We start from the raw sequence: 227,356 nt of genomic DNA on the forward strand, positions 1-227,356 counted from the left end.
CTCTGGGGCTTGAGTTCTCAGCAAGTCCACCGAATAAAACATAAACAACTTTTCGGTTGTACTTTTTTTTTTTTCAGCCGATAGGGGTCCTGTCTTACCTTTCCTGCCAGACAGTCATGGTCCCAGAAGCCGGGCTGTGTCCAGACTCATCCCGCTGTCCTCCACAGCCCGGCTTCCCAGATTCCAGGCCGCGGACAGATCGCGTTGGCATCTCCCGGGCACCTGCTAAAAATTCAGATTCCTCTCCTGCTTGGCTATCTGCATCAGGGCAACTGGGGTGGGGCCTGGAGATCTGCATTTTAGAAAGTGCCTCTGCACAGCCAGGAACCTTCTACAGTAGGTGGGAAGGGGGATTGGAGGGGGCAAGGCGTTTCCTGGGCCTTCAGTTGTGCAGACAGCCTGTGCTCTGTCCCCTGGGCTGGCAGCAAGTGGGCCAGAAGAGGCCGCCAGGAGACCCTGTTTGAGAAATGCTTTCACTCCCTTGACACCCAGCGGGACCCCATCCTTGGCCCCAGCAGGAAATGGTCCTCCCGGAGACCAAGGGTAAAAAAAAAGAATGCTATTTAAGAAATTTGTCAGGCTTTATTATTATTATTTTTAATACGAAAAGAATGTTCAAGGCTTCCCACCAAGGAATAATAAGATTAAGGAATTTAAAAGAGGTGCTGGTGACATATACTGTACATGCTCCTGGTGGGGGAGCCGCCGGGAGCCCTGTGAGGGCTGAGCTTCCCCTTGTAGCCTCGCTCGGGGATGGCAAAGCCGACTGGGATGTAACCGGGAGGATGATTGACACGCTCGCCTGCCAGGCCCTCGCAGGCCCTTCCAGCCGCTCACCTTGCCTGGCGATCCAGCTGCTGCAGGGTGTAAGAGCAATAACGGCTAACACAGACTGGCCTCTTTCCTCCTGGACACAGGGCCGGCCCACGAGTCCCAGCCTCCCTGCACTTAGCGTGGCCTCAGCCTGTGGGTGGAGATTCCGGCCCAGAGGAGCCTCCCTGGAATCCCCCATCTGCAGAGGACCCAAGAGGAGGATTCTGAAGCCCTAAGAGGGCCACAAGCTGGAAGGAGCCTGGATCCCCAGATGACTTCGTGGATCAGACCCTCTGTCCTTCACCTTCCTGCACTGGATTGTGATGTGAGAGAGAAATAATCTTCACGGTGTTAAGCCCTCCACATTTGGGTCGTTAAGGGCAGTGGCTGGCTCACCCTGTGCACTGACACTCATAGTTACAAGTAGTCAAACTCTTGTCACCAAACAGGGTTCTAAGCACCTTTGGCGTATATATATATATATATATATACACACAAGAACCGCAAGTCTATTCTCTATGTCTGCTTCTCTTTCATAGATAAGTTCATTTGTGTCATATTCTAGATTTCACATATAAGCTATATCATATGGTATTTGCCTTTCTCTTTCTGACTTACCTCACTTAGTATGACCGTCTCTGTGTCCATCCATGTTGCTGCAAGTGGTATCATTTCTTTCCTTTTTACGGCTGAGTAGCATTCTATTGTATCTATGTACCGCATCTTCTCCATCCATTCATCTATCTGTGGACACTTAGGTTTTGCTTCCATGTCTTGTAATAGTGTAATAGCTTGTAATAGCTATTGTAATAGTGCAGCTGTGAACATAGGGGTCGGCACTCTTGGTATATTGACACATTTAATACTCACTCAAGAAAATAAAGCCCTGGGGGGTGGGGGAGAGATGGGGGTGGTGTAAATGGCCTAAGGTCACACAGCCAGGACCCAGGGGGCTAGCCTGTGAGCCCTACCTTTGACTCCTCAGCTCCCCCGTTAGAGGAGAAAAGCAAGATTCAGCAGGATGGAAGGCACTCACCCCAGGCTGCCAGCTGGTCATTTTCTGGGAGAAGGGATTTGAACCGCCGTCACTGGCTCCAGAGCCCATGGCCCTGACGCCTTGCTGTTCTGCTGAGGGAGGTGGGAGCTGTGTCCTGAGGCGGCCATGAGCCCCATCCCCACTGCTGTGCAACCTGGGGAGGGGTCTCAGAGTCGGGGAGCCAGCCTCCACCTTGCCATGGCCAGCCAAGGGTCTCTCTGGGGATGATCCCACTTCCAGTGGGGGCCCAGGTCCCAGAGAGCCAGGCCCCTTCCCACGGCAGCCCCAGCTCCACCGGCAGTCTGGGTTCAGGGTCCCGCCCTCCAGGCCTGGGGTCCTGCGCCCTCCGTCTCCCCACAGAGCCACACGCTAAGGGCTCAGCCAGCTCCCTCCCGAGCCCACGGCACGGCCAGGTGAAGTGGGACTCACGCCGGTCCATCGGGGCTGCAAACTCCTGGGGGGGCGCCGCCGCCCCTGCCCCCCACTGCCCCAGTTGGGCTCATCATCTTAGACAGCAGCTGGGGCCACCTTAAGTGAAAGGGACATTTGTTGGATGGAAGCCCAGCTTCCTCGGGACCCCTGGGCTCAGGCCCAGGCCCCCAGGCGCGTCTCTGCTTCTCCTGCGTGTAGCCCCACCTTACCTCCCTCCAAGTGGGCACCCCACCCAACCTCACAGCATCCCTGCCTGGAATGTCCTTCCAGTGCCCCAGATGCCACAGAGCCCTGCTCTGTCACCTCCGAGAGGCCTTCCGACCCCCTCGCCCAGGGATACACCCAGGTCTGCTCCCCCTCCATGCCCTCCCTCTCCCAGCGGATTATCTATTCATTTGTCTACTGTCCCCCATCCCCCCCTTAGGTGAGCCCTAAGATGCCAGGACTTCATGCACCTGTCGCTTTGATGTGACCACAAGACCCAGTCAAGACCCTGGCACGAAGGAGCAGAAGCCTGGCATCCACCGTCTAAAAGAAAAACCCGTTAAAATCGCCACGATTTTTGATACCCCGTTACTGTGTCGCTCTGTGGTGCCAGGCCTGGGGAGCAGGGCTCTGGACACAGCTCCGTACACGGAGGGCTCCGGGCCACGCCTGGTAGGATGGCCCAACGGTTAGGGGCCACGGGAAAAGGGAACACTGTGGCCAGGCTCCAGGCTCCCCAGGTGCGGCCTGCGGTCCAGCAGAGGCCCGCACGAGGCTGTGTCTTGAGCCACACAGAGCAGGCGGCCGCGCCTCCAATAATGATTTCTGATGCCCCAAAGTCTTCATCAAACACCCCATAGAGCTGCCTGGCTTCATACCTTGCTTTACACAACTCTCATCAGGGCTCCAGGCGGATGAAGGGGGACCCTGACCCTCCCAGGACCCCTGCAACGCTGCTCCCCCCATCCAGCAGGAACAAGGTCTGGTGGTGAAATACAGGCGAGGTGGCATATCCAGGGTCACAGGAGGCTGCCGGACCCCCCAGCACAGGACCTCGTCCCTGGACACGCCCCTCCGCGCCTCCCAGCTACTGGTGAACGGCTGCTTCCTCTGCAGGACAGTCCAAACTGGCCAGGCCACAGTTTTCCCCGCCATCCTCTGCACCTGCCACCCTCCGGACACACTGGGACCTCAGCCCCCACACCCCAGGCCTTCAGCGGTGGGGGCCCCTCTGCCCACAGTCTCCCTGCCTCTTCTTCACAGGGTGGTCCCTTCTCAGCCGTCCAGTCCGGGCTTAAATGTCACCCTTGCAGGTGCCTTCCCAGCACCCTCTCCACCGGGCACCTTCCTGCCCTCTCCATCTCTACCTTTCACTTCACATCCCACCTTGCCCCACACTTGGTTCCTCGTTCACTTGCGGAAAGGACGCTGAAAGCGACAGTAGGGGGCTGAACAGCGGCCCCCCAAAAGCTCCGTTCACAGCCTAACCCCCAGAACCTGGGAAGGTGACTTTATTTGGAAAAAGGGTCTATGCAGATATCACTAAGTTAAGGATCTTGAGATCATGGTGGATTTAGGGTGGCCCCAAATCCAAGGACTGGGGTCCTCATAAGAGAAAGGAGAGGGAGGTTTGAGACACAGACACACAAGGGGAGAAGGCCGGGTGTCAATAAAGCAGAGACTGGAGGGACCCGGCCACAAGCCAGGGATCACCTGGGGCCCTCAGAAGCTGGAAGAGGCAGGAAGGACCCTCCCGTAGAGCCTCGTGTGAGGACGCAGCCCTGCCGACGCCTTGATCACAGACTCTGGCTCCAGAGCCGGGAGGGAATCCCTTCTGCTTTCATAAGCGCTCCCAGATGGTGGTTGTCTGTTACAGCAGCCCCAGGACACTCACAGCGAGCTTCACCTGCCCCTTTCAACATTTTTGGCCACAGCCCTTCCTCCCTGCAGGGGCCTGAGCCAGGGCGGCCCTGAGTCTGGGGAGAGAAGACTTAACCTGGTTGAGAGACTGGACTTTTTCTGTGGACCGGATGGGACATTTTCGTCTCTGAAAGGCAGTCGTCGTGGGTGAAGTAAGACTATTCCTACGGCCGAAAGGCACCAGAAAGCTACAGCATCAGGGATTTTATGGGACCCGAAGCTTATACAGTTGGCGGAGGAACACTTGAAGAAAAAGAATATATCACTAGAAGGACTCTGTTGGGACTTCCCTGGTGGTCCAGTGGTCAAGACTCCATGCTCCCAATACAGGGCCTGGGTTCGTTCCCTGGTCAGGGAACTAGATTCCACCTGCTGCAGCGAAGATCCCGAGTGTCACAGCTAAGACCCAGCACAGCCAAATAAATAAATTAATTAATTAAAAAAAAGAATATATAAGGAATTTGTTGTCTATTGCTACCTAACACACTGCTGCAATTTTAGCCGTTTAGAAAAAAACCCATGTGTAATCTGACAATTTCCCTGGGTCAGGAATCCAGGAGCAGCTTAGCCAGGTCCCCTGCCTGGGTCTTAGGCTGGAGTCAAGGTGTTGGCCAGGCTGCGTTCTCATCTGGGGGCTGCCTCAGGGAGAGGACCCCCAAGCGCACTCAGGTTTTCAGCAGCTTCCTTTCCTTGCTGCTCTAGGATTCAGGGCAGCTGGTTTTCTCAAAGCCAGCAAGAGACAGCCTCTGACTTCACCAGAGGCCTGGGCCCTCTCAAAGGCTTGCCTGACTAGGTCATGCCCACCCAAGCCCATCTTTCGAAGAACTCAAAGTTAAGTGGTCTGGAATTTTAATGACTTTTGCAAAATCCCTTCGCCTTGGCCCTATAACTCACCGTACTCACGGACACGGTAGTCCATCAACTGTGCCGTGTTCTATCCAGCAGAAATAGGTCACAGGATCTGCCCATGCTTGAAGGAAGGGAATTATGCAAGGGTGTGACACACTGGGACCACCCCCGTCACCCTAGAGTATGTCCACCACATAGAAATCGCTTATTTTTGCAAACTTTACAAAAACACATGACCTTGTAAACACAACGCCCAATTCCCTCCTGGGCCCTTGGAAGCCCCTGGCAAGTAAGATGACCTGAGATTGAAGTTGCATTAGCTTCACGAAAAATCCACACCGGACCGCCGGTCAGGGAGGGGACTCCTGACAGGACTGTTTGAAAAGTTGGGCAAAACAAAATCCTTTCCCAGGACCTCAGGAGGCCAGTGTGTTCGATAAGCTGGTTCCTGTGACTGTCCCCCTGGTGGTCCCCAGGACCCGGCCCGTGGAAAGAGCCCAGGAGGTGCCTACTGTGTGTGTGAGTGCACCCCCGGGTGCCCTGGCATTTGGGGGGACCCACTGCTCTGATGTGTACTCAGTTTTCAGGTCTGGCTGGCCCTATTCTGTGAGCACGTTCACCCAGACACCCAGGAGCCAGCTCAGGCCTGACTGTGCGACCTGTAGAGCGAATGCAAGACAATGAAAAAAGGGAGGGGCGGGAGGGAGAGGAGGGGCGGGTCAGAAACCGCAGGGATGGGCCCTCAGGTCAGGCGTCCTGTAAGGCCTCTGGTCCTCTGGGTTAGGACCCACCTACCTGCTCCTCCCTCAGCCCTGAGAGGGGCTCAGAGTCACGCACACCGCATTTGCCTGCAATGAGCTCAACTTCTGTGGCCTAACTTCAGCTGGTGAACCTTAATGCCAGGAGCAGGGCACACCTGGTGAACCTTAACACCTTGGACAGGTGTACATCTGCTTGACATGTTGCATCTGCTTTCAGTGCATGTGCGCCCCGTGCAGGAACCACTCTTGAGCCCACACATCTGAGCCCACATACCTGAGCCTGTACACCTGAGCCTGCACACCTGAGTCTGCTCACCTCGGCTGGGGGAAGGTGAAGGGGGGAGGCGGGACACCAGGGTTCCCAGCTCAGCCTTGCACTTGCTTCCAGATCTCAGATAGCCCCTCGGTTTCCTTATCAGCATGCCACAGGGTGTGAGAACAGTGTGTAGACCCGGAGCTCTTGGTCCAAGCACAATCTGGGGAGAGGGTCTAATGTAGATTAACCTAGAGTTGCCAGACAGAGGGTCCTGGGCAGCAGGAACACTCTCCACCTGGCCTCCCCCTTTCCCTTCTCTGCTAAGATGATCTCTGAGGTTCCCTCTCACCAGAACATTTTATTTCCTAAAAGAGAAAATGTACAGGGCGGCCAAAACACAAACAAACAAAAACCAACCCGAGACAAACAGCACAAAACCCACCTGAAAAGTGTCAGGTTTTGCTTGATTTTTCCTTCTTTTAGCATCTTTGGGGGGAAGGTGAGCTGCTGGCCACGCAGCTGACATCCTGGGTCGGACGTTTTGTCCAGACCTCAACAGAGCTAGTCAGACCCTCCTGCAGGGAAGGGAACTAAGGGCAAGTCGAGAGAGTGTGAATAAGCATTCCAACTCTGCCTTCAGATGTGTAGTTCTGCCCGATTCCTGTGGTCCTGAGAAGGAATGTCGAAAGCAATAATGGTAAAATGGAAGCCATGCAGTTATGTGCCCAAGTCCCGTTGATCCTAAACAGCTCTTAGACCCTCCCTTACTATATGCCCCTCCTGCTCCCCCCTTTCTAGGATCAGGCCAGGGTCCCTGTGCTCCCCGACCACTGCAACAGCCAAGCAGACGGCCTTACCTCCCTTCCCACCCTTTCTAGTCCATTGTCCACACAGCAGCCAGGAAACGATAGGGGCTTGTTTGGGTCTGCCAAGAGCCAGATGCAAAGCTAAGACTTGACCTAGAAGAGGTTTATTGAGGGACGCAGCGGGCGAAGGAGCAAAGAGCCTTCAGACCACTATGCAGGGCTGACACCTCCAGAAGGAAAGAGGGAGGACCAGGGGACCATGCAGGGTGGGTCTCCAACTGCAGCATCATCCCAAGAGAGTTTCTGCCAAGCTGACTCTTTGGAGGGAAAAAGGTAGTTAAACCAGAGAAATTAATCAAGAGAAAGGGAGAACATATACACACACAGAATAAGACAATACAAATAGAGAAACACTGACAGAGAAACTGGAAAGAACCACAAAAGAATGCTTTGATCAACTCTATGCAAATAAATTTGTAGACTTGGATGAAACAGATCCTTTCTAAGAAAATATAAATTATAAGACTTAAGCCCAGATGAGACAGAAAAGAGACGATGACCCTATTACCATAAAAAAAAAATGACATTCTTAAATAGATAGCTCTAGCTCGTGCCAAGACAGCACCAGGCTGTGTTATTTCAGATGGGAATTCTAACACAGTTTTAGGGAACAGATCATTCCAATACCGTTTAAATTGTTCCAGGGCATGGAAAAAGTAGAAAAGTTTCAAAAATGTTTAGAAAAAGCTAGTGTAACACTGATACTAAATTCAATAAAGATAGGACAAAATTTTGAAAACCATAGACCATGCAAGAATCTGAAATAGAATATTACTGAACACTACAAATCTTAATGAATATAGATGCAAAAACCCTCAATGAAATGCTGGCAAATCAAAACCAGAAACATATAAAACAATTATACAGTGTGATCACATGACATTTATCCCAGGAATTCCGGGTTGGTTTGACATGAAAATCAATCAAAGTAATACACCACATTGTTAGAATAAAAGATAAAACCACAAGTTCATCTTCATAGATGTGGGAAAAGCATTTAACAAAACACTCTCTCATGATGAAAATACTCAACAAACTATGAATAGAATGGAATTTCCTCAACACAATAAGGGCATCTGTGAAAAACTCACATCTAACATCAACTTAATCATGAAAGAGTGGTTGCTCTTCTCTTAAGATCACGAGAAAACCAAAGACTTTGATTCAACATTGTACTAGACGTTCTAGCCAGAGCAATTAGGCAAGAAAAAGAAACAAAAGCCATCCAGATTATAAAAGAAGTGAAACTCTCTCTACTCACAGTGGATATGATCTTGTGTTAGAAATTAGGAAGGAATCCACTAAAAACACTATTTGAACTAATAATAAAGTTCATCAGTGTGTCAGGAGACAAGGTCAATATACAAAAAGTCAATTGTATTTTTACATACTAGAAATGAACAATATGAAAAAAATTAGGAAAACAACACTATTTGTAATAGCAGCATGAAGACTAAAATACTTAGGAAGAAATTTAATGAAAGAAGTGCAAGACCTGTACACTGAAAGCTATAAAAAGTGTTGAAATGTAAGAAGCTGAAGTTCTAAATAAACGGAAAGACATTTCATGTTCATCCATCAGAAGATTTAGCATTAAGATGGCAATATTCCCCCAATTAATCTACAAACTCAATGCAATGCCTCTCAAAATCAAACCTGGGTTTTGTTTTTTTATTTTTTCAGAAATTGACAAGCTGATCCTAATTTTCATATGGACCCAGGATAACCAAAACAGTCTTGAGAAGGAAGAACAAAGTTGGAAGACTCACACTTCCTGATTTCAAACTTGCTACAAAGGTACAGTAATAACATAGTGTGGCACTAGCATGAGGATAGACTGGTGGGACAGAATAGAGAGTCCAGAAGGAACCCTCACATTTATAGCCACTTGATTTTTGGCAAGGGTACCAAGACCATTTGATGGGGAAAGAATAATATTTTCAACAAATGGCACTGGAACAACTGGATATCCATGTGCAAAAGAATTCAGTTGAACCCTTTCCTCACACCATACACAAAAATTAATTAAACATGGATCATAGACCTGAATGTAAAAGCTAAAATTATAAAACTCCTAGAAGAAAATATAGGACTAGATCTTCATGACCTTGGGTTAGGCAAAGCCTCCTTGGATACAACACCAAAAACACAAGCCACAAAAGAAAATATAGATAAATTGGACTTCATCAAAATCAAAAATTTTGTGTTGCAAGCAATATCATCAAGAAAATAGAAACATAACATACAGAACAGGAGAAAAAGATTTGTAAATCATATATCTGATACGGAACTTGTTTCTAGAATACATTAAAAACTCATATAACTCAACAATAACAAGACAATCCAATTGAGAAAGACAGGTATTTGAATAGATATCCCTCTGAAGAAGACATATAAATGGTCAATAAGCACATGAAAAGATGCTTAATATCATGAGTGATTAGAGAAATGTTAATGAAAATCACAATGAAAAACAACTTCTCACTCACAAGGATGGCTCAAATTTAAAAAAAAAGGTAATTATATATATATATAATATATATATAATGGAATACTACTCAACCATAAAAAAGAATGAAATCTTACCATCTGCAACAACATGGATGGACTTGGAGGGTGTTATGCTAAGTGAAATAAGTCAGACAGAGAAAAACAAATACTGTATGATATTACTTATATATGGAATCTAAAGCATACCACAAACAAGTGAATATAAGAAAAAAAGAAACAGACTCATAGATACAGAGGACAAACTAGTGGTTACCAGTGAGGAGAGGGAAAAGGGGCGGGGAAAGAGATGGGTAGGGGATTAAGAGATACAAACTACTTTGTATAAAATAAATAAGCTACAAGGATATACCGTACAGCACAGGGAATATAGCCAATATTTTTTAAAAACTATAAATTGAATATAACTTTTAAAAACCACGAATCACTGCCAAAGCAATCTTGAGGGGAAAAAAACGGAGCTGGAGGAATCAGACTCCTGGACTTCAGACTATACTATAAAGATACAGTTATCAAGACAATATGGTACTGGCACAAAAACAGAAATATAAATCAATGGAACAGGATCAAAAGCCCAGAGATAAACCCACACACCTATGGTCAACTAATCTATGACAAAGGAGGCAAGGATATACAATGGAGAAAAGACAGTCTCTTCAATAGGTGGTGCTGGGAAAACTGGACAGCTACATGTAAAAGAATGAGATTAGAACACTCCCTAACACCATACACAAAAATAAACTCAAAATGGACTAAAGACCTAAATGTAAGACCAGACACTATAAAACTCTTAGAGGAAAACATAGGAAGAACACTCTTTGACATAAGTCATGGCAAGATCTTTTTTGACCCACCTCCTAGAGTAATGGAAATAAAAACCAAAATAAACAAATGGGACCTAATGAAACTTAAAACATTTTGCACAGCAAAGGAAATTATAAACAAGACGAAAAGACAACCCTCAGAAGGGGAGAAAATATTTGCAAACGAATCAACAGACAAAGGATTAATCTCCAAAATATATAAACAGCTCATTCAGCTTAATATTAAAAGAACAAACAACCCAATCCAAAAATGGGCAGAAGACCTAAATAGACATTTCTCCAAAGAAGACATACAGATGGCCAAGAGGTACATGAAAAGCTGCTCAACATCACTAATTATTAGAGAAATGCAAATCAAAACTACAATGAGGTATCACCTCACAGCAGTTAGAATGGGCAACATCAGAAAATCTACAAATGCTGGAGAGGGCATGGAGAAAAGGGAACCTTCTTGCACTGTTGGTGGGAATGTAAATCAATACAGCCACTATGGAGAACAGTATGGGGGTTCCTTAAAAAACTAAAAATAGAACTACCGTACGACCCAGCAATCCCACTACTGGGCATATACCCTGAGAAAACCATAATTCAAAAAGACACCATGCACCTCAATGTTCATTGCAGCTCTGGTTACAATAGCCAGGTCATGGAAGCAACCTAAATGCCCATTGACAGACGAATGGATGGAGAAGATGTGGTACATATATACAATGGAATATTACTCAGCCATAAAAAGGAACGAAATTTGGCCATTTGTAGAGATGTGGATGCATCTAGAGACTGTCACACAGAGTGAAGTAAGTCAGAAAAAGTAAAACAAATATCGTGGGCTTCCCTGCTGGCACAGTGGTTGGGAGTCCGCCTGCTGATGCTGGGGACACGGGTTCGTGCCCTGGTCCGGGAGGATCCCACATGCCATGGAGCGGCTGGGCCCGTGAGCCATGGCCGCTGAGCCTGCGCGTCCAGAGCCTGTGCTCCGCAACGGGAGAGGCCACAACAGTGAGAGGCCCGCGTACCGCAAAAAAAAAAAAAAAAAAAAAAAAAAAAAATCGTATATTAATGCATATATGTGGAATCTAGAAAAATGATACAGATGAACCGGTTTGCAAAGCAGAAATAGAGACACAGATGTAGAGAACAAATGTATGGACACAAAGGAGGGAACGCAGGGGCAGGATGGTGGTGGGATGAATTGGGAGATTGGGATTGACATATATACACTAATATGTATAAAGTAGATAACTAACAAGAACCTGCTGTATAAAAAATAAATAAATTAAATTAAATTAAAAAAATAAACATTATGAATCACTATGTTGTACATCTGAAACATATGTAACATTGTACATTAACTATACCTCAATATAAAATAAACAGACAATAACACAAAATTTTCAGAACTTTTGGCTTCTTTGTCTGATCCAACCCCAGGCAACCCCCCCCCCCCCGTCCCCGCCACACAGACACACACACACACACACACACACACACACTCACACACACATATACATTTCCTAGCGAGGCCCCAGAAGCCACGAGCCCGGCACCTACAGCTCGGGGAGGCAGAGCCAGGGAGGTGCGTGTCCACGGCCTGTCTCAGGAGACGCAGCTCCACAGAGAAGACACAGACTCCCCGCTCCCAGCATCCTCCAAACTCCCAGGGGTGAGTGGAAAGTTTAGAGATTCAGGTTCCTGAAAAGTCAGCCCATCTGCTTTCAGGCCCCGCCGCCCCAGCACTGACTTTTGGAAGTTCTGAACACCCATCCTCCCAGCCTGAAACCGCCAAGTTCCCTCAAATGCCATAAAATTCAATATAAACAACTTTGCAACTCTGACCACGGTGTCCCGGTCACCCTGAGAGGTTGCTAGGATATTATCTTGGCCGGGAAGTCTCTCCGCCAAGTTTGAAGACCCATGGCGTGGCTTCACAGCAGAGAACGTGGACGGATCTGCACAGAACAAAAGTCCCATCCTCCCAGCCAGCCCTCCACGGCGTCCAGCCCTTCTGGGTACCCACAGGAGGACACGGCAGGGCACAGCTTTCCTGAACACCAGGGTGGGCTTGGATGTGGCTTCCCAGGCAAACGTCGCCAAGCTGTCCCCTTGCGCTGCCCTCTCCCCGTCCTGTGCCGTGCAGTGAGAATGGGTCACTCAGTCCTGGGAGAGACCGCGGTATGGCCGAGGCCAGGGCACTGGGCGGATTCCAAGACTCGTGAGCACAGCCATCCCAGGCTGTGTTTCCGGCCACAGTGTGAGGATGGGGGTCGTCCTCTCCCGTGTTTTGGGGCAGTGGTCCCAGGATTTGCCATTTCTCAAAGCCTGGGTGGATGGCCTGGCTGCTGTCAGCATCCATCCCCCAGAGACCATGGAGTGAAAAGGCAGCTGTGTGCCGAGGAATCAGGGTGCCCAGGGAGGGACAAGGGTGCCCAGCAGACCAGTCACCGGCTCCCAGTTGATCCTGAGTCCCCGTGGGGAGTTTTCCCTCTTCCATCTTCTCAACTCAGACAGATGGGCGTTAATCCATCCAGTGGTGACTCCTCAGGGCCTTTGCACATGCTGTGCCCTTTGGCCTGGTTGTCCTGGCCCGAAGTCAAAGCCATGTCCCCAGGGCAGATCCAGGTCAGGAGGCTGCCTTCTGTTACCCCGTGACAGCAGGGACCACATCAGGCTGTAACTGCCCTGTGCTTGGCTCTGTCCCCAGTGACATGGGCCGTTCCTGCCTGCATTCCTTTTTTTTTGTTTCTTTTTTTTTTTTTCTTCGGCCGTGGCATGAGGGATCTTAGTTCCCTAACTCGGGCTCGAACCCACACCCCCTGCAGCGGAAGCCCCTGCACTGGACCGCCAGGGAAGTCCCTTGCCCGTGTTTCAATTCTTACTCTCCCTTCTTTCCAAAACCGCAGCTCAGTGCCCACAGCAAATTTTTATTAAAGATGTAAAAACAGTGGACTAGTACTCTGAGCCGCAGAGGGGCTAAAGTCAGTGCTGGGACCACCGGAGCCCCAGATCCATGAACCAGTGAGGCTGGGCTGGGCTTCCCCTAGGACGGGGTCCTCGCCCTCAGCACTGTCGAGATCTGGGGCTGGAACATTCTTCGTTGTGGGGCCTGTCCTGTGCCTGGAAGGATGATAAGAGGCATCATGGCCTCGACCCACTAGACGCCAGTCTCACCCCGACTCCAGACAGCCAAAAATGCCTCCAGACACCCCCAGGTGTCCCCGGGGGACAAAACAGCGGGGCTCCCCATCCCAGCCCCAGCCCCGTTGAGAACCGCCGCCCCAGGGAGGCCCACAGGAAAGAGGAAGGCGGAGAATGAGGGTCCATCCTGATGTCCAGTTTGCTTTCCTCCCCACTCCTCTCAACAAGGAAGGAAGCTCCCGGGGGTGGGTGGGGCAGGGCGGGGCCAGGTATGCTGTGCCGGGAGCAGGTGCGAGTCCTGGCCCTTGACCCCATCCACCTGTGACCTCGGGCCTCCCTCCGGGGGCCTGTGAAGGGATATAACTCAGACAACGTCATTCAGAGAACAAAGGAGCTTTACTGCAAAGAGGCCCACAGAGGCCAGATGCAGGAGGACCGGCTCATCAAATAAAGCCACGGCAGGTGCCAGGCTCCCCGGGCCCACCAAGTGGGCAGCGCCAGTGGGCCTGTGGCAGAAAAACAGCGATCTTCTCCCAGGCCCAAACCAACACGGGCAAGGACCCTGGAGAAGCCAGCAGAGCAAAGGTCAGGGCAATTAGGGTTAGGGAAGCTAGGGGCCAGGCCCAGGCTTCTCTCATGCTGGAGACCAGGACTCCACGGTGACCTGCTACGACCTGGTTTATCTTAGAAGGGCAGTGTTCTCCAAACATCGCAGATGTGTCCTTTCCTCTCCTCTGCACCCAAACTGCCCTGGGGACCATCACTTCCTGTTTGGACAGCTGCCCTGGTTTCCTACCTGCCTCTGCTGGGACCCCCTCCAATCTGCTCCACCCAGAGAGCAAACTAGCTGTGACCCGGGGCTGAAGCCTTTGGTGGCTTTTGCTTCGCAACTCGTGTGATCCCCTCTGGGAGGAGTTCCTTGGCCTCCCTGGCAAGGACCGGCGCCCCTGTGGCGTATACCCTCCTGGCTCCGGGGGCCTCGCCAACGCCACACGTCCCCGATGACAACGTTCACTGGTCTGTGTGCTTTTTCGGAACAATGTCCATCTCCCCCATCAGAGCTGAATCCCCAGGAGGCCAGGAATGCGGTGCTTTGGTCCCCGCGTGCATTTCTAGCGCCTATTGGAGAGATGAATGAATGAAACTGATACGGACGAGGGCTGTCTCTCTTCTAGGGGCAGAGGGCCAGATTCCAGACTGTGGTGACTATCGGGGCACTGCCTAGCCCAGCCATTGACCCCCCAAGCAGCCTCTATTCTAGATGGTGAAGACAGATTTGCCAGTGACACATGGTGACCTCCAAAGGCTGGTGCTGGCGGACGGGGACCAATAGGCGGGCCGGCAGGATCTAGAGGCCTTAGGGAGATGCTGAGGACACACAGGACCCGCCCCAGAGAAGGGCAGGCCGCTGCTGGCCACCAGGACACTGCATGAGTCCAGTCACTGCTAAGACTGGAAGGTGGAAGGTGGAAGGTGGAAGGTGGAAGGTGGATGACGCTGGTCTCGTAGGCTGGGTGCAGGTCCTTAAAGGAATCCCGAAAGAGGAGAACTTTGCGTGTGGAATTCCTACTGAACCTGAGTGGCCCAGGGACATGGCCACAGGCAGTGGACGGTCCCGCTGGGCAAGTGATGGATGTGGAAGGCAGAACGCTTTCTCTGCGTCGGCGCCCCTCCCACCTCCCCCGGGGACCAGACTGCAGGGAGGTGGGGGTCTGTATCAGAGCCTCGGCCGTTTCCCACGCTGCCTCGTGCAGTAGAGACACTGGGTCCCAGGGGGAGGCTATTCCAGGGACTGACCCAGGCCAAACCCGGAAGCCAGTGCTGGGAGTCTCTCCAGGACCGGCCCTGAGAGAGGAGCAGCAGAAGCTTCCCGCTGAGAGTCTTGAGCCGTGGACCCCAGCCTGGCGGGGAGGGGCGGAGACCCCGCCCTGGGTGAGCCACGCGGAGCATGGACCCTGGACAGCCCTTCCTGATTTCATACCTTCGGGCTTGTCACGAAAAGCCTTCGGAGGTTCTTTCCCCACCACCCCGGGCTTCAGTGTTTGAAGGTAGGATCCAGGTGCGAGGCCTGGATTCTTCCAGCATCAGCGAAGGGGTGAGGGACCATGTAGAAATGTGCTGCTCTCCTCGCATGCGCGGGGGGTGGGGGTGGAGCAGATTAACACCCATCCTGGTAGAAAGGAATCTAATCTTGCCCTGTTAGGCAGATTCTTGGTAAACATCACTTGGAATGCTTCCATCCCCTGACCTGGGAAACACCGGCGGCACCTTCTGAGAAAACACAGTCCCTCTTTTTAATTTGCCTCAGGGGCCTGAGGTGGGTGGACCGGGCGGTGCCTGGGATGGAAAAAGCGCTGGCAATAGGACCCCAGGTCCCTGCTCAGCTGGTCAGCGTTCAAGGAAAGGCTCCCAGCCCAGGTGGGAGGAGGGGCTGGAGCACCGGGAGAAACTGAGGCAGAAGGGGCCACCCAGGGGGACTTCGGGAAAGGCTGCCGTTCTCCGGGGCTGGAGCGGCCGAGGTTCTCGTTGTGCTAATTCGAGGCAGCACGGAGCACGCCACCACCCTCCGCGGCCAGGGCTCTAGGTCTGGCCTCCTCTGGTCAGAGGGCCCTGGGGCTGGGAGAGGATCGTGTCCCCCAGACCGTGGAGGAATCCGCTCTCGGGACCCCTGCCTGCTCTCTCTGGGGCTCTTCTGCTCCTGAGCCAGGAGGCATAATGCAGGGGTCTTCCTTGGTGCCCACCGGCACCTTCTCCTGGGACACCTCCTCCCACCTGCTTCAGGCGTCACCTCCTGCCCGGGATCAGGCCGGCTCCACTCACCTGCTTACAGGTCTCACTTGGTGGAAGCCAAGAAGCAAATCAAACCTCAACTAACCACCACTGCGACAGCTAAGGGTCCCAGTGACGCGGGGCTCCTGCCCCCCAGAACCTGACAGTGTGAAGCAAATCAACAAAAGAAAGTGGCAAGAAAGCAAATCCAAATCAGAATCCACAGGACTGGGGCACGCGCCTGTTGTCTGCCATTTCTCTGAGGCTGGTCCCTGGGATGTGGACCCTTAGCCTCAAGGGACCTCAATCAGGAAACACTCGTTTCCTAGAGGAACCTAATCAGGGATGGGAGAGATGGCACGTGCTCAGTGACTATTTACTGGATGAGAGGAAAGAAGGAGAGAAGGGACGAAGGAGAGGAGGACGGAAGGAAGGGAGTAGGAGGGGAGGGAAGTTGGATTGTAGATGGGTAGCTAGATGGATGGAGGGAGGGAGAGAAGAGGGAGGGAAGGATGGATGGATGAATTGAAGAATGGGTATGTGGGTAGATGAATGGGTAGCTGGATGGATGGATGGATGGATGGATGGATGGATGGGGGTGGGTAGGTGAGTAATCAGGTTCCATGCTTCAGAGAGGCTCCAGAGAGGAAAACCCCAATACTGTAGAAAGATGTTTCACAATCATGCTGGACACAAGACCAATAAAATTTGCCTCCAGGTAGCAAGATTGCGTGTGGTTTTGACTTTCCTCTTTGTGCTCTTCTGTGTGTAACAAGATGGGACCCCGGGGGCTTCCCTGGTGGCGCAGTGGTTGAGAGTCCGCCTGCCGATGCAGGGGACACGGGTTCATGCCCCGGTCCGGGAAGATCCCACATGCCGCGGAGCGGCTGGGCCCGTGAGGCATGGCCGCTGAGCCTGCGCGTCCGGAGCCTGTGCTCTGCAACGGGAGAGGCCACAACAGTGAGAGACCCGCGTACCGCAAAAAAAAAAAAAAAAAAGATGGGACCGCGGGAGCATGATGGAGCATCGGCACAGCTGCTCACTGCCTGCCAGGCGGGAGGACTTTGTCTTTACTGAGGGGGAGAGAAGAGGCCCCGGGGAAGACGAAGAGGAGGTCGCTCACGGCCCCAGGGTGGGCAGCTGGACAAGAGGGTCTGACAGAGGCAGCAAGTGTCTAAAGGGAGGTTGGGGGCTGTTTGCCATGGGTGAGTGAGGCCCCTCCCTCACGACCTCCTCTAATGCTGATCGCATCCCAGAGGCCCCAGCACCACCCCGCGGGGGGGTTAGGCTCCAACCTGTGAATCTGGGAGGACACGACAGCGTCTCTCCTGTGTTCCCTTGTGAAGTTGCCCAAACAGCCTAGAAATAAACCCGCCAAGTTTAGAGACCTCCGGACTCCCCTGAAAACCACACGCCCGTGTCGCACGCACTGTACATGCTGCACGAGGGCCCAGCTCAGGGCGTCGCTCACGGCTCAGACCTTGTAGGTCTGCATCTTGCTCAGCTCTGTCGGGTGGAAGGGGCACCTTAACCTGATTTGCATAGCGTTGCCATGTGGCCTGGAGGCCCCCCGCGAGAGCACCCTGCACTGGTCAAGGGGACACCCACAAATCCAGACTCCAGCATTTCCACATTCTACGATTACAAAAAGAGATGAAAATCCAACGTGGTTCGTGGTCCCCGCCAGGCACGTCGAACATTCTGGAACATTCCAGAATGTTCCAGAAACCCCAGCTCCTGCTGCTCCCATCACTACAGTACCTGGAAATATCCCCAGGCTTCAGCTTGTGCTTCTGAGTAACGATGATCCCAGCTGACCCAGGTGTTCTTGGCACAGAGAGGCAGCCCTGCCTCACCCCATCCAACCATCCTCCCTGAGCTGACCCTGGGCACCTGTACTTTTAAAATCTCTCCAGATGATTCCAATTCACAGCCAGGCTGGCTCCCCAGGTGGGGCTGTGGTTTCTCCTGGCTGCCAGGCCAGCCTCCTCCCCACATGGTGGGCTGTGCGTCATGGCTGAGCAGGGAATTCTGAGTCGACAAACACAACCTCAGCAAGCCACCCTCCCCACCGCCCTTTGGAGGGTCGGGGTGGAAAGGCTTCCAGACTTGCTCCCATCCCCGCCTGCGAACAAATGAAGGGGAGGGCCCATCCACAGCCCTGCCCTGGCCTGGCCTGGCCCCAGCCCTGGGCTCTCTCTGCAGATCTGAGCCCCGCCATCAGAGCATCGGAGAGTGGACACAAGTTCACGCCTGGACCTGCTCGTCAAGGGGACCCTGAGTCACTGGGTGTGCTCGGAGAACAAAGACCGGGACAGGGAGGGGCCGGAACTTCCAGGAGTCTTAGGCTGGAGGGAAGGAGACACAGGGAGCCGCACAGCTATCTCCTGACATCTTCAGGGCTGACTCACAGCAGAGAGCAGGGGGAGGCTGGTCTTTCCACAGGATAAGGAGTGGCTGTGATAAGGGACAGATTTTAAACAGTTAGAGAAACGGCCGTTTCATACCTGCGCTGCCCAGCCACCTCTCCAAGGACTGAGACCCCTCCTAGAAGTGTCCCTATGGCGAGAGATGACAGAGCCCACGCAGAAGGGGGGACCTGAGCACATTTATTGAAGGGAACTATTGTTACAGGTGTGAACAGAGAAAAGAGAAACCAGAGACGGGGTGGGGGGGGGCCTGCCCAGGACCCCCAAGGCTGGCAGCAGTGGGTGGGGAGCCCTGCGTCCCCAGACCAAAGTGGCAGGATAGAGCTGCAGCTGTAGGACAGCCCACTTGGGTAGAGGAACTTGACCACCGCCAGGGAGGAGCCGGGACTAATTCCTCAGCCTCTCCTTCACCTGCTTCTGCCAGGCTCTCCCAGCGGCCAGCCCGACCGGAAGCCAGAGGGCAAGGCCAGCTGTCCACACGCCAACTGTGCAGGCCAGTCCCTCAGACACAGGGCTGAGAAGGGCGCAAGGAGGCATGAGGGACCCCGGGGGGGTCTGACCCGCGCTGACCCGGGATACAGGGCCAAGATCCCTGCCCCCCAGGAGGGTGTTGGTCTCGGTGACCTGCCGTAGCCGCTGGTGGAGGAACCGGGGGCAAGCTGAGTCCTGCCCCTGTGGGTGAAAACACATTGGTGCCATTGGCGAATTTGCTTGCCGGTCGGGTCAGACTTGTCACGTGAGAGTCACCCCTACGGCCGAACATCAGGCACCCCACCGGCGACTCAGACAGACCAACCCTCTCCTGGATTGGGACAGCAGGTCTGTGGAAGACAGACCAGGGCAGGAGCGACCAGGCACTGGGGGCTGGCATTTTTGAGAATGGATGGATTCCCCCTCCAAGCGCGAGGTGAGTCAAGTCCTTGCCTCCGCCATCCATGGACTCCAGTCTGGCTGCTGCAGAGAAGGGGGTCGGGGGGCACCCGCTGGGGTCCCCGGGAGAGCTGGGGGAGGCATGGTATCAGCCCACAGTTCAGCTCAGTGAGGCAGGTGAGAGACTGAGGTTGCTTTGGAAGGTCACGAGCCCTGGAGGGGGATGGCTGAGCTCCACTGGGAGAGGGCTGTTAGCAACCTGCCAGGCTGGCCCCATGCAGTGTCCCCCGTGACGATGTGACCGGCACCCACCTAGATACAGAAACTCACTTCCTTTGTAGTTTCCCGTTCTTTGTTCCATCATCCCCCATCTTAGCCAGAAGTCTAGAATCTTCCTTTTGAACCCTCCACCAATGTGACTGGTCCAAGAACCTCGGGAGCCCAAAGGATTGAATCGGCCTCCAGGGCCCACGTCGGACCCACGTTGTTTCTGCTGTTGCCACACGGTGTCGCTGTTAAACACTGGTCCAGAGCCTCCTTGCTGCTGGCCCGGGGGTACCCCTGCTCAGGCCCTTGTGGCATCCCACGCTCAGGCTACAAAGAGCCTATGGAGTCAAGGGCTTTCCACTCCCCCCCAGCTGGAGCCCCACCTTGGTAGGACCAGACCGCTAAAACTTTGGCTCAGCTGGGGGCCTGTGGGTGTGGGATCCCTTTGACACCTGTGGGCCCTTGGTCCCTCTCTCGTCTGTGACCTCACCTGTCTGGAACCATTCCCATCCATCTGAGAGCATCACCAGGGCGCCATGGCTTGCATTCCATCCCCCAAGAGGCTCCTGCACCCTGGACGTGTCTGCCCACCTCTTCCTCGGCACCATTGCTCAGGGGCGCTGGAGGGGAAAGGCCAAACCATTCCATCCCCCCGAGACCCCACTCACAGAGCCCTCGTCTACACCGGTGCCCGCCTCATCTACATGGTCGGGAAATCAAGTGGCACTTAACAGCAACAAAAAGTGGCATTTCACCCCACCTGACACCCTGAACTCCGGTGTGGACCGTAATTGCTTGAATCCCGGGTCTTGGGGGTGGGTCGGGGAGGAGTGGGGTAAGCGGGTGGGGGAAGGGTTCCTTGGGTGCCTCACGTGTCCCAGTGCCCCCTGGCTCCACCCTCCCCCGGGCAGCACGCCTCCTGCGGTGCTCTGGGTGGGATCCCCAAGAGGCCCTATCCTCTCCGTGCTGCTCATCTACTTTTGGGTGTTAGAAGGAAAACCTACTAAACAAACTAATTTATACTATAGTGACAATGACCGATAGATAGCGGACCATCTAAGAGCTCTCAGTATTTTCTAAAAAGATAGTCCCTGAGCCTAATTACTCCCTGACTAGCGGGCTTCACACCTGTACCAAATCAAAAGCAATGCGGGGGTGTGCTGGGGATTCCTGAGGATAGGGGCTTAGAACAGGGCCCCCTAGAGCCACATACTCCATGCCTCTCCTCCACCTTCTCTGGCTCTCTGGACCCAATGTTTCTGTCCTGGCCCCTGCGGGGTTGGGGAACCCAGGTGGGAGCAGCAGGGAAGGTGACCCATGGGACTGAGCTCTGGGTAAGTCGAGGGGGACGCCAGCCCCATAGCAGAGACCCTAACAGGATTGCCCTGTGGATCCTGAACTCCCCCCAGTGCCATCCTGAGGCCCTCGCCGCCCCCAGAGGATCTTCTGGCTTCACTGAAGTGACCTTGGCCCGAGTCGGGCTGCCAAGGACCAGCATCTGTCGATCTATTTACATTCATGGACAGAGCTTGCCTTTTCCCACAGAGGAAAGCCCCCGGGGCTCCATCTCCCAGAGGCCAGGAAGCCAGAGTGTCCCTTCCTGCCCTCCCTGGGGCACACACAGACCTCGGAGCCTGGGGGCGCTCAAATGGCACGGGATCAGCCCTGTTTGTGAACGCCCCCCGACTCCTCTGCGGCAGCCCCTGTGAAGGGCTCCCTCACAGGCAGGGGCCCCTCCTGGCAGGACCATACCTCCTGGCATCAGGGAGGATGTGGTCACCAGCCCCTACCCCTGGTCCTCAGTCGGCTGGGATGAAGGGCGGGTTGTCTGACGCCAGCTCAGCCCCGAGTCCCAGGCTCCCCTAACTTAGGGTCAGTCCAGGTGTGCAGGCTGGACAAGATTGCAAAGCACCTACAGAGTGCGGGTCCCCGTGTCCACCCTCCATGGTCGGGCACAGGGTGGGGGCCGGGAACGAGGTACCTCAGGGCTCTGAGCCCGATTTCTGCACCTGAAGACTAGGGTGGCAAGCGTGCCTCCCTGCAGGGCAGAGTCAGGAGAAATGAGCCGATGGGAGCCAGGCAGAGGGGCTGCTCAGGAGATGCCGTGATCGTCTGAGACCCTGAGCTCGGTCCTGGCTTCATCCCTGTTCGCAGTGAAGCAGCTGCTCACAGACAGCTGTGACAACACGAGGAGAGGTAAGAGGAGAGAGATAGAGACAGAGGTAGAGAGACAGCAAGAGAGAGACAGAGAGAGCTGGTGAGCTGTGGAAGCCCAGAGCATCTTCCTAGATTGGGGGGGCGGGGGCGGGAGGGAAGGTACGTTCCCCCCTGAGAATTCCCGGCTGCAAAGGAACCAGGTCTGTGCAGGAAGCAGGGAGGTCTTCTGGGTCAAGGGAAGAGCATGCACAAAGCCCAGAGAGTGTGCTCCAGCGGCAAGGGGCTCCCGGTAGGAGAGAGAAGTGGTTAGCGCCGAGGAGGGAAAGACACAGATGAGGCTGGAGCTGAGGGGGTTGAGGGGCCGAGGGGCCTGGAGCCTGTCCAGGAGGGCAGGTTCAGTCCTGTGGACAGTGGGAAGTCCCTGAAGCTGTGAGCCAGGGGAGCCTTTTGGATGGACCAGGCCACAGCTGGGAGCAGTGGTCCTGCAGCCAAACAGGTCCTACAGACCACAGTGACCGCTGGGGCCAGAGATGCGGCAGGAACCGGCTGCCGTGGGAGGAGGAGGGCCGAGTCCTGGAGGGAAAACCCACGAGCTCACCGTTCTCCAGGGTGCAGGAGGGGCTGCGGGAGCAGAGGTCTCGGAGTCCCTGCCTGCACAAGGGGCCCCCAGCAGCAAAGCGGTCTCAGCATCGTGGCGGGAGTGATTTCACGCGTTCACTGCAGAGCTACTGGAGAAACGGAAATGAAACCAGCAGGGCGGCTGTGTGATCTGTGGGGTCCTGGTCCAAAAAGCAGTGGAAAAATGCCCACGGAGGCGCCACACCGCAAAGCCTTTGTCTTTCCTCTGCAGGGTCTTCCTCGGCTTGTCATGTTTTTTTATTTGCTGTTTAATGTTGTTGTAAAGTAGAAAAGAGTTAGAATTTTAAAGCATGAGCATGAATTTTACTGTTCACCTTGATCTTGTGCAGTGCCAGCTTTGAATTCGAATATAAGAGCATGTTAAACAAGGTCCTGTACAGCACAGGGAACTCTACTCGATGTTCTGTAACAACCTAAATGGGAAAAGAATTTTTAAAAGAATAGATGTATGTATATGCATAACTGAGTCACTCTGCTGTACACCTGAAACTAACACAACATCGTAAATCAACTATACTCCAATACAAAATAAAAAAATTTTAAATATGTATCCATTGGAACAACCAAGAACTACTGACTGCAGAGCACAGGGAACTATAGTCAATATCCTGTAATAACTTATAATGGAAAAGAATCTAAGAAAGAGGTACATATATATATGTGTGTGTATGAATCACTTTGCTGTACCCCTGAAATATTGTAAATCAACTGTCCTTCCATAAAAATGTATACTGGGAGGAAAATAGAGCGTGTTAACGTGTGCGTGGAATCACGGAAATTACACAGTTTGCGTTTCGTAGCTCATACACACGTGGGCATTTTTGTCCTCACCAGAGCAGTGGAGACACGGCACACACTGTCTCCACTGTTTCATTCCCCGTCTCTCCCCTTCCTCCTGCATCATGAGTATTGGAGCAAGAACTTTGATACAGAGAGGTGACGGGGGTAAGAAGGGGGTGATGGGCACCTGGGCTGTGTGTGGTTCCTAGACCACCAGCACCGCCTCCCCGTGACTGAACGGAAGCTGCCCTACCGGGGCTGTGAGGGTCCCACCTTCTCAGAACGTGGTGACCCTGTGCTCCCCGGGATTTCACTGGACTCCCCGTCGTGACGCCTCATAGCTCGCAGGGGAGGGTGAGCCTGCATCTGGTGCCTGGCTCCTGGGCCAGAGCACACACTCCATCAGACTTGACCTAAAAACCCAAATTCGGTCAAAGAATAAGAATTTGAAGATAGAGACAGCAAAGCATTAAACCAAGCTCGGGCCCTCTGAGCTCGGGGCTCTTGTGACGGTGGGGCCCCACGCCCCGAAGCTGGCTCTGCCGCCAGGTCTTCTCCCCACCGTCTCTTGGAACCCTTGGCCTGCGCTCAGGGCTCGAAATAGGAGGTCTCTGGATTCTATCTGGGTCAAAAATCCTATAAATGATACATTCCCTGGTTAATGAGAACAGTTCCTTCCCAATGGGGTAAAATTAGGGGCACATCTTCTGTTTTTTTTTTTTTTTTTTTTTTCCTTTTTAACATCAAGATTTCTCGACCTAGCCAGGTCTTATTTTAATTCAAATCTGCCTTGATCCAAATCCCCAAAGACCACCAGCAGGAGAGTTTTCAGCTTCCTTGAGTTTTCTGTGCTCCCTCCATATGCCACCTCGGCAAAGATGAGGGGCTGTGTCTGCGGGGAGCTTGGGTGTAACCGAGGCGGGGAGGAGAGGGGAGGGAGAGGCGGAGAGGCGGGAGAGGGGCTAGGCAGGGGGTCGAGGGGGAGGCACAGGGCAGAGGGACCATCTGATTGAGGGTCTGCAGGAGCCCCCCACTCACCAGGCTGGGTCAGGCCAGTGCCCGCTCCCAGCAGGACAGATGAGGGAGCTGCAAGACCCCCTGCTGGGCCTCCCTCACAGCCCATTTTTAAGGAGGAGCATGTGCTGGCGGCCCCTCGTGTTTGTAGATGTCTGTATCATCGGGGAGCGAGGCTAGCGGCATTTATTTATCTTTTCAGCCGTAATGCATGAGCTCCTGGAGAAGAGACTGAAGGTCCGGGCATCGCTGGTTGCTGGCATCCCCGCTAAGGACCAGGCAAGGGCTTCAGGCATGGCTGTCACTAGGCGACAAATGGGTCTATTCTAGAGGGAGGCCAGCGTCAGCCACCTCTGACTCCTGGAGTGGCTTGGGAGGGGGGCGCAGAAGGGGACCCCGTTGGAAGACACCTCTGTGTCCTTACCGCACTTTGTCCTCACCACAGCCCTGCCAGGGACCAGTGACAGCTGATGCTCGCCTGGCCACCGTTTTGAGCACTGACACTCACAAACTCATCTGCTGCACAGTCGCCCTGGGGAGGAGGCACCCTTATTACCCCAGTTTATAGATGGGGAAACTGAGGCAGGTGGGGCTTAAGTGGCCAGTAAGTACTGGAGTCAGAATCTGAGCCAGGCTGCCCAGGACCCAGGTGGCACTCAGGACCACGTGCCTGGTGTTGGACATCATGGCCTCTGACTTACAGGTGAGGACACTCAAGGAGGCCCAAGGTCACACAGCTGGAGCCACACCCACGTCTGGCCGAGCCCAGGCAGGACTCCTTCCTCTCAACTGGACAGTGCAGAAGGCTGGCCCTCCGAGGAGGCTGGACCCCATGGTCACAGTGAGGAGAAGAGCGACCCCGTGCTCCCCTCTCAGGGCCCCCTACTTGCTCTGCTTTCTCTTAGCGGACAGGCCCCGAGCCCCCTTCCTTCCTGTGTCTGGCCAGTCAGCTGCTGCTATAACTCACACAGCTCTCACCCCAGCCCCTGAGGAAGCTAAAATGTCCACAGCTCGTGCGGTCCCCTGTGCTTCTGCTGCAAGTGACAGAAACCTAACGAAATCTTAGAGAAGAGGGGAGGCAGGTCACGTTGCTGGGGAGGTCAAGGTGTCCACTAACCCCATACACAGCTGCCTCCTTCAGCTCGGCCATCCCCTGTACTGTCCCCAGGGGCTGGCAAAGATACACCAGCATCTCCAGGCTGTGTCTCACCCAGGCTCCCAGCCACCGGACCAGCTCGGGCCACGGGGCCATCCCCGGACCTGTCGCTGTAGCCCAAGGCTGCCGGTGCTCAAGGTCCACCTGGGGCGCCAGTCACCCCAAAGCTGAAGGGGGAGGGGGCTCCACCTGGGCCTCATGACTGGAGTGGGGAGGGTGGCCCCCGGGGGCCCAGGGAGCAAAAGCCGCACATCCCAGAAACCCCGGGCGCGGTCTCCGCCCACTGTGGGCACGGGCGGATGTGGAGGGGCCATGAGTGATCCGTGCCCGCAGAGCCACGCAGCCATTCACAGCAGGCTGTTAACCGAGGCTCTCACTGGACACAGATACAGAACGGATGAGGCCCCCGAGCAGCTCCTGGAGACTTCACCCGCTTAACCTCCGTGCCAGCCCTGACCTCAAGACCCCGGCGGCTTCCCCCTCACGACGAAGACCACTCACACCAGAGAATCTGCGAAGAAAACCTTTTGCTGTAGGTTTCTTGGGTGGTCCAGAGCAGGTGTTTCCATCTCACAGCCAGGAGCGTTTCCTGCCAAATCCCGAGAAGGTGCGCGTCTGCATCCCAGTCTTCCTGTCCGCAGCCCACCGCGGGGTCCTCCTTGCCAGCCTTCCCCCCTCCCCTGCAAAACCGCCGCTCGTGTGGGACCGAGCCTCAGCCTCCCCAAACCTCAAAGAGATTTTCTAAATTGTGGTAAAATCCACGTAACATAAAATTCAGCGTCTCAGTTGGCACAGTTCAGTGGCATTTAATGAATTCACGACATTGTTCAACTATCGCCGCCATCTCGTTCCGGAACGTCGTCGTCACCCTACTACCCATGGCAGTCACCCCCCAACCCCCTCCTCCCAGGCCCTGGCAGTCACCAATCTGCCTTCTGTCTCTACAGCCCTGACCATTCTGGAACGACGTAGAAATGAAATGGTACAATTTGCAGCCTTTTGCGATCAGCTTCTTTCCCTGAGTGTCATGTCCTCAACGTTCATCTGTGGTGGAGCACGTGTCAGAATGTCATTCCTTTTCATGGGTGAATAATCTTCCACGGCAGGGAGAGACCACAGTTTGTTCATGCGTTCCTCTGTTGGTGGACATTTGGGTTGTTTCCACCTTTTGGCTATTGTAAGGAAGGCCGCTGTGGACATTAACATAAGAGCTTTTGTTTGAACACGTTTTCACTTCTTTAGACCCTAAAAGTGGAATTGCTGGTTCATGTGGTAATTCTCTGTTTAACTTCTTCAGGAAGCAAACTGTTTTCTGTAGTGGCCGCATCGTTTTATAGTCAGGAAAGGGGTCTTTGAAAAGCTGGCCTGCAAAATTACAAGTCCCTGGTGCTTGTAAGCATCCGCTGGACAGTGGAGGGTGAAAGGGTGGTGGGCGGAAGTACAACCTATGCAGACAATGACCTAGATTCAAATTCTGGTGTGACCACTTGCGGGCTGTGTGCCCTTGAGAGACTTACTAAATGTCTCTGAGCTTCACTTTCCTCATCCGTCCAATGGGGCTGCTGTGAGGGCTAAAGGGATGTTGCAGCGTCTGGGTCTGCTCTGGGTGCACAGCGAGTGCTCGACAAACCTCTGCTGTCTGTTCTCAGCACACACGTCTCATCTCAGCAGGAGGGGAGACGGCCCAGAGAGGTCAAGGAGCTCGCCCAGCCACACCGCAGCCCCCGACGGTGGCCGGGCCTGCCAGCTTCTCCCCATCACACGCAGCCCCCCACGTGGCGCCAACCCCCCCCATCACCCACCACAGAAACTGAAGCTCAGACACAGTGCTGAGAGCAAACGTCTAACGCCCGTAAACTCCAAGGAACTCAATTATCCCAAATAAGGTCTCCTGTGCATTTCTCCAGGAACCCAGCCCAGAAGGCAGAACTTGAAACATATCTTAGAAGGGGAAAAAAGCGCTGCTCTTCCCCTTTCCTTGGGTCTCTATAAGACAGCGGAGATCGTATCTCGAGGCCCAAACAAAAGCGCTTAGTGGGACGCCCGCCAAACCCCTGCAGCTCCGCCCCGTTGCCGACAATTCAAATTAACTGCATAACGTGTCGGAAAATGATGAGCGGGGTTCAAGTTTAATGGGCAGAAGGAAACCCACTATTCTTAGTTATTGGAAGGGTTTTTGGAGAAGGAACTGCTCTCAGATCTCATGTTTGCAACGTGCCTGCTTCTCCACTTCATCTTTTAATAACAGGGGTTTTTTAAAGTTTCCAAAGAGATGTTTCTGGAGACCCAGCATCCTCACCTCCCCCTGGAAGGAGCCCAGCAGGGCCAGGACGGGTGGCCTCGGCCTTCCCACCTCTGACTCCCCACTGCATCTCAGCGCTGGGACAGACCCGGATGACCTGACTCCAGGTCTCAGCCCCACCCCTTACCTTGTAGGGTGACTTCTGCCAAATCGCTTAATCTCTTCAGGTGTCAGCTTCTTCACCAGCCAAACTGGTGCAAGTGGGCTTCAACACCGAATGAGAAAACGAGGTTCCTAAAAGTGCCGGCTACGTTGGAAAGCTCGTGGAAAACTGTCGTCCACGTCTTTGCCGTCACCCAGGCCACCTTGCTGCTTTCACACATGTAGAGGCCGAGGGAGCAGATGTTCCATGTTAAGCTCACACGGCCAGCCTGGACCGCTTGGAGGGCTGTCTCCAGGCCTCTCCGTCCTCTTCCACTCTCCACCTGGCCCCCGGGCCTGCACCCAGCCGTGTCCTGTGGCTTTTCACTCATTTTGTCATGACCCAGTCCCTAGGAGTAAGGACCATTACATCACTTGGTTTGACAGACGAGGAAACTAGGGCCCAGGGAGGTAAACCTTGCCCGAGGGACAGCCCCCTTGGGCTACGGGGGCGCCCCAGCAGCAGGGTTGCTCTCTGATGAATATCTAGAGCACAGGCCCCACCTGCCCGAGAAGCAAAAGGCTGGACAAGAAGCAGGTGGTCCAGGCGCTTTTGTCTGCTTACCTGCACTCGTCCATTGTGGCCCAGGGATCGGGAGCCTGGGAAAGTCGTCAAGCCTTGGGCACTGAAGCAGCCGTCGCGTGCATGGAGGGCTATTCAAGGCTTATCATTCGCTGAGACTTCCCTTACCACCTGCAAAGAAAATGCCAGGGTCCTTCTCATGGCCTGCACGGCCCTGCCTGAGTGTCCTGTGCTGCTTCCTCTCCCTCCCACTCCAGTCATGCTGGGCTTCTTTCAGACACATTTCCTACATGTGTCAGCTCCTCCCGGCCACAGGGCCTTGACACGTGCTATTTCTGCTGGCTGGAATTCCTCTTGTCGTTACCTCTTCACCTAGTTAAGTCCTGTTTGACCTTCCAGTACAAGCGTCAACTTCATTCCTTGCTGTAAGGGGTTGAATGGTGTCCCCCACAAGATATGTCCAAGTCCTAACTTCAGTACCTGTGAATGTGACCTTATCTGGCATTTGGGTTTTTGCAGTTGGAATCAGGTTAAGGATCAGAAGATGAGCTCATTCTGGATTCAGGATGGATTGGGCCCTAAATCCAATGACAAGTGTCTTTTTAAGAGACAGAAAGGGAGAAGACACAGAGAGGAAGGCCACACAAAGATTGAGGAGAGAGCGGATGGATGCAGCCACAAGCCCAGGAGCACCAAGGAGTGCTGGCGGCCCCCAGAAACTGAGAGAGAGGCTGGAAGAGCTTCTCACTCAGAGCCTCCAGACTGGTAAAGAATCAGTTTCTGTTGTTTTAACGCACCCAGTTTGTTGTAATTTGTTACCGCAGCCCCAGGAAATTAAGACACTTGGAAAGCCTGTCCAGTGTGCCCAGAGTGGAGGGGTTCCCTGAGGTGTGAGACTTGCAGTGCCGAAGCCAGGACAGTCCCAGGCAAAGCAGGTCCAAGGTAGGTAGGCAAGTCCCAGGGCACACAGCTGGTGCTCAGCTCTGGGCAATGCTCCTTGGCATGAAGAGGTTGCCAGCAATGATCAGGCTGCATGGGAGGTGGTGAGCACCTCATCCCTGGAAGCATTTAAGCAGAGAGGCTGGGGGGGGGTGCTGTGAGGCCAGCCTATACTGGGTGAGAGCTGCAATCAACACCGTCTAACATCCCCTGAGTCCCAGGATTCTGTAAGAGGCCCATTCTGCACGCAGAATACAGTCAGCCTGGGTGGAAAGGGCACAGTGCAGGACAGGGGGTGGGGAGGGCTGGGCACCCAGACGTATAGAGTGAGGACATTGAATGATGACAGTCAACTCAAAGGAGTTATGGCAGGGTAAGGGCAAAACAAAGGCCACTCATCAAAATAAAAATAAAAGTTGGACCCATTTTAAAGGTGAAAAACAAAGGCAGCAGAAAGTTAACGAACTTGTCCTTCGCTCTGGATATCGGAGATAGGGTCGTTACCTTACTGTTGTGGGGATCTTCACAGTTCACGAATACTTTCATGCACTGTCTTAAGCAAAATGGAAGTTTGTTTATTCTCCGTGTAAAAATCCCGGGGTATGTGGATAAGGAAACCTGCTCCCTGGTTTCAGAGACGCAGGCTTCTTACCTTTTGCTACCCTGCTTTGTGAAACCTCCGTTCCCCAAGCCACTTCATAGTCTAAAATGGCTGCTCCTACTCCAGCCATCACAGGTCTATCCCAGCCAGTAAGAGAGGGAGAGGAAAGGGGAAGGGCACCCTCTCTTTAGGATACTTCCCAGAAGTTGCATTCTTGTGTGTCATCATAACAAATGGCAGGTGAAATAATAACATTCTGGAAAACTTGAGTGACATTTTCTCATTCGATTATTTTTTTAATCCCACCAACATCATTTTAGCGCCTACCATGTACCACTGGCATCTCTACGTATATCTATCTATGTATTTCTCACAACAGCCCTCTAAGGCAGGTCCCAGTAAGCCTAACTGAGGCTCAGAGAGAACTGACTTGCCTGCAGCCCCACCCAAAGGACACAGCAAGTCTGGAGCCAGAGCCCAGGGCCCTCTGATGCCAGGCCCGGCTCCGCCACGCCATCACTTCAGGCACCAGAGCTTCCTTCGCACTCTGGGCCACCCTGGGATCACGGCCCCTTTGTGTTTCCTCTTCGTATCCTTGTGATTCCCACTGTCCGATCCACTCCACATCACCCCTTGGAGGGAACACCCGGGTATGGAGAGTGGTGACTGAGCAGATGACCTCTGGGGACAGCGGCATTTTCCATGGAGGCTAGACTTTCACGGGGGGAGCATGAGGGCCTCTCCTGTCCACCAGGGGACAAGGCAGCTGGCTCTGCAGGGGGACTTCCTCCAGGCTGCTCCTGGGGGCAGGAGCACCCGCTGCATGGCTGTTGCTGGGCTCCTGGTTCAAGGCCTGGGACCCCAGGTAGCTGCCCCTCCAACACACCAGCCTGTGGTCCAGCCCCTTCTCTGTGAGTGAAAGGGCCACCCCAACTTCAGTGTCCAGGACGCGTGGCAGTGCTGAGCCCGAGCCTGGCATCCCAGTGGCACCAGCCACAGCCGGTATCCTGCTCCTAGTTTCCCTGTCCAGGTTTGGAGCACTCCCTGGACACCCCAGAAATCCAGGGACACCCGACCTTCTGGAATCCAGCTCTGCGACGGTGAACGTTGTTGTTTCAAATCTGTGTATCCACACAAACTTCAAAGAAATGGGAGGTTCTTCCGACGCCTGGTCTCCTGCACCTGGACACCTAGCCTACTGCAAGCCCGCGGGGCCCAGCTTTGGATCTGGGGAGCACGCTCCCCTGCCTTGGGCAGCATCTGTGAAAGCTGCACCAGAAGCGCATCGGCGCCAGACCCCAGGGGGCCCCATCCGAAGGGGGCCCTGAAGCCCCAGCAGGTCGACGGAGGTGGCCCCCACATCCACAGCCCAGGCGAACGAGGACGTGGACCTAATTGTTTCTCACACAGTCAAAGGCAAAGGGGCCTCTGCAAGTGATCACTTGGCTCTGTGACCAAATAAGGCAATATTACATTTCACTGTTTACAGCGGCACGAAGCGGTGGCTCAAAGGGCACGGGGAGAAATGCCGTCCATGCCGTCTCCCCATCCCCAGCATCCAATAACTCTGTCCAAAGCCAGTTATAAGTTCCTTATAGAAACAACCATTTGTCACTTTTTAAATACACTAACAAACCCCAGAGGTGACCCAGTCTCGCCTCCAGGCAGCCGGGTGGTGGAACCCGGCTTTGAACCTCCACACGCATGATTTAAGGGTCCTCTAAAAATTGTATCCCAGGGCCTGAGCAAAAACAGATTCTTCTACGAGAGCCAACTTCAGGGCTTCATTCGTGAGGTGCCTTTTTCTGCCCTGAGAATTTATTTCAAACTTTCTTTTGCAAATAAGACCATGGCTGCAGCAAAGAGCTGCGGGTGACCTTCTTGTCCCGACAGTATTTATAAAACGAGACGCATGATTGGCAGGGCCGAGCCTTAGTAATTGGTATTAATAATAAGACACGGGTAAATGTTGTGAGCCCATTAGGAGGCTTTAAGCGCTAAGCGAAGCTTCAACTTGCTGGCATTTGCGCCCTGAGCGTGGACCAGTCTAACCTACAGCTGAGAAAATTGAACCCCAGGGGGATTCTGCAGCGTCGCCGCAACCCAGTGCTGCCTGCGTGGAACACGTTTAGAGCCCAGGATGGGGACGTGGCTCTTGCAAACGGGGACAATAGGAGAGCATCAATCTCACCTTCAAAATGCAATTTTTGAACCTGACCTTCTCCCCGCAAGACCCCTTGCGCTGCCCCCAGGCACTGCTTGCTGTCAGGAACGCAGGCACTTTCATCTCGGCTCTACCCCACAGCAGCCTTTCTGGACAAAGCAGGTGGTCAGGAAATGTTTCCTGGAAGGGAGAATGAATGAGTGAATGAATGAATGAATGAGTGAGTGGATGATGAATGAATGAATGAAGTTTATTATTGTATCTCTCGCCAATGGCAGCCTCTGATGTATCACCCTTGAATCTCGTGCAGCAGGGGTTTGCAGTGGCCAAACGAGCCGGGACCAGCTTTGGGATAAAATCCTCGAGCCCAGAGTTGATTTCTGGGGAGACCCACAGCCATCAGTCCTCGTTTTCATGCCCTAACACCCCCAAGAGTCCCCCTGTGGTCCCAGTTTCTCCTTCCCCCAGGGAGAGGTCTCCCCACATTGCCTCCCCGCCTCCGCCACCTGTCCACCCCCTCACGCCCCTCCTCCAGTCAGGAGAGTGACCGTCACCAGGCTCGGGCTCTGCGCGGGGTCTGCACCGACGGTGAGCTGGAACAATGGGCAGCTGGCCTGGGGCCCGTGAAGGGGAGCTCCGCGGCCACACCCAGGTACCGCTGCTTTCAAACCCGCCTGCCTAAAGGAAGCGTAATTCGCTTTCCCAAGTGATGAGTAATATCTCGGGGACCGAATGCAGCCTTTTTAAAGAGCGCATCACTAAAAGTCAGACCCACCTGGGCTAAGACTTGTGGCCTGCCCTGTGGCTTTGGCCAAGTCACCTGACATAAGTTTTCCTGCAACACCTGCCGCGTGCTGACGACACCAGCGAGCAAACCAGGCAAGGATCCTTGGCTCTGAGACACAGCCCGGTGACATGAGAGGCAGCCAATATTTATTGAGCTCTTACGGTGTGCTCAGGGATGGTGCTCAGAATTTTTCCTGCTTTGCCCCACTTAACCCTCGCCACGCCCTGCACTGCAGGGACGGCTTGAGGAAACAGAGGCCCCAAGGGAAGAAATGATTTACTCTTTTTCTCCCTTGCTCTCAACCAGACCTGTCGCTGGACAGCCACCTGTATGGACCTCACCCCCTCACCCACGAAATAGCGACACACAACCCTTCATCTGCAGGGCTGGTGAGAACATTCAAAGAAGGAGTGTACATTGAGTGCCTGGCACAGCATGGGGAACAGAGCAGACTCTTAGGGAAGCGCAGCAGGGTGATCTGAAGGGGCTGTTACTGGTCAGGGGGTTAGTGTGAGCTGTGAGATGGGACCACTCTCCTTCAACAAACAGCTCTGACTTTTCAGAGCTGAAAATGTAGGGATAAACGGAGACAGGGTCCCTGGGCACTGAAGCTCCCCTTCGGCACATAGTCAGACTAAGCTGGCCCTGATGGGGTGGGTCACGCAGGACCATGGTCAAGGCTGGCAGATGCCATGCAGGCCCAGGTCCTTTGGGATCCCGGGGAAGTGTCTGAGCTGTGCGTTAATGATTAACCCACGTGCTCTGAGCCCTCTTGCCAGCTGACTCATTTTGCAAACTCTGCTGGCCCACCAGAGCGGCCTCTACCCGCTTGCCTGAGACACCGGTGCAGAGGTGTCCCGACCAGCTGCTGGGAGCCAGTGCCCACCTGAGGCCAGTGTGCAGGGCACACTCAGATGGAGGAGGTGGCGCTGAACCCTCTGCTGACGAGCAGGGAGCGGGCATCCGTGGGGTGGGGGCCTGGGGCACGCTGCTCCCTGCCAGCGCAGCCCCGGCTGGACATCCCACCTGCCCTCTGGGACCCCGGATGGGTCCAGGGAGGACCCAGGGAGCAGTTTTTCGTGGTGTCCAGCCCAGCCTGGCTGGGGAAGCACCTCCGGGGTGGGCAGTCCAACAGTGGGTATGTCCATGCAAGACCCTTCCTAGGAGGGCAGCCCCTTCCTGAGGACAGTAATCACAGCCCAGGGCCTCTCAGCCTGGGCGCTGTTGAATTTGGGGCTGAGTCGCTCCGGGCCCTGTAGGGCGTTTGGCAGCATCCCTGGCCTCCACCCACTAGAGGCCAGCAGCGCCCTCCTCTGCAGCGACAACCCCAGAGTGTCCCCAGATGTTGCCCAGCGTCCCCTCTGAGAGCTCCCGCGCCGCCTGTACGGAGCACTAGCCGAGCGCGCGGCATTCCACTGAGCACTTGGGCCGTGTCGCGGCTGAGCTTCACGGGACCTCACGAGGTTGGCCCCGATGCAAGTTGCCTGACCCTCCATGCCTTTGTTTGCTCATCAGTTAACTGGGGCTAAGAATAGCGTCCGCCCTGCAGCACCCTGGGGTGGGAAGCCCTTGAGTTGAAACACGTCAAGGGCGCTAAGCACAGGGCTTGGTCCTTGCCACGTGCTGTTTTGATCCCATTTTCCATGAGGGGGTAAAGCTGGGGCCCAGAGGGGTGAAGTCACGTGCCCGTGGCTCACACAGTTCGTGGCCTCAGGGCTGTGAGTGACCCTCTCCAGGGCCTCCTCTTGTAGCCACCAGGCTGCCCTGTGCGCAGGAAGAGGGGACAGATATGGGGGCCTGGTCCCAGCCCTGCGCTCTTCCACACAGTGGCCGGGCAGCTCCCTCTGTCTTGGGACGAGGCCTCTTGTGCTCTGAGGGGTTCCGTCTGCCTAGCAAGGCCCCGCCAGACGGGCAAAAGGACGAAGGACGGCTCACCTCACTCTCCCAGGCCGTTGGTGTCCTGCCTGTGGCCCTTAGGGACGGGGCCTGCTTGCCGCGGGCAGCAGCCCTGAGGGCCTTCCCGGCATCAGGGACCCGGCGAATCGCTCTGGGGCGAGCGGAAGGTATTTCTGAAGATAAGGTCCTCCTCTTGCCTCATAAGGATTCGGTCACCAAGTCCAGTACTTGGATCCGTCTGACCGGCCCCACCCTCCGTCCTTGGATTAGTGAATGAATGAATGACATCACTCCGTCTACGAGTGAATGAATGGAAGAACGAACGAGGCGGCGGACTTACCACCCCTGGCCCCCACAGGGAATTCCAGGAGCCGAGCCGGGGCGTCCTCTCCTGTAGGACAGAGGGGGTGGGAGGTGGTTCTCGGTGGCCCCCAGTCTGTGCTTCCCCCCAGAGGTCAGAGGTCAAGTCTACAGGGCAGCTGCCCTCCCAGAGACGTCCTCAGACAAAGCCAGAACTACCCCCAGGAATGACCCTCGCAAGTCCCAAGGGCAGAGGGGACAGAGTGAGGATTTGCAAAAAATGAGCGAATCAGCCGGAAAAGGATTAATTTTTATTTTTGGTTTGTTCTCAAAGCGTCTGAGAGTCAAGCCAGAGGAAGGAGAAGCGTGAGTGGAGCAATGGAACGTTCGGAGGGGCCTTCAAACACCTGCCAGGTGCCGCCAGAGCTGGGACGTCCCTTCATGAGGTTGTCCTGGGCCCCGTCGCCTCCTCGGTGACCCCCAGGCAGCGGCATCGCTCTGCCATCCTGAGGAGGGAGGGTGGGAGGGGCCGGCCTGATGCACACAGAGGAGGACGGGGCTTCCACTCCGGGAATTGTGGGAAACGCTGGATCTCAGAGCAACTACAGGAAGAGACGGGGCAACTGAAGTCAGGAACGAGGGGCTGCCACTGGGGTCCTTTCAGGGAAGGGCTGGGATCTACACCTGCGCCATCTCCTTCTAGAGGGGATGAGCATACAGCTCCCCAGGTTCCCTGGGGGTGCCTCCACCTCTCCCAGGAGTACTTCTTGGGCAGGATTTCTCTCCAGGAGTGAGTGATACTCCTATGCTAACTACAGTGCCCACGGACTTGCAACCTGGCCTTAAGTACCTTCCTGCTGGCAGCACAGGGTTGTAACTTGAAGGGGTCCCCTGGAAAGACCCCTTGTCGTGCTGCTGGAAGCTGCATCCTTCAGTCTCCATTCCTTTGTCACTAAGCCCTACGTCCTCAGAGCCCTCAATTATGAAGTCAGCACCTCCAAAGAAGAGCAGTTAGACATGTATCAGTCAGTCACACCCTAGTATAAACAAGGTTAGTACCAGCCTTTCTTAGGGACTGCTGACTGAATGGAAATGGGCACCACTGCAGGATCTTAGACAGCCAAGGGACAGCAAGGGGTGTAGGGGATATGGGGAGGGTCCCTGGCAAGGGATGGGGGTGCGTGGCTAGCAGTAAGAAATTCTCCTTCTCCAGCTGTCACCAAAGACACAAGATTTACCTTTCAAGGCCACGTGTGGTGACCTCCTCCCAGGGTGGAGGCTGGGAAGGGCAGTAGGGAGACCACAGCATCCGGTCTGAGGCAGGGCTGGATCGCGGTGCCGGGACTGCCTAGCTGGTGTGACCTGGGGCAGATCCAGCTCTCAGCTCTCAGCTTGCCCTTCTGTAGATTGGGCACATCCCACCTCAGAGGACTCCTAAGGAGGACAGGACGGCTGTGGCAGCGTCTTCCCTGCCAGTGCTTTTTGTCTGATATTGGAGCCGGGAAGGGACCCCTCTGTGGCCACTGCCTCTATGTCCTCTTCAGAGTGAGGCCCTAAGTATCTGACTCTACTGAGAAATTGTGTCTCTCTTTTCACTAAGTGGAGAAGTCGTGAAATGCCACTGTGGGCTCGTAGGGTAAGGAGAAAGAGGCGGCTGGGGAGCTCTGCGAGACCCCAGTGGCAGGAGCGTGGCTGGGATGAATTATGTCACTCCCCATCAATCAGAGGAGGGGGTCCCTGTGAGGAGGGAGGAGTCGCCGAAGGTCAGAGGCAATTACAGGGAGGGGGGTGCACTGCAGTATCCTTAGGGTCTCAAAGAAAATCTTTGCCAACAGGAAATGCAGACAAATGGGAAGGGAGGGAGGGAGGGAAGGAGATCTTGAAGGACCTTCTTGCTCCTGGGTGGAACCCAGGAGGGATGATGCTTCACATCAGAAGCCTGATCAAGGCCTGGTGGATCGATGCCCCCAACTGTCCCAGAGGCTGACCCTCCAGGGAATTGTTTTCTCAGAGCCACAGGGGTCACCCACCAGGCCCTGCAGCGTGTCCCTGAGGAGGGCGAGGCAGAGTTGGGCTGACAGCAGCCGCAGTGGCAAAGGCCTTCAAAATGTCACCATCCTCATGGATTAGTGGTCATGTGAACAGCCCGTCGGGAAATGCTCTCTAGGCCACGGTCTTGACCAGCACTCTGGAGGTAGGCCCTATTTGTTTTAGCAATTACTCTGCGCAGGTCTGAAGTGGCTGTTTATATAAGAGAGGCTCTGTGACCTCGGACAGCTCACGCCCCCTCTCTGGGGCTGTTCTTTACCTCTATCATGATGAGAGGGTTGCAGAAATAGCCACATGGCAGGGAGAAGAGACCCAGGGAAGGTCTCTGTTGGTTCAACAGCAAGGGACAAAAAAGCTATCTTTAAAAAGTAATTCTCTCTCATATAAGAGAAGCCCAGAAGTGGGCATTTCGGGATTCTAGGGCTGGTAGGGGGTTTCATGAACTCATCAGAGACCCAGGGTCCATCTCTCAGGCTGCTCTGCCGTGTTCAGCAAAGACATCCTCCTCATGGCCCAAGATGGCTGCTTGAGCTCAAGCCATCAAATCTGCATTCCAGTGCAGGAAAGAGAAATGGCAAAGAAGGGTACTCTCCCTCCCTGGAAGTTGCCCACACACTTTGACTCATTCCCACTGGCCATACCAAGCTGCAAGGGAAGCCTAGCCGTGTCATCGTTTTTCTGGGTAGTCACATGTCAGCTGAGAAACTAGGAGTTCTTTTACTAAGAAAAAGGCAAAGAATAAATACTGGGAGGCAACTGGGAGTCTGTGGCACAGGTTCAGGATGAATCCCTAGTCCTGGTGCTAGCCGGCCTTCAGCTGGCAAAGGACCTGGGTGTCCTCTCCTCACTCTGCACCTTGGTCACTCATCTGCAAAATGGGACAGTGGGTCCCCCCAGGGTCTCTTCTTCAGATAAACGACTCCATTTAACAGAAAAGTGAAGGTGAATTCAGAGAAATGCTGGAGTATTTGCCTAACAGGCTGTGTTTGGAAATGCCAGCTTATCTCAGTCTCTCAAAGTAGAGTGAGCGTGGGTGCGTCGACTTTTTTTTTTTCTTTTAAGTGAGTACGTAGACATTTGGATACATATTTTCCAGTCCTGGCAAAATATGAGGGTCATTCCAAATGCACGAGCAGCGGGCACTGAATCAATTACGAGACAAGCCTCACAGACGATTGAAGACCCTCATTTCCTGGGTAGGTTTTACGCACACACAGTGTGTCTCCCCACTTTGGAAACTGTAAAATGCTGTCATTCACATCCTGTGTGCCATATTCCTGGAGCTGTAGAACAATCTGAGACCCTTTGGGTTTTCCTCTCAAGTTCACTCTGTATCGTGATAAGATATTTCCATGTACATACGCCGTATCAACATTTACCTGTGATCATGCCTGAAGACGTGGTTCATAAATCCGGGAAGATTCCACGTCCTTACTCTATGCCAGCATTCCTGAGAGCGTCAGGCCAGTTGTGAGACTAAAGCCAGCTGCCCACAGGGCCTTTGCACAGCCACTCCCTGGGCCCAGAATGTTCTTCCCCAAATGCCTGCACAACTCCCCACCTCCCTTCACTCAGGCCTTGGGCAAACACCCCTTCCCTGTCCCCTGTCTCTGGCACCTTTTCATTCTCTCTCCCCTCCCTTTGCTTAACTTTTCTTCAAAGCCCCCTCATTCTCCAGAACAACACCATTTGCTTATTCTCTTTCTCCTGCATAAGGATGTGGGTCCTTAGCAGCAAGGACTTTTCAAAGCCCTCTACCCCCAGCATCTGGACTGGTGCCAGGGCAATATAGGTGCTCGATGACTATTTATCGCCTGAAGTCATCCACTTTTCTAAATATTTTCTATTGGTGCTTAGAGACTCTATTAAAAATGAACATACTTTTTTTTATGTATCTATTTTTTAAAATTTATCTGATGGAAGTAGAGTTCATTTACAAGGTTGTGCTAATTTCTGCTGTACAACAAAGTGATTCAGTTATACCTATATAGACATTCTTTTTCAGATTCTTTTCCATGATGGTTTATCACAGGATAGTGAATATAGTTCCCTCTGCTCTACAGTAGGACCTTCTTGTTTATCCATCCTATATAAAATGGTTTGCCTCTGCTAACCCCAAACTCCCAATCCATCCCTCTACCCCCCTACCTCTTGGCAACCACAAGTCTGTTCTCTATGACTGTGAGTCTGTTTCTGTTTCATAGATACGTTCATTTGTCTTGTATTTTAGACGCCACATGTAAGTGATGTCATATGGTATTTGTCTTTCTCTGTCTGACTTACTTCACTTAGTATGATCATCTCTAGGTCCATCCATGTTGCTGCAAATGGCATTATTTCATTCTTTTCTATGGCTGAGTAATATCCCATTGTATATATGTGCCACATCTTCTTTATCCATTCATCTGTTGATGGACACTTAGGTTGCTTCCGTGACTTGGCTATTGTAAATAAGACTGCTGTGGACATTGGGGTGCATGTATCTTTTCGAATTACAGTTTCTTCCAGATACATGCCCAGAAGTGGCATTGCTGGATCATATGACAACTCTATTTTTAGTTTTTTAAGGACCCTCCATACCGTTTTCCACAGTGGCTGCACCAATTTACATTCCCACCAACAGTGTAGGAGGATTCCCTTTTCTCCACACCCTCTCCAGGAATCGTTATTTGTAGACTTTTTAATTATGGCCATCCTGACCGGTGTGAGGTGGTACCTCCTTGCAGTTTTGATTCGCATTTCTCTAATGATTAGCGACGTTGAGCATCTTTAAGATGGAAGTACTTTTAACTCCCTGGTCTGGCCATGGTGGGGGTTATCCTTCTCAGGTGGTATAAGATGTCAGAGCATGTGTTCTACTCGAGCAGAAGCGTTTTAGATCCCAGCTGAAGACTTTAAGGTGGCTTACCAAGACCTTTAAATTTCCTTAAGAAATAAAATGATTTGGAAGTTTGCAAGGAAAATGAGGCACAGGGAAAATAAGGTTCTGGAAATGAGACGATTAAAAATAATATTCAGCACTTACTGAATGGCGGCTGTGAGCAAGATATGGGGTGTCTTCCCGGCTCTGGCTCACTCGTTCTCCACAACGAGGCTGGGGGCAGGCACTGTGATGGATCCCATTTCACAGACAAGAAAACTGAGGCCCAGAAGGAAGAAGGCCCTTGCCCGAGATCGCCAAGCTGGCAAAAGGCAGATGGGTATGAGTCAGCAGTCTCTTAGCAAATGGGACCCTCCCCCTAGTGCTACTGGCCCTGACGCCTGTATCGAGGAATGTGGGACCACCTGCGGGTGGCACAGGGTCCTAAACGCCTGCTCAGGGCACCTCCCCTGAGCCTCCCAGCAACCAACCCGAAGAGCGAAACAAGAGCCGTTACACAAGTCAGTGTCCACAAAATAAGACCAGTTGCTCAGAAGGAAGATGCCCAAGACCAGCTGCTTCTGGGCATGAGTGCAAGTTTCACCTTCCGTGGGCCAGGATTCCTGGCTGCAAGCAACAGAAGCTGAATCTGGTTCTCCATCTGGAAAAGAACATGATGGAAGGCCCTGTAAGAGGCAGGAGTAAAGACAGCCTGGGAGGCCACGAGTGGACTGGGCAAGTGTCCTGCCCCCAACGCTGCCGCAGGACACCCTGCCACTGCACATGGCTGCCGTAGCAACGGGACAGTGCCACGCCATTCCAGGAGAATCCCAACGCTGCCCTTTCTGGTCCAGAAGCCGAGCCTCTCATGGACACGTCTGATTAGCCAAGCCTGGGTGACATGTCCATGGCCCAGTTGCTAAGGAGACAGACCTGGAGGACTTCCCACCCTCTCCCACAGGAGTGGGCTCTTATCCATCAACATCACACACAGAAGATCTCCCAATAGGAAGGGAGGTTAGGTGCTGGGCAGCCCCTCCCCCAAATGACCAAAACCCACCACATCCTCTCTGAGGAGTCCCCCAGGACAGCCTCTCATGGGGTCCACTGAGAACCACAAGCTCTAACTGCCTGAAAAGCAGGGAGGGAGGGGCTGGTGCCTTTCTGTGTAAGTGAAGCCCCTGAGTGAAGCGGGGGGTGTGGGGAGCTGAGCAGACCCAAGGGTAGGCCCATGATCCCCCTTCAGGGGCCATTTGGGCCCCTTTGACACAGAGACTCATGGGTCCCTGGGGATCCTTTGGTCCTCGGCAACTTGCAGAAGCATCCTTACCATGAACATGGCAGCTCTGGGCACCCCTGCTCTCCAGGACCAGCTGCCCCAAACAGCCTCTCTGGTCCCAGAACCAATGTCATCCCCATAAGCCACTGAGAAGCTGGGGTCGTCCACCAGGTGGGCTGACTTGCATTTTAGACAGTGTGTTCCAAACTTACTGGCTGGCAGGGACAGAGCAGCTGACCGGTTTGTTTGTTTTAGTTTGTTTTCTTTGTTTGGTTTATTAAGCTGTCCACGTGGTTGGGGTCAAAGCACGCACACGCTGTGCTTTGCGGAGCCTCTGTGTGCCCCGCCCCCTCGCGGCCCTGCTCTGCTCTGTGCCCAGAGAAGAGGACAGGGGCCAGCTGTTATGGACTGTGTCCATTTGTCCCTGCTACCTTCTGGATTCTGGACACGGTTGGCCATCAGGACCAGAGGACAGGAGAGAGACACTGGACATCTATTCTTCTGGCCACTCCCGCCAGGCTGGGCCCCTCTGCTGAAGGGTCTGCCACACCCGCACCAGGCAGCCCTTTCCTCCAGCCCAGCCCCCTCCCTTGTCTCTGGGCATCAGCTTCCCACTGTTGCCAGCATCTCAGTGCCTCTTCACCCCTTACTGATTTCCTCTCACCTGACCACACCTCTGTAAACTATTCTTTCATTAAACTTGTCATGGGCTGAATTATGCCCCCCCCCCCCCACAATTCATATACCGATGCCCTAACCCCCGGCACCACAGAATGTGACTACGTTTAGACCTGGGGCCTTTAAAGAGATGGATAAGGTAAACTGAGGTCACTGGGGTGGGGCCCTAATCCCATAGGACTGGTGTCCTTATAAGAAGAGGAGGTCAGGACACAGACACACACAGAGGGACGACCCCGTGAGGACACAGGGAGAAGACGGCCGTCTACACGCCGAGGAGAGAGGCGTCAGGAGGTCCCAGCCCTGCCCACACCTGGATCTGGGATTCCAGCCTCCAGGACTGGAGACAGTGGACCCTGTTGTTTAAGCCGCGCATCTGTCACATTTGTTACGGGGGCCTGAACCGATTCATACAAAACCCCTCTGGAGGGAGCCGTCTGTTTGCTGCCCGGCCCTGACTGGTACATATCACAGCAATTTCGTATCAAGGGCTGGAAGGTGCTAGGCCAGGTGCTCCCTGCATGGGTTCCCTTCATACTCGGCCCCACCCTTGAAGATGGGCGCTCTGCTGCCCCTGTTACCCCAGACCACGGAGCAGAAACTAAGGCCGAGTTTGAGAAGGCGCCAAAGGGTGCAGAGCCAGGACCGGTCCCCGGGCAGCCCCACCCACACCCCCGTCTCCGCGGCTTCTCTGACCGAGAGAGGACTCGCTGTCCAGAGTGAAAACAACCACCCCGCTCGCCCAAAATGGCCCTAAATTCTTTAGACTGAAATTAAAAGTGGGGCCGGAACACAGCTCTGGGTGCTTCCTGACCTGTTACACCAGCCCTGGCCCAGGTGATGACACGGGGGTCCTGCCCGTGTGCAGGGAAGCGGCGGGAGGAGGTCCTTCAATCCCAGAACAACTCCGGCCGCCATGATCAAAGACCACGGAAACGGCCAACGTGCTGCAAACAGTTGGATATTGGTCCAGACCCCGCGAGGTGGCCATGGAAGGGCAAGTCCTGCCCCGAGGACCCCCTCACGGAGCCGGGCGCTGAGGGCCAGGCCTGCCACTCGCCAGCAAGGCCGCCTGTGCTTTGGGCAGGAACATGCTGACAGCTGCAGTGGGAGTGGCGTGGGCAGCAGCGTTGCCCTTCCAAAATGGGACACAGCACAGCACAGCGGCCTGCAGGGTGGGCCCGACCAGCAGGCCTGGCCCAGCATCTGATGCTCGCCCGCCCGCCAGAGAGGCCCTGAGTCTTGAGGGGTGATGTTGGCTGATTCTCTGAGCGTGAGGTTTTTAAATCAAATGTTTTGTAAGCGAGAGCATAAGGGTGGCCTGGGGACATGACTTACCCTCTGCTTTTCAAGGACAAAGGAAGCCGACTCCCGGTCCGTCGGGCTGTCCCCCAGATGACTGGCCCTGTACACCCGTCGCCAGTGCATCGTGGGCGGACTGTGTCGCGGCTCTGAGCCCTCGGCAGATAGCTGAGGTCAGAGTTTCACTTTTCCTTCTCAGATTCCCTTCAAATGTCTGGGAAAGCGTTATCTCGAGGGTCTGTGAACAGTTCTGTCTCTGAGTGGCAGAAAGGGGGAAGGAAACCCCCCAAGGGGCCTCAAGGAGCCCTGCTCGGGGCCTTCAGGGAAGAGGCAGCCGGGTATCCCCACGGGCTGTGCTGCTGACGTTTTCTTTGGGAATCAACATCCCCCAACCAACCCTGAAGAAGGGGTTGGCATTTGGGGCACAACTGCCCCCTTGTGCAAAAGACCCCGCGTGTCACTGAGGCTTGCCCCGCGGATCTAGCTGGGGCTGGCCCTCCAGCCACTGGATGGGCCATCTTGCCCGGCAAGTACCTGCGATCAGATGGCGCTGTCTAAGCTTTTGTAGGCCGAACACCCGAGAAAGGCTGAGCCTTAAGAAACAGATTCCCTGGGTGATGACAGACGCTGCATTTTTAAACTAAACTCCATGGGAAGCGATCCTTCTCTAGAGACCGTTTTACCATCAACTCCTGAGTAAAAGCTTGATATCTCTGCTGAGGACCCATTGAATGTTCTTTGGGCCTTTGGGGCTGAAAAAGCACCAGGTGTGTTGAATTACAGATACATCTACCATCCTCAGATAACTTAGAGACCATCTGGAGACTGTCATCTCCCCTCTGGTTTATAGCCAAGAACCTTGGCATTGATGTTATTTACTCTGAAAAAAAAACAGGCTGTTATCTTTGACGGGGCATTGAGGGTAAATGTTTGCACCATTAATTAGAATCCGTTTAGTTCCCCAAACTCAAACAATATGGACAGCCTTTAAGGGTAAACAGACCACAAGATGTTAGTCATACCTGGAAGACTGTGGGCTGAGTGTCTTCCCTTGGGCCCCTCGCCCACTTCATCCTGCAAACAAACAAGTGGAGGAAGGTTGAGGAGAGGTCAAGGAGCCCCGAGCCTGGATTTTGGACGGAGAAAATAAAAGGGACTAATTATGGGTTTTTTCTATTGTTTCCATAGCCTTCTTGTTCCGTAATAATGTGTTGCAATGAGTGTGTTGGGTCTATCCGTGAGAATTCCAAATTCTAGAGAAACAAATGGAAGTTTTGTACAGTGCATTGGAAAGAATTCTGGAGTTAACTAGAAATTTCTAGAATCAATTGGACCTGGATTCGACTCCCAGTTCTGCCACATGCTAGCTGTGTGGACTTGGGCAAGCCGTGGGAAGTATAACTCAGACCTCACTTGGTTGAGGTCACCCAGGTAAAGACAACAAGGCAAATATTGAATTCTGGCGACGTTGTGTTGCCCGAGATCGCTGAGGCTGAGGCTGCCCTCCTGCGTCTAAGGGGGAAGATGGCCAGGGGTGGGAGGGTCACAGTGTCGGATCACAAAACCTGTGCGATGCGCCGAAGCGATCATTATTAGTTTCGGTATTTCCCCTAATGCAGCCCCCCGGGCCACAAGTGCTCTGCAGACCTGCTCGGGTGCAAAGGGAACCAATCTAGGGTGATGGGGGGTCACAGACGTAGTGAGAACGCAGTGCGGTTTTCACTTCCCTTGCAGATATTTGCAGCATGTCAAGGAGAAAGTCTCAGCCTGCTGCCAGGAGGTCCATGCACTCTTTACCAGGTGATCTCCCGGGCGATGGTACCATCTCAGGTTCACGGTCTCCGGGGGCGGAGCATCCAGGTAGACCCGAACATTGTTGTATTTTTATTGTCCTTTATTAAACTATCACCTTCTGTTTATGGCCAGTGATTCTGATTCTCCATTTCCAATAGTGATATTGGGTACTTTTAAAATAAAGTTTGAGGGCTTCCCTGGTGGCGCAGTGGTTGAGAGTCCGCCTGCCGATGCAGGGGACGCGGGTTCGTGCCCCGGTCCGGGAAGATCCCACATGGCGCGGAGCGGCTGGGCCCGTGAGCCATGGCCGCTGAGCCTGCGCGTCCGGAGCCTGTGCTCTGCAACGGGAAAGGCCACAACAGTGAGAGGCCCGTGTACCGCAAAAAAAAAAATTCAAAAAAAATTAAATTTGATAAGCCCTATAAAGGAAGGACATCCTGATACACGTTACGACATGGAGGAACCTTGAGGGCATCATACTAAGTGAAATAAGCCAGACACAAAGGGACAGACACTATATGATCCCACTCGTATGACGTCCCCAGAGGAGTCAGATCCATAGAGACCGAAAGCAGGACGGTGGGCGCCAGGGACTGCGGGAGGGGGATGGGGAGTGAGTGTTTAATGGGGACGGAATTCGGTTGGGGAAGATGAAAAGAACTCTGTGGATGGAGGACGGTCGCACACCATTATGAATGTACTGAATGCCAAAGAACCGCACACCGAAAACGGCTAAAATGGTAAATTTTATGTTAGGTATGTTTTACCACAATTAAACAATAAAAACAGTCCCCAAAAGTTTGAAAAAGTGAGTTGGATTAAAGGAAAATATGAAGCAAACCATAGCGCAGGGGATCACTGCTCAGGCTCAAACCAGGATGTGGGACTCTGGACGACCGGTGTTTAGGAAACACTGGATTTCTACCTTAGAGCACATCAGTTCCGGCACAGACTCTGGAGTCAGGCTGCCTGAGCTCGAGTCCCAGCGCTATACTTACCGCTGTGTGACCTCGGACAAGTGACTGCCCCTCTCTGAGTCTCAGTTTCCTCATCTGTAAAGTGGGAATGATCATAGAATGGATGGCGTAGAGCTGATATTTATGGAGTGCCTGGAACAGGGCCTGGCACACGGTTAGTGCTTGTGAAATAGACTCCCGAGGGGAGGCACCCAGCGGCTGCCTCTTCAGCAGGCCCCTCTGCAGGTTAAGCTCTCAGAGATAGACTCGCTTCAGCTGTAGGTCCCCTGCATCAGTGCCGGGGCCCAGTCTCACTCTGGCAACTGCGTGCCCCCGTCAGGAGCCCCTGGTATCAGCTGCAAGCAGCTGTCTCCAGTCTCCAGATGCAGGGAAGGCTTGACTGGTCTCTCCCCAGCTCACCGCCTGCTCTCTAGTCCCCCTCCCCCTCCCCCCTCCTCCTCCCCCCGCCCCCTCCCCTCCCCCTCCCCCCCTCTTCTCATAGCCACTGAGCTCTCTGCCCAGCCTTGCCCGGGGCCCTGTGTCATAGTGGGACCCTCCCTAGCCCCTGCAGGCACCTTAGTGAGACCCCTTAGGTCCTTTCCAAAGACACCTTGGAAACAGTCCAAAGGTCCATCAAGGGATGAATGGATAAAGAAACGTGGCACAGCCAGACCACGGAATATCATTCAATCACAAAAAAGAAATGAAGCTCTGAAACGTGCTATACCATGGATGAGCCCCAAACACGTTATGAATTATGAAAAAAGAAAATTATGAAAAAAGAAAACCACTGTGAAAGGAACGGGACACAAAAGACCGCATTTTGTATGATTCCATTTATATGAACTATAAGAGATAAATCCACAAGAGACAGAAAGCAGATTGGTGGTTACCAGGGGCTGGCGGTGGGGGACAGGGAGTGACGGCTACAGGGTCCTAGGTTTTACCCAGAGTGATGGAACTGTTCTCGAAGTACACAGTGACGATGGCTGTACAACACCAGGAATGTACCAAATGCCACTGAATTGTTACTTTCAAATGGTTAACTTTATATTATGTGAAATTCACCCTGATACTATTTTTTCTTTTTTTTTTGCAAAAACACCTGCTCAGTCCTGCTCAGTGCAGCTGCCCGGGACCCACTGTGTGCCCGGCCCTGCCTTCACATTCATCACTCCCGACCCATCACCGCCAAGCTGGCCCGTTCCAACTGCCCCGCACCCCCCACCGTGGTCCCCAGGTCAGGGGCCACTGCCGGCTCTGAGCTGCCCAGTCAGGAGCGTCTTCCTCTGCCTTTCAGGGTCCGCCACATGTCCCCGCCCGCCTCATCTGAGGATGACACAAATAACAAGACCCTCAGGGCTTACAACGCGCCAGGTTCTGGGCTGGAAGTTGGATTCTCTTTCCAGCTTCCCCAAACCTCCAGAGGTAGCTACTGCCAAGGCCCTTTTTACAGATGCACAAACTGAGGTGCCTAGAGGCAACTTGTCCACACTGGGTGCCGGCCCCTTTCCGTTTCCCCCGGGAGGCCCCGGGCTTAACTCCTCCGCCACCTTGCTTATCTCCTCCGGCTGTACACCGGCTCTGGGGGGCGGGGGTTTCGTCCCCTGCCAGGCCTGAGAAGGGGTCCTACCCATGGCGAGGGATGCTCAGAGAACCAGATCGAAATCAAAACACACTTCCCGAGACTACCAGAAGTGAGTATTCAAGTGACCCGTGACCCCGGACGTGTTCCGAGAATGAGTGACAGTGGGGGCAGGGTGTATGTGACAATTTGGCCATCTCCCGGTCTCTCTGAGGGGCCTCAGTGACTGCAGGTGATACACGGAGGGGTCTGCAGAGGCGGGTGGCCTTAGGCCCTGTGACACCGCTTGTCAAGTCAGCTCTGGCCTCTGACCCACTCCTGAGCGGCATTTGGGGGCAGCGGAGACCCAAATGCTGTTACTTGGTGGCCTTGAGTCCTGTCTGATAAGGCCTGGGGAGGGCTGAGCCTGTCCCAGCAGGGCCCTGGCCTCACCCTGCAAAGCCTATTTTAAACCAACCCTAGGGCCTGAGTGCTGGCCCCAGCTTTGCTGCGAACTGCCTTTTCTCCCTCCCTCCCTCCCCGCTTTGCCGAAAAGGGAAACCATTTTCCATAATTATAAGCATTGTGCGGCATGATTCCCGTATCCGGTAACGACGGCTCCGGCGGCGGCAGGCGTGCCCCTCCCCGGGACAGTCCACTTGCCCCACTCTGCTTTCGACAGAAACATCTTCCTGACTGCACAGGGGGCTCCCTGGCAAACGAGCTGGGGCCCCAGGCATCCGTTCTTCTAGGGCACTCGCTCCCCTTTCACGCCACCCGGGAGCCCGGTCTCGCCCCAGCCTGGCAGCATTTACCAAAACAGCAGCGCCCGAAAGCAATCTTGGTAAAAAGGCGCCAGTTCGGGTATTTACTCAAACATCTTTTAAAACTTGATAGGATGAAATATCTTTGTAAAAGGGTCTGGATCTCTGACCGGCTCTTCTGCATATGTTGGACACAGCTGAAGGGTTTCAGCAGAATGCAGCTTAATTGGAGCCAAGAGATGAAAAGAAGAAAAATGGCTTCAATCGGAACGAATCAACATCTATTAACGGCGGTTTAAAATATTTCTGCTAATAATAATACATTAAATAGTCTGCCTTTAGCAGCCGGCTAACTAGACAATAGCCCATCTCTGCCCCCAAAAGGTAAACAAGGATGGTCAAAAATAGCCCCGAGACCTATTTACATTTTTTTCCTCCTGAGCGTTTTTGGTTTATAGTTCATCATTCCAGAGGTTAGAATTCTAAAATTTTCTCTGTGTATTTACACAACTGAGCTATTGCTGTGTATCACGTTGGCTATCAGACTCTTCCAAGAAAAATGACTTTGTATCTGGACTCCCGCACACCCATGGTCTGGGTCAGATGACTAGGCTCCGTGAAATGCACAGGGCCCCAGCAAGGGCCCCTACGGCGCTTTCTCTCCATCCAGACCCCTCGGCCATCCTAGGTATACACGTGGGGTGCGCAGCACACAACTTGGGGCTGCCTGGCAGCCTCTTCACAGGATGAGACTTATCCACCCACAGCACCCCACCAATTTTTTAGTCCAGACTGAAACGAGATAAATACAAAGGACAATTGCAGGTCACCTCTCTCCCTGACCCTTTGGGTAGGAGGAGGCTTGAATCTCCTCTCTGTACACAGCACTTTGGGTGGAGGGCAGGGAAGAACGTCCCAGCTGGAGACATTTCTTTGTGGTTTTGCTGCTACTGCAAGCGTTTCCGCCCAGAAGAGTACGCGTGGGTACCAATGCCAGCAGGCTTGGCAGGGGTCAGGGAGGACTGGTCATCCATCCTCAAGGACGCATAGATTCCTTTCACGTGGATGTGGTCTGTCTCCCCAGGGCGGCTGGATGTGTCTCCACCCAGAGCCAGGCAAAGCCGGGGGCTCGTGGGGTATTTACTTGGCAGGTGATCCAAGGGTCCCCGGACCAGGTGGGCTCCCGGCACCAGCCTGGCTCTTCCTCAGGCTGTGGAAAGTGGGAGATGGCCTTTCAAAAGGTCAGGCAGGCTGTCCCGTCCCGCCACTGCCCGTGCAGTGATCAGGGAGCAGCTTAAATTAACATTCTGTTTAAGGCAGTTCTGCCTCAGAATTTATAGTTATTTACCTGGAGGTGTCACGGGTGTGAGGTTTGGGGAGACAGGAGGCGCCTTGCCTAAGGTTCTCCGCACTCTCCTGATGCCCACATCTCCGCTGCCCGGGAGGGTGCTGAATTGTCCAGACCTTGCCTTCTAAACAGGGATAGGGCTGCAGAGTGGCACCTCTCAGCTCCCAGCCCTGAGCCAGGCTGCAGGATGTGGGTGGGAAGTCCCTGCCAGCACCCCTGGCTGAGTTCTCTTGGCCTCGCTTAATTAGAATCCTCAAATAACACAGTTTTCTCCCATTTGGGGGCAGTTCTCACTTTATCCAGATTCCCAAGTTCTGCATAGGTTGGTGTTCGAGTTCCGGCCAGGCACTTGCCCTGTAACCTCCAGATCTCCTTCCCATCCCTGGGCTTCACTTCCTCCCTCTTCTGACAAATTCAGAGTGATGAATTGGGGTCCCGCCTGGGGGAGGGGGCCGTGCACTCTCCACTGACGCCCTATGCTGTGCCAGCCTCTCGGGGCTGGATCGCTGCCCCCTCCCCCCAGTCAGCACCCCTTCCCTGGGGCCCTGGCTGGGGACCCGTCAAGCACAGCCTCTCAGGGCCCCACTGTTCACCCCGACTGATAAGACGGTCCGGCAGCTGGTGGAGACTCGCCCCGCAGAGCGCAGAGCGGGAGGCCGGGGGCGGGCGGAACCCGCGGGCCGATCGCTGCGGCTGGCCTCCAGCGTCCCGCGCCATCGCTCGGTGTCCGGGTGGCCGCGGGGGAGTCGCGCTGCGCACGGGGCGGGGCGAGGGCGGTGTCCGCAGGTAGCCCCGGGGGGGCGGTGGCGGGGAGCCGGCCAGGACCCCCAGCCCAAAAAGCCGAGGGGGCGGAGCGGCGCGGCGGTGCGCGTGGGCGGTCAAGTTTGGCTCCTGCACTTGCGGCTTCGCGTGCTGCGTCTGGGGAGGCGAAGGGGGACCGTCCCCTCCCGAGTTGGGCTCGGACCCCGGCCCTCAGAGTCACTGCAGACCTCTGGGGGTGACTTCATCACCCCCTTTCCTGGACCCCGTGCGTCCGGGGCGCACCGGAGCCGGGCAGCGAGCCACGCCATGCTGGAGGGCGACATCGGCCTCGAGGGGCTGCCGCCTAAGGAAGCCCCCGCAGCTGGTGAGTATCCAGGGGCGGCGCAGGGGGCGAGGGCCCCGGGCGTGGCGGCAGCGGCGTCGGGGACGTTCGGGGACAGCGGCTTCCCCGGGACCAAGGGGCACGCAAGGGGCAGGCGACAAGGACCCGCGTCTCCGGTGGCGGGGACCGTCTCCGGCGAGGTTTTGGGGGGGGGGCTGACTTTGTCGGCCGCAGGTCACTGGGGGCACTCACAGACAAACTGACGGCGGACAGCTGGACCGCGGGCCGGGCGGGGCTGGGGGAGGCAGTGGCCCCCTGGCGGGCAAATGCCAGGCCTGCCGTGCGGTTTTCAATTCCTGGGAGAGCATCTCCAGCCGTGCGCGTCCGAGGCCCTCGGCAGATGGAAGGTTTTCGGATGTTTTCACAGGCGCTATGAATACACATAATATTTCCGTGCTATTCTAGAGATTAATTTGTGATGTAAAGTGACTACTCTGACTTGAAGTCATAATGGAAACTGCGGTGGAACTTGGGGGGGACACACGAGGCTTGGACAGGAGTTGGGAGGGGGAGTCCCTGGCTTCCTTGGCCCCTCCCTGCACATAAATCACGACCCTGGCTATTTTTATACCAATAATTTTAAAATAAATGACCCAAGCAATGTTTCCTGAATGATTTTTCCCCTCCCAGTTCAGAGGTTATTAAATAAAACCTCAGAGCGGGACAGTGACGAGGGGCTAGAGCGGGCGCTCGGCCTTATTTAATTATACAGCTGAGTTCCAGCCGGGAGCGCCCTGGTTAGGATGCTGTGCCCTGCAATCAGAGCCACCTGGAACCAGGAGCTGCTAACTATAGCACGGAGCACTGCTTCTTGTCCCTTGCTCCTCCCTCCTCCCCCCCATGCCCCCATCTCTTTTGGTGAGGGTGGGCTGGAGTCCCATGGAGCAACTTATCCTGATGTCTGCTTCTTAAAGAGCCCCAGTTTGGCTTCTTTCTAGAAATGACACTGTATACTCATCAGATTCTTCCCAGGAGGAAGAGAGAGGGGGCACTGCCAGCCAGAGGGGGGAGGCCAGACCTAGGAACAGGAAGGAAGGGACAGGCTTGAGAAGTCAGCCAGGACGGTTCTGGGCACACTGGCCTGCTTGCACGAGTGGCTTCTTCCAGCTCCCGTGTGGACAGGATGAGTTCGGGAACCAGCTGGGCACAGGAGCCCCAAACTCAGCATCTGTGAGCATCTAACCAAGCCCTTGCCTCCCGCTGGCACGGAATTAAGCACTTCACTCGTTTCATCCTCAGTCCAACCCTGTAAGCTGGGAGCGGAATCGTCCCCATTGTGCAGACAAAGAAACTGAGACTACACAGTTAGTACAGGGCTACCAAAAGTGGAGCCCAGGATGTCTGGGTCCAGCTCCCAGGAGGCTTCTGGCTCTCCCTTACCCCACCCCAAGCAGAATCACCCAGTGATGCAGCTGAAACTGATTCCTGCACACAAGAGTGTACTAGCTGGGGACTTGCTCTTTGGTTCTGAGAGCCTCTAAATTGCGGGGGGGGGGGCATATCTCCGATGTGAGGATCGGGGAGGCTTTCCCTAATGGAGGGTCTGATCCATCAGGTCCGAGCCGTAATGATGGACAGACTCCACTCCTAGAGCAGACCTGCTGCTCCCTTCACCTGCATCTCCACTCTGTGTGGTGGGCAGGGGTCTCGCCCCCTTTCTCCTGCTCTGGGCTTTAGCAGTGACAGGTCTAAGACCCCAGGACCAGTGCCCCAGCCTCCATTCCTGGGTTTGCCGCTGGGCATACTGTTCCACCACAGCTGGCATGCAAGAAATGTGGGCAAACTCTGACAGCGTCACACTACCGTCTAGCTCATTCGGTGTAATTAAGACCCAGAGGCTGCTTTGGCGCTCGCAGGTAAATAGGAAGTAATGAAGCCGGGGAGGTGGAGGATAGAAAGGGACCTTAGTCCTCTGCTTTGTCTCCATGCCAGGCACTGAGGCCCTGAGAGGGGACGTCCTCGCAGGGGGGTTCAGCTGTGGAGAACCCAATTCTAAATCCCAGCTTTGCTGCCTGCAGCTCTGTGTGACCTTGCCCAACTTACTCAACCACTCTGTGCCTTAGCTGTCAACCCAGAGGGTTTGTGAAGATGACTTGAGTGTATAGCCTTTCTGCTGGAGGGGCTCCGCTCTGTGCATGAGTACCGCCCCCACTGCTGTCATCCCCTGTTAATGCCCCCCTCCCCCTCTCCATCTTCATTGCTACCAGCTTCAGTTCACAGACCCAGATGTGAAGTCCTACCGGATGTTCTGAGACTTATCCCAGGACCAGCTCATTCTTGCTTCCCCGGAGCAATCGATTGTTACAGATGCCGCCTCCCTCTGTGCCTTCTTTAGAAGCTCCCTCGTTATTTATTAATAAGCTATTTATTCATAAGCCTGTGGTCAGCACCTCCCGCAAGGGCAGGTAGGATCAGGACGAGGTGGGGGTGGGCACCCCTCCCCCAGGACACGTCTGCCCGGCTCACTCCTGTTCATCCCCCAAAACCCTGCCGGGAAGTCCCCTCCTCTTGGAAACTAGCCCAGGTGCCTCTCTGCACTGATGGCACCCTGGGCGTGGAGAGAGGGAGGGGGGCTGTTGGTTGAGCAGTTCACTGTGTGCTGGGCGTCGTCACATGTGAGCCTCACCTACCTTATGAGATGCACACTACTATCTCCCCATTTATGGATGAGAAAACTAAGGCATGGAGAGATTACTCAAGGTCAAACAGCTGATAAATGACAGATGCAGGATCTGAATCCCAGGCGGTCTGGCTGTGCGTCGTCACCACGCTATGCTACCCACTCAGAGAGGACGGGAGAGCTGTCCCTCCCGAAACTTTCACTAGCCTCTTCAACAAACAGCTACAGGTAGCCTGGCACTGCGTCCTCGGGGCTTGGGACACAGCAGGGAACAAAGCAGACACGGGCCCGGCCCTCATGAAACATTTTTGACCACGTAGGAGAATTCAATACGTCATATGTTGGCTGGTGATGTGTCCCATGAAGAAAAGCTGAACAGAATAGGGGGCGATTTTAGATAGGGTGTGCCAGGGAAGCCTTCACTGATGGGCAGCCTGGGAATGCACACCTGAAGGAAGAGCACTCGGGGCAGAGGGAACAGCCAGTGCAAAGCCTCACACCTGAAGTGCCCGAAACATGCCAGTGGGCTCACGGAGTCTGGAGGGAGTGGGAGAGGCAGTCCAGATTGTGATGTGCCCCTGGCCACTGGGCTGGGCGACATGGGAGCTGCTGGAAGGGGCTGGAGCTGACCAAGGTTTGGGCAGGATCCCTCTGGCTGCTTTGGAGAACAGGCTGAGGGGGGAAGGACAGAAGCCGGTCCGGGGACTCTTGCAGTAATCCAGGCTTGAGATGCTGGTGACCTTGTGCCGGGACCCGTGGAGGTCAGCCTCTGGGTATATTTTGAAAGTAGAGCCGACAGGAATTGCCCACACATCAGATGGAGGGTCTGAGAGTAAAAGAAAAATCAAAGACTGCTCCAAGATTTTTGGATTGACCTGTTTGGAGAAACAGGTATGGGTCGGGGTAGGTGAGGAGTTCACCTTCTTGGTTTTTGTTTCTTTAGTTGAGGTTAAATAGACATAACGTTTTAATCATTTTTAAGCATACAAATCAGTGGCATTAACGTCCATCCCGAATGTTGGGCAACCATCACTACTATTTTTTTTTTAATTGTATTTATTTATTTTGGGCTGCGTTGGGTCTTCGTTGCTGCGCGCAGGCTTTTCTCTAGCTGCAGCAAGCGGGGGCTACTCTTCATTGTGGTGCGCGGGCTTCTCATTGCGGGAGCTTCTCTTGCCGCAGAGCACGGGCTCTAGACGTGCAGGCTTCAGTAGTTGTGGCACACGGGCTCAGTAGTTGTGGCGCACGGGCTTTGTTGCTCCGCAGCACATGGGATCTTGCCGGACCAGGGCTCGAACCCCTGTCCTCTGCATTGGCAGGCGATTCTTAACCACTGCGCCACCAGGAAGGCCCCACTATCTACTCCTAAAACTCTTTTTTATCATCCGGAAACAGAAACTGTGTACTGATTAGGCAATAACCCTCCATTTCCCTCCCCCAACGCCAGCCCGGGGTAACCTCTGTTCTACTTTCTGTTTCTATGAATCTGACTCTTCTAGATGCTTCACAGGAGCGAAATCACACAATATTTGTCCTCTTGTGTCTGACATATTTCACTTTACATGTTTTCAGGGTTCAAGGTATCAGAACTCCATTCCTTTTTATGGCTGAATAACATTCCATTGAATGTGAGACCACATTTTCTTTATCCATTCATTCAATGGACACTTGAGCTATTTCCCCTTTTTGGCTGTTGTGATTAAAGCTGCAATGAAAATTTGCATGCAGTGTCTGTTTGTCCTGTTTTCAATTATTTGGGGTATATATGTAGAAGCAGAATAGCTGGATCCTATCTTTAACTTTTTGAAGAACCACCAAACTGTTTTCCACAGCCGTGGCGCCTTTGTATATTCCCTCCAGCAGTGTAGGAGGGTTTCTATTTCTTCAATCCTCACTAACACTTGTTAGTTTCGCTTTTTTGTGTGTGTGACAGCCATCGTAGTGGTTGTGAAATGGCATCTCATTGTGGTTTTGATTTGCCTTTGCCTAATGACTAATGATGTTCAGCATCTTTTCATGTGTTTATTGGCTACTTGTATATAGTCTTTGTAATCTACTCAATTTCTTTGCCCATTTTTTGATGGGTTGTTTGTCTTTTTGTTATTGAATTGTAGGAGCTCTTTATATATTCTGGATATTAAACCCTTACCAATTATAAGATATGCAAATATTTCCACTCATCCTGTAGGTTGTCTTTTCACTCTCTTGATCACGTCCTCTGATGCCCTTGTACATACAGTGAGCTTCTCTTCTGTGCTGTCATGTGGCTGATTGAGAAACCTGTCCTGTACCCCTGCAGTTTGATGCATAATTCAATTCAACTTAGAGGTGGATGACTCTGTCTTTGGGCCAGTTACAGGGCCAGGAGCTGGAGGTACGGTGTAGCCGCCGTCCTTGCTCTCATGGAGTTTACAGCCTGTCTTGCTTTACACTGTGGTGTACATTGTGGAAAGGCCCTGATTCTGGCTAAGTAAGCTCTGTATCCCGAGGGCACATTCATCCTACAGCCCTGCCTGCTTCACCGCAGCTGTCACTTCCTTCAGACACACAGCAGGTCAGGTCTCAGGTAACTGCCTCCGTAATGTCTGCCTCCCTGGATGGATTCATTCTCTAGCCCCAGCACAGGGCCTGGCACGGTGGGGCTTGGTGGAGGGATGGAGGGAAGGATGATAGCTGACAGTTTTTGTCAACTCATTCTGTTTCAGGCACTGTTGTGAGCCCTTTGCATACGTCACCTCCTTTAATATTCACTTGTTAAGTTGGTAATATTGTTAGTAATATTATGAGCCCCTTTTGACAGATGAGGAAACCAAGGCACAGAGACACCAAGCAACATGTCCATGCTCACACAGCCAAGGGTACCCTGTGAATCAGTCAGGGTAGATGGGGGGACCCTAGATTCAGACCAGAGTTGTGACAGCTGGCCTAGGGCCAGAACTGGGTCCCCAGCTCCAGACTTGGGGTCCTTCTCGACTCATCTACCACCTCCCCAGCTCTCCAAAGAGAAGGCAGTCCTCTGAGGGGGCTGGTGGGGGGGAGGTTCTGCTGCTGCTGACCGCTAAGATCTTCCTCTCCAGAGCCTGCCCTTGCCTGGCGTGGGCACCCCCAGCAGCGGTCACGCCCCCGGCTTCCAGCGCCAGGCACCTGTGGCGGTGTTCTCATGCTGTGCAATGAAGTATCAAAAGCCTGCCGACCCTCAGAAATCCATCTGACGATGGTCACGTGGCCTTTGGGTAGACAAACGCCTGGTTCCTTGCATTCAGCCCTCAGAGGGCCTGCGTGCGCATAGATGTCTTGCCTGGTAATCCAGCCTGCTTTCTTTTTGCAACCCCGGGGGTCACCTTGCTCCCCTCTGGGCCTTGCACTGTGATGCAGTCCAGCTGGGCTCTGAGTTCCCACACACACAGCCAAACCCACCAGGCCCCACCCCCTCCAGTCAGCCGAAAGCTCCTCCCTCCAGCTGCACCCCCATTTGCCTCTGGGGGTGGTGTACAAACATTCCCGGTGACACCCAAGATTTCATCCTTTCCCTTCACACCCAGCTGGAACGATTTCTGCCCACGTACGGCCTCGGGTGTAGAATGATGTTTTAATGCATTTACACGGCACCTTCACTGCAAAAGTCTGAACACGCCATTGGGGGTGGAAATGGAGCTGTTGATGTGAGCTGTTAGAAAGAAGGCATAATTGGGCATAATTTTTATTGCATTGTGTTTCCTGGACGGAGAACGGCCGGGGTTTGGGGGTGCAGGGGTAAGGCGGGTGCAGGGCAGCTCCAGGCCGCGCTCGTGTTCCTACTGCAGACTCTGCTCTTGAGGACTCTGGGCTCCGGGCTGGAGCGGAAGCCCATGGAGCATTCCTTCCTCCTTCCAGTCCTGTCCTCAGGCCAAGGGGGCTCAGATCCCTCCCACCTCCAGGGCTTAAGCGAGTCACACAGCTGTGCGCGGTGCTGGCAGCCCTCCACTCAGGCCCACATTCCGCCCTCTACCTGGTCCATCTGATGCCAGTTCCTGTGCGTGTCTCAAAGCTGCCTACGGCTCCCCGTGTCTGTGCTGCCCTCTCTTCAGTTCCACTGTTGCCTCCGCACTGGCCTGTGTCCACCTTGGCCCCCTCCTGCCCCCTGTAGTGGACCCCCGCCAGCCCTCACCCAGCCCTGGCCCACAGGTGGGGCTCACCTGCCTCTCCGATTCCTTCTCACCTCCAGCGCTTGCCCGCAGCCTCACTGACCTTCCTGTGGTCCTTCGTCCTCTCTTTCCTGCTCCCTGGGCTCTTGGCCGTTTCTTCTTCCAAGCTCCGTCGCCTCCTTCAGGAGGCCCTTCCTGACCCCAGTGGCATCTCGGCAGCAGGCTCCTCTCCCCTGAGCACTTACACAGCTGCCCCCATATCTGCTGCTAGCAGTATTCTATCAGTGTCACTCTCCCTGCACTCCACAAAGTTCCAGAAGGACAGGACTTAGGTTTGCTTTTCCAATTTGATTTTACACCACCCGTTTGTCCTTAAACCCCCAAGATCAGAGCTGGAGAAGGCCTGGGGGTTGCCTGGGCCCGATCAGCGTCGCCCACTGGGGCTCAGGACACCCATGCACAGTAATCATGTCTCAGGCGAACTCCTGGGAGTTAAGCATGCCATGGTATTTCATTTGTGTGCTATATGAAAAAGGAGTGATTTTAAGTGAAAAATACTTCACTTTGGATATTGGTATAGCATGGAAAGTTTTCCCCTTGATTGATAGATAGATGATAGATAGATAGATAGATAGATGCATATAGGCAGGTAGATGATAGATAGCTCAACATAATGTGTTTTGTATAATATATATAATCTCTCTATATAGAGGTAGATAAATATATATATATGAAATTTCTTTTTTTGGCTGCACTGGGTCTTCTTTGCAGGGTGTGGGCTCTTCGTTGTGGCACACAGGCTTCTCAGGTTGTGGCACTCGGGCTCCAGAGTGCGTGGGCTCTCTAGCTGAGGTGCGTGCGGGCTCTGGAGTGCGCGGGCTCGGTAGTTGCAGCTCACAGGCTTACTTGCCCTGCGGCATGTGGGATCTTAGTTCCCTGACCAAGGATCGAACCCACATCCCCTGCACTGGAAGGCAGATTCTTAACTACCAGACCACCAGGGAAGTCCCATATATATATGAATTTTAAATTGTCATCAGGAATTCCCTGGTGGCGCAGTGGTTAAGAATCCTCCTGCCAATGCAGGGGACACGGGTTCGAGCCCTGGTCCAGGAAGATCCCATATGCTGCAGAGCAACTAAGCCCATGCACCACAACTACTGAGCCCACATGCCACAACTACGGAAGCCTGCACACCCAGATCCCATGCTCTGCAACAAGAGAAGCCACTGCAATGAGAAGCCTGTACACCAACCGCAACAAAGAGTAGCTCCCGCTCACTGCAACTAGAGAAAGCCCCCCCCGCAGCAACGAAGACCCAACACAGCCAAAAATAAATAAATTTATAAAAATTAAATAAATAAAACTGTCATCAGTATGACTGGTCTGGGGTTATCTTGTCTGAACTATCATCATTATCTTGCATGATGCATTTTAAAAATCAACCAGTTGACACAGGGAGGGGGAAGGGTAAGCTGGGACAAAGTGAGAGAGTAGCATTTACATATATACACAACCAAATGTAAAATGGATAGCTAGTGGGAAGCAGCCGCATAGCACAGGGAGATCAGCTCGGTGCTTTGTGACCACCTAGAGGGGTGGGATAGGGAGGGTGGGAGGGAGACGCAAGAGGGAGGAGATATGGGGATATATGTTTACGTATAGCTGATTCACTTTGTTATACAGCAGAAACGAACACACCATTGTAAAGCAATTATACTCCAATAAAGATGTTAAAAAAAAAATCAGCCAGCTGATTTTGTATGTTCGTGACCTGTGTCTGCATGACGACTCAGCGTTGGGTTCACTCTTCACCAGCTCTTCCCCACCAGAAACACATGGCAGACGTGAGCAAGGCTCCTGCCCAGCCGGTTACAGTTGGGTAATTGTCACCACTGTTACTCCGTCTCTGTTTAAATAATTTTTCTTTTACAGCAGTTTTAGATGCACAGAATTATTGCAAAGATAGTACAGCATTCCCATATAACCCACACCTGTTTCCCCCGTTGTTAACATCTTGCATTATCACGGTACATCCTCACACGCACCACCCAATATTGATATGTTATTATGAACTGAAGTCCACGCTTTATGCAGACTCCTCGGTCCTCTTACCTGACGTCCTTTTCTGTCCCAGGATCCCATCCATTTAGTTGTCGTTTCTCCCTAGGCTCCTCTTGGCCGTGACTCTTTGTTTTCGATGACCTCGGCAGTTTGGGGACGACTAATGAGTTGTTTTGTGGATGTGCTTCAGCTGGGACTTTCTGTCATGATGAGACTGGGATTGTGGGTCTGGGGGGAGGACCACAGAGGGGAAATGCCTTCTCATCCCATCGCATGAGGGCATACGCCCTCCACACGGCTGGTCCCTGGGATGCTGCCTGCTCACCTGGCTGAGGTGAGGTGTCAGGCTTCTCCTGTGTGAAGTTACTCGTTTCTTTTTTTCCACATTGGTGGTTGAGGTTCTAGAGATTTCTTAATGAGCTGTCGATTTTAGATGATAGCCGTCAACTTATGAAACCATCTTAAGCTGAATTTACTAAATTTTTGTCATATGTGAGCTCTTTCTTAATTAGTATTTTAACATCAGCGGTCTTTCCACCACCGACAGTTGGGGTTATATATTAAACAGTATGTGACTAAGAATACAAACAATTTAAAACTCTCGCTTGGCCAAAGCTCCAAGAGTTGCTAGAAGTGTCCAGCTGAGCCATAAATCGAGTCTTGACCTCAACTGACCACCTCACTTCCATACAGAGGCCTCCAACTTCCATCTCAAGGGGGAAATCTTTCAACAATTATATCACTGATTTTAATAAATAGTCATTAGAACAGGTGTTTTTCTGCCCTTAAAGAGGCTAATGAATGTCCTGGATCCCTTCCAGAGAACCCAGAATGAGAAATCCAGGTCCAACCCCCTCATTTTCCTGGTGACAGAAGGAAACTGGGGCTCAGAGAGGTTGAGTGATATTCCTAAAGTCACACAGCACTTTGGTGACAGAGATGGGACCAGAGCTCTTGTTTGCTTACTCCAAGTCTGGTGCTCTCTCCCCTCTTCTCAAATCTAAGGAGGAGGTTAGAGTCAAAGGATGATTAACTATGAAAGTCCCTTGAGGAGGCCACATTGGAGGCCAGTCTTTGACAGGTCCAGCACCAACTGTGTTTCCTGCTGCCTTAGAAGAGACACCTGTGTCTTGTGTCTTTGGCTGGTGCCAGATGAAGTTCAACCTCTAAAGGACAGTGAGTCTAGAGAATGCATGCAGCTCCTCGAGGGCTGGGGTCCTGGGGGTGGATGATGCCCACATGCTGAAAGGCACGAGGGCATGAGACCTGAACAAGGAACAGGAGGTTCACCTCCCTCGACTCAGGCTCCCTGGGAGGCGGGTGGTGGGTGGAACCACCTGCAATGTTTAAATGTCTGCTCCTATCACTGTTCTTTTGGGCGGGGAGGAGAGGACTAGCCATTGTATTTGAATCTTTATGAAGTTGCCATGCCCACGAGGAGAACGTGGATGGCCCCCAAAGCCTTACCTGGGCTGGTTCACATTCCACCCTTAATTCTCCTTTGTCCTCCCATCCCTCAAATAAAAGATTATAGCCAGTTTATACCTGTGGATAAAATATAAGAAAATAGCATAAATTAACATCAAGATGAAAGGGAAACAAATGAAGGAAGCCAAAGGTGGAGCCAGAGAAGAGTGAGGACTGAGACCAGGTGGAGTTCGCCTCAGGCTCTGGACCCGCTAGTCCTACCAGCCACAGAGCCACAAAATGAAAGTCTACTGGTGGCTCAGGAAAGGCTGTCCCCCAGCCACCCCATATGGCAGCCCCGGGCCTTTGCACAAGCAGCCTCCTCCCCTGGAGCCCTCTTTTTCTATCTCCTTCTCATCTCTGGCCTTCGATGTCATCTGACGGAGACCTTTTTAGCCTTCTCCATCCCACTGGGGGTGCCCGTTGCCCCCACTCCTAACACCAGCCCCTCTCCTTTGTAGCTCCGAGCACATGTCTTAATTAGATGTTGTAAACTGAGGTGTAATCCACATAGAGTAAAACGCCCAGAGCTCAAGTGCACAGTGCCATCGGTTTTAACACAACTTCCTATGCTTGTATAACCTATATCCCGTTAAGATATGAAATAGTCCCATCGCCCCCAGAAAGTGGCCTCACACCTGTCCCCCATCAGCCCCCCACCCCCACCACCAAGGACTAATTCTGCCTGTTCTAAACTTCCTATAAAAGAAAGCGTAGGGTGAGGACTCCCCCATGTCCAGCTTCTGGTGCTCAGTCATGCAGAGCAGTAGTGGGTTTGATGCTGGGTACATCCCATCACGTGGATGGACCACAGCCTGCGTATCCATCCTCCTGGAAGGATTGGTTGTTTCCAGTTTGAAGCCTTTATGAATGGAGCTGCAAGGAGCAATGCTTTTTATGAGCATGTTTTCATTTCTCCAATAAGTGCCTCCAGCTGGAATACGGGGGTCATATGAGGAAAAGTGTGTTTAACTATTTAAGAAACTGACAAACCGTTGGCCAAAGTGCTCCCCATTTTCCATCCCCCCAAGTAGGGTCTGAGAATCATAATTGGGTCTGATTTACTGGACTTATTGACTATCTGCCCCTCCTCCTCCACTGATGTAAAGACCAGGTAGCCCAGGAGAGCATCTCTTGTGTGTCCTGAATCCTCAGCATGCCCACAGTGCCAGGCACATAGTAGGTGCTCAGTAAACATTTGCCGAATGAATGAAGTCCCCCTTCTACAGCTCTTTTCTGATGCTAATTGTCCAAGGACCTGTGTGTCTTGCTGAGGATCAAGTGGGCCCGAGTCCCCACCCTTTTGTGAAAGTGGAGATAGTGAGAGTCTGAGTGAGGGCTCTCCCACGTCCACTTGGAGACACCTGGGGGGTGTCTGATAACAGTGTGAAGGGTTTCCTCAAGGACAGAGGGCAGGGGAGTCCCAAGTGTCCTCCATACAGCCCAGCCACGATTGTTGTGTTCTGAAAAGGTGTAACCAGATGCTCACCTCTGCCAAAGTGAAATCTCAGGAAGGCACTTACAGAGAACTCCCGGCGGGCTCTCCATGACAAAACCTTTGTAACTGTAACTCAGCCAGATTACCTGCTGGATGCAGATATTAAAATGGGGTCAGAGCGACGCAAAATGAGCCCTTGGGGGAGAAAATGGATCGGCACAAGCAGCTCAAAGTCTCGTCTGTGTGTTTGGGCTAGTCTTGGAGGAAGAAAATGAAATGTGTCACTGCTCCTGGGAGAAAGCTTATCAGTGTGTTCTCAAGAGATAGGCCTGCTTCCCAGGAACCCGAAAATCACATCAGGTGATTAACAAGCATCTTCAAAGAAAGGGCCTAGTAAGCACATGAAAAGGCCCTCAAGTTCATTAGTCATCAGGAAATGCAAAGTGAAACCACAGCTCAATGCCATCATATACCCATCAGAGGGGCTGAAATGCAAAACACAGATGATGCCAACCTCGGGCCAGGCTGCTGGCGGGAGTGGGAGTTGATACTGGAAACTAAGTAGCTGGGAGTCACTGCTGCTGAACCAAGCAGACCTGGTGCCCAGCAGACCTCTCCCCGCGGGACTCAACTGAGACGCACGCCGCCCTTGGTTGTCCAGAGACACAGATGAGGGTTCCTCACCGTACTCTTCATGATGGCCCCAAATCAGGACCCCCCAGATGCCCACCAGCCCTGCGACAGATACACACCCGTGGTCCTTTCCCACCATGGAGCCCTCCACATCCCTGGGGTGAACCACCCACAGCTGCTCCCAACACGGGGAGGAATCACCAAGGTCGCAATGACCATAGGAGGCCAGACACTGAAGAGCGCACACTGTAGGCTCCCACTTATAGAATGAACAGAACTCCATCCAGCTGTTAGGACACACAACAGAACTCCTAACATCCAGCTGTTAGGACACACAACAGCCAAATGCATCTGTGAAGACAGGAATCAGGATAGCAGTTTCCCTTCGGGGGTCAGGAAGGGGGCTTCTTGGTGCTGGCCACATGCAAGTTTTGTTACCAAAAACGTTATCATGTGTGCATGTCGTGTGTGTGTGTGTGTGTGTGTGTGTGTGTGTGTAGCTCCTGTGAGATGTTTTTAAGACATCAGGAGAGGGCAGCGGCAGAACTCACCCCTGCTTCAAGCCACCTAAAACAGCTCTGCAGGAAAGCATTCTCACTGACCATGTAATCCCACCATGGAATTATGACCTGGCTTCTGTCTTCAGGGGTACCCTGAGTTGAGCTTAGCCTTCTGCCAATCCCCCCACAAGGGTGAGAGACCAATGCCAGGGCAGTTAGAACCAATGTCAGGCAGCTTCTGGGGGCTTCTCCTACAGTGGTCTGTAGAAGGGCTTTGTTCAGAGACCTGCTTCTCTTGTACAACACCAGTCTGAGAAACCCAGGCTCGCTCCTTCTCAAGCCACAAGTTGGCACATACATTTTAAGTGGTGTGTCCAGTAAACTAAGAGGTCTATACTAGTGGGAGGTTAGAGATGAGAAAACCGCCAGACCCTTGAGTTCATGAAAGAGAACAAGTTGGCAATGATGAAGTCACCACTCAGAGCCACCATAAGAAGTATGTTATTTATCTTGCGCTGCATAACAAACGACCTCAGAACCTCGTGTCTTAAGGCATATTTATTATCTCAGGTCCTTTCCGTGTCTCAGAAATTCAGGAAGAGCTTAGCTGGGTGATTCTGGCTTGGGGATCTCTCATGAGGTTGTGGTCAAGATGTCACCCAGGTTTACAGGCATCTGAAGTTTGTCTGGGGCGGGAGGGTTGACTTCCAAGCTGGCACGCTCACAGGCTGTTGGCAAGAGCCTCAGCTCCTCCCCACAGGAACCTCTCCACAGGCTGCTTGGGCAGCCTCACAACATGGCGGCCGGCTTCCCCAGAGCAGGGGGTCCAAGAGAGAGTGAGGAAGAGGCTGAAACGCCTCTGGTGACCTAGTTTCAATAGTTACATGCTGTCATTTCTACCTTATTCTGTTGGTTAGAAGTGAGTCACTAAGCTCAGTCCACACGCAAGTAGAGGGAGATTAGGCTCCCTTCTGAGTAGAGGAATCTCAAAGGATTCGATGACATATTTTAAAGGGACAGCAGTGTTCTGGGGACTTCGTTCAGCTTAGACTCTGTGACCCACTGTGGGTTGGCATCAACGCTCCCTAGGCCCACCCACTTAGAAAGTGGCCTCAGCTGGCTGTACCTCTGGGGCCTAAGACCTCCTGGGTGTCGGCCGCCATGCCCTCACTCTGGATATCATGCTCATTCTCCTCTAAGCATCACACACCTAGAAGCCAGGCTCCTGGGCATCCCCAGAGACCACACCCATCCTCTCCCATGAGTTGATGGTAGCATCATTTTTTGAAGCAATATGACGTTCAAACATGAACCTTCAATTTTATAAAGTCTCAAGTAGCCAATTCTTTTCTTTTTTAACTTTTTATTTTACATTGGACTATAGCCGATTAACAATGCTGTGAGAGTTTCAGGTGCACAGCAAAGGGACTTAGCCATACATATACACGTATCCATTCTCCCCCAGACTCCCTCCCATCCAGGCTGCCACGTAACATGGAGCAGAGTTCCCTGTGCTATACAGTGGGTCCTTGTTGGTTATCCTTTTTGAATATAGCAGTGTGTACACGTCGATCCCAAACTCCCTAACTACCCCTTCCCTCCACCCTTCCCCCCCTGCCAGTTACCATAATTTCATTCTCTTAAGTCTGTGAGTCCGTTTCTGTTTTGTATCATTTCTTTTTAGATTCCGCATATAAGCGATATCGTATTATATTTGTCTTTCTCTGTCTGACTTACTTCACTCAGTATGACAATCTCTAGGTCCATCCATGTTGCTGCAAATGGTATTATTTCGTTCTTTTTTATGGCTGAGTAATATTCCATTGTATATATGTATCACATCTTCTTTATCCAGTTCTCTGTCGATGAATATTTAGGTTGCTTCCATGTCTTTCAGGTAGCCAATTCTGATCACGAGTGCCTGGTCACATCTGCTAAGGTTTTGGCAACGGGGCAGGATATAAAAAAATTGGGCCCAATCACACCCGCAGGCTCATTCCATGATTGCCAGGACACTGCAGTAAACATCAGTCCCTCATCCTCCAGAAGACTGGCCCAGGCTTGTTCACAGGCAGTAGCCAGGTCCAGGATAGAGTGAGGGCACACGGAGGCCCGGTGAGGTCCGTCACGTTGTCTCATGCTATTGGCCAAACCAAGTCACAAGGCCAGGCAAGGCTCAAGCTACAGAAACACCCTCTTCCTCTTGACGGGATGCACTGCAAAGTGGCCTGGCAAAGGGTGCAGCTACAGGCCAGGGTGGGAGAATCATGGCCTCCTGCAATCCGCTTCATTTGTGATCTTCTTAACTTGATGCTGAAGAAGACATTGGCTAGAACTCAACACCTCTGCCTGCCCAAAACTCTTAAACGAACAAAAAGGACACCTTCATAACAGGGTTAGAAAAATCTATTTCAAGCCAGGAGCCAACATCACATTGAATAGTGACCTGTTAAAAGTGGTCTCATGAAAGTTGGGAACAAGTCAAGGATGCTGTGATCAGCTCTGTTAATTATCAATGTCCTGAAAGTTCTAGAATGTGCTATGAGGCAAGAAAATTCAATAATAATTATAGGTATTGAAAGAGGGATATAAAATGGTCACTGACTGAAGGTGATATGATGGCCTACCTGAAAAACCCAAAAGTATCAGCTCAAACATGGTTAGAACTAACAGGACAGCTCAGCCAGGGCGTCAGATGCTAACAGCTGTCCAGAGTCAATGTGTGGCCAAATCAGGTGCAACTGCTGGAAATTACAGTGGAGAAAGAAGCCAACACAAAAGAGCAAGGTGGGCGGTGTGAAATAGAAATACTCTAGGAATAAAGTTAAAAGGAATACAATACCAATATGAACAAAAAAGTAAGTTCTACTGAGGGACAAAGGACAGAAGGAAGGATAGATGGATGGATGGGCACATGAATGGATGGAGGATGGGTGGATAGATGGTTCGATAGATGGACTGATAGATGGAAGGAAGGAAGGAAGTTTGTACAGATGGATGATGTATAGATGGATGGATGGATGGATGGATGTTGGATGGATGGATGGATGGATGGGTGGGTGGAGGATGGAGCGAATAAGATAGATGTTTGTACTCCAATTCTAGAAACATATCCTAAGGAACTGATTGACTAGGAGTTGGGCAACGACTGTTTTGTGCAGAACGGTGAAAAGTGTTTGGAAACAGCCTAAGTGCTCATCAGTGAGGGGTGAGGTACAACCTGTGGACGCCCCACGAGGAAAACCTCCTCCTCCCTCCCGAAACCTTCCCCCTCCCCAAGAGCTCATCAAGGGTTCCGCCCATGCCACCCCCACCCGCAGCCCCGCAGGTCCTCCCATGGGCTCCGCATCACATGGTATTATCATCACCCTCCCATCTACTCGGCTTCATCTCCTTCAGGACAAGGTATTTTCCTGCCTCGTCAGCCAGAAATTTGTTGAGCGTCTGTTTTGTGCCGGGTGTGGGGTTTACAGTGATGAGTAAAACCAACATAGAACACAGTTAAGTGACAAGAGAGAAAAAGGAGCAGATTATACAATGCTATCGCTATGAATGATTATAATGGCTAAGATGTGTGGTACATGATTATACGCCAGATGCTGTGTGTGCCTTACCGAGCAGGTGCCACTACCTCCTCGTTTACAGAGGAGAGGACAGTGATGGTCACACAGTTAGGAAGTGGTGGGGTCAGGTTCCATGCACGTTGCAGTGTTCCAGGCCACCTCTCCACTGGATGCGCTAGGAATAAAACCTGTTGAGACGTTATGTGGCATCCCCTGGGACTTAGGGCTTGTAACAGGGGCTTCTCCATCGTTCTGTCTTTAAAATATATCATGGAGCAACAGACCTATCCTTTTTGTGACTTCCCTGGTTTCTTTTAAACCTAAAAAATAATCTTTCAGTGCTGCTGGGAGAGGTTTAACATATGGTCCCAAGGAAGGCCGACGTTCACCAGCAGGTCTGTGAACAGCCCTTGACTTGTGGAATCAGAATTGGTGGCAAAAGATTCTCACCGTGAGTGTATTATGATCGTCGCTGCTGGTTCTCGAGCATCTCTTTTGTGTTCAGAACTTTATTATGGGTTTATTATCTGGTTTACTCCTCACAGCATCCCTGAAAGGTAGATATCATTCTACACTGGAAACGTGGTTCAGAGAGGTTAAGTAAACTGGCAAAGGTCACACAGCTTGTACCAATCTCTCAGAGCATGAGGCTTCTCTTTGCCAGTTTCAGAGTCAAGGAGGAGGTGACACGTTGCTTAAAACGTCAATGAAAAAAAAAATAAGGCTTGTTGGCACACTGTCCTAGATTATTCTAGGAACGTCTGTGAGAAATTCCTACTGTTTGAAATCTCCACTTCTTAGGGAGTCAGCCAAACATGGCCTCATTGTTGATCTTCAGAAGCGTATTTTTAGTGTGAGGTGGGCTGTGTTTATTTTTTTGATGGATAGCAAAAATGAGATTTCTATAAATAAAGCCGTGGCTTTCCCCCCACCCTTCTCATTTTACTTCCTGTGCACGATTCAGAAGTGAGTTGACCAATCAGATGAGGTTACCAACCCCAAAGAGCTCGAAATGGAAAGTTCCCATGAGTGACAGAGAAGGGACGGTATCGGTCTTTAAAGAGCTTCTCCATCTGGAGCACCACGAGGTGGCTTTCCACGCCTCGTTAAGAGCGAGTGTCAGTCTGTCCGGGAGTGCAGTTCGATCACTTTAATGATAATTATGTGATGGGGCTACCAAGTAAGGACTGTTTCTCTTTGAACTGAAAGCAGCCCGCTTTCTGAATTGGAAAGCAGGGTAGACCAAGTGATAAACCCATTTCCGTTTTTCGATCTGTAAAACTGTTCGTGCCAACGTGGGATCCGGAAGCACCTGTAGCCCCCAAGCCTTGGGCTGCTCTGAGATCTGGTTTCCAAGGATCCGGGCCCACAAGGGAGGGCCCTCCCAGTACAAGGCACCCGAGCCCCCTTGAAACCACGGCCACGGAAGACCCCGCGCAAACCCTCAACAGACGTTACGGGAGGCTTTTGCAGGAGCTCTTGCCTGGCACTGCCATCGATTAAGAAACCAAGGATGATGTTTGGTGGAACTCTTTGGAGACTACTGACACTTGGCATTTTCAGTTCTTACTCACATGGAGACAAGCCCGAGTCCCTAATCCTGCCTACGCGTCCCCTGAGCCACCTCATCTCTACCTGCAGGGCAGCTCCTCACCTGTGCACATAGCTTAGCACATCGCAGGTGCTCCGGGAGTTTGCATCCAATTTGGTACCCAAACTCTCTCCTACACGAGCGTGCGTCCCAATTGCCAGCCTTGCTCTCTCCCTCCACCACCACATTTTAGCCCCACAGGCTTCTTCCTGCCTGCCTGTGATTTCCCTGTATTAACTCAACCCTTGTGTGGCCCCAGCTCCCTTAAATGAACTTGCCAAGTCCAAGGACGGCACAGGTAGGGGCCGGTGTCCACACCTACCTCGGAAGTTAGCCCAGCATGCGTCTTGCCTGCCTACCTCTCTCCTCAGTTCTGCTCTCTGCCCTGACTCCAGTGCACCTACCCTTTCCTACAAATTCTGATCCTTTGAAGAGCCTTTAGCTCTGTTATTATTATTATTGCAAAAAATACATAAAATTTCCCCTGCAGCCCATCTTTAAACGGACAGCGCAGCAGTGTTAACTGGATACACACTGTCGTACAGCAAATCTCTCGAACTTTTCATCTTGCAGACCTGAAACTCTTGCGCTAATTGGACGGCTCTCCTTTTCCCCTTCCCCCCAGCCCCAGGCACTCACCATCCTACTCTCTGTTCCTAAGAGTTTATCTATTTTGGTTGCTTCATCAAAGTAGCATCACGCAGTATTTTTCTTTTTGTGACTGGTTTATTTCACTGAGCATAAGGTTTTCGAGGTTCATCCTCACTGTTGCACGTGTCAGAATGTCCTTCACTTTTAAGGCTGAATTACCTCCCATCGTGTGGACGGACCAGATATTCTTTATCCATTTGTCCGTCAGTGGGCACTTGGGTTGCTTCCAACTCTTGGCTACTATGAACAGTGCTGCAATGAACACGGGGGTGCAAATATCTCTTTGAGACCCTGCTTTCACTTCTTTGGGGGATATACCTGCAAGCTGGATTGCTGGATCACACGGTAGCTGTATTTTTAATTTTTTGAGGAACCTCCATACTGTCTTCCACAGTGGCTGCACCGTTTTACGTTCCCATCAAGAGTGCACAAGAGGGCTTCCCTGGCGGCGCAGTGGTTGAGAGTCCGCCTGCCGATGCAGGGGACGCGGGTTCGTGCCCCGGTCCGGGAAGATCCCACGTGCCGCGGAGCGGCTGGGCCCGTGAGCCATGGCCGCTGAGCCTGCGCGTCCGGAGCCTGTGCTCCGCAACGGGAGAGGCCACAGCAGTGAGAGGCCCGCGTACCGCAAAAAAAAAAAAAAAAAAAAAAAAACACATAAAAAGAGTGGACGAGAGGTACAATTTCTCTACATCCTCAACGACGTGTTATTTCCTGGTTTTTGACAGTAGCTACCGTAATGGGTGTGAAGTGGTATCTTGTGCTTTTGATTCGCATTTCCTTGACGATTAATGTTGTTGAGCATCATTTCACATGCTTACTGGCCATTTGTATATCTTATTTGAAGAAGCGTCTATTCAAGTCCTTTGCCAATTTTAATCAGATTCTTTTGGTTTTGGGTATTGAATTGAGGAGCTCTTTCTGTCGTCTGGATGTGAGCCCCCATCAGATACATGGTTTGCAGATATTTTCTCCCTTGTGTAGTTACCTTTCACCCTATGGATGGTTTCTGTGGTGGCATAGAAGTTGCAAGTTTAATGTAATCCCACTTGTTTATATTTGCTTTTGTAGCCTGTGCTTTTGGTGTCATTTGCAAGAAATCATTGCCAAACCCTATGTCATGACGATTTCCCCCATGTTTTCTTCTAGGAATTTTATAGTTTCAAGTCTTTCGTTCAGCTCCTTGATCCATTTTGAGTTAATTTTTGTAGATGGTGGAAAGTCGGGTCCAGGTTCACTCTTTGGCATGTGGAGATCCAGCTTTCCCAGCCCATTTGTTGAAAGGATTGTCCTTTGCTCCATTGCATTCAGTGGTTCAACCACATGGTCTTGTCGAGGATGGTTTGACCGTATGTGCAAGGGTTATTTCTGGATTCTCTATTCCGTCCCATGGGTCTGTGTGTCTGTCTTTCTGCCACCATCACCCTGTTTGTGAGCCATTAGCTCTTTTTAAAGGGTGTGGTATTCGCCTTCGTCTTTAGTGATACGCGCCTTAAGCTGCTCCCACTTTTCCTCCAACTTTGAATGAAGCAAGTGCCCTTCAGATTTGGTGGCAGGTGGTGACCACAGAGACCTTACAAAGGGAGACTGTGCCAAGTGCTCTCCTGAGCGCTGTCAGGTCACTGTCCGTAGTGGAACCTCCCCCAGTCTCCCCTGCCCAGGAGCCGAGACACCACCTCCAGGAAGCCCACGTGAATGCAGCACTCAGCATCCCACGTCCTGCACATCTCAGTGAGGGAAGATCAAGCCATTGAGGGAGAGCGTGGCCCAGCCACAGAGTCTCCAGCAAGACGAGGTCGCGTTCCACAGGCAGTGAGCCATGGGCCCCTGGCGCCCAGACAGCCCTCTTGGATCCAAACGCCACAGGCGTTTCCCACGCGCAACCCAGACGTCTGGAAATGATGACGTGGCCCTGGCAGGTTTCATTATTTCCTTCTCTTAACACCCAGAAGAATTCACGCCAATTGGGGACCAAAGGACCAAAGGCCTACGGAACAGCCAGCATGAGTCTCAACAAGCCAGGACCCGCTGATGGGGAGGGTCTCGCTCAGGGCAGGGACTTTGTCCGAGGGATTTCTGAGCGTCCCTGGACGCAGCTCTTTCTCAGGAGAGTCACAGCTCTGCCAGGAGAGTCGCTAGAAGTCTCCAGCGACGCCAGTGAGGCTTCAGAAGGGACATGGGCGGCACCCAAGGAAGGGGCAGGGTCTGCTTCCTGCAGTGGGACTGACAGTTACCCCTCCCGGTGCTCCAGTGTCCCCAGGTGTGAGGTGGGGTCGGAGGGCGCCCCTCAAGGGGGTTGGTGGCGAAGTGAGTGCAGATAGCAAACTGCATAAATCCTGCTTTTATTATCTTCCCTGGAACGTTAGAAAGCCCCTGCTCACTCACAGGCCTTCCAGAAGGAGATCCGGGCATAACCTCTGCAGCTCCTGTCCAAAGACTTGAGCCTTACGATTTTCCTTGGGTGTCACAGAAGTTAGGGAGGATTGCATGCCAGGTCTGTTTTTCCCCTTAAAGGAAAATGCATTAGTCAGCCAGGGCCACCATGACAAAGTCCCAGAGTCTGGAAAGCGTAAACAGCCAGATTGACTGTCCCCAGTCCTGGAGGCTGGAATCCGAGGTCCAGGTGTGGGCAGGGCTGGTTCCTCCTGAGGCCTCTCTCCTCGGCGTGTAGACGGCCGACTTCTCCCTGTGTCTTCACATGGCCGTCCCTCTGTGTGTGTCTGTGTCCTGAACTCCTCTTCTTATAAGGACACCAGTCACATTGGACTAGGGCCCCACCCTAGTGACCTCGTTTTACCTTAATCGCCTCTCTAAAAGCCCAGCTCCAGACACAGCCACTCTTTGAGGTGCTGGGGGTCAGGACTCCAAGGCAGGAATTTTGAGGGGACACGATTCAGCCCGTAACACGGAGCTTTGGTCTCAGCCACAGAGCCAGGGACCCCGACTGCCCCCCCTTCCTGCCCACTTGCCCAGATTGCTTCTTGGTGCCTGCAGGTTTGCGGTCTCTGCAGGCTTTGCCCGGGTCCTCCTGCGGGGGCCGCTGATACGTCTGACCAAGTTAACGGTATCTGTCTCTAGGTCTGAGTTTCTCCGTCATCACAGGGGACCGTCTGCCCTGCAGGGTCGTGGGAGGGAAAGGGAAAGGGAATCAGACAAGCTGGGGAAAAGGCCCTCTGGCTTCCATCTGTAGGTGAGGGCGGGCAGCCAGCACGGCCCACAAAGACCCTGCCGGTGCCTGGCTGAGCCCCAGTCGCCTTCCGGAAGCTGCTCTGCGGGCCTCAAGGAAACCGTCATGAGACAGACAGACAGACAGACGGACACTCAAGCAGCAACAGGATAGATCAGGAGGGGCCCACGGGCCCCTTGCCTGTCCCTCCAGCACAGGCCCCTCGCTCCCACCTCGGGCCCTGGTCCTCGCTGTCTCTCCTGCCCACGTCCCGCTGCACGTCCTCAGCCACCTCCGCCACTGCCCACCCCTCCTCCTGGGTCCACAGCTGGTCTGGCTGTGGTTCGCTACACTCTGCGTTCTTGGCGGGTATTAGTATTCCCTCCACTGGGATGTAAGCTCCCGGGAGCGGGGGCTGTCCTGCTCACTACCCACTCCCAGTGCCTCGACACCCGTCTGCAAATAGTGACACCTGTCTGCTCTGTGAATGTGGCTGGAAGGTACCGGGACAGGGACACTCGGGGTGAGCAGGGGGAGGAGAGTCTGATGGAGTGTGTTGGGGGGAATCCCAGGAAGGCATCCTGGAGGAAGTAACAACCTCCAGAAGAGCAGGCGTTACTCAGGTGGAAAGGCTCAGGAAGGGTGTTCCAGGCGGAGGGAACAGCATATGCAAAGACCTGGAGGGGAGAGAGCGGGATGGAAGAACTGGAAGACACAGGGCTCAGCCAGGGGTGGGCGAGGGGGTGACCTGGAAGAGCTACGCAGGCCTTGGGACACCCAGCACCTCACCATACACCCCCCCCTATGTCTAACCCTGCAGCTCATAGACGAGCACTGATGGGCTTCTGACACCCACTGCAGCCACCGCCCCGGCATGTGCCAACTGCCCACACACCTAGGGTGCAGGAACCAGAATCTTCTCACTTCCCCCACTCTGGTGCTGGGGAAATGTCCTTCATCCATTCTCCAAAGAAAAAATTTCTTTTCCCCTTTCCATATAGCTGGAAGGCCTAAGGTAGACAGTACATCACAGGGGTATTTTTTAGGTGTTTCCAAACTTTAGCACTTTAAAAACGTAAATATTTAAAGAGGTTCACCATTTGCCTCATCGATGAAAGGCTGAGAGATGTATTCTTAGATCACTTCCTAAAAATTAGCAGAGCACAGAGTGCTGACTCATTTGTGCACCTCAAAGTTTCAACAGATGCTTCTGTTGTAAACAGAATTGTTGCCTGCCGGAGATATTTTTATTGGGATTGGTATCTACTCGTCCATCCATTTGTCCATAAATTTATCCAACCATCTGTCCATCCAACCATCCATCCATCCATTTGTCCATGTATTCATCCATCCATCCATCCATCTATCCAACCCTCCATCCTTCCATCCAACCATCCATCTATCCAACCCTCCATCCATCCACCCAGCCTTTCATTCACACTGGGTATTGTGGTCCCACCAGAGAACAAGACTGTCCCCTGGCCTCAAAGAGTTCACAATCTAGTGGGGAAGACAGAAAACAGGCAGCAATATTACATATATTTCCAACTGGAAGGGGTGTAATGAAGAAAAAGGAAGGTGCTTTGAGAGTTTATACTAGAGGAATCTGACCCAGCTTGGGATCAGGAAAACCTTTCCCAAGGAAAAAACAAACTTAAGCTGGAACCTGAAGGATGAGGAGTTTGCTCTGCAAAAAGGTAGAGAAAGTGTTTTAGGTGGTGGGAAGAGCAGGCACAAAGGCCCTGAGGCAGGTAAGTGTTTGGCATGTTCAAGCAACTGAAACAAAGTCAGAGAAGCTGTGGCAGAGTGGTCCAAGGCTAGAGAGGCCAAGAGGGGCTCAATCATGCTGTCTTCACGACCACATTATGAATTTGGACTTGCTCTTAAGAGCACATGAGAAGCCAGGGAAGAATTGCAAATAGAGGAGGGCTAGGACCAGATTTGCCTTTTAAGTCAAGTTTTAATTGAACATACCATATGTAGAGAAAAGTGCACACGTCCTAAACATATGCTAATTAGTCAGCTCAGGCTCCCATAACAAAACACCATAGACCGGGGGCTTAAGCAGTAGAAATGTATTTCTCACAGTTCTGGAGGTTGGAAGTCCAAGATCAAAGTCCAGCAAGGCTGGGTTCTGGTGAGAGCTCCCTCCCTGGCTTGCAGACAGTCACCTTCTTGCTGTGTCCTCACATGGCCTTTCTTCTGTGTCTCTCTGGTGTCCCTACAGGACTAGAGCACCACCCTTGAGGTTAATGATCTCATTTAACTTTAATCCCCCCCTTAAAGAATCTATCTCTGGGACTTCCCTGGTGGTCCAGTGGGTAAGACTCCATACTCCCAATGCAGGGGGCCCGGGTTCGATCCCTGGTCAGGGAACTAGATCCCACATGCGTGCTGCAGCTAAGAAGCCCGCATGCCGCAACTAAAGATCCCGTATGCCTCAACAAAGATCCTGCGTGCCCCAACTAAGACCCAGTGCAGCTAAAATAAATTTAAAAACAGACTCTGTCTCCCAATACAGTCACACTGGGGTTAGGGCTTCCACATGTGCCCTTCCACAAGTGCCCACATTTGAGAACAACACAATTCCGCCCACAGTAGTACAAGTCAATGGATTTTCATAAAGGGAATGCACTCAGGTAACTGGTACTCAGGAAAGAAAAAGAATGTGACCTCCATATCCTCTCCATGACCCCTTCCAGTCCGCCCCACCCCCAGCCGTTCCTGTGCCTTCCACCACCACGGAACATTTTGCCTGGTTTTGAATCGTTACCAGTGGAAGCGGGCAGCAAACACTCCAGCACCTGGCTTCTTTGGCTCAGCATGTGCTGTGAGCCATGTCCTTGTAGCCCATGTGCCGTGCAGCTCATTCATTTCATTCCACGTGTTCCTGATGGTCCTGCTGCAGGCGGCGGGCTGAACTGAGGGCTATGGAGAGCAGGGCTGCTTCCTCTGGGCGTCCCGTGCAGGGCTTTTGGTGAACACGTGAAAGCGTCTCTGTTGGGAGTGGAATTGCTGAGTCAAAGGTGTGCTCGGATGGGGCTCTAGTAGATTATGCCTCAACACTTTCCAAAATCGCTCTACAAGTGATGCTCCCACCAGCATTGGCTACGGCAGCCGGGGTGGGGAGGCAGCGTAGGGCTGCTCCCGGAATCCAGAGGAGAGAGGGCGGTGGCCGAGGAGATCCAGACGTGTGGACCAGTGACAATTTGTAAGCCTTGCGCCCAGGGCTCTGCAGACCATCCTTATTTCATGAAAGGCCCGCAGCCCCTTTTATTTATAAGGTTTTGGGGCTACGCTCTGTCTCTCCTGTCTTTTCATTGTTTCACTCTTGGACCCGTGGTTGGGTGTTCCTGGCCGTAATCATCTTCTAAAAAGTTTTAAAATCCTCAAGTGAAGGAGAAAAGCAGGTGAAACACCAGTGAGTTAACTTTTGGGGAATTTTCCCCCATCTCCTTTTGGCCCAGTTCCTAGATGTTGAGGACCTACTATGCGCAGGGCCCTTTTGGGTAATCCAGGGGACTCACATGTGCTCCTGGCCTCAGGGGGGTACCATCTAGAGGGGGTCCGGGCCGAGGCCAGGATGTGGCCCAGCAGACATTGAGCCCCATCTCTGTGCTGCTCTGTCACTATGGGGAGGGAGCGGGACCCCCACGGGAGGTCGAGAAGACCGTGGTCTTGGCGCTTCCAAGGATGGAAGCTTTCCTTTGCCGCTTTTGCTGAGCTCACTGTGATGACGTCACTCCTGGTGACGCCTGGTCCCGGCTTCCCACACCGCTGCTAACTCAGCCACCCAGCAAGCTTCTGTCACTCAGGCTCCGTCCTTCTCGTCCCGCTCATCACGGGGAAGATGACGCCACCACAAGGCAGCACCGGCTCGTGGCGCCTGGGGTCTGCTCGCCCTGTAGCCCTTTGAGGAGCAGAGAAAGGGAAGGAGAGAGGAAACAAGGCAGGGGGCACGTGACCCCACAGAGGTCAGGAGACACGCCCACGGCCGCACAGCTGCAGAGACTTTCCAAGGACACATTCCCCCCTCCCCACCGCCCCTTTTTGTGGGGCAGCAGGAGGGTGACGGAAAGTCACCTCCAAGCATCTACTCACATGACATCAACACAGAGGATGCACTGCTAGGTTTCACTGCTTTCCCAATTTGCATTTTAGCGAAAATAAGATGAAGTTGAGGAGACGGCTCTGGGAAGCAAAAAGAGCGATAGAAAATTGTGACTGCTTGTCTGTGCCTCTGACCCTGGATCTGGTGTCAAAGAGAAGAGGTGGTCCGAGCCTGCATCCCTTGGCCTCACTTCAGTCATCTGATTTCAGCGGAAGGATGGAGGCAGGTCAGGGATGCTGAGGACGGAAAATGGCACGAGAGAGCAAAACCAGGACAGCATTAGGGACTGGTTCCTAGGCTCTGGAAGGCTAGGCTCTGCTCCTTCCATGCCTGGGAGCTCCTGGGAGAGCCGGGGGTGCCTTTCAGCGGCAGCCTCATTTGTCTTCCTGAACGATTTTCTGCCCGGCTGTCAGGTCAGCGGACGAATTAAAGGGGGTCAAGGCCCAGGCCAGGCTGGCTGCACCCTGGACATTGTGGGCAAAGGAGAAGCGGACGGGGCCTGCGACGCGGGGTCTCTACCGTGTTCTGTTAGTGATCGGGCCACTTCCAGATGGCAACTCTCTGCCCCCTAAACACACTGCCTGCTTCACCCCTGCCTTTCACACTGTCCATCTGACTTTCTTTTCCTGCTCTTTCTTCCCCACTAGAACGCAAGCCACCGCAAGCCAGGATTTTTGTCTGTTTTGTTCACTGCCTATTTCCCTAGAAATATGCCTGGCAACAAATCCTTGTCCAACAACTGAATTAACACACGGGCCAGGTGTGTCTTGGGTCCTGATGCGGGGAGAGGGGTGTGGCCACTATATAAAGGTGGAAACCCAGATGTGTTTCCTCGCAAATCTAAGTGCCGCAGGACCCCAGGAGACAGCACGCACCCTACACTGAACCATAAAAGCTAACTCTTTAGGAGCCAAAAGAAATTGTTTTTAAGCCCCGAGCTATTTCCTGTTTGAATGAAGCTGTTTGCATGTAAAACTTGTCTCTGGTGTCCTCCTGGTGTCTCCGGGCAGGGCCCTGGTGGCTCTGGGCAGTTCCTGCCATTGCCAAGGGTGGTAACCCCCGGCCCACATGCTTGCGAGACACCCTCCTTTACCCCTTTGTGAAACGCCAACTCTTACAACTAGGGCCAGCTTCATAATTAGTGGGGTCCATGCCAGAGTGAAAATGCCAGGTTCTGTTCACAAATTATGAAGAATTTCAAGATGGCAGCAGCAGAGAATGAAAGCCAGGGTCCTGGGGGCCTGTGCGGGACGTACCCCCGGGATGAAATCCACAGGACCCATGGCGGGTTCCACCCGACAGCCGCTCGCAGGCAGCGCCGGGCCGGGCTGTTTGCTGCTCCGTGCTCCCCGGTACTTTCTGCTCTGGGCTGCGCCCGCCCTTGCCGATCCCGCCTGTGTTTCAGGAGCAAGTCAGGTGGCCTTTGGCAGTGCTCACTAGCAGGTCCCCCTCCTCCCGGGGATGAGGATGGGTGGGCCTTCCTGGCCCCTCGTGAGCGGTGGGCCGTGGACTCATCCGGCTCTCATGTAGTGAGTGGAGAGGACATGGTCCCTTCTGGAAGGGAGCATTTCTGACTGTTTCTAGACTCCACGCCGGCCGGTGCCCAGCACCGTTTGGGGTGGTGACTGTCCCCTTGCCCGGATGCGGCATGACCACCTGGGTTGAATCAAGGGCCGTCCGATGGCTTGAGGACCGGCTGTTCGTTGCTGGGTGGAACCTGCCTATCTGATGAAGCCCCAGCGTGCTCGGAAGAGTGGGGAGCAGTCTGGGGCTCCCCCGAAGCCCACCCCTGTTGTGTTTAGGCCACACGCCAATTATCCATTTGGCCATCTGTTCGGGAGTATTTATTGAGGGTCTGCTAAGTGCCGGGCTCGGAGCCAGGGCTGGGGATGTGGCCGTAAATAAAGCCGCTTTGGAATCGGCCGTGAAGCGGTTCCTCTTCCGGCAGGACACGCACACCTGGAGCCCAGGGAATTGCCAAATGCGGTCACATTAAGTGCTGCCAAGTCCATGGCGCAGTGCAGGCCTGCGGCAGGGAGACCTGTCCTTGCCTGGAAGCCAGGGAGGGCTTCCTGGAGGAGGCGCCCCATTCACTGATTTATTCATTCCTTCAGTAAACACTGAGAACCTGTGCAGAGCCAGATCTGTGCAGGCTTGTGGGGCGGGGATTTAGCCGTGATCAAAACAGCACGCCTGTTCTCACGTATCTTGGGGTGCAGGGGAGAGAAGGAAGACCTTCCTACCCCCATATGCACGTGGAAGCAGAAAACGTAAGGCCGGGAGGGGTGTTCCAAAGGAAAATAAAGCAGGGAAACCATTACATTAAAGGAACAGGAGTCCAGAGGGGACAGCAGGAAAGGTCCCGTTTTTTCCCCACCGCCCCTTCAAACCTGGGCGTGCGGGAGCTGGCTCACACCTGCTCACACCAACTCACAAGAGCCAACTGTCTGTGTCTCTTCCCAGCTCTGCGTTCGGTGACGTCGCACTGGGACCTTGAACTTGGCAGGGGTGGAAGAATTTACACCTCAGCCGTCAGCAAACGCTGTAAATCAGGTCTGATTTGTTTGGTTCCAGGAGCCCGTTTACCACCCACCAATGTCTGGGACTGGCTCTTCCCAGCCCCCCGGGGAATTCTAGGGCAGAGGCCCCACGACTTTCTGGTCACTGTCAGAAGAAAAGCTTTCCCAGCCCTGCTGAGTCACTGAAGCATGGTCTCATGAGGATAATTAAAGCGACCGGTCCCCTGTGAGATTTCCCTAACCCTAACCCCTGCCTCCGCCTTCTCTCATTTCCTGGGTTCCTCCCCTCCCTCTGCCCACCCGTCTCTAGGCCGTTGGACCCTCCAGGGCTGGGGGAGGGGAAAGTGGGCTCCCAGCTGGGCTTGTATCTGAAGCTGACTCTCTTGAGCTGCTTTCGTGGGTTTGGGGCCCTGGTGTAATGAAAACATCCCACTCAGACCCCGCTGAGCATCTGTCGCTGATAGTAACACACAGGGGCTCTTCACTCCTGGCTGGCTCCCTCCCAAGGGCCCACGTCCAGTCCACAGGACACTCTCTAACATCCTCACGCCCCTCGCACCCACGCTGTCCGTGGGGACAGTCACTGCTGCCCAGGACCCCCCAGCCAGCCTTCTGCCAGAGACGCTTTGAAGCACAAGGGCAGAGTCTGGTCCACCCTCCCTGCGAATCTAGGGACCTGACCAAGCCCCCAAGGGGTCTTCTCGTTGTGTCCCCCCAGCTTCGGGCAGGGGGGCAGCTCTTCACTCGAGACAGATTTCTCCCAAGACACCTTCTCTCCCTGCCCACTGTAACTCCAGCCCTCTTCCACCCTGGAGGACAGTGTCCAGCTGAGGGTCCCCAGAGGGGTGCTGGCCACCTCCTTGCTGAGTGATATTCAAGCAGGAGTCATTAGCTTAAATCAGAACGAGGCACATTAAAAGACTCGATGATTCGAAGAAACCAGGGGCTACCTTCACAGGCAAGGAGGCTGTGATACGCTGCTGGCGTAACGGCTGCTCCTTCCTTACTACCCGTCTGTTTATTGAGTGGGTACTTTGAGCGAGGCGTGGCGCCGGCTGCTTCCTTTACACACGTCAGCCCTGGCACCGGGACACCTCCTGTGAAAATTAGTACTTACTTTTTTTTTTTAGCGGTACGCGGGCCTCTCACTGTTGTGGCCTCTCCCGTTGTGGAGCACAGGCTCCAGACGCGCAGGCTCAGTGGCCATGGCTCACGGGCCCAGCCGCTCCGCGGCATGTGGGATCCTCCCGGACCGGGGCACGAACCCGCGTTCCCTGCATCGGCAGGCGGACGCTCAACCACTGCGCCACCGGGGAAGCCCAGTACTTACTTGTCAGAGAAGTCAAACGGCTTGCCCAGGCTCACCCAGCTGCTAAGGGAGAGCAAGATTCGAGCCCTCATCTTCCTGACTCCCCTGTTAGTGTTCCCTCACCATGTCACCAAGGTCAAGGAAAGTGATGGACCTTTCTGTCGTCCCACTTAAGCTGAGACCCTCCACTTCATCGTAGATTTCTCCCAGCCCCGCTGGACACAAGGAAGCACCATCTTCACAGAGTGTTCTTTCGACCTGTATTTTAGCCCCACTTTTTCTTTTTTCAACTATATATACATTTCAGTTTTTAGAATAGGGAGTGTTTTGTTTTTTGTTTTTCGGGTTTTTTTTAGCTCTATCAGAAGAGATTAAACAGAGACCGAATGGAAAATGAAGTATATTTTAAAATAAACCAACAACTTAGTTCACATTCTCCCCCGGAACCTGCATCCATTTCGAGCTGCCTCATTATTTTTTTATTTTTTTATTTTTTTATTTTTTTTTAGCCTCATTATTTTTAATGCGTCCACTTCCTCGGCCTGCTCACCCCCTCTGTTTTCCCATGTTAATCGTCTGAGAAATCCCAGTGGTGAGATTTAGCCAACGCCGGCCAGTGGCTGGGCGAGGCCCCAGGAGCCAGCTCTTGCCCAGGGAGGCTCCAGAGACGTGAAGTGAGAACCCATGACCCCTGCACGCCGTCCCGTTCCCCCGTGTCCCCGGGTGGCATTGACATTGAAAGCCAGGAGCGTGTGAACCGAGGCCGCTCAGAGCATTTGAAAACCCAAGCTGCCGTCGCGTGAGAGCTTGTTTCCCCCAAAAGCCTGGATGTCAGAAGAAGCAAGGGAATGGGATCGAGCACAGGTATGCCATCCTGGCCCTCTGACATTTCATGTCACTTTGAGGCAGAACTCCGGAGAAAAACAAGGTTTTCTGAGACTGGACCGCAGACGGCCTCAGGGTGGGCAAGACACCAGCTTCCCTTTGCGACCTATCGAGGTTGGGGTCACCCTCTGCTTTAGCCTGTTTATATTGAAAAGCCCTAGAGGGTAGGATTTGGTCTCGCCCCTTGGCTGCTGTATCCCCAGTACCCATATCGGCCTGGAACGCAGTAGATACTCAATAAACATTTACTGAATGAGCGAATGTAGGAATGGCCCTAGAGATCGTCAACTCCGGTTTCTTCTTTATCCACATTTGGATGTGTCCACACTTAGCAGGTGGGGTGGGCAGAATAGCAGCCTCCTGAATGTCCACGCCCCGATCCCCGGAACCTGTGAATATCTTTCATCACGTGTAAAGGCAGGATTCAGGTGGCCGCTGGAAAGAGATTGCGGTAGAGACGGACCGACCGCTCAGATCCGACTTTCAGACCTCGTGGGCAGAGAGTATCCGACGCGCAACGGGGATATTGAGAGCACAGCCATGCGTGCGGCAGGCCCTGCACCCAACCCGCTGTGATCAGCTGGTACCGGATGTGGAACCAGTCCGGCGCAGGCAAAACGTTTCGGGGGCACAGTTGTCTATACAAGTGTCAAGGAACCGAAGGTAAAGCAAGGCTCCAAGGTGCTCAGGCAACACCTCCCCCCCCGGGTCTGAGGCCTCGGCACCGCTCGACCGAATGATCCCGGGAGCCCTGACCCTAGGGTGCCCCCCAAATGCAGCCAAGGGTGAGAGGAGACTCTAGCATCAGTCCCCACAAACGTCCAGGTACTGCACTATGACGGTGCAGTTCCCACCTCACCTGCGCCGCGCCCAGGTTATTGAGTAAAGCACTTATAATATCATTAAAAAAAAAAAAAAGATCCCAGAGCCGTTGTAACAACTCACCATAAAACAACACACATTTAATAGCTTACAGTTCCGGAAGTCAGGAGTCTGAAATGGGTCTTGCTGGGCTCAAAGCAAGGCGTCGGCGCAAATCTCTAGGAAGAAGCCCTCTGATCAGCTGATCTTGGGGTGGGGAGATTACTCTGCACGATGCGATTGGGGCCTGTGGAATCCCAGGGTCCTTAAGGAAGGAGGCAGGGGAGTCAGAGCCAGAGGGGATGTGACAGTGGGTCAGGGTGGCAGTGACTGACTTTGAGGATGGAAGCAGGGCCCATGAGACAAGGATGCTGGCAGCCTCCGGAAGCTGGCGAAGACCAGGAAACAAATTCTTCCCTAGAGATTTGTGTCGACGCCTTGCTTTTAGCCCAGCAAGACCGGTTTCAGACTCCTGACTCCCAGCACTGTAAGATGGTAGGTGTGTTTTGTTTTCTGGTGATTCGTTCCAGCAGCTCCGGGAAACTCTCGCTGCGTTAGGCATTAAGGGGAGAGGTGTTCTGAGGCTTCGGTGCTGAGTGCGTGCACCAGGACAGACAGCCCCCGTCCTCAGGAGCTGACCAGTCTGGGGGCGCCTGCATTAAACCAAGCTGAGTCCATTTCTGGATAGCATGTCTTTTCTGATGCTAACATACGTGACGAATGGCCACAAGAAAGGTGCAGTGCGGACTTCCCCAAATTTAGGCGACCACGGAACGCTTTGAATGGGGACAAGGTCACATGGTTTTCCTCCAGGCTAAGGTGCGACCAGCACTGAGATGTCCCGGTCTCTGCCAAAGTCAGGGCTTGGGGAGGCTGGCTTTTGTTCTTTCTGGTTACAGAGTCACAGCCTCATGCCCAGACCGCAAGACGACCCAAATGGGAAGATCTGTTTATTTTAAGAAATGCCAAATATTTAAACCACGGCTAGATGGCTTAAAATAATAAAGGTTCTGTTAATGAATTCATGTAGAACTTTCTTTCCCAAAATCTTTATAAGAGTGTGTGTCTCTGCCCCAGGCCATCTGTGAGCTGAGAGTCAAAGAAAGAAGATGGCCGCTGAGAGGGAGATGAGGAAGAAACCAGGGCTGCCGTTAGTTTGTGCTTTACATGTGGGGTTGTTCACCAGATAGAGACTGAACAAGAGAACACAGGTGGGTCAGTATAACCCCTCTGTACTCTTCAGGTCTGTTTGGATTGTAAGTGAAAGAAAGCTTCAGGAATAGCTGGATCCAGGCGCTCAATGTCTCCAAACTTTATCTTTCTCCATCTCTTGGCTCTGCTGTTCTTTGGATTGGGTCCACCCACAGGAAGATTCTCTCGGTAACCAAATGATAAGCACACCTCCTGGCCTCCCCCCTGTGCCACCCCAGGGAACCGAGAACATTTGTCCCCTGTGCCCTCCCGCTGGAGTCCCAAGGTTAGCTCTGATTGTACTGACTTGGGTCAGGTCTGTGATCATTCCTAAATGAGTCACTATGACCTGGGGGATGCTAAGCTGTAACTGGCCGGAAGCAGGCCCTGTGGCCACTCCTGGAGCCCTGGTGGGGGTGGGGGTGGGGGTGGTCCACTGCCCCGAACCATGTAGGCCGAGAGGGAACGGTAGTGGTTCCTCAAGGAAGTCCAGAGTGTCAAAGGCAGGGAATAGAAGCTGGCGGAGGACACTCATGCGGGGGGCTGGGTCCACCCCATAGAGAATAACTTCTCTTCAAGGGGTCCCTCGGACAATGGCCAAAAGAACTATAACAGCCCAGCTTTCTCATGTCTGACAGATTGGCACTGTGCCGGGGCTCCACGAGCACAGTCTGCTTTCATTCTTGCAACAACTGTGGGACGTCGGGGTTCACGGCCCTCCACCCGGTTCACAGAGGAGGAAACTGAGGTTCAGAGGCATCCGTTCTGACCCAGGACCCCAAGTTCTTAACCACTGCCATGACCCGTGTCTTGTCCGAGCTGCATGTGCTCAGAGAGGTCTCTGTGCACAGACACCCAGGCTCAGCTGACAGCTGGGTCAGGACTGGGTGCATTCTGTGGCCAGAGCTGTCTCCACTGGAGGGGAGGACCTGGCCCACCATTGGTCTCTTGAGTCACATACGGAGGCAGAGAACACCGGGGGGGCCACCAGTGACCCACGCAGGTATTCTGTGGGCAGCAGGGAGGGGACAGACAGCTGCAAGGACTCGGTGATGAAATGCTGGGCTCCCCTGACAGTGGAAGAGCATCTGAGGGTCTAAGTTAGAGGGAAAACAACAGAAAAAGAACCGAGTCCTGTCCATGGCTGTTCAGGACACCAGACAGACACGAGTGCAGCTTCCGAGCCCAGCTTTGGCCCCAGATCCAAGCTCCACGCCCAGCTCCACTCAGCCGCTGGCTGACCTTGAACAAGTCACTTCCTCTCTCTGTGTCTCATCCGAACGAGGTCGTGGGACAGAATACCCAGCCCGTAAGGGGACTGTAAGGGGAAAGAGTAGTCAGTCTTTTTGACATGTAGGACATACTTGGTATCTGCTATGACAGTGGTGGTGACGGTGGTGACAATAAGGGCGGTGACAATGAAGGGGACACTGATGGTGGTGATGATGGAGGTGGTGATGGTGACTATTATTATCCCTGCTACTGTTACTCAAGAGGCTGGGCTCACTTTCTCAAACCAAGAAACCGTGCTGTAATCCGGAGACTGCAATGAGCAAACAGTGGATCAGCCCTGAGCTCCCATCTCCTCCAGGGTGCTGAGCCTTGCTGCACGGCAGAACCTGCTCCCCCCTGGCTCTCAGCCCTCCAGTGGCCGTCCGCTGTGCATGACCTGCAGGACCTTACCGGGTCTGGCCCTGCCCACACTGCTGACCTCACGCCCCAGGACCCTCCCCCTCCCCCACCCCACCCAGCCACACTGGCCACCTTGCCACTCCTCAGATACACCCATCGTGTTTCCACCTCAGGACCTTTGCAGTTGCTGTTCCCTCTGCCTGGAACATTTTTCCTCCAGTTATCCACAAGTTTCACACCCTCCCCTCATTCAGGTCTCTATTCAAAAGTCTCAGATGCTCAGAGACGTGTCCCCCTACGCCTCTAAGTGTGACGGCAACACCCCTAATTCCATCCCGTCAGACCCCTTCTCTGTGCTTTTCCTGATCTACTTTTCCCCGCAGCGCTCAGCGCTCCCAGACAAACCATGTAGTGAGTGGTTTGTTGCCCATCTCCCCTACTCACTTGTAAGCCACAGGAGGCGGGGACTCTGTTTCCTCGGCCCATGGAACAGTGCCTCACACACAGTAGGCCCACTGTTTGTGGTTCAATCAGCAAAATTTGCCATTTCTGTAACGTGGAAATAACGATCGAGGCAGATCTGGGCAGGATGCTCTGTTGTGGTCCTACCTGGAGGGGAAGGACGATGCGCAGGGACGCTTGGGATGCAGGTGAACTTGTCGTTGGTGTGAAGGTGTGCAATAGCACTCACCTTTAGCTGAAAGGAGTTAACTTCCCACCATTTCTGCACATTTTTAAAGCGCCGTTGAAAGCACGCCGTGAACATCCTAGTCTCTGTCTAACGTCATTCTGGCATTCGTGTTATTTTAAGGCGTCTGGCTTTTGAACTTCTGTGGTTTTCTTTTGTATTTAAAACAATTAAGTTAAATATACCCATGGGTTTTTTTAAGGGTAGAAAGTATTTCTGTTTTCTTAACAAGTAGATCATTTCATTAGAAGTTAAGGTGTTGCCAAACCAAAGAGAGACTTTTCCAGGTTTACCAAAGAGAGACTGGCACGTCTTCAGACCTGTTGGGTGTAAAAATGAAGTGTCTTGAAAGACAGGTCTGTCTCGTCGAAGCCCTAATAACTTGTGGTTGCTGCCAGGCCGGGCCTGGGGTTTACAAACGTCTGTCGGGTCCCTTCTCGCCGCACTCCAGCCGTTATCGTTCTCTTTTCTCATTTCCAAAATGCTGAGCTAAGGTTAAGGGCAGGTGTGTGAGTGTGTGCACGCACCTTGCACCTGCGTGTGGAGAGGCTCGTGTCCCAGGGCAGCTGGAACCCAGGAGCATCCTTCCACTTCTGTGCCGGTGGGCAGGGTGAGAAAATGGAGCACCTGAGGATGGGATACCCCTTCCTCCTTCAAGTTCACTGCCCGAGGCTGGGCTGCGGTGGGGAGATCGGCCTCCACTTGGCAGAGGGTGTGGGGGAAAAACCGCCTGCTCTCAGGGGGAGGGGGTGGGGAGACTTGCACATTCGCAGCCCTCAGCAGCCTTCCGAGCTCACAGCCCCGCACCCTCCTTCAGGGCTTCTGAGAGCCAAGAGCCCCCTGGAGCTGCTGCGGCGTCGGGTGGGGGGCTTCCATCATCGCTTCCAGCAAACAGCCCCACCCACGTCCATGATTGTGCCTCGTGTCTCGGCCAATAAGGGTCAAAGCCGTGAAGGTCACAGGTAGTGCACAGGCCCCTGAAAGCATCCTGGGGCTCCTGCTGGAACCTTCTGTTGGCTTCCTGTGACCACAGAACTAATGACCACAAACTGATGGCTTAAGACAACAGAAGTTTAATCTCTCACAGTCCGGAGGCCAGAAATTCGAAATCAAGGTGTGGGCAGAGCTGCACGCCTTCCAAAGGCTCTGGGGAAGGGTCTTCCCTGCCTCTTGTAGCTTCTGGGGGTTCCAAGCGTCCCTGGGCTTGTGGCCACATTCCCCCAGCCTCTGTCTCCGTCTGTAGTCAAATGTCCCTCCTACAAGGACACATGTGATGGCATTTAGGACCCACCCAGCTTCTGGGGGTTCCAGCTTCTGGGAGCTCCAGGCGTCCCTGGGCTTGTGGCCACATTCCCCCAGCCTCTGTCTCCGTCTGTAGTCAAATGTCCCTCCTACAAGGACACATGTGATGGCATTTAGGACCCACCCAGATAATCCAAAATAGTTTCCCATTTCAAGAGCCTTCATGACACCTGCAAAGTGCCTTTTGCCATAGAAGGTGACATGGTCATAAGTCCCAGCGCTTAGGACGTAGGACCTAGACATCTGTAGGGGCCGTCATCCAGCGGACCAAGGCCACGACACCAGCTGGAGGGAGCCCCGCTGGGGAGAGGAGGGAGGAGAGGAGGAAGGGCCCCTTTTGAGGGGAGCCATTGAGAACCAGAGGGGGGTGTCTGGGAGACCAAGACACTGGACGAGGGTGGGTGGGCTCTCGTGTTTAAGGTGGGGGAACAAAGAAAGCCCAGGGGTGAAGAGGTGGGCAGGGGAGTCTCCGAAGACCCCAGCCACACCCTGGGTCGCAGGGCCACCGTCACAGGTATTGATAGAGGGGCTTCACCTGCCTAGTACTGGCCAGGCTGCCCCAGCCGCCCGCGGGAACAGCAGTGCCCTGAGCATGACTCAGGATGCCGCAGTCTCACGCCCCCGCTGCCCTGAAGGATCCTTAGGGGCCCAGAAGCTTTTTTTCTGCCTGTGGAGGCAACTTCGATGCCAGGGCAATCTGAGCAGCACCCTGACCACAAACTCCCACTCGGACCCCCCCCCCTCGCCCGCTGTCCACTCGTTCGCTTTCGTTCACCCGACGGTATTTCTTGAGGCTCCGCCACAGGACGGGTGCTCTCTGGGGCTCCGGAAGCTCAGAGAAGAGCAGGACGGATGTGAGCCCTGCCCACTGGAGCCTGCAGTCTAGTGAGGGAGGTGGCAGGAAAGGACCAGACGGCTAGACAGCTCCGACTGCGTTCTGCGTGGTGAAGGATGTAAACATGGGGCTGACAGGAGGGACCCAGGAGTTACCCCAGACCAGGCGTTAGGAAGAGATAGATGGGGAGAGAGGCCAGCCAGAGCAACATGGGCTGTAGAATGGTTTGGCTTGTTTGAGGGCCAGAAAAGGGGCCCCCGTGACAGGAGAGCAATTATCAGAAAGGGCGGAGACGGGGGATGAGGCGGGCGTGGACATTGTGAGAAGCTGGGGACCTATGCCTAAGGCAATGGGGAACCAGGGCTGCTTTGAAATAAGCAGAGGGGCCCAATCTGGTTGTGTTTTGAGAAGCCACTCTGGGTAGGAAAAAGGGACGAGGTGGGGAGGGAGCAAGGAGCCGGGAGGACCAGTGGGGACAGGGGAGGTGGCAATGGCCCTGCCCAGGGCGAGGCCAGTGGACGTGGAGAGGGGTGGGTGGATTCGGGGTGAACCTGAAGAGTCTAATCGCAGAACCTCCCAGGTGGGTGCAAGGGAGGGAGGCATCTGTGGTGGTTTCCGAGTTTCTAGTCTCGTTTCCTGAGACGAGGTCGGAAACTCTGCAGCTTCCCTTCATCTAGAAAAAGAAAGAACGGATCCAGGATCCTTGTGCCTGTGTTTTAATCCAGTCAGTTCATCTGGGAATGGAAGAGGGCTGCTTTTTGTTTTTTCAGATTAGAAACTGATGCAAGTTCATTGTTTTAAAAAAAAAAAAAAGGAAAGAAGGGAGGGAGGGAGGAAGGAAGAAATCAAAGAAAGGATGGAAGGATGAAGGATGGAGGGAGGGAGGGAGGGAGAGAGAGAGGGAAGGAGGGAGGGAAGAGAAATTGAAATGTTACCGAAGAAATAACTGTCTGCCCGGGTGGCGACCGGCACACAGCGTGCGCGGCTCTCTTCCAGGCTTTTCTCTGTGTCTGTACAAACATAAGCGGGTCCCTTTAACAGCATCTTCCTGTATCTCCAACGCTTCAGCTCAGCATGTTTTCCTCTGGGCCTGCTGGGTGCTGAGCCAGGGGAAGGAAGGAGACTCAGTCGATGTACATCCAGGTGTCAGGCTCTGTGCTCCAAACTGGGTTATCCCACTCCATCTTCCCTTCATCCCTGTCAAGGGACCAGCTTGCCCCCATTTTACTGACAAGAAAACTAAGGCGGGGAGATTAAGTCATTTGCCCAAAGTCATAGAAGGTGCAGATGGTGTCACACCCAGCTTTTCTCTGGGGTTCCAACAAATCCTCCAAGACCAAGAGTCTAGATCATCAAAACAGGCTTTCATTCAGTCACTCACTGATGTTTATTCCTCTCCTGCCTGTGAGGACCTGGGAGGATGTGAAAATAAATCCTTCCTTCGTGCAATTCAAACTGTACCATGAGTCTCTGACACCATATCGCGCGAAGAGGATTATGTGCCTTCTAGAGTCTGAGATGTCCCTGAGGCAGGCAACAGCTTCTTCTCTCTGTAGCCTCCCACTTAGTGCAGTGCCTGACGCACAGTAGGTGATCAGTAATGCTTTGTTGGATGAATACGGGACGGATAGGTGGGTGGGTGGATGTATGGGTGATGGATGTGGGTGGATGGATGAATGACAAATGGACAGATGGGTAAATGTTTGGATAGTTGGTTGGGTAGATGATGGATGGATGGATGGATGGGTGGTTGAGTGTATGGGTGGGAGATTCCCTGCCTACAAGGAACTTACAGTTGTATAGAACGGGGGTTGGCAAACTCTTATCTGGGGGCCAGATCTTCTCCCAACCCCTCCTGATTTTGTAAATAAAGTTTTATTGGAACACAGCCACCCACATTCATTTACATATTGTCTCTGGCTGCTTCTGCGCTACAATGGCGGAGTTGAGTCATGGCTACAGAGATCATATGCAGGACCACTTCATAGAATGTGACCTGTACCGTCTCTGAGGCCCTGCACTTAGTAGGGCTCCATGTCACCACCTTGATCGTCTGTGTCACAATCTTGAAATCCCTAAAACTTTTTTAACAGAAGGCTCTGCACTTTCATTTTGCACTGAGGCCCACCAGTTATGCAGCCAGTCCTGTCTGTATGATCCACGATGCCTAAAATATTTACCATCTGGTCCTTTACAGAAAAAGTTGGCCAATCCTGGTCTGGAAAATAAGACAGGCGCCCGACTCACGACAGATTCAAGGTAGAAAGTGTTGCGTGCCGTCTGGGAGGGCAGGCACGGTGTGTCGGGAGCTCAGAGGGCAGAGAAGTCCCTCCTAGCTGAGGGACCCAGAAAGCTCCACGGGCTTTTGGTGCCTGCGGCATCAGAGTGTGGGTGGGAAGGCAAACATGCACAGAGTACAAGGTCAGCTCGTGCGCGGCTGTACCAAGAGGGAAAGTCAGCCTTTCTTCTTCCCTGATCAATGCGGTGTCCAAAACCAACATAAATTATTCATTATACAAGAACAATAACACACTGATTTCTGCCCACTTCCCCTGGCATTTATTTTGCCATCGTGGCCGCAAGCTGGGTGGTCTCTGCTGCAGGAAAGGGGGGCTGTCCGGGCACTGGCAGATGGACAGATCTGGGCAAAGATTCTGCCTCAGAAGAGAAAAAAAACTCGAGGAGATGGGCAGGGAGCAAAGACGTTCCAAATTACATGCGGAAAAGTTAGAGTTTCCACACAAGCCATTGTTTTCAGTATTAGGGCTTTTGCATCTAATGGGATATAAATTTAAAGAAGTGAAACCAGAGCTAGAAAAGCCCAAGCCGTGGGCAGTGGCCCAGGCCCAGCAGGGAATGGGCTTCTTGGTCAATATTTGCTGAACTGACAAATGTATTGCTCTGAACGCATCCCAGACCAGGAAGGGGCAGGACAACAGGATCTAGTGGCCACACCTTCCTCTCTGCACCCAAGTGGCCTAACGCTGGGCCATCGTGGCACCCAGTGCTCTTAGACACTTTGATGGCCAGAGCGGGGCGGGACCCCACTGGGTGAGCCTCCCCTCTCCCTGTGAGTTCCCGAGTGTGCTGTGCACGGAGGGACAGTGGCAGAGGGGAAACGGGGTCCCCCTTTCCAGCCAGCCAAGGGCTGTGCCCCCCACAGAGCTGCCTGGCAGCTGGACAGAAGCACGAGTCTTTGGTCCAGATCTGCACGAGGCTTGTGTCCAGGTTGTAGATTGCATTGCCAGGTTAGGAGAACAGCCGAGGGCTAAGTGTGCGAAGGGCAGGCAAGGAGGCAAGTCCTCCTACCACTTGGGATGTTTTCACTTATCATGACTGCTGTGTGCATGTCCTGGGGCCACCGCCAGAATAAATAACCACAAACGGGGGCGCAAAACAACAGGAATGTATTGTCTCGGGGTTCTGGAGGCCGTAATCAAGGTGTTGACAGGGCCGTGCTCCCTCCAGAGTCTCCAGGGGAGCGTCCTTCCTGCCTCTTCCAGCTTCTGGGGGCTCCAGGTATCCCAGAGCTCGTGGCTGTGTCTCTCCAGCCTCTGCCTCTGTCATCATGTTGCCTTGTCTTCTTCTCCTGTGTCTGTCCCCTGTGTGCCTCTTATAAGGACACCTGCATTGGATAATCTAGGATGACCTCATCTCGAGATCCTTAATTATATCCTCAAAGACCCTTATTCCAAATAAGGTTATATTCACAGGTCCCAGGAGTTAGGACGTAGACACATCTTTTGGGGGCCACCGTTCGGTCCACTGCACCTGCCCACTGGTAACTGAGGCGCGACTGGCGACTCTTCCTCTTGGGGATGAAGAGAGAAAGGGCTGAGGACCCTTCCCCCCCGTCCCCCCCCCCCCCACCAGCTCTGACATTCGACTACACCTAGTCTTTGACCTGTTTTCTCTCCCGAAGCCCGGGAGCCCCATCTCAGGCACGTTTGCCTCCCAGCGTCTAAGGCAGGGATTGGTGCTTTGCTGGTACTCAGTACACACCTACTCAATGAGTACGTGCATGAGCAAACGAACGATATGGAAGACTCCTTCCCCCTCCTGCATCACCCTGTATCCCACCATCCTACCTAATAAGCATCCCCTTCACGAGGATGGCTCTCAGAATTCTGCCCTCAGACTTCCGGCTACGTGCCTGGGCATAGCCTCCAGTGCGTCTGTACTCTGGTGTCACTGGCCCTCCAGCACTCAGGCACGCAGTGTGTGGGCTGCAGAAGGGGCTCACCAGTGCCCTGTTGGGTAAATCCGTTGAATGGTCGTGTTAAATAATGATGCCTGTGAAAGCACTTTGCTAACCTGGAGGCAGCGCACCAAGGGGCGTGATCCACGGGAGGAGGAGAGATGGGGGAGATGCCTCTGGGATACTCAGGCGGAGCCGTGGGGGTGGTCTTTGGAAATAGGGGTCTGGAGCTGTGGAGAAGGGTAAAAGCTGGAAGAGCGCTTGGATTGGGGGTTAATTAACACGTGGGGTGATGCGGACAATGGCTGAGATATGATGACCCAGAAAGAATGCACAGACTTGGGGGGCAGGAGGGCCAACCCTGGGAACACCCCCATTTGGAAAACAGACAGGAGATCAGGGGCCGTGCTAGTTTGACCCAGGAGGCCTGGAGGGAAGAGCATGTCTTTTAGGGTCAAGCAAGCAGGGGTGTGTGTTGGCTGTGGGACCTCAGGAAAGTTACCTAGCCTCTCTGAGCCTCCTTTTCGACTCCTGAAAAGGTTGTTTGAAGACTTGAAATAATAGACCCAAAGCATGTAGTAGAACAGCCGCCAGATAGAACAGCGTCACTAGCTGGTGTCTGCTGAGGGCTTGCTGGGCCTGGGCTCTGTGTGGGCAGACGGCTGCATCACCACTGGACACTCACCAACCCTGGGCTGCACATGGTTACGTCTATTTGCAAATGCGGAAACTGAGGTGGTCAAGAAGCTCGTCTAGGATCACGAGCTCGTTCTGTAGCAGGGTCTTGGGTTCCAACCCAAGGAGGAAGCAGGAAATTGTCCTCATGCTGTAAAAGAAGAGGCAAGTGAGCATGAGGATGGAAACGTGACAGCTGGGTGTGGCCAGATGTGAGAGGATTCAGAGCCAGGTCCTGCAAAGGCTGGCCGGTGTGGGGGGACAGGGCTGCCTCTGAAGGGCAGGACTGGGAAAGGCTTGTATGTGTTCATGTGGCCTCAGAAGGCAGAACATAGAGGAGTGCGCAAAAATTATAAAGAAACAGTTGAGGGGCTTCCCTGGTGGCGCAGTGGTTGAGAGTCCGCCTGCCGATGCAAGGGACATGGGTTCGTGCCCTGATCCGGGAGGATCCCACATGCCACGGAGCGGCTGGGCCTGTGAGCCATGGCCGCTGAGCCTGCGCATCCGGAGCCTGTGCTCCGCAACGGGAGAGGCCACAGCAGTGAGAGGCCCGCGTACCGCAAAAAAAAAAAGAAACAGTTGACTAGTGTTTAAATGACCAGAGAGAGAAAGAGCTCTCTAAGCATCTCAGCTCAAGGGGCTCTGTCAGTGGAGACATCCCAGGAGCTTGCGGGTTCAAGCATTGAGTAAAGTTCTGAAGTAGGTGGGGTCTCAATCCCCTTACAGCCCAGAGACCCCGTGGAGCCGTATGCTCTGAGCACCTGATCCCATGTATGGCATTTGGGAGGACAGGACGCTGACCCCTTAAATCACAAGCAACATTTGCATTCGCATCACATTTCAAGTTCTCTGTAAAAGCTGTGAATTTTTGTGAGTGCCTTGCTGCAGTGGCAAACGTGACAGGGCAAGAAAATTAACGCTTTAGAAGAACCTCGACCCTCCTAAGAAAGCAAGGGGCTGTTCCTCACGACAGCATGTATTCTTTTCATTCTTTTCACATCTGGGTTTATGTCATTGCTTTTTCAGGAGGGCATTTACAAATACAACCCTGAGATCTGAAATTTAAGTTCACACACACCCAGCTCTTTAGTCTCGGGGGAACATGCGTCTAAGCGGTTCAAGGCACACATCTAAGTGATTGTTAACGTGGCTGAGATTTGAGCAGACGTTGGAACTATGTAGAAATGTCCACATTTACTGTCATAAAAAAGGTGTGACCTCAGGAGCCACTGCGACAGCAACATAATAGCAGTGGTCATTTGTGCAAAGCACCCTCAGGGCAGGGGTCTTTGTCTGGTTTGGTACCTGCTGTATCCTCAGCGTCTAGAGCAGAGCCTGGCATTCAGGAGTTCTCAACACAGATTTGTTGAAAGAGCAGTTTCCCTGTTCCTCCTTTTTCTATTAGTGGAGAACGTGAAAGGAATTTTTTTTATTCTGCAACGTTTCATTTTCAAGAAAAAGGGACATGGAGCTCCCCCTGAGGTTCCTGCTTGTTTTCCTGCATAGGTGTTTCATTTCTATTTTTAAAAACTTGCCAACAAACCAGAAGTGATGCGTACACCTGGTTACCTAGATCTTGGCTTCTAAATATCCTTCCCCAATAAAAGGAACCAAGGCTTCTCAGAGAGATGGCTGATTCCAGGGCTGGGGCCAGGAAAGTACACCATGAGACCAGGGCAAGGATGTGCTCAGAGGTGAGGAGAGAATTTAAAAGACACAGGGCAGGACTCACGATGCTGAACATGATGGAGAGAGAGGGATCAGACGTAGCAGTCCCCACCCTGCCTTAAACAACTAGAAATCGAAATAAAATCTATGAAGCATATAACTAAATCACTTTGCTGTACACCTGAAACTAACACAACATTGTACATCAACTATATTCCAATATAAAATAAAATTTCCTTTTTTTAATCTATGAAGTGGTGGCTTTCAAATTTTGGACGACAGGCGTCTCAGGACTATGATTCCTCGTAAAAGGGAAGCAAAGAAGGTGAACCCATGATAATTGCCCCATCTCCCTTCCTAGAGGCAGTGTTCAGGCTGCAGTGCAGGGAAAGGAGCCCAAACAGCCCAGCAGTCTCACGGAGTCGAGGATACAAAGATCGGAGGTGAAGGGGGTGAAGGCAGTTAAAATTTGTGAAGCAGAGAACGGAGAGGAGGATGCAGCAGAGAGAGAGAGACAGAGAGTGCCCTTGCGTCTTTGGCGAGGACTGATCTTCCCAGGCGTGAGAAGAAACCACCTGAGGCTGGGGAAAGAACCAGCAGAAAGCAGTAAATCAGACACTTCTGAGGACTCCCAGGTGTCTGGGAATGGCTTGTGTTCCCACCAGCTGAAGTGGGGGAATCCCATAATACATGGGGCATCACACAGCAGGGCATTAGCTGGATTCAAGTCTGCTCTGGACCCGCACTGTCAAAGCATAGGGACAAACCTTGAAAGAATTCAACTGATTCTAAGCAACCTCGCTTAGTGTTAGGACAGAGTTTAACACTAATTAAAGGAATAAGCAGCAAAATCCAGCACCCGACAGCATAAAATCACAATGTCTGGCATCCAATTTTAAAAGTACCAGACAAGTGAAGAAGGAGGAAAATATGACCCATAACTAGGAGAAAAGTCAATTCACAAAAAAGACCCAGAATTGATACAAATGACAGAATTAGAGCATAAGAATGTGAAAACAGCAATTAAAAATATGCTTCATATATTTAAAAAAGTAGAAGGAATCATTAGCAAATGAGGAAAACAATGAAAGATGTGAAAAAGATCCCAATAGAACTTCTAGATCTGAAGAATACAGAGGATGGGGTGAACAGCAGATAAGGTGCTGCAGAAGAAAAGATCAGTGAGGCTAAGATGCAGCAACAGAGACACTTCACAATACAGCCCAGAGGGGAAAAGACGAGGAAAAAATACACAGAGCAGCGGTGACTTGTGGGGCAACGTCAAAGTCCAGGAAATGGCGGGGGGGGGGGGGGGGGGGTGCATACAGAAAAAGTATTTGAAGGAATAATGACCAAGAATTTTCCATCATGAATGAAAACCACAAGCCCACATATCTAAAAAGTTTAGCAAACCCCAAGCAGAAAAAACGTAAAGAAAACACATGAAGGCAAATGGGGAGTCCAAACTGCTGAAAACAGGTAACAAAGAGAAAATCTTAAGAGAAGCCAGAGAAAAAGGACATGTCATCTAAAAAGGAACAAAGTTAAGAATTCACAGAATTCTCCTCAAAACATAAGGCTAGTCAGAAGACAGTGCGGCAGCATCTTTAAAGTACCGAAAGAAACAAATTGGCAACCTACAATGTACACTCAGCAAAAATATATTTCAAATTAAAAATGAAATAAAGACTTTTTCAGAAAAACAAAAGCTGAAAGAATCATTACCAGAAGAACAAGAAATGATAAAGGAAGTTCTTTAGGCAAAAGAAGGGTGATAATGAATGAAGATTGGATCTACACACAGGGGTGAAAAGCACCATAATTAACAAATAATAACAAATATGTGGATTAGCATAAATTTTTTTCTTATTTTTTATCTCCTTGAAAGATAATTGACTGTTATAGCAAAAAACAAAAAAATGTATTACTGGGTTTAGAATACACATAGGAGTAAAATGTATGATGACATTAGCCCAAAGGATGAGAGAGAGAAATGGAAGTATGTTGTTGTGGGGTCTTTAAACTGTATGCGAAGTGGTGAAATATTATTCGAAGGTAGACTATTATAGTTGAAAATGTCTATTGTAAACCTAAGGGCAACCACTTAAAAAGTAAAGTAAAACAAAATTATATAACTAGTAATCCAAGAGTGGAGATAAATGGAATTATAAAAAATGCTCAATTAATTCAGAAGAAAGCATGTATGTATATATGCTTGTTATATATATAATGATGGTAGATTTATACCACACTTTATTGATAATTACATTAAATATAAAAGGTCTACACTTTCCATTTAAGAGGCAGAGATTATCAATTTTGGATCAAAAAAATAAGACTTAATTGTTTGTTGTTAACAAAAGGAATCGGCTTGAAAGGACTCTCTCTGGCCAAGTCCAGAACAGTTGGACCATCAAAATAAATACTATAGTAACAGATTGTAATTCATTAAATAAACAGAAAGGTATGAGTCCATAGGGAAAGAGAGAGAGAGAGAGAAAAGGAAGACCTTCCTTACAATTGAATACTAAATTATAAATATAGAAGTAGCTAAAGCTACTGCTGACAGTGAATGCTTGATAAAGAACACAACATTTACATAGTCATAAGGTTATCTCTCAACAAATTTCTTCCTGATTACAAAGGAAAAAATACTGACTGGCCTGTATTCTTAAAAACTGTTAAGATCCAGAATGACAAAGAAAGGCTGGAGAACTCTTCCAGATCAAAAGAGACTAAAGAGATGTGACAGTGAAATGCAAGCGCTTGGTCTTTGATTGAATTCTGGATCTGGAGTGGGGCTGTGGGATGCTATTAAAGACATGTTTGGAACAGTGACAAAATTTGAGTATACTCTGTGGATTAGATAGCATTGTATCCATGTAAAACGTCCTGATTTTTATCATTGTACTGTGGTTATGTAAGAGAATGTCTTTATTCTTAGGAAATACATGTGGAAGTATTTAGTTACCAACTTACTTTCAGATGGTTCTGGAAAGAAATACTCTGTAGATACATACAGACGGAAATAAAAATACAAATGGAAGTAGCTAAAGAGAGAATGAGAAAGCAAACGGGGCAGACAGAAATGACCAGTGAATCTTTGTAGAAGGCATGCAGGTAATTCCTGTACCATCCTTGAAACCTCTCTACGTGTTCGAAATTATTCAGTATTAAATTTCTTTCCAAAATAAAAAAGATTTTTAAAAATTCAGTACTTTGGAACTGACTGTTCCTTTTTTGTAAGTAATGGTTCATCCCAAATGTGTTCTGAAAGCAGACTTTCTGGAACTGGCTGGATGTTAAGAAGCTGTGTTCATGTAGAAAGAAAACAAATCTGAAGAATAAGGCTATTTGAGAGCAAAAGGTTCTATCGTCCTCCACTTGGCCCTAAAATTTCATAACTGAGACACGGAAGGCACCAGCGAAAGAATCAACAAACATTCCAGGCCAGGCCACCAGGGCCAAGGTTCAGTCGCTAATGAATTAATGGAGCTTCTAATTCATCCGGATGTGGAGCTGAGCGTGATTTGCACAACAGATTGTTTTCAATATCTTATGAATGAGATGTTTTAGGGAAGAGCTTTGCTTTCCAGAGCTCTCTCCCCTCCCACTCCCATCCCTGGGAAAAAGTGCTTCTGGATAAGTACCCCCGCATCTGAGGATCAAACAGCAAACTGACTAGCTTCAGATGGAAAGGAGGAGGACTGTGTGTGTGATACAGAATCTGGACAGATAGGGATACAAGGTGGTGAGGGTTTTGTTCATTTGGAACTGGCCTTGGGAGAAAAAGCGTTCCTCTTCCCTTCCCCCCAGTCCAGTCTTTTCTTGCTCTGGAATATGTGACATCAACTTAGATGACTGTTCAGAAACTGGGTGCAAGACAGGAGCAGGGAGTTCAGTCCCCAGATCACTGAGGTCCGATCTTTGAGTCGGTCTGGGCATCGCACAAGCCAGCATGGGCCTCCCAGGGAAGAGCAAAAAACTCTGAATGCACAAGAAGGCTCTGATGGATAACCATGAGAAAGAACTGTTTGGGCAGAAAATGCCCAGTGCCCACCTGTGTTGCAGTGGCAACTTTCTGCCCTTTAAATGCCATAAAAGCACACACGGTCCCCTGTGGAGCAGTTTCTTTTAATTTATCCAAGCTTTGGGATGCAAAGTGTAAGGGTGACACACACACTAGCTGGTTGTCACCTGACATCCACCCAAGACTCCATCTCCAGGAGCCCGTGAACAATGTGCGAGGCTTGGGAGCCTCTAGTCCAGAGAACTTAGCAAAACTTACCTGGGCAAAGAGCACCAAAAAAAAAAAATGGCTACGAATATTGCAAAAGCAGCTCTAGCATTTGGGAGATACAAACACGACCTGGTTTATTGTGATTTCCAGCTCTTCCAGGAATATGACAACTGAGACCACCCGGGATCCTGTGAGAACAGGATGATTCCAGATCCCAGGGTAAGAAAGGACCAAAATGAGCCTGGAGCATCTGATTGTACCAGGCAGCAAAGAAATGTTCAAAGCTGAATGAGTGAGTCAGAAAGAGCATCAAAAAGAATAACGACCTCATGGGCATCCCTGGTGGCGCAGTGGTTGAGAGTCCGCCTGCCTGATGCAGGGAATACGGGTTCGTGCCCCGGTTCGGGAAGATCCCACATGCCGCGGAGCGGCTGGGCCCGTGAGCCATGACCGCTGAGCCTGCGCGTCCGGAACCTGTGCTCCGCGACGGGAGAGGCCACGACAGTGAGAGGCCTGCGTACCGCAAAAAATAATAATAATAAAATAACGACATCATGTGATGTCCTGGATGGAATCCTGGAACAGAAAAAGGATAGTAAGTAAAAACTAAGGAAATCTCAGTGAAGTCTGGCTTTATTTAATAACTATGTATCAATATTGGTTCTTTAAGTGTAACAAATACAGCATACTAATATAAGCTGTAAGTAATGGGGGGCAGGGTATATGGGAACTCTCTGTACTATCGCCTCAATTTTTCTGTAAATCCGAAGCTATTTTAAAACAAACCAAAAATGTATGGAAAAATAAGAATAATGACCACAATAGATTGAAAGACATGAAAGGTATATGACTCTGAAAGCTTACATGTGTGAGGCCAAGACTTGATACAGTATGAAGACGACAGAAAGATAGGCTGAAACTAATTCTTTCTCTGCAGCTGGGGGTGGAGGGAAAAAAAAGACCAAAGAAGGGCTTTCTATGAAGAATAACTTCCTTTACTTTTGGGTCTCTGAAGACCTTCTTCTCAACTGAAAACAAGGAGAAAAGATAACATTTTCGGTACCATTGTTTGAATTAGAACCACCTTTTCTTGTAATACCGCATTTCCGTGCCACTCTTTAAAATAATTCTGATGATTGCGTATAAAATCATCATCATAAACGAAAGACCCAGAAAAACAAAACAACAACAAAAAAAACTCAGAAATGAAGAACTCAGCATCTAGTAGGGCAGTACCTAAGGATGAAGATGCAGGACGAGCCTTTTTACCTGAGATACAGTCAGATGAAAGGAAGGGAGAATGGAAATTCCCCCGGAGTCATCAGGATTTTACAAGCAACACATTTACAGGCAGTTTCTGGCTGGTTTGACACTTTTTGAAACAAATTGTATCTTTGTGGAATGAATGTTTTAAATAATAACCAAAGCCAGTTTCCCCGCTAGGCTCCAGCTCCCAGTATTATGCTGAAACCTCCCTTGCAGAAGTTACATGGAATCTAGGTAATCCAAATTAAAAATAAAGTAACTTTTCCAAATATTTTGGTGAAAATAGAAACTTTCCATTTTATGAGATATTATTTTTGTCTCCCCTCTGTACTCAAAGTAAAACAAAATATTAAGGCTTAATTCCATTTTATTTCAACTGTTTAACTTTGCCCCTGAACTTTTAGATAAACATTTACCCAAAGGATGAACTGGTGGATTTGAATTTTTGAAACATAGTAAACATTTTCCTATTTAATAATCTATCTAGTTTCTATAAACTGTATCAATTTATTAGATGTTTTAGCTTCTTTGAAGGTTGAATAAAGTTTAAGGTTCACCCAGAATATTTTTTTTAAGATGAGTTTATATTCTTCCCCATCTTGCTTCAAAAATGGCTATGGAGGCCATCTCTGCTTGTGTTTAATCAAGTTTTTGAGGTTAGGCAATGAGTGAGGAGTGACTTATTGATTAGATGTAAGATTGAACGTCAGGAACTCCAAAACTTGAAATAAACTTTATCCTTGGTTTTCATTCCCTCCCTTCCTCCCTCCCTTCCCCTCCCTCTCCCCCCTCCCCTCCTCTCCGCTCTCTCCCCTTGCCCAGAGTGGCACACAGGTGGCAGTCACCTTGCCAGCCACTAGGTGCTGTGTAGCACACCCTGGAGGCAGCCAAACTGGCAGTAGTCTCTGCTTATCAGGAAATGACATACCTGGGGGCCTCACCACCGCACCAGAAAGTGGATAGACAGGATTTGAGGTGCTGTTTGCCAGCGGAAACAGGTTCTTCTTGAATGTCAAGGGCTATGCCTAGTTTCTTCGGGTTGGTGTGTCCTGTGAACACATGGGCATACGGTTCCCGGATGAACAGGGTATATTTTCTTCCTGAACGACGACTGTTTTTTACAGGAGTTGCCACCGGCGACAGCCCCTGCTTGATTCTGGTGGCTTATGTTGGGAGTTGGCTGCAGCCCCTGGAAGGTGAAAATCCAACATCCAAAAAGGTGTCAAAATCCAGCTCAGCAGAGTAAGCTACGGCTTGGCAGGAATGTCAGCTCCTGCTGCCTGAAACTTCCCAATCACCCAGCCAAGACTGCAGCATCCTGGGGGCCTCAGTGCCCACCACTCTGGCTTTGCCAAGCCCTGACCTTGGCCAAGTTCCTTTGCCTCTCTAAGCCTCAGTTTCCTCATCTGTCAAATGGGAACACTAGTCCCTGCCTAGAGATTTTCCCAACGATGACCAAAGCAACAGGTGTAAACTGCAGTCAATGCCGCCACATAGCTGTTTGAATAAATGGTAGTTTGTTGGCTCATTCAGCAGGTGGTGCTTTGAGTACTTCCTATGTTATGGGCACCGTTATGGGCACTAAGGATGGATTCTATAAGTCTTAGTCTTATCTTAAATCTAGCTCACCAGACAAATGCTAAAAGGTAGTGGCAGTAATCCAGGAAGTGACCAATAGTGGCGATTCACCACTTCTCATGCATATAGGCCATTTGCAAAGCCTCTTTTGAGGAAGAGCTTGTACAGGTTTGTTTTTGTTGTTGTTTTGGTTTGGTTTTGGTTTTGGTTTTTAATTGGGTTGTTTGTCTTTTTTGATTCCTTCATAAGACTTGTTTATATATTTTGGATACAAGTCCTTTGAGGTATATACGTGTTGCAAATACCTTCTCCAGTTTTATGACTCGCCTTTTGACTCAATGGTATCTTTTGATCAACAGAAGCTCTTCATTTTAAGAGCTCTTCATTTTAAGTCCAATGTATTAATCTTCTCCTTTGTGGTTACTGTCCTCTGTGTCCTGTTTCAGAAATGTTTCTCCATCTCAAGGTCGTGAAGATAGTCTCCTGTAGTAGCCCTAGAAGCTTTGTTGTGCTATTCCTGTATCTGAAATTGGCTTTGTGTATGGTGTGAGGTAGGAGGTCAGGGTTCATCTTTCTCCCTAGGGCCGTCCACGCCATTCATTGATTTCACACCATTTGTTGGAAGGATGCTCCCTTCCCCACCCTGGCAATTTTGCAGTAAGTCAAACAACAGTGTGTGTGTAGGTCTGTCTCTGGACTCTGTTTGTTCCATTTATCTATTTCTCTATCCCTTTCTCTATCCTTGCACAGCACAACACTGTTAAACATTGTAGCTTGAAAAGGCTTCACGTCAGATAGGATAAGTCCTCTACCCTGAACTAAAATTTTCTCTACCATTGTTGGCCTTTTGCATTTCCGTATAAATGTCAGTATCAGCTTGTCAATCTGTCAGTCTTCTCTTTCTCTGTCTCCCTCTCTCTCTCTCTCTCTCTCTCTCTCTCTCTCTCACACACACACACACACACACACCCCTTCTGGCATTTTGACTGGGGTCACATTGAATCTATAGATCACCTTGGGGAGAATTGACAACATATAATACTATATTGAGTCTTCCAATCCATAAACACAGAATGGATTTCCTGGTTTGCTTTGTTGAAGTCATGCATATTTTTTGTTTGTTCTCAGCTACTTCACATTTTTAATGCTATTTTTAATATAAATTTATTTATTTTTGGCTGTGTCGGGTCTTTGTTGCTGCGCGTGGGCTTTCTCTAGTTGCAGCGAGCGGGGGCTACTCTTTGTTGCGGTATGCGGGCCTCTCATTGTGGTGGCTTCTCTTGTTGCAGAGCACGGGCTCTAAGCACACGGGCTTCAGTAGTTGTGGCACTTGGGCTCAGTAGTTGTGGCTCGCGGGCTCTAGAGTGCAGGCTCAGCGGCCATGGCTCACGGGCTTAGCTGCTCCACAGCATGTGGGATCTCCCCAAACCAGGGCTTGAACCCGTGTCCCCTGCAGTGGCAGGCGGATTCTTAACCACTGCGCCACCAGAAGCCCCCAGATGATATTTTAAAAGGCATAAGCTTTTCAGATTTTGTTGGTTCCTAGAATACAGAAGAATAATTGACTTTTAAATGTTAATCTTATGTTCAATGACCTTGCCTAATTCATTTATTAATTCTAATGATTTATCTGTAGGTACTCCTGGGTTTCTCCATTCAGAATTATGTTGTCTGTGGATAATGTCAGTTTTGTTTCTTCCTTTCCAGTCCATAGCTTCGTATTTATTTTTCTTGCCTTATTGCACTCCTAGGACCTCCAGGGCAACATTGAATAGAAGTGGAGATGGCAGACGTGTTTCAATTCCAACCTTTCCAACCTTGGGTCGAAGCTTTCAATATTTCACTATTTAGTTGCTATTTGTTGCGGGTTTAGACATTTATCCTTAGTTTGCTAGGAGTGTTTATCATAAACAGGTGTTAACTTTTACCAAATGCTTTTTCAGCACCTAGGGAGATGATCACTTGTCTTTTTCTTTACTTTGTTAATTCTTAAATATTACACCAACCTTACATTTCTGAAATAAATTCAATTTGGTCATAATATATTACCCTTGTTAATGGAATCTCTTTGTTTAGGGTTTTTGCATATATGTTTAGGAGAGATACTGTGCCTTGTAATGTCCTTTCTTGGTTAAAGTGAATTGAGAAGTAGTCCCTCTTTATTCCTGGAAGAGTTTGTGAGACCTCGGCGTTATTTTTTCCTGAAATATTTAGAAAATTTCACCAGTGGAGCCATGTGGACCTAGAATTCTCTTTGTGAGAAGGATTTAAATCAAATCTGTTTTATAGATATAGGACTATTGGGGGTATCTCTTCATAGGAAAACTTTAAGAAGTTGGGTTTTTCTGGAATACTGTCGATTTCGTGTAACTTTTCCAATGCATTTGTGTAAAGTTATTCACGATGCCCTCATGCTATCTCTCTATGTCCGTGGGAGCTGTAGTGATATCTGCCTTCTTGTTTCTGTTAGTGATCATGGACTTGCTTCTCTTTATCCCTGCCAAGAAGGGCCCTGCTCAGAACCCACTTCTGCATGTACCTTGCTCTGTATCTCCTCCTTTTCACCCCTCCCCATGGGGTGAAATCACTGCCCACCCTGAGCCCACACCTGTTTCCGATACCATGCTCAGACACTCAGACTCCAAAGATCCTACCCACATGGCCCCCAGCCCACTTCCAGAGCCCGCACGGGCCCCTTCCCTAGACTGCCCTCTCAAAGGCAGAGCGTTGGGCTTGCCGTACGGGCCCCTTGGGTGGCTGAGGGCAGCTGCCTGCGGAGTTGTGGTCAGAGCATGGACGTGCAGGTTCCTCATGGTATGACATGGTGCCGGGGTGACAAGACTGGGGGGAAGGCATCATCTCCCCATCACCCCATCTTCCAGCACAGATCTCTGAGGACTTTGCCACTTCTAGATGTGAGCCTTACCTTCTCTGTTGTGCAAAGGTATATTCCTCAAAGTAGGAGGAGAGAAAATATTTTATTGAATAGTTTGTTAGCTTGATGTATAACTTAAATATTAGATAGATGGCATACAGTCTTCTCTTGTTAGGGGCAGGCCTGAGTCTTGATAGAGGTTTATCGATATCAGCAGTCTTTTCAAAGAACTAACTTTTAGTTTCGCTAATTTCTCCGTGATGCGTTTGTTTTCTAAACCAGTGATGTCTACTCTCATCTTCATTATTTGCTTCCTTCTGCTTTGAGGTTAATGTGCTGGTTTTTCCTAGCTTCTTGATATGCACACTTAGATCATTGATATCAGCCTTTCTTCTTTTTGATTACACGTGCTTTTAGGGCTATACAATCTTCAAGCACAGATTTAGCTACATATGATAATATGGTATGGGATATCATATCTTCATTGTATCCAGCTCAAACCATCTTCACATTGTCAAAGTGATTTCTTCTTTGGTCTACAGATTATTCAGAAGAGTATCACTTAATTTCCAAACATTTGGGGATTGTCATTTTGTTACTGGTTTCTGTTTATTTCCCCTGTCATCAGAAAATGACAGTTCAGTCCTTCAAAATATGTTAAGATTGGCTTTATGGCCCGACATGGGCCATTGCGACAAATGGTTTGCATGTGCTTGAAAAAAAATCTGTATTCTGTAGTTTTAGTTGATATTTTTGTCTACAATCCTACCATTCTCTGAAAGTTAAATTTTCACAGTTAAACATACAATTATGATTGAGGATTTATTTCTTATTTTAATTCTGTCAGATTTTGTTTTATGTACTTTGAGGTAAACATGTTTTAGAATTGTTATGTCTTTCTGCTGAATTGATCTAAGACATCGCTTTTTATCTCTAGGAAAATTTCTTACCTTGAAATCTACCTTATTTGATATTAGTATAGCTACACCAGCTTTCCTTCTGATTGTGTGTGCATGGTATATATTTCTTCCACCCTTCAACATCTAATCATTCTGGTTCTTTATATTAAAGTGCATCTTCTGTAAATAGCATAGAGTTGAAGTTTTAAAAAAATCTAGTCTGATAACTTTGCCGCTTAATTGGAGGATTTAGCCCATCTATACTTAATGTAATTGTTGACATATATCTGGGCTTACACCCACCATCTACTCTTTCACATCTGTCCCATTTGGGTTTTGGGGGGTACATTTTTACCTCCTTCTTTTCGATTAATCAAATCGTTTTAAAATTCCGATTTCTATTCTATTGTCTGGGTTTTGGGGAGTACATTTTTACCTCCTTCTTTTCGATTAATCAAATCGTTTTAAAATTCCTATTTCTATTCTATTGTCTATTTCTGTTCTATTGTCTATTCTATTGTCTATTGTCTATTGTCTATTCTATTCTATTTAAAACGATTCTATAAATCGTTTTAAAATTCCGATTTCTATTCTATTCTTCCGCTGGTGGTTACAATGTATTTATCAAGTACATCCTAGCTTTTTGAGTCTGTCTTATAATAGTGCTTTTACCGTTCACTTTTGGACCTTAAATGCCTTTCACTTCATTCACCCCCTTACCTTTTGTCTTATTTTTGTCAGGTGTTAATTCTATTTATACTTCAATCCCCGCAAGACACTATTATTGCCATTTTAAACAATCAGTAATCATCAGATTTTCCCTTTCCCGTGATATTCATTCCTTTCTACCTGCATTAGGGATTATTTCCCTTCTGTCTGAAAAGCTCCCTTTAGTATTTCTTTCCAAGCAGACCTGTCAGCAATGAGTTCTTTTAGTTTTCATTCATCAGAAGACATCTTTATTCCACCTTCATTGTTTTTTTTTTAAACTTATCTCACAAATCGTTATTTAGTTCAGCTTTTAAGACCCCCAGAGCAACATTAAATCCAGTCTGTATTCATAGAAAGAAAATACCCATAGCCACATTTTAAGAATATTTTTTTCTTTGAGTTTCCATGGCATCGTGAGCAAGTTTAACTTTTCCATTTAAATCTTTCATATATTTACAGCCCACCTTCATTCTTGAAAAATACTTAGAATATAGAATCCTAAGTTGGTTGTTGTTTTCTTTCAGTGATTTAAAAGTGTCATTCTATTGTCTTTGGCTTCCATTGTTTCTGTGGAAGTGTTAGCCATTAACCTTATTATTGATCTTTTGAAAACGGTGTCTTTTTCTCTGTCTGCTTTTAAGATCTTTTTTCCTTGTCCTTTGTTCTCACCAGTGGCACTATTATGTGCAGGCATACCTCAGAGGTGTTACAGGTTTGATTCCAAACCACTGCAATAAAGTAAATATCACAATAAAATGAGTCACATGAATTTTTTGGTTTCCCAGTGCATATAAAAATTGTGTTTATGCTATACTGTAGTCTTTTAGTGTGAAAGAGTATTATGTCTAAAAAAAAAACCAATGTACATCATTTTAAAATACTTTACTGCTAAAAAATGCTAATCATGGGCTTTCCTGGTGGCGCAGTGGTTGAGAGTCCGCCTGCCGATGCAGGGGACACGGGTTCGTGCCCCGGTCTGGGAGGATCCCACATGCCGCAGAGCAGCTGGGCGCGTCCGGAGCCTGTGCTCCGCAACGGGAGAGGCCACAACAGTGAGAGGCCCACATACCAAAAAAAAAAAAAAAAAAAAAAAAAAAGTTAATCATTCTCTGAGCCTTCAGCAAGTCATAACCTTTTTGCAGTAGTACCATCAAAGTCACTGATCACACATCACCATACCAAATGTCAGAATAATGAAAGAGCTTGAAATGTTGTTACCGAAATGTGACACAGAGACACAAAGTGAGCAAAGGCTGTTGGGAAATGGGGCTGAGAGACTTGCCCAATGCAGCATTGCCCCAGACCTTCAATTTGTAAAACATGCAATGTATGCAGAGCGTGATAAAGTGAAGCACAGTAAAACAAGGTACACTTGTAGCTACATGTGGTTTTCTTTGTGTCCCCTCTTGACGTTGATAGAGCTTTCCCACATCCATAATTAAATGTGGCCTGGTGTCTGTCAGCAGTTGTGGGGAAGTCTTGGTCGAACTCTTTTCGAGTATTGCTTCTGACTCCTTTGTTTATTCGTATTGCTTGGTTTTTAATGACTTGCGTCTGCCTCCTGGCACTTGAGGTAGTGTTTCATTGAATCTTGGACATTGATGTTTGCTTCGAGGGAGAGGGTTTTAGGTCCTTTGGTGGGCAGAATACAGACAGGTCAGCTTGTTTCTATCAGGGTTGGATGTGATTTGAGGCTGGACTTCAAGATTTGGGGAAGGAAGGTCTCCTTCGGGAACATAGCCTTTCAGGGTTCTCATCTGAAAGCTGGACCGTTTAGCAGGACCCACCCCTTTCTTGGCGGGCCCTGAACTCCAGCTGTTGCTTCCCCAGAATCAAGAGACTCTGCCCAAATCTCTGATTGCCTTTGTGTCCTCTTAGCTGTCACTTTCCGCCTTACTTCTCAGCTGCTCAGCCTTGTACATGAGCAATTTGGGAATAAAGTGAACAGAATGTTGAGCCCGTTTCTCCATGGTTCCCTCCTCTCTGGGGTCTTAGCCTTTGAGTCCTGTCTGCCTCAGTTGTCCTCCAATTTCTTCCAATACCTAGGGGTGTTTTGGGGGAGATTTTGTTTTTATCCAGCTTCTACAGCTGTCCTTGGCAGAAAGATTACTCTGACACTCTTGTGACCAGAAGCAGAGCTCCCGTTATGCATCTTACCAGCTGCTACCTCCTGCAGACCCTTTTATGTGTACACACAGAGCGTCGCCTCGAGAGTTGGAACTTCTCAGACAACAGCGGAAAGGCACGCTCTTGGGCTCAGGTGGTCAGGGGAGGGTCCTCTACCTCTGTTGTTTCCAAATGCATGATCCTGAGTAAGCCACTGGATCTGTTGAGGCCTTAGTTTCCTCATCTGCAAAATGGGTCTAATGACACCTGTGCCGTGTATTTCACAGACTTTGTGTGAGGATGAGTCTTAGGGAATGCAGCCAAGGGTACTTTGAGAAGAGAGATGTGACTTTTTTTTTTAATTAAGAAGATGCTGTGAGCCCTGAATACAGGGGCAGAATCAGGACCAGAGCCTTTTGCTGTGTGGAGGTGCCACACCCCTGATAGATATTTACAAACGTCTGCAAAGGATGGGTATGTGCTCCAGGAAGCCTTCCCCAGGGGACCCGTCTTCCAGAAGACCCTAAAGACACTTGCCCAGTGAGCTGAATCTTGTAAGCAAAGGCAGCGCCCTGGGAACAAATGTGCACTGGCGCTGCGGGTTCTGAAGGGATCAGGCTGGAGCAAGGTGGGCAGAGGGTCCAGAGCCGCCCTCCCTCTGGAGCTTTGTTCAGCATTCCCTCCACGGGGCTTCCGTGGACTCCATGCCTGTCTCCATACAGGGTTACTGGTCCCACGGCACCACGGTCACCAGTGTGCGTGTCTGTCCCCCTGAGACTAGGTGGGTCCCAAACTTAGCTGCCCTCTGAGCCCCTGGGAGCAGCTGAAAATCTCAGATTGTGAAGCCCGACACAAACATTAGTCCAGACACTGAACTTCCCTGGGGTAGAAACTGCCATGGGCCCAAGCGTGCCTGGTACTATATGTTTGCTGGGGGTGGGAGGCTGGGAGGGGAAGGTGGAGAGCAGGCAGGGAGGCGGCAGGAGCATTCAGCCCCTCGAATCCCAGCAAGTTCCACCCTGGTCTGCTGACCAGTGACCTGGCGGCGTGAGCAGGCGTTTTAGCTGAGCGATTCCCGCCTTTCTTTTTTTTTTTTTTAAATAAATTTATTTATTTTATTTATTTAGTTTTGGCTGCATTGGGTCTTTGCTGCTGCACGTGGACTTTCTTTAGTTGAAGCGAGCGGAGGCTACTCTTGGTTGTGGTGCGTGGTCTTCTCATTGCGGTGGCTTCTCTTGTGGAGCGTGGGCTCTAGGCACTCAGGCTTCAGTAGTTGTGGCACGCGGGCTCCGTAGTTGTGGCTCGCGGGCTGTAGAGCACAGGCTCAGTAGTTGTGGTGCACGGGCTTAGTTGCTCCGCGGCATGTGGGATCTTTCCGGACCAGGGCTCGAACCCGTGTCCCCTGGATTGGCAGGCGGATTCTTAACCACTGCGCTGCCAGGGAAGCCCCTCGTCTTTCTTAAAGATAAGATTAAATTTATGCTAATGCAAGTCTTACCACACCACCTGGCATTAGTACCCTTTCCTGGGAAGCCAAGCCGTCCCCAAGTGTCTCGCCCACTGTTTTTTTGGTGTCTCATTACGTGTGATGATGAAAATTGGACCTTCCGTACCCCACCCACTCTGGGCTTCACAACCCCCTTGGTTCTGGAGAAACATGACCTGGTCATAGCAAGTCTTTTTTTCCCCCCCTTCTTTTGGTAACTTTTTTTTTTAGAGACAGAGGTTATTTTTTTAAATTAATTTTTATTGGAGTTCAGTTGCTTTACAATGTAGTGTTAGTTTCCGCTGTACAGCAAAGTGAATCAGCTCTACGTAGACATATATCCCCTCTTTTTTGGATTTCCTTCCCATTTAGGTCACCACAGAGCACTGAGTAGAGTTCCCTGTGCTATGCAGTAGGTTCTCATTAGTTATCTATTTTATGCATAGTATCAACAGTGTATATATGTCAATCCCCATCTCCCAATTCATCCCATTCCCCCTTTCCCGCCGATACCTATACAGCTGTTCTCTACGTCTGTGTCTCTACTTCTGCTTTGCAAATAAATTCATCTGTATCATTTTTCTAGATTCCACATAGAAGCAATATTATATGATATCTGGGTAAAGTTTTGATGAGTCAAAGTCAAACCACCACCAATAACTATATTCAACAGGACACGGGTGGGGGGAGGTCCTGACGCTGACCTCGGGGCTTCCCCATCCCTCTTCTCTGAGATACAGGTCTTTACGTTTCCAGGACATCTTGCTCTCTCTTTATTTCCCTCATTCTCCTGTTTAGTTCCTTTTTCTTCCCCCCTTTTCTTCGTTCCTCTTTCTTCTGTACTAGAAGTCTTCGCGCTTTGGAAGTGGATGGGCACGTACAGGCGGGGCCCCTTTCCCAGCGCACAGAGGCTGTTCCCACAATGGGTACGTGGCAGCTTTATGGCTTGTTGAGGGAAGGAGGCTTATGAACTGCCAGGCAGAGCCCTTCCTGCTCCCGAGATCATGCTGGGGTGGCTGGACCCCCAGCCTGCAGGGTAGATCGGAGCCAGGGTTAGGGTCTCACAGCCTGTGCCCGAGGGGCAGAAGCATGGCCACCTCTCGGGCACCATCCGTCCATCTGTCTGTCCATCTGTCGAGAAGAGCACCACGTGTCTCCTTCACCCCCGCCCCCCAGGGCTGATTCTCTGGCCTCAGCCTCGCAGACAAGAAGGAGCACTTCCCCAAGGCCAGACGAATATCTGAGAAACAGGTTCAGTCCCCCACGCGCCCTTTGCTGTGGCTTCACAACTTTTTCTCCTTTGTTCTTGGCTCTGCTTCTGCTCTGGAGAGATTTTTCAGACGGAAGCCTGGGACTGAAGTGAGCTTTAAAATTGCCCTCAGGGATCAGACAGATGCTGGCCCCTCCCTGGTTGTGCTGGCCTCCAAAATCAAGTCAGCAGGCAGTGAAGGGCTGGGTCAGTCCAGGCCAGACCAACAGGAAGTAAAGGCGTTCCCTGCCCCCCTTCTCCCAAACCTCTTCCTTCTCCCCTTTCCCTTTGCCTGGGAAGTTTTTTCCCTCTCTCCACGTCCCCCATCCCCAGATGTCCATGGACTTGATGCTTGTTGCCCTGTTCACCTATTAAAAGTACGTGGGAGAAAACAGTCATTTACACCTTAGTATGAATTAGATCAGTAGTTTGCCTGTTCTCATGAGATTCGCTGTCTCAGTCAATGAAGAGCTTAGGGCCGCAATAGAGACATTTGGGGCAGTTCCAGGAGAACAGGAGTTAAGGACGGAGGGGGATGTGACCCAGGAGAGCCTCTGCAGAGCCCTGCACTCACACACTGAGCTGCCAACACTGAGTCCTCACTTAGCTTGCATGAGTCCATGTTCCAGAACAAAGGATTTTGAAAATACACGGTTGAGAGTGATTCGTGGCGTTCCCGGGGACAGGGAGTAGAGAAAACTGTGGTTGCTCGTCCGAGCAAGGAGGACACACAGGGAGCTTTGTGGCACGGCTGACTCTGAGTTTTAGATGTTGTTCTCGTGATGGGGTAATTCTGCAGGTGGCCCAAGCCTGGAAGCAGGGCTGGCTTTTTGGAGCAGGTTCCCTCAGAGCTGCCCCAGGGGCAGTCAGCTGCCCTCAGAGGCAGTGAAGCCTCCATCCCAGGGCTTGAGAGCTCCTGGGTTCAGCCGTCACCAGAGGAGGGCTTGCACGTTGTCAAGGGGCGGCACCGGATCAGAGGCTCCGGGGTCCTCGGCTAAAATGCACATCCTGGGTCCCCACACTCGGCCCAACCCTGGCACCACCCTTCCATCTGCTGAGCCTAAGAGCTCGGACCGCACCCCTCTACTCCTGCGCCCCTCCCCCACCCAGAGGGCCCGAGGCCCTGCAGCCCAACCGCCCCGCCTCTGCTCTGACCAGGTCCGCCACCAGCCTCGGCAGCCTCCACGCTCGTGCCCCTCACTCAACGCTCATCCCAGCTCAGGGCCCTGCCTGGCTGCAGCCTCCATCTGGAATGTTCCTCCCTGGGCTGCCTCCCTAACTTGTCCAAGGTCACCCGGCAGGCACGCAGGTCCCTGGAGGGAAGAAGCCTAAGCCATGTGTCCTCTGGGACAATCCCTTCCGCGAGCCTTTGTGAGCACGTACTGTGTGTCGGGGCCGAAGCACGTGACACCTTCCTCTCATTGGGATTCGGTGTGGGTGGATGTGCGGAGGCAGCCTGACTTCGGCCTTCACCTGGTAACGGCACAGCAGACGCGTCTGCTGTCCCGTGGAATTTTAATTACTTCCAGGTGCGGGGATGCAGCCAGCCCGTCATCGTGACGTTCCACTCCGCCGTGGACGCTGGATGAAGGGGCCCCCGAGGCACAGCCTCACTACGGTCCAGAGGGAGAAGGCGCCAGCACCCCCAGACCAGCTCAGCCCGGCTTGGTCCCTTCTCCTGCCCCCCTCAACTCCCCCCTGCAGGGGAGCCCTTGCTCTTGACAAGGAAGCACCAGTGCACATCCTTAGAAATCCTTCTATTTGCATAGACACAGAGTCTGGTTGTCAAAGTCTTCCCAAGGTCTCTCTCTCCCGAGTGGCTATGAATGCCCCTTTCACGGAGAGGCCACCGTGGCCGCCCATCAAAAATCAGCCAGCCCACTCTCTGGGGGCGTCCCCCTCCCCTCTACGCTGCGCCGGCAACCTTGTAACTTCACAGGGACAGGGCAGCAGCGCTACGGGGGAAACTGATGGATGAATCGGCAGTCCCTCACCCTTCGCCACTGTCCTCCCCTCCAGACCCTACCATGTCCCCTACCAGAGCCCTGGCGCCCTCGCCCGCAGGCCTTTCCCCTGCCTGGAGCGGCTGTCCTCTCTTCTTCATCCTCCTGGCTCCCGGTCACCCTTGAGGGCTCGGCTGAAAGCCACTCGCTCTGGAGAACCTTCCAGGACCTACCGTGATCTTTCTTTCTCAGGCCTCTCCCTGGGTTTTCTGACTTTCCCCGGCAATGTAAGCGCCGGGCGGGCAGGTCTGTCTTTCCGTTTGTGTCTGGGGCTCACAGCTCTGTGGCTGTACACAGTAGGACCTTAGTAAACTCGCTGATTGCCCAGGGGAAGGGGAGGCACCCAGATGTCTGGCGAGCCCAGTCCTGCATTTCCCTCCTGCAGCTCAGAGGTCTGATGAGGGCTGGTCACTGGGCTCCTGTGGCGGCTGGACCAGTGGCCCCAGGACTCTCGGCCCCGGCGGCCTGAAAATGTTAAGACGTTAGCTCCACCCTCCAGGGTCCTGGGGAGAACCCCTCGGTGAAGATCCCACACCTCCTTTGGCCAAGAGGCAGCTCAGGGTTTGGTTGAGTCAGATTAAAATTGCCCCCTCGTAACAGTGCTTGCTCTGCACGGCGCTGGAGTCCGCGGACACTGGCGAAGCACGCGTTGTTCACTCATTCGTGCTTTCGTTAAATATTGGGTGGCCAAAAAGTCCATTCGGGTTTCTCCGAAACACATGGAAAAACGCGAATGAACTTTTTGGCCAGTCTAATATTTTTTTGCCACCTGCTGTGTGCTTTGCTAGGTGCTGAGAATACAGCCGAGAGAGACAGACAAGGGCCCTGCTTTCCTGGCACAGAGAGAAAGTAAACAGTCGGGTAACAAGTGCTGCTTGGAAGCAAAGCCGGGGCGTGGGGCAGTGGGGGGGGAACAGGGAAGGCCTAGGCGATGCCTGAGCAGGAACCCCAGGGAGAAAGTTAACTCCTGTGAAGCCATTAACAAGTGTCTGGCCATGGAGAGGGGATCCCGGCCCTCATTCAAGGGAAAACAGTCCCCTGCTGGGGTCCCCAAAGTCAACAGGCCATGACAGGAGGAGGAAGGGTCCCTGCCACCTGGCCCCTCCCTCGCCAGCTGTTCCCAAATGTCATTGGCGCCGCAGAGGCCCGCTAGATCCATGCCGGGGCCGCAGCCAACAGTGATGTGCCCGTGTGCTTTCTCAGGCTGGAGGGCCAGGCTGGTTCGGTCCCCCCCGGATAGCAGGGCACCTCCCCAACACACTTTGCCTTACGAAACGATTGATATGCATCTGCTTACACAGGCCGGGATCCACCTCAGGGCACCATGTTTCTCCCTTGTTTTCCTTTTGGAAGGAACTGGGGGCACCGACATCCTCCCTGACAAAGGACAGGATGCGCATTCTCTTCTGAAAGGGGCTGGAAGGAGCCGGGTGTGAGTTCTACAGGGAGGTTAGGAGTCTGGGGCTGAGGTCAGAGGTCAGCCTCTTGCCAAATGGGGCAGAAAGCAGGAAGGAAGGGGGGATGGTTACGAAGATCTCAAGGCGCTTGCCCTGAGAATCGAGTTGTAGAATAAAACATGAATTAACTGAAAATTTCTCCTCCAAGGGATTCTCTTGCCACGTAGGGGTGGATAGAAGGGGCAGGAAAAAAAAAAAAAGACATTTGGTTTTCCAGAAAGCCTGATTTCAGATGTAATAATTCTCACACAAGAAGCAGGGAAGGTGGCTCTCAGGCACTGCTTTTGGAAGGGATGGCGTTCGGTGCAGGGGCGCGGGCACCACACAGGGGGCGGCCCTGGGTCCTCCAGCATCTGCAGGATCACAGATTGTGGAGGATCTGGGCCGTGGTCGGGGTGGGCTTCTGGGGGGATTCCAGGACCACAAATTGTATAAGCGTGAAGGAGGAGGTCACATACTTTGGGCCCATTTTTAACCATTTAGGGATCAGGTGTTCTGTGTGTGTGTGTGTGTGTGTGTGTGTGTGTGTGTGTGTACTTACTAACTCTACAGGACATGCACTTTGGGGTTTCGTCTCCATAAGCAGAGGGATGGAAGGGGCTGAGTTAATTCCTTGTGGGTTACTAACGCATTCCCAAAGTCAGACGCCGTCCTGGCTTGCAGAGACTCCTCTCTCTCTCACCCTCTCCCCTCCTCCCCACATTTTACCTCTTAAGAGAAAACGCTTTGGGGCCCAAACTCACTGAATCATCGGCTCAATTCTGTACCTTTGTCCTCGGCTCGGTGGCTTACTTCTGGTGTCATTTTCAGGCACAGAAATCTGGAGTCGCTGAATGAATCATGACAAAATAGCCTGGAGCTGACAGTCTAGCCAAGGGAGGGGGTGGGACAGACAAGAAACGAGACAATGAAGGGAATTATGCAGTGGATGAGGGGTGGGGTGACATCTGCACAGAAAAACAGAGATGGATGGACAAGGTGTGGGGGGAGGTAACAAAAGAGTGAGTGGATGAGCGAATGAATGAATGAATGTGTGAGTGAATGAATAAGTAAATGAATGAATGAATGAGTGAATGATTGAGTGGGTAAATCATGGGTGAGTGAATGAATGATGGGTGAGTGAATGAATGAATGTGTGAGTGAATGAATGAGTGAATGACTGAGTGGGTAAATCATGGGTGAATGAATGAATGATGGGTGAGTAAATGAATGAATGAATGTGTGAGTGAATGAATGAATGAGTGAATGAATGAGTGGGTAAATCATGGGTGAGTGAATGAATGACCTCCCCACCAGTCCAGGCAGTACTATCAGAAGAGCCAGGGGCTAAGAGTCCTCCAAGCAGGCAGCTGGGTAAGGTGCCCCACCCCATGCACTTGGCTGGCATCTCAGGCAGCCTCCACTCCCGTGCTCCATGGTGGGGCAGACAGCCCACGTTTGCTGAACCTAACACTTAGCACAGGGACCCTTGGAGGATGCCCTCAGGTGGACCAGGTCTCCAAATAGAGAGCTCTCTCACCTCCTCCACTCAAAAGCCTCTGTGACCAGCTGTGTAATCATATAAGCTTTGTAATTAAAGACTAAACTTTGTCAAAATATTTTAGGAACGTGTCTCCAATTGGCCCTAAGCAAAGGTGGTTTTCTCTAAATTGGTGCTGTACAGATAAAAATCCGATCAACTGGCCATTTTCCCTCAAACAGTAAAAAGGGTACCATGTAACCCTGCAGGTTACATGGTATGTCAGAGTTTTTAATAATAGTTTCCCTTTTCCTGGTGATAAAACTAATTTGTGTTCACTGCAGAAATCTTAGAAGACACAGAGACGTGTAAAGCAGAAAAGAAAGGCCATCCAATAGAGTTTTCCTACATAATAAGAGACGGCTTTGTAGCTAACCTGTTCAGTACCTTGCCCCTGACCACAGGCAGCTCTGATCCTTGAAATAGGGCTTGTCTGAATTAAGATGTGCTGTGTACGTATAAAATACACATTAGATTTCAAATTGTTATAGGGTAAAAGAATGTCAACTAGCTCATCGATAATTTTTTTATTGATCACGTGTTGAAAAGATAACATTTTATAGAATAAGTTACATAAAATACTTTATCAATTTCCCTTGATGAGTTTTATTCTTGTTATGTGGCTATTTCAGCATCGCAAATTACCAGCGGCTCACATCACGTTCCTATTGGACCGTGCTGTTGTGTAGGGCCCAAGAACCCACTCCTTTAGTACACCAGGAAGCTCCGCTGGAGGATGAGGTCCGAGGTCCCAAACCTGGAGGAGGTTCGTAGTTCTGACTCCCAGCACCGGGGCAGGGAGAGCTGGTGCCTTGCTGGTGAGGCTTCTGGTTCATCAGCTCATTCACGCCTCCCAAAAACGTTGGCTCATTGCTTTGGGCTGGGTGTCCAGCCAGCCAGGCCCCAGAACATAGGATGCAGTGAGCTTGTACCTGCAGTGAGCTTGGCCGCAGGACGGAGACCCAGGACCTAGCAGAGGCCTGACGCAAAACAGAAGCTCTGCGCTGAATCGTACACACATGAACGTACAACCGCATGAACAGCAAGGTTTCCAGGGAAAGGCCATCCGTGGCCTCACCAAACCCAGAAGGTCTTTGATTCCGGCCCTGGGGTCTCGCAGGAAAGCATCAGGGTCTTCCCATAAAGATACCAAAGCCTGGTCCTCTGTCCGAGGATTTCTGGGTTTGCTTGATCTTTGGGGAAGCTGTGTGAGGTCACACAGAGTGGTCCAAGAGGATCAGCTCCGGAGCGAGACCCAGGTCACCGACCTAGGCTGTGACGTCAGGGTCCAGCCTCCCGCGAGATGGGTCTTTAGGGAAATTAAGGGTTGTGTGTGGCCACTGACCCCAGGACAGCAATAATGCACGTGTGATGCGCTCCAAAACATACGCATGCGTGCACGGGGAGGATGCAGGTGGTTGGGCTGTGCGGGTGAGAGCGTTGCTCCTGTTCACACATTTCAACGGCACGGGGCAGCTCCATCCCAGCTCCGCAGCCTGGGGGCCTCACGCCACCTTCAGCCTGGAGCACCTGGCTCTTATCTCTCAGCAGCTCCATGATCTGGAAGGCTCTGCCTGGTGGGGTGTGAGCCCGGATGAAGGCGATCTGTGCGTGGGACTTGGAAATCCTTTGTTCTCTTGGGGAGGGCTGATGAAAGCAAGGCAGGCTGAAGCTCCGCTATTCTTTCAAGACCCAAGAAGAAGCGTTAGACCCCTGGGCGGGGCTTTCATTTTGAGAAGCGGGCAGCCAGCACGCCGCGATCGGACTCCCCACCCTCTGCTGGGCAGGGTGGTCCAGAGGCTGTCTTGGCTGCATCCTGCATCCCATCCCCGGTGGGCAGGATTTCTGGTGCCCAAGTGTCTGTCGTCATGGGAATTAATATCATGATGCCTGTAGGGTCGCTGGGGAGGAGGGAGCAGCCATTGGAGACTCAGTCTGGACTTCTCCCCAAACCTCCAAAGAAAGGACCTTGGCGGGGGGTGGAGGGGTGACATCTGTGTGAATCCCCTTGCAAATGGCTGTAATCACTATAAGAATTCAAGTTACTATTTGTAGAGAGCTTAGCACAGTGCTGGACTGTAGTAAACACTGCCCCACTGCTTGTTAAATAAATAAACATAAACAGGGAAATCTATATTGTGCCAAAGATGGGACGGAGCGGGGGGTTAAGAGTGGAGAAATAAAGTAGGAGGAGACGTGAGGAAGCTGGAGCAGAAATGGGCCTGAGTGCCTGGTTGGAGCCAGCAGAACAGAGATGAGTCAGGCCAACTGACTCAGGCCAGAAAGGCTTCCAGGAGGAGGTGACGGGCTGGGTTCTAACTTACCCTGGGCATGTTTTTAGAGTTCCTAGGAATTCTCAGAAGGCGGGCCCTGGGTTAACAAAACACATAAATCATCAGAAAACCCTCTGATGGAAACAACACCCATGGCTGCGGTGGGGGTGGGGGGCGTCCCCCAGACGGAGCTTCATGCTTGGGCTGCTTTCCAGAACTCTGGGCTGGTAGTTTCCACGCCCAAGGAGTCTCCCATCCAGCTGCAGCTTGCCAGCTTCTGCTCAGAGCTCTGCTATCATTCGAAGGAAGGAAATGACAGGGGCCAGTCTCCCACCCACCGTATCTCAGTTATAAATTCTCCAGGCACGACTTCCCTGGGGATAATTACACCCTGAGTCGCTTTAACATGTTAGGTCATATACCTGTGGGGTGTTCGTTTCTTTCCTACAGGGACTGCCCACCAGATACTCGAAGGGGGCTCAGAGCCAGCGGGGGATGGGTGGCCGTCGGCGCTCACAATAGCCCTGAGTCATGAGCCGCTCGCTTCTTCCGCGCTCCTCTCCCCACCCAGGCTGCCCGTGAGTCAACAGCGTTTATTTAGCACCTCTGAGTGCAGAGATCTGTCCTGGGGAGAAGGCTGCCCCATGCAGGGGTGGCCAGAACGAGGGACAGAGCAGCCTGGTGTGTCCTGGGCTGTGCCGGCCCCTCCACCCACTGAGAGCAGCCCTGGGGGGGCACCTCTGTATTTTGTAAAAACAAATCATAACTCCCACCTCGTGTATCTCTAATAAAAAGCCAGGTACCTCTCCAGGCCTCCATTCCCATCCGAGAAATGGGGCTGGTAAGATCAGCCTCCTGGGTCTTCCTTGCAGCCTGGGAACAGGGTTCTCAACAGGGAGGGGTTTTGCCCCCAGGGGACACCTCACAATGTCTGGTGATGTGCTTGGTTGTCACACGGGGAGGGAGATGGTGCTACTGGCATCTAGTGGGAGGAAGTCAGGGATGCCGCTGAGCAGCTCACAGGGCACGGGATGGGCACAGGATGGCCCCAGGACAAATTACGATGCAGCGCCAGATGTCGACAGAGCCAAGGTGAGAAGCCCCGCCGGACAGCGCCATATCAGAGACACCCTTGCGGGAATAATCCCTGCCCCGGGCTCACTACGGCCTCATTCTGCTCGCTGTGTGAAGCCTGCTCTCCTGGGGAGGCTCAGAACGGTGCCACTAAGCAGGAACAGTGCGAGACGTTCTTTCTTTCTCGTGCACAATGCCAAGGAGATGAAACTGACGTTGCAAAGAAAACACCACTGGAAAGGGCCCCCTCCTGCCACCTACAAAGGAGGCATTCACCCGGGAGCACGCCTGGCCTCCTCTCCTGCGCCCCTTGTCACCCTGTGCTTGCACTCCTGGTGACTATTAAAATGTCAGCGGAGACGAAAGTGCCTAATGCTGGGTGACATCACAATAACACAAAAAGGCAACACGGTGGCAGAAAAGGGTGAGCCGTGAGGCCCAGAACTTCCCATAATAAAGGGTACCACTTAAACTAATGAGACCGATTTTTCCTAATTCATGAGCGGGGAATGAATCCTTCTGGTGAAATCAGTCCCTTTGGGTTTTTAACGGTGAGAATCACTGAGTCAAAAAGAAGAAAATACAAAAGTAATGCAACAGTTTATCTAGAGGGTCTGTTTATAAGCAGTTAGCGATTCAGAGTAGAGACGGAATCCCAGCATGATGGCCCGTGAGACAGGGCAAGGCAGGGAACCCAGCAGGTAAAATCATCACCAGAACAAAAGGGACCCTTTAAAGTCCTTCTAACTTCAGAGATATCTCAACTAGAAGCGTCCCATTCCTCCTTCCTCATTTGGTGGGAATGTTTTTACTACTTGTTGGTCCCTGGAATCCCAAGACCCAGGAACCACCCCCCATGCCCGGCCCAGGCCATAAGTGGCCCGGGGACGGAATTGATCCCAGCTGGCCCATCCTTGCACCTGCTCTGCGCAGAGGCCACCCTGCATTTCCCCTCCCCTTGATGAAGCATTTCTACACCGTCCACCTCAGAAGCTTAGGGGAGGGGGCGAGAGGAAGCAGATGCAGGGAACTCGACTGTATGTGGCAAAGAAAGTGATGCTTTACAAGCAAGCAGATGTCTTGAACCTGGCTAAGGCGTGAATCCCAGAAACAAGTGCAGAAACACAGCTTTTGGGGCAAAGCCAGAGGGGGCGCTGTCTCCGGAGGAGGTGGGGAGCTGCCAAGCCTCAAAAACTGTCCCCCACCCTGCAGCCCTCAGAAAGGCTCAGGCACAAAGCCCCCAGGCCTCCCGGGGTCAGCAGTGAAGTGTCACCCCCCAAACGTTTGGAAATGCCAACGTACCCAGAATTGAGGGATTCCATTTTTCCTCTTTCCTTCATAAATTATATCTCGTAGGCTTCGGCAAGGCCCTTTGCCCCTTGAAAATAAATTTAGAAAGATGGTACATTAGGGTTACACAATCTTGGTTGTTCACCAACACGGATAAGAGAATGAAGTTACATAATCTTCTGTGTGTGTGTGTGTGTGTCTGTGTGTGTCTGTGTGTGTGTCTGTGTCATTCTTGCCAGCCCTGAAAACTTGAACTTTTAAGAGCAAGGTCTCCCTGGGGTGGCAGAAACTGTGGAGGGCTGTTTCCGGCCTTCGGCAGCCTAGCTGTCCAAGGTGCAGACAAAGAGTCCTTTAGGGCCACTCAGCTCCCATTGGCAAGGCCAGCCCAAGGATGGAGTAACCTTCTTGCATTTCTCCAAGTTCAAGAAATTCATGAACTTGAGGCTAAATGGGAGAGGGAAGAAGGTCACGACAATTGACAAGATGATAGTTTGTAGTAACAGCGGTGGCCACTGCCCAGCCTCCCCTGTGCCCGGCACTGAGCTGCAGCTTCACACACACCAGATGCTCACGGGAGAAGACGGAGTCCCTGTGAGCCTTCAGGAGCCTCGTCCAGGGCCACAGGGCTGGAAAGTGCCAGAGCGGGAACCCAACCCCATCCTGTCTGATCCCAGAATGCATTCTTGGAACCACAGCAGGCTGACGACATCATGGCCTTAGAAGGCAGCTTTATAATCATTCTTTAGAATCATTTCTGTAGGCCCTGAATGTTCCTCAGTGGCCATTTGACAAGCAATTATTGAGTATCAACTGTATGAATCCACTGTAAAATGAGGTGGAGTAAAGAAAGTGCTGTAGTCAAGGTACAGGCAGGTTCTTGGGCCTCAGTGATTGGGTGAGGGGCAGTCCAGGATGACTTCTTGGAGGAGGTGGCATTTGGCACACACACCTTGAGGAACTAACGGCATGCAGAAGGGCAGAAAAACGGGAGACTTCATTCCCACTGGGCAGGGCTGCTAGCGTGGCCCCCGAGGGCTAAACCTCAGCATGGTTGCCCCCAGAGACCCGCGTCCCCCTCCTGCAGGGATGGAGGATTAAAAATGCCCTGAGGAGTGCCAACTGTGTGCCCGAGCCCTGCTAGTCCTGGGATGAGGCCATCCAAGTCACCGTCCCTCCCTCAGGGAGGCAGCAGAGCATCATGAAGGAGTGCAGGCGACTCTGCATGCGCTCCCCCCGCCCACGCTTCCTTGGCCTCCGAAGTCCCCAGCCCCCTCTGCAAAAGGAGGACCAGGGTGTGGGGTTAAATGAGATGTACTGTGTCCCAGACTCTGCTCGTGCCTGGGCACAGAGTACTAAACATTCCATAAATGGGGGCTGCGGGCAACCTGAGGGGGCTCCGGGGAGCTGGACAGGGCGGGCATGCAGAATGCAGGGGAGGCTCCCCGGAGGAGGTGAGAGCTGAGTGACAGCCGGCCGGAGTCAGCCAGCGGGTGGAGCGGGAAGGGGCAGGGAGAGCATTCCTGACTTCTATCTCAGAAGCGTGTCTCCCCTGCAAGGTGACCCGCAACTGAACTGTAAGGTAGGGGCGACTGGACCTTTCCTCCCTGACGTGAGAACCGGGCCACCAAGGGGCGCTTTCCCCGGATAAAAATAAACCTTGGAGGGGCCCGCAGGAATGGAGTACTTTCTTCCTGTGTTTTAATTTCTACGGAAAATCTGACCCGCGTGGCCGCCGCCCCGGCCATAAGCGGGCGCACAGCGCGGATCATCTTTCTTGGAGGCAAAGGAAGCCGGCCGGCGTGTGGGCCCCGCGGGACCGGCAGGGTGGGCGCTCCCGCACCGCAGCGCGCGGGGCCGGGACCGGGGCCGGGCGGCGCGGGCGGCGGGCGGAGCGGGAGGCCCGGCCCCCCGGGAGCCAGCGCGCCGCGAACGCTGCCTGTCCGCTTGCAGAGGCCGCCGGGGCCGTGGATGGGGAGGGCGCGCCGCCCGGCGGTCCTGGCGCACAGGCGGCCGCGATGAGGGTCAACGAGAAGTACTCGACGCTCCCGGCCGCGGACCGCAGCGTCCACATCATCAACATCTGCGCCATCGAGGACATCGGCTACCTGCCGTCCGAGGGCACGGTGAGTGCGGGCGGCCGCGATCCGGCGGGAGGGCCGCGCACCTGCGCCGCGCCCCGGACGGGCGCGACTGGTGGGGGGCGGGGCGCGCCAGGTCCGCGGGGCTCGGGGCGCGTGGGGGGCGGCCACCCGCGCGCCCGCGCCCGCCCCGGCCCCGCGTCCCAGCCCGCAACCGCTTCGCCCGAGCGGGCCGCTGGGGCCCCCGGTGGGATAGCCGCCTCGCCCCGGGAGGGTGGCAGCCTCCAGGCCCCACCCCGCCGCCACCCTCCGGGGACCGACCTGTACGGGGCGCGGAGTCCCCGGAGCAGCGCGGGGTCCGGCACGGGAGTTCCGCACACCCCGGGCAGCAGGCGGGCGCCGGTCGCTCGAGACTGACTTTCCGCGCTGGTCCCGGTCCCCAGCCCGGCGCTCGCGCCTGGCCTGGGTGGTAGCCGGGCCGCGTGGGCCAGCGCCTGGCCGACCACGTGGTTGGGTCCCCTGTCTGGGGTCCCCGGTACCCCTACCACTCTCTCTGGGGCGGGACCCAGCGGTCGCAAGGATCCCCGGAGGTCAGAATGTGCCCATGTGGGTTTCGGCTTAACGCTGGAACAAAGTTTGCCTGAAGGGGGAAGGGCTGAGACCAGCGCCCTCAGCCGGGGAGCCCCGCTGCCGCTCGTTCTGGGGCCAGAGAACAGACTCCCCTTTCTCCCTGGTGCCCACACAGCCACTGCCAAAGCCCCTCCCCAGGAGATGCGGAGGCCCCAGCCCCGTGTTTCCCTCTGACCAAGCCCAGGATTGCCCTAGACTGCCTCTCTGGCCTCAGCCGGAGTCCGGCCGGGCATCCAGGGAGGTGCCTGTGGGGTGCGGTCCCGGAAAGGCAGAGACCCTCCGGCCTTGCACCCCCTGGGGTCATGACTGGGCTCCTGTGGGCTATGGAGGTGTCCTCTACAGCTGGGCTTGGGCAGAAATCCTGGCAATGTTAGGGACCAGTGTTGGTGGTGACCTTGAAAGTTTAGGATCATCATTTCAGCGCACACTGTGTGCCTGCTGCGTACCAGGCCCTGTGGGATCCCGGACACCACCAGAGCGAACGGGCCGGGGAGCCCCGCCCAGCTGGGGCTTAAGGAGCAGTGGTGGAAGTTACCCAAGACAGCGACAAGGGACGCTTCCAGAGCGATGGGCCCGCCGCTGTGTGTTAACTCATTTCACTCTCTCAGTAACCGTGTGGGGTAGGTGCTGTTACCGCGGATGAAGAAACTGAGGCCAGGAGGGGGCAGATGACTGTCCCATGTCACCCACCAGCTGGGAGGAGAGCTAGGAAGGGCGAAGACACAGAGGCAGGTGACCACGGACAGCCTGTAGGAGGGATGAGCATTCTGGAGGAGAAGGGGCCAGTTATACCCATAATGGGGTGGGGTGGGGCCTTTCACACTAGGAAATCACATATTTGAAGACCTAGAGGTGGGAATGAGGGGGACACCGGTTAGGAGGCATGAGGTAGAGGTGGCAGCTAAGGAAATGGAGAGAAACAGACATTCCAAGGTACACCAGATTCAACTTGAGAATGAACGGGCTGTGAAATTAAAAATGGAGCCCTTGGGTTCCCTGGTGGTGCAGTGGTTGAGAGTCCGCCTGCCGATGCAGGGGACACGGGTTCGTGCCCCGGTCCGGGAAGATCCCACATGCCGCAGAGCGGCTGGGCCCGTGAGCCATGGCTGCTGAGCCTGCGCGTCCAGAGCCTGTGCTCCGCAACGGGAGAGGCCACAGCGGTGAGAGGCCCGCGTACCACAAAAAAAAAAAAAAAAAATGGAGCCCTTAATAAATGGCCCCTGGACTCTGGAATTTTAGTTCAGGGACCCGTTGTCTCTCGCAATCCAGAAATTCTCGGCTCCCCCAAACTCTGGCGAGGGCCCCAAAGTCTGCAGAGAGGCAGCTCGGCTCTTCTTTCAAGCTTCTCACGGCCCAGAGGAGACTAGTGACTTATTTTGCACAGAAGTCTTACGGTGGGGAGGCTTCAGGTGTGACGGGCTTGGAGGGCTGTGAACCAGGAGCACGTGGCCGCAGGAAGGAGGGCTGAGCAGCGTGCCACCAGAGAAATGGCCACAGACAGGCTGGAAGCAGTGCTCTAGGAGCTGGGGGCCTGTCTGTGCAGGGCAGGCAGTGTGCCGGGGAGAGCCTCCGAGGGCATCCCCAGCACAGCTCAAGCCAGTAAGTGTTGCTCAGTCATTACTTTGCGTCACCCAGCGAAGGTGGCTCTGTGCAGGCACAGATGTGTGTATATATATATATATATATCTGAATCAGATGTATGTATCTGAATCACTTTGCTGTACAGCAGAAATTAACACAACATTGTAAGTCAACTATACGTCAATAAAAAATAAATAAATATAAAGAAAGAATGCACTGGGTCGCAGTCCAGCGGCCAAGGTGTGGATGCAGGGCTCCGTTCTCCTCTTCTGCCCTTTTCTAAGAGTCTGGGGAGGAAGTTTGCAGAGACAGCTAGACTGCCCTCGCGCTGTTTGTGGTATTTGGGTCAGGGCACACCTGCTGTGAAGGGGACTTTTGGCCCCTGACCTCTTCCCACGTAACCTCAGACAGCCATCTTTCTGCCTTCCTTGGGACAGCTCAGGGGTTCATCTTCAAAATACGTTCAGTTCTCCCATCACACTTGGTCCTCACAAGAATCCTGTGACCTAAGTCGAGGAGATGTTTTTGTCCCCATCTCGCAGATGCAAAACCTGAGGCTCGGAGCTGGGGCGTGTGGTGTTTAAGCTCTGGTCTGGCTGGGTCTCAGCTTCGGTGTCCTTGATCTGGTGGCCCCTACCAGTAGCAGTGTGCAAACCCCACATCTCTGTCATTCATTCCCCCATGCGTGCGTTCATTCCAGAGCCGTGCGTTCAGTGCCGAGCATTAAAAAGATGAATGAGAAATCCCTCGCCCTTGGCAAAAGTGCAGCAAGAGGTCACTGTCCCTTCCCTAAGGATACAGAAAGGGCATTCTGGAGCTTTCCCAAGCCTTTGAATTGGGAAGTTAGGCATTCAGTCTAACGCATATCGCTCCCACTGCAAGTTAGATCTTTGCCTTCTTGTCCTGTCCTGCACGAGAGAAGCAGCCACTCTGGCTCCATGGAAGGGCCCCCAAAAGTCACATGGCCACCCCGACAGTCTCTGTGGTCCTCGCCGTGCACCTACCTCCCCAGCTCCCTCTGAGCCCAGCCCAGAATTGCTCTCCAAACCCTGCAGGCCTACCAGCCTGTGTGGAATGTACTAGGAAGAGAGCCCATACTTTCTGTTTGAAGGCTGCGTGCCCCTTACACTTATTCAGGTAGGATCATCCCCAATTTTTAAAACCAAGATGCAAACAGACAAAGCAACTTGCCCAGGATGACACAACGAATTAGTGACAGGGCCAGGCCTTGGGGGAGGATCTGGGACTCTCACAGCAGTGCTCGGTTCTGCCTCTTGCTGGACCTGGCAGTGGAACCAGCTCCGTTTTCCACTGCCGCCATCTTTAGCTTGTGGTCCACTTCGACCATGAGATTATCTTTTCCCGTCCTCCCCTAGTCCTTCACTTGTGCCATGTCTCAGTTCCCAATTAGAGCAAATTTCTGTTGAGGTTCACCATATCCCAGGACCTGCTGTAAACCCTTTACATATATTAACGTGTTTAATCCTTCCAACAACCCTTTGAGGGAAGTCATATTAGTTGAGGGAGGTCTGTTTATTCCCTCTGGCCCTCATTTTACAAAGAAGAGATCAGAGGGACGAAGATATTAAGCTACGTGCCTAAGGGTAGCACAGCTAGAAGTGGCAGAGCTGGTCTTTGGATGAAAGCAAAAGACACCCATTCTTGTCTGGCCTCCATGCTCCCACTCCCCCCAATGGCAAGAGATGTTTAGGGGATGTTTATGTGCTCCGCAGACTGTCAGACTCTGAGGGTCCTCGATCAGGCCCCAGTGGAGGGTTGGGCATTCAGTTTTGAACCTGGTAACATTTTCTTGTCTTGTGTTGGTGGGGAATTCTCTCCTTACGTAATGTCCCTGCTCTCTGACTTGAGGGGGGTCACTGTGAATTTCCTTCCCATTCACTAAGGGCTCATTGGTCCACTTTGCTCAGTACCGGCCGTTATTCCAGCCAAGCAGGAGCATTTCTGGGCCCGGCACCAGGTGCTGAGCCCGCTGTGTGCAGCAGGTTCTGAAGGGAAGTGCGTTAAGGGCAGTTCCTGGCCCAGCCCCCCGGTGTCCTGCCAGCCTGCTGAGGGGCCCCCATGAGTTAAGAGCTTATGTATGGATGGCTCCGAGGCAGTCCCGGGACATGAGATCTGGAGAGGTCAGGGACGTCAGATCCCAGAGGACAGGGGTTTGTCAGTGCTGGGGAAGCTGGGGAGAGCTACGAAGGACAGAGGAGGAAAGGAAGGTGTGCAGGTGGGGAGCACAGCACATGCAAAGGCAGGGAGGAGGGGATGAGATGTCCTGGCTCCGGTGTATGCCGGGGTGCGGGGTGGGAGAGGAAGCTGCTGAGAGGTGTTGCAGGCAGGAGACAAGGATGACCGCTCCAGCCCTCGAGAGCGGCACACGGCCCCTGGTTCAGCCCAGAAGATCCGCGTTCCCCATTTGGAAAATAGGGATGAACCCCTTGTAGAGACGCTGAGAGTCTGGAGTGCCCAGGATGCTGGCGGCAGGCGGTGTGCCCTGCCCGCCCAGAGCCCACGTGTCCACCTGGCTCTGCCCACCTCCCATGCTCTTGCCCTTCCGTCAGCAGCAGCGTTATTCCCCAGCGTCAGCCAGCGTCCTCCACGTTCCCCCCAGGCAGCCTTCGGGTCTGGCTTTGCTGCCCACTCTCCCGCGAGGGGAGGAGCCACCTTTAGCGGCCAGCTCCCCGTGACGCTGCCTTTCTCTGCCCTTCGTGATCTAACCCAGGAGAATGAGCAACTGTCTTCACACCGGGGTGGACCCGGGATGCCTGTCCCAGGAGTTAGAGTACACCCAGCCTAGACGTTCTTTTGCTCAGTCCTCCTGGCTGCCAGCGGGGGCAGCTTCTGTCATCCACCCACTTTACAGAGGAGGAAACCGAGCCCCAGAGAGGGTAGAGTATCCCCTCAGGACTCGTAGCTGGAGGGGGACCAAGGCTGGACTTACCTGAGGCCTCTCGCTGCCCAAAGCTCCCCTCCACCCTCACCCGACCTGTGGTTCCAGGAGCAGTGAGGGTGGAGCTGCAGCTCAGCTGAGCGGCTACACCCAGCCTAACAGTGTCCAGTGGAGCAGACCGCTGGGATCTGCCGGGGAGCAAGGGCCTGATTGCTTCGTCCGCGTGAGCCCCGACTTCCTCCGGGTCGAGCAGCCCTAGTTATAGGGGCCCTCACGCGGGGACTCCGTGAAAGGCTGTGCCCCATGCTGAGAAATAGTGTCACCCCAAGTCCCTGTTACTGTTGAGGGGGGGCGCCCTGGTTGTGCAGACAGGATTCCAGGCTGGGCTCAGCCTGCCTGCGCTGTCACCTCGGGTGCCCCTCACCCTACTGGGCCTCAGTTTCCCCTGACAAATTGAGATAAACAACTCTTTCCCGCCTCTCCTGCAACATGACCCACCAAAGGCGCTGGGGTGGTCCATGGTCTCTGTCCTGGGCTGGGCCTCCCTCCTCCCACCCGGGCCCCCAGCTCTCCCAGTACCAGCTGCCCGCCTGGGTGTGGGCCTGGCTCCTTAGCCCTGGTGCAGCTCCGAAGACTCTGAATGGTGCAGAGTTGCTCGTATCACCTCTTTCCAGCATGATTTTATTTACTTTCTCTTATTTCCGAAGACCAGCTTGAAGCAGAACCTAATACCCTCAATAACCAGCCGAATCCCACGGGGATGCTAGAGATGGGGGTGCGGCTTCAGCAGAAGCCGCGCACGTGGCACCTGGACTTTGAATCCCCCACCCCAGGCGGGCTCCCGTCCCCTTGGCCCCCTGGAGTCCTTCCGGCAGATAAGGAAACTGAGGCAGGACTGTATGTGCAGCGACCGGCCACCGCCCTCCCTCCCCCACCTCGCTCTGGCCCCTGAGACCACCCCCCAGGCAAACTGCTGAATACTCGACTCGCGGTCTGGGAGTTGACTTGGGAGAGTCGAGACTGACACAGTGGTTGCCTGGCCCCGACCACACAGCTAATCAGTGGCAGAGCCGGGCCAGGCGAGGGCCGGTACGGTCCCACAGCCACCTTGACACGACATTGCCACGCCTGCTGGCCATCAGAGGTCGCGCTGCGCAGAGCCTGAGCTCAGCTCTGCTCTGCCTGGGACCCTGGGGGCCTGTGCGAAGAGCACCCCCCGGGGGGTCGGCCGTGCAGGTTTCACAGCCCATTCCGGCCACCTGGTCCCTCCCAGGCAACGTGAGCTTGCTGGGGAGAGGCGGGAGGCCTTCGCGTGTGAGCACCCAGCCTGGCAACTTCAAGTGCCGTGAGCAGCGACGTCTCTTGATGGCAGCTCCTGGAAGGCAGGGCTTTCTGCAGTGTTCTCAGCCGTCTGGGCCCCTAGTGATCAGAGGGCATGAGTGGAAAGAGTTGGGGAGGGCAGGTGGGTGGCCAGTTGTCTTGGAAGCACGCTCCCCTCCGAGGGCCCGTCCCTGAGCCCTTGACGGCGAGTGGCTTTCTTCTCCCCCCGCAGCTGCTGAATTCCTTGTCCGTGGACCCCGATGCCGAGTGCAAGTATGGCCTGTACTTCAGGGATGGCAAGCGCAAGGTGGATTACGTCCTGGTGTACCATCACAAGAGGGCCTCGGGCAGCAGGACCCTGGCCAGGCGGGTCCAGCACAGCGACGCCGGCCTGGCCGCCCGCAGTGCCCGGCAGGACCAGCCCCTGCCCGGGAAGGCAGGCCCCGTGGGTGCGGGCGAGCCCGAGCCCCCGCTGGACTACCACGAGGATGACAAGCGCTTCCGCCGGGAGGAGTACGAGGGCAACCTGATGGAGGCCGGCCTGGAGCTGGAGCGGGACGAGGACGTAACTATCCCCTTCTCCCGGGCGGGCAGCCGGGCGGGCAGGAAGGTCCTTCTACCGTCACCTGTTCTTAGAAAAGGGCCGAGGCCAACGCCCTTCTGGTCGAGTGTGGGGAGCCCAAACCAACGCCCTCCCCACATCTGCCCCGGGGAAGGGCTGGCCTTCTCGGCAATGACCTCCGGGGTCAAGGCATTTCCTGCTCTGGGCAGTTCCTCCCCTGGGAAGATGGGCGGATGACTGTTTCACGGGCGGAGGATGAAGGTCTCCTAGGAGTCTCCCTGGCACTTGACCTTGGCTTCTCCGGCCTCGGTTTCTCAATCTGTCAAAGGGGGAGGTTGGCCCGGCTGATGCCCGGGGGCCCCGGCGCACTGAAATCTGTGACCATAACACCGGTTTCCAGAGCTTCTCTCCTTGCCAAAGCCTGAGAGTCTTTCTAAGGGAAGTTTTCTGGGGAGAGCGAAAGGTCGGCCGCCTGGCCGGCTGGCTGCCCTGGTGGCAGAAGGCATGGCAGTGCAGAGAGAGTTGACCTGGGCGGCCTGGGGACAGCGGCGCGGCCCCCTCAACTTCTCAGCGGGTTTGCTGATGCTCCCCTGACAACTCCTTAACCTCTCTGTGCACGGCGCGGCGGGCAGCATCTCTTCCATGAACAGTGGGGGGCAGACCTCTAGCCCACAGGAACCGTGGCTGTGCAGATTAACCAAGAGTCAGCCAAAGTCTCTACAACACATTAGGAGCAGAAAAAGTAGTCAGCAGGTTGACTTAGGGGCCCATCGTGAATGTTTGAAATAGAAGTTGGTATTAGTTTTGCTATTTCCATCAGTGAGAACCACCGCATCCTTAAATAGTGAACGCTTTGGTCTGCTGATAAGGAGGCTTTTGGGGTACCTAGAATAGAAATCTACGACAGCGGAGCCGGTGTGAACGCTGTTTCGCAAGATGACGTTACTTCCCCCGAAAGCAGCCAGGTATGCTCAGCGGGACTCATTCTACCTCGGCCTGGCGAGTGGTAGAGGCATCTTGCTCTCAACGGGGACCACCCCCTGGGTGACGCTTTGGCTGCCGGCAGGTGTGGGTGAGCTCTGGCTGTAGGGTTGGTTCCCACTGGAGTTGCGAGGGCGCGAGGGGCCTTAAGACGCTTTGATGGTCAGGAAGCAAAGGTTGGATCCTGACCGGGTGGCGGAGAGCCTGTCTCCCTGACTTTGAGGCCGCAGCTGCAGACAGGCCTGTGCTGGTCCTTTGGAGGTTTCTGTCTCACTTTGTCTTAGACCTGAGCCGAGGCCGCTCGGGAGACAGAACAGTCATTCACGCGGACTTTTCCCAGTCCCGCCCGGCCAGCCCCGCGGCCTTTTGTCAAAACAATACTGCTACGATACAGGCTGGAATTCAGAGTGTCCTTTATAATTGGAGGAACAAACAGCCTCCATTGGAGGCAGGGGAGGCTGGAGGGAGGCTGGTGGCAGAGGCCTCTCCTGGGAGCTGTGATCTTGGGCGCAGTGTTACACGACCGAGAGATTTACTCTCTCTCACTTTCCTGACTACAGCGCTGAAATCTCATGTTTGAAAGGACATCCCCACCCCCTGGGTCTGGTAATTCACTCTCCCTCTCCGGGCCAGATCCCAGACCCTCTACCTGTCCTTTGCAAGACTTCTTAAGCTTCCCCATCTGTCAAACAGAGATAACAATCGTGTTTATATCACTGGATTGTCATAAAGTACTTAGCTCAGTCTGGCAGTCAGGGAATTCTCATTGGCTGACGTGAATATTCAATCATATATTTTTGCTCATATGGAAATGGAATGGCCGTGCTCACGAAGGAGAGAAGAAAGAATCTTTCCAAGTCCAATTGAATACTACACCACACATATCTTTTTAAAAACTCCATGACTCTGAAATAAATAGCAAACGTAAAGACATTGATTACGACCCCCCAAAAAAGATTGAATTGTCCCAATAAGTGATGAGGATTCTGCCCCCAATTCCAACACGTACGGGTTGTTTTCCCCACGCCACTCAGCACTTCTCCGACACCAGCTGGATGTCCTACAACTTAACTCAGTTTGGACACTACCCATCTGGAGGTAGCATCAGACCCCAAGGTTAAGGGCTCTACAAGGCCACCCCCCCCCCCACCAGCCGTCATTTGCAAGCCCAAGTTGTCACCTGTGCTCTGACCCATTGGCTACAGTTCAGAGGTTCTAAGGACTTGGGGTTCTATTAATTTGCTAGAGCAACACACAGAACTCAGAGAAGCATGTTACTTCCTAGATCACTGGTTTATTATAAAAGGAAATAACTCAGGAACAGCCAGATGGAAGAGAGGCACAGAGCAAGGTGTGAGGGAAGGGCGTGGAGCTCCCATGATTTCTGAGCACCGTTCTCCCCAGATCTGCACATGTTCACCAACCCAGAAGCTCTCCAGACCCTGACCTTTCGAGTCTTTATAGAGGGTTCATTACACAGGCACGACTGATTAGATCACTGGCCATCGGCGATTGATTCAACCTGCAGCCCTTCTCACCAGCCCAGACATCCGGGGAGGGACCAGAAGTTCCAACCTTCTAACTACATGGTTGGTTCCCCTGGCAACCAGCCCCCATCCTTTGGAAAGGAGGTTCTTTCCAAAAAGTCACCTCATTCGCCTAACAAGAGACACCATTATTGCTCTCCCCACTTAGGAAATTCCTAGAGTTTTAGGAACTCTGTGCCAGGACCGGGAGACAAAGACTGAAAATCTATTTCTTATTACAAATCACAAGATCACAGTGACCCACAATTTCATTGATAACTTAGCTCTAGAGCTTAGGAAGCGTTTCCAGCAGTTGATTGGGTCTTTTTTATTTTTTAACATCTCTATCGGAGTATAATTGCTCTACAGTGTTGTGTTAGTTTCTGCTGTATAACAAAGTGAATCCGCTATACATATACATATATCCCCATATCTCCTCCCTCTTGCGTCTCCCTCCCACCCTCCCTATCCCACCCCTCTAGGTGGTCACAAAGCACCGAGCTGATCTCCCTGTGCTATGCGGCTGCTTCCCACTAGCTATCCATTTTACATTTGGTAGTGTATATATGTCCATGCTACTCTCTCACTTTGTCCCAGCTTACCCTTCCCCCTCCCCGTGTCCTCAAGTCCATTCTCTACATCTGTGTCTTTATTCCTGTCCTGCCCTTAGGTTCATTAGAACCTTTTTTTTTTTTTTTAGATTCCATATATATGTGTCAGCATATGGTATTTTGGTATTTGTTTTTCTCTTTCTGACTTACTTCACTCTGTATGACAGACTCTAGGTCCATCCACCTCACTACAAATAACTCAATTTTGTTTCTTTTTATGGCTGAGTAACATTCCATTGTATATATGTGCCACATCTTTCTTATCCATTCAACTGTCAGTGGACACTTGGGTCACTTCCATGTCCTTGTTATTGTAAATAGTGCTGTAATGAACATTGTGGTACGTGACTCTTTTTGAATTATAGTTTTCTCAGGGTATATGCCCAGTAGTGGGATTGCTGGGTCATATGGTAGTTCTATTTTTAGTTTTGTAAGGAACATCCATACTGTTCTCCATAGTGGCTGTATCAATTTACATTCCCACCAACAGTGCAAGAGGGTTCCCTTTTCTCCACACCCTCTCCAGCATTTATTGTTTGTAAATTTTTTGATGATGGCCATTCTGACCAGTGTGAGGTAGTTTTGATTTGCATTTCTCTAATGATTAGTGATGTTGAGCATCCTTTCATGTGTTTGTTGGCAATCTGTATATCTTCTTTGGTGAAATGTCTATTTAGGTCTTCTGCCCATTTTTGGATTGGATTGTTTGTTTTTTTGATATTTAGCTGCATGAGCTGCTTGTATATTTTGGAGGTTAATCCTTTGTCAGTTGCTTCATTTGCAAATATTTTCTCTCATTCTGAGGGCTGTCTTTTTGTCTTTTTTATGGTTTCCTTTACTGTGCAAAAGCTTTTAAGTTTCATTAGGTCCCATTTGTTTGTTTTTGGTTTTATTTCCATTTCTCTAGGAAGTGGGTCTAAAAGGATCTTGCTGTGATTTATGTCAGAGTGTTCTGCCTGTTTTCCTCTAAGAGTTTCATAGTGTCTGGCCTTACATTTAGGTCTTTAGTCCATTTTGAGTTTATTTTTGTGTACGGTGTTAGGAAGTGTTCTAATTTCATTCTTTTACACGTAGCTGTGCAGTTTTCCCAGCACCACTTATTGAAGAGGCCGTCTTTTCTCCATTGTATACTCTTGTCTCCTTTATCAAAGGTAAAGTGACCATATGTGTGTGGGTTTATCTCTGGGCTTTCTGTCCTATTCCATTGATCTATATTTCTGTTTTTGTTCCAGTACCATACTGTCCTGATTACTGTAGCTTTGTAGTATAGTCTGAAGTCCGGGAGCCTGATTCCTCCAGCTACGTTTTTCTTTCTCAAGATTGCTTTGGCTACTCGAGGTCTTTTCTGTTTCCATACAAATTGTGAAATTTTTTGTTCTAGTTCTGTGAAAAATGCCATTAGTAGTTTGATCGGGATTGCATTGAATCTGTAGATTGCTTTGGGTAGCATAGTCATTTTCACAATGTTGATTCTTCCAATCCAAGAACACAGTATATCTCTCCATCTGTTTGTATCATCTTTAATTTCTTTCATCAGTTTCTTATAGTTTTCTGCATACAGGTCTTTTGTCTCCTTAGATAGGTTTATTCCTAGGTATTTTATTCTTTTTGTTGCAATGGTAAATGGGAGTGTTTCCTTAATTTCTCTTTCAGATTTTTCATCATTAGTGAATAGGAATGCAAGAGATTTCTGGGGATTAATTTTGTATCCTGCTACTCTACCAAATTCATTGATTAGCTCTAGTAGTTTTCTGGTGGCATCTTTAGGATTCTCTATGTATAGTATCATGTCATCTGCAAACAGTGACAGTTTTACTTCTTTTCTGATTTGGATTCCTTTTATTTCTTTTTCTTCTCTGATTGCTGTGGCTAAAACTTCCAAAACTATATTGAATAATAGTGGTGAGAGTGGGCAACCTTGTCTTGTTACTGATCTTAGAGGAAATAGTTTCAGTTTTTCAGTTGGGTCTTTCTTTTTTTTTTTTTTTAACATCTTTATTGGAGTATAATTGCTTTACAATGGTGTGTTAGTTTCTGCTTTATAACAAAGTGAATCAGCTATACATATACATATGTTCCCATATCTCTTCCCTCTTGCATCTCCCTCCCTCCCACCCTCCCTATCCCACCCCTCTAGGTGGTCACAAAGCACCGAGCTGATCTCCCTGTGCTATGCGGCTGCTTCCCACTAGCTATCTACCTTACGTTTGTATATATGTTTGTATATATGTCCATGCCGCTCTCTCGCTTTGTCACAGCTTACCCTTCCCCCTCCCCATATCCTCAAGTGCATTCTCTAGTAGGTCTGTGTCTTTATTCCCGTCTTGCCCCTAGGTTCTTCATGCAGATTGGGTCTTTTTTAAATGAAAATATTACTGTGGCATAAACTAGACAGTTCAAGGTTTCAAAGCAGCTGGAGTTGAGTGTGAGCCATCCTCCTGCTGTAGTGTTTCAGATCATGACCGCGTTTCCCACGGGCCCCTGCAATCCGAGCTTCCCTCTGAGGTGAACTGGGCCCTGAGGCTGTTGAAAGGACCTTCGTTCACTGCAGCCTGTTGCTTTCACCTGAGACCAGAATCTACTCAGGGGCCGGCCGCCGGCCGGGTGCGTGCAGCCTGCGGGCGTATACGGTCCCCTGCCAGTGAGATTAGCAGAGAGATGCCCGGCTCATGACTCATTCCCGGGGTGTGCTCTGATTACAAGGAGTGAAAGGGTTTGCAGTTTGGGGAACAAGATAGCCTCGGAGAGAGAGCCCAATCGCACAATCTTACTCACTTTGAAGCAAAATTTAGGGACTTCTGTGCACTTTCCTGGGGAGAAAACAATCCGTGGAATCCATCAGATACCCAAACAGTGACGCCCAAAAGATGAAGCATCGTTGCTTTAAGGCGGCATTTCTCAGCCTCGTCCAGTATTTTGCAACATCCCTAAACGCAACCAAAAATGTCCCCAGACGTCGCCAATATCCCCGGGGAGCCAATATCGAGAGCCTGCTTTAAAGGCCGGATGGGGGGGAGGGGTGGGCGTGGAGGCGGCAAAAGGGAAGTGAGAGCGAGAGAAATGGGGGGGCAGTTAAATAAGGCCTCCTGAACACCTGGGAACCCCCCCTCAACTCTCTGCTGGCCCGGCTGTGACCAGGCAGCACATGGAGGTCACCAGCAGCGCAGAGGTGTGTGACCCGCCTTTGCTCCCCCAGGGGCCAGCGGGTGTGTGAGACTGAGCCGCTCCTGGGCAGCGTGGGCCACAAGCCACACACGGATGGGGCCCCTGTGTGCCGCGCGAGCCTTCCTCCCGAGTCAGGAGGTTTATTGTTGAGAAGACATCCCGTGATGACCAGTGGAAGACCGGCCTGGCTCAGGGCACAGTTGGGGGCGGTTCTTAGGGACACAGAACAGTGAGTGTCCTGGGGCTGCCGGAACCAATGACCACAAACTTGGGGGGGCTTAAAACAACACAAGTTGATTCCCTCCCAGTTCTGGAGGCCAGAAGTCCAAAGTCAAGGTGTCAGCAGGGCCATGCTCCCTCCCAAGGCTCTAGGGGGGCATTCCTCTCACCTCTTCCAGCTTCTGGGGGATCCGGGTGTTCCTGGGCTTGTGGCCGCGTCCCTCCAACCTGCACCTCGTCTTCACATGGCCTCCTCTGTACGTCTCTCCTCTTCTCACAAGGACACCAGTCATTCTGCTTAAGGCGCGTCCTAATCCAGTATAACCTTATCTTCACTTGATTACATCTGCAAAGACCCCATTTCCGAATAAGGTCCCATTCACAGATACGGGGAGTTAGGATGTGGACGTCTCTTTTGGGGGGTACCATTCACCGCGCTACAGAGCTGAGACTCTGCACAGGGGTGTTATCCCAGGAGTTGGGTGGCTCATGCAGGACCCCTAGAGGCACAGCATTGGTTGGGGAGGCATGGCTCATGGTTGGAGGGCAGAGCGGGGCAGGTGGTCTGGGGGGGACAGAGCCTTGGCCTGGCTGCCTCGGTGCACGGGAACCCCGTGGGGTCCTGCTGAGATGCGGGCTCTGACTCAGCAGGTCTGCGTGCTTTCACGTTGCACTTCTAACCTGCTCCCAGGGCATAGGAAGCGGCCGGCCCTGGACCATACTTGGAGGCGTGAGGACCGTGCAAGCCTGTTCCCCATGAGCCACCAGAAACATCCCAGGAAAGGGGCCCCCAACATCCACGTAAGCCCCTGATCCGCTATTCAGTGCCCCAGAGGTAGCCCCAGGCAGAGACCCCCGTACTGGGTACACTGGGCCAAGAACCGTGGAGAGGGAAGTGATGGGTCTGGAAGAAACGTGCTCATAACCCTGATTATGGGATGGATAGAGATTGAGCCTGGCCAACAGGCTCTAACCATAGGTTCCCCACTGCTCCCACCCTCCCCCGGGCACCGCAAGCTCAGAGGAACCCAGTGTGAACGCTGCTTCCCTGCAGGAGAGGGGCCCTGGGTGTCAAGGTAGGGTCTGGCGCCTGATCCAGAGGACGGCCCCGTAAGTAGGTTTCACACATGAGGGTCCAAGAGGGGTGTCACGTCAGAGACCCCCTGGGACAACACACATGATAGGAAACACGGGAGGAAAAGGTCGTGGAGACAGGCGCCCCAGGCCTTCCTTCTCAAGGAGCCCCTCCTCCCACCCTACCCCCCAGCGGCAGTGGGGTCAGCGTCCAGGGTTCCCAGTAAACGGACAAGAGCAGCTTGTGGCCAACACGTTTCCTTGCAACTGAAATCCATCAGCATTTTTCAAGTCCAGCCTCAAAGCTGGGACATTATTTATGTCCACTGGCGATTGCCAAGAAGGCCACACACTAAAATGCCGGCTGTGTGCTGGGGGTGACCGAGGCCCGCACTGCCCTGAAGGTGAACTTGACCCCGGCTTTGGCAGAATTGTTAAGGCCGCGGACACGCGGACCCTGTAAAATCAGTTTGCTTTCATGCTGCTCTTCGGGGCTCCTCTCCTCACCCCGGGGCTGTGGTGGGCTGTCGTTTCTCCGTGTTCCTACCCGAAGCTGGTGTGGGCCGTCATGACATCTGTTTCCCATCTTTGTGGATGTTGCTTTTGAAAAGCAAGTGACGAACTGACTGAGGGAGGATGGGTGCTGCTTCCACGCCAAACCTTGGGATGCAGCGTCAGGTGGTGGGTATATCTGAGCTCCCAATGAGGCTCAGACCCCGCCTGGCCCCTGTCGGGGCCACGTGTGTAGGTCCAGACCCTGCTCAGCCGCTTCCTGGCGGAGCAGCCTCAGGCAAGTGGCTTCCCCCTCTGGACCTCAGTTTTCCCATCTGTAGAATGGAGGTGATGGCCCGTCCTTCCTCCCGGAGGGGTGGTCATGGCACAGGCAGGGGGACGTGGTTTTTGCAGTTTCCAGCTGAGTTTTTGCAGGCGTGAGTGGTTTCTGAGGTGTCTCTGGGGCTTGGATAAGATGATGATGAGCACAGAGGAGCGGCCCCTCCTCGCAGGCTGGGCTTTGGGGTGGGGGTCCTTGACTCTGAGGAACCTGAGGTCTAATCCCGACATCCGCATGTATAAGGGACAAAGGCGCAACAGACATTCTCAGGGACTTGTCAGTTTGGAAGCAAACCCCATCCCGCCTGGTATGGGTGCCCTAACCTGCCGTGTGGCACAGGGATCAGATCCCTTTACAGAGGGAACGAACTGAGGCTCTGAGAGGCGGGGCAAGGAGACCAAGGCCACCGGGCCCAACAGGGGCAGGGCCAGCACTTGAACCTGGGTCGTGGCTCCCAGTGTCACGCTCTTTGCCCTGAGCCATGTGGTCTTCAGCCCCCCATTCCCATCCCCAGGCTTAGTGCCTCTGCCATGAGCCTCTCCTACAGTGGGATGTTAGGGGCCATTGTCTAGTCCTGAAGCTCTCATTTCTCCACAATTCCACCATTACGCATTCATTTCTTTGGCCCTAAAGATTTTATGTCTCTTGAGTCTTAAGTGCTGAGGCTTTTACACACCCCACCTGACTTCCTTTGGGTCTGTCTTGGTTTTGCGGAAGCATACTTGCTATAAAGTATATTCTGGACACTTTTTAAAAGTCATGTCTTTAAAGTTCCCCAAGGGCAGCTCTGCCCGGGTCCCAAGTAGGCGGGCTGAAATCTGTGCCACTCTGGCTGCAGTTCTGACGTCCTCCTGTGTCTCTAGGCCCGTGGTGTGCCGGAGTCAGCTCTTTCTGGCTCATCAGGAGTTCTGCCAGCCGGGTGTTAACACTTTGGTAGCTTGAGATAGGCCGTGGCGGGAGTATTTACACTGTGGAAATTGGCAAATGCTGCAGCTACAGATCGGGTTGGTTTTTTCTTCCTGAGAGCAGGGGAGTTGTGGAGGGTTGCATACCTCACTGGCATCTCCTTACTGGCAACTCCCTGCCGTACGCCCATGGGTCTCCCTTTCCTCGGAGAGGTCAAGTACCTTCGAACGTGTCTGTTGAATTTTCACTTCTCATTATGACACTTTTTTATTTCTGCGAGCTCTGTTTGGTTCTTTTCCCAGTTGGCTGTGTCATTCTTTAATAGCTTCCTGTCCTTTGCAGAACCTTTCTGTCCTGAGGTTTATTTCTTTAAACAAGGTGAGCACAGTGGATTTATTATCCAGCTAATCCTCGCAGAATCCCGAGGCTGAAGGCGTCACTTCTGCTGGTTCTCCTCCAGCCGTCTTCGTTCCTGGTGGGCCTGGCGCCCTTGCCCACTGACCACCACCCTTATGGAGCCCATGATCGGGGCGGGGAGTTCCCCAAGCCCAGGAGGAAGATGCCCTTGTCCAGAAAGGCTTGCATTCGTCACATCTGAGGGCATTATAGACAGAACCACCTTGAGCCAAGGTCACAGGCTGAGGTCCCCAGACCCACTGGGGCCGTGGCCTTTCGGACCAGGACTTCTCGGGGAGGTCCTCATTCCCTCCCTTTCCTGCTCAGCGCCAGGACTGCCTTCCTTGTAATTCCCAAGGTTGGAGGAGGGAGCCCTTTCTGGGTCACCTGAAAGTGTCATCTCATGGGGGTCCGGCTCCATGGGGGAGGGTCTTCTGTTAGACTACCTATCTTGGGCGGGCCTGGGGCAGAAACCTCCCTCCCCCCTCCCGCCCAAGTGTCTGCATCGGTAGAAACCCCTTGGATGGCATGGTCTTGGCATGGACATTTATTTTATTTATTTATTTTGTCCAGCATTTGGTGGCAGGCCGTTGCGGGACCCTGACCCCTGGCCCTCCCCACGCCCACGCCATGGTGCGCGGCCCCGGCAGTTCTGTGGCCTCCAACCTCCCCACACCAGAGGGACCAGAGTCAGGACAGAACCCACGGCTCCGGGGCATCTGGCTCAGGGAGGGGACCCGGCATCTCATGATTTCTTCCTGCAGGGGCGGGTTGCTGTCAGGCCGGGCACCAAGGTTTCAAACATCCTGTATGTGTTCTTGTCCAACCGGTCCCATGACCCCTTTCCCCAATCCTGCCAGATATTTCCCTGCGAGGGACCCCACTGCTCACATAAACAGCGGAGCATGTTTTCGCAGGGAGGCCAGCCCGGGCACTGGTCCTTGACCACCATCGAGAGCGCTCGCCACGGACTTGGAAGAATATATTTTGGGTCTTTGCATGCGGCTGAGCACTGGGCGCAGAAATAAACTTGGGCCGTAATGGGAAAGAGGGGGTCTGCCTCACGGGGCCGTCCATAGTCACTTCTCGGTCATTTCATGGTGCCCCCGGGGCTTCCTGGAGCTGGGGAGGCGGCTTCAAGCTTCTTGGCCAAAGGAGTCCACGCAGGGGTGGTCTCACCAGCCTCAGGGTCACGGAGAGGAGCCGTAGCCCCAGGCACGGGGCTGGATGGAAGTGTTAGGAGCACCAGGGACTCCCCCAGCTGTGAAGCAAGTCTTGTCCTGCAAAGATTTGCAGATGAGCAAAACGGGGTTCAGAGAGGTGGAGTCACTTGCTGGAGACAACACAGCAGCCCGCCAGGACTCGGACCCAGGCTGCCCAATCCATGGCCGCCCCCAGTGCCCACCCGACCTGCCCCTTGAGAGCAGCAGGAAGATCTGGGTTCCCCTTGCCCGAGCCCCCGGGCTGCCTCCTCTGGTCCACGCTAGTCCACGTGCCACTGAGTCCCCAGCCCTGGGCCGTGGTGTCAGGCTCCAGGCTCCCTGCAGGTGTGCCTCACGCCAGCCAGCACACCTCGAGCCTTGCACGTCTGGTCCCAGTGCCCGAGCACCCTGGTCCTGGAAGCAGCCTCAGGACCCAGCTCCTGGACCTGCTTCTTCGAAGCTTCCAGCCACTTTGATAAGCTCCCTGCGCCAAGCCCTGTGGGGCTCTGACCTGCTGCTTCATGGTGAGTATCGTGGGCCAAGCGGCAGCTCCAAAAGCCGTCCTCCTGGAAGCTGCAAATGGGACCTTATTCGGAAGAAGGTCTTGGCAGATGTACGTCAGTTACTGATCTCTGCACCAGAGCATCCTGGATGCGTGTGGACGCTAAATCCAATGACAGGTGTCTTTGGAAGAGAAAAGAGAGGGAGACTTGAAACAGAGCCACACAGGGGAGAAGGCTTGTGCAGATGGGCACAGAGGCTGGGGGGATATGGCCACAAGCCCAGGAAGGCCTGGGGTCCCCGGCGGCCCCTCCCCTGGAGCCTCTGGAGAGAGCGCGGCCCTGCCCACACCTTGATCACAGACTTCTGGCTCCAGAACTGGAAGGGAATGAATCTGTGTTGTTAAAGCTGCCCAGTCTGTGGCCACTGGCTGCAGCCTGCCCTGGACACTCACAGTGAACGTGCAGAGCGTGAACCTCTGGGCTCCAAGGTGAGGACAGTGGCAGGATCACCCTCACGGGCCTGTCGTGGGGTTAAGTGAGTTGATACGCACAGATGCCTGAAGCAGGGCCTGGCACGTAGCGAGCGCCCGGCGGGGCCCAGCCTCCTCTCCCCCCACCCCGTCATCATCATTGTTAGGGGACTTCATCCGCTCGTTCAGTGGACATGCGCAGCATCTATGCTGCCCCGACGTGGGCAGCAGGGCCAGTGAGCTGGGAGGCTCCGGACAGGACTCGCCTGCCTGCTGGGGCCACATAGACAAGGCCTGTGCGGTGACACTGAGGCCCCGGGGAGAGGCTCGCTCTTCTGGTTGTGGGGGGCATGGGCGCCTCTTCATCAGAGATGGAGAGATGAGCTGGAGTTCTCCCAGCAGGTGTGGCCCTTCTCTCGAGGTGAGGCAGGAGCCCCACGTCTCCCTGGGGACCGAGGCTGGCGCTGGTCGAGTGCGTTTGGACCACGGAGGATTTTTTCCTAAAAATCAGTCCCAAGTGACTTTGACTCCGTTGCCTTTTGCCAAAACCCTGCAGTGATCCCATGAGCTGTGTACACTCTGAGGCTGGTGACGGGACCTGGGGCTCAGGGCCCAGCGCAGACCCGAGTCAGCCCCATTCCGAGTCCCGAGTGCCGGCCACACACACCCCCTGCCGTGGCCTGGCTCCCTTCTGCCAGGACCCCCGGAATTGTGGAAAGGTGAAGTGGGACCTCAACCTGGGGGCCCAGCGTGGGCTCCAAGCCCCCGGGGGTCCCCTTGAGACGGCTGGTGGACTGAGGACCCCACTGCCGTAGGGCAGCTCTGTCTGAGGGGAATGTTGTGTTTCTGTGCTTTTTGTTGCAATGGGGAACCCCAGTTATCTCGGGTGATTGGAAAGTCTGCTGGTGTTACCTGCGTCTTAGGTGGGGAAACGTGTTATCGTCACATTGATGCTATTCGCTCAGTAAAGGCAATCTCTTAAACACGAAAGGTAAGGGGAACACAGAAAACTAGAGAGTTGTTGGGATGTGTGTGGTCTCACCCACGATTAAGAGTGTGTATGGCCCGCATGTGAACCCGGGTTCCCACACCCGCCAGCTGCAAGATGCCAGGCCCTGACTTTCCACCCCCAACCTTATTGAGGAGTAATTGACAAATATAATTGTGTATATTTAAAGTCTACACTGTGATGACTTGATTTACATAGACACCGTGGAATGGTTACCCAGATCGAGGTAATTAACTGACCCGTCACCTCACACAGTTAACTCTGTGTGTGTGTGTGTGTGTGTGTGTGCACGTGCTGAGAACACTCTGATCTCTCAACACCTTTCAAGTATATGATACCATATTAGTAACTAGAGTCACCCTGCTGTTCATTAGGTCCTCGAAACTTAATCTTATAACTGAAAGCTGGTACCCTCTGACCTGTCTCCCCATTCTCATCCCCCCACCCAGCCCCTGGCAAACACCGTTCTACTCCACACCGTTTCTATGAATTCAGCATTTTTTTAATTCTACATATAAGTGATACCATGCAATGCTTGTCTCTCTGACCCATTTCACATAGCAGAATGTCCTCCAGGTTCATCCACGTTGTCACAAATGACAGGATTTCCTTCTTTTTTATGGGTGAATAATACTGCGATGTATATGTCTACACTCTCTTGATCTCTTCATCCGTCCAAGGACGCTCAGGTTGTTTCTGTATCTTGGCTGTCGTGAGTAACGCTGAGTGAACGTGGGGGTGCTGATGTGGACGTGCTGATGTCATTTCCTGGGGATAACTACCCAGAGGTGGGATGCCTGGATCATTCGATGGCTCTAGTTTTAATTTGCTGAGGAACCTAGGCGGTGACTGAATCTCTCAAGCCTCAGTGTTCCCCTCCGTGAAAGGGGGGCAGTGGTCCTGCCTTTCCCATAGAGCTCGTTGGAGTCAGTTCTCGAAGCTCTTAGCTTGTGCGGTTCCTGGTGGAGCAGCACTCAGGGGCCCTCAGCTGCCCAGTCCTGTCATTCAGACACGCTGGACCAGAAATGACTTGTCCAAGTTCACAGCAGCTTAGTGGGGGCGGGGGGCTGGACTCGAATGCAGCGTTACCTCGAGTCCTCTCACATTAGGATAAAGGCAGTGCTGACCCAGGGAACCCGGAGGGTGGCCGGGTCCAGACAGAGGTGTGTCCTGACCCCACAGAGATGCCCAGAGGGGACCATCTTCACCATCACCTCCTCATCTCTGCTTGGGCACCCCAGGGACACTGAGTACATCCACTCAGTCGAAGGGCCTGGGCTCTCAGTTGTGCAAGGTCTTCTGTGTCTCAGGCCGCTCTGAGGCCCCTCAGCTACCCCTCTGAGAACTTCCCAGGTGTTGTGGGATCGGGGACCTCCCTCCAGGCACCCTCCCGGCCGTTTATCATTCCCTTGGGACCTGGGGGAGCCCTCTCGGCCCCGCAGCTTGCTTCGATCATCTGGAAGGAGGGGATTCTAGCAGTGCCTCAAAGCATCGTCAGAGGAGCCATGAGGTGACAGGCAGAAGCAGCTGCCCCGTAAACTGTTGTGGTCCCCGAAGGTGAAAATGGTTTTCAGCCCCAAACATCTGCCCACGCTCACCAAGGACCTCTCCCCTCTCTCTAGACGAAAATTCACGGGGTTGGATTTGTAAAAATCCACGCGCCCTGGAACGTGCTGTGCAGAGAGGCTGAGTTTTTGAAACTGAAGATGCCGACGAAGAAGGTGAGTGGTGACTTCCCTACTCCACAGGGGTCGTTTCAGGGCTGCCCGGCAGGAGCACGTCATCAGGAGGGTCTGAGTTGTTATGAAAGCCCAAGGGAGCTTCAGCCCCCCCACCCCCGGGAGGGCAGGAGGCCTCCCATGTCCTGCGGGCGGAGAATATAACCCGCTCCCCCAGAGATGCCGCAGGAGCCCGGGAACTTCTCGTAGATACAAACACAGTGAAACTTCCCGCTCTGACCGTTCGTACTTTCAGTATTTCAGCTGATTTATCAGACTCATTTTAATCCCATTTCCTCGCTTGCTGGGGCTTTTCTTCTTAATGTCTGACAGCTTCAGGCTGGGAAGCGGTCTGCCAGTGCATCCAAGGAGCTTAGCGAGGCGTCGGGTTTACTTTTGTCCTTGGGGAGGAAAGCAGGGGGGACGAAGCTGTTCTCGGGAGTGAGTCAGCTCCCAGCTTCTCAAAGCCTCCAGAATCCTTTGGATTACCTCTTTTTAAACAAAAATGAAGCTGGGGGAAGTTCTCTGGAATGTCCTAGAATTGCCCTTTTGGCTGGGATCTCCCGAAACTCTGAGCTTTCAGGCTCATCTAGAAACGCGGATGTGGAGGGGGCATCGTGGCCCATCCCCGCCCCCTGTTCCCAGGCCGGGCCGTCTCTGTGGCAGGGGGCTAGTTCCCTGCCCGTCTCAGAATAGATTCCCAGAGTCATGGTTCAGCAGATGACATGCGTCCCCCTTCCCTGCCTCGCCCGCAGCTGTATCACATTAATGAGACCCGTGGCCTCCTGAAAAAGATCAACTCTGTGCTCCAGAAGATGACGGACCCCATCCAGCCCAAGGTGGCGGAGCACAGACCCCAGACCACGAAGAGGCTCTCCTATCCCTTCTCCCGGGAGAAGAAGCACCTGTGAGTGGAGACCCCCCTCCCGCTTGCCCTTCCCGAGGGCCACCCGCTGTGTGGTGATTCCAACCCGTGTTGGACTTGGTCCTCCGAGGCCAGAGGGAGTTCTCCAACCCGCAGTGAAGGGGGATTTCAGCCCCTGGAGCATGTTCGCATAAGAGCTTGTGCTTACTGAGCACAGAAGAGGCCCTGGAAATAATTTCCAAGGTCATTATTAACTGAGGAGTTAAGGGGACAACAAGTCTTGTCCTGCTGGGTGACACTTGGGAAAACTAGCTTGAGCCCATGTGAGGGAAGGCCTGGGCCTGGGATCAAAGCCCCAAAGCAGTGGCCTGGGTACCCTCCCCCCGCCCCGCTCTGTCCCTCTTGGGATGTGTCCCGAGGAGTCGGGTCTGGTTAGCTGCACCTCCGGAAGGCTGCCGAGCTCTGGGTGCCAGGAACCGAGAAGCAGCCCCAGCTGGAGTCCTGAGGCCCCAGACTCGCAGCCGGCGCGGCTGCTTGGCAGGGCTGCACCCATTCTGGAACCTTCCCTCCTCCCCTGCTACTGAGGGGCAGTGAGGCGTAGCCACCTGGGTCAGCGGCAGCTGCCAGGCCTCCGTGGGGCCTCACTGGGCAAAGCTGGAGCGAGGGCAGGGGTGGGAATAGAAAGCTTGGAGTCTGGGAATCCTGTGGGGATAGGATGACGAGCTCTAGGGAATGGGAGGCTCCTGGACACCCCTGGTCCCACAAGACATGAAGAGCCTCCGCTCAGAACTGGGGCTTCCGCCCTGGCCAGGGCATTAGTCACAGGGCCCGGGCCACATGCCTCACTCGCTGTTTCCCGATCCTCCGGGGGATAAGACATAAGAGAGAAGGGAGTGGCTCCGGCCCAACTCCTCCCACCAGCGCCAGGACCCGGGCCCCCGCGCATTAGAGGGAGACGCCCTCTTTCCATGACCCCCAGGGCCCTGGCCACCTCCCTTGGCACCCCCTGCCTTGCCAGGCTTGGCTCACCTCCAGGCTCTGGGCCACCCCCAACCCCGAGCCGCCCTCCCCGGCTGTACGCTGAGTGTGTTGGGAATCGAATAACGTGTTCCAGAGACATCCCTCTGCCCTCAGAAAGCCTTAGGAAATCTCTGTGTGGCCCAGGACCTCAGGACGGAAACCATTTGGAAATTACAGGGAGACTGTCTTAAATAGTAAAGTGTCCGATGGTGGGATCACCCCAGGAGTGCTGCAGCAGAGACTAAAATCTGCCCCCGAGGGTGTCATTGGAAGGAAAAGGGATCCTTGGCGAGGGAGGTCTGACCACAGTTGCCCCCGGGGTCACTTCCCACCCACGGGGGTCTCCCAGCCTCCCCGAGGGGTGAGAGGATGTACAGACTCTTCCAAATGCCTAGGGTCGGATCACACCCGGCGTGCGGACAGAGCTTCGTCAATTTCACGGTCACCGTTCGCGGGGGGTAGTGTGGTCCCCCAAGGCCTCGGAAACCGGGAGCGCTGACTCCAGTGAGCTGTGTCTCTTTTTGTTCCCAAAATTTCAACAGATTTGACCTGTCTGACAAGGATTCCTTTTTCGACAGCAAAACCCGGAGCACGATAGTAAGTATCGCTCCCTCGTGGGAATCCATAGCTCCCCAGCAAGGTGGCCCCAGGAAACGGGATGATAATTTCATTTCAGCAGAGCTCCTCTGGGTGGAAGGGGCTCTAATTGTCTGTGACAGAAATAATTAGAATAATAAAACCAGCGGGCTGCAAGGGGCCCAGGGGATGGCGGGGGTGGAGCAGCAGGGAAGAAGCAGAGGGATTCCAGACCCGCTGGGTTATTTCAAAATGTTCCCGCATCTTTGCAGTTCCCAGCTCGCCTCTCCAGCCTCCTTGCCACTTGCCCTCGGTGGAATCTGTACGTCCCCATCTCTCTGGGGGTTTGTGAGCAGGCAGCCCTGGCAGGAGGGATGGGGTGGTGCAGGCAAAGGGACGAGGGTTTGGGTAGACTTCCAGAGCCTCGCCAGATGAGCAAACTGTGGCTTGAAATCTGACCAGGCCGCCCTGCCCTACTCCAGGTATTGGTTTAACGTTTATCCATCGGCCGCCACGTTGTCCACCAGCCAAGCTGGGCTGTGCATGGCTCAGGACCCAACTTCTGTCTGAACGAGTATTAACATCTCAGCCAAGCTGCCGCTTCTCTCTCTTCCTGGCCCAGAAAGCCCAGCCTGGCGAGGAGAGGGGCGGGGCTGGCAGGAGGCGGCCGCTGGACCTTGAGCAGATAACTGCCCCCCACAGCCACATCCTGAGACGGGCAGGCACCCAGGCACAGGACAGCGAGTGGTGTAGGCTGCCTTGGCCTGGGGGGCTCAGGCCACTGCCTGGACAGACAGAGCCCGGTCCCATCAACCCTGTGTCCCCTCCCAGCCTCGCGACTCGCAAACGGGACGAGGTGGTGTCCTGCCCAAAGGGCAGCCGTGCGCCCACACCAAGGGTAACCTGGGTGCAGCGCCGGGAACGTAGCCGCTGCTGTGGTTTTTATTATTGGCCACGTTACTGATGAAACTAGCAATTAAGTCTCATAATTTATAATAAACAATGAGGAACTCGTTTATGCAAAAACGTCAGCAGCCGATGTAGCTCGAGGCTGACGTGTGGTCCAGGAGAGGTAAGCTCTCCCTCTTGGAAACCGACCGCGCAGGAGAACCAGACGCAGTTGAACCTGGACTGTTTCTCTTTTTCTCTGTCATTTTGGGGTGGGAGAGAATTGGAATGGCCAGCTGGGGAAACCGAGGCACGCGCTGCGTTTCCACATGTATGTGCGCCCCAGTTTTTACACGATCTGGAGCCACCGGGACGCCCCTGGAAGCACAGGGCTGGGTGCAGATTCGTAAATTCATTCTCTTTTTTTTTTTTTACTTTTTTTACTTTATTGTTTTATTTTATTTTACTTTTTTGGCCACACCATGTGGCTTGCGGGATCTTAGTTCCCCGACCAGGGATCGAACCCGGGCCCCTGGCAGTGGAAGTGCGGAGTCCTAACCACTGGACTGCCAGGGAAGTCCCCGTAAATTCACTCTTGCTGTCGGGGTGGTGGCCTGGGGTTGGGGTCATATGTGAATGGAAGCTCTAGGCCCCCTCTCGTGGAGAATCCACTTTAAAATGGAGCTCAGACCATGATCCCCAAGTCACAGAAGGCAATTCTATCCAAGCCAGTAAGTGTTACTGAACGATCCATCACTCCGATTACCTCTGGGGTGGGGGGGTCACTCTCTCCCAGAGACCCTGAAGGCCTGTTTGTAAAACACCAGTGCTCCAGAGAAACTCTTTGGTGACTCAAAACTTTGCCCTTGGTTAGTTGGACCCTGTGGTCTTGAGACCCAACGTCCTTCTAGACAAAGATATAACAGTCCCTCCTGTCTCCTTCCCTGTGCTGCTGGCATGTCGGGGCAGCCCAGTGTGCAGGCGGGTAGGAGTCGGGATCAGCAAGGAACAGTGGGAAGGACCTGAGGTGCTGGTCTTAGGACTTGGATTTTCAGCCTGTAGGCACTAGGGAGCCATAGATGGTTGTGGAGCAAGGTCCTAGAAAGATCACTGCCAGTGGCCAGTCGTGGAAGGGCAGATGAAGGGTGGGTGTGGGATCACAGGGGTGGTTGTGAAGGGGGGCTGTGGCTGCACGTGGAAGGGAGGAGGTGGTTATGGGAGAATCAGCAAGGTCAGGATGAGGCCACTGATTAGATGCAAGAGATGCCAGGGAGAGAGCCAGCTAACTGGGTCATCCATCCATTCACTCATTCATCAGTCAGTTACTGAGCACGTGGTGTCTGCCCAAGATGGGCAGGAGGTGAGGGAGGCAACAGGCACATGGCAGGGGTGGAGTAATCCGGGACAAGAGAGCAGAGTTAGGGAACTGCCTGGAGGTCCAGTGGTTATAGGACTGGGCGCTTTCACCGCCAGGGCCCATGTTCATCCCTGGTCAGGGAACTGAGATCCTTCAAGCCGAGTGGGGCGGCCAAAAAAAAAAAAAAAGAGAGAGCAAAGTTAGAAGGCAGAGCAACAGGGACGGTGGCTGCCCGGTGACCTGTTTGTTAAGGTGACTCTGTAGCCATTTAGCTCTCAGGGGAGAAGCACTTCTGGCAAAAGAAACAGCCGTGGTGAAGGCCCTGTGGCGTCAGGAGAGGGCTGGCGAGTGAGGGGGGCAGCCAGGAAGCCAGGCTGCTGGGACAGGGCTGGGCGGACGGAGAGGAGGAGAGAAGGTCAGATGGCCCAGGGCTTGGGGGGAACCGGAGGGTGGGACCTCGGGGGAGTCTCGAGGGGTTAGAGTGCCCTGACCCACGCGTCTATGGCACAGGGCCAATTCTTTTCACCCCATTTTGTGGGTGGAGAAACTGAGGCAGGGGCACGAGGTAGTTAGCGCAAGACCACACGGCTACAAGGACGCAGACCCAGGCAGGCAGACCCCCAAGCCGGGGCTCCTGAGGCGGCGAAGTGAAGTGTTTTGTTCGTAAAAGGGGCACAGGTTTCTAGAACATTCAGGGCCACACCCGAGAGTGGTCGTATCAGCGGAGTCCTCATGCCTCTGCATTCCAGCTCACCTCTCAGCCAAAAGGGGCGGAAACCCACCAGCAGAGGGCACAGGACCCCCGTACTCCTGCGCCCAAGCGCAGCATGGGCCCTTCGAAGCGACCTTGTCCCCAAGAACGCCAATCCCGACCGCATCCTTGGGGCACGCAGGAGGCTGGCGCTGGTAACGGTCACCACCTCCCTTCCCAGTGACCCGTGATGGTGTAGCTCTGGTCCCCCCCTTGTCTCCACAACAGGTCTACGAAATCCTGAAGAGAACGACGTGTACCAAAGCCAAGTACAGCATGGGTAAGGGCGTGCCTGGGGCTCGAGCTCAGCGCTCCGCTCACGGCGTAATCTTGCCGCTCCATCTTCTCCGTGGGAGGCGGGTGGCGGCCTGGGGATTTTTAGAGGGCTTTGATTTAAGGCTGGTGTAACAGTCTCAGGCAGGAGGGCCGTTCCAGGACCAAGGGGCGGTTTTACGACCCTTTTAAGCACGAAAGGATCCTCCTCTCTGGCTTGAGGCATCTGTGGCGGCCTGTGGAGCCTCTCAGCGCAGAGGCGGTAAATCCTGGCTGCTGGAAACTGGAGGGTGACCAAGGGGTTCTGACCCTCTCTTGACCTTCACAGTCCAGGGGGAGGTAGTTAGGGTTCCAGCCGGGGCAGCAGCCAGACACACGCACAGTCTAGAAGGTGCCCCACCCGGGCCGTGGCCTTGCTGGAAGGGGTGCCCCTCGACGTGTGCCCTTAGGCGGAACCTGCCGCAAAACTGGCCCCGCTGGGCTCCTCGGGTACCGGTTTACAGACCACCTCAACCACAGGTGCAAAACCTTCTCGATTAAAGCGTGCAGAGGGAACCATCCCCCCCGCCCCGCGCCCCGCCATGTAGGTCCCTTGCCCACCGCTGCAGGCTGAGTTTGCTAAACGTTTGCAAAACGTTTCAGGGCAAAGCGATGCCTTTTCCCGGTCTTTCCCCCCTTCCTGTTGAGCCGCTTTATGCCCCGCTGAGAGCGGAGCTCACGGCACAATCCTTCGTGCTCTGGAAGCATCTGAAGCTCCGAGCCTGTGGTTCAGGAGAGATGCCCCGCCTATGGGCTTCCCGGGAGGGAAGGAAGCGAAGTACAGGAGGACTCAGATGCTCGCAGCTGAAGTCTGGGGCAGGCCCAGGATGCAGCGGGGGGGAGGGGGGAATGACACCTCCATGCTCAGCCAGGCTGCCCAGTGGTCAGTCACGGGCCCACCCTCTGGGCCTGAAATTTCTAAGCCCGTGTACTAAGTCGTGGCGGGGGACACACTCTCAGGAGTCGAGAGGAGGCCAGGAAAACTGTCCCCGATGGAGCAAGGTCCTCCAGGGGGGCCCCAGCCACCAGAAGTGGGGAGAAGCATGGGTCTAGTCCCAGCGATGCCTCTCAGAAGTCAGTCTCCCTTTAGCGCCCCTGTGGGGTCCCTTCTGGTGGAGACTCGTGCGGTCGCTGTGAAGGTTTGAAGAGAGTCCAGGGTCTGGCCCTTCTCAGCTGAGCTGATCCCCGCCCCGGGCCATGCTGTGGCCAGTTCCCTGGCAGCGCTGGTTCCCAGAGCCAGTGATGAAGCAGAGAGATGGGGGGGCCTTCTCTGCACCCCATTTCACACTGGCCTTGTCTGAGAGCCCTCCTGACCTCCAGATTCATGGATGGGTTCGGTCCCCCACCAGCCTCTGTGCCAGGAAGGTCCCTACCCTCAGGGAGCTTCCATTCCGGAGGATGGAAACAGATGAGAGCTGACAAGGTAAACCAGAAGACAATCTTGCAGGCTGAGGGAGATGGGGAGTGATGGGGGATGTAGAACCAGTGATCAGAGGTCCTTCTGATGAGATGACATTGGAGGGGTGAGGCTTCCGGGTAGAGGGCGCACCTGTGGCAGACGGTGTTGAGAGCATTCGAGGGGCAGTGGGGGGGCCCAGTGAACCTGAATCCGGCCCCCTGTTCATTTTTTACTGCAGCTGAACTTTCCACTCATGGGGCTTTGGCCACGAGCTCCCACCTGGCTCCGGTTTGGATTTCTAAGTGTCCCTAGGTGCCCTGACCATTCCAGATCACTAGCTGGGGAGATGGTCTATTTTTAAGTGGATTTCAGGGAGTGCCTTTCCCACCAGTGTCACAGCAGAGTAGTCAAGAGTAGGCTGGCCAGGCCACTGAAAAATCTGACCCCCTTACCACCCAGAAAGCCTCTTCATCCAGGCAGAGGGTTCTGTGACCAGCAAAGGGCTTCGTGGAAGCTCCTGGGCAGCCCTGGCCCCCAAGGATGTGTGTGAAGCAAGATCAGATCTCTGGGAAGCCCCAGACCCATGCGTGGCCGGGCTCTGCCTTACCCCCTCACGACACTGTCTTCTGGGGCTGGGTGCCCGAGCCCACACCTCTGGACTCTAGGAGGTGCAGGTGTGGTTATTTTTATCCTGCTCCCAGCGCGGGGCTTCAGGCAGCAAACAAGGGGCCCAGCCATCGTTCCCCTGCCCCCAGGAGTGCTGGACTGTGAGTGAGCGCTTTGCCCCCCAAATGCAGCTTTGATCCTTTCAGGCCCTTTTGCATGTAACTAATAGCCGGATGTATAAACAGGGCAAGGAGAGGGAAGAAAGAAGGACTCTGCCCTTTTAAGTAAAAGGCGAAAATGTGGTAAATACGGTAAGTGCCTGTGCCCCCGCGTGGGGCACGCAGGCCTCCTCTCTGGCTTTTCCAATCAACCTAAAATCTAATTCCAAATTGTATGTGTGTTTTCTGACACCATCAATTTTTCCATCCATATTTTTCTCATGATTCAGCTTTTCTAACCACTTACAATCCCCCTTCCTCACCTGCAGGTTTGCCCTCCAGCAGGCGGGGGTAGCTGGTGAATCGCAGGTTTGGGGGTACCTCCTTCCTCCCAGATGTAACTTCCTCTCGGGGTTTCCTCTGTGTCTTCCTAATTCTGCCAATAGAGCATGTTTTTATCATCTCCTAGTCGAACCCGGGGAGGAAACCCCAGAAAGGTGGTCGGGCTCTGTGCAACCAGGTGTGGCTCGCTTTGAGAAAATTCTCGGTGATTGAGACAGCCCTGGGACCGCTCTGATTGAACACGGAGCCGTTGGAGACCGGCCTGGTCCGTAATCCTCTCTCTGCCTTTGTTTTCAAGGCATCACGAGCCTGCTGGCCAATGGCGTTTACTCGGCAGCCTACCCACTGCACGATGTAAGTAACCTTGACAAACATAGTTCATCTCTGTGCGTCATTTGATTCTCCAAACCCCGAGGGAGCTCTCGTTATCCTGTGGTCGGGGCTTCCTGCTTTGGCGCTCCTGTGAATGTCAGCCGCTCCCGGCCTTTCCTGGTTCCCCAGGTGGGGACCAGAGTCACACACAGAGCCATCTATTCTTACTGAATCATTCCACCAAGACAGGGGCACTTGTGGCAGAAACTCTGCACGGCCATATCTGAACTTCACGGCCAGCTGGTCCACAAGAAGTTTCCCTGGCTCTGTCTCCCCTACCCCACCCCACCCGGGCTCTGGCAGAATGACCAGAGAGCTCTGTTTTGTATCTATTTCTGCAGAGCAAGTGGCCAGTTTCCTGAGCCGAATCTCCAAATCCCACTGGTATCCCCCTGACAAATATAGCCTGTGGCCACGGCCGCGTTGTCTTGGCTTGGGATAGAGAGAGAGAAGATTCTCTTCTTATTGTCTCTATGGAAACAAGGACTAGGGTTCAATAGGGCACTGGGGATGGGCCATGGGGCCTGAGCAGTGTGGGAACTCCGGACAGAGGATCTCTGGAACTTTCCAAATGTGCGTTACTGCAAAGGCTAGGAGAGAGAGAGGACAGGCATGGGGGCCCGGGGACCCAGATTCTAGTCCTGGCCGCTCACGCCTCTGTGACCTCGAGCAGAGGCAGCCCCTGTCCTCTCTGAGCCCCAGTGCCCCCATCTGCAAGTTAGAAATAATACCTGCCCTGTCCAGTTGCCAGGGCTGCAGAGGGTGTTAGCAGGAATTCAGAAACAGAAGGGCTTTCAGTAAGACGTTGGACGAACGGGGGGTGGGGCCGGACCGCAAAGGGCTGTCCACCCGGACCGTAGCCTCAGAGGGAAGGATGCTCAGACGACCTGCCGCAGTCCCCCGTCACTCACTGTAAGGATGTGGGCTCGACTGATCCCGTTTTCCCGCCTCTGTGCCTCCGTTCATGCTGTTCCTTCTGTCTGCAGTGCTCTTCCCTCCTCCTCTGCCTGGACGACCCCTCCCCAGGGCCAACAAAGCATCCCCACGGAGCCTTCCCTTCCCCGCCTCCCCGGCACGGTTGAGTCTTCCCCTCTGGACCTCCATGCTCCCTGTCCCACAAAGACAACACTGTTGGGCCGCCGTTCATTACGCTGCATCTCGTGGAAGCCTCTGCATCTAGTAGGCGCTTGATAAATGCAGCGCGGGGTTAAGTCCAGGTGTCTTGGTGATTGGCCTGTTGCGGGATGAATGCTTCGAGGGAGGACTCAGACCCCGCAGGTCCCGGCGGGCGCTTCCGGCTTCTCCCTGGAAGGCGCCTCGCTCCTCCGTCCCATCTGTGCCGCTCAGGTTTGCTCAGCCCTACTTGGCCTTTGAGCTGTCACTCCTGCCAAGATGTCAGGGACAGAAGCCGAAACGTTTCAGGGCCTCCCTGCCTGTTTGATTCAGCCCTTTAAGTCTTGAAAGGGAAAGGGGAAAGGTCCACATTTCTGAGCACCTACTGTATGCAAAGAACTGTGTCTAGCAGGAGCTTTATCTCCTTTAATCCGGGGCAAACACGGAGGCTCAGAGAGCTTTAGTGACTCGCCCAAGTTCACACAGCCCCTGTGGAGGAGCTGGGCCAGAAGCCAGCCCTGGCCGCACCACCCCTGCGTCCTCCCCCGGAGGCCGACGCACCCCTTTTCTCAGGCTTCGCTGCCACCTTTGTCTCAGGAATCAATTCTAGCAGCAGTTTAAACCGATGAGTCCAAGACTTCCCCTGAGCCCCCAAAAAGCACCTCCAAGGTCCTCCTGCTAGAAACCCCTTGCGCACCATCGTCTTTGTCCCTTACACAGCAGTAGGGAAGCCCGCCGCGTGGGGTTTGTTCCCACTTTACAGATGGGGAAACTGAGGCTGCGGCTGCTCAAGCAACTTGCCCATGCGCACACGGCCGAGGAGTGGAGCCCAGATCCTCTGGCTCTGCTTCCAGCGGGATGATGGATCTATCTCAGTCATCTCGAGGGAATATGAAGTTTTACATCCACGAATTTTCCGTACAGCGGGTGGACACACACCCCGTTAAGTACCAAAGCTTCTGTTCAAATATCTGGGGAGATAAATCCTCTGAAGCTGGCCCTGTGGCCCCCACGCCTTAAACAGAGGAGGCCGGCTGTTGCGAGGCTGCACCTGGCCTCTGGCAGGCAGCAGGCCCCTTCCGCGCGTGTACGCTTCTCGCCATCTGCCTCTCACCCCTGAGCTGTCCTGGTCACATCTCAGTGCGTGGCCCAGAGCATCCCACCCTCTCCAGGGCCTTGCTTGCTGCGTTCACTCACTCATTCATTCATTCAACGAGAGCGTCTGCCAGGCCAGGGGCCGGGGTCATTGCCAAGCAGACAGCAGCCTGTTAGGACGGCACATAGGGGAAGAGCCTTCTACTCCATAACCAGCATTCGAATCCAGAGAAGGACTTGGCGTTTCAGCCACTGCTGGGTGGCTGTTTGGCTTCCTTCCTGGTTGGCATCTGACTCCTTCAAGGTCACCGGCTAGCTGACCTCTACAGAGATGAGGTGCTGCTGGAATCGTGGGCCCATCTTAGACAAGAGGGAAAACTCTGGGAAGGGGATAGGTTGGGTTGGGTGGAGAGGGCCCCTGAAGACCCGGGGGGGAATTTGGTTAAACTGCTCCCAGAGCATCTTCATGCAAAGACCACAGGAATCGGTTGCCCACCTGGTGGTCAAGTTCTCCCTGCCTGGAGGGGGCTGGCGGGGCTGGAAGGGGGGTCACGGAAGGAGCTGGTGAGAGGAGCGGGCACCAGGCAGACCTCCCAGAGCCCTCAGAGCTTTATCTGCCCGGCAGTCCTCAGGACCGGTTGGCCAGGCTTCTAGTCATCAGTGTTACCCGTTGGAATACTGGGCTAGCTTTCGACCTTTAGACACTCCTTCTCTTCCATTGGATTTGGAGGCCTGGATCCAAGTCCCAGGTCTGACCAGATTTTTCTGTCTCTCCCAGGAATGTCAGTTTGCTCCTCTGAGCCTCGGTGTTCCCATCTGTAGAATGGGAGCATTGGACTCACCGATCTGTATGCACTGGGATCATCTAACTCATGGTCCCTCCTGGGACACATGAGAGGAAAGGGGGCACCACCCTAGTGGGGCCTGGGATGAGACTCCAGGACCCTCCTGGCAGAGTGGGATGCACGTTCACCCTGTTGACAATCCCTCCAGCCCCTGAAGCCCCCTTTCCTCTGTGTCACCAGTTCCAAGGACCTGACCGCATTCCCATCCTGGACGTCGTCTCTGTGTCGAGGGGAAGGCGCTTCGGGCTTTCCCGGGACACTTTTTATCCTAGGAGGAGGGAGCCTGGGCGCCCTTCCGCACTGTGTGAAGTTCTGTCCTGGGACTAGCTCACCTGCGTAGTGGGGGCAGCTGGAGTGCATGTCTGGAAAGGTTACAGGACAGTAAGACACCTTTCTCTCTTTACAGGGAGACTATGAAGGGGAGAACGTGGAGTTCAACGACAGGAAGGTATGTGCTACAGAGCCGGGAGACCGCTCCTTGGGGTCTGGGGGTCTGGGGGCCAGCAGGGGACAGGGCTCGGGGGTCACGGCACTGCAGCCCCACATCTGAGCGAGAAGGTTGGTGAACTCACCTCGTTGGACTGTTTTCCTCTCTGATTCTCAAAAGCATCCTTGGCAGGTTGAGCGTGTGAAGGGAAGGGACGTGCCCCCCGCCTGCCCTTCCTTCCTGCACTGACCTGGGCAGCTTCAAACCCATGTCTCACTGGATCGGTCAGAACCTCCAGGGCTCTTCGCCAACCTTTGGCCTAATCCTGCCTGGCTTCCGGGAGAGTAACTCTGGGAGCCACGGGGCCAGCACCTGGAGTGCACCAGCCCCCAGCAGCACGCGGGAACACGATGCATGGCGGTCAAGCCAGTTTCTCAAACTCACTTGACCTGGAACCCTTTTTAATGGGAAAGTTATGGAGCTGGTGTCCCATGAGACACACTGTGGGAAATGTCTAGTGATCCTTTATTCTTCAATGGTTCTCCCTAATTCCACCCACCCAGGCTCTCAGGAAGCTCTGGTCCTGCACCCACCCCACATCCACGCCACCACAGCCAGTTCTCCTTCCCTCGCGTGCCCACACCCGGATCCCAGCCTCCCTGCCTCCACATGAGCCTATCCCAGCTCCCCAACAAGCCCTGCCCTCCCTCACCTCAGGGAGCAGCCCTCCCTGGGCTCTGCGTTCCTTTCAGCCCCCTTTGTCCCATCTCTTGCTCCCCAAGAACGGATCCTTCCAAGGTGCCGGGTAGGGATGTTTCCCTGAGAACCTCACAATGGAGGCCTTGTCCCAAATTGCAAGGCCCGGGAGACTCTGCGTGTGGAATGCTCTGTTCCCACCTCCCTCCAGCCCCCCATATGTGTTTTTAAGCCTCCGGTACTTGATACAACTCGCCTGCCCGCCCGCCCGGGAATCCAGCTGAAGATGCTATCTGATTTAGCACAAAAATTACATATTTGGTTATTTTTAGTGTAACATCTGGCATTCGTCTGAGAGCCCGTGACTTGCAGATCTCCTCCATCCCGTCCACGGGCCTGCCCTGCACCAAGCCGGGCCTCAGAGCCCAGCCCCCTTCGTCCCTCTGCAGCCCTCTGCCACTGCCTGATGCCCTTCCTCCACAGAGACCCTCTTCTGGCCGTTCAGCCTCCAGGGCCCAGGCCCCTCCGCCCTAATCTCCCACCCTCTTCCCCATGCTGCAGCCGCACTGCCGCCTTTCTAATCTAAAGACAACTTGGCCGATGGTCGTGTCAGTGCCAAGACTGTCTCATTCAGTTATTACTCAGGAACGATTTACTGGGCACCATAGTGTGCCGGCCCAGCAGGCACTCCAGGTTTATCCAGACCCAAAAGCTCCGCGCCTGGAATGCGGCCCGCTTTCCACCCCGCTCTCCTCACTTAACGTTATGTCCCAGCCATGAATACAAAGACTGGTCCATGATCAGGGAGAATTGGACGAGTGGATGGACGGATGGGTGGGTGGATGGGTGGACAGATGGACTGACAGATAGATGGACGGGTGGATGGATGGAGGGAGGGAGGGATGGCTGGATGATGAGTAGTGGTGGGTGGATGGAAGGAAGGAAAGAAGGCAGGGAGGAAGGGGAAAGCCCCAGATACGTGTTTGTGTCCTAACTCAGAGAACTCTTTCTCCCGTGGTCGCTGCATCTAAAGTGATCTGGTTCGGAGTATTTTGCTTTCACAATGACAATATCTGTGGCATCCCGTCAGTGGCAGGAGCCCCAAGTGCCCGAGGACGGAAGGGGGGACGTAGCCAAGCAAGGCCCTGGCCCTGTGCTGAGCCGGCGGAGCAGGGGCACGGTAGGGATATTTCAGCAGAGGCAGGCCTGGGCCAGGGCTGAGCAAGGCCACAGCTATTGGCCTGATCTTCGGGCCACAAACGCTCGGGGCCTTGGGGCCAAGCGCTCCTTCCTCCAGGATTGGGGGGCGGGAGGGTTACTCCAGGTGTGGATTGAGGTGGCCTCATTCCTATACTGCACTGAGAGCCACGGGGCCCTGGCCCAGCATTCATTCATTCATTCATTCATTCAACAATTACTTACTGGAAACCTGTTATCTGGCCTGTTTGAGAAGCTGGGGAAGACACAGACCAGACAAACCTGGCCTCCGTCCTAGGGGGAGACAGCAAGGGTTGAGTACATACACAGTAATTAAGGACAGCGTCAGCGCTGTGATGGACCTGCCCAGCCACATGGGCCCAGGTGGGAGGTCTGGGCAGGAGAGATGCCGGTGGAGGGAACCAGGATCCCTCTGAGGTCCAGGTGCTGGAAGGCTCCCAGGGTCACAGTGACCAGAGCCACCGGTGCCCAGCTGACCTGCCCCAGGGCCCCCGACACCTCCCACCTGCTCACAGACTGAGGGGCCCCCAGAGTTCTGCCAACCGTAGCCGGGAAATCTGATGCTTCGTTTCCTTACGCTGACAGCTACAGGGTGATTGACGTTCTCTTCCTGGCAGGAAGAAAAGTCCACCGAGGTAAAGTGGTTTATGTAGAAAGCTGGAGTGTGCCCCATCTGCCACATCTCTCAGGGGATGGTGGCTTTTGCCTGCTGTGGCCAGTCCCAGCGGGGAGGCCCGGGAACAGGGTGACCAGCATGACGAGGACAAGCCTTCCAGAGCGTCTGTCCGTGCCTCCCCTCCCCCGTGGCAATCTCCACTCCCTCCCTTTCCATCCCAGGGTCTCTGCCCTCATTCCTCCCCACTCCCTCCCTGCCTCCCATCTCGCTGCTCTGATGCTCCCCCAGCTGGTCTATGGTGTAAATTTCAGCTGACTTTCTTTTTTTTTTTTTTTAATCTTTATTGGAGTATAATTGCTTTACAATGGTGTGTTAGTTTCTGCTTTATAACAAAGTGAATCAGTTTTATATATATATATATATATATATATATATATCCCCATATCTCCTCCCTCTTGTGTCTCCCTCCCTCCCACCCTCCCTATCCCACCCCTCTAGGTGGTCACAAAGCACCGAGCTGATCTCCCTGTGCTAAGCGGCTGCTTCCCACTAGCTATCTACCTTACGTTTGGTAGTGTATATATGTCCATGCCTCTCTCTCGCTTTGTCACAGCTCACCCTTCCCCCTCCCCGTGTCCTCAAGTCCGCTCTCCAGTAGGTCTGTGTCTTTATTCCTGTCTTACCCCTAGGTTCTTCGTGACATTTTTTTTCTTAAATTCCATATATATGTGTTAGCATACGGTATTTGTCTTTCTCTTTCTGACTTACTTCACTCTGTATGACAGACTCTAGGTCTATCCACCTCACTACAAATAGCTCACTTTCGTTCCTTTTCATGGCTGAGTAATGTTCCATTGTATACATGTGCCACATCTTCTTTATCCACTCAGCTGAGGGGAGGAAGCTGCCCGGCTGGTGACTGGTGACGGCGCTTTGCTTTTCCGGAGGTGCTGCACGATCTCGTCAGAGTTTGCTGGCCCAGGCCTCTCCTTTAGAGAGTGAAACTGTAGACGATTTTCCTCCTTTCCTGCGTAATCAGACACATGGCACATAACAAGCCCCCAGCACTTGGCTTCACAAAGCATGAGCCCATCTGCGTCCACTCCGTGACCTGGGAGGAAGGACAGACTCCTTCAGTATCAAGGAGGTGATGGAGCTCAGAGGGGAGGGAGTCTGCCCTGGATGCCCAGCGGGGCTCAGATCACCCACTCAGGACGCTGCCCAGGACACTGACTCCAGACCCAGCGGAGCCACCGTCCTAGCAGGGCAGCACGGCTCCAATTCCTGGACCCCTTCTCCTCTGAGATGGGGGGAGGCCCTGGGCATCCCAGTTCCTTACCCAGAAGCTACAGAGGCTCCCCCACCAGCAGCCAGACTTGCCATTAAGTCTTTCAGAACTCGGAATCATGCTGAACACATCCCGCTTGTGCCACTTACAGAGAGACTTAAAATCTAAAGAAAGCTCCTCTTATAAGGATCAGAACAGGCAAAACCCAGGATTTTGACAGCAAGGTTCGCTCATCATTTATTAAGAAGGCCTTTAGCTTCTCTATGTTATTCTCCTCCCTGTTTTTTCCTCCCTACTTATTTTGTCCCTGTGTGCTGACTTTTGATGAAACACAGCACCTCTGTTCTCCTGAGTATTATTTTCAGAGCTGCAGAAGGAGAGAGGAAATGGAAACGTTTGCTAGAAGGTCATTTCTAGGGACCCCTGACTCTCTGGTCTGTGGAAGCTGACCCCGTCCCCGTGAGCCTCTTAGACATTTTTAATTTTCAGAGACTCGGTTGAAGGCATCTTTGTGCGTAGAAAGCCACCCCATCAGCTCTGGATCTTCCAAGTCAGTGGGGAGAATGTAATATTAGCTCAGGCTGCTATGACAAAACACCAGACCTAAACAGAAGACATTTATGTCTCACAGTTCTGGAGGCTGGAAGCCCCAGATCAAGGTGCCGGCAGGGTTGGGTTCTGGTGCAGGCTCTCTTCCTGGCTTGCGGACAGCCGTCTTCTCACTGTGTCCTCACACGGCCTTTCCTCCGTGTGTGCATGTGAGAAAAGAAAGCTCTGGTGTCTCTTCCTCTTCTTATAAGGACACCAGTCCTGTCAGGTCAAAACCCTGCTCTCATGACCTCATTTAACCTTAATTATTTCTGGAAAGACGCAGCCTCCAAATACAGTCATGTTGGGGGCTAAGGCTTCAACCTGTGAATCTGGGGGGACACATTCAGTCCATAGTCTAGAGTATTTTGGGCGATGATATAAAAGGCTGTGTTCGGGGGCCACAGCAGAATCTGTATATAGGAGACCCCCAAGTTTTTAAGTCCAAATATTAAGAAAAGGAAACAGGATGCAAGCCAAGCTTCGGTGTACAGGAGAGACCTGGGGCCCATGGTGAGTTCTCACGGGCGTCCCCCACCCCTGCTTCCTGCCAGCAGAGATGGGCAGCCGAGGCCCTGGGTTCCCAGCTGGGGCCCAGCTCCCCTCCAGCCAGCAGTGTCACCGTAGGCTTTGAGTTAAGGTTGGTAAAGCATTAATTACCCACATGCATGGGATTTCTTTATCAAAACCAACAGTCCTAACCCAGCGTCTTCCCGAGGACACCCTATACCCACGCGTGCATACAAGGCTTCCAATCGCCAAGCTCGTTGCCATCCTGCCCAGAGCCTGGGGCATGATGGAGTGTGTCGATTTCATTTATTTCACTAAGCTGTGTTCATCAGACAGCCCATCTCAGGAGACACACATCGGGCTCTCTTTGCATCCCGTGAGACTTTTAAAAATCGTACCACTGGTATTTCTCTGCTGCAAAGCCTGGTGGGTCTGTCTTTTTACAAAGAAAGTGAGGTGTCTGACAGCCATTTGAGATCAATTCCAGATCAAATCGTGAGCAGTGAGGACTCTATAATGATGCCAGAAGTTTCTTTCCCATCCCCACTGTCACCTAAAAACATAAGTCTAGGGCTTCCCTGGTGGCGCCGTGGTTGAGGGCCCGCCTGCCGATGCAGGGGACGCGGGTTCGTGCCCCGGTCCGGGAAGATCCCACATGCCGCGGAGCGGCTGGGCCCGTGAGCCATGGCCACTGAGCCTGCACGTCCGGAGCCTGTGCTCCGCAACGGGAGAGGCCACAACAGTGAGAGGCCCGCGTACCGCAAAAAAAATAAAAATAAAAAAACATAAGCCTATTCCTCCTTGGAGAGCCCGCCACCACCCGTGGCTTCTTCAAGGCCCTTACCAGAGCTGAAAGTTTTGACCCGTTTTCTCGTGTCCGTCTCCCTGACCAGAACGGGAACTCCAGGGCTCAGGGCTGTGTCTGCCGTGCTCAGCTCAGAACTCGGCGTCCACCACGGTACCCAGCACAGGGCTGATCCTCTGTACGTGTTTGTTGAATGAATGAATGACGTAGCTGTGAGCAGACACCTCAGTCCAGCGGGGGCCCAGCAGCTCTGTGTCCTGGGGAGCAACCTGGGAGCGCTACATTTTCCCCAGCCCTTCACCACTTCCTCTCTCCCAGCTCCTGTACGAAGAGTGGGCGAGTTACGGGGTCTTCTACAAGTACCAGCCCATCGACCTGGTCAGGTGAGAGGGGACACTGGGAGCAGGCCTGATCGGATAGATGTCCCCGTGCATTTCGACTGTGCTGAGTGTGCGGTGCATGGGGGCCTGTTTGAACTTGAAGAGTTTGTGTAGGAAAGCCAAGGTCTCCCAGCAGGATGGGAGCCTGGCTGAGCCAGTTAGATAGTTTATTCAAATTCACTGCGGGACGGGCTCTTATCTGTCATATTCACTGTCTCCCCCTAACTTCACAGTCCAGCTTGACCCAGCCAGGCATCTGGTGTGATTTCTTTCTGTGTTGAAAGGAAGGAAAGAGCTGCCTGGGAATTTGTAAGAATTGCCCCTCTGGGCAATGCGTCCTCTCCTGAGGGGACCTCCATCCTGGGGCAGGAAGGGGCGAACAGATCAGGCAATGGGGACACGTAGACCAGCACTCAGCCCATCAAGGAGCCAGAAACGCTTAACACACAGCGTGACTGGTCCTCTTGGTGCCTCGGGGCTGGAGTTTTTTCCTGTTCTTGGGCTGAACGGGGCTGGAACAGAGCTGACAGCCTCCGGGCGACATCGTGTCCTTCAGCGTGGGCATCACAGGCGGAAATGTGCCCACCTTCGGGGCACAGTAGAAGTGCTGGCATAGGGAAAGCAGAGAGCACCCCAAACCTGACCTGGCTCGGGGGGCACCAGTCTCTGCTTCTTTGGTTGAGAGAATCAGGGGCCCCCCGATGAGCTGTTCCTCGCTCGGCGGGAGGGGGTACGGTGTAATTTATTCCCCCTGATGTGGATTGAGAGCGTGTCTCTGTTTGGCTTTGCCCTGCGGTGCAGGAAGTATTTTGGGGAGAAGATTGGCCTGTACTTCGCCTGGCTGGGCGTCTACACCCAGATGCTCATCCCCGCCTCCATGGTCGGGATCATCGTGTTCCTCTACGGATGGGCCACCGTCGATGAGAACATCCCCAGGTAGGCGGGCAGCCCCTCTCTCCGAACACATCCTCATCTTACTAAGGAGCCGCGTTCCTATTGCTGCAGGAACAGAACTCCCTGGGACGCGGGCCCCTCACCCCAACCCCTGCCCCGCCATGCACCCGCTCAGTGCCCCCGGAAAGTCACAGGCCAGGCCAGGCGGTGTCAGAAAGAAGGCCGCCCAGTCCAAAGGATGTAATAGCCATCGGAGCGTGTGGGCGGCCTTTGCAGACACGATCGCCCCCGGAGACGCTTTATTGTCGAGAGGCAGACATAAAATAAACATCCAACTCCTTTTCGTTCTTTGAAGCTTTTTTTCCCATTTAGTTCTTGGTCATTATGTGACAAGAAAATTGACCGCTTCCCTGTGTGGTCAGGAAATGAGACGGATGTGACCATTTGGAGACCTCGGGGCAGCGCACTCAGCCAGCCAGGCCCTGTGTCCGTGCCGCGTCCCCTGGCCACGCGGCTTTGGGAGATGTTGCAACAGGACCGTCATGAGAGCTGACCGGGTGCAACAGGCCCCGGTCTCTGAACGCAGGGCTGATAGCACTGCTACTGTTCACCAAGGGGTAGGCCAGGTGTGGGGGGCTCTTGGAAGGAGGCCAGGACCCCAGAGACAGCCCGGCGTCGTGCCGGGTGTGGTTCTCCCAGAATGGCAGCCAGACGTTAGTCAAGCAGCGGGAGCTTGAGGACACCGTCTCCCCTCTTTTCTAGTGGTTTCCTAGACTTGCTAATACCGACCCAGGGATAACTGATTGTGTTATGAGTTCAGGATTTCAGGCCTAACTTCCATCAGGAACAGTGTGCCGATGGGCAAAACACCGGATAGAAACGTGGACGCCCCTGGCCCTGCCTCTTGGGGGCTGGCGGTCTGTCGGGGACAGTCCCAGTACATCAGCTCAGTTTACGTTTCTTACGGCTCAGCCCAGTGTCTCTGAAGCAGAGCTGTGGCTTAGACAATCCATCCATGGTTCTGATCAGGAAAGAGCTGCTGAAGGAGTCTTACTTGGTGGAGAAACTGACTCCTTAGGACTCAGCGGTGCAGAAAGGCCACATCCAGTGATTCTGTGCGAGCGATTTGTGAATACATGAATAACACGTAAACTATTCCACCCACCCAGAATCAGAACGTTAAAGGAATCCGGCTTATGTCCCTCCAGGGTTATTTTGGGCACAGGCAGGAGAAAGCTTGTCCCTTTTGTTTGCTAATGACACGAGCTCACTGTGCTTGGGTTCGAGGAACGCAGAGATCAAAGTAGCCCAGACGCAGAGGGGACTGAGTGGAGGGTGAGGGGCCCCCCACGGAGACTTCTCCGTCCGCCTTCCTGCCGGTCCTGGAGGGGAAGCTGGGCTGGTGGCCTCGTCCAGGGTGCTCTGCCCAGGCAGGCGCGGGCTCCCTGACAAGGACGCCGGCATCCCCAGGCCAGGCCAGGCCACCGCTGTCACACAGCCAGGGAGGCAAACAGCATTTACTGGGAATCCTGGAGCCCCGTCTGACCTCGGCCTCTGCTCACTTGGTGCCGTGAACAAAGCAGGAAGTGTGCATTCCCCCTGGACTGTGGCCCAAGCCAGTCTGTAGGATAGCCAGTGCCCCCGCACCCCCTGCGCCCCACACGATGCTGCCCTGCCGCCCCTGCCCCTCTATTTGCCCCCGAGGGCAGGCACACCCATGGCTTGTCTTTGTTTTGGCTGAAGGCAGTGAAGGGAGAGGCTAAGGGTTGAAAACCAGCAGAAACAGGCTTTTTGACTGGCTGATATTGTTTAAACTGGCAGGGAGGAGGGCTGGGCAGCCATGGGGCTCACAGGCAGGCAGAGACATGGGCTCTGGCCCCCCCGGCTCCTCCCATCCTCGGGGACCCAGGTGGCACCGTGGCAATGGTGGAGGGGGCCTTCCATCCACAGGTTCCCTTAGAGGGGCTGGGGTCCTGCACGGGTGTGATGTCCTGCCCCTCTGCCTTTCAGGAGAGGCCCCCAGAAGAGAGGAAGCTCAGGGAGGGACGAGGCTCCATTATTCCCACAATAATGATGGTGAACGGGAGGATGAGTCCCAGGGCCCTTCCGAGGGCTTCACGTGCGTTCCCCTGTTTAATCCTCCTAACAACCCAGTAACACAGGTTCTCAGGGAATTCCCTGGTGGTCCAGTGGTTAGGGCTGTGCTCCTTCACTGCCGAGAGCCTGGATTCAATCCCTGGTCAGGGAACTAAGATCCCATGTGCTGTGCAGCGCAGCCAAAAAAAAAACCAACAACAAAAAGACCCAGGATACGCGAATAAAATGCCACGGGCTTTAAAAAAAAATGGGTTCTCTATTCTCGGCATCCCCATCCTATAGACGGGGAAACTGAGGCCCAAGGAGTTGGAGCAACCTGCCCAAGGCCACACAGCTCACAAGCGGTAGAGCTCAGATTCAAATCCAGAGCTGGCTGGCTCCCGAGTCCACGGTGCCCTACGGCCTCTGTGTGCCCGTCCCCGCCCCACATACACGTGCACGTAGGCACACACACGCATGCTCACACACGCACTCCCCCAGATGCTTCGAGGCACCAGCTGGTCCATCTTTCCCTCTCCCACGCCTGACACCGTGCCTGGCACATACAGCATGTACACAATCTTCTAATGAGTCTTTGGTAAGAGTAACTGTGGAAGAGAATTGAGCTGAATGCCCACAGTGCTAGCAGAGGAGGGTCCCCCACAGCCTCTCAGCAAATGTTTCTCCAACACCGATGGCTGTGGCCCAGCCACGATTCTGTGCATCCAGAAATTTTTTTTAAAAGCCAAAAACAACCACCCAATTCGGCCCCCTCCTCGATAGCCACCTAACCCTTGGGAATCAGACTCCTGCCCGGTGTCTAATAATAGCTCAGTATCTTGTCAAAGTTAGCAGGGACAAGGGCAGGGCAGGGCACGGCAGAGTGGGCAGGGCCTAATTCTGGCCTCCCTTCTCATCTTCCAGAAGGAGAAACTGAGTCTGAGGCTAAAGGGCAGGGTTGGGGGCACAGAGGGCATCAAGGACCTGGGCCACGCCCCCTGGTCTCAGCAGGGAGCCCTCCTGTGGCCTCTGGGCATCAGCTGAGAGCTGTGCAGGGCACAGACTTGACAGACAGAGCCCAGGGCTCAATCCCCACTCTGCTGTGTGGCCCTGAGCAAGTGACTTGCCCTCTCTGGGCTCACTTCCTCATCTATGAAGATGGGATTGTAATGGCCCCAGAGCTGGTCCAGGCCAGGTAGACGCTCGGTGCAAGCTTCTGCTCGCACAGCTAATGGTCGTTATTGCATTTTTCAGTATTAGCAGGAGACAGCCTGCGTGCTGGGCAGGGCGGAGCAGGCAGGCCACTGGGCATCGCGCAGCTCCCCATCCTGTCGAACCACGCCCCCTGGGCTCGAGCCCCAGACTCAGCAGAATAAAAGCCTGCCCTGAGCCGGACTAGTATCCTGAGCAGGAACTGCCCCTCACTTTCGGGGTGAGCCCGGCGTGGTGGGTCCCCAACCCCAGGCAGCTTGTGGGTGTGTTCCTTCCAACCCAACCACGCGTCTCCCGGGAGGAGGTCCGGGAGAACCATTTCTCCAGCCTCTTAGGGGCCCAGAGTGCCCAGCGATGTCCGCAGGCTGGTACCCAGGCCTGCCCGGGGCCAGCCGTCCCACGGCGTCCCCACAGGGATGGACTGAAGCCCGCAGGAACGGCGCTTAGCAGGTGCCAGGCTCACGGCCAGGGCTCAGGAGAGGCGTGGCGTTCTCGTGCCTCGATCCCATTCCTCCTTCGGGTCTCCGGGGCCTTGTCAGGTCAGGACCTGGACAGCACTCACTCTTAGCACAACCTTGACGGTGCCTGGTTATCAGAGGGAGGCTGGCTGGGACCTCGGCTTCAGAGATGAACGCTCACCGGCCACACAGCCAAGTCCGATGGGTCTACGCCCAGTTGCAGGCTGGGTACAAAATTAAAATGCAGGGCCCTGTTCAAAAATCATTAAGGCTTTAAGGGGGGACAGAGTGTGAAACCGAGCTGGGGCCCCTGTGTGGCAGCACCTGTCACACATCCCTGAAGCCCACCTGGGATGGAGAAGAGGGATGTGGGCGCCGGCGGAAGCTGGCTGATGAGCCAGACCATGTCCACAACAGCGGGGACCCCCAGCACTTTCTCCCACCCGACATGGCTCCGGGAGGCTCCGGTCCACGTGGGCCGGCAGGGACGCTGCCCATCGGCCAGGGGACTCTGGGCTGCTCCCTTTCTTCCAGCATGGAGATGTGTGACCAGAGACACAACATCACCATGTGCCCGCTGTGTGACAAGACCTGCAGCTACTGGAAGATGAGCTCTGCGTGCGCCACGGCCCGCGCCAGCCACCTCTTCGACAACCCGGCCACTGTCTTCTTCTCCATCTTCATGGCCCTCTGGGGTAAGCCGAGCGCCGCCACCCCGTCTGTGGGTCAGAGGGTGGGTCCCCACATTCCCTCCCTCTCCTTGAGGCTACCCTCAGGACCGTTTGCCAGGAATGCAAACGGAGGAACGGTCAGCAGAAAGAATCCCCCGTTCTGTCTGCAGGTTACTGGGGTCTGTACTGGGTCACGACCCACAGATGCATCTGACCCGGCCAAGAGCCCCTCATGAAAAGCCTAGGAGTGTGCTTTGCTCCCGGAACCGGGACCTCTTTCCTGGGGCCGGGATTGGTTGCTGCTTTAGAACAAGGAGTGCCGAGGGTTCTGCCTTCCTCCCGACCAGGCCCAGGCCCTGGGGCACAGCTCTCGTTATCCCCCAGCACCCCTGCAGGTGTCACATACCCATTTTACAAGTAAGGAAGCCAAGGCCCAGGGAGAGTTGATGTGACTGGCCCAGGATCACCCAGCTCCTAGGCGGCCAAGGTGAGGAGTGAACGTACGATTCCAGAGCCTGTGCCTTAACTGCTGGACTCCACTGCTACCTGGAGTCCAGGGCAGACGGCTCCTCCTCCAGTATTCTTCCTGAATCCAGGTCCTACCTGGTACCCATCTCAGGCTTGGGGGGCATGGGAGGTGGGTAAGTGGTGGCTGGATGCATTTCCGCAGACGTTTCTGGATTAGCAGCAGATAAGCCTGTTTCCTCCTCTGTGGCCCCGTGACACAGCCTTTGCCAGCAGGGCATTCAGGATTCGGGCAACCGTGTGCAGAGCCGTCCCCTGGGCACCAGAGCCCCAGTCTTTGCCCTCAGGGGCTCCCAGCTAGTAGGAGATGGAGCTGCACACAGGAGCCCTGGGGGAGGGAAGTCAGCTCTGCCCTTCCCCACATAACTCAACCCTCAGCTTCCTCGCCTGTAAAATGAGGGTGTGATAAGGATCAGAGGCAGCGGGCACAAAATCTCAGCCAATGCTTAGCACGTACATGGCTGACTCTCAGTAAACGGTCCTGCCCTTGTGACCACAGACCACAGGCAGGGCTGCCTGACACACGGCGGGGGTTTGAGACTGAGTAAGGTGATGTGCCTTGCGTGTAGCATGCGTACCAACCAGTATTTACTAAGTGCCTGTGCTGGGCACAGGGGAAACCATGGGAGGGAAAACCACTGCATCCACTGACTTAGTCCAAGATTCAGGAGGGCGCAGCATGTGCAAAGGCCCTGTGGCGGGTGCAGGGAGCAAGTGGGAGTGGGAACAGGAGGACCCTGGAGGCCAGCAAGGGCCGCAGAGGACTTTGTGTTCTCACTGGGAGGACTCAGAAGCCGGTGCAGTCGGCCTCCTGTATCAGAAGTTTTCTCGTCTTAAACTTGAGTCAGAGACGGCAACTTACGTGAGAAGCGGCTGGGGAGGTGATAGAGGGAGGCTGACCCAGCTGTGACTGGGGACAGCGGCGGGGCTTTCGCTCGAGACCCACGTGAGCTCCGGGGCAGACGCTCAACCACCTGCACGTGGAGCGAGAAGCTCTTTCTCCCGAGGGCGGCACCGTGGGGGAAGAAAGCCAGTGAGAAAGTGTAAGAGCGGCCGTTAGCGGGCCTCTCGCGCCCTCCCTCCCTGGCCCTGGGCTCCCCGACTGTGTTCCGTCTGTTCCCACTGTCCTGCCTAGACGCCCAGTAACAGCTGTGCCAAACTGAGGGCCTGCGATGGAGGAGACTCTGTTCATTCCAGCGGGCTCTCGTGCCCACCCCTCCTGTGAGCTAAGGAGATGCCTCGGGCTTGGCGAAGCCCGTGTCGCGTGGAGCACAGGGGTACAAATGACAGCCCCCGCCCCACTCATGAACATCACCCCTCCACATCCTTCCCCCCCGGCTCAGCAGCGGCCTGTAAGCCCACAGACACCTGGGTAATAGGGACACCCAGGGCTGTCCATACACCCAAGCTCTGGGAGCTCGAAGCACAGCTTCACGATCAGCGCAGTCGTCATGGGCACGTGATGGCCCTCCTAACGAGGCTGAGAATGAGAGTCACAGGTCACCAGCTCAGCGTAAGGGAGAGATTTCCAGCAGTGAGTGCTGGGCTGGGCTGGCCCGGCAGGTGGTGAGCACCCTGTTTCAGGAGGCATTCAAGCTGAGGTTGGAGGAGTCCTGGCCGGGGCTACCACAGAGCATGGGGAGGTGATGTCTGTGTGTGGTTCGTGGCGGCTTATGAGAAGGTGCCCCGCACCACACGCTGCTCGGACGATTAATTCTGGGATCAGCCTGCCTATAGATTTAGGCTCAGTGGCCGTCTTCACGGAGCGGACGTGTACGTGTCTGACATTGGGCTGGATGCTACCTGCGCTTCATCCCACCTTATCCCACAGCTGAGAAACTGTCCCCATGTCACAGATGAGGAAAGTGGGTCTCCACTGGCAGGGCCAGGACTGGAGCCCACGCTGCCCTGAGCCTGTTCCGCCTCCCCTGCCCACCCCTGTCTCTTTGGACCCTGCGTCTATCAGAACCACGCCCCTGCCCCCCACCACCCTCTGCTCTCACTGCCAGCCTCCCTGGCCTTCCTCAAGATCTCTGGTTGGCTCCCTTCCTTCTTCTGTGATCGGGGCCCAGGAAGCTCCAAGCTGAGGCTGGAACACCTCCTGGCTGGGCACCCAGCCTCCCGGTTCCCCCGCTCCGAGCGGGGGAGGCTCACCCGGCAGCATTCACGTCCACGGTGGAGCCCAGCTGCACAGCTGCCGGCTTGACGGTTTGGTCCACTTCAACACCCAGCTGCGTTGGCTGTGAGCCAGGATGGCTAGTCAGCAGGTAATAGTGCCAGTCCCTGGGCCAGACTCGGGTTCAACTCTCAGCTCTGTCACCCGCCAGCTGTGCAACTTCAGGAAAGTTGCTTCAACTCTCTGGGCCCTGGGTTCCCCGTTTGTAAAATGGAGACAGTGGTCGGGAATGTCAAATGAGTCACGTCTTGTGATGTCTTAGGGCTGTACCTGGTGCTAGTTGTAATGTCGTGCTAGCTGTTGCGTCGGATCAGTGAGCCCTTGCTTCTTGAAAACGTGAAAACAGCCTAGACCCTTGGAGGCTGGAGCTCAGATCTAACCTGTCACCTTGTGCCTGGGGGCCTCTGTGAATTACATCACTTCATCTCCTTCAGAAAAGAACGCTAGCTTTGGTTGGCTGGTTCCTAGTGTGTGCCAGGCACTGTCCTGAGCATCTTATGTGAGCGACTCATTAATTCTCCCAGTAACTATAGGAGGGAAACAGGCTTTACTACCCCATTTAGCAGATGAAAAAATTGAGGCAACTTTCCCAGGGTTACACAAGCTAACAAGAGGCAGAGGCAAGACTTGAACCCCAGCGTTCTGGCTCCCCAGCCCCAAATACTTGACCCCTGGGCTTTACTCCCTCTGTTACTAATCAGGTCTAGCTCATGTGTGTGCTTATTCCTGGCAGGCTTACCTTAAATTCATTCTCTCACCTGGAATACTTTCCCCAGCTCCCTCCAAACAAACAGGCTCCCTTTCACCCTCCAGAGTTCTCCACAGAGTTCTGCACAGGCTACCTCACTGGTCCCCACAACAACCCTGGAGAGAAACCCTGTTATTCTCTGATGTGGACAGGGAAGCACAGAGAGGTTAAGTGACTTGCCCAAGATCACACAGCTAGCAGATTTGTAGCAGACATGATAGATCCGTGCCTGGCCCATCGGCCTTCGCGGTCCAGGCTAGTGCCCTGGTCTCACCTCTCCATCCAAACATCCTCCACCCCCCTTCTGTGCCCTCCTGGGGGAGCAGAGATTCACCATGAGCAGGCGGTGAGGGGCACACAGGCAGCAATGCCACTCAACCCGCCAGGAGGCAGGGAGTTGGTTGAATTCTGCGCACCCCCTCAATGAAGCCAGCTTGGTCACATCATGCTTCTTTATTGAGCACCTACTGTCTGCAGAGGGGTACCACTTCACAGCCTCAAAGGTGTTGGCCAGCCCTTACCAGCAGCCCCATCCTTGGGAGAAAAACAGATGGTCCCATCCTTCCCCTATCCAAGACGCAGCGAAACGGGCAAATCTGTGTTTCCGCTGTGTGTCCTCACGTCCTCCAGCTCCACTTCCACCATAGGCGACAACAGAGGTGCCTGTCTGTCAAGGGCAAGTTCAGTCTACACAGCCCCATTTGGGGGAGAAAACAACAACAACAAAAAAGCCAAACCACTCTCATGAAGCACTTAGGGAAAGAGGAGCTTATTATAAATCAAGACAGAAGCAACAGGAAAGGGCCTGCTGGGCTGAGAGGGGCCTGTTGACAATCCGTCCCTGCCCCCAGGGTGGAGGGAGCCTCAGTCCCTCCACCCACCCCGGGCTCTTTCACACTTTACTCTGTCAGCCGTTATTAGCAGCGAGCTTGCCATTGTTGAGGGGGTTTTTTTAGTCCCTTATTCAATTACTTGTTCATTACCCTCTAAAGGATCATTTTCCCACTGGTGTTTCTTATCCCACTGTGTTCTTTCTTTTCCTGTCCTCCAGCTGTTAAGGCTTCTGCTCGCATGGTGACAGAGAGCAACCCCAAACCTGACACTGACAGTAGCGGGGCTCTGCCGCCCCAGGAGTCACCTCTGGCCGCTGTTTTCATGTTGCTTCAGCTCCACTGTGGGGTCTGGTTTGCCCAGAGGCTGACCCGCTGGTCCTGGAGCTGTGAGCTCTGGCTGAGCTCTCCCCTGCCTGGGATTTATGACAACTCAAAGCCTTCATTCAGGAAGGTGTCACACGAAGAAACTTTGAGCTCCATTTAGCTGTTCCCGCCGGGATCGATTTTCTGAAATTATAGCATAATAATGGGGTTTTAAAGCCTTGTCAGTTCCAGGCAGAACAAAGGGGGCTATTTGATTTAAGCCTGCCTGCAAGGAGCTGGAGAAAGATGGTCCCGGCATTAGTGGAGTGACAGGTGTGATTGAAACCCCTCCTCGCTGCCCCCGAGACTCTGAGTGGAGTGGGCAGGTCACCGGCTGAGTCACCCAGTGCGGACGGAGGGAGAGAGACTGAGTCTCTGCTGGAATTCAAAGGCCAGCAGCGGGTTTGTGCGCGAACACTTGTTCAGGGGATAAATAAATAGAATCAGTGAGAAAGTGAAGGGCGGGGGGCCTTTGTGCGGGAGCCCTGTCTCCCCTGTGGGCCGACAGGTGGGTCTGTGACCGAAAGCTCGGCCTCTCTGTGGCCCAGTGCCGAATCAAATCTCGGAGACAGAGTTTTGGGTGAAGTAGAAAAGGAGAGCTTTATTGCTTTGCCAGGCAAAGGGGGACACACCGGTTCTGCCTTGAAAAACTGTGTGTGTCCCCCCGCAGAGGATTTGATGAAGGGCGGTTCAAAGGGCGGGGGCGGGGGGGGTTCTCTGACAAGATTAGGGTGTGGCGAGCAGGGCCTGCCGTCCCTTAATCTCATCTCAGGTGGTCGTCTCCCGATGTTTTCATTTATTTTAGTTTTGGCTGTGTCGGGCGTCAGTTGCGGCATGCGGGATCCTCATGGCGGTGCGCCGTCTTCTCTCTAGTTGAGGCGCGGAGCTCAGTAGTTGCCGCGCGCGGGCTTAGTTGCCCCACTGCGTGTGGGATCTTAGTTCCCCGACCAGGGCTCGAACACGCGTCCCCTGCATTGGCAGGCGGATTCTCAACCTCTGGACCACCAGGGAAGGCCAGCGGTCGTCTCCTGATCTCGATGAGTTTCTCTGGTCCCTTTAATCTTGCTTCGGGCGGTTGCTTGGCTTCTTCTCCATTGATTAGCAGCTGTTTGAATCCACCCTTCGGAATTCAGGGATGGTCATGGGGGCTGCAGTCTTGCCTATAAGAAATGGGGAACAAAAAGGACCTCCATGCCGGGAAGCCCCACAGGGCCCCGCTCAGTTTCAGGTCACTCTCTTGTCCGGTTCCTGCAGCCCGAGGCCATGCATCTCCGATCTCCACATTCAGAGAAAGGAGTCTGTGCTGAGCAGATGTCGGACTGTCAAGAGCCAGAGGTTTGAGAAGCTGGTCTCTGCTCTCAGGGGTCTTGTTTTAAGGAGGGTGCGGCCCTGCCTGCCCCCCGGGGCCTCAGCGGCTCAAGAGTGCCTGGTACAGGTTTGGGAGACAAGACCCCGGCCCATAAGGAGCTTGGACCTCACCAGGGAGACGGGGCTGTTCTCCGGGCAGCCGCAGAAGCGCCCCAGCATCCATCAGAGCCTTCCCTCCGTGGCCTGTGAGATTCCCACGGCAGGCCTGAGAGCCTGTGAGGTTCCAACGGGCACAAAGGACCACGGGACGGCCGAACCGGGAGCGTCTAATGACACGTCCAAGATCGTGCCACAGGGTCAGCAACAGCGTTTCAGGGGAGGGTGAAAGCTCAGAAAGGTTGGGGGGGGGGCAGCAGCCAGCCCAGGAAGCAACCGGAATTAGGGAAATTGGGGTTAGGCCTGGGAGTGAAAGCAGTTTGGGCCCGAGGGAGGTAGGGTGGGATGCAGCCTGGGAGGAGAGCCGAAGCAGAGGCCCGGGGTCCTGTGGGGGGTAGACCAGCAGCTCATCTGATGGATAGAGAGATGGACGGAAGGAAAGGGCAGACGGTGAGTAGGTCAGTGCGTCCAGACGCCTGTGTGGACGACGCCTGTGTGGACTGTGCCACGCGCAGAGCTTGTCCAGAACGGAGATTCCAGCTCAGCGTGGTGCCCAGGAATCTGTATTTCAGCAAGCCCCCTGCGGTGGGGCTTCCGGTACAGCCCACACTCTAAGAAATCCGGGGTGGGGGGAAATGGACAGACTGCCCCTTCCCCACGTAACCATGCGGGTGTGTCCTGGTCCATTTTCTCTGCAGCTCCAGCCTACAGCAGGGGCACTGAAGCCCATAAGCACAATCTGTACCCATTGTTCTGTGATTCTTTTTTTTGTTAACTCACGTGAAATTTACATAAATTAACTGTCTTAAGTGCACAGTTCGGTGGCACTCACCGTGTCCTGCCATCATGACCACCATCCTCCCAGGTGGCAACCTGGCGCCCATTTAACAGTCTGTCCCTTTCCCCCTGTGCCCACCCCTGGCAACCACCAGTCTGCTTTCGGCCTCTATGATGGATTTATCTGTAGGTATTCTGGGTGCTTTGTATAAATGGAACCAACCATATGTTTTGTTCTATCGTCAGCCACTTAATGAGAAGCGATGGAGATCCTTCAGGTGAGCCGGGTCGTGGGACCGCTCCTCCGTCGAGCCCCTTGCCACGGGTGGGCCCTGCCCTGGGCTCCGCGGCACATCGGCTTATGGACGCCTCACCGTAGGCCCCACAGCGGGCACTGTTATCAAGCCCATTGTACACACGTGGTGACTGAGTCTGGCAGGCAGGTGGGGGGGGCGCGGGCCCATGCCCAAGCTCATACCTGCTTCGAGCCATGGTAGATCCAGGGTCCATCGCTCACCTGCTGCCTCTGGGCTCCTCTACAGGAATGTGCTTGTCTAACACTGTGTCATTAAAACAAGTGTTTGAAGGGAGAAGCTCAAACACCTGCTTGCGCCCTGGCCTGGGTTCCCTCTTCACTACCTGCGATTCCTGCTGCACTGCCCTCTGCGTTCTGGATTTTGGGGGGATGGTCTTGTCTCCTTGGCCCCCTCGTATGGCTGCTGGGGTCAAGGCCATCTCTTCATGTCTTTTGTACCCTGGACCGGGTTTGGCCCACAGCTTGTCCTCATGTGGGTGGGAAGCCACACCCCTAACCCCAGTCGATCTTGGGGTCAGAAGTCCTGGATCGAGGTTTCTGCTGTATATTAACCAGTCACCTGACTCCTCAGGGTCTCAGTTTACCCATTGGTGTGAAGGAGTGCATTATCTCTGTGCTGAGGGCTTGCGGGTGGGATGAAAGGAGATGCCCCAAGCATACCCAGCACCTGACACCAGGTAGACACCGCGTTACGTCTGTGTGATGTAGTTGGCACGTCAGCCAGGAGAACTATTATTGGGTACCTTGAAGGGAAGGGATGGGAACCTGGCAGGACCCACTGCTGTCCACATGGCTGGTATAGAGAGGGAGGGCTGCAGGAGCACAGCTGCAAAGGAGGGGCCCTCGGTTTTCTTCCTGCCTCTGCCCAGTCCAGTAGCAGGTGAGTTTTCACGCTGCTCAAGATGCCTGATTCTGAGCTGAGACCTCAGGACTGCCCCCAGCTCAGCATGAGCCTTCCCATCGCCTGTCCTACTGGCTAAGCCTGAACGTCACAGCTCCGCCCCTTTGCTGCAGAGCAAAGGCGTGGCAAACTCGGAGCCCGAGAGCCCAGGCAATAGGGCATGGTGGGGTCTGTGGCCCAGCAGAGAAGGCACGCCCAAACCTTGACAAATGGATTGACACTCCTCAGCTCCAGCCTCCTGGTGCCACAGTTTCTGATTTTTAAAGGAGAAGCAGGAAACTCATGATTTTATAAAAAATGCCTGCATTTCTTAAACATAGCCGAGCACAACAAGCCTTGTCTATGTACTATCTCCACTCCTTGGCCTCCAGGGTGTGACCTCAGGTCCACTCTCGGTCCTGGTCAACCTACAGATACCCCTGGGAGAGGGCCCTTGTATCTATCTTAAGACATTTAACAGTAAAATTCTAGAGCAAGGATGCCTGGGTTTAAATACCAGCTGCCTAGCTGTGTGACCTTGGACAAATTACTTAACCTCTCTGTGCCTCCATTTCCTCATCCATAACATGGCAATACAAGTTTTGCTGTAATCATCAGACTTATTACGACCATAGTTGTCATTCCCGTAAAGAAAATCAAATATCTGTGCAGAACGTCGGTCAAGTACGGTGGTTAAGTGTCGACTCTGGGGTCAAATAGAATTCGGTTCAAATCCCACTCCTGCTGCTAACCTGAAGTTGACCTTGGGCAGAGCATTTAATCCTCTGAGTCTCTGTCCTCATTTGCAAGAGTGAGTGGAAATCACTCCTACTGCATGGCGTTGTTTTGAGGTTTTGTGTAACTGGTGTCGCTAAATCACTAGCACAGAGCCTGGTGCAGGCTGAGTCCTCATTAAAAGGTAACAGTTATCACACTGCAGGCTGGTGAGTGGAGGGAGGGGGAGGTCCAGGAGGTAGAGGTGTGGGTCGGTGAGCCTAGGAATGGGGAGACATGGGGAGGCTGAGACAGGGAAGGTTAACAGGCCAGCTTCCCTGCTGTGCATGGAGCCAGCCCTCCTCCCCCACTCAGCCCAAGGTCTCAAAGGAGGCCTTGCCATGGGCAGGCAGAGGAGGCCGGAGAGAGACAGCTGTCAGAACACAGTGAAGGAGAGACGGGCCTTCCAGAACTGGTGGCGGTGTGGGAATGGGCCCCAGCCAAGGGCCTCCACTACAGTGACCCAGGGACACGTTGAAAGAGACAGGAGGAAACATCCTCACACCTTCCTTCTTAGGAGGCAGTGCAGGCTGCAGATGGGCCTGCCCCACCAGCCCTATGTGTCTGCTGAGAGTACATTTGTATCACAGGGAACTACATTTCCCAGGCTCCCTTGCTGTTCCATTTCCTGGAAGGCTCAGCCAATGGGAAGCCCTGATGGGGGGGGCTCAGAAGGCGGGAGAGAAGCCAGGGTATTTCTCCTCCTCTTCCTCTGCTTCCTGGGGCACCTCTGGCAACGGTTTTGCCTTCTCCATGGCTCTACCTCCCTCCAGAAAGCCCTTCCTCCATGATCCTAGCTTCTTCTGGGCAGCTCCAGTTTCTGGCTCTGGGGACACCACCTCCCATGGTCCCGCCACCCCTCGGTAGGCAGCAGCTTCCTGCTATCACTAATCTCTGGGGGGGTCTCACCATCCGCTGCTTGTCTTCTCAGCTCTTCCATTGTCTATGTGGCCAAGTCCCAGGATTAAATTACCCCAGTCCGAAAGACCTAAGAGGTTCCCGTTTCCTGGCTGGACCTGGTTGGTACCGTGGCTAATACTTGATGGGCAGATACCCGTTATGCGCAGATCTGTGCAAGCTCGGAGGCCCTGTTCTCACCTCACCTTAATGGGGAGCTGGGCATGTTCTCTGAACCAGGAGGTGAATCAGATTCAGACCCATCTCTTGCCAGGTGCAACGCCTGTATTCGTTCCTGGTGAAGGATGACATTGGAGAATTTGCACTGAAGTCCTCATTGAATGTCCATCTTGACACTGCCACTTATCAGATAAGCCATTTAATTCCGCCGAGCCTCAGTTTTCTCACCTGTAAAATGAGGAGAATTATAGCAGCTCCCTCCTATGATTACTATGAGGTTTAAATGAGATTAATACTTCATGTGATAGCTCTTTCAACAGTGCCTGGCACATAGCAGCTCAAGAATCCGGAGCTCTGGTTAGCTTTATGGCCACCCTTATCACCACTCCAACCTTCAGCCTCTGCTGATTTTCCCTTGTGGGTGGGAAGAATTAATGATAAGTGTTTCAGTCAGTGGTATCTCCATTTGCAAGTGTCTACTCATAAAAGCCATTCATTCATTCAGTGAGCTCTCTTGAGGCACCTGTTTGTGCCTGACACTGGGCTCTCCATGGGGGACCCAGATGACAAGGCCCCATCCCTGCCCCACACCCCAGAAGGGCCACGAGACATGGGACAGGGATCACAATGGAAGGTGGCATGAACAGCATGAGCAGGAGAGGTCCCAAGAGGAGTTGGTTTCTTTCCTGACACTGAGGGGGATGATTGGAGGCTTCCTGGAGGAGGTGGCATTTGAAATATGCTTAGTCTGTTGGGAACACAAAGCAGGATGTAGCAGCTAAGAGTGCAGCTCTAAAGTCAGGCCACCTGCAGGGGTTTGAAACTTGAGTGAGTGACCTTGGCTCCCTTTTCACTCTTTCTGACCCCACCTGTGACTTGGGGTCCCCAAGATCGATGGAGCAGGATGGTTAAGAGCAAGAGCTCTGGGACCAGCCTGCCCAGCCCCTCACCGGCTGGCAGAACAACCTTGTCTGGGACTCGGTTTCCCTGTGCCTCAGTTTCTTCAACTGTAAAGTAAGCAATAGGGACTTCCCTGGTGGTGCAGTGGATAAGACTCTGTGCTCCCAGTGTAGCGGGCCCGGGTTCGATCCCTGCCCAGGGAACTAGATCCCACAGGCAAGCTGCAACTAAGAGTTCGTATGCCACAACTAAGGAGCCGGCGAGCCGCAACTAAGGAGCCCACGTGCTGTAACTAAGGAGTCCGCCTGCTGCAACTAAGACCCAGATAAATAAATAAACCAAATAAATAAGTTTTTTTTTTTTAAATGAGCAGTAGATGATCCCTGCCTCGGGGGTCAGTGGGAGAGCTGAACAGTTTAATTCATGTGAAGTTCTTGGTCCAGCACTTGTCGCCCTCACTTACCGGATGGTGCGGAAGGGGAGAATGCTTTCATGGCATCTGAGGTCGTGGGGCCTCTGAGCCCCTAACTTCCTGGCTTTCCTCCCTACCCGCAGCCGCCACCTTCATGGAGCACTGGAAGCGGAAACAGATGCGGCTCAATTACCGCTGGGACCTCACAGGCTTCGAGGAGGAGGAGGTGAGTGGGCTTGGCGCCTGCGCCCCGGCCCCCCCCCCCCCCGCGTGTCCCCCCCGGCCCCCACCCTGTTGCTTCTGGGAGGCTCACGCGGAAGCCCTGGTCCTAAAGCCCAGGCGAGGCTGCTCCCTGCCTGCCTCTCATTCCCATCCCTGCTGTTTGAATCCCCCGCAGTTGCCGGGGCAACCGTATGATGTCTGTTCTAGTGTTTTTGGTCTCCATGCTCACATGGACGCACCACCCAGCAGCATGGCTGGGGACTCAGGCCAAGGCTCACCATGCTGACCTCATCCTGTCTGGGGGCAGCACCGCGGGTCTGGGGAGGCGATCACCACCACCCATGAGGCTGAGTCCCCAGAGGCAGCCGTGAGGCTTTGCCCCGGGTGCCAAACCCACGATCCTCAGAGCCAGCTCTTGGCCTGCAGTCGGACATGGCTGAGAAGTGGGGCAGATCCTTCGCTAATAGAGGGCAGCCACGTACTGGGCATCTGCGTGCACCAAAGAGAGGGGCATTCGGGATCGAATGGGCACCGCGATGGCGGGTGGACACCCCTCCCCGGGGTTGCTCAGGAGAAACTTTGCCACTGCCCCATCCCGAATTACCAGCTCCAGCCAGAATCCCCGTGATATGCGTGGGAATAAAAAGGAACAAGACCTCCCAAATAGCAGAGCCATTAGGTGTGGCCACAATGACCATGGCTTCATGTTATGAAATCTTTCGCTCAGTTTTTTGAAAGAGAAACTGCTCACCCATTCTCACTGTGGTGTGAAAATCTCTTCCATCATCTTTCTAAACATCCCTATTATTATATTGCCCCACACACGCACTCCCTCGAAGACTGGATCACTTTTCAGCCGAATGTGTAGCTGAGAATGCCCTGTGCAGGCTCTGTATTGTCAACAGACAAGGTGCTAGTTTGCTGGAAGAGGCACCAGCTTAGTGGAGACGAGACGGCCTCTGGGACCAGGCTGTCCTTGCACCACCCTCGCTGTGTGACCTGGGGCAAGTTGCTTAACCTTTCTGTGCCTCAGTGTCCTCACCTCTCAAACAGGGGTGGAGGAGTAGGGTTTGAGGGGGTCTCCCTGGGTCAGCAGATATAAAGCACTTCAAGCAGGGCCTGGCACCAGCAGGTGTCCCTTAACCCATCTCCCACCTCCGGGTTCAACCTCTTCCCCAGTGGGTCTCATCGTCCTGTTTCACAAATGGCAGGACCGAGGCTGATGCAACGAGAGACACGCGGCTCCTTAGGGGCAGAGACAGGCGTGGAACTGCATCCCCCATGACAGGCCCTGGGTCGCCTGTCTGCCAGAGCGTGTTCTAAAGATTCAAATAGAATAAAAAGCAGAGTGTTGTCTTGTTATTTTGGAAGTAGAGTTAGAACATCCCTTTTCATGATGTCCCTGGGGTTGGGGCAGTTCGATCCCTTGGGGACCCGTCCCGTGAACTCTTCAACCTGAGAGCTCAGACCCTAGATGGTGGGGTGGCGATCAGAGCCACTGGGCACGGGTCCCCAGTGACCCTGAATGAGTCCCCGAAAGCAAGCCTCCCACGGCTGGCCAGGGCCTCTTCTGGGGTTAATCACCCGACACGAAGGGGCCCCCTCTCCACGACATGACCCCAGGTGTCCGCTCTCGGAGCAGAAGGAAGCCCGTACCCAGTCCTCTGGCCTGTGTGTTCCTTCCCTGAGTCTAAGACAGTTCAGCCCAGCACTCCCTCGGGAATTACCTAGACCATGTGACCTGCAGAAGCAGCAACACACGGTCCCCCTAAAGTAGCGTCAGCCTTTAGTGGGTCCTCCTCATGCACCCACGTCTAACTACCTTCATCCAGGTTCTTAAGTATATCATCTTTAGCAGACGTAGCCTGTTTCTTAAAAAAACAACGCAAGTAATGAAATCTTTTTGTTTTTGTTTTACGTTTCTGGTTCCCGGAAGGAGGCTGTCAAGGTTTGGAATTTTTTGTCACTCCTCTGTCTTCCGGTAGCCTGTCTCCCTGGGAGAGGGACCTTCTCACACACCTGATCCGTCTGTTTCTGCTGAGTGGTTCCCTGCAGCTCTTCCATGGCGGGCAGGGGTCTCCGTTTCCTCCCCCACCTCTGGGTCTCTCTTAACCCCTGTTCTTCTGTTCCAGTGCCCTTCGCTGATCTGCTCTGGGCTCCCCCGAGGTCTGGTGCCTCTGGTCTGCCCCCGCTTTGCTGACACTTCCTGCCGTCTCTTCTGACCCCCACGGCTCCAGATGGGATATTCTCAGGGGCCAGTTCATGGCTGGGTGTTCAGAGTGAGTGGCCTGCAGGATGGGCTGCAGCCTGGTGCAGACTGACCTGCCTGCAGGACACAGAGCCCGATTCTGTGGCCTTCCCAGTGGGCTAGGGTTCCCCACAAGGTGGAGAATCCTGGGTGAACTGCATACAATGAGTTCTAAATTGGAAATGGTACAAACAGCCAGCTAGGAACTGGCCCCAAAGGGTGTCCAAGGGAATGTCTGGGCTGATTTTGCCATGCGCGCTCCTGTTGAGGGTCTCAAACTCACAAAATTAACAAAGGCTCCCCGCTGACTTGGTTTCTTTCGCAGGATCATCCCAGAGCCGAATATGAGGCCAGAGTTTTGGAGAAGTCTCTTAGGAAAGAATCCAAAAGCAAAGAGGTATGGTGGCCGCTGCCAGTTGGCTTTCCCAGCAGTAAAACATTCTACATGCATCAACATTTCAGACCAGGGATCGGCAAACACTGTGTAGTTGGGGGGCCGGCCCCCAGACAGGGCCAGATAGTAAATATTTTAGACCCTGCAGGCCTCTGTCATAGCAACTCACCTCTGCCATTGTAGGATAAAAACAGTCATAGACAACAGGTAAACAAATGGGTCTGGCTGTGTTCCAATAAAACTTTATTTATAAAGCAAGCAAGGGGCCGATTTGTCAAACTTGCTAGAGTAGAGACCTACCTTTTTGATCTATCCTGAGGGTGATCTCAAACTTCGGCCAACATTTCAACATCAAGAACCGAGTAGCTTTGCAGCTTTTTTGCTCTGGGTGGTCATTATGTCCAGCCCTCCAGTTCTACATTGAATGATGGTTGGAAGGGTTTGCCCAACAGGGTCCCTGAGCTGCTGGCCAGTTCCTTGTCTCACTCACAGACCGTGAGAATGAGAGAGAGAAGTGCTTTTGTGATGTTCCTGAAGCCGTCACCTTTTTTTTTTTTTTTTATAACAAATGCCTTTCTTTTTCCTCAAAACCTCTCATTCAAATTGGCATTCGTGTTTGCAGCCTGAATTCTCACAAACCTCTGGGGGTGCTTGGTTATTTTTTAACGGAGGTTTTTTATATGACACGGGACAAGCACAGAGCCCCGGGCCCTTGTCCACCTCTCACTGAGGCTGGAAAGTCAGGTCTTGAAGGGATGGGGAACGATTGCAGGACACTCTTCCCAGATCCCGGTGTTCTGCGTCACATCTGCACCCTCGGCCTCTGGGAGTGACCAGAGCAAACCCCTGCATCGATCTTCTCTTGTCATTGTGTCCCATGGACAGAGTTTGCTGGTACAGAGTGGCTGGGGGTCCTAATTATCAAAAGTCCCCTCTGGGGGGCAAAGTGGGTGCAGCAAAACCCCCTCTCGGGCCCCAGTTCCCGTAACAGAGCAAAAAGCCCAGCTCAGTCCTCCTGCAGCCAGAAAGCGGGTGCACTTCCCTGAACTCAGAGTCTGAGAGGGACCGAGGGTGCAGAGAAAATAACCACAAAAGCGTGAGTCCTCACCCCAAATGAGGAGACTGGCCTTTTAACTTAACACATCAGAACGCATGTCCCGAGCACGTTGCCTTCAGCGCGGCCGCCCTGTGGCCTTGAACCAAGGGCTCCAACAGCCCCCCATGGGCTGCGTCCCCTCTCCTAAAGGGAGAGGCGTGGTCGCCGCTGCTCTGAAGCCCCCAGGCCCCCATGGTGAGCCACCACGACCCGCGTGCAGTGCAGCATCCTCGCCCCCCGACAGTCCGCCCCACGGCTTTACGGTGGCCCCTCGTAGCGTGAACGTGGATGGGATTTCATTCCTTCCTAAGGAAAAAAGGGCTCAGTGGCCCGTGTCACATCCACTTAAGTCAGGGGCTCGACCAAGCCCGAGTGCCGGGCCTGGGCAGCCATGTCAGATTCCCGGTCACTGACCCGAGCTCTTTGATCACAAGAGCAACAAAGGTCGGGGTTCACTTCTGCCAGCCTCTGATGGTGACGCCAGGCCCTGAATGCCTCCGTGGGGCCACACCCTCTCTTGATTTTCCCCTCCATTTCCCTGGCTCCCAACTTTGTGGTTTTAATTTTTCCCCCAGCTATGGTACCGAATTTGTTTAGGAAAGAAAAGATGCACCCCTTCATTGCCGTGTTAGGATTCCGAGTGTGGCTTCCTTCACGTTGGCGTAAAATGCTCAGGGTCATCCTCGCCTTTGCATAAGATGCACCGTCTGAATTACGGCCACCGTCTGGTGAGAGGGGCCCCGTGGAGCCCACCGAGCTTCCAGGCTGGAGTTTTCATTTCCATTACCTTTGTGGCAGCCTTTCTTTTAGAATGTGGGTCTCTGCCATCTCTGATGGGTTTAAGATGCCCAGAGCCTGAATCGGCCCCAGCCACCGGCACAGCCAGGGATGTGCTGGCTGCCCAGGGGGCCGATGGGAGCCTGGGTGGCGGTCTCACCCCACGGTGCTCTCTTGTTTCCTCCACCCGCCCCAGAAGCGCCGGCACCTTCCAGAGGAGCCAGCAAACAAATGGAGGCAGAGGGTTAAGACAGCCATGGCGGGGGTGAAACTGGTACATGTCGCGTCGGGCCGTCGCGAGGCTTGAGTGTTTGCAGATGACCGACGTCCACTGTGTTTTCCTCAACCGACTCTGACTGCTGTATTATCCTTTTAACATTCACACCCACGTTGCTTTGCCTTCCTTCGGTACCCACGGGCTGTGACGTGTGTTGAGGTGTCTCTGCATGGCTGTGGTGGGTTTGTGGGGGGAGCTCGGCTGTCTCTGGAGCTTGTGAAGCGTGCCTGTCACAGCTGCCTGCCAGTGGTCCCTGGTCTCATTAACACGCATGCCACCTGCCCTGGAACGCGTGGCCTCGGGTGTCATGCCTGCCAGCATTCTTTGACCTCGTCCATGCATTTTTCCCATTCAAAATCCACCCCATTCTTGAAACATCCCAGGTTAGCAACGAGCGTCCACTTCAGGTCCCTCCAGACCCTGCTGTCCCTGTGCCAGAGCCTTCGGACCACGTGTCCCCGCTCTCCGCCGTTGCTACGTGGCGGGCAGCGTTTGAACTTAGAGTGCTGGTGGCTTGTTTCAACTTGCTCTGCAAAGGAAAATTACTATTATGGTCTGGGTGGCGAAGGAAAACAGCTTAGATCTTCTGGCCTTGGAAATGAGACCTTCCGCCACGAAAAGGAGTCCAGGCTTCTCCCAGACGGGGGTCTGATCATCCAATTTAGAAAAGCCTCTGGCACCATCACGCCCCGTACACAGAGGACTCACTTTTTTAGACAACTATTATTTCTATCATTTCGTAGCAGCATTTCATCGGGAATAAGGCCCCGGATGCCAGATGTTTGCATTCGCTCATCATCATTTTTTTTAACCGTGTTTCTGTTGTCCAAGTTGTTCACTCCCATACATATGTGCACACACACATCTTTCCGCTGGGATGGTCCCCACCGCTGACCCAGCCCTGTTCATGTTGCAGACAGACAAGGTGAAGCTGACCTGGAAAGACCGGTTCCCAGCCTACTTCACCAATTTGGTCTCCATCATCTTCATGGTGAGCTCTGGGAGGTAAAGGAGAGAGGTGTACCAAGGTGTGCGGTGCTCACCTGGATGGGGCCAGCCATCCTCGTGGCAGTTGTGTTCATCCCAGGCTAGGCAGGGTGGTGGGGGGATTCCACCAGCCCCCTAAACTGGGGAGGGGCCAGGGTTCTTCAGTGACCCCCAGGGGGCTTCCCAAGCCCTGGGGCCCGTGCGGTGGTTCCCTTTGGTCCCTGACACACATCTTTCGTTCTGAGAGTGACGCATATAAGTAACTAGTCATTCAAACCTAGGAGTTCGCAGGTATTATTTAAGACAAAACGGAGGGCTTTTGAAGAAAACCAGTAAGTGAAGAACACACAGGACAAAAATCAGGACGATGCCACTCAGGTGACGGAGGGCCGGTGACGCCAGGTTCATCCGGACACTGCTGATTTGAATGAATTGCCAACACTGTGACCGGCTCTATTAGGGGCTTTTAATCCCCAGTTAATTGGGCTGCATCCCTGGAAGGCCTCAGGCCCATGCTAGCCGTGCTTTCATTCCCCCCACAATGGGTCAGGGCCACCTGTGGTCACTGTAGCGATGACCTTGCTATCAAGGTCATCCGCATGGCCGCTGTGTACCAAGGGCTGGGCTGTGCCCAGTGGCCTGAGGGCCTCACACCTGCCTGTCCCCCTCCTGCTGCTGAGGAAATGGAGGCCAGAGGTCTCACCCCCTCCCCAGGCCAGAGGCCAGGCAGACAGTCTGCCCTGAGACACCCCCCGCCCTTCCGTATGAACTTGGAGACACACAGGTGGGCTTGCCTTGGTCTTCCACTGGGGGTGGCATCTGAGGCCCCCTAACCTGAATAGTTGGAAGCAGAGGGAGGACTCCGTTTCCCCTAACACTCTCTCACACGGCAAGAAGGACCTCTCTGAGGTAAAGAAATGTGTGGTGGGGACCCCCAAGACCACAGATTGGGAGCCACTGGGGGGTGGGGGGAGGGCCGTTGGGCTGTCAGGATGACTGGGTGGCAGTGGGCCCAGCCGTGTTTTGAGGGTCCTGGAGCACACTCCCCAAATAGCACAGGAGTGCTGGCGGGGTGATGTAGGATGACGTGGTCCCTGCCTGGAGCATCCACGGGGCTCACCCGACGGGGGACGGGGTGCGGGAAATGGAAGACTGAGACACCAAGGCTCAGCCCCTCCTGGCAGAGAAGAAGTGATGTCAGCACAAAAGGTCCAGCGAGGGCGTGACAGGAGGTGGGAGGCTGTGGGCCCTTCTGCGCCACGGCAAGTTCGGGCAAGAGCCCTCATGGTACGGGTCACTTCCTTGAATAGTCTTCAGGGGGTTTTGAGTTTCTCTCGTAATAAGGATCAAGATGGTGGGCAGTGGAGGGCTGGTCCAGACCACGCCCCACCCACCTCTTGCAATAGCATGGAGAACGTCACTGTTTCCACTCAGGGTCATCCAGGCTGGGGGGAAGCCCCCCCTGTAGTCAGCCTGTCGTCACACAAGCCAGGCAGCTTCTGGGTTTGCAGCGACCCTAAGTCGTGTCGGGGACAGTGGGCGAGACGTCACGATGCCCCATAGCGAGTGGCAGAGCCTTGCCCTCCAAGCTTGGTAGGCACACCTGGAAAATCCCAGTTCACGCGCTGGCTGACCTGGCCTGCTGCCGCAACCTCTCTGAACATGTCTCCTCTTCTATAAAACAGAACCTAGCCACTCATTCATCTGTGAAGTGAGCACCCATAAAGCCCATGGCATTTGGTGGGTGACAAGAAACACCCATCTTGGTTTTGCAGCGGAAGTGCTCCTGGGTGGGGGGACAGCTGGGCCCAGGGAGCCGGGGGAGGTTCCGATGGGCCCAAGGGGGCCCAGCCAAGAGCATCCCCTCCTCCCTCCGCAGATCGCAGTGACCTTCGCCATCGTCCTCGGCGTCATCATCTACAGAATCTCTACGGCCGCCGCCTTAGCCATGAACTCCTCCCCCTCCGTGCGGTCCAACATCCGGGTCACTGTCACGGCCACGGCGGTCATCATCAACTTGGTGGTCATCATCCTCCTGGACGAGGTGTACGGCTGCATAGCCAGGTGGCTCACCAAGATCGGTGAGTGCCCCGGCCAAGCCCTGGAGCCAGGCGGCCCCAGGTCGCCTCCCTCCGGCTGTGGGGCCTTGGGCTTGTCACTCACCCTCTCTGAGCCTCACTGCTGTGACAGCTGAGGGAAGTGGTCAGCCTGGCCCGGAGCAGTGGCTCAGCAGCGCGTGTCTCACTCCTTCTAGAGGTTCCAAAGACGGAGAAGAGCTTCGAGGAGAGGCTGATCTTCAAGGCTTTCCTGCTGAAGTTCGTGAATTCCTACACCCCCATCTTTTACGTGGCGTTCTTCAAAGGCCGGTAGGGGCTTCTTCAGTGACTGAAACACACTGCTTTTCCGCAGTCCAGTAGAAGGCTCCCCTCCCTCATCTCTCTTCAGGTGGGAGGCACCTGGGCCCAGCGCAGAGCAGTCAGTGTGGCTCCCACTGCCGCCGAGTTTGGGGAGAGGCCTGGCTCCCGCTGGGCCCCCAGGGAGCAGGGTCCCCTGGGAAGCAGGGACCCTAGACGTTGGGGACGCCAGGCAGCAGGGACCCTGGGAAGCAGGAACCCTAGACATCGGGGAGCCCAGGGGATAAGGACCCTGGGAAGCAGGGACCCCAGGGAACAGGGACCCCAAGCAGCAGGGACCCGGGAAGCAGGGACCCTAGACATTGAGGAGCTCAGGGAACAGAACCCTGGGAAGCAGGGATCCCGGGGGCAAGCTCCAGGGGTTCCCCCAGCATGGGGGATGAGGGCTGCAGGAGCTCCAGGGATTCCCCCAGCGCGGGGGATGAGGGCTGCAGGAGCTCCAGGGTTCCCCCAGTGCGGGGGGTGAGGGCTGCAGGAGAAGATATGGGAAGGGCAGCCGCTGGTGTTCCAGGGGTTCCCCCAGCGCAGGGGGTGAGGGCTGCAGGGGAAGATATGGGAAGGGCAGCTGCTGGTGTTCCAGGGGTTCCCCCAGGGCGGGGGATGAGGGCTGCAGGAGCTCCAGGGGTTCCCCCAGCGCGGGGGATGAGGGCTGCAGGGGAAGATATGGGAAGGGCAGCCGCTGGTGTTCCAGGGGTTCCCCCAGCGCGGGGGATGAGGGCTGCAGGGGAAGATATGGGAAGGGCAGCCGCTGGTGTTCCAGGCTGGTGGGGTGTGAACCCCATGCCCTGACCCTCTGGAGCCGTCCTGGGTTTATCGGGGCCTGTGGCCCACCCACCAAGACTCCCCACCACCCCTCCGCCTAGACGCTGGCAGGGCTGATCCCAGAACCCCTTCCGAAGTCACCTTCCTTGGCATGATGTGATTTATAAGTACCACTCCACCCTGGGGTCCTGGAGCTGGGCCGAGGTGCCCAGGCCCCGCTGAGAGCACCCACATCGGAGCAGGCTCTCAGAGGCCCCCTACTCCCTCATCCCATAGGAGGCTGAGAGGCGGCCTCAGGGACCACCTGCACCCCAGCCGGTCCACAGTCCCCAGCGTGGTTCCGTGACCCTGCCATGGCGGGTAGCGCCCTCTGCCCTTAGGCTGCTGTACCTTCTTCCCTTCCTGGGCTCCTTCCCTCTATCTGCCCTTCAGCCTCTTGGTTTCCTGTTGCAGCTGTGTTTTCTTACCCACCTGTTGGTTTGGGAATCACATGTTCGACCAACAGAAAACCCCTGTGGTTGATTCTTAGTCAGTGACACGGGCGGAGGGAAGAGCCTGTGAGACACCGGAGGCTCTGACCTGGGGAATCATGACACGGCCCAGTCCCCACCTGGGGGTCTCCCCGAGCCCGCTCTCCCCTCTCTGAATGACCCCCAATTGTTGCAGGTTTGTCGGACGCCCAGGCGACTACGTGTACATTTTCCGTTCTTTCCGGATGGAAGAGGTAACGAGATCGTACGCGCTGCTCCGCTTTCTTGGTTCCGTCCTCACAGCAAACCTGACGGTTCCCTGCCCTGAGAGACCCCTGCTCTGTTCTCCAGCTGCAGGGATGGGGCTTCGAGCTCCTTTGGCCTGTCCATGTAGGATTACCCTAAAAGGAGAACGTCTCTTCAGGGTCATGGAAGCCAAAAAGTTACACCCGCTTTTTTTTTTTTTTTCTTTTTCTGTAAGACCTTGATTGTTTTTCTCTTTGTTAAGATGAATTAGTGAGGCAAAAACAGGACTCAGCTACGCTGCTTTTTCTTTAACATTGAAATGCCCACCTCTCTCCCCGCCAAGCGGCATGCTGGTGACCTTGGGCTTCTGCTCAGCAATTCCGGCCACTCCAGGTCTGATGAGTCGTCCAGTTGCCTTCTGCCGCTGAGTCCTGGCCCCCAGACTTGCTCCGTCAGCTCCGTCAGACCAAGCCAGGCTTCAGGTCTCAGGGAAACCAGTCCAGATTTCCAACTTCCAGAATAATTCAGCATATCGGAAAAGAAGGCTCTTTTTTATCAGAGTCTTCTTGATAAAGATTCTGTGAAACAGGGTGGGGAGGATTGGGGTGGGCTTCAGGTACAGGGTCATCTGGCTGCCTGGGGCACAGTCTAGAAGTTCAGCCACCTAAATGCCGACCCCTGGACATCCCAGGACATAGGCCTCCTCCGCAGTGAGGGATGTTTGCAAGAAGCCCACGACGTGCTGCCCCGCTATACAACACATCATTTACATAGCTGACACCCTGTTAAGCGCTTTAATGGTTGGAGAAGTTGGGGAAATGCCTTTGTGGAGTAGAATAAAGCGGAGGACGTCTTTGTTTTTTTTTAATGAGATTGATGGCTGTCCCAGATAAATTCTTTGGTAATGGTATATAAAGTTTTGCTCAGGACTCAGAGAGGAGTGAGCTGTGCCCCAGAGTGTCACCCAGTGTCCCTTGAGTTCCCTTCACTTGGACAAGTTAAGCTTCTGACAGCCTGCCCGGCCCCCGGTACAAACCCACAGGGCATTAGGCCTCCGAGGGGTGGCCGGCTCCCTCACCCCGCGGCTGCCCAGCTGCACGGCCCTAGCCTGCGTGGCCCTGGGGCAGGAGCAGCCCTGAGACCCAGCCCCGCCGCTGCCTACTCCCTGGCAGTGTGCTCCGCTCTGAGCCTTGCTGCAGCCCCGAGAGCCTGTTGGCCGGGTTGTACTAGCTTCCCGGAGCTGCTGTGACAAGATACCACAGACCGGGTAGCTTAAAACAGCAGCGATTTATTCTCTTATGGGTCCAGAGGCCAGAAGTCCAAACTCAAGGTGTCCGCAGGGCTACGCTCGCTCCGAAGGTTCCAGGGAGGGTTCCTCCAGGCCTCTCTCCCAGCTCTGGCGGCCGCGGGCGATCCTTGGCCTCGCCCTGCTCATCGATGGGCCTCTCCAATCTCTGCCTCGTCTTCACGGGGCCTCCTCCCCTCAGTGTGCCTGTGTGTGTTTCCTCCTCTTATCAGGACACCGGCAATCGGAGCAGGGTCCACCCTATGCCAGCGCGACCTCATCTTAACTCGGTCACATCTGCAAAGACCCTATTTCCAAATAAGGTTCCATTCCAAGGTTCCGGGGGTTCGATGTGGAGGACACGAGGGCCGACCTCCCCTCGCTGGGAGCTGGGGTGGTCTCTCCCGGTAGGCGGGGCGGGGGCGGGGGCTGACGCCCGTTCTCTGTGCCGCAGTGCGCCCCGGGGGGCTGCCTGATGGAGCTGTGTATCCAGCTGAGCATCATTATGCTGGGGAAGCAGCTGATTCAGAACAACCTGTTTGAGATCGGCATCCCGTGAGTAGCATCCGCTTCAGGTCACGGCGGAGCAAGGGGGAGATCGGGGCCTTGGGGCGCTCGGGAGGCCCTTGCAGTAGTCTGGGTGACACGGGGCCTGGACCAGGGTGGGGGCGCCGGAAACAGGGAGGTGGTGAGGACACGGGAGGAAGATGGGCAGTAGCCACCCCTAGTGGACGAGGCCAGGGACGAGGCCAGGATGACCCCTGCTCCCAACTGGCTGAGGATGCAGGATACCCACAGGTGGCCCCAAACCCACGTGCCAGCCTCCATGGTCCAAGGCAGCCAAGTCTGCTTGGGGCCGGCCAGACCCCTGACACCTGAGGGGCCCTCCCTGGCCTCCGTTTCCTCATGTCACAAACGGAGCAGTGATGCTTGCCCCCTGCCCCTGGGGAAAACGGCAAAGGAAATCATCAACAGAGGGGTCATCGCCAAGATGTTAGTTCAGGACTGAGAACGCGCGAGGGCTCAGAGAATTGGAAAAACAGCTTGGAGGCGCCAGACCCCCGAGCCCACCTCCCTGGAAACCCAACCGAGGTGACGTCGTGTGTCTTTCAGGAAAATGAAGAAGTTCATCCGTTACCTGAGGCTGAGGCACCAGAGCCCCTCTGACCACGACGAGTACGTGAAGAAGAAGCAGCGGTACGAGGTGGATTACACGCTGGAGCCCTTCGCGGGCCTCACCCCGGAGTACATGGAGATGAGTAAGTGACGGGAGAATCCTGTCCTGGGAGACGGGGCAGGACGGAAAAGGGCCAGCTGGCCGCCGGGGGCTCGCTGCGGTCCCTGCACGGAGCGGGACACACCCAGGACTCAGCCGTGTCACCTGCAGCTGTGCCGCTGGATGGGAGGATGCCCAGAGGCGGCACATGACTCCCAGGAGTGGGGCGAGAGAGAGAGGGGACAGGCCAGGTGTGGCCTGCGTGGCAGCCACCTGGAGCCTCCCTGACCCCACCTCCTACCTCTCCCTCCACTTGGGCCACGCTGGCCTCCTTGCTGTTACCCAAACTCACAGAGGTCACTCCTGCCAAGGGGCCTTTGCGCTGGCTGTGCCCTGCCCGTAACGCTTTCCCCTGGTATGAGCGTCACTCCCTCTCTCCCTTCCTGCAGGGCTCTGCTCAGAATGTCCCCCACCAGAGGGGTCTTCCCCACCGCAGGGTTTAAAAGGGGCAGCCTCTCCCCCTGCTTTCTGGTTCTCACCACAGCTGATATCTTTAGCCCCCAACCCTTTCTCACTCCTCCACCATCTGCCTCTCCCGTAGAATCAAAGCCCCATGAAAGCAGGTCTTTTTTCTTCACTGCTGTACCCCCTGCCCCTAGCACAGGTCCAGGTATACAGTGGGTGCTCAATGTGTGCTCCCTGAATGAATGGATGAGTGAAGGCTGACACTTACGCACAGGGGTCCCAGTGTCGTGCCCCCTAACCGCCATGGACAGCTTATCTTAAATGCTGGGGGACTTCCCTGGCGGTCCAGTGGTTAAGACTCTGGGCTTCCACAGCCGGCGCCCCGGGTTTGATCCCTGGCCGGAGAACTAAGATTCCTCAAGCCTCGCAGTGCAGCAAAAAAAAAAAAAATTTAATGCTGGTTCCCGGGCCCAATCCTGGTCTGCACGGAGTGGGACCCAGGACTCTGCGTTTTAACAGGCACCTGGGCAAACCAGCCAGGGACTGGTCTGCAGGGTGGGCTGGTCAGGGGTGGGGTGGCCTTGGGTTTCAGGAGCGGTTCTGTTTAATTGTACCGTGGGTGCGTCCCTCCCTCTGTTGGCAGAGTTGGTCCCAGTAAGTCACTCCCAGCTTCCCGGACGCCAGTGCCGTAACACTCTGAGACTTAAGACAAGGAGATGGTGTGGCGTCTGGGTGACATCGTCCCGGAATCAAATCCAGGCTGAACCGGAGGCAGACGGGCAGCTCCCCGCCCTGTGGGTGCCGCCTCCCCAGGCCTGCCCTCTGCCCGGCTGTTAATGCTCATCGTGGGGCCTGGGAGGAGGGTCTCCACTGCCTGACCCCGTGGGCGGACGGACACCGAGAACAGCAGCCTATGATCCGCTGAGAGACTGCAGTCGGTCGTTTCCCCAGATTTTAACTTTTTTTTAAGTTTATTATTTTTTTTTTTTGGCTGCGTTGGGTCTTCGTTGCTGCGCGCAGGCTTTCTCTAGTTGCGGCGAGCGGGTGCTTCTCTTGTTGTGGAACACCGGCTCTAGACGTGCGGGCTTCAGTAGTTGCAGCGCGTGGGCTTAGTAGTTGTGGTGCACGGGCTTAGCTGCTCCGCGGCATGTGGGATCTTCCCGGACCAGGGCTCGAACCCATGTCCCCCGCGTTGGCAGGCGGATTCTTAACCGCCTGGGAATGCCACCAGGGAAGTCCCCAGATTTTAATCTTTATGGTGGCTGGAGAGTCCTGGATCCTCTGGGGTTTAGTGAAATGAAATTCCTGGGGGAGGCGCCTCCTGCCCCCCCACGGAGCAGCCACCCTGTGCCTGGCGTCTCCTCCAGGCCGACTCGGGCTGGGATGGGGTAGGTGGAAGAAAAGGCCCAGTGGGCAGGACCCAGCCGCGCCTCCTGCTGCTCTCCCCACTGCTGTCCCTGCAAGGGGAGGCAGTGTCACTCGGGAGTCGGGGAACCCGCAGCCTCGGGGCTCAGCAGCCCCCTGGCCCCAACGCCGAGCTTATCCAGTGGCCTCCATCCCGTCCATCATCTCCAGAGCCTTCAGGCGAGGCCAGCATGCACAGAAGCATCGCGCGGAGCCCCCGTGGGGCACGTGAGGGGCCAGGGACGTGGCTCTGGGACGAGGGATCACACAGAGCCTCCAGGCACCCCGCCGCGCTAACAGTGGTCACGCTCAGCCCGCTGGGCCCGGGGCCACATTCTGCCGGCTTCCCTGTTTCCCGCCTGGCACTGAGCGCCCTTGGGCGAGGTCCGGCTGTGCAGTCCCTGAGCCAGCTTCCTCCACTCACTTCCGTTCAGCACCCTCTCCCCGACCTGCCCCGCCGGCCCATGATGAGCAGAAGGAGGGACAGTGAGGGAGGGAGGCAGAGGGGCGAGATTGTCCAGACAGTGGGCGGCGGTCCCCGACCGGCTCCCCGGGGCCCGACGGAGGGGGGCACTTGGGGCTGTTGGAGACGCAGTGATGCTCGCGGGCCCGCCAGGTCCTAGGAAGCACGAGGGCACCGTCCTGGCCCGCACACAGGGTGACTGAGGCTGGGCCTTTGTGCTCACGGGCACCTTTTTCCCGTTAACTGGTGATTTTTAAGATCAGACATATGATAAGTGAGTACACGGCCTTTATTCAAGAGACAAGACTCAGGTCCAGAGCAAAACTTGGAACCTTGCCCACAGCTCCCTCCCGGCCTGGGCGTGTCCGAGATCCCCTCTTACACATGGGAGGCAGGGCCCATCCGACCCGGGGGCATGGGGCGGGGGTCCTGCCATCCCGGGACAGGGACAGTGCATGCTGACCGCCGTCCCCTCCTCTCTGCAGTCATCCAGTTCGGCTTTGTCACCCTGTTCGTTGCGTCCTTCCCGCTGGCCCCACTCTTTGCGCTGCTGAACAACATCATTGAGATACGCCTGGACGCCAAGAAGTTCATCACCGAGCTCCGAAGGCCGGTGGCCGTCAGAGCCAAGGACATCGGTGAGTGCCCTGGGCGCTGGGGTTGGAGGACATACTGGGCTTTGGGAAGCTCCCCGGAAGCCAGAGGCAGAGCTAGCAAAGTGGGGTCCTGGGCTCCTCACTGCACCTGCCCTGGGGACAGGGTCAGAGATGGGGCGGGGGGTGAGGATGCAGGGCCTCCAGGCCCCTCTCCACCCCACCCCGAACTGCCAACTCCTGAGATGTGTGGGCTGCGGAGAACACTTGGGAAGGAGCTCATGGCTCGGATATCAGAGCTGCTCCCCGGTGTGCTGCTCCAGGAGGCCCACAAGGTACATTCCCTCTGGTGGCCCTCAGCACCCCTGCCCCTCCCCGGCTGTCTGCGTGGCCCCAGAGCACAGAGCCAGACCAGCTCATAGTAGCTGCTCAGCAGTGCCTTCCTACAGAGGGTATCGTTTAGTCATTTAACGTTCACAGAAGAGTAAAGGAAGGAGGGAGCCCCCTCCCAGCAATGAAGGAAGAGCATCGTGTCACCTGCCTGTTGGGTCAGGGCCGAGAGCAGCCTGGGCTTTTTAACCCCGAGTCACTAAGGCGCTCCTCATCCACGTGGAAGAGGGGCTTGGGGTTGGGGGACGTTTAACACCAGCATAAGGACTAACTTTCGAATAGTCAAAGGTGTCAAAAGTGGAACCGACATCCTTGTGGAGTGGTGAGCTCCCTGTCACCAGAGGCATTTAAGCATATGTGGGTGCCCGTCTGTCCAGGAGTGGAGGGATCTAGTAGGCAGGGCTCAGAGCCCCATGCACGCCTTTGCCACAGCTAGCCCCCACCAGCAAGGACGATTCTCATCGTATCTTAAAGGGAATCAACTTAATCCAGAACCCAATTTTCAGGGTGAAAACAAAAAAGTCTTTATTGGGATTTTATCTTGAAATGAGATGGAAAATTACAAAATATATTTGTTTTATCTCCTATTGAACACAATTTTAGTTACAACAGCACCTGTGCTAGTTCTGTGCTGGTTCCTGGAACAAACAAGATTGAATTGTGTGTTAGGGATGTTATCTGTCATTTTACCAAAATAAGGTTTGCACACCAGCGAGATAGATCTTTGGGTTGGGCTTTTTTTTTTAAATAAATTTATTTATTTTTATTTATTTTTTGCTACGTTGGGTCTTCGTTGCTGCGCACGGGCTTTCTCTAGGTGTGGCGAGCGGGGGCTACTCTTCGTTGCGGTGCACGGGTTTCTCATCGTGGTGGCTTTTCTTGTTGCAGAGCACAGGCTCTAGGTGTGCAGGCTCAGTAGTTGTGGCTCGCGGGCTCCAGAGCACAGGCTCTGTAGTTGTGGCGCACAGGGTTAGTTGCTCCGCGGCACGTGGGATCTTCCCGGACCAGGGCTCGAACCCGTGTGCCCTGCATTGGCAGGCGGATTCTTAACCACTGCGCCACCAGAGAAGTCTGGGTTGGGCTTTTGTAGCCCAAATATAATCTTGCAAAAATGCAGGGGCTTCGTCACTCCTTCCAAAACCTTCTCTCGCCCTTGGCATTGGGTCGCCCTTGTTGAAAACGCCCCTGAGACCATTGCATCCCCAGCCAGGGGCTCCTTGGCCCGTGCTGGGCCCCATGGTGCGGCCCCCACCCACTGATGATGCCAGGCCCACTGATTCTCCACCATCCACCCCCGCCCCCCGAGAAGCCTGGAGTCCGGCTTTACACGGTGCAGCCTCTCGGGTTGAACCGGATGCAATCGCCGTTCTCACGGTTCAGACGCGCTCAGATATCGGTGATTTCACCTGGTTCACGTTTGTGCTCTGGGCTCCGTGATGTCACCTGCCGGCCCCAGGCTTAGAGAGGGTCCAGGCACGCTCGCTGCTCCACCAGGAGGGACGTCTAAGCCCAGCTGCAGTACAGAGGTCATCGCCCTGTGTTTTGACACTTTAGTCTCTCCTTCCTATCTGGACGACCCAGACAGTCAGCAAAGACCCGGCAAACAGATGTCCTCCGTCCTAGACTTCGTTTATGATTTTAAAGGATTTTAAGGCCCCAGAACTCACTGGCCCTGTGAAGTCCCTTCTGGCTCCCTGATTCTGCCTCATCTGTGGCCTTGGAGCGAGCCTTCGCTCCTCACACCACACCCCTACGTAGCCGGGAGGGCCGTGGCCACAGGGCCGGGGGGGACAGCAGTCCAAAGCAGTGGGTTTGCTGCTGCACTGAGTCAGAGCCCGGCTCACGTTTCCATGAACGGCCGGAGAGTAAACGTTTTTGTCTCTGTGGACTGAAGTGATGTGCAGAATTCTCACCGAAAGGCTAAGTTTCTCACGCTTTTTTCACTCACACTTGAAAATGCAAGAGCTATTCTTTTCTCGTGGGTCATCCAACAACACCAGCCGTGCACTGATTTGGGCCACAGGCCGTGTTTGCAAATCCCCGCCTCGAGATCAAGGTGACGCGGAACCCAGGGCTCTCGGAAGCGTACCTTGCCCTGCTCTGAGGACGACCCCAGAGAGCTGTGCCTGGCATTGAACTTTCTCTGGGGCTTTCAGCTGTTGAGTCCCCCCAGGAGCCTCGTGGGGAAGCTGGGGCAAATCCTCGGTCCCATTTTCCAGATGGGGAGACTGAGGCCAGGTGGTTAGCGGAGCTGAGCTGGAAGTGGAGCGCTCAAGCCCTCGGCCCCTCCCGGCACACCTCCGTGAGGTGCACGCCTGAGGCCTGCATGGGGCAGACGGTCATCCCACCAGGCGCTCCCTGGACAGTCCTTGGGAATCCTGAGCCCATGCCCAGCGGCCGTGAAGAAAAGAGCGTCGCCTCCCGCCACTTGTTGCTTACAAAGGCCCGATTCTCAGGCGCCCGGAGGCCCCAGGCGTGTCCACGGCGGCCAGAGTTTGCTTTGGCATCTGTGCCTGGCAGAGCCGTGGCCGTGTCCTGTAGCAGCACCCAGAGCCTGCAGCCCCCCAGGGTGGAAGGGAGCACCAGGGCGCCACGCTGCCACCGGCCCTCCGCGGCCCTGGTGGGCGTTGTCATTCCCACCACGAGCAGGGCTTGGATCGTATCCTCAGGGTTTCTGATCGCGGCTCCTCGATCATTCCCAGTCCTTACGGACTGGCTGCTCCCTTCCTGGTTCCTGCCTGGTCAGCTGGAGCATAATCTGGGTTTGTTTATGGCCTCCTCCACGGTAACCTTTCCTTGAAGAGGCTTTTGTATTCCTCCTGTGATCCGTGCAGGGCCCTGAGGGGACAGAGGGCCCCAGGGGCCCCCATGACCTGCACCCACGGCGCCAGGGGTGTCTGGAGGAAGCTCTGCCACAAAGCACAGGCGCCGCGACTGCCCTGCTTGGCCCTGGAGGGGGGGGGGAGGGGGGGGGCGTGGTGAGTGGCTGCAGTGACCCAGCCGCGTGCGCACATGGGAACCGGCTCCAGCATCGCCGTCCCGGACCTTTGACTCCAGACCAGCATGCTTCCTGCCCTCATGCTCATTCCTCAGAGCCTTCCGAGTGAGGAACTCTGCCTGAGCTCGGCTCCCGGGTGCTGAGAGTTGACAGGCGCGTCTAAACACCTCCCTGACGTGTGCTTGGAAACGGGGCTTAGCGTCTCCTGGGACAGCAGTGATGCCTTGAAGAAGGCCGATGGAAATGAGGCATCTCCCCCCGCGAGATTTTCATAAGCGAAGCCAAGATTTGTCCCAAACAGCATCAGCCCCTTGTACCTCGAGGTCGTCAGAGCAATGATTCTTATCCTGGAGTGCAGTGTGTGTCTGAATAGCTTGGAGGGTCAAGGCTCCAGAAGAGGTGATCCTGCGGGCCGGAGCGGCGTCCGGGTTCTGCACTTTTGCAACAGGAGCCCACGGTTCTGGAGTGGGGATCGCACAGAGGACCGTCGGCCCGGACATAAAGGCACTGCGGGACCTGGAAGCCCGGCTCAGCCCCGGGCCGTGGAAAGCCCTCGCTGGCCCATCCGTCTCCCACCTCAGCAGCCCCGTTTTCTGTTGTCACCTGTCTCAGCCCGTTGGACCACGGCCTCGGCCGGCCGCAGACTCATTTCCTCCTGCTGTGCTCAGGAGCCGCCCCCCGAGGCAGCCCCCTGCCCGGAAACCTCAACTTGCCAGGCTCACCGGCACCCTGGCCCCCCACTCGGAGTCCTCAAGCTCAGAGCCCTCGGGGCCAGGCGGGGCCGCAAGAAGGAGTGGACGAAACATACACAGCAGGCGTGCTTGTTCCCATGAAACACCCTACCCTCGGGGTTTTTTTGTCTCCCCACTTTAGTCAGGTCTGGGTTTGGATAAATGTTTCTCTAAGCAACTGGTGGTGATAAAGGAGTTGCCTTGGTACAGAGAGACCTGCAGTGCATTGTGTGGCCTGAAGGAGGCGCCGCTGCCAGCCACGGCCAACTGTCGTCCTGGAGATGCCAGCCCGCTGCTGACCCAGAGCTGAGGCCCCTTTAGAAGCAGCAAGTTTCACTTTTTAAAAACACGTCATCCTGGTCTGTGAACATCCGTCAACATTTTTTTTTCTATTTGCATTGTATCTTTCTTTTTAACGTCTTTATTGGAGTATAATTGCTTTACAGTGGTGTGTTAGTTTCTGCTTTATAACAAAGTGAATCAGTTATACATACACATATGTTCCCATATCTCCTCCCTCTTGCGTCTCCCTCCCTCCCACCCTCCCTATCCCACCCCTCTAGGTGGTCACAAAGCACAGAGCTGATCTCCCTGTGCTACGCGGCTGCTTCCCACTAGCTATCTACCTTACGTTTGGTAATGTATATATGTCCATGCCACTCTCTCGCTTTGTCACAGCTTACCCTTCCCCCTCCCCATATCCTCAAGTCCATTCTCTAGTAGGTCTGTGTCTTTATTCCCGTCTTACCCCTAGGTTCTTCATGACCCTTTTTTTTTTTCCCGTGGATTCCATATATATGTGTTAGCATACGGTATTTGTTTTTCTCTTTCTGACTTACTTCACTCTGTATGACAGACTCTAGGTCCACCCACCTCACTACAAATATCTCAATTTCGTTTCTTTTTATGGCTGAGTAATATTCCATTGTATATATGTGTCACATCTTTATCCATTCATCCGAGGATGGACACTTCCATATCCTGGCTTCCATATCTTGGCTATTGTAAATAGAGCCGCAATGAACTCTGTGGTACATGTCTCTTTTTGAATTATGGTTTTCTCAGGGTATATGCCCAGTAGTGGGATTGCTGGGTCGTATGGTAGTTCTGTTTTTTAGTTTGTTTTGTTTTGTTTTGTTTTGCGGTACGCAGGCCTCTCACTGTTGTGGCCTCTCCCGTTGCGGAGCACAGGCTCCGGACACGCAGGCTCAGCGGCCATGGCTCATGGGCCCAGCTGCTCCGCGGCATGTGGGGTCTTCCCGGACCGGGGCACGAACCCGTGTCCCCTGCATCGGCAGGCGGACTCTCAACCACTGCGCCACCAGGGAAGCCCTATTTTTAGTTTTTTAAGGAACCTCCATACTGTTCTCCATAGTGGCTGTATCAATTTACATTCCCACCAGCATTTTTTAAGCAGCGGGCAAGCTCGAGGAAACACCCACGCACCTGGATGTGGCAACCTCTGCTCGGGCGTGAAGCCTAGTTGGAAGGGCTTTCTACGTTCGTACAGTCACTCAGCCAACACTTAGCCAACAGCACCCAGCCCCACGTGCCAGGCTGCCTGCTAGACCCGGGAGGGATGAAGGATGTGCTCCCCGGGAGCGTGGAGTCTCCAGAAGGGCTCCCCGCCCCCGAGGCGGCCAGCCGTGAGGGTGGGCCCTGCACAGCGCTGACTTCGTACAGATGCGTCGTCCGAGGAGCTGCCTCTTGCTCACTTGCACCTCGAGTGCTTCCTTCGGGAGAGATGGGAAGGGTGGTGGATCTAGCGCCCCGAGGCGTGCAGGCCCCGTGACCGCCCTGCCACTGCTCCAGCGCGAAAGTGAATCAAACACCGCTGCCCTCGTGGGAAGACCCAACAGAACCGGGACGAACTTCGCATCTCGGGTTCGGTGATAGCCGGCACGGGCGGCTGATGGGCAGGGAGGTGAGCGTCACTCCCACGAGGCCCCGCAGAAGGGTCTACAGCGGGCAGCGTAAATGCTTGCTTCATGGAGTGGTACCCGGCGGCGGCTGGGGAGCCCCTCACGGCAGACCTCGGGTGCTGGGTCCCAGCCTGCAGCTTCCAGCTTCTGGGCTACATGGGCCTGAACTCCTGCGGTCTCTGCAGACCCCCAAGCATACACTCCCGAGACGGGCGCTCACTGCGAGGGCAGGAACGCCCATGAGCAGCTCTGTGTGCCCTGGGTGGAGCCCCCCAACCACCGGCCACTGTCCCCTCCAGCCCTTCCTGAGGAGTGCCGTTGTCACCACTCAGGTCTGGCTCCAGGCAGGGAGAGAGAGTGCCTGGGACAGGATTCCAGCCCCAGCTTTTCCGTGATGTGTGCGAGCCTCATAGGAACGCGGTCAGGTTGGGGGCAGGGGCACTGGGCGCCCGTCCAGGAGTCGCAGCATTGAGGCCCTAAGGAGTGGGGCTAGCCCTGGATAAAGTGCTTCTGTCCTGGGCTTTCTGGTTCAGAAGGGACCATCCTCTGTTCACCTGCGATGAGCTACAGTGCTGCACCTTGGGGTGATGGGAACAAGGGGGCATCCAGACGGGAAATGGTTTGTACCGCACTGCTGTCCAGTCATTATACCCAGGCCATGGTCCCAGCCTCACCAGCCGGGGGCCCTGGCTTTGCTCCTTGACCCTCGCCCTGCACCTGGCCTGTCCCTAAATTCAGTTTTCCTGGCACTAGAGCTACGGAAAATTCATAGGACATCAAACTTCGTGGTTTCAGTCTCCAGTTACTGCTGCGTGGGCTCTTTGGGGCAGGAGCTGCGTCCAAATTGAATCTTTGTCTCTCTAGAGAAAGGCTCCATCCACGCCGATCAGTGGTTTACGCAGCTTCACAGGAGATTGTTCAGAACCAGGGACCAGGTGTTTCTAAGCATCTCTTTGAGAAGCTACACAGTTTGCTTACAAACAGCTGACGAGCCAGTACAAGCCATGGGCTCCGTTGTCAGCCAGGCTCCCCCAGGTCCTCCCCAAACTATTCCCTGTTACCACGTGTCTGACCTGCCCCAGAAGAGGACCAGACCGGCCCCTGCGAAGGCCGGGCTGCTGCCTGCTAGCCCGAGTTACTGAGAGCCAGGGCAAGGGGGTCTTTAAACCTGTGCTTCCCTTTCCCCCAGGCATCTGGTATGATATCCTCAGAGGCATCGGGAAGCTTGCCGTCATAATCAACGTAAGTGACCGGTGACGTCAGGACCTCGGCCAGGAAGCCCGGCCGAGCTGCCCTGCGGCCGGGCACCCCTTCCCCTTCCAGAGAGCTGGTGCGTACCTCCAGCCTCGGAGCGGTTCCCAGCTGGCAGGAGCATCTCCTCTTCAGAAGCATCCCTTGGTCCTGTTGAGGGGTGGGGCGGGCTCTGGTGGGAATGACAAAATCTCCTCGACCTTTCTCTGCAACCGGGGGCAAAACCCTCCACTGTGCCCACCTTGGCCCCTAAGTCCCCTCTCTCCCAAGTCCTGAGAACAAACAAGAGAAGGAGATAGAGGCAGACAGGGAGGGAGAGAGACAGAGACAGGGAGGGCGGGAGAGGGAGAGAGACAGAGACAGGGAGGGTGGGAGAGAGAGACACACAGAGACACAGAGACAGAGAGAGACACGGAGATTCCTCATTAGCAACTCTTCTGCTCTTTTTTAAAAAAGTTAATTTTGGGACGTCCCTGGAGGTCCAGTGGTTAAGACTGTGCTTCCACTGCAGGGGACACGGATTCGATCCCTGGTCGGGGAACTAAGATCCCGCAGGCCACGCGGCACGGCCAAAAAAAAAAAGTTAACTTTACCCCTTTATGTGAAACTCATGCCCGCTCTTCAAAGAAAGTTTGAGAAATCCTGAAACACGGAGAGAAGAGGAACCTGCCAGTCGCCCACACACGCACACAGGCACGCACAGACACACGAGCTCGCTGAGGACAGTGCCCCGCCCTCCACGGCCCTGCCCCAGCATCTGGTCCACGCCTTCCTGACACGAGAACCCCAGGGGCGTCTGCAACGCCTCAGCCCTGTGACCCTCACCCCTCCACCAGCCGGTCAAGCCTGAGCCCCCCAGAAGCTGCCACCTTGTGCCTTGTAGGGTCGGGGATGGAGCGGGGGGCGGGCGGGCAGCTCCCTGGAGCAGATGGTCACAGTGTTGGGTCAGGGTCACAGTGAGGCCCTGACACTCAGTCCCCACGGCACAGGAAGGGTGCTCGGCCCGGGAGAAGGGACCCTCAGAGCCCTGGACCTGCTTTCCCTGCTGGCTGACAGCTCCCTGTCAGCCACCCAGTCCCGCTGGGTTGAGGCTTTGAAACCCCACTTATAAAGGGAGGCCGTGGCCTGAGCTTGCGCGCTGGACAGCGACAGCTCCGCACCCCGCCCCGGGCTGAGCTGGGGGCACATTTTGATGGGGAGAGGCTGGAAACACCAAGGTACAGCCCCTCTGGGGCATGAGCATGGGGGCGCTGAGAGCAGAGCAGCTAGGAACAAGCTGGACGTCTCGTGAGAGCAGCCAGCAGCAACAATAATAATAATAGCAGCTAACATTTATTGAGCATCTAGAATGCTCCAGGCCCTTCTAAGCCCATTCAGTGCACCCACCCACGAGTGCACACACGGCCCATGGAGGCAGAGGGTTATTGCCCCATCTTGCAGGTGATACAGCCGAGGCACAGAGAGGTCAGGCGACTTGCCCGAGGTCACGCAGCCAACAAGAGGCAGAGCTGGACTTTACCCCAGGCCGTCAGGTCCATGCTCTGATACTGGCCTTACACTGCGCTGCCCCGGGGACTGCTCTAGAATAGGGTGGGCTGGGTCTGAACTTCACAATCCGCAAAGCACTTTCCCTCCCTGCCTCGCTCTCTTTCAAACAAGCCAGGAAGGAGAAGCACCTAGAGCGGGCACTGTTAGCCCTGTTTGACAAGAGAAAATGGAGGCACAGAGAGGTCAGGCGACTTGTCCAGGGCCACACAGCCAATGAGAGGCAGCCAGCATGGTCCCCAAGCCTTCTCGTTCAGGGGCGCCCTGTTCCCAGCCCCCGGGCCCTCTCCTCAAGGCGCTGGAGGGGCCGACAGGAACGCCCCCAACCCTTCGTTTGTCACTCGACAAGCCAAGGCCTTGGGGTCATGTTTGCCAACTTGGGTCACGTGGCCGGACCCCAGGGCCAGCGCTGCCCTGGCTCAGGTGGGGCACGTCCCCTCCCCCTCCCAGCTGGCGTCCGCACTCACTGCTCTGTTCCCGCCCCAGGCGTTCGTGATCTCCTTCACGTCGGACTTCATCCCTCGCCTGGTGTACCTGTACATGTACAGTGAGAACGGGACCATGCACGGCTTCGTCAACCACACCCTCTCCTCCTTCAACGTCAGCGACTTCCAGAATGGCACGGCCCCCAACGACCCCCTAGACCTGGGCTACGAGGTGCAGATCTGCAGGTACCGCCCAGGCAGCTCTCTTTAAAGAGCCCCATTTGGTGGGCTTCTGCGAAAACCCCAGTTCAAGCCAGGATTCTTTCAGGGCACATCACAGAACAGCTTAATCTTGCTTCAAGAGGAAAAAAAAAATATCCCTGGGGTGGGGGTAGGATGTGATTTATTAGTCCTTTAACTAAGAAGTCCGTGATAGGCTTCAGGCATGGCGGGATCCAGGGGCTGCCTTGTCATCCGGCCCCATCCTGACACTGCCTCCCAATTTTATGCATTCCTGCATGTGGGCGTCATTTCCTGACAGGCAGTAAGCGTCCCCCAGCAGTCCTCTCTGCTCAGCAGTCCCAGTAGGGGGGCTTTCTTTCCCACTCATCAGCAGAAGTCCTAGGATTGAGTCTCAATGACCTGTCTCGGGTCAGAGGCCCATGCCTGAACCAATCACTGTTGCCAGAGTGTGCGGGGATCTTGTTGGCTAGGTCTGGGTCGTGTGCCAGCGTATGGAGTCATAGCCATAGATTGGGGGGCACCCCAAGGAAAACTGGGGTGCTGGGTGCTGGGCAGGCAAAAGCAACAGACGTCTGAGAGGGTCCAACCTGCGGGGCCCCATCAGCTGGCCAGACTCTCAGGGCAGGCAGGTAGCACCCCAGGAAAGACGGAGGCGGGGAAGAGGGTGGGGGCACGAGTGCGGGGCAGAGCCAGGCCTGGCTATTCGCTGTGCATCTTCCACGTGCCAGCCTGGCCGGGTTAGGGGCCGGGGGCTCAGGGCTGGGGCTCGGGCGTGGGCCACATGATCCCTGCTGCCCAGGGACTTTGTGCAGGGACAACAGAAGCATAAACAGATCGAGTTAAAGGGGTGGTAGTAGCCGGAAGCCCGGGTAGAGGGTGGAGGCAGTAGGGGTCACTCCAAGGGGAGGGGCAAAGCGGGTAAAAGAAGAGTGGTGAGCAGGGGCGTCTGTGGGTGGGAAACTGCAGCCTGTTCTGGAGCGTGAAGCGTAAAGGGAAACGTGGACGGTAGGGCTGAAGGTGCGGGCAGGGGCACGGCATCCCGGGTCAAGAAACAGAGGACTGTGGAGCGACTGGCCATGGGCTTTGCCATGAGGCTGAGACCGGGGAGGCAGAGTGGGGCACACTCAGCATCTGTGGGCAGTCTGCACCGCCTCCAGCCCAGCTGAGATTCAGAACACGAAAGACTGCAGGGGCCAGAGCACGTGTCACAAACCCACGCGATGACGCGAAGCCCTTTCTGCGTAGGGCAGATAATCTACCCCAAGGCTGTTTACTCTTACTTTGCCCATAGTTCTAGCAAGCTTACCTGTCTGTCTTCATACCCTTGCCCTAGTAGCAGGAAGCAGAGGAGACTGCCAGGGTCCAGGGTGCTGACAGCAACAAGCGGTGGCATGTGGCTGCTTGCAAAAAAAAAAAAAAAACTGGCCCAAGAAATGGAAAACCAGCACCGCGTGCGGTCATTGGAACAGGCAGGCAGACCTGTCCAGCACAGGTGCTACTGAGGGCTTTGCAACAGCAGATGTGCCCGGCTGACCCCGAGTGCTTAAAGAGAAATTACACGACGTGCCGTGTGTTCTGTGTCAGGGCAGGGACCACACCTACTCTGGGACCCGGTACAGCCAGGCCTGCCAACGAGAAAGGGCAGGTGACACACAAACAGGCAACACGACATGCTTCCCGCTTTTCAGAATCCCACCCACCGCATGTTTCAAGGCACATGTACGTGAGCACGTACATCACAGGAAAGGCCCAGGTGATCTGCTTCAACCCCCTGCGTGGTCGCCTCGGGCAGGGTCTGCCTGGAGAGCTGGGGGTCAAGGGCAGGGACTCAAGGTCCCTTCCTCGCCATCCTCCGCAGGCACGGGCCCCAGAGACCCCCGAGCTTCCGGTCCAGGACCCCTGCCGCTTCTCAGCCAGCGCTGCACTTCTCTCGCTTTGTTTGAACATCCCACACCAAGAACACACTCAGGCTGACCTATTTAACTCAAAATGAATTTTAGAGGAAGAATGATTTAGAACAAAGAAGGCAGGGATATAGGTGGTCATTTTATTATAAATTCCCTCAGAAATGTCAGTGTTGGTGTTTCCTGGGTAAGAATCGGGCATCGGGCATCCAGCCCCCGGAAGCACCTCCCCATCCATGCATCGGTCAGGAGTCCTGGCCACGCAGGGGGAGGCCAAGGAGGCAGAGCAGAGACCTGGTTTTTAAGTGAGAACCTTGTTACTTTTACCCCCACAGAGAAGGAAGGCCATGGGCCAGTCCACTCTGCTCCCTGGGATTCAGGCTTTAGCCAGGCCCACCCAACCGTTGCCCACTATTAAGTGCTGTAGGTGCCGTGAGCTCCGTGCTGCCGGCCGCCCCCCTGTCAAGCTGCCTCCCAAAGGAGCAGCACCCAGCCCAGCCTGGGGCAGCAGGAATGGGAGAGGCAGCTTAGCAGAGCTGAGCGCTGTGACCCCTGCTGGCTACCATTTATTCCTGCACTGAAACAGACGTGGTCTCATTGAATGCTCACAGCAACCCCAGAGAGGGCATTATTATTCTCCCCAGGGAGAGCTGGCAGGCTTAGCACAAGAGCAAAGCAAGGAAACTGTAAGATCATCTCTGATAGAGGTCAGTGCAGGTGGTGGGGGTTGGCATCTGGACGGTTCTTATGTAAGTGGGCTTTGAGGGATGCATAGGAGTTTGCCAGGTGACCCAAACACATTTCCCAGCATCCTGGTGCAACTGGCCTTGAGAACAGAAAGAAGAGGGAAGAGAAAATGTGTGTGGCTTCTGACGCTGGGAGAACAGGGGATGCCTGTTCCCATCGGAGATCAGGTGGTGCATGTTCTGCGTGGCTCAGCAGCTGGCACCAGAGGGTGTGTTCCCAGCCCAATCCTGTCTCTGGGGTTGGCAGCTTAGCTCTGAACAGGCCCTCCGAGGCTCCCATCCAGCTCCCTCAGACACAAAGCTCTGTGGGTGAGGGGCCCTGTCTGTGCCCCCCGCAAGCTCTGCCCCTGGAATGCAGGGGCATGCAGTAGCTGCTCAATAAATACTTGCGACATGACTAAGTGAGGGAATGCCAGACCGAGGCCCAGAGAGGCCAAGCGATGGCGCAGGGATGCACAGCAAGGCGGGAGCCGGCTCTGGGTCTATGCGAGGCCTGTGCCCACAGAGCTAGGTGCCTCCTCTCCTGGTCTCCCCACCTGGGCCTCAGCTTTTCAGTAACCAGCAGGGCACAGCTGCAGCCCAGCACCTAGAAACCGCCCCGGCCATGGCTTCCTCACACGGCTTTAGGGAAGCTTTTCCCACACAGAGGGGGTCAGCCCCGTTAAAACCAAGCACCTCCCAAATTTTGGGGTGGTTGGTGGGGACAGAACCCGGGTTCTCATCCTCACTCAGCGCCACATCAGGCATCTCTGGGCCTCTGAGAAAAAGGCAGACCTAAAGCCCAGGAGGCACCCACCACTCCCGCTGCACAAGGGACAGAGGTGGAACCTTGGGGGCCAGGGAAGTAAGCAACCTTGTCTCCCAGCAGGCGCTCATGGGCAATGTCTGGAAGTGATAAGAGGGCCGGGCTGGTATTTATTACACGGAGATAAGGAGCTAACAGTTGGGAGAGGGAGAGACATGCGGCTGGGGCGCTGGGCCCCGTGGGGCAGGGCGGGCCTGGGGACAGTTCCCTGGTGCCCTGACCACAATAACTGTATGGTTAACGTCGTACAAGGGCTACTTTGAGAAAACGTCTCATTTTTTCCAATAGTTTCCCCTACAGAGAAGGTCGAGACTGGAGACCTGGATTTCAGGGAGCCCTGCCTGGAGTTTTGTGGGTGATGGGGGGTGGGTTGAGTCTCTAGGCTTAGGGACCCCACCCCTCTTCAACCAGGGAGGCCCCACTTGCTTTGTGTGACCTACCAGAGTCTCAGGTGGGATTTCTTTTTAGAAAATGGGCTCCACTGCCTTCAAAAGTTTGGAACCCCTGGACCAGATGGTCCCGGAGCCTCTTTCTGTGGGCCCACAGCTGGACTTACGGGGACGCCCCTCTGGCCTGCCCAGCCCACGTGGGTGCCGGCACCCCGTCCAACATGGGGAGACTCCCTGGGCGTGTGAGTGGGCTGGAGGGGGGCCTCTTCCTCCAGGGAGGGTGCTGTCCTACAGTTGGCCCAGGGTCCGACTCAGGCTTTCCTGACACTCACAAGCCCCTCGGTGCAGCCAGACCCCAGTTCCTCTCAGAGACCCAACTCCATCTTGCAGGTACAAAGACTACCGGGAACCACCATGGTCGGAACACAAGTACGACGTCTCCAAGGACTTCTGGGCCGTCCTGGCCGCCCGGCTGGCCTTTGTCATCGTCTTCCAGGTGCGAGGGTCCTGTCTGCTTCCAGAAGGTTTGGGAATCGAGGCACCGAGGAGGTGCTCTGTGCCCAGAACAGGGTCAGGAGGCCAGGTGCTGGCTGGCGTCGGGGGCTCGGAGGCTGGAGGACTTGCCCTGGGCACCCAAGGGTGGGGAGTGCTGGTGACCCCAGGCCCTGGGCAAGGACAGGTCCCAGCCCCTCCTCAGTTAAAGGAAGGCGGGAGCGGGGTTCCGGAAGGACTGGGGTCGTTTAGTTAAATGCAAGGCATCTTTATTGAAGGAGACCTCAGTCTCCCCTGTCACTGTGCAGCAGGAGACGTGCCCCAGTGGACAGGGCTGGCAGGGAGGGACAGGAGGGCAGTGGGCTCCCAGCTGACACCAGCGCTCCCCTGCCCCCCCGCAGCAGGCAGGGGACCTGGCCCCGCCTGGCCCAGTCTCTGGGGAGTGGGGCTAACTCTGAGGCCTGAGCGATTCCCAGTGGACAGGACCCCAGACTGGGGAGTGGCTGATGCATGCGGCCCTGAGGTCCCAGCCAGGGAGGCCACGCTGGGGTTGCCCTCCTGTGTGGCCCCCAGAACCTGGAATCCAGGAACTGGGTTCAAGCCCCAGCCCTGCCCCTTCTACACAGTGTGGCCCCTGGCAGGGCTTCCGGCCCCCGAGGCCCCACTGCCTTGTCCACCAGCTTTCCATAACCCTCTGGAGCCAGAACTAGTGTCTGGGGCCCAGTTCCCCAGAAGCAGAGCCTGAGTCAAGGATTCTGGTGCAAGCCGGTCATTGAGGGAAGGCCCTGCAAGGGGCTGGGGGCACGGAGCTCGGCGGGGAGGGTGTCTGGGCTGGAGCATGAATCCCACCACACACGTGGGCCCACCTTGACGCAAAAGAGGGCCTTTAGTCTGCCCACCTGGCCAGTCATTGGCTGCAACCATCCAGGCTGTGAACAGGGAGACTGGGGGGACGGTTCCCTGGAGACGAGCCTCTGTGGGCCTTAGCGGCCAGCACCCACCACAGCTGGGGAGCGTGGACCCAGAAAGGTGATGGCGGATGGGGGGGCGCCAGCACCTTCCGTGACAAGGTGACTAACTCAGCCATACGTACTAATGAGTGCCGGTCAGACGGAAGTTTAAAAACCAGAGATTTCCGTTTTTCCACGAAAGCCAACTCATTTGCACCCTATGGACCAGAAATGCATCCAGGGAGGCGGCAGCCGTTCAGGGTGATCCCGGGAGACCTGACAAATGGCAGAAGGGCCTGCGGAATCATCAGAGACAGTTTAAGCTCCCTGCGTTTCTGGTCTCTTTGTATTTTGACTATTCTCCCTTAAAGCCTTAACACTTGTTATATTTGGTGATGGGTAACCAATCAGATCATTTCTCAAGCCTCCCAGGCAAGAGATTCAGAATCACTCAGAGACGTTTCCTGTTTACTGAGCTCAGATTCTTTCAAGAAAGTCAGCCACCAGAGGTCCCCCCTGGCTGGTTTCCTGTTTCATTTATACCTTCCGGGAAACCGAGGCCTGGGAAGTCCAGGTGTGTCTGAGGTCCCAGGGCCGGGGTGTGACGGGGCGAGGCACTGCCAGCTGGGGTGCAGGTGGAAGTGGCAGTGCCTCCCAGGTCCTCCTTCCCACCGCCTGACGGTGACTCTCCTTCCAGAACCTGGTCATGTTCATGAGCGACTTTGTGGACTGGGTCATCCCTGACATCCCCAAGGACATCAGCCAGCAGATGCACAAGGAGAAGGTGCTCATGGTGGAGCTATTCATGAGGGAGGAGCAGGGCAAACAGCAGCTGCTGGACACGTGGATGGAGAAGGACCGGAAGAAGGCGGAGCCCTTCAACAACCACAGCCCCACCCCTCCTGCCCCGCCGGACAGCCCCGACTTCCCTGGGGGCACCCCGTAGCTGCCGGGCATCCCCATCGACGACGCGCGCCCTCTCCCGGGGCAGGCGACTTCTCACAGCTCCCTGGCCCAGTGGTTCCTGGGTTTGTGGCAGGCCTGGAAGACCACTTTCTTCTGATAGGACAACATTTCCCCGTCTTTTTCTGTTTGTTTGTTTGTTTTTTTTCTTGTTTTTGCACAAAACCATTAGGCAGGGAATTCTGTTATCTTTAGGATTCAAGGTTAATCAGAATGATTGCTGGGGACAGGGTGATACACAGCGGATGCAGGCGCGTTGCGGAAGCGATGCTTGGAGTCTGGGGTCTCCTTGGCCGTTAGCGTGAGAAGCAGCTCCCAGAAGACATCTTCTTTAATCCTCCTGATGCCTTAAGAGAGAGGCGAGGTGGTATTCCAAGGCATTAGACAAAAGCTGGTGTGAGATTTGAGGGCAAACAGAGAAGTGGATGAGGAATAAACGATGCTGACACCAGTTCCAAAAGACATCACCTGTCTCTAGGTTGAAAAAGTGAGATTTTTCATCACCTTTTCTTTCCCTGGATTCAGAAACCGAGACACTGGTCAGAAAGAGAGGTGCCCTGGCTCTGTCCACTCAGAGGGCCAGGAAACTCTGAATTTACTCTTGGAGAACTAGCGGGGTGCAGGTGTCCTGAATGAGCGGTGACCGGCACCTCTGGGGTCCCCACCAGCAGCCATACGCTTCCCCCACCTCAGGGTGATAGAAAAACGGGCGGTGAGGGATTATGACCTCGGAGGCATTTCTGCAGACGGCTTCAGGGTTGCAAGAAGTCTTAAGGCTTCTGGGGGTACTTTTGCAGCTTCAGAATATTTATTGGGCTTTTTTTAAAATCAATTCTACAGTGGATGTAAGGGTTTTTTCTCTGTAGCTCAAAGGCGGAAGGCTTTTATTTTATTAGCTAACCAAATATCATTGAGAGGAATTTAAAATACTGTTAATACCAAAGATTTTTATCAATAAAGGCTTCTATTTTGGTAACACTTCTCTATATTTTTACTTACAGGAATGTTACTGTTGGACTATTATCATTTTAAAAGCTTGTGAAAACGAATCTCATAGCCGATAAGAATGATCTCAATTTGCAGCCATTATACTAACCGATGATCTGAAATTTCTCAAGCACCCAGAGAAACATAATAGAAATGTTTCACCAAAGGGAGGGACGAAAAGATAAACGTATCTGTCTTGAACGTGTGGTCGGTGAGACGCTGACATTCCTGTGAGCTGTCAACTAGGGGGGACGTCCGTAGGCGTAGCAGATTTTTGTTATTTGCTAAAGTCATGCAATCTGATGCTTCTACTTTCTCTTGTACAGTAAGTGGTTTGAAATGGGGTTTTTTGTATATAAACATTGTATTAAAAATGAGGTGATTACCAAAAAACCTTTTATGGAAACCATTCTTTTTTTAAAAAAAGTGAGTGTACACAAATCCACAGAGGACCGTGGCTGAACGCTCATCTGAATAAATTTGCATACATGACACCTTCCTCTCAAAGCCTGTCCACGTGACTTCTGCCCCCGGAAACTCGAGGGGCCAAGCCCAGAGTCCCGTGGTTGGACCTGCACATGTGGAGGGACCCATAAACCTCCACACCCTCAGCCCCAGACACATGGCTCTTCAGGATGTTCCCGGGACGTTGTCTGTCCGCGAGTACGTGCATGGGTGTGTGTGTGCACACGTGTGTGGTTTGCGTGCATGTGCGTTTCTGTGTTGTTTTGTCTGTGTGTGTGCATGCCTGTACCCGTATGTGCGCCGGGGAGGGGGGAATTGTGGTCACACCTTCCCAGCAGCCTCTTCCACAATACCCAGATCCCAAACCCTGGTGCCTGCAACCCGACAGAGTTTTTAGTATTTTGGATTTTGTGGACCTAAAATTTCCCCCAAGCCTTTTTGGGACCATCCCAGGGTTGCCAGTGCTTTCATTTGGGCCAGTGGGGGCACTATTTCTTTAATTCATTACCTATAATCACCATCATTTCATGAAAGAAAGACTATCTTTCGCACTCAAACGTCAGCAAGACCTCGACCCGCACACCCGCAGGGCCAGGGAGGGCCTCGGGCGCCCCTTGTGCTGCTGTGTCCCCAGGGAAATCTCAGCAAATCCAAGCTCACGAGGCCCTGGCTGGGCTCGGTCAAGAATGTCCTTCTGGGGAATTTGCTGGCGGTCCAGTGGTTAAGACTCTGCGCTTCCACTGCAGTTCCCCTGGTCGGGGAACTAAGATCCCATATGCCGTGCAAGGCGGCCCAAAAATAAATTAAAAAATAAAAGTTCCTTCTAAAGCTTTGGAACCTCTTCCTTAGTCCTGATGAGGGTGGCTCCCAGGGCCAGCATGGCCGGAAGCCCTCCCCTTTTATGGGTCCTCCCAGGGGAAGGATCTTTGGCCCCAGTGAGTACATGAGCGAACAGTCTCAGAGTGGGGAGGTGACTTGCCCAAGATCACGGGGCTCCTTGGCACCCCTTAGAGAGATCCATCCAGGCAACGTTCCAGATGAAGCCGCGAGCAAGGCAGACACGGCCCCTTCCCTCAGGGGATGACCTCTTGCAGTGGGCATCAGAGGCTGAACAAGAAAATGAACCCAGCACCAGATCATCTCAGAGGAAGGAAGGGGGCTAATGAAAATGAAACAGGGGTGTGACTGAGAGTGACCAAGCTGGGCAGGCAGGTCCCTGGAATCTGAACAAAGAGGAGCCAGAATGTAAAACCCTGGAGGAAGGCAGGATGGTTCAGGCAGCAGAGTGCATGTGCAAAGGCCCTGAGGCAGCAGTGTGCTGGGTGAGTTGGAGGAGCATCAAGAAGTTCATCACGTCTGGAGGGGAGGCACGGGGGGGAGGGGCAGGAGATGGGGCAGGAATCGGGGACCAACTTGCACCAGCCCCCGGCTTAGTGAGGACCTCAAGCTTGGTGGTAAGTCCACGGCAGGGTCTGGCGGTCTTAACCAGCGGTCTTAACCAGCACAGTGATGGACCTGATTCACATTTTGAGGTCTTGGTGGCTTTGGATGGACACTGCAGTGGGGTGGGGAGCCACAGAGGAGAGTTGCAGAAATTCAGATGAGCAATAATTGGATTTGGACGAGGGTGGTAGAGGTGGGTGGAAGAAAGCCAACAGATTAACATCACAAAGACCTGGGATCTGGCAGTGAAAGGACCCCCAGAGATGAGCTGGTCAGAGGGTGCCATTATTTCACAGATGGACACAGTGAAGCCCAGAGAGGGTCAGGGCTCTGCTCCAGTCACACAGCAAGCTGGCTACACAGCCATCCCTCGGACCCAGGCCCCTGGCACCCAGCACTGAACAGTTTCTGCTTCTGGTCCCTGGAGTGGTGTGGCAGGAGCTGGGCAAGGCTGGGCCCCCAAGCACAGACAGTGAAGGACCAGGGCCTGCAGGGGGCCTGAGGTCTGGGGCGGGGGACACTCATGCCAGCATCTTTTATGGGGACTCAGCAGCTCTCCTGAAGGTGGAGGCTGCTGTGAGCTGCAATCAGCCCAAGATACCTCTGTTTGTTAGGTTCAGTGCTTGTTAAATTTTTTTAGTTAATTTAATATATAAAAACCCGGTATATACACATAGAAATCCAGATTTGTATGTTCTCTTGAAAAATCATGCCATCTGATGACACAGCTGTATTTTTCACCATGTCACATTCTTGCACTCGACTGGAGACCGGTGGTGGCCCTTCTTTAGAAGGTGCGTGTCCTTTCTGACAATCACGGCCCCTCTCCCCACTCTCCCACTGGCTGAGGGGGCGGCTGAGACTGCAGCTCCTGGAGTCACTGGCCCTTCGAGACAAGCCGCAGGCCCGGTCCCTTTCCTGGGATCCAGGACCAGCTGTGGGCTTCCCTGGAACTGAGCTTGGCCAAGGTGTGTGCCTGAGACAGGGCTGTCCCTGCCCCAAGGCTGCAATCAGAGCCCCTGGCCCTGGCACCCACATCCCCAGCACACACACACTTTCACCTGCAGGTTCCCGTGCCCCCCACCACAGGTGGTGTGTGCCCCACACTTCGGCAACACTCATTCACCCATCCCTGTTTTGTAAGAGCCACAGCAAAGTAGAAATGCTAACACTCGCCAGAAAAGAGGCCAGGAAGCAGCACTGACATAGTGCCAGGCATGGAGGAGGCACCAGAAAGTGCTGAATGAATGAATAAGTGAGTGAGGGATGGATGGATGGATGGATGGGTGGGTGGATGGATATGGGAGGGAGGGAGGGAGGGAGGGAGGGAGAAATGAAAGGTGGATGGATGGATGGACATTTGCATGGATGGATGAGTGGATGGATGGATGGATGGATGGATGGATGGATGGACATTTGAATGGATGGATGGATGGCAAAAAGCCTGATGACTAGGCCTTTCTGCCTTTGAGCCAAGTGGACCTCTGAGTCAAGCTGACAGGGATGGTGGCGGAGGAGGTGAGGGGCCCATGGGAGGGAAGGTGTGGTGCCCTCTGGACCACAGATATGCCCACAGCAAGCAGCCCACCCCCTGCCCACTCACAGCCTTTGTCAGAGAAGCCTGTAGCAAAGATACATCTGTTGCCCAGAGACACCGACTTGGCTCAGCACAAGCATTTTAAGCCTGGTTTGCTCAGAAGGGCTGGTGGACATTGCCCCTGCCGAGAGCCTGTCAGGACGCACCCTGGGAAAAAGGCAACCTTGTACATACTAAGGTCTGATTTCCTGAGCTCTGCCGGGTAATTTATTTAGTGTGTCCATTTCTGCTGTCCCCTCTCTGCACCCCGTAATTTATTTAGTGTGTCCATTCCTGCTGTCCCCTCTCCGCAGCCCCCACCCCCTCCCCTTCATCTCTCTCTCCCCCAACATTTTTTTTTTTTTTTTTTTTTGCGGTACTCAGGCCTCTCACCGCTGTGGCCTCTCCCGTTGCGGAGTACAGGCTCCGGACGCGCAGGCTCAGCGGCTATGGCTCACGGGCCCAGCCGCTCCGCGGCATGTGGGATCTTCCCGGACCGGGGCACGAACCCGTGTCCCCTGCATCGGCGGACCCTCAACCACTGCGCCACCAGGGAAGCCCCCTCCCCCAACATTTTTTATTGAAGTATAACATACAAAAAACTACACAGATCTTGAGTATACGATCAATTTCCCCAGAAATCACACGCCTCTGCAGTCAGGACTCAGAATGTTACAGCACCCAGGAAGCCTCCCTTGGCGCTCCCCTCTGGTCACCCCTCCTCACCCAGCTGTCACCGTCCTGATGGCTATCCTGACCTCAGCAGGAGTGTTTGTCTGGTTTCGCTTGTGGGTGGCTGCCGCCTCCTGCTGGCTGTCTGTGGGAACTGCCCTTAGGGAAGAAAGAGACCCAGCATGTGCGGCCTGTGTAGGTTTTCTGTTTGTGGCCGGGGCAGATGACCACGAACCCAGTGGCTTAAAACACCAACGTACTACCTTACAGTTCCGTGGGCCAGATGTCTGACGCAAGTCTCACTGGGCTAAGAGGAAGGTGTGGGCAGGGCTGGGCCCCTCCCGCCATCTCCAGGCCAGCCATGGCGGCCAGTCCTTCTCCCGCAGCTGTCTCTCCAGCTCTCCGCTCATGAGGACCATGATGGGTTGGGTCCTTGGGATAACCCAGGATGATCGCCCCATCTCAAAGTCCTTCATCTTCATCACACCTGCAAAGTCACTCCTGCCATGTAAACTAACTCGTTCACAAGGTCTGGGAATTGGGATTGGACACCTTGGGGGCCATTGTCCCGTCCACCATGTACCCCTGCCCCCAGGAAGGAGGGTTTTTTTGGAAAAAACTAACTACCCCCAAGCAAAGCCCAGAATCCCCAAATATCTAAGCAGAGACTTCAAAAGGAATGAGAAAGACCAAAACAAACAAAAAGAAAGATCCCGGAGCACACCGAGACGACACAGGAGAAAAAGAAAGGAAGGTAACTCTGTTCACCGTCCTCATGAATAACGACCAATGTTCATCCATGAAACAGGCAATAGATACATTTTCTTTCTTTTTTTTTAAAAATTTTATTTATTTTTGGCTGCACTGGGTCTTCGTCGCTGTGCGTGGGCTTTCTCTAGTTGCAGCGAGCCGGGGCTACTCTTCGTTGTGGCACGTGGGCTTCTCATTTCTTTTTTTAAAGAAACAATGTCAAGTGAAAGGAAAACACATAAACTGGACTTCGTCAAAATTTAAGAATTTTTTGCATCAAAGGATACCCAATCAACAGTGAAACAGCAATTCACAAAATGGGAGACAATATTTGCAAACCATGTTTCTGATTAGGAGTTTATATTTGGAATATATAAGGATCCCCTTCAACTGAGCAAGAAAAAGACAAGCAACCCAGTTAAAAGTGCGCAGAGGCCTTGAATAGGCATTTCTCCAGAGGAGACATACAAATGGTCAATAAGCACATGAAAAGATACTCAAGTTGCTCAAGATGGTCATCAGGGAAATGCAAATCAAACCCACGAGACACCACCGCACACCCATTAGGAAGCCTATTATCCAACAAACACAAAATAATAAGAGTTGGTGAGGCTGCGGAGAAATTGGAACCCTTGTGCATTGCTGTTAGGAATGTAAAATGGTGCAGCTGCTATGGGAAACACTTCGACGGTTTTTCAAAAACATTAAACATAGAATGACCGTATGATCCAGCAATTCCACTTCCGGATATATAAACAAAAGAATTTAAAGCAGGGACTCAAACAGACAGTTGTACACTCATGTTCACCTGTGGCTTCACGGGGAGTTTCCTATGATCAGTTGATAGAGGAAGAGAACACTCAGGCCTGGTTTATGGGGGGTTCTACGTGATACACAGGCACCCCCGAAAGTGGACGGTTGCAGCACTACAGCCTCTCTCTGAGGCATCCCTGAGGGACAGCGGTGAAGAGAAATCCTTTAGGTGGGCAGAACTTCTATCAGAATACTTGAAGGCATGAGAAGGAGCCTGGGGCGGGCTGGGGGGGGGTGGTGTTCCAGGACTTATTTGACATCAATAGACATGCCACCCAATGACAACAGAGCACCCTTTTTTTCTCTCAAGAACCCAGGGAACACTTACCAAGACAGACCACATACTAGGCCCTAAAACAAGCTCAACAAGTTTAAAAGAATTGAAACCATCCAGAGTGTGTTCTCTGCCATAAGGGAATCAAAGTAGGAATCAATGACAGAAAGACAACAGGAAAATCTCTAAACACACGTACGTTACACAGTATACTTCCAAATAATCTATGGGTCAAAGAGAAAGTCCAAGAGGAAATAACAATACATAGAAATGAATGAAAATGAAAACACAGCATATCAAAATTTGTGAGACAAAGCTAAAGTAATGTTGAAAGGAAAATCCATAAAACTAAATGCTTACCTTAGAAATAAATAGCCTATGTGCCCACCTCAACAAACTAGAACAAAAAAAGAGCAAAATAAATCCAAAGCAAGGAGAGGGAAATAAAATATCCAAGACAAGCAAAAAAAAAAATGAAATAAAGGGCTTCCCTGGTGGCGCAGTGGTTGAGAGTCTGCCTGCCGATGCAGGGGACACGGGTTCGTGCCCCGGTCTGGGAAGATCCCACGTGCCGCGGAGTGGCTGGGCCCGTGGGCCATGGCCGCTGAGCCTGTGCATCCGGAGCCTGTGCTCTGCAATGGGAGAGGCCACAACAGTGAGAGGCCCGCATAACAAAAAAATAATAATAATAATAAAAAAAATTAAAATTTGGGAGGGATAGAGAAAAATCATTGAAACAAAAAGCTGGTTCCTTACAAATAAATAAAATTAATAAACCTCTAGCAAGACAGAGAAACTTAAAGAGAGAAGACACAAATCACGAATTTCAGGAATGACATTGAGGGTTCATTATAGGTCTGATAGCCATTAAAAGGATAATGTTACAGACTGAACATGTTCCCCCAAAATTCATATGTTGAAACTCTACCCTCCCCCCTTGTGATAGTGTTCAAAGGTGGGGCCCCCATGATGCAATTAGTGCCCTTAAAAGAGTCTGGAGAGAACTTGCTTCCCTCTCTGTTCTTCTCCACGTGAGGCTACGATGAGAACTCAGAGTCTGCACTCTGGAACAGGCCCTCACCAGAATGCGACCCTGCTAGCACCCTGATCACAGACATCCAGGCTCCAGAACCATGAGAAATAAATTTCTGTTGTGTATAAGCCACCCAGTCTATGGTACTTTTCTAGAGCAGCATAAAATGGACTGAGACACAAAATAAGGGAATACTACAGATCACCATGCTCATAAAGTCTAAGGCTTAGAAAAATGGACAAATTCCTCAAAACTGCACAAACTACCAAAACTCAATTAAGATGAAATAGACAATTTGAATAGCCTTATAACCATCAAATCCATAAAAGGAAAATTTATAATTTTTTTTTTTTTTTTTTTTTTTTTTTTTTTTTTGCGGTACGTGGGCTCTCACTGTTGTGACCTCTCCCATTGCGGAGCACAGGCTCCAGACGTGCAGGCTCAGCGGCCATGGCTCACGGGCCCAGCCGCTCCGCGGCATGTGGGTCTTCCCGGACCGGGGCACGAACCCGTGTCCCCTGCATCGGCAGGCGGACTCTCAACCACTGCGCCACCAGGGAAGCCCCCCATAAAAGGAAAATTTGATGAACTGGACCTCATCAAGAGTTAAATTTTTTGCTCTGTGAAAGATCATGTAAAGAGGATGAAAAGATAAATTACAAACTGCGAGGTGGTGGGTCAGACGCAGGGATAATTGTGCTAATGGAGATTCAGATTAACCAAGCCTTGTACAAGATTCATTCAGTCAGAAATATTTTGTGAGCTCCTGTGGAGTGCCAGCCAGTGTTCTGGGCGCTTCTGCAGGGGAGACGCGGGCAAGAAACAGAGCAGGAAGCAAAACGTGTAGTAACGTCAGGAGATGCCACATGCAGGGGACCGAGAAATGCGGCAGCAGGGTTGGGGATCCAGCGGATGGGGACGTGGTTTAACCCTCCCATGCCAGCCTCCTCCCTGGCCCCTCCATGTCCCCCTTACAGTAGCCGCCCTCTGGCCTCGGACCTTGGCTCTTTTCATTCTCCTCTCCCTCCATTGGTGACCTCATTCTGTGGATGATCTAAATACTGTATTAGTCAAGATTCTCAAGAGAAACAGAACCAATAGGATATATAGAGGTAAATGAATGAGAAGGTTTATTGTAAGATTGGTTCACTTACAGTGACGGAAGCCAAGAAGTCCCATAGTCTGCCATCTGCAAGCTGGGAACCAGGAAAGCTGGTGTGTGATTCAGTCTGAGTCTAAAGGCCTGAAAACTTGGGGGGGGGGGAGTGGAGGGGGGCGACGGCGTTCAGCAGAGAGAGCGAATTCTCCCTTCCTCTGCCTTTTCGTTCTGTTTAGATGATGCCACCCAAATCGGGGAAGGCCATCTGCTTCTGTTAGTCAATTCAAACGCTAATCTCTGCCAGAAACACCCCACAGACACATCCAGAAATAATGTTTTACCAGCTATCCAGCCACCCCTTAGCCTAGTCAGGCTGACACGTAAGATTAACCATCACAAACACCATCTACCTGCAGGATACTCCCAACTTCACATTTCCCGCCCAGGTCTCTGTTCCGAACCCTGGTCCACACATCCCACTATCCAGTCAACATCTCTACTAGCTCCTCCCCCCGACTCACCCTGATCTCAGGTGGCTGTGAGTGACCACAGTGAGCGGCAGCTTGAAGTGGGATCTCAGTTCCCTGGGAATTGAACCCGGACCACAGCAGTGAAAGCACCGAATTCTAACCACTAGACCACCAGGGACTATTGGCTAGGAGCAGGGCCCTGGCTCTCATCTGCTTTGAAGAAAGAATCAGCAAAGAGATGAAAAGTATTGAGGCAAGTGAAGTGTTTATTAGGAGAGAAGAATAGAAAGCACAGGCAGGCTGAGAGACAGAGAGAGAGGCGTGTGCTTTTGGGGGTGGTTTAAACCGTATGGGGGAAGTTCTTCTAGGTTTCCTCTGGCCAGTCAGCTTGCTTTGTCTGGCTCTGAGTCCATATCTGGTCTGACTCAGGGCCCTCCCCTGTGTGCACATGCATCTTTTAGCCAAGATGGATTCCAGCGCAAGGGTCTCTGAGAGATTAACAGAACATATTATGGTCTGGCGCCCCCTCCCTTTAACCTTTCTGCACATGCATAGTCTGGGAGGGAGTCTCCTTGGCCCCGAGAATGAGAACTATGTGGTCTCTTTGTCTTTTATGCCAGCAGGGCTCAGCCCCTCTCTGTTTCTGCCGTTCCGTTCCCTTGAAGCGTCCACAGGAGACAAAGTCCAGCTGCTTATCCTGTTCCTGTTATTATCTTTATTTTTAAAGCATAAACAGGAGGTTAGTTGTAAATGTCTAAACTGGGGCCCGTCTATCTCCTGCCTCAACCCCACCCACACCCTCCCCAGGTCAGCCAATGGACACTCCAACTTTCAGACCTTACAAGCATCCTCAGTGCCTCTCGTTTACACACAGCCCCAAATCAAAAGAAGGCTGCGCCTCTCATCTGGATTACTGTGGAGTCTCCTGGGTTCTACCCAGTGATTCTATAAAAATGTAACTCAGAGGGCTTCCCTGGTGGCGCAGTGGTTGAGAGTCCGCCTGCCGATGCACGGGACACGGGTTCGCGCCCGGGAGGGTCCCACATGCCGCGGAGCGGCTGGGCCCGTGAGCCATGGCCGCTGAGTCTGCGCGTCCGGAGGCTGTGCTCCACAACGGGAGAGGCCACACCAGTGAGAGGTCTGCGTACCGCAAAAAAAAAAAAAAAATGTAACTCAGAGCTCACGGTAGCCTTACAGTAAGTCCCCTACATGCAAACCAGTTCTGTTCCGAGAGCGTGTTCGTAAGTCCAATTTGTTTGTAAGTCCAACAAAGTCAGCCTAGGTACCCAACTAACACAATCGGCTATATGCTACTGTACTGTAATAGGTTTATAATACTTTTCACACAAATAATACATAAAAAACAAAGAAAACATTTTAAATCTTACAGTACAGAACCTTGAAAAGTACAGTAACGCTACAACAGCTGGCATCCAGGGGCTGGCATCGAGTGAACAGGCAGGAAGAGTTACTGACTGGAAGAGAGGAAGTTGGAGATGGTAGAGCTGAAGGATCTTCAGCAGTAGGAGACGGAGGGCAAGCTGCAATTTCACTCATCCCTGACGCTGATGGCACAGGTTCTAGTTCTTTGCTGGATTCAATTCTATCTACCCTCTTGAAAAAATGATCCAGTGATGTCTGGGTAGTAGCTCTTTTTTGCCCATCATAGACGACACGGTAGCACTGGATTGCATTCTGAATGGCTGCTGCAACCTTCATGTACTTCATGTACGTTCAGGTCCTGTGCCTCAAAAACTAACAGTGCCTTCTCAAATAAAGAAAATCCCCTTGGGCTTCCCTGGTGGCGCAGTGGTTGAGAGTCCGCCTGCCGATGCAGGGGACACGGGTTCATGCCCCGGTCCGGGAAGATCCCACATGCGGCGGGGCGGCTGGGCCCGTGAGCCATGGCCGCTGAGCCTGCGCGTCCGGAGCCTGTGCTCCGCAACGGGAGAGGCCACAACAGTGAGAGGCCCACGTACCGCAAAAGAAAAAAAAAAAGAAAATCCCCTAGCCATTTCCTGCATCATGAACCTCTTTGGTTGTCCAGTGACTTGTTCTTCCTCTTGTCTCTCTTTGTCCTTTCTCTGGGCCTCCAATTCCATCAGGTCTTCATTAGGAAGTTCCACGTTCGCATCTTTGAAAGTTCGCAACTTGAAGGTTCCTACGTAGGGGATTTATTATATTCATAATGGCCAAAAAGCAGAGAAGACTGAAAGATCCATCCACTGATGACGGCATACACAAATGTGGTCCATCCGTACAATGGAATACTACTGACCCATAAAAAGGAAAGAAGCACTGTCACAGGCTACAAGGACGAACCTTGAAGATGTTACGCTCAGTTAAAGAAGCCAGGCACAAAAGGCCACACAAAAGTGTATGGTTCCACTTACATGAAATGTCCAGAACTGTCAAATCCAGAGAGACAGAAGTAAATTAGTGGTTGCCAGGGGCTGGAGAAAGAGCGAGGGAAAGCAAGTGATTAATAATGAGTACCAGGTTTCTACATGGGCGAGACGAAACTAAAACTAGCAAATGGTGGGGATTGCACAACCTTATGAATATACTAAAAACACTGAGTTGTACACTTTAAAAGGGTGAGTTGTAGAGAATGTGAATTACATCTCAATTTTATATATATATATATATATATATATATACTTTTTTTTTCCTCTAGGTAACTCAGATGGCTTCACTCTTCCACTCACCCTCTGCAGGGTCTCAGGGACAGTAAAGCCGCGTTCTTAGCTGGCTCCTCCTAATTCACCCCCTCCACTCGCTGGCCACCCCATTTCTCCCCGGCTCTGCTCCTGCAACCTCCGCCCTCCTCTGCTTCTGCTCTTGCTGTGGCTCCGCCCTCTTCCCCTCAAGCCTACACACCTGGCCCCTCACACCCGGCACGTGCACCTGCACCTTGGGACCCCGCCCTCGCAACGTGCGCCGCCCCACCTCCACACTCCCCATTCCCCTATCCTCTTGGCCGCGACTCGCATTAACTTCTGGCTTTCCTGCACTTTCTTATCAGTGTTAGGTAATCTTGTGTCCTGATGCTGTAAGCTCCGGGCAGGCCGGGCCTTCGGCACTTTGTTCCCGATTTGTCACCAGAACCTACTGCGTGGTACACAGTAGGCGTCAGTAAACGCTAATAAGCATTCAGAAAAATAATGAGGATAACTTTAAAAAATCAAGTAGTTATTAAACTTTTAAAACTAAATAAAACTCTGAATAGTCTTTTCTGCACACTGATTTCCAGGGGACACTAAAGGACATGCATTTTCACAAATGTTAATAAATAAATGCATTTATTATCGGCATCCGCAGTGCAACTTTCCACAGAAAACACAGCCCGCGCCCGGAGCGTCGGGACACCCAAGGCCGCACGCCCCCACCCAGAGAGAAGGACGTCAGGGCGCAGGCGCAGAGGTCGGGGTCCCACCGCCGTCAGCATGTCTGGTGCGCCTCCTGGCGGCGGCCGCAAGCCACGCCCCCACCCCCGGGCGGAAATGGCTACTGTTGGACTCGGGGAGCATGCGCGAGTTCCTGGAGTTCTCGCGAGAGAAAGCGGCCCCAAGGGAGACTTCCGGTGACGGGGGCATCAGAGGCTGGAAGTGGGAACCTCCGCCGCTAGGCCGAGGGGCGCAGGGCGCTAGAGGAGGCGGGCAAGAGAGCGGGCGGCGGGCCGGTCCGGGGGAAGCCAGAGGAGGGCCGGGCCCCGCCGCGCCCGCCGCCATGGACCCGTTCCTGGTGCTGCTGCACTCGGTGTCGCTCAGCCTGTCGAGCAGCGAGCTGACTGAGTTCAAGTTCCTGTGTCAAAGCCGCGTGGGCAAGAGAAAGCTGGAGCTCGTGCAGAGTGGCCTGGACCTCTTCAACGTGCTGCTGGAGCAGAACGAGATGAGCCGCGAGAACACCGTGCTGCTCCGCGAGCTGCTCGTCTCCCTGCGGCGCCAGGACCTCCTGCGACGCCTGGACGACTTCGAGGCGGGCGCGGCGGGCGGGGCCGCGCCGGAGGAGCGAGGTGGGGGCGGGGGCCTGAGGTCTCGGGGTCAGGTGGGGCCGCGCCGGAGGAGCCAGGCGGGGGCGCGGGCCTGAGGATTGGCGGGGCGTGCGAGGCCGCGCCCGAGGAGCCAGGTGGGGGCGGGGCCGCGCCGGAGGAGCCAGGTGGGGGCGGGGGTCTGAGGTCGGGGGGCGGGCGGGGCCGCGCCGGAGGAGCCAGGCGGGGGCGGGGGCCTGAGGACTGTGGGGGCGCCAGGGGAGGCAGGGTCAGCTGGACCAGCAGTAGTTTCGATCTCCCGGGTGCCTAACTTTTTCCGGGTTCGGTTTGCGTGGGTTTTCTCTAAACAGCCCTGGGAGACAGACGGGTAATATACCCACTTTGCAAATGGGAGAACCATAGTGCACAGAAGTTAACAGCCTAAGTTGCAGAGCATGGACACCCATCCCCCAGCCTCAGTATTTTCTCCACCTCCCCCCTCCCTCCGGGTGAGTTAGAGATTACTCGAAAGGAAAGGACATTGCTAACCTCCTGGGTGGAGTGGAAGGAAGTACACCAGAAGCGTCACAGCAGGTACGGGTTGGTTGATAAGGGACAGTTTTTGCACAATGGGCCATCAAGGCGTGGTCCTGGCTCTGCCGCTGTCTAGCTGTGTGATCTCAAGAAATAACTTACACTTACCTTCCTTGTCTCCATTTCCTCTTCTGTACAAGTGATCAGTAACGCAGGTGCCGACCTCACAGGACTGGAGGAGTTGGCACACAGGCTGACAGCATATCAGGGATTTGCATTTGAAGATGCAACTTTGCAGGAACCTTCCAAGAAGCATTTTGTCCTTCCTCTTCTCCCTGCCCCCGTCCAGAAACAGCCTTTTGTAGTCTGTCATGCTGATCTCAGTAGTGACCTTTCAGCAGATGAGGACATAGTAGCCAGAGACTGAGGACTGGTGTCAGTCAGGACATCTTCCAGAGTAAGAATCGGGGTGTTCAGGGCTGGCGTACAAATTACCGTATCTTGGTGGCCTAAAGCAACAGAATTTGATGCTCTTACAGTTCTCGGTCCAGTAGTCAAGTCAGGGTGTTACTAGGCCGTGGTCCCTCTGGAAGCTCTCGGGGAGGAGCCTTCATGCCTCCTCTGGTTTCTGGGGACTCCAGGCGTTGGCTTGTGCCCACATCGCTCCAGTCTCTGCCTCCGTGGCACGTGGTCTTGTCACTGGATTTAGGGCTCACCTGGATAATCCAGGATGATCCCCTCGTCTCAAGATCGTCAACTGAATCTCATCTACAAAGGCCCTTTTCCAAATAAGTTAACATTCACGGTTCCAAGGGTTTGACGTGGACATACGTTTTAGGGGCCACCATTCAACCCACTGTAGGGTGAGATGGGGGAGCAACTCCATCTCCCTGTCCTGAGTAGGTATCTCCGTAACAACACACCCCAACCGTTAAGTCTTCAGAGCAGGCCACGCCTCTTGGGTAGTGTTTCAGGGTGTGGTTAGCTGGGGCAGGATTGGCCTCTGCAGGAGGACCTCTTGGTACCCAGCCCTTGGGTCAGCACCGAGGAGCCCATCAGGGAGTGTGGGGTAACCTGTCTCCTAAAGAGCTCCCGTACTCTCTGCTCAGTCATTGTGTTCTTTCCCTCCCCAGACCTGCGGGCAGCGTTTGACATCATCTGTGATAACGTGGGGAAGGACTGGAGGAAACTGGCTCGTCACCTCGGAGTGTCTGATGCCAAGATTGAAGCCATTGAGGAGAAGTATCCCCGGAACCTGGCAGAACAGGTGAGGGAGTCGCTGAGAGTCTGGAAGAACAGCAGGAGGGATGATGCGGCCGTGTCCCACCTGGTGAGGGCGCTCAGGGCCTGCCGGCTGAACCTGGTGGCAGACCTCATCGAGGAGGGTCAGCGGGCCCGGGCCCTCCAGAGCGACAGTGGGGACCCTGTGTCGCTCTCTGAGTCCTGGGACTCAGACTCGCCTGCCTCAGGGGCCTCCCGATGACCCAGCTGCTCTTCTCCAGGACCAAAGGCATCTACCCACTCTGAACTTCGGTTCCCTCCACCGCAGTTAACCACGTCCCATCCGTGCCAGCGCGTGCAGACCCGGCAGGGAGCCGGGTGAGGGCCCACGTGGGCTCTGGGCACTGTGATCAGCCTCAGGGAGATGCTTTCATCCCCGTTAAACGAGTTCCTACCGGAGGACATTGCGAACCACATCTGACACGTAGGAGGGACCTAGATACTAGTTAGGGTTAGAAACCTGGTCGTTGTCCAAGTGAGGAAGCGCAGAGTGGAACTGGAGGCAAGTCAGTAGTGATGGGGGAGTTGGGCTGGTAGCCAACGCTGTCCAGCTCTGGAGCCCGCGCTTGGAACCACTGGCTCCTTCTGCCAGTGGTTGCCACGGTTGCCAAAGGCTTGGAGGCTGGCGGTGTAGACCCGTCTCCCAGGGCAGGTGGCATGGGGGTGAGGCGATGCCTGTGAGGTGCTTAGAAGATGTGGACACAGGGCTGGGCAGACGCTAGTTCAGAGAAATATTATGATTCCTGTGATTCCCCAGTGTGTTACTATTTTGTGTCAAAACCACTATCTTTCTGATAACAGAGTTGGCAAGGGAGCTGGAGCCTGTGATTTTAAGAAGTGATCTTTCTTCCTGCTTCTCAGGTAACCCTGTTGAAGCAAGGGCCTTTACAGAGGAAACCTCCACATTACAAAGATTTTTTTCTTCCCATTGATGATGGTTTCATTTTGCATGCTCTCAGAATTCCCATTGTGGTCGGTTTCAGCGTCCCTGGAAGGTTATTACAGGCCCAACCTGGGAGCAGGGTAGCTGCATTTCATAACAGCTCCGGGGACCACTAACAAGGGGAGTGTTTATGGGGGTGGGATGAATTAGGAGATTGGGATTGACATACACACACTACTGTGTATTGTATAAAGTGGCAGAGAGCCCAGCGTTCTTGCCTTGCGCCTTCCCGCTGTGACCTTGGGAAAGCTACTTGTGATGTCATGCCATGCCGCCTTGACCTTGGGTTGCTGAGACCGTAGCAACACTCACCACCAGGCTGTGGACCCAGCCTTCAGCACATACTTAGTGCCAGGCACTGCTAGGAGCTGGGGTCATGCAGCAGACAAGACAGAAGTGGCCCTACTCTGTTGACCCCGAAAGCCTGGCCAGGAACACGGGTGTTAACCAATTCATCACAAGTTTGGGAGTTGAACCACTTCAGCCCCAGAGTGGCATGGCCTGGCCCGTTTATGCCCTGAATATTCCCCCGCCTGCCAGGAGCATCTGCCTGTTGAGGACCTCGGGTCAGGGCTAGTTCTGTGGATAACACACACACACACATCATCATCATCGTCAGTAAATGAGAGTGGCTTGGCTAATGGGTCACTTTGGGACATAGGTGATCTGGAAAATGTGTCCACGTTTCTTGAACAGAGGCAGATTTCAGAGGTGGTGCTAATCTTCTTATGGTTTATGGCATATGCTACTGAAATGTGAGGGTGCTGGGCACCCTGGCCTCTGGCCTGCATCCCCCAACACGGTTCCCACACCTGGAAGGAACGTCTGCCCTCTGTCACACCAGGTGTCCTCATGGAGGCTGTGGCAGCACGTGCTTACAGCACTCAGGATTCTCCAATGCCTGGGGCCTGGCACTGGACCGACTCCGTGCCACTTG

At 53.8% G+C, this 227,356-nt stretch overlaps 2 protein-coding genes and 4 long non-coding RNA genes across 25 annotated transcripts in view; 3 read left to right on the forward strand and 3 right to left on the reverse strand.

Moving 5' to 3' along the window:
* The window catches only part of LOC117313244 (uncharacterized), a 4,501-nt gene extending 4,455 nt beyond the window's left edge, over positions 1 to 46 (forward strand). The window contains exon 3 of the long non-coding RNA XR_004527709.2: positions 1 to 46. This exon is cut by the window's left edge and continues 743 nt beyond it. This is a non-coding gene — a long non-coding RNA (uncharacterized lncRNA).
* A 50,649-nt stretch (positions 47 to 50,695) lies between these two features.
* On the forward strand, positions 50,696 to 211,489 carry ANO1 (anoctamin 1). 15 transcript variants are annotated; one of them, XM_073809310.1, is made up of 29 exons: positions 50,696 to 50,839; positions 122,522 to 122,694; positions 129,312 to 129,644; positions 144,158 to 144,256; positions 145,009 to 145,160; positions 146,681 to 146,735; positions 149,939 to 149,990; positions 152,273 to 152,338; positions 152,826 to 152,881; positions 156,359 to 156,400; positions 162,419 to 162,483; positions 163,282 to 163,416; positions 167,655 to 167,815; positions 179,180 to 179,262; positions 181,195 to 181,206; positions 181,832 to 181,903; positions 183,970 to 184,047; positions 184,967 to 185,041; positions 186,917 to 187,118; positions 187,292 to 187,403; positions 188,880 to 188,937; positions 190,448 to 190,537; positions 190,669 to 190,769; positions 191,328 to 191,473; positions 194,248 to 194,400; positions 201,586 to 201,638; positions 203,679 to 203,863; positions 208,095 to 208,200; positions 209,844 to 211,489. In XM_073809310.1, the coding sequence occupies exons 1-29, from the start codon at positions 50,782 to 50,784 to the stop codon at positions 210,090 to 210,092; spliced, it is 3,222 nt and encodes a 1,073-aa protein (XP_073665411.1). In that variant the 5' UTR covers positions 50,696 to 50,781; the 3' UTR covers positions 210,093 to 211,489. The 15 variants fall into 15 exon arrangements, with proteins under 15 accessions (XP_073665411.1, XP_073665413.1, XP_073665416.1 ...); XM_073809318.1 differs by lacking the exon at positions 50,696 to 50,839 and adding an exon at positions 122,000 to 122,150; XM_073809319.1 differs by lacking the exon at positions 50,696 to 50,839 and adding an exon at positions 122,272 to 122,395.
* LOC109548950 (uncharacterized) lies at positions 65,093 to 81,255 on the reverse strand. 3 transcript variants are annotated; one of them, XR_002175127.3, is made up of 4 exons: positions 79,173 to 81,255; positions 76,773 to 76,862; positions 75,445 to 76,581; positions 65,093 to 74,900 (listed from the first exon to the last, which is right to left on the reverse strand). It is a non-coding gene; the product is annotated as an uncharacterized lncRNA (long non-coding RNA). The 3 variants fall into 3 exon arrangements; XR_012333644.1 differs by having other exon boundaries at positions 75,445 to 75,668; positions 76,401 to 76,862; XR_002175126.3 differs by having other exon boundaries at positions 75,445 to 76,862.
* Positions 116,453 to 123,966, reverse strand: LOC141279423 (uncharacterized). 3 transcript variants are annotated; one of them, XR_012333645.1, is made up of 3 exons: positions 122,971 to 123,966; positions 120,584 to 120,659; positions 116,453 to 119,189 (listed from the first exon to the last, which is right to left on the reverse strand). It is a non-coding gene; the product is annotated as an uncharacterized lncRNA (long non-coding RNA). The 3 variants fall into 3 exon arrangements; XR_012333646.1 differs by lacking the exon at positions 122,971 to 123,966 and adding an exon at positions 121,133 to 122,153; XR_012333647.1 differs by lacking the exon at positions 122,971 to 123,966 and having other exon boundaries at positions 116,453 to 117,961; positions 118,259 to 119,189; positions 120,584 to 122,153.
* Positions 211,490 to 216,092: 4,603 nt separating the features above from the next.
* On the reverse strand, positions 216,093 to 220,423 carry LOC117313315 (uncharacterized). Its single transcript, XR_004527770.2, has 6 exons — positions 219,743 to 220,423; positions 219,277 to 219,372; positions 219,122 to 219,176; positions 217,450 to 217,486; positions 216,500 to 216,574; positions 216,093 to 216,201 (listed from the first exon to the last, which is right to left on the reverse strand). It is a non-coding gene; the product is annotated as an uncharacterized lncRNA (long non-coding RNA).
* A 2,997-nt stretch (positions 220,424 to 223,420) lies between these two features.
* FADD (Fas associated via death domain) lies at positions 223,421 to 226,406 on the forward strand. 2 transcript variants are annotated; one of them, XM_019929092.3, is made up of 2 exons: positions 223,421 to 223,706; positions 225,329 to 226,406. In XM_019929092.3, exons 1-2 carry the CDS (start codon positions 223,421 to 223,423, stop codon positions 225,676 to 225,678), a joined length of 636 nt encoding a protein of 211 aa, XP_019784651.2. In that variant the 3' UTR covers positions 225,679 to 226,406. The 2 variants fall into 2 exon arrangements, with proteins under 2 accessions (XP_019784651.2, XP_033717253.1); XM_033861362.2 differs by lacking the exon at positions 225,329 to 226,406 and adding an exon at positions 224,396 to 224,622.
* Positions 226,407 to 227,356: the final 950 nt, after the last annotated feature.

Source organism: Tursiops truncatus, chromosome 8, assembly GCF_011762595.2.
Source record: "Tursiops truncatus isolate mTurTru1 chromosome 8, mTurTru1.mat.Y, whole genome shotgun sequence".
Classification (NCBI taxonomy): domain Eukaryota; kingdom Metazoa; phylum Chordata; class Mammalia; order Artiodactyla; family Delphinidae; genus Tursiops; species Tursiops truncatus.

Excerpts from the sequence above, each read along its gene's own strand:
- ANO1 (XM_073809310.1), top strand. The coding sequence starts at position 50,782 with ATGCTGGAGGGCGACATCGGCCTCGAGGGGCTGCCGCCTAAGGAAGCC. Across the intron at positions 163,417-167,654 it reads GTCGATGAGAACATCCCCAG|CATGGAGATGTGTGACCAGA; the intron begins GTAGGCGGGCAG and ends CCTTTCTTCCAG. Across the intron at positions 167,816-179,179 it reads CATCTTCATGGCCCTCTGGG|CCGCCACCTTCATGGAGCAC; the intron begins GTAAGCCGAGCG and ends CCCTACCCGCAG.
- FADD (XM_019929092.3), top strand. The coding sequence starts at position 223,421 with ATGGACCCGTTCCTGGTGCTGCTGCACTCGGTGTCGCTCAGCCTGTCG. Across the intron at positions 223,707-225,328 it reads GGCCGCGCCGGAGGAGCGAG|ACCTGCGGGCAGCGTTTGAC; the intron begins GTGGGGGCGGGG and ends TTCCCTCCCCAG.